Raw genomic sequence first — 288,358 nt, 5'->3', positions numbered from 1 at the left:
CAAGATAGGGATAGAAGGGAAATTCCTTACCATGATTCAGGGCATATATGAAAAACCAACTTCCAACATTTATACTCAGTGGAGAAAGACTGAGCATCTTCTCCTTCAAAATGGAAATGAGACAAGAATGCCCAGTATCACCATTTTTATTCAGTATTGTAGTGGAAGTCCTAACCAGAGCAATAAGGCAAGAAAAAGAAATAAAGTGTATTGAAATTGGAAAGGAAGAAGTACAACTATCTTTATTTGCAGGTGACATGATCCTATACAACAAAAATCCCAAAGACTCCGTAAGAAAGCTGCTGGAACTAATACAAGAATTCAGCTATGTGACCGGGTACAAGATCAACACAAAAAATCATCTGGGTTTCTCTACACCAACAAGAAGAAATGTGAAAACGAAATCAAAACACTATCGTTTACAAAAAAAAAAAAAAAAAGCCACGATAGCACCTAAAAAAATAAAATACATAGGAATAAACCTAAAAAGAGCTGTAAAGGACTTGTTCTTGTTAGGTGCCGTCAAGTCAGTTCCAACTCATAGCTACCCAATGGACAACAGGAACAAAACACCACCCAGTCCTGCGCCATCCTTACAATCGTTGTTATGCTTGAGCTTACTGTTGCAGCCACTGCATCAATCCACCTCGTTGAGGGTCTTCCTCTTTTCCACTGACCCTGTACTCTGCCATGCATGATGTCCTTCTCCTGGGATTGATCCCTCCTGACAACATGTCCAAAGTATATAAGACGCAGTCTCGCGGTCCTTGCTTCTAAGGAGCACTCTGGTTGTACTTCTTCCAAGACAGATTTGTTAGTTCTTTTGGCAGTCCATGGTATATTCAACATTCTTTGCCAACACCACAATTTGAAGGCGTCAATTCTTCTTCGGTCTTCCTTATTCATTGTCCAGCTTTCACATGCATATGATGCAATCGAAAATACCATGGCTTCAATCAGGCACACCTTACTCTTCAAGGTGACATCTTTGCTCTTCAACACTTTGAAGAGGTCCTTTGCAGCATATTTGCCCAATGCAATGCATCTTTTGATTTCTTGACTGCTGCTTCCATGGCTGTTGATTGTGGATCCAAGTAAAATGAAATCCTCGACAACTCCAATCCTTTCTCCGTTTATCATGATGTTGCTCATTGGTCCAGTGGTGAGGATTTTTGTTTTCTTTATGTTGGGGTGCAAACCATACTGAAGGCTGTGGTCTTTGATCTTCATTAGTAAGTGCTTCAAGTCCTTTTCACTTTCAGCAAGCAAGGTTATGTTATCTGCATAATGCAGGTTGTTAATGAGCCTTCCTCCAATCCTGATGCCCTGTTCTTCTTCACATAGTCCACCTTCTTGGATTATTTGCTCAGCATACAGGTTGAAGAGGTATGGTAAGAGAATACAACACTGACACACACCTTTCCTGACTTGAAACCAATCAGTATCCTCTTGTTCTCTCCAAACAACTGCCTCTTGATCTATGTAAAGGTTCCTCATGAGCACAATTAAGTGTTCTGGAATTCCCATTGTCCATGATTTGTTATGATCCACACAGTCGAATGCCTTTGCATAGTCAATAAAACACAGGTAAACATCCTTCTGGTATTCTCTATTTTCAGTGAGAATCCATCTGACATCAGCAATGATATCCCTGGTTCGGTGGCCTCTTCTAAAACCAGCCTGAATTTCTGGCAGTTCCCTGTCAATATACTGCTACAGCTGTTTTTGAATGATCTTCAGCAAAATTTTGCTTGCGTGTAATATTAATATTAATGATATTGTTCTATAATTTCCACATTCAGTTGGATCACCTTTCTTAGGAATAGGCACAAATGTGGGTCTCTTCCAGTCAGTTGGCCAGGAAGCTGTCTTCCATATTTCTTGGCATAGACGAGTAAGCACCTCCAGCCCTGCATCTGTTTGTTGAAACATCTCAATTGATATTCCATCAATTCCTGGAGCCTTGTTTTTCACCAATGCCTTCAGAGCAGCTTGGACTTCTTCCTTCGGTACCATCAGTTCCTGATCATATGCTACCTCTTGAAATGGTTGAACATCATCTGTTTTTGGTATAATGACTCTGTGTATTCCTTCCATCTTCTTTTGATACTTCCTGCGTTGTTCAGTGTTTTCCCCATAGAATCCACTACTGCAATTCGAGGCTTGAATTTTTGCTTCGGTTCTTTCAGCTTGAGAAGTGCCAAGCTTGTTCTTCCCTTTTGGTTTTCCATCTCCAGCTCTTTGCACATGTCATTATAATACTTTACTTTGTCTTCTCGAGACGCCCCTTGAAATCTTCTGTTCAGTTCTTTTACTTCATCAATTCTTCCTTTTGCTTTAGCTGCTTGACGTTCGAGAGCAAGTTTCAGAGTCTCCTCCAACATCCATCTTCGTCTTTTCTTTCTTTCCTGTCTTTTCAGTGACCTCTCGCTTTCTTCATGTATGATGTCCTTGATGTCCTTGATGTCCTTCCACAACTCACTTGGTCTTCAGTCACTAGTGTTAAATGCATCAGATCTATTCTTCAGATGGTCTCTAAATTCAAGTGGGATATACTCAATGTCATATTTTGGGTCTCGTGGACTTGCTCTGATTTTCTTCAGTTTCAGCTTGAACTTGCATATGAGCAATTGATGGTCTGTTCCACAGTCTGCCCCTGGCTTTGTTCTGACTGATGATATTGAGTTTCTCCATTGCAAAGGACTTACACAATAAAACCATAAAACCTGCTACAAGAGACTAAAAGAGACCTACATAAATGGAAGGACATTCCGTGTTCATGGACTGGAAGACTTAACAGCAGGAAAATGTCAATACTACCCAAAGGGATCTATAGATGCAATGCAATCCCAATCAAAATTCCAACAGCATTCTTTCCTGAAATGGAAAAACATATCATTAGCTTATATGGAATGGAAAGAGGCCCCAAATAGCCAAAGCAATTTTGAAGAAGAACAAACTAAGAGGCCTCACACTTTCCAATGTCAAAACACACTATACAGCTGCAGTAACCAATACAGCCTGGTACTGGTTCAACGATAGATACATAGACCAATGGAATGGAATTCAGATCTCAGAAATAAATCCATCCATCTATGGACAACTGATTTTCAACAAGGGGTCAAAGTCCATTCAATGGGGAAGGAACAGTCTCTTTAACAAATGGTGCTCCCCAAATTGGATACCCGCATGCAGAAAAAGAAAACAGGACCCATACCTGACACCATACACAGAAACTAACTCAAAATGGATCAAGAACCTAAATGTTAAAGCTAAAACTATAAAGTCCTTGGAAGAAAACATAGGAACAAAACGGCAGAAGACAAATTAGATAACTGGGACCTCATAAAAATTACTCATGCTCATCAAAAAACTTCATCAAAAGAGTAAAAAGACAACCTACAGACTGGTAAAAAATTTTCAGGAATGATATGTTAATATGGTCTACTATCCAAAATATATATAAAACTTCTACAACTTAACAGCAAAAAGGCAAATAACCCAATAAAAAAATGGGCAAAGGATATGTGGTTTGATGAATCACTTTTGTGTGTCCTTTCTCATCATGGTCTTGTAACTCTCACCCAGGTGATTGGGTAGGACTGCACAAATAGGATAATTGTGGCCCATCAATGGGATTAGCCAGTTTTGCCATTCTGCTGGGCTTGAAATGAGCCATCCCACAGGCAGAAAAAAGGATTTCACCACCACCAAGGAAGAAGGGCCAAGAATGTAGTGCATCCTTTCCACCTGGGATCCCTGTGCTGGCTTTCCCTGAAACCAGGAGACGGAGACAGAGAGAGAGCTGTAACACTGAATACGGTGAGAAGTGGTGGCAGAGAAATGGCAGCAGGAAAGACCAGCTGGAGATGATGTGGTGGGCTTCCTGACCCTTGCAGAGAGACAAAGCTGAGTGCCTTTGGGCAGGAGGCTTGCTGGCAGAGTAGGGTACCTCCAGGTACTTGATGAAACTGGGTTCATCAACCCACAGAGCTAGAGCTAAACGCCTTTGGGCAGAGGCTTACTGGCGGAGTTGGGTAACTTTGAGCATTTATCAGCAGAGCTAAAAGAGCTTTGTGATGCTTGCCTGAGCAGGGCTGAAGTCCAGGACCAGGGAGAGTCCTGCCTGGAAGCATGGCTGGGAAGAGGCTGTCCTGATGGAAGAGCTGTATCCTGAACATTCCGCAACCTGAATTTGTAACCTGTTACTTCCCTAATAAACCCCATAATTGTGAGTATTGTCTGTGAATCCTGTGTTGCTATCGCAGTGAATTATTGAACCCAGGAGAGAAGTAGAGAGTGCTATGGGAGGGACGGTTGGTGTCAGAATCAGTAACGATCCCTTGTGAAGTTAGAGGAGGTCAGACACTGCCCTCACGCCATTTTTACAGACATGAACATATCCCCAAAGGGGATATTTGAGGAGCCAACAAACACATGAGAAGATGCTTAATATCATTATCCAGTGAGATGCAAATCAAAACTACGATGAGATAACACCTCCCTCCTGTTAAAATGGGTTTGATCAAAAAACAAATAGACAAACAAAAACAGAAAATAACAAACGCTGGTGAAGATGTGGAGAGATTAGAACACTTATCCACTGCTAGTGGGAATATAAAACGGTACAACCGCTGTGAAAAATGGTATGGCGATTTCTCAAAAAACTAAAAAATATGACCCAGCAATTCCACTCCTAGGTATATACCCTAAGGATCTAATAGAAGTTACACAAACAGACATATGCACACCTATGTTCATTGCAGCATTATTCACAATAGCAAAAAAGATGGAAACAACATAACTTCCCATCAACAGATGAATGGATATACAAAATGTAATACATACATACAATGGAATACTACCCAGCCATAAAGAAAAATGACTTCCCAAATCATCTTGCAACGTGGATGAACCTGGAGGACATTATGCTGCATGAAATAAGCCAATCACGAAAGACAAATATTACATGATTTCACTTTTTGTAATGACAAGAATAGGTAAATATACAGAGATCAGTGTTCACCAGTGGTTAGAGAACATGGAGGGAAGAAGAGGAATCATGCTGTAAGTGATCTGTTGCCGTCGAGTCAATTCTGACTCAGAGTAACCCTATAGGACAGAGTAGAACTGCCCCATAGGGTTTCCAAGGAGCACCTGGTGGATTCGAACTGCCAACCTTATGGTTAGCAGCCAAAGCTCTACACCACCAGGGTTTCCATGCTGTAAGTAATAGTCACGTTTTGTTTATGGTGATGGGAAAAATGGCACCAAATGTGGGTGAAGTTTGCACGGCTTGACTAATGTAACTGATGACACTAAGTTGTACACAAGAAAAAGGAAAAATTGGCAAATGCTATGTTATATATAATTTTATAACAACAACATATATATACACACACACAAATAGGTGCTACAGATGCTGATATTTCTTAGACATAACCAATCACAGAGGATTAGGTTTCTTGGTTTGAAGACTTAGGGTCATGGTCTTGTGAGAGAATTCAGTCAATTGGCATAATACAGCTTTTAAAGTTTATGTTCTACCTCCTAGCTTGGTGAGTGGTGTCTGGGGTCTTCAAAGCTTACAAGTGGCTGTCTAAAATACAGTTATTGGTCTCTATTCTTTTTTATTCATCTGAACCAAAAGAGAAAGATGGAAACCCAAGAGTCACAGTAAACTATAAAGATAATTGTCTCCATGAACTACTGCCTGCTCCACCTTGAGACTCGAAGACCTAGATGGTACCTGGCTACCATTACTGAACATTCTGATCAGGGACACAATAGATGAATACTGATAGAAAAGGAGAAAAATGTGGAAAAGAACTTCAAATTCTTAAAGAATTCAGACTTACTGGACCCATTGAGACTGGAGGAATTCCCGAGATTATTACCCTGAGATATACTCTTTAAATCTTGAAGCAAAATTACCCCAGAAGTCACCTTTTAACTAAATAGCAGGTTAGCTCAAAAAATAAAGAATGGGGCCCTTGAAGTACTTGTCTTAGTCGTCTAGTGCTGCTATAATAGAAATACCACAAGCAAATGGCTTTAACAAAGAGAACTTTATTCTCTCACAATCTAGGATGCTAGAAGTCCGAGTTCAGGGTGCCGGCTCCAGGGGAAGGCTTTCTCCCTCTGTCAGCTCTGGAGGAAGGTCCTCCTCATCAATATTCCCTTGATCAAGGAATTCTCACTACAGGGACCCTGGGTTCACCGGACAAGGTATGTTCCCGGTGCTACTTCCTTGTTCACGTCTCTCTGCACGTCTCTCTGCTCGCTTCTCTCTTTTAATTCTCAGGAAGAAATGATTTAAGACACAACCTAATCTGGTAGATTGAATCCTGCCTCATTAACATAATTGTCCCTAATCCTGCCTCATTAACATCATAGAGGTACCAAACCAAACCCATTGCCCTCCAGCCCATTCCGACTCATAGGGACCCTATAGGACAGAGTAGAACTGCCCCATAGAGTTTCCAAGGGCCACCTGGTGGATTTGAACTGCCAACCCTTTGGTTAGAAGCCGTAGCACTTAACCACTACGCCACCAGGGTTTCCATCATAGAAATAGGATTTACAAAACATAGGAAAATCACATCAGATGACAAAATGGCAGACAATGACACAATACTGGGAATCATGTCCTAGCCAAGTTGGCACACCTTTTCGGGGGACATAATTCAATCCATGACAGTACTGCACTCTTCTAAAAAATTACCTGTATGAGACCAAATGACAACAGTTACTCTAAAGCATGGATGAGAAGTTTGAGGGGCAGTGAAACTAAATTAATGGGACTGAAACAACTAGAATGGAAATAATGAGGATGCTGACACAATGTAAGCAATGTAATCAATGTCACTGAACATTATATGTAGAAATTGTTGAATGGAAGCAGGTTTTGCTCAAAGACACAATAAAATTAGTCCAAAGGACTATTGGACCACAACTACCATGGCCTCCACCAGACTGAGTCCAGGACAACTAAATGGTGCCCAGCTACCACCACCAACTGCTCTGACAGGGATCACAGTAGAGGTCCCTGGACAGAGGTGGAGAAAAATGTCGGAAAAAATTCAAACTCACAAAAAAAAAGACCAGACTTACTGGTCTGATAGAGACTGGAGAAAACCTGAGACTATGGCCCCAGATACCCTTTTAACACAATATAGAAGTCACTCCTGAGGTTCACCCTTCAGCCAAAGATTAGACAGTCCCAAAAAACAAACAATAAAACACGTAGCTCAATCATGTATACGAGACTAAATGGGCATGCCAGCCAGGGGGCAAGGCCAAGAAGGCAAGAGGTTGACAGGAAAGCTGGATGAATGGAAATGGGGAACCCAAGGTCCAGAAGGGGGAGAGTTTTGACAAGTTGTAGGGTTGGCAACCAAAGTCACAAAAACAATATGTATATTAATTGCTTAATGAGATACTAATTTGCTCTGTAAACCTTCATCGAAAGCACAATAAAAAAAATACAATAAAATACTTACCAAAAAAAAAAAAAAAAAAGCCAAGCTACTTCTGAATGTAAGGGTAGTGTACCAATTGGCTTTTGCTGTATAACAAACCAGCTCAAAACTTAGCGTATTAAAACAAAAACTATGTGCTAAGCTTATGGTCCTGCAGGTTGGCAATTTGGGCTGGACTTCGCTGGTTGACACATTTGGTCCTAGCTGAGTTCACTCACATGTCTTTTGCCAGCTGCTGGGGCCTGGCTGCTCTAGGATGACTCAGGTGAGATGAAGTGCCTCTGTCCCATGTGGTCTCTTACTCTTGGCAGAGTAGCCTGGACTTTATACTTGGTGGCTGGCAGGATCCCAAGGCAAGAACACGAGTTCTCAAGGCCTCTTCAGCACCAGGCTTAAAACTGTCACAGATTCTCTCCCACCATATTTACAGCTAAGTAAAGTCACAAGGCCAGCCCATACTCAAGGACTGGGAAATCAACTCCAGCTGTGGATAGAAGAAACTTCAAAGGGGCACGGATACAAAGAGGAGAGAGGGATTGTACTATGCTTGCTAAAGTGAGGTCCCCAGACATCCATTCTGAATTTTTTGAAAGTAGGGATTCTAGGAGAAAAAAAAAAAAGTTGAATCAAATGATTCATCCAAGTCAGCCTATTGTGTACCTACTAAGTGCAAACCTATGCAGCGAGCAGTCCCTTAAGCTGCAGTGTGCTGGAGCCTGCTAGTGCCGGGTCATGAGAGACAACTGTTAAATATTTCAGGAATTTGATGAGCCAATTGGTACACCATCAGAGCTTGAAATCGGCCATGGTGGGAGTCTTTATGCAATGGAAGTTGGCAAGTGATACAAATCGAAATGCTTTTTCTCCCCCAGAGATATGGCTTATCAGCACACCACTGCCAGTAAGCCAAAATTAAACACTTTCTCTTCTAGTTTAACAAGTAGGGCAGACGAATACACAATGAAAGATTATAACACACCAACCAGAGCATTATGAGGGCAATTCAAGAAGGAGACTAAGATACTGGAGTCTTGTCGTTGTTGTTAGGTGCTGTTGAGTCAGTTCCAATTCATACCCACCCTTTGCACAACAGAACAAAACACTGCCCGGTTCTGAACCATGCTCACAATCATTGTTATGCTTGAGCTCATTGTTGGAGCCACTGTGTCAACCCACCTCGTTGAGGGTCTTTCTCTTTTCCACTGACCCTGTACTCCGCCAAGCATGATGTCCTTCTCCAGGGACTGATCCCTCCTGACAACATGTCCAAAGTATATAAGACCCAGTCTTGCCACCCTTGCCTCTAAGGAGCATTCTGGTTGTACTTTTTCTAAGACAGATTTGTTCATTCTTTTGGCAGTCCATGGTATATTCAACATTCTTTGCCAACACCACAATTCAAAATGGTCAATTCTTCTTCAGTCTTCCTTACTCATTGTCTAGCTTTCACATGCATATGATACGATTGAAAATACCATGGCTTCGGTCAGGCGCACCTTAGGCTTCAAGGTGACACCTTTGTCCTTCAACACTTTAAAGAGGTCCTTTGCAGCAGATTTACCAAATGCAACGCGTCTTTTGATTTCTTGACTGCTGCTTCCATGGCTGTTGATTGTGGATCCAAGTAAAATGAAATCCTTGACAACTTCTGTCTTTTCTCCGTTTATCATGATGTTGCTCATTGATCCAGTTGTGAGGATTTGTGTTTTCTTTACGTTGAGATGCAATCCATACTGAAGACTGTGGTCTCTGATCTTCGTTAGTAAGTGCTTCAAGTCCTTTTCACTTTCAGCAAGCAAGGTTGTATCACCTGCATAATGCAGGCTGTTAATGAGTCGTCCTCCAATCCTGATGCTCCATTCTTCTTCATATAGTCCAGCTTCTCATATTGTTTTTTTGTTTTTTTTTTTCTCATATTATTTGCTCAGGATACAGATTGAATAGGTATGGTGAAAGAATACAACCCTGACACACACCTTTCCTGACTTTAAACCAATCAGTATCCCCTTGTTCTGTCTGAACAACTGCCTCTTGATCTATGTAAAGGTTCCTCATGAGGACAATTAAGTGTTCTGGAATTCCCATTCTTCACAATGTTATCCATAATTTGTTATGATCCACACAGTCGAATGCCTTTGCATAGTCAATAAAACACAGGTAAACATCCTTCTGGTATTCTCTGCTTTCAGCCAGGATCCATCTGACATCAGCAGTGATATCCCTTGTTCCACATCCTCTTCTGAAACTGGCCTGAATTTCTGGCAGTTCCCTGTCAATATACTGCTGCAGCCATTTTTGAATGATCTTCAGCAAAATTTTGCTTGCGTGTAATATTAATGATATTGTTCTATAATTTCCACATTGAGTTGGATCACCTTTCTTGGGAATAGGCATAAATATGGATCTCTTCCAGTCAGTTGGCCAGGAAGCTGTCTTCCATATTTCTTGGCATAGACGAGTGAGCACCTCCAGCCCTGCATCTGTTTGTTGAAACATCTCAATTGATATTCCATCAATTCCTGGAGCCTTGTTTTTCACCAGTGCCTTCAGAGCAGCTTGGATTTCTTCCTTCAATACCATTGGTTCCTGATCATATGCTACCTCTTGAAAGGGTTGAACATCAACTAATTCTTTTTTGGTATAATGACTCTGTGTATTCCGTCCATCTTCTTTTGATGCTTCCTGCATCGTTTAATATTTTCCCCATAGAATTTTTCACTATTGCAACGCAAGACTTGAATTTTTTCTTCAGTTCTTTCACCGAGCATGTTCTTCCCTTTTGGTTTTCCATCTCCAGCTCTTTGCACATGTCATTATAATACTTTACTTTGTCTTCTCGAGACGCCCCTTGAAATCTTCTGTTCAGTTCTTTTACTTCATCAATTCTTCCTTTTGCTTTAGCTGCTTGACTTTCAAGAGCAAGTTTCAGAGTCTCCTCCAACATCCATCTTGGTCTTTTCTTTCTTTCCTGTCTTTTCAGTGACCTCTTGCTTTCTTCATAGATGATGTCCTTGATGTCATTCCACAACTCGTCTGGTCTTCGGTCACTAGTGTTCAATGCGCCAAATCTATTCTTCAGATGGTCTCTAAATTCAGGTGGGATATACTCAAGGTCATATTTTGGGTCTCGTGGACTTGCTCTGATTTTCTTCAGTTTCAGCTTGAACTTGCATAGGAGCAATTGATGGTCTGTTCCACAGTCGGCCCTGGCCTTGTTTTGACTGATGACATTGAGCTTTTCCATCATCTCTTTCCACAGATGTAGTCAATTTGATTTCTGCGTGTTCCATCTGGTGAGGTCCATGTGTATTTTTTTTTTTGTCAGTGTTTATGTTGGTGAAAGAAGGTATTTGCAATGAAGAGGTCATTGGTTTTGCAAAATTCTATCATTCGATCTCCAGCATTGTTTCTATCACCAAAACCATATTTTCCAACTACTGATCCTTCTTCTTTGTTTCCAACTTTTGCATTCCAATCGCCAGTGATTATCAATGCATCGTGATTGCATGTTCGATCAATTTCAGACTGCAGCAGCTAATAAAAATCTTCTATTCATCTTTGGCCCTAGTGGTTGGTGCATCGATTTGAATAATAGTCGTATTAACTGGTCTTCCTTGCAGTCGTATGGATATTATCCTATCACTGACAGCATTGTACTTCAGGATAGATCTTGAAACGTTCTTTTTGACGATGAATGCAACACCATTCCTCTTCAAGCTGTCATTCCCAGCAAAGTAGACTATATGATTGTCCAATTCAAAATGGCCAATACCAGTCCATTTCAGCTCACTAATGCCTAGGATATCAATGTTTATGCATTCCATTTCATTTTTGACAATTTCCAATGTTCTTAGATTCATACTTTGTACATTCCAGGTTCCGATTATTAATAGATGTTTGCAGCTGTCTCTTCTCACTTTGAGTCATGCCACGTCAGCAAAAGAGGGTCCTGAAAGCTTTACTCCATCCATGTCATTAAGGTCGACTCTACTTTGAGGAGGCAGCTCTTCCCCAGTCATCTTTTAAGTGCCTTCCAACCTGGCGGACTCATTTTCCACACTATATCAGACAATGTTCCACTGCTATTCATTAGGTTTTCACTGGCTAATGTTTTTCAGTAGACTGCCGGGTTCTTCTTCCTAGTCTGTCTTAGTCTGGAAGCTCAGCTGAAACCTGTCCTCCATGAGTGACCCTGCTGGTATCTGAATACCAGTGACATAGCTTCCATCATCGCAGCAACACACAAGCCCCCACAGTATGACAAACTGACAGACACGTGGGGGAGTGGAGTCTCGGAGGGTGTTAAAACAAAAATTACATTAGGTCAATAGTAGAAATTGATTGAAGTTTATTGAATATATCTGGTTTGCAAATTCGCATAACATTTCAACTAGAGAGTCAAAGTGTTTCAAATATGAGAGAACCTCAAAACACTCTTACACCAAATCTTATTGCCATTGCCATGGAAAAAAAGGGTGTGAACAGAACTGATAAACAAATTTGTGGTCATGAAGGGTTTTCATACAGCATTGTCCTGAAGAATTAAAATAATTACCAGCTAGCCCTAAACATAGCCAAAAATCTGACCCTTGGAGCCTGTTTCCTGAAACTAACTGAATTCCTCAAAAGAACACAATGCTCAAGGCAAAACAGACTTACTGGTTTATCTAGACCGTTGTTTGACTCAGAAGTGACCCCCAGGAACCAGGTTTTCCAAGGCTTAAGTTTAAAAAGAACATCCAACAGCAAATGGCCTACATGGGTCACCCTAAATCCATGGATCCAGAAATCTGGATTCCAGAGAATTAAAATGGTTTCTCAAGGGTAGAAGAACTAATCATTCCCAGAAGGCTGGAAATTAGGTAAGGCAGCACAAAGAAGGAGGTCTTTTTAGCTGGCCTCGAAGGATAAATAAAGAGGTCCATGGCCAGAGCTAGGGCTGCCGGCCGAGGGGACTGCATACACAAAGCCAGAGGCACCTCAGAGAGTATGGGTGGGAGGGGCCGAGATCACAAGTGTATTATTTAGCATCAGCTTGGTCTTGAGTAACAGAAAACCCCAAACAACATAGACTTACACAAGTCAGAAGTTTAATTTCCTACCCAGAAGCCATCTTGGGAAGTAAGTGGACCACAGCAGGAATGGCATCTCTGCCCTCTACCCAGCCCTCAGCCCATCACGTGTTCTAGAATCTCAGAAAACAGGTGTGTGATATGCTCCCTCTCTCTCCCTACTCTTCTTGGGGACAGCAAATCATCCAACAACCCTGGATTGACACCTGACTCCTGCACTCACCCGCTGTGAGCCTGGGGAAGTTGCTTAAGCTTTCTGAATCTTGATTTCCAACTCAGAAACGTGGAGCAACACTAAATTATAGTGTTACAAGGATTCACAGGATGATGCCTGTACAGAACTTAGCATAGTGGCTGGCTCAGAGTGGTCACTTGGAGGAATGGTCTGTGCGTGTTGTGTGTGTGTGTGTGTGTGCGGTATGTGGTGAGAGAAAGACAGAGAGGTAGAGAAAAAGACAAAGAGTGACAGAGAGAGAGAGAGAGGGGCAGAAACAGATTCTTTCCAGGCTCAGCCAACCCCCTCTCTTGGTCATCGTCTGTTTGTTCTGAGGAGCAAGACCTCTCTCTCAGCTCCAGTGGACATAACAGCTGTGACAGAGAGAAGGCCCTGGTGGCCTGACTCTCTTGGAACTCAGCTCTACATTGGCAGATGTGCTGAACCTTGATCTCTTCAGACCAGATTTGATGAGGTAGCCACTTCAAATTAAGGGCCCGGGTGGCATCTGGCCCAGCCACCAGCGTGTACACACTGGCCCACATTCCACATCCCACAGATAGGGACAGGGCTAGCCTCACCTGGAAACGGCCTCTTCGGGACCTGGAACCCAGCCCTTGAGGATAAAGAGTTTGGGCCGTCTGCGGAGAGGCCGGGGTACAGGCAGTGTAGGGGTGAGGGCAGGAGTCCGCAAGGTCAGTGATCCAAGAAAATATTTGGCAGATCAATGCTCAAGATTGACCTTGAGAGTTCATCATCCAGGCCACCAGACAGTGGCCTCCAACCACTCCCCACACCTACCTCACTCAGGCCTGCAGGGGGTGCTTTCCTGGCTGGCATCAGGGGCCCACCCATCCTCTTTGTCCCCAGCATGGAGCTCCCTGCCTCACCCACCCTCTCCAGGTGGTCCCAGGACAAAGTCTTTTCTTCCCAGAGAGTACTCAGCCCAAAGAGGCAAAAATTCACCCAGGGAGCCTCTCGACTCTGTGTCCTAGCAAACACTCGGGTTTCTTGCTCTTTTCTGAAGCCACCCTGGGCATAGGCCCTGGCCCCCTCTAGCTGATGAAAGCAACCCTCTCCCTAAGCCCCTATGGGAGCAAGGTGAGGGTGGGCAGGTGGGGAGCTAGGCCCACATCCTGCCCTAGCAGAGATGGGAGCCTTGCTCTTCTCAGAAAGCCGCTGAGTGCTGACCAGAGCCAGGAGCAAAGCGCTGCCTCTCAGAGGGCTTTGTTCCACTTACTGGAGGGCTAAAAATACACCAGCACTGCCGAAGCCGTCCGTGAGTGCCCAGGGGAGCTGCGCAGTGGGAACAGAGAAACACAGACCCTCCCTCCACACAGAGCTTGCCAACCTACTGGGCCCCTCCTGTGCCATTTGTCTCCAGGACCCTCCATTTCCGTTTGGTCTTCTTGCAGGATGCTGAGCTTCCCACACCCCGCTCCATCCCTGCATCCTTTTCTTTCTCTGGGCTGAAGCATCTTCATCCCTCGCTGGAGCTTGGGAGACCTACATGACTGTGCTGCTGCAGATGTCAAAACAGCTGCTCTCCTGCAAAAACAGAGAAGGCAGCAAGCTCCTCTAGCAAAGCTGCAATTAGCTGGAAGGCTTAAAATGAAAATCCCCTTTGTGCATGATAACCCAGTGGCTTAAATTCAAGAAATGGGTATTGGGCCCCGACTTTAATCAGTCTTGACCTTTCCAGGAACTCCAGCCTGTTTGAGAGTCTGATGAAACTATGGACCTGGAAGAAATGCTCATAAACAGTGTTTCCTGAACAATTTTAGGGAATTTGTGGGCACCCATCATAGACCCCACACAAACTTAATTTGCTGGAAGCCAGTCTCTGAACTTGACCCCTGAGATGGAAAGGTGAGTAAGAAAGGGGACCGACATGCCAACAAGCACCTTCCACCAGGATGACTGCAGTGCAATGAGTTTATCTTATATACAGCCTTTCTGGCCTTGAGTCTATAATTCTGCCAAAAAATAATTGGTTGGACAGCAGCCTGCCCTGTAATTGGTCTATTTTACAAACCTTGCATGAATTAATCAATTTTCTATGCAAATAAGATGCATAAAACCACCCAAAAGAATGAGTGACCTGTGGGGATTGGTCACTTTGTGGTCCTTCTGGGAGAACCATGCCTTGAAATTGATAAGTAGCTTGCATATATAAGCAGCCAACTGAACAGAGGTAGAGAGAGGGCAACGGGAGAGAGAGGGAACCTCCTAAAGACCTGTAATACTGAGACAGCAAGAGATGGCACAAGATGGCATGAAATGGCAGGAGAAGGCAGCAGCAGTATGAGCAAGCAGGGGGAATCACGGGGCAGGCAGATGGCCACAGTGGGCTTGCCAGCCCACAGAATAAGACAGAGCTGTGTGCCTTCAGGCAGGAGGCTTGCTGGCAGAGCGGGATGCCTCTGGGCACTTGTCAGTGGTTAAAAGAGATGTAACAGTAGCCTGAGCAGGGAAGAGGCCTAGGAAGATCCAGCAGCAGAGGGAAGGCCCAGGGAGGCCCAACAGCTGAGAGACATGCTTGCCTGTAGGCACGGCCAAGAAGAAGCTGAAAAGCTGTTATCTTGGTTGGAAGTTGTCCTTTTTGACAAAGTTGATCCTGATCCCGAGTTGTAGCCTGTTAAATCCCTAATAAACTTCATAAATGTGAGTGGGACCTGTGAGTTCTGTGTAGCCATGGCAACAAATTATCAAACCCAGCAAAGTAGAGAGTGCCATGGTGGGTATGGCCAGTGTCAGAAAAGGTGAAAAAATCAGAGAGCGGAGACATGTCTGGCCTCCATCTCATAGGAAGCAGCTCTGTGCTGATTCTGATTCTCACCCTTCCTCCTCATGACAGACCTGACACTAGGCTACAATGAGTGTTTACAGAGTGGGAAGACCTAAGGGGCCTGGGCCGTGGAACGGGCAGGAAGATCAATGGTGCAACTAGAGTGTGAAGGAGAAGAGGGTACATTTGAAGATGGTTTTGAAGAGCAAACAAGATTTCAGCAGAGAGTGAATGCATGGTTGGAGAATTTGCACACCTATGGATAGCACGGCATGCAAAAGGAAACTTGTTTGGAAGTTTGGGACAGCCTAAGGGTTAGTATAGGATATGGAGGGCCAGTGTGTTACTTTCTATTGCTGTATGACAAATTACCACAAACCTAGCAGCTTAAAAGAACACATGTTTATTATCTCACCGTTTCTGTGGGTCAGGTGTCTGGGCATGGGTTAGCTGGGATTTCTGCTTAAGATCTCACTAGGCTGTAATCCCATTTAGGGCTTGACGATGGAAGAATCTGCTTCCAACTTCATTCAAGTTATTGGCAGAATTTATTTCCATTTGACTCTAGGGCTTAGAGTTCCAGCTTCTTTCTTGCTGCTGGCTGAAGGCTGTCTGAAGGTCCTAGAGGCTGCCCACAGTTCCCTGCCGTGTGGCCCTCCCCATAAGCAGTTCTCAACATGGCTGTTTGCTTCTTCTTCTGTCTTAAAAGTCTGCTCAGATAGAATCTTACATAACGTAATGTAATCATGGGAGTGACATCCTATCACCTTTGCCATATTCCATTGGCTAGAAGCCAGTTGCAGGTTACACTAAACAAGGGGCACAATGGAAAATTCTACCTTCACCACTAACTACATGGTAAGGATCACCATGAATCTAATCCCCAAAGTATGTAAGTGATCCATTTGTCACCTTCTCACTTCTCCATCCTCATTGTCAGCCACCCCCATTGCACACTCCCTCTACCTTCAGCTACCCAGAGCTGGATCAGAGCTCACAAGTTAGATGGATACCATCTTTCAGCCCCGTCTACCCAGAACCAGTGCAGAGCTTACATGTTAGAAGGACAACTTCTTTCAGACTGCCAAATAGGCAGACATCAGCCCCTGCTGATTCTCACTGCCCCTGTAGATTCATTAATTTGCTGGAATGACAGAGAATTCTCAGAGAGTATACTATACTTACGACTACACCTTTATTACGACCACAAAGGATAAAAACAAAGAGACATGTAGGGTGAGGCCTGGGAAGTGTTATAGCACAGAGTTACCATACTACTCTCTCCTGTGCATGGTCACCAACCAGGAAGCTCTGTCTGAGTGTTAGAGTTAACCCTCACCATATGGCCATGATAGATGACATCATGCCTCAGGATAGTCAGCATGGGGGCCCCAGGTGGTGTGGTCAACCCCTACTCATAGCCTCAGGAGTTGGTCCAGTTAGAAAGAACTGAGAACAAAGGCCAAATCACTTTCTACAAGGTAATTCCACAAGTTGCACAGGTCCTGTCTGCTCTCAAGAGGAGGGGATCTCTAACACCAAGGGGCGTCCTCAGAATTCTGCCTACTACAGCAAGACTTAACTGGAAAAAAGGGTTGGAGTCAAATTGTGGAGGCCTGTGTGCCATAGTTAAGAATGTAAACTTTACTCTGTGAGAAACAGCCAGCCACTGAAAGGGGATGGATTGTGAGGGATGAGAGTGGAGGCAAAGAGTTCAGCTGAAACGTGATTGCCATGGCTCAAGGGAAAAGAGGAAAAGGAGCTGTAGCCATCAACAGGAAGAAGAAAGATCCAATATCCACCTGGCTGGCACCTCACTTCATTTTGGTCTCTGCTGAAATGTCTCCTGATCAGCAAGACTTTCCCTGTCTATATGATAGAAAATAACCATACCACCTCCTCTCCCAGCTCCCCTACCTGGACTTATTCTCATAGCACTTGTCACCACTTGTCATACTATGTGTTTGCTTATTTATCTGTTTGTTGTCTTTCTGTCACTCCTAGAATGCAGGGACTTGGTTTGGTTTGTTGCTGTATCTCCAGCTGTTAAGGCAGTTCCTAAAGTGTAGTATGAGCTCATTAAGTTGCTACTAAAAGAATGAATGAACAGTTTCAGGAGATATTCTGGCAGTAGACTGGCTATGACATCATACAGTTAAAATGTGGGTAGAGGAAGGATGCATTGAGCATCACCATCCAATCTGTCAAGGTAGAAACCTTAGATGATGCTCTAAGGTTTCTACCTTGACAGATTGGATGGTGATGCTCAGTGAGATGGGAAGAAATAGATCAAAATGGGAAACAGATGCCTAGTTTAACTTTGGTCTAATGGTCCGGAGATGGCAGAATATCATTCAGGTGGGGATGTCTAGTGGAAGGTTGGAAATGTGAGAATCAGAGCTCATGAGATAAGTAGGAAACAAAGGACTGGATTCTGTAGTCAGTCTAAGAGGGGATAGATGAAGTTACATGGTTCAATGAGAAAAGAGAGCCAAGGATGCATCCTGGGAACAAAAGGAAGAGTCAGTCAGAGAGGTAGGAAAAGATGTGGGGCATCAAAGAAAGAGTTTCAAGAAGGGAGTCAAGTCATGTTCAAGGTTCTAGAGAAGTCAAGCAAACAAGATGAGAATTGAAAAGAAGCCTTTGGATTTGGTCATTAGGAGATCTTTGGTAGGTGCGATTTCAGAGGAGGATAGGCTTCCAAGTCAATGAAAGGTGAAAAAATGATGAGTGTATAAATCACTCCTTCAAGAAGGAAGATGGGGTTAATGCTGAGAACAGATTTGATGGTGAGAAAGGAAGGAGGGAATTAAGAGGAAGGGTCCAAGAGGGGGCAAAGGAGAGTCTGGGATGGACAAAAGTACAGGCTCAGCAAATTCACCCTGAGTATCCTTTCTCCTGTTTCTCCCTAACCCTCCCTTTGGTGGGACATGGCAGAAGCAGAGAGGAGGTCAAGAAAAGAAGAGGACCTGGGCACAAAAGATGACTGGGCCCCTTGAACCTGTCCCAACCTTGGGATTATCCTAAGGGGAGTTCTGAGGGCTCCTTGACTACAGATTGAAGAGCCAGGTCCTTCCTTCCTGGTTCTTACCTTTATTCTCCAGGATTGGAACCCATTACAGCCCTTTGTTGTTGTTGTTAGTTGCCATTGTGTCAATTCCAAGTCATGGCAACCCCATGTGTGCAGAGTATAACTGTTCCATGGAGTTTTCAAGGCTGTGACCTTCTAAGGTGCCTCTGAGGGCTTTGAACGGCCAACATTTGGCTAGTAGTCGAGCACTTAACTGTTTGTGCCACCTAGGGCACAAACAGTGTTTTCTAAAAATGGCCACAGCAGTATTTCCCAACCCACACACTCTTCTGCAATGTGACCTTGACACACTGCCATCAAGAGGTGGAGGCTAGTCCCATTGCCTTGACCCTGGGTGGCATAAATGATGCTGGGCTGCACAAGGCCATGCAGCCTCTGCAGGTTTCTCTCTTGACAGATGTGTGCCTTTGATGATCTGAGCCACCTGTGATAGGTCTAGTTAACCTGAAGCCACCACAGGCAGAGGCCCAGTAGGAGAGATACCAAGGTCCCCCGCCCCCAGTCTCAGCAGAGCTCCTGGACAACACATCGAGCTGCATGGCTCACCCCCACTTGTGTTCATAATCCACCTTGTCATCTGGGACTTTCTATCACAAGGTTCTGACCCCGGATCCCAGTGAATATTCCCTGAATACTGGCTTTATCTCGCCCCCACTTCCACACACATACACCCTGCCCACGGCCCTCATAAGTGATAAACCAGCAGGCCCTGGCTCAAGGTGGCCATTAAGTCACACAGGACAGGGTCCACCTGGAGCAGACGCTCATGGTGGCTGGTACAGTTCACCTGCCCACCTCCCAGCTCCCCACCCACCATCTTTAGGAACCATGGAAAATCCAGAGCCATTCGAGGCCCAGCTGCACTCCAGGAAGAGCCTGGGCAGGCCGCCCAGAATTACACAAAATGGACTTTGGGCTGATTGCCTGAGCTGGACCAATGCCCCCACCTTCTTAGAAAGGTCATTCTTTCCGGAATCAAAGCCACAGCCTGTCACAAAAGCCAGGCATTGGCAGAGCAGGACAGATAAGGTGGAATGCCCCGAGCTCCATGAGGCACATCCCCAATGCCTCTCTGTCCCCACTCTGCTGAGAAGGTAGTAAGAGACCCTCTCAGGGAGGGTAGCATTATCCTCTTTGCTATCTGGGCAGCCCCGCTGCTTCTGGGAATAGGCCTCTGAGGCAGCCGGCAGCTGGCTACCCTCATCCAGCCTCTAGTAGAGATAAATAGGTTAGGGAACATAAGGGACTCCCTTTAAAAAGACCCGATAAGTAAAGCTTGGGGAAAAAATGGTCATACCTCTTTGTGTTAGGTACATGTAATCTGTACCCTTGGGCATTTAAAACAGGATTTGATGTTTTTCTTAAAATGCTTTATTTGCAGTAATCCATTCTTTCAATAAATATTTATTGAACATCTACTATGTGCAGGCACCGTAAGAAAAATTCATGTTTTCATAAATACGTATGTGTGGGAATATACAAAGAATAGCTCTAGAACGCTGGTTCTTACCTAGGGCCCCCCCGCCCAAGGGGCATTTGGAAATGTCTGGAGACTTTTTTTGGTTGTCATACTGGGGATTGTTAGTGACTGTCTTAGTAATCTAGTGCTGCTCTAACAGAAATACCACACAAGTGGGTGGTTTAAACAAACAGCAATTTATTTTCCCAGTTTAGGAGGCTAGAAGTCTGAATTCAGAGCGCTGGCTCTACGGGAAGTCTTTCTCTCTGTGTTGGCTCTGGAGGAAGGTCTTTGTCTCTTCAACTTCTGCTTCCTGGTTCCTTGGAAATTTCCATGTGTCTTGGCATCTAGCTCATCCCACCTCTCCTTTGCTCACTTTTTTAATCTCTTTTATATCTCAAAAATTACACCCTATACTAATCCTGCTCCTTTAACATAACAAAGACAACCCAGTCTCAAATGGGATTATAACCACAGGCATAGAGGTTAGGATTTACAAGACATATTTTGGGGGGACATAATTCAATCCATCTAAAGGGTAAAGGCCAGGGATGCTGCTAAATATCCTACAATGCACAGGACAGCAGCCCCACAACAAAGAGTTATCTAGTTCAAAATGTCAACAGCATTGCCGTTGAGAAACCCGGGTCTAGAAGGATATACAAAAAGCAGGTAACACTGGTTACCTATGGGGAGGGACCTGGAAGACCAGGTGCACAGGTACGCAGGAGGACTATTGTCACTGTGTGCCCTTTTGAAACATTGTATACTGAATTTCTTACTAAGTACAAGCATTACTTTTTTTTTTTTTAAGAATAATAATGACTTGATTTAGCTAGTTATTTAGTGGCCTTCACTTGATTAATGGGGAAAGGAGCTTGAAGGGGAATGGAAATGAAGATGGTCACAGTCCCTGATGCCTACAGTCCCCCTGGCCTTCCTCTAGACCAAGTTCCTCAACGTTGATGCTACTGACATGTTGAACTAGATAATTCTGTGCTGTGGGGCCTGTTCTGTGCGTTATAGAGTGTCTAGCATCAACCCTAGCCTCTCCCCACTGGATGCCAGCAGCATTTTCCCCTGTGTGGCAATCAAAAATATGTCCAGATATTTCTAAATGTCCCATGGGGCAAAATAGCTCGTGGTTGGGAACCATTGCCTTAGACCAACTCTGAAAATCCCAAAACGAAGCAGTCCCCATTCACTGATTTCATGAACTTATGATCCAGTTGGAGCGTGCACTAGACTCATAACCACACAAACAGGTCACGTCAAGAGTCAAAGAACTGAGGATGCAGAGAGATCAAACATTACATGGAGAAAAGGGGGGGAAACCAAGCCTCTACAGGGAAACCTTGTTCACAGATCACTGAGCTCAGAGATGAACTGGGAGGGCTCCCCGGAACCATCACCCGTTTTAGAGAAGAGGAGATGGAGCCAAGGCAGAGTCACACAGGGATGGTGGCGGGGGTGAAGTTGGGACAACTCCATTCCCGTGGAGGCTTTCCTTGTTCTTATCCCTGGCTCCCTGGCACCGCTGGGTCTTCTGGCACCACCTGTTGAAGGTAGAGTACCTGAGATAGCATATGATATGCATCGTGAGTTTTTTATACCCACCTTGTATTTTCAGATAAGCAATCACTCGGCTGCTCCCCCACACAGCAGTAGGGTCTGGGGAACAGGTTTGCTTGTAAACCCACAGAGGTGTCTCCCAGGGGCTGGAGGACCATGCCAGTAGTGGGGCGCAACAGACCCAGGAAACGTCCATCATCACTGGGGCTGTGGCCCCTTCTCCAGCCACCACAGCTGAGGCCTCGGTAGCCCAGTTTACCGACCTCTCCAACTTCTCTGCTAATGGGAGGGCAGGCAAAAATGGCATGAGAATCAAAACCCACCTTGTTTTAACTCCTTGGGGAAGACAGGATCTGAAAAGCCCCTATCTTGGGCAATAATGTCAGGCAAGCAAGCTGGCCTCTTCTTTCCTCCTGGAGTAAAAAGCCAGATTGCTCCCCTCACAGTTAAGAGTTCAGGCTTTGAAGCCAAACCGCCAGAGTCTACAACCCCATTTTGACATTTCCTGCCTGTGTGATCTTGGGCAAGTTACTTACCTCTCTGAGCCCGAGTGGCTGCACAGGTAAAGTAGAGATAATAACAGTGACCTTGTTATGGATTGAATTGTGTCTCTCCAAAATATATGTTGAAGTACTAACCTATGAACGTGCCCTGTTTGGAAACAGGGTCTTTGAAGATATCATTAGTTACATTAACATGAAGTCATCCTGGAGTAGGGTGCGTCCTAATACCATCTGAGTGGTATCCTTATAAAAAGAAAAAAGGCACAGAGATACAAGAGACACAAAAGGAACGTGGCCATGTGAAGACGAAGGCCAGAGATTGGAGTGATGCATCTACAAGCCGAAGAGCTCCAAAGATTCCACCAGAAACCAGAAAGAGGCAAGGAAAGATCGTCCCCTAGAGCCTTGGGAGAGATCATGGCCCTGCAGGTACCTCCAGAACTGTGAGACAATAAATTTCTTTTGTGTTAAGCCACCTAGTTTGTGGTCCTTTGTTACGGCAGCTCTGGGAAATGAATACAGACCTCTTCACAGTGTTATTAGAGAGCACACAGACCAACACATGACCACATTACATGATTCCTGCTGTTATTGTTTTATTAGTTACGAGTATAATAACGAATACCTTACATGAGCTGGTAAGGAGAGCCCCATACAAATTTTCACAAATAAATTCTACTTTGGGGCCAAAAGGGCTGGAAAACCAATGAGAAATATCTGGTCATTTGCATAACATCCCCCCCCCCACCACTGGAAAATAAAAGAATCTTTTAAAAATAAATTTTGATGGGTTGTAGCCCATCTGAACAGCTGAGCCATAATGGCCCTGGTCTTGGTTTCGGCTCTTTTCCAGCTTTGGTGGTTTTCTCACTGATCAGAGAGAAATCCCCAAGGTCTGTTGAAGGAAGCATTTCATTGCTCTGGATTGGCCGGTTTTTGGCTCAGCTGCTCAAGCATATACTTGAGTATAAGGGAGAAAATGAATCACTCTGAGATTGCTTTGAGTTAAATATACAGACAGACACACACACCCCTCTTCCTGACCAAACCTAGATGTCCCTCGACTGGTCCCACGGGCTTGAGAGGACACAGAGCCATGGCCTTGTTTTCCCAGTCTTTATCAAAATAGTAAAGACAGTGATGATGACAGTCTCTGTGTTTTGTCATACGTAGGTGTCCCCAGCAGCAGACCCTGAGACGAGGATTCCAATCAAGTGCTTTATTTAGAAGGAAGCCCCTTGTGCATTAGTGTCCTAGGGTGCAATAACAAAGTACCACAAACTGACCAAAAACCTAACCTGTTGGCATCGAGTCAATTCTGACTCATAGCCACCCCATAGGACAGAGTAGATCTGCCCCACAGGGTTTCCAAGGAGCAGTTTATAGATTCAAACTGTCAACCTTTTGGTTAGCAGCCAAGCTGTTCAGTACTGCACCACCAGGGCTCCACCACAAACAGGGCGGCTTATAAAAACAGAAAGTTATTGTCTCATGGTTCTGAAGGCTAGTAGTCTGAGTTGGCAGGGCCATACTCTCTCCAAAGGCTCTGGGAGGAGGTCCTTTCTTGTCTCCCTCAGTTTCCGGTAGCCCCAGGCATTCCTGGACTCATAACTGGCATGCATGGCCCTCTTCCCCCTGCATGTCTCTCTGGGTCTCATCTCCTCTTTCACAGGACACCACTCAGAGGGGATTAGAACCCAGCCTACTCCGATATGGTGACTGATAACATCTTCAAAGACCCTGTTTCCAAACAAGTCCTGTTCACAGGTTCCAGGAGTTAGGACTTTCACGTCTCTCTGGGGACACGTTCAACCCGTAACACCCTGGTGGCAGCGCTCCAGTTGCATTCCACTTGCCTCTGACTCCTGGTGACCCAGCACGTGTCAGAGCAGAACTGTGCTCCATCGGGGTTTTCAGTGGCTGATTTTTTGGAAGCAGATCACCAGGCCTTTTTTCCAAGGCACCTCTGAATGCATTTGTACCACCAACCTTCCGGTTACTAGTTGAGGGCTTAACTCTTTGCACCACCCAGGGACTCCTTAGGTCAGTAGAAAAGCGAGACAGAGAAGGCAAGACAGCCAATAAAGGGTTTGTTATTGAGCAAGTTACCATCGTGGGCAATTGGACCTTAACCCCCTCGGCAGCCAGTGCGGAATGGACACATCTTCTCATCCCAGGGACAAGGAAACTGGGGAATTTATATCCCAACTCCCATTAGTCATCAGTTGAGGGCTGTTCCCGGGAGTATTAATTCCCTGCCACTTCCAGCCATTCCTAATGAAGTCAGCCAGAAGAAGCCGTGGGGCAGAGTCACAGGTGCTGGCAGTTGGGATGTGGGACTTCACGGAAAGGGGAGGTGGATGGGGCACCAACAGCATCTGCTACCAAAAAACCAACCTGCTGCCGTCAAGTCGATTCTGACGCATAGCGACCCTATAGGACAGAGCAGAACTGCCCCACAGGATTTCCAAGGAGCAGCTGGTGGATTCCAACAGCTGACCTTTTGGTTAGCAGCCGAGCTCTTAGCCACTGCGCCACCAGACCTCCGCATCCGCTACAGTGCTCAAATGTATTGCTGCTGCTGTTAGCTTCCATTGAGTTGGCCCCCGACTCATGGTGGCCCCTAACTCATGGTGGCCCCATGCACAATGGATCGAAATGCTGCCAGTCCTGTGCCAGTCCCATGATCTACTGTGGATTGTACTCTTGGCTCAAATATTACAGCACAAAAATAGGATGATTCCCCACTTCCTCGCTCAAAAGACCCAAAGAATTTTCAACTTAATCGAATACCTCATCTTTTAAAAGATAGATGAAATAGCCAAATACCTGTTTATAATATTTAATTTACTACTTACCATACAACCTTAAAATCACATGTAGGTAAAACCCATTGCTGTTGAGTAGATTTCGACTCACAGCGACCCTATAGGACAGAGCAGAACTGCCCCCATGGGTTTCCAAGGCTGTTCATCCTTATGGAAGCAGAATGCCACATTTTAATCCCTCGGAGCTGCTGGTAGGTTCCAACTGCCAACCTTTTGGTTAGCAGCCCAGCGCTTTAACTAGAGCGCTTTCATACTCTATGGAATGATGTATTAATGTAGAATAATTGTTTTCTTTCCACGACTCAATTTTATTCCAACTCATCTTTGCTCTCAGGGCTTTGTCATCATTAAAGCCACGTGTTGAGTCACCTGGATTTCCCGAGCACTTCTTTCCTCCCCTCTCGGATCTTGGCGCGACAGCACTTTGAGAATCTATAGGATACTTTCAGTGGAATTTTCATCCCAAGCTTCCAGCGCCTATTTGCGTAACATTAAGGTAGCTGTTTGCTTCATTCATCAGGGAGGTATCCGTTCGTGATCCACATAAAGTAACCACCAGCGGTATGTCTTTTCTACCCAAAAACTCATTGCCATCAAGTGGAATTCAACTTGTGAAGACCCTATAGGGCAAAGTAGAACTGCTACACAGGGTTACCAAGGCTGTAATCTATGAGGAAGTAGACTGCCGCATCTTTCCCGCGCAGTGGTGGGTGGATTCGAACCGCCGTCTTTCAGTTAGCAGGCAAGTGCTTAACCACTCTGCCACCAGGGCTCCCTATGGCTTTTCTACACGTCCTTAAAGGACTTTTTCACACTCATATTGTAACACTGTGACACTATTGGGAATCAATTCCAGTTCTGGGCTAAATTTCCTTGCCTCCTTTTCTAGCTACTGCTTCAGGTGGCCTCGAGACAGGTGATGGTGGTTTCAGGTAACATCTCGCCCAAACAGCACTCAGTTGTTCAAAACGAAATAATTAAGAAAGACCGTGTGAGGTCTGTTTTGACAATAAGGAGCCTCTTATTCTGGGGGTGATCTGGGGCGTGGGGAACTTCATGGTGCTTTCAAGTACAATGCTGATGTTGGCAGATACACGTCTAAACTGATTTAATCCTCAAAACCACCCGGTGAATTCTATTAGCATCCCTATTTCACAGTTGCAGAAACTTAGGCTCCGAGAGAATCAAGGGGCAGTGAAGTGACAGGTCAATGTGACTTCAGGAGGGGTTCACCGTCCCCCTCACCACACTGCCACTCTTAATGGGCGTGGCTGGTAGATTCCCTTGCCAGCCAGGAAGCCCTGGGCTGGAGGGATGCCCCAGCTGGCCTGGCAGCCTTAATGCTGTCCTTTCTCTACACCCCAGGCTTTCCTGAGCTAGGGAAGCAAGGGGCAACCTCTGCTATTCCCGTGGAAATTCTCTGCCAGGAAATGCAAGGAAAAGCTCACCTTGGGGTTCAGGGCCCAAGACCATTTCAGATGGGCAGGCAAAAGTCTGCAAGGGTTTTAAAAAACAAGACAAAACAGAAAAACCTTGACCTCTGTCTTTTCTCTCATGCCGGTCAGTCACACCTGTGGTATTTGCTGATCGATAGAACAGAAGAACTGGAGCGGACTTAAGAGAGAGGTGGGACTCAGCACGGTCTTACAGGAAGACTGTGGGCCTTGGGACCAGGTAGCACTGAGCTCACCACCTTCTAGTGCTCTCTCACACAGCTGTTGGGCCAGGCCTGGGCCTGGAGCCTACACTGTCTTCTCCTTAGGGGGAAACCCTTTGGTTCAGAAGAGGTGCCTCTGACAGGCAAGGGCAGGAAGCTCAGTGTCCTAGTCCTCCATTCCCTGGTGAGGTGGCACCCCTCCCAGTTCCAGAAGGGCCAGACTGTGTTGCCACGCTCACCATCTCTCCCTTTCTCTCATGTTTCCTGTCAGACCCAGGTTCACATTGCACCAACAGCTGCTTGTGGAGAACCCCTGGTCTCCCTGAGATGGGGAGGGCCGATGGAAGCCCAGTAGCTGTACCTGCCCCACTGGGTCCAGGTGAAGTTTCCCTGCCTTCTGGAATCAGGATGTGAGAGTGAGAGAAAAGGCAGAGGGAGAACAGAGGTCTACACCCCAGCTGTGATGGTTAATGTTATGTTTCAGTTGGGCTAAGCTATGATTCTCAGTCGTTTGCCAGACACTAGACAATCTAACCACCTTCCATTTTGTGAACTGATGTGAAGAGCCAATCAGTTGAAAGGGGAGTTTCTTGGGTGTGGACTGCATTCAGTAAATAAGTGGATGTTCTGGCAAAGTTCACTCTCTTTTCTTGACCCTGCAATCTTCTTGTCACCCGACCTCTAGTTCTTTGGGACATCAGCTTGCAGAAGTCTCTGGCCTGCCACCTGACTTGCAGAATTTGGATTCACCAACCCCAGCAACCCCGTGAACCAACAGAAGCCTCCAGCCTGATGCCTGACCTGCGGATTTTGAGTTCATCAGCCCCTGCAACCACACGAGCAAAAAGAGGTCTTCAGCCTGTTTGCGACTTCCCAGCTGCCACAATTGCGTGAGCCATTTCCTCACAATTGCATGAGCCATCTCTTTGAAGTAAATTTCTCCTGTATATATACAGTGTTTTTATGCAAATAATGCACACCTTCTAAGTGTGTTTACCAACCACGCTCCCCCAGCTAGATAATATTTTTTTTTTACAGCAACATGGTTGGCAAACAAATGTAGACATCATGCATTATTTGCATAAAAATACGGCATCTATGTCTGCTTCATTGGTTTTGCTCCCCTAGAGAACCCAGATGAAGACACCAGCAAAAAGGAGGCAGGTGCTGTGTTCTCCAGAGGGCCCATGGGAAGGGATACACTGGGGCCTCGGCCTGCTAGGTTCCAAGACTCAGCCTCTGAGAATTCCAAGAATGTCCACGGGCTCCAAGGCCAGCCAGCTGGAAGGCTGCCCCTGCCTCAGTCCACAGCTCTCCACAGCTGTGATTTGCAGAGGGTTCTCAGGGCAGGGCTTCAATATTGCCAACTGATCCGCAAAAGACTGCATCCCAGCACTCCACAGCCAGCCACGTCGGCAAAACATAATTTGAAGAGAAGCCTGCTGCCAAGTAAGCTGGGAAAATGGCCCGGAAGCCAAATGTGGCTTGGGGATTATCTGGTTTAAATGAGTTGAAGGTATCTCCCTCCCACTAGTAAAAATAACCAGACTTGGTGCTAAGTGGGTATGTGCCAGTTTATGAACATCTGGCAGACAAGGCCACAACATACCACGAGACTATGACCATCTTAGGGGTCACCCAGGACCCTTCAGCTCATTTACCTCAGTGCCTCAAGAGGAGATTGAGTGTATCGTTCAGGGTGGCTCCTTTGACCCCAATAGCGTAGACGTTCTCTAATTCTACTCCAGGTGGGAATTACACGGAAAATTCTTGGCGGAGATGGACATTAAGCTGGGTTTTAAAAGAGAACTAAGTTGGTAATGAGGGCATTCTTAAGTGAAGGGAAAAGCGTGACCAGGATTTTGGGGGCAGTGAGGAGCCTGGCATGGTCCGTTGGCAGAGGAGACCAATCTGCATGGAAAAGCAGGTTTGTGAAGGACATGGGCAAGTGGCAAGGCTGGAAATGCAAAATGGGACATCCTTGTCGTTCACTATCCTGGCTCTTGGAGCTTATTGACAGTCTAGGGGAAAGACAGTTACGTTGATGAAATAATAGTATAGAAAGAGTCATCTGACAGGAATGCCTGCAGTTGCCCTGTCCCTTAGTCTGTTCATAGTAGACAGTTTGGAGATGCCCTCCTGGTGACCCTTTTCCCTCCCTTTTTGGTGAGGAAGAAGAAGCAGGCAAGTGTGTTTGAGGCAGATGACAGATGACCCTGCCCCTTATAGGGTGGGGGTGAGAATTTGAACTCAGAAATACCCAACCAGTCCGGTGATGTTGATCCTGGAGTGGTAAGAACAGATAAAACGGCTTCCTCTCAGCCCCCGTTGTTACCATGGCAACCCAGAGTGTCTCACGAACTGTGTTTAAAGGAGCAGAAGCACAGAGCCTCCAGGAAACTGGCTGCAGGGGGAGAGGGAGCAGGCTGGCAGGGAAGTGACGGCAGCCGCAGGTTGCCTGGCAACCTCTGTCCCTGTGAGGCTCCTGAGAGGACTCCTAAAACAACCGGATTATTAGGAGTCCAGGTTTCCCTTGAATTCACTGGAATGACACTCTGTTCCTTGCCCACAAGAAGTGCGATGGCCTGGGGCTGTTTCCTTCCCCAGGACTCCCTTTCCCAGCACGTTAGGCAAGGTTCGCAGTAGAGGTTTCAATGAATGAATGAATCACAAATAAAATGCAACCATTTCACTCCTTTCAGGAAGACCCAGGGTATTCTAATTCATCCTCCACTTGTCTGGTCATTACAGGCAACTGGCTACCTTTTATTGAGCACTTATTATGTGCCAGGCACTGTGCTAAGCTCTACACCTTTAATCCTTTTTTTTTTTTTGGATGTTATGGGGTTTCACTGATTATGGCAAGCCGATCCAAAGACCAATTTGGAATTTTTTAAAGGAGTTATCGATTTTGAGATATATGATCTGGTACTACAAGCCACCAATAAGGCGCATGGCACTGTGGTGCCACCCATCTGTGCTATGACAATATACCAATAAGAACTAAATAGATAGGTTAGAACACCTTTCTGTTTGGTTATACCGGAAATGCTGGTTTTCCAAATATGACACACAAAAACTAAAACAAACCCATCAGGACTCCCTAACTATCACATAGGAAAGCCATAATAAAGCTTGCAAGCCTTATCTCACAGAAGTAAAGGGGAAAAAAGGCAGAAGTTTACAAAACTAACATATCCAGGAAGCATCACCTAATAGAATGCTCAACCCACACAACATTGAGGCTCCAACTCCACTCTGCTGAGCTTCACACATTTCAGAGAGGACCTACCTTGACGCTAAGTGCCTTAGAACCTGAATAACTACTACCTATCCAAGTGGCCCTGGTGGTGCAGTGGTTAAGTGTTTGGCTGGTAACCAAAAGGCTGGCAGTTCAAATCCAGCAGCTGCTCCTTGGAAACCCGATGGGGCAGCTCTGCTCTTTCCTGTAGGGTCACTATGAGTCGGGATAGACTCAACGAGTTTGGTTTTTGTTTTGTTTTTTGGTTTATGAGGTCCAGAGGCATAAAAAGCGGCGAGTACATTAATAGTAACAAAAGGGTTAAGAGGTAACAAATGCCTCTTAACTAGTCATTAAGACCAGCTGTGTGACCTCAGGAAAGTTACTTAACCTCTCTGTATGTCCCCAACATAGAGGGAATATTATAATGGTACCTGCCTCAGTAGTAGGTTATTGTGAAGATTCAATGGGTGAAAACAGGTAAAACGCTTAAAACGGTGGCTGACACGTAGCAAGTGCTCAATAAATATTAGCTACAACATCGAAACACCCCTCCTCAGGTAAATACTCTTGTATCTCCATTTTAGAGATAGAAAAGCTGATGCATAGAGAGGTTAAGCTCTTTCCTGAGCTGATAAGCAGTGGGGCAAGGTTCAAATCCATGACTGTTGGCAGACTTGTTTGCAGAGCCATTCTGCTACGTGGCTGAAATGTTTACTGCATATCCACTGGGCACACCGTTCGAGGTGCTGAGGACACAACTGTCACCAGGACACACCCAGTCCCGGCCCTCGCGGAGCCTGCCAGTCCCCGGCTGCCCTTCCCCAAAGCCCTCCTAAAGCCCGGAGGGTCCAAGCGCTCGCCGTGCGCCGGGTCCCAGGAGGGATGACGCAGCCCGAGGGCGAGGACTCGGGCCCGGGGGCGGACTGTCTCCGTGGTCCGGGAAGTGGGAGATGCCGGCTGCAGGAGGGACACCCTCCTTACGTGTGGCGGACGTCGACCTGAGCGCATGCTGCCTCCTTCGCTGACGCTGATAACGTATAAACCCGTCCCTTAGCAAACACCCCTCGGGCGGGCACTGCCAAGCCGAGCAGCGTGAGGACCCAGAGCAGCGCTCCGCCCGGTCGCGAGGCCCTCCCCTCTGCGGGCAGCAGCCAGCTGGGCCGGCGGCGGGTCTTGCTGGGGACGCCACGTAGCAAAGCCAGCCTCCAGTCCCCCCCGCTCTGCAATCTGCTTCTTACTAGCTTCCCAAGCGAACCCTGGCGCAGCTCCGGGAGGAGGACTTGGCGTCGCTGGCTCGCTAAGCCACACCTCTCTTTCCGGGGCTTCTCTCCACCCCACCCCAGAGGTGCAGTGACGGTAAAGAGCGCCCAGGGGCAATCTCTAGATGGCGCTACCCCCGCCCGCAGGCCTGGTGGACAGGGATTGGGGGAGGGGGGCGATTTGCCGACCGGGCTCCTGTGGCGCCCTCTTGGACCTGAGCCCAGGGGCAAATACTCCCCACTAAGCCCCCACCTCGTTACGCCTCTGCCCACCTTGCTCACACACACACACACACACACACACACGCCCCTCACTCCATCCAGCACCCAGTCCCTTATTCGTTACCCCTTTAGAGCCCTCATAAATTTCAGACAGTGTAGCCCAGGGGTTCAGAGACATACACTATGCCATCAGACAGGCCTGGGTTCAAATCCCTAAGGCCCTGCTTGCTAACTTTGTGACTTTGTGCAAGTTTCTTAATCTCTCTGGGCCTCAGTTTCTCCATCTGTAAAAGGGGGATGCTAGCAACAGTCCCCACCTCATAGGATTGCTGTGAGGATTAAATAAAATAACACAAGAAAAAAACCATTGCCCTCCAGTGGTTGCCAACTCATAGCAACCCTGTAGGACAGAGCAGAACTATCCCAGACAGAGCAGAACTACCCCATTGGGTTTCCAAGGAGTGCCTGATGGATTTGAACTGTTGACCTTTTGGTTAGCAGCCATAGCTGTTAACCATTACGCCACCAGGGTTTCCACATGAGTAAAGGGCCTGGCATAAAATCTATGTTTGTTTACTAAGGATTTGTTGAGCGCCACTGTGTGCCGGGCCCAGTACTGGGGAACCACAGCCTCCTGCAGATCAGGAGCTCAGAGTTCAGTGACAGAAAGAGACATAAGAATAAATGGTCCCCGGTGATAGAGTAGCAGGGGTAGGGATCTGGGGACCATGATTTCAGGGGACATCTAGGTCAATTGGCATCACAAAGTTTATTAAGAAAACGTTCTGCATCCCACTTTGGCGAGTGGTGTCTGGAGTCTTAAAAGCTTGTGAGCAGCCATCTAAGATGCATCCATTGGTCCCAGCCCACCTGGAGCAAAGGAGAATGAAGGACACCAAAGACAAGAGTAACCTATTAGCCCAAGAGACAAAACGAAACCAAAACCAACCCCATTGCCATCAAGTCGTTTCTGACTCAGAGCGACCCTGTAAGGGCCCCGTAAACCCGAGACCTCGTCGGCCTCAGACCAGAACTAGAAGGTCCCCAGTTACCACCAGTGACTGCCTTGACAGAGAACACAACAGAAAGTCCCCGACAGACCAGGAGAAAAGTGGGGTGCGGAACTCAAATTCACATCAGACCAGACTCAGTGGTCTAACTGAGACTGGAGGAACTCCCGAAAACATGGCCCCCGACCCTGTTAACCCAGAACTAAAACCATTCCTGAAGTCAGCTCTTCAAAGATTAGACTGGACTATAAAACAAGAAATAATACTTGTTAAGAGTGTGCTTCTTAGTTCAAGTAGATGTATGAGACTACATGGGCAGCTCCTGTCCAGAGGCGAGACGAGAAGGCAGGAAGGGACAGGAGCTGGTTGAATGGACACGGGAAACCCGGATTGGAAAGGGGGAGTGTGCTCTCACCTTAAAGGGATTGTAACTAGGGTCACATAACAACATGTGTATAAATTTTTGAATGGGAAATTAACTTGAGCTGTAAACTTTCACCAAAAGCACAATTAAAAAAAAAAAAAAAAAGGTCCCCAATCTAAGGCAGTGATGCGAGGATATAGAAAGCTCTACAGAAACAGAGGAGGGGAGGAAACAGTGCCGAGTGGATGGCGCTTAGGAAACTTTTCTGGGGTGGCAAGGAACTGGGTCTTAGGGGAGGACCCCCCACATGGACAGAGGTGCCCCTGGAACAGCTCCAGGTGCCTGGGAGATGGCATTTGCTCTGCAAGAGAAGCAGGCGAAATTCCTTTGCTTGGTTGGCTGATGAAAAGTCGAGGCATTGACTGCCTGCCGGAGAGCAGACTTCTAGGAAGGGATGATCTCCCCGACTCCAAATCACCAGACATTTCTGCTTGCAAGCTTGGCAGTTTGCCAGGGAGATGAAGAAGATGGGTCTGAAGTGGGGGCGAGGCTAGGAAGATAAGCTAAGGTTGGTTTGCCAAGGATCTGGCGTGCGTGGCGTGCGAGGCGTCTGGACCTCATCTTGTGTAGGCACAAGAAGGTCATACGAGGCTTCCACACACCCACATTGCTCCACCAGCCGCAAGGCCAGATGCTGTCCTTGTAATTCCCAGAACTTCCCTGAAACAGGAGTCCTCACCATGGTGTGTGATTTTAGAACAGTGATTTAAAAGAGGCCTGCTTGGGGACAGAAGCTACAATCCCCAACAGGTCAACTTCCCTGTGAAGAATCGTTCCTGACCCGCACTGCCCCTCAGCATGCTAGTGCAGGAAGGAGGCATAAGGATGACCAGGTGGACACTACCATTTATGAGCCACTATGTGAGTCAGGTCCTCTCTGGGACCCTCGACCCTTAACCTCAGAACCATGAAGCAAGTATGATCTGCCCCAAGCAGAACGGAGCTCCTGTGTCAGAGTAGCAAGCACCTAGAATAAGAGCCGGACAAGAACTCACTTCTTGTTGAGCTGTGGAGACATCTCAGGGGGTTATAGAGGCCTTGGGTTCCCCCCTCAAATGCCACAGGAGCAGAACGTGGGACAGGCAGGCTGGGGAAGTTTGGGGCTCTCCTGGTTTACTCTAATACCCCACTGGTCATGTGGCAGGGGCAGGTCAGACAGAGCAGAATGCCCTGGCCAGCTCAATTTGCCAGATTTAGCAAATAAAAATATAGGACACTCAGTTAAATTGGAATTCCAGATAGCTAACAAGTAACTTTTTAGTACAAGTGTGTTCCATAGAGTAGGGCAGTGGTAATGGGATGAAGAGAAGTGGGCAGATTTAAGATCTAATTCAGAGAAAGAATCTCCAGGGATTGGACACAGGAGGTGAGGACGTGGGAGAAATCAAGGATGACCCAGGCTTTAGGTCTGAGCGACCATGTAGTGAGTGGGACCACTTATTGAGAAAGGGAAGGGGGAGCAGGATCAGGGGACCACAAGTTCTGCTTGGGGTGATGTTAAATTTGGGATACCTATCTGTCACTGTGCTGGCTTGATGTTGCCATGATGCTGGAAGCTATGCCAGTGGTAATTCAAATACCAGCAGGGTTGCCCATGGTGGATAGTTTTCAGTGGAGCTTCTAGACTAAGACAAACTAAGAAGAAAGGCCTGGAGATCTAGTTCAGAAAATTAGCCAAAGAAAGCCTTACGGATCACAACGGAACAATTGTCCCACACCCTTGCTTTGGACATGTCATCAGGAGGGATCAATCACTGGAGAAGGACATAGTGTTTGGTGAAGCAGAAGGCTAGCAAGGGTGAGGGAGGCTCTCAGTGAGATGGATGGGCGTAATAGTTGCAAGGATGGACTCAAACATGCTGGTGATGATGAGAATGATGTAGGACCAGGCAGTGTTTCCTTCTGTTGTGCATAGGGTTAGCATGACTTGAGGGCAGCTATCTATCTATCTGGAAACCCTGGTGACGTAGTGGTTAAATGCTACGGCTGCTAACAAAAGGGTCAGCAGTTCAAATCCACGAGGCGCTCCTTGGAAACTCTATGGGGCAGTTCTACCCTGTCCTGTAGGGTCACTATGAGTCAGAATCGACTCGACGGCACTGGGTTGTTATCTATCTATCTAGGACTTAAGGAAAGGTCTGGCTGGGAGTTATCAGCATGTGGATGGTTGCAGTGCAGTGAATTACTTAATATGGGCCTTCTAGCCATGGTCTTGTGACTCCCACAAAATAATTGGGTAAACAAATTTTGGGACTATGAAAATAAGGTGCTTATGAAACCCTTGTAGGGGACTGGTCTGTTTTGTCATCCCTCTAGGTTTAGAAAGTGCCAGTCCCAGAGAGCCACTACCATCAAGGAGTGTAGTGCATCCTTTGGACCCAGGGTGCCTATGCTGAGAACCCCCTAGACCCAGGAGATACAGAACTGGAACACTGAAGACAGCTTGAGATGGTATGGCAGCGGTGAGAAGTAGCAACAAGCCCAGCAGAATCAAGTGGCAAAGAAACAGTGGCAGCAGAACCAGGAAACCAGCATGAGATGGCAGGTGGGTTTCCCAGCCCACAGTGTGGCTGACCATGTTGGATGCTGCAAAGAGGTCTGTAAGAGGGGAAGTGGAAACAGGAGCCAGCGTGGTGGTGCAGGGGGCTGAATAGAGAAGTAGACGAGAGGAAGCAGAGGCAGCAAATGCACCCAGAGCTGTCCAGAAATCATGCAGTGCAGGTGGGGGTGGGGATGGGGGCAGAGAAACACCAAGGTGGCTGGAGGAGCTGGTGGGGCCCTGGCAGGTTTCCACTGGTACACATTTGGGTTGGTTCTTTGGAGACATAGACACAAACCTTGACCATCTTCTAACTGGCAGTGCAACGTTGGACAAATCAAGTCAAGAGAAGTTGTATATGAGGGTTTTTTACTGTGTACCGAGTGACATAAAGGAGTGTGACGGTACATTCACACAACAGAATCTGGACAAAGGAGAACAAGCTACGGATACACGCAACGCAGATGGATTTCAAAACCGTTATGATGTGAAGATGCCAGACACGAAAGAGTACCTGTGGTGTGATTCCATTTATAAGAAGTTCTAGAGCAGGCAAAACAAATCTATGGTGGAAAAAAATCAGAAGAGTGGTTGCCTTGTGGATCGGGGGACTGGGGGAGATTGACCAGGAGGGGCATGAGGGAACCTTCTGGGTGACAGTAATGGCCTGTAACACATTTGTCAAAAGTCAGCAAACGATACCCTTAAGATTTCAGTATTTGTAGCACGTAAACTGATCTAAAACATAAACTATTAAGGAATATTCATTAGAGGCGAAAGGTACTAACATTTGCAACCTTTTGAAAGGTATCAAAAACTAAGATGGGTTTATGAATAGGTAGGTATATTAGTTTCTTAGGGCCACCGTAATAAATTATCACAAAATGGATGGCTTTAAATGACAAATTTATTGTCTCACAGTCCTGGAGGCTAGAAACCTGAATTCAGGGCATCAGCTGGGTCGTGTTCTGTCTGAAGGCTCTCGGGGAAGATTCTTTCTTGCCTCTCTCAGCTCCTGGCAGCCCCAGGCACTCCTTGGCTTGCAGCTGCTGCATAACTTCATCATCACATGGTCCGCTTCCCTCTGTGTCTCTTCTCCTCTTTTATAAGTACTCCATTCATAGTGGATTAGGATCCACCCTGGTGGAGCAGAGGTTGGCAGTTTGAATCCACCATCCGCTCCTTGGAAATCCTGTGGGGCAGGTCTACTCTGCCCTATAGGGTCGCTATGAGTCGGAAACGACTCAATGTTAACAGGTAACACCAGTATGACCTCATGGCAACTTAACTGATAACGTCTTCGGAAACCCTATTTCCAAACAAGGTCATGGGCTGGTTATAAGTAGCAGGGCTTATTACTTCAACATATCTTTTTGGGGATGCAATTCAATATATAATGGCAGGTAAAGCAAATATAGGAAAATGTTATCCTGGTGGTTGGTATATGAGTATTCACTGTACAATTCATTCAACTTTTCTGTATGTTTGAAAATGTTTTTAATTTTTATAATAAAATGTTGGCAGGGGAGTATAAGAAAAAAAGGCTGTGAGAATACTTTTCATCCAATTCAGAGATATTTGTTGAGCAGGTACTGTATCTCGGGGGCAGCGAGGTGAGGGGAGTTGTGCTGATGGAAACAGCCAGAGCTGTGGCTTGAGGTGCCATCTGAGTGAGGGGTAAATGAGCTGGCTCCTTAGAGCAGAGATCTATCATTGTCCCTTCTCACAGAGGCCACTGGGGCCAAGCAGCATGTCTTGGGTGAGGGAGAAAAGCACAAATCAGCCTGCCAGGAACTGATTTCAAGAAACAAGTCGCTGAGGCTGGCAGGAAGGGTGGGCAGCAGGGTGACCTGGTCCCAGGGATGGATTGGGTAGGTGAGACCCAGGACTGGGTATATTCAACATATCCACAGGAGAGTTCCCACAGTCTGGAAACACCCCAATGGTTGAAATACACCCCCATCTAATTTGCCTACTGACTAGCAATTTTGCTAGTTTCAGCCCCTCTGGCTATACAATAGGGGAAGAGGAAACTCCGGCCTCCTTCTGCCCTGCAAGGATGTATCACAGGGATGTCTATCACAGTGTTGTTTATAAGAGTGAAAGTTTGGCAACAGCCAATGCATACATCTACAGGGTTAAGTAATTATAGGTTCAGTATTTTATGATGGTTTATAAATGCAGTGAATTCTATGCAGCTGTTAAAAATGAGCGAGGTAAATATGTCCTAGACTTTGAACTGCCCAAAACTTAGTGTGAAGTAAAGAAATAATATATATGTTATGATACCATTTACATAAAATTATGTGGCTGAATGTGTATGGGTATATATGTGTAAGTGGGTATGAATATAAATATAGATAGAAAGACAGACAGATACACAGAGATATGGGTAAAAAGTTCACCAAAATGTTAACAGTGGTTACCTCTCAATGATGGAATTTGATGAGTTTTTTTTTTTCACTTTTTTCTTGGTATTTTTCTGTATTGTTTGAAATTTCACAATAAGCATGTATAATTTTTATGAAGCAATTATTTTTTAAAGAAAATTTTGTACGGGGTTTTGGAGTAAACTGATGTTTGTAAAGCACGTTAAGAGACCATCATTTAACCACCAAAGTGCACACAGCCTCCTCCAGACAGACCCTTAGTGGGGGAGCCGGGGGTGGGGCTCCAAGGCTGAGCCTGAGCCCCGAGACATAATTTGTGGACCCCAGTGCAAAATGAAAAGTGATTGAGAATTCAAAAATGATTGAGAATTTCAAGAAGGCATCACAGAGCATTAAGCCAAGCACGGGGTGGCGGGGGGGCTGTGTGACATGCAGTTACAAACCCCTTCGTGAGGCGGCCCCACCACTGAGACCAACTGAACAAAGGCATTAGGGAGCCTTGGTCATCCAATAAAAGCCGCAGCTGAGGCCAGGAGTACATCAAGGAGGAATGACTCCCGGACGTTGCTGGGGCCATGGGCAAAATAGCCGGCCCCGGGCCCCTTCAGCTCACCGGGCATCTCCAGGAGAAAACCCGGTAGACATTGACGCCAGGCCTTTGGTGCATTTAGTCCATTTACATTCAGCGTAATTATAGATAAGTATGTGTTTAGTGCTGTCATTTTGATGCCTTTTTGTGTGTGTTGTTGACAATTTCATTTTTCCACTTACTTTTTTGTGCTGAGACGTTTTTCTTTGTAAATTGTGTGTTCCTCATTTTCATAGTAATTGAATTTATGTTTGCTGAGTCGTTATATTTTTCTTGGTTTTCATTTTGAGTTATGGAATTGTTAGACCTCTTTGTGGTTATCTTAATATTTACCCCTATTTTTCTAAGTAAAAACCTAACTTGTATTGTCCTATATCGCCTTGTTTTCCTCTCCATGTGGAAGTTCTATGCCTCCTGTATTTAGTCCCTCTTTGATTATTATGATCTTTTACATAATGACTTCAATGATTCCCTGTTTTGAGCATTTTTTTCTTTTTAAGATTAATCTTAATTTGTTTTTATGATTTCCCTATTTGAGTTGATATCAGGATGTTCTGTTCTGTGACCTTGTGTTGTGCTGGTATCTGATATTATTGATTTTCTGACCAAACAATTTCCTTTAGTATTTCTTGTAGCTTTGGTTTGGTTTTTGCAAATTCTCTAAGCTTGTGTTTATCTGTAAATGTCTTAATTTCACCTTCATATTTGAGAGAGAGTTTTGCTGGATATATGATCCCTGGCTGGCAGTTTTTCTCCTTCAGTGCTCTGTATATGTCATCCCATTGCTTTCTTGACTGCATGGTTTCTGCTGAGTAGTCTGAACTTATTGATTCTCCTTTGTAGGAGACCTTTCTTTTATCCCTGGCTGCTGTTAAAATTTTCTCTTATTTTTGGTTTTGGCAAGTTTGATGATAATATGTCTTGGTGATTTTCTCTTTGGATCAATCTTATGTGGGGTTTGATGAGCATCTTGAGTAGATACCCTTTCATCTTTCATGATGGCAGGGAAGTTTTCTGCCAAAAGATCTTCAACTATTCTCTCTGTATTTTCTGTTATCCCTCCTTGTTCTGGAACTCCACTCACACGCAAGTTATTCTTCTTGATAGAGTCCTACGTGATTCTTAGGGTTTCTTCATTGTTTTTAATTCTTTTATCTGATTTTTTTTCAACTATATTGGTATCAATTCCCTTATCCTCCAGGTCCCCCACTCTGCATTCCAATTGCTCAATTCTGCTCCTCTGACTTCCTATTGAGTTGTCTAATTCTGTAATTTTACTGTTAATCTTTTGGATTTCTGAATGCTGTCTATGGATTCTTGCAACTTATTAGTTTTTCTACTATGTTCTTGAATAATCTTTTTGATTTCTTCAACTGCTTTATCACTGTGTTCCTTGGCTTTTTCTGTAGGTTGCCTTATTTCATTTATGAGGTCATCCCTAATGTCTTGAAGCATTCTGTAAATTAGTTTTTTATATTCTGCATCTGGCAATTCCAGGATTGTATCTTCATTTGGGAAAGATTTTGATTCTTTAGTTTGGGGAGTTGTAGAAACAATCATGGTCTGCTTCTTTATGTGGTTTGATATCGACTGCTGTCTCTGAGCCATCTATAAGATATTGTAATGATTTATTTTATATTTGCTCACTGAGTCTTATCTTGTTTTGTTTTCTTTCAATATACGTAGATGGGCTACTAGATTGCACTGTCTTGATTGTTGTAGCCCTTGAATCATGTCCTATTACCAGCTGGTTTGGGCTGTTACCAGATGTATAAGTCTAAGAGTCCATTCACTATTCTTGAGTAGAATCTGATTTTGGGTCACCAAGTGTGTGGTGCAGACTGTCACCTATCCACCTAGAGGAGTAGTGGTGATAGTTGTGTGCACCAGATTCTAGTAGCAGGGGGTCACACTCCAGGGGGCAGAATGCTGACAGGGTTCCCCCAAGTGCCAGTGAGGTAGGTGTGTCTCTATTCCTAAAGCACTTTGGTGTGTGGGCTCTGCAGCTGTACTTTAGGCACCCACTGCATGTACCTCTACAGACTGGTAGGTGTCACCATCCTCAGACCCCTATGGCAGGAGGTTAGGTGGTCTGGGGGGAGCTTCAGCCCAGTTCCCTGTTGTGGGTCAGTGAGGGCTCTGTTGAATAGGCAGAGATATCAGACCTGGGAAACTTGTCTTTCCAGTAATCCGCTAAAACAATTACAGTCAGATCCCTATCAGAATTGCCTTTGCATTATAATAGCCCCCTTGTTCCCTGTAGGGATGAAAGCCCAAGACTGTGGATCTCATATGCTTGATGCAGTGCCTTTGGAACACTGCCTCCTACGATGCTTCCAGCCGGCCTCACGAGCCCTGTGTCTGGTCGGCCTTCTGCTCTGTAGGCGACAGGCCTTGAGGGCTGCCTGACGGACGTGGCATCTGCCCGCACCTCGTCCCTGGACCTCCCACACCGTGGACGCCAGCCCAGCCCTTGGGCCCATCGCTGTCTCTCAGTCATGCTTCTGTTGGGCCCACGCCCCATCACCCCACAACTGAGCTGCTCCATGGAAAAACCATTCCTGGGGCTCTGCCACCCACTCCCTGGCCCTGGCTCCTGGGCCCACAAAGGGAGCCTGTGTCCACCACGGGTGCCGAGCGTGCTCCAGCCAGCTGCCCCTCAGCCACACGCACAAAGGCCAGTCTGTGCCCGCTGGGCACAGCTCCCTTCCTCCGCCAGGCACGGGGGCAGGAAGCGAGACACCCAGGCTGCCAGGTCAGCTCCTCCAAGGCTGCTCCTCCAGGCCTGCAGGTTTCTGGGTGGGGCTTTGTGTTCGAGGCTCACTGGAAGAATGCATATGGCCTCAAGCCTTTCTTGAGCCCCCTGGCCTCTCTAGGTTCAGCTGCGGGCAGAGGGGCTCCATTGTGCGCTCTCCCATGGGCCTGTACCCCAGCCTTCCCACACCTCCAGTGCACCTGGAATAAGCCGCCAGGAACGGTGGCCACTGTCTACAGAAAAAGCCCAGGACTAGCCGGCGTGCAAGACCTCATCATCCAGACCCTGCCCCCCTGGTCTTGGGACTGAGGCTGGGTCTCACCTGCCCTTCAGCTCTCCAGATGCCTGTGCTCTGCTCAGTCCCACCCAGAAACATCCGGATGATTCTCTCCAACTGTTAAAATCCTCTTCAGCCATTCAAACCCAGTCTCCTCAATCCCCTCCACCAAAAAGAATGCATTCAACAAGCACATATTGAGTGCCTACTGTGTGCCAGGCTCTATACAGTCCCACAGCACTTTGAATCTCAATTTTACCACTTGTAGGACCTGGGTTGCTGTGATCAGACTCAACTCGATGGCAACGGGTTTGGCTTGGGTCTTTTTGGTTAGGATCTGGGTGGGAAGGTCCCTAGACGAGCAAAAGGTTCTCTCTCAAACCCACCCAGCAGCACCACAAGAGAAACGCCTGGCAATCTGTTTCCGTAAAGATTGTTGTTTTTGTTGTTGTTACCAAACCAGACCAAACCCATTGCCATCCAGTCAATTCTGACTCATAGCAACCCTATAGGACAGAGTAGAACTACCCCATAGGGTTTCCAAGGAGCAGCTGGTGGATTCAAACTGCCAACCTTTTGGTTGGCTGCAGAGCTCTTAACCACTACGCCACCAGGACTCTGATTTCAACTCCTAGTGATCTGAAGTGACAGAGTAGAACTGCCCCATAGGGTTTCCTAGGCTGTAATCTTTAGAGAAGCGGATTCCGCAGTCAAGAAAACCCTATGGGGTAGTCGTACTCTGTAACACATGGGGTCACCATGAGTCTGAATCAGCTTAACTGTAACAGGTTTTTTTTTGTTTTTTTGGTTTAGAGCCTGGGTAGAGTCCCTGGGTGGTACAAATGGTTAATGTATTCAGCTGCTAACTGAAAAGTTGGAGACTCAAGTCCACCCAGAGGTGCCTAGAAGGATGGGTAATCTAATTCTGATAAATCGGCTGCTGAAAACCCTATGGAGCACAGTCCTATTCTGACACACATGGGGTCACCGTGCCTTGATGGCAACTAGAAGGACTTAGGTTGTGGTTAGCGCATTATCAGTCCCGGCTGCCTTTTGTGCCATGAGCTTATTGAGATGGGTGCATTGCTGTTAGTGACCCTTGGCCTCAGAGCTCACGTGCGGCCTCAGTGGACAGTTCCTGAAAAGGAACACAGCTCCCCACCTCAGCACTCCATGCCCTCACTAGTGCAGCTGAGGGCTTTCTCAGCTGCTCAGCCTGCACTCAGAAGTTGTTGTTTGTTGCCATCGAGTCAATTCTGATTCCTGGTGACCGCACGTGTGTAGAATAGAACTGCTCCATAGAGTTTTCAAGGATTTGGCCTTTTGTAAGCAGCAGGTGCCCCTGGGAGGGTTCAAACTGCCAATCTTTCAGCTAGTAGTCAAGTGCTTAATTGTTTGTGTCACCTTAGACTAAGATATTTTACAGTAACCCACGCTGGCATTTGAAACGTATGTCCCTTCCCAGAGCCATCTCCTAGGGCCCCTTTGAAGCAGGCGGTGTGCTGTCACACATTACACACCGTCTTGATTTCTTCCCTTCACCCATGAGAAACCGCTTTAATTCTCCTGGAATCCAGATTTCTGGGGTCCATGGAGTTGGGGTGACCTATGCAGGCCATTTGCCCTTAGGCATCCTTTTGAACCTTGAGCTTGAAGAAACTGGTTTCCTAAAATCACCTTCAAGTCAAACCATGGCCTAGTGAGCAGCTTAGTGGAGACCATTTTGCCTCAGGCATTGGGCTTTTTGAAGAATTATCCACCCATCTGCAGTCTGTTTCGAGGAATAGGAACTCCAGGGTCCGACTGGAAGCTGTGTTTTAAGGTAAATTGTTATTCTGTAAACACCGTTCCCCAGCCTTTTACATGGCAATGCCAATAAGATGGGGTCTAAGAGTCTTTAGAGGATCTCTCATCTTCAAAACATTTTTGATATCCTAGTTGAAATGTTACCCTGACTTGCAAATTGCTTATTAAATAAACTTTAATCAGTAACTATTATTGGCCTAGTATGATTTTTGTTTTAACACCACCCCCCAACCCTTGATCCATGTGTCGGAATCAGCTTGATGGCAACAGGTTTGGATTTTTTTTTAAGCCCTTGATCTGGCTTCCACTTCAGGCTCACAACAACAAGTGCAGCATTTACTTCATCATTCCTCTTCCCAGCTCTGCTTTCCTGGACTCTGAGCACTCCCGAGATGGTCGCCTTGGGGATGAAACCGTCTTCGACTTGGTCCATGTTCCCCAGCAGCTGTGACTTTTAAAACTCCATAGACTCTTGCACTGAAGAAAGCAACAAAGCTACTCGTCGCTCCTTCCCCTAAAGGGCCAGCTCTGCTTTTTAAGTTCAATCAATAGAAATTCAAGTGAACTCACAGATCCAAATCTTTCCCGAAGACTTCAGAAAAGGAAGAGAACTCCATGGAGCTTTAAAAAATATTGTACAAAATAAAATCTTGACAGTCATGTCAGTCAGGGGACACGGGTGGCACGCTTGAGCTGGGAGATTTGAGGGGAGTTTAGTAAAGAGGCTACAGTATTAACAAGGGTGTAGGTAGGACTTAGGAAACCCACACAGGATCCTGGGGCCAGCACCGACGGGAAGCTCTTTCCCAAAGCAAAGCAGCAATCGCTGGACCCTGGAGAGGGCCCTGGGCAAGAACTGGAGCCTGCAGTAGAGGGATACACCTAGCCCATGGGGACTCAGCGAGGAAGGAGCTGGAGCTGGGGGGACAAGTACCTTGACCTCACTCTCTTCTGCCCTCCAGATATCATCCCCCTGGATGGAGCCAGTAGTAACTAGATTGTCACAGAAGCCGATGGATACAGGTGTCCCCCCAGGATACAGGGTAGAGTAGAGGGGAGTCAGGGGGAGGGGGGAGGGAAGAGGAGCAGGGAAGAGCACATGAAAGAAACCCAGCATAATGCTTTGAAAGTGCTGACAAAATCGTTTTGATTCTCCTGGAATTCAGATTTCTGGGTTCATGGAATTCGGGCCATCTGCCCTTAGGTGTCTTTTTGAACCTTGTAGCAACTGGTTCCCTGGAGTCATTTTCAGGTAGGACAGTAGCCTAGCAAGCAGGTTAGGAGCTGGAGAGCATTTTGCCTTAGGCGTTGGATTCTCTTGGAAAATTATGTGGCCACCTTTCAGAAGCAGGAACTCCAGGGTCTGACAAGAAGCTGTTTTAGGCTGTATGGCATGTCCTTGGTGACTGTTTCTGTAACCAACCCTGTGCTTTGATGGTATCTTCTGAGAAATTAACATAATAATAACCTGTATAAGCTGCTTTCACAATAACTATACTCTTTCATGCTAGTTTCTGGTGTTTGCCTAAGCAATTTAGGTTTTTGACAGTGTATAACTTTCAAATTATGAAATTTGAAACTACGAATGTAGTGAACAGAAACTAAGGAAAAATTATTTGCACACTAAATGAATTTTTGGTTTTACAAACATTTTTAACTGGTTTAATTTGCATAACAGACTTCCTCCTGAAACTAAAATATGGTTTCATTTATGAAAATTGGGGTTACTCAGAGTTGTTTGGGATCTCAGCTATTCAGGTAAATAAGGTTATGGAGCAAACTTAGGTTGGCTTTGAGTTACGCGCACTTCCCACAAAAGTCCCCTCCAAGGACTTATTGGACTTCTGGAGCAGAGGGCAAGAATCTTTGATTACACCCAAGTGGGAGGAGAGCAGATCATACCCCGAAAGGATATTGGAGAGCCGCTAAAAAGGGGAGTAGATGTTGGAAGGCCACAGAATACCAGTCATCCAAAGGCCCCAATTAACTTACAAAGGTCACACCATCCAGAAAAGGCTATGCTCAGATGGAAATATCAGCTCATCCTCTTTGACAGCTCTCAGAAATATTCCACGTGGCCTTCCACATCTGTGATGGATAAGATTGTGCGTCAACTTGGCTGGGCCATGATTCTCAGTGGTTTGGCAGTTACAACACAGTTTGGCAGTATGTAATGGTGTAATTTGGCAGTTACATGATGATATACGGACACCCTGGTGGTGTAGTGGCTAAGTGCTACGTCTGCTAACCAAAAAAGGTCGATGGTTCAAATCCACCAGGTGCTCCTTGGAAACTCTATGGGACAGTTCTACTCTGTCCTATAGGGTTGCTATGAGTAGGAATCGACTCGACAGCAGTGGGTTGGGTTGGGTTGGTATGATGATATAATCAACCCCATGATGAGATCTGCTATGAGTAGCCAATTAGTTGAACGGGAGTTTCCTTGAGGGCGTGACCTGCCTCCAGTATATAAATGGATGTTCCAGCGAGACTGTCATGCTGGATCCTAATTCCAGCTCAACATCATCTGACCTCTGGTTCTTGGGACTTGAGCTAGCAGCTTACCTGCCAATCTTGGGATTCATCAGCCTCTGCAGCCTGTGAACCAGTGGCCTACTGTCTGACCTACTGATCTTGGGTTCATGAGCCCCTGCAGCTACGTGAGTCAGGAGAAGCCACCAGCCTGGAGCCTGAACCATGGACTAGGTACTTGCCAACCTCTACAACCGCATGAGCCGTTTCCTTGAGATAAATCTCTCTCTCTATATATATATATATATCCGCCACACGTCTGTCAGTTTGTCATAGTGTGGTGGCTTGCGTATTTCTGTGATGCTGGAAGCTATGCCACTGTATTTCAAATATCAGCAGGATCGCCCATGATGGACAGGTTCCAGTAGAACTTCTAGCCTAAGACAGACTAGGAAGAAGGACCTGGAGGCCTACTTCTGAAAAACCTGGCCAGTGAAAACCTTATGAATAGCAGCAGAACATTGTCTGGTATGGTACCAGCAGATGAGCCCCTCAGGTTGGAAGGCTCTCAGAATACGACTGAGGAAGAGCTGCCTCCTCAAAAGAGAGTCAGCCTTAATGATGTGGATGGAGTCAAGCTTTTGGGACCTTCTTTGCTGATGAGGCACGACTCAAAATGAGAAGAAAAAGCTGTAAACATCCATTAACAATCAGAATGTGGAATATACAAAGCATGAATCTAGGAGAATTTGAAGTCATCAAAAATGAAATGGAACACATGAAGATCAATATCCTAGGCATTAGTGAGCTGAAATGGACTGGTATTGGCCATTTTGAATCAGACAATCATGTGGCCTACTCTGCCAGGAACAACAAATTGAAGAAGAATGGTGTTGCATTCATCATCAAAAAGAACATTTCAAGGTCTGTCCCGAAGCACAAGGCTGTCCACACCCAACAACCCAGTGCCGTGGAGTCAATTCGGACTCAGATAAGGCTGTCAGTGATAGGGTAATATCCATATGCCCAGGAGAAAGACTAGTTAATATGATTATGATTCAAATTTATGCACACCAACAATGCCAAGGATGAGGAAATTGAAGATTTTTGCCAACTTCTGCAGTCTGAAATTGACCAAACATGCACTCGAGATGCATTGATAATTACTGGTGATTGGAATGGGAAAGGTAGAAACAAAGAAGGATTGGTAGTTGGGAAATATGGCCTTGGTGATAGAAATGATGCCAGAGATCACATGATAGAATTTTGCAAGACCAATAACTTAGGCATTCCAAATACCTTTTTTCAGCAACATAAATGGTGACTATACACGTGGACCTCACCAGGTGGAAAAAAAGGAATCAAATCAGCTACATCCATCAAAAGAGACAATGGAAAAGCTCAATATCATCAGAACAAGGCCAGGGGCCGACTTGTGGAACGAACTATCAATTGCTCATATGCAAGTTCAAGTTGAAGCTGAAGAAAATTAAAACAAGTCCATGAGAGCCAAAGTACAACCCTGGATATATCCCGCCTGAATATAGAGATCATCTCAAGAATAGATTTGTCGTAGTGAATACCAACGACTGAAGACCAGATGAGTTGTGGGATGACATCAAGGACATCATACAGGAAGAAAGCAAAAAGTCATTAAAAAGAAGGTGTAAAAACAGTATGCAGGCTGTGTCTGACCTCCTCTAACTTCACAAGAGGGGAGTAGAATCAAGATCAACAGCCCAAAGCTGATTCCTGTGAGGTGGAGGTCAAACATGCCTCCTCACTCTGTCATCTCTACCAATTCTGACTCCAACCAACCCTCCCACAGTACTCTCTACTTCTCTTTTGGGCATGATAATTCATTGCAATGGCTACACAGAACTCACAGACAATAGTAACGATTATGAGGTTTATTTGGGAAGTAACAGCTTACAATTCAGGTTGAGGAAAGCTCAGGAAACAGTTCTTGCATCTGGATAGCCTCTTCTCAGCTGTGCTCCCAGACAGATCTCTCCCTGGCTCTGGGCCTCTGCCCTGCTCAGGTGAGTTTTACAAATCTCTTAAACTCTGCTGACAAGTGCCTGGAGGCATTCCACTCTACCAGTAAGCCACAGCCTGAAGGCGATCAGGTTTCTTGATCCCTGGGCCAGGAAGTCCACTGTGGTGTCTTCAGTGTTACAGCTCTCTCTCTCTTTCTTGGTCTCCTGGTTCCAGAACTTCCCAGCACAGGGATCCCAGTTCCAAAGGACACGCTGCGCTCTTGACTCTCCTTCCTTGGTGGTGGTGGGATCCTCTCCTCCTGCCTCTGAGATGGCTTATTTCAAGCCCAGCAGGATAGCAAAACTGACCAATCCCCTTGGTTGGCCACAATTACCCTATTTGCACAGTCCCACCCAATCATTTGGGTGGGAGTTACAAGACCATGACAAGAAAGGCCACCCAAAACTAATCCATCACACTGCAACAGGAAAGAAAGACCAAAATGGGTGTCAGAAGACTGAAATTTGCTCTTGAATGTAGTGTAGTTAAGCAAATGGAAGAAATAAAAGAGCTGAACAGAAGATTTCAGAAGGGGATACTACATGGTTTGAATTCAGGAAAGGCATGCGTCAGGGTTGTGTCCTTTCACCACACATATTCAACCTGTATGCTGAGTAAATAATCCAAGAAGCTATACTGTATAAAGAAAAACATGGCATGAGGATTGGAGACTCATTAAAACCTGGGATATGCGGATGACACATCCTTGCTTCCAGAAGCGAAGAGGATTTGAAACACTTACTGATGATGATCAAAGACTACGGCCTTCAGTATGGATTACACTTTAACATGAAGAAAACAAAAATCCTCACAACTGGACCAATAAGTAACATCATGATAAACAGGGAAAAGATGGAAGGTGTCAAGGATTTCGTTTTACTTGGATGCATAATCAACACTCATTGAAACAGTGGTCAAGAAATCAAACAACATATTGCATTGGGCAAATCTGCTGCAAAAGACCTCTTCAAAGCGTTCAAAAGCAAAGATGTCACTTAGAGAACTAAGATGTGCCTGACCCAAGCCATATTTTCAATCGCCTCATATGCATATGAAAGCTGGACAATGAATAAGAGTGAGGAATTGACATATTTGAATTATGGCATTTGTGAAGAATATTGAATATACCACGGATGCCAGAGGAGCAAACAAGTCTGTTCTGGAAAAAGTACAGCCACAGTGCTCCTTGGAAATGATACTTCGTCTCACATACTTTGGACATGTCTTCAGGAGAGACCAGTCCCTGGAGAAGGGCGTCATGCTTGGTAAGGTAAGGTAAGGTAGAGGGTCAATAAAAAATAGGAAGACCCTCAACAATGTGAATTGACACAATGGCTGCAACAATGAGTTCAAATATAGCAACGATTGCAAAGCTAGCTCAGGACCAGGCAGTGTTTCGTTCTGTTGTACCTAGTGTTGCTTTGAGTCAGAAATGAATTGATGGCACCTAACAACAACACAACAACATATATGTATGTGATCTTTTTTTATGCTATCACTTTTTTTAATTCTTTTTTTAAAAAAAACCATTTTGTTGTGCTTTAGCTGAAAGTTTACAGAGCAGATTAGTTTCTCACTCACTCCAAATTTATATGCACATTTTTTCGTGACTTTGGTTATAATCCCTGAAGTGTGACAACACTCTCCCCCTTTCCACCCTAGGTTTCCTGTTGCCATTCCTCTGATTTTCCTTGCCCTTCTTGCCTTTTCATCTTTGCTTTTGGGACGGTGTTGCCCATTTGGTCTCCTATTCTCTTTTTTATTTATTTATTGTGCTTTAAGTGAAAGATTACAAATCATGTCAGTCTCTCATACAAACACTTGTATATACCTTGCTATGTACTCTTAGCTGCTCTCCCCCTACTGAGACAGCACACTCCTCCTCTCCACCCTGTATTCCCCGTGTCCATTGGAAACCCTGGTGGTGTAGTGGTTAAGTGCTACGGCTGTTAACCAAGAGGTTGGCAGTTCGAATCCGCCAGGTGCTCCTTGGAAACTCTATGGGGCAGTTCTACTCTGTCCTATAGGGTCGCTGGGAGTCGGAATCGACTCGACGGCAGTGGTGGTTATTTACCCAGCTTCTGTCCCCCTCTGCCTTCTCATCTCCCTCCAGACGGAAGCTGCCAACATGGTCTCGTGTGTCTACTTGAGAAGCTCACTCCTCACCAGTATCACTTTATGTCTTATAGTCCAGTCCAATCCCTGTCTGGAGAGTTGGCTTCTGGAATGGTTCCAGTCTTGGGCTAACAGAAGGTCCCAGGACCATGACCTCCGGGGTCCCTCCATTCTTAGTCAGATCATTAAGTCTGGTCTTTTTATGAGGATTTGAGTCTGCATCCCACTGTTCTCCTACTCCATCAGGGATTCTCTATTGTGTTCCCTGTCAGGGCAGTCATCGGTTGTAGCCAGGCACCATCTAGTCCTTTCGGTCTCAGGCTGATGTAGTCTCTCGTTTATGTGGCCCTTTCTGTTTCTTGAGCTTATTTTTACCTTGTGTCTTTGGTGTTCTTCATTCTCCTTCGCTCCAGGTGGGTTGAGACTAATGGATGCATCTTAGATGGCCACTTGCTAGCATTTAAGACCCCAGACACCACTCTTCAAAGTGGGATGCAGAATGTTTTCTTAATACATTTTGTTATGCCAATTGACCTAGATGTTTCCTGAAACCATGGTCCCCAGACCCCCATCCCTGCTACACTAGCCTTTGAATATACATGATCTTTAAGCTCCAGGTCAGCAGGGTATGTATTGATTACATTGTAGCATCCCAAAATTTATGTTGAAGTCCTACCCCGGGACCTATGTACATGACCTGGTTTGGAAATAAGTCTTTGAAGATGTTATCAGTTAACATGAGGTCATATAAGTAGGGTGGGTCCAACTGTAATCTGAGTGGTGTCCTGACGAAAGAGGGAAAGGGACACATAGACAGAGAGGGAAGAGGGCCATGTGATGACGAAGTTACGCTGCAGCTGCAAGCCTAGGAACACTGTGGGAATCAGAACCTGAGGGAGGAAAGACAGGCTTCTCCCCTCAAGCCTTTGGAAGGAATATGGTCCTGTTGTCATCTGAATTCGAAGTACAAGCCTCCAGAATTGAGGCAAGAAGTTTCCGTTGTTTAAAGCCACCCACTTGGTGGTACTATGTTACAGCAGCTCCAGGAAGCTAACACAACATTCTCTCTTCGAGCCCCATCGGGAATGCCCAGATGAACCACCATGTACCTCCAGCCTTTGGTGGCCTAGCAGCCATAAGCATTTTCCAAGAAAAGTCCTTATAAGGTGATGTTACGGACTGAGTTGTGTCCCCCCAAAATTGTGTCCCCCCAGAATATCTGCAGGAATCCTCAACATTTGGGAATAAGACTTTCTTTGTTATACTAAAGAGGCCGTATCAGTTCAGGGTGCATGTTAAACCTAATCACTTTTGAGATATAAAAAGAGCAGATTAGACAGAAAGAGAATCCAGCACAAAATGGGGAAGACAGAAGCTCATGTGAAAATCGCCAAAGGAACTGAGAAACTCTGGGGTTACAGAAGCTGACACGAGATCTTCTCACAGGAGCCACAGAGAAAGAGCCTTCCCCTCAAGCCAGTGCCCTGAATTCAGATGTCTAACCTCCTAAAGGAAACCCTGGTGGCAGAGTGGTTAAGTGCTATGGCTGCTAACCAAAAGGTTAGCAGTTCAAATCCAGCAGGCACTCCTTGGAAACTCTATGGGGCAGTTCTATTCGGTCCTATAGGGTCACTATGAGTCGGAATCAACTCAAGGGCAATGGGTTTTTGGGGTTTTTTTTTTTTAACCTCCTTTAAAAGGAGCCCCGGTAGCTTAGTGGTTAAAGCACTTGGCTGCTAACCAAAAGGTCTTCAGTTTGAACCCAAACCCATCAGCGGCTCCGTGGGACAAAGATGTAGCAGTCTGCTTCCATAAAGATTACAGCCCTAGAAGCCTTATGGGGCAATTCTAGCCTGTTCTACAGGGTTACTAAGAGTCAGAATTGACTCAGTGGCACACAACAACAGCAACAGCCTTCGCAAGTGTGAGAAAATAAATTTCTGTTCTTCAAAGCCACTCCCACTTGTGGTATTTCTATTACAGCAGCAATAGGAGACTAAAACGGGATATTTCTGCCCTCTCTGTGTCCCGGCTGTAGGGTGTCACTGCAGAGTCATAATTCACTGTTAATAATTTAACACATGACATCAATAGGGACAGATCCCAGGTCCAGCTTGCTCAACTCTGAGGTCAAGGCCTGCCCACAGACCCTAGCCGGCAAACCTGTGTCTGGATCCCCACCTTCCAGTCCCTGCTTCCGGGATGACATGTCAGCCAAAGCATGCTGGACACACAGCCTCAAAGACAGAATTCATGGAAACAGACAGAAGCTAGCGTGTCTGTGGAGGACTGCACAGCTGCTCCAACAAGTCGTGTGCAAACCCTCCTAGCTCTTCATCTACCCACCCCCTCCACCTTATGCCAACTTGGAAAATGTTTCAGGAAAGTACCACCTGGAAACGCGCAAGGACAAACTGCATGAAGGTCAAAAGGTACTGCGTATGTAAGAAGCTGTTTTTAACAAGTGACCTTTCGGACAAATACCAGTAAGTTTTCTCAGTAAGGTTTCTCTCTTGGCACTGTTTCTGAAACCACAGAGTGAGAAGGGCGTCGGTGCGTGGACATGTCACCACTGCGGTGTATTCAATAACACTTCCTGTGCCTCGTAAAATGCTTATTGTTTCCTGAGTTTTCGCTGTGGGCTTGCTGGTGCATTATGTCATATTTCCTCATCACCGTCGCCTTCACTGCTTTTGTCTTCACAATGCGTCACCTTCACCCCAGCCCTGCTCTGTGGAGAGGGAAACACAGGCCTGGCAGGCTCAGAGGAGGGCTTTGCTCCCTCCCAGCTTGTGCAGAAGCCCAGGTGCAGGAACGAGCCACGGAGCTCTCCATCCCAGAACAGGGGCCAGAACTTGGCAAACTTGCACTTACTTGGGCAGGACTCATCACAACCTCCAACTCTGGTCTTTCTAGATTTTCTCTGGGACATCACATCCCTCCAGCTGGTCCTGTGGTAGCCACCATTCAAGATGGACCCCAGGGAACCCCATTCCTAGTAATTGTGCCCTTGTACAGTTCTGTCTCATATTCCGTAGGACTGGCCTAGATAACCAGTCATGGAAATGGGAGAGTATAACTAGGACATAAAAGATGCTGTGGCTTCACCTTGTGCTGCCTTGGATCATTCATTCTGGGGAAAGCCAGCTGCCATGTTGGGAGGATGCTCAAGCAGCCCTATGGAGTGTTGCCTTGGTTATCTAGTGCTGCTATAATACAAATACCACAAGTGGATGGCTTTAACATGGAGAAATTTATTCTCTCACAGTTTAGGAGGCTACAAGTCCGAATTCAGGGTGCCAGCTCCAGGGGAAGGCTTTCTTTCTCTGTCGGCTCTGGGAGAAGATTTTGTCATCAGCCTTTGCCAGGCGAGGAGCTTCTCAACTCAGGGACCCGTAGTCCAAATGACACGCTATTCTCCTGGCTCTTGTTTCTTGGTGGTATGAGGTCACCCTGTCTCTCTTGCTCACTTCCCTCTTTTATATCTCAAAAGAGATTGGCTTAAGGCAAAACCTAATCGTGTACATCAAGTCCTGCCACATTAACATAACTGTCTCTAATCCTGCCTCATTAACATCATAGAGATAGGATTTACTACACATAGGAAAATCACATCAGATGACAAAATGGTGAACAATCACACAATACTGGGACCCATGGCCTAGCCAAGTTGACGCATATTTTTGGGGAACACAATTCAATCCGTGACAAGTGTCAAAGAAGCTGAGCTGTGTTAAGAAGAAAAGCTAAATTGAACTGCCAGGTGTCTGAGTAGCCATTAAGACAACTAGCCAAAATGAAAGTAACAGTCAAACCTTCCATCATTTACTGCAATAGTATAAAGGAGCCCTGTGGTGCAATGGTTGAGTGCTTGCCTGCTAACCACAAAGTTAGCACATTGAACCTGCCTAGCATCTCCATGGGAGAAAGACCTGGCCATCTGTTCTCGTAAAGATTACAGCCTAGAAAACCCCATGGGGCAATTATACTCTGCCACATGTGGTTGATATTAGTCGAATTGACTAGACAGAACCCACCAATAACAACCATAGTATAAGCAAGAAAACCTCATAGAAGGTGATGGCTGTCTCCTGTGCCATATTTCCCCAGGAATGGTGCTCGGTGAGAGTCAGACGATCACCGCAGATAAGAGGACAATCTTACTGTTGAAGGAGCCCTGAACAAAAGACTTCTGCAGTTTTATGGACCCAGGGGCTGTGGGAAAGGGGCTAGGAGGGGAAAAGTACTGAGTACTATGTCAGAGTGGGGAAAAGAGTCTTCAAGATTCCACCCACCTTTTCCCTGACAAGGAGGTTTCAGCAGAAGACGCCTGAGGAAGGCCTCTGCAGAAGGTCCCTGATAAAGATGCTTCCATATGGAGGGATCTGGGCTATATGAAAGAGTATGGCTGGGGTAAGTGGAGGGCCTGAGTCCTTGACTGACTCCCTCGAGAGACTGCAAGGCACTGGCTATGCACCAAGTGTGCTTTGGGGAGGGCAGCTTTTCCCCTGACACCTCCCAGGTAAAGCCTTTGTAATTACCTATGGTCAGGCCTAAAAAATCACACACAGGTTTTTTAGCCATGCTGATTCTTCATGGAGAGAGGTCCACAAGGCGAGAGGAACTGAAGCCTCCTGCCAATGAGCAACATGAACTCACCAGCCATGTGAGTATGCCATCTTGGGAGCTGATCCTCCAGCCCTCGTCCAGCCTTCAGATGACAGCAGACCCAGCTACATCCTGACTACAGCCTCCTGACAGACCCAGAGCCAGAGCCACCCTGATAAGTGTTCCTGGATTCCTGACTGTCTTAGTCATCTAGTGCTACTATAACAGAAATACCACAAGTGGATGGCTTAAACAAAGACAAGTTTATTTCCTCACAGTAAAGTAGAGTAAAAGTCTAAATTCAGGGTGTTGGCTCCAAGGGAAGGTTTTCTTTCTCTATTGGCTCTGGAGGAAGGTCTTTGTCCTCAATCTTCCCCTGGTCGAGGAGCTTCTAGGGCATAGAGACAGCACCTCCAAAGGACGTGCTCAGCTCCCAGTGCTGCTTTCCTAGTGGTATGAGGTCCTCCTGTCTCTCTGCTTGCTTCTCTCTTTTATATCTCCAGAGACTGCCTCAAGACACAATCTAATCCTGAATGTTGAGTCCTGCCTCACTAACACAACTGTTGCCCATCCTCCCTCATTAACATCATAGAGGCAGGATTTACAACATATAGGAAAATCACACAATACCAGGAATCATGGCCCAGCCCAATTAATACACACATTTTTGGGAGGACATAATTCAATCCATGACACTGACCTTCAGAAACTATGAAAGATATTAAATGATGATTATTGTTTTAAGCCACTGTGTTTTGGGATAATTTGTGATACAGCATCCGATAGTGAATATTCTGATTCGGCCTCCTGGGCCACAGAGCAGAGTGGAGGATGACAGAGAATAGACATGGAGGGATAAACAGTGAATAAGTCAACACATTTAGTTGAACTCTTACCATCCTGCCTCTTATTTTTTTTTTATTAACTTTTATTGAGCTTCAAGTGAATGTTTACAAATCAAGTCAGACTGTCACATATAAGTTTATATACACCTGACTCCATTCTCCCACTTGCTCTCCCCCTAATGAGTCAGCCCTTCCAGTCTCTCCTTTCATGACAATTTTGCCAGCTTCCAACTCTCTCTATCCTCCCATCCCCCCTCCAGACAGGAGATGCCAACACAGTCTCAAGTGTCCACCTGATATCATTAGCTCACTCTTCGTCAGCATCTCTCTCCTACCCACTGTCCAGTCCCTTTCATGTCTGATGAGTTGTCTTCGGGGATGGTTCCTGTCCTGGGCCAACAGAAGGTTTGGGGACCATGACCACCGGGATTCCTCTAGTCTCAGTCAGACCATTAAGTATGGTCTTTTTGTGAGAATTTGGGGTCTGCATCCCACTGATCTCCTGCTCCCTCAGGGGTTCTCTGTTGTGCTCCCTGTCAGGGCAGTCATCGGTTATAGCCGGGCACCATCTAGTTCTTCTGGTCTCAGGATGATGTAAGTCTCTAGTTCATGTGGCCCTTTCTGTCTCTTGGGCTCTTAGTTATAGTGTGACCTTGGTGTTCTTCATTCTCCTTTAATCCAGGTGGGTTGAGATCAATTGATGCATTTTAGATGGCCGCTTGTTAGCATTTAAGACCCCAGACGCCACATTTCAAAGTGGGATGCAGAATGTTTTCATAATAGAATTATTTTGCCAATTGACTTAGAAGTTCCCTTAAGCCATAGTCCCCAAACCCCCACCCTTGCTTTGCTGACCTTTGAAGTATTCAGTTTATCCTGGAAACTTCTTTGCTTTTGTTCCAGTCCAGTCCAGTCCAGTTGAGCTGACCTTCCATGTATTGAGTATTGTCCTTCCCTTCACCTAAAGCAGTTCTTATCTACTAATCAATCAATAAAAAACCCTCTCCCACCCTCCCTCCCTCCCCCCCTCGTAACCATAAAGGTACGTGTTCTTCTCAGTTTACACTATTTCTCAAAACCTTATAATAGTGGTCTTATACAATATTTGTCCTTTTGCCTCTGACTAATTTCGCTCAGCATAATACCTTCCAGGTTCCTCCATGTTATGAAATGTTTCACAGATTCGTCACCGTTCTTTATCGATGCGTACTGCCTCTTATTTTTTAAAAAATTAAACAAAATACTCCAGTGTGCTCTCAGCAGCTATGAGTAATCTTGGGCTATCTGCTTCTAGAAGTCCATGGGTGGTGCAAATGGTTAAGTGATCAGCTGCCAATCAAAGGTTGGAGGTTTGAGTCCACCCAGAGGCACCTCAGAAGAATGACCTGGCGATCTACTTCCCAAATATCAGTCATTGAAAACCCTATGTACAACCAAACACCTCATGGGATTTGGTTCCTTGATTTGAAGGTTTAGGGTCATGGTTTCATGGGACATCCCAGTTAACTGGCCTATTATCGTGTTTAGTGCTTCTGTTCTACCTCCTAGTTGGTTGTGTAGTGTCTGGGGTCTTAAAAGCTTGCAAGCGGCCATCCAAGGTACCACAATTGGTCTCTATTCATCTGGAGCAACAGAGGAAGAAGGGGAGCCAGGAATAGCAGGAAGAAATGAAATGTATGGCTAATTGCTTCTGTGAACAACTAACTGCCTCCTTTGCCATGAGACCAGAAGAGGATGGTACCCAGCTACCATTGCTGAACATTTTGATCAAAGATTCTATAGTAGAATCCTGATCAACAGGCAGGAAATGTAGGACAGAATTTAAAATTCTCATAGAATCTAGATTTTATGGCACCGTGGAGGTTGGATGAACCCCTGAAACTACTGCCCTACCCATTGCCATCAAGTCAATTACGACTCATAGCAACCCTATACAACAGAGTAGAGCTGCCCCATAGAGTTTCCAAGGAGCAGCTGGTGGATTTGAACTGCCAGCCTTTTGGTTAGCAGCCCAGCTCTAAGGTAATCTTTAAATCTTAAACCAAAAATACCCCCTGAAGTCTTAAAACCAAGCAATAGTTTAGCTTAACTAACAAAGAATGTCTGCCTGAGCATTATGCTCTTTTGAGAACTATCTATATGGGATCAAAATGACAACAGAAATGTGAAAGATTTGATAGGAACCTTAGGGAGCAGCGAGTTTATGTTAATGGAGGAGGAACAACTTGGAAAAGGAGGATGAGAATGGTTGCACAACTTGAAGAATGTAATCAGTGTCACCAAGCTGTACATGCAGAAATTGTTGAATTGGTGTATGTTCTGCCGTGTGTATTCTCAACAACAACAAAAATAAAATAAATTATTAAAAAAAAAAAAAAAACCTGTAGAGCACTGGTCTACTCTGACACACATGGAGTCTCCGTGAGTCACAGTCAACTCAACGGCAACTGGTTGCTAGTTACCCATTTCTGTGAACAGGACACGACCTTCCACTAAGTGCCTGAAATGATGTTCTTACCAAAGCTGCACCACACCACTGACTATTAGAACCCCACGCTCCTTTTTCCACCAACTGCGGCCCAGCCAGTCCCCCTCACTGGTTCTGCACCTGGACATTGGATTTCTCATCAAATCTAAATTTCTCTCTTAGTTTCGTCTTGGCTTTGGTCTAAAGTTCCAATCTGTCAAAATGATTATCATCCCAATTCAACTATGACTTTTGGTCTTTCCTCCAACATCTTGAGACCTGCAAATTTGACACTTCAGTTTCTCTCTGGCTTCTTCCAAAAAGTTGATTGAACTATTGGCCTGGGCAGAGCTAACCCCAGAGCCCTTTGATATTCCTCTATAGACCCACCACCACCACGTAACAGAGACTCCTTGACAACACTTTACATAGAATTGCGCAACCTGCCATAAAACCCCTAGAAACACTATCTTTAACGAGTTAGCTAAGTTTTTATTAAATGCTGGCTGAAGACTCCATTCACCAGCACTATTTACAAACGGAGCTTTTTTAGCTTGTGTATTAATTTCTTTTAGCTGCTGTAATGAATTACCACAAATTTGGTGGCTTCAAAACAACAGAAATATATTCTCTCACATTTACAGAAGCCGGAAGTCCAAAATCTGTATTACTGGACTGCAGTCAAGGTGTTGATAAGGCCACGGCTCCCTCCAGAGCCTCTAGGGGAGAATATGTTTCTTGCCCCTTCCAGCTTCTGGTGGCTACTAACATTCCTTGGCCTGTGGTCCCATCACCCCAATACTCAAGACCAGTATCTTCAAATCTTTCATTGCTCTATCTTCACACCGCCTTCTCCTGTGTGGGGGTCAAATCTCCCTCTGCCTCTCTTTTGAAGGACTCTTTTGATGGACCGCATACAGGGCCCACCCAGATAATCCAGGATGATCTCCCTCCTCAAGATCCTTAATTTAATCACATCTGCAAAGACCTTTCTCCCAAATAAGGTCACATTTAAAGGGCCCAGGGCTCAGGACCTGATATCTTTGGGGGACATTATCCTCCCTACCACAGGTTGGCATGGCTTGTCCTTACCAAAATCTGGTGCCTTGTGATCACTGCATTCTCTTCTAATGTTCACATATAAACTACGTCATGCTTTAATTTTCCAAAAGTTAACATCGAGGTCATCATCTCCACTTTTTAGAATCTGCTTAAGACCTATACTTCCTTGGCCACATCAGTCTGGACAAAAAAACGGGGTTATAATAATCAGTAACAGCATTATTGTTGGCTCTCCAAAGCCCTGGAAATGCTGGGAATTCCCAGAATGTGTCTCTTAAGTGGAAGGGGTGCAGAGGTTGAGACCGTGGTTTCTCAAGTCAGCCTGCTGGGTTTAAATCCTGGCCCTGTCACTGTGGCCAATTGTATTTTCTAAAGTCAGGCACAGCGGTCTCTCCCAGCCCGCGTGCACTTCTGCTTCTTCCCTATCAAGAGGTGGAGCCCATTTCTCCACCTCCCTTGAATGTGGGCAAGCCTGTGACCGCTTTCTCCAATAGAATATGCTGTAAGTGACACTGGGGCATTTCCAGAAATAGCTCTTAACTGCCCTAGCAACTCCCTACTCCTGCCTCTTAGAATGTCCACCCTTGGAATGCTCCCTCTCTGAACCCAGCCACCATCCCGTGAGGAAGCCTAGGCCACACAGAGAGACCACTTGTGGACACTGTGGCTGACAGTCCAGCCACCCACTGCCATCCATGTAAGTGGGCCATGGAGGACGTCTAGCCCAGTTGAGCCTTCACATGACTCCAGCCCCCAGGTAGTACCTGACTGCAACCATATTAGACCCCAAGTGAAAAACCACCCAGCCGAACCCAGCCAATCCACAGAGCCATGAGTGGTGATATTATCATTATTGTATAAGCCTCCGAGTTCTGAGTTTGTTTGCTAGGTGGCAATGGATAATCAGAAGATCCACTTATTATCTGTGCAACCTGAGGCAAGTGACTGGCTTAGTTTAGGTCCCCCATGAAGCAGACCCTGAGACAAGGACTTAAGTGCAAGTAGTTTACTGGGAGGTGATTTCAGGAAATACAGTTAGGGAGTGGGGAAAAGAGACAGGGAAGGGAAGGCAGTTAGTAGAAGGAAAGTATTTATAAGCAGGTGACCAGTGTGATCGATCCCTCTGGGGACCCTCTCAGAGATCGTTTAAAACTCATCTCAAAATTGCTCATCAAGGAGCAAAAAAACTGGGGCATTCATCTACCGACTCCCACCCCTCCTTGGTTGAGAGCCCCTCTTGTAGAATTATTTCCCCACACCCCAGCAGCCAGAGAACACCTCCTGGCAGAGAGATGCAGGAAGACTGAGGCACGTATGGGAACTCTCTGAAGGTGACCTCCAGGGTGGCTGAGGAAATGTAGGTGGGGCTGCTACCTTACTTACCTTTTGAGTTTCCTTCTCTGTAAGACAGGGATGAGAAAAACCCACCTCAACAGAATGTTTGTAAAGGCTATTTTGGATAACATATGCAGAACACTTAGCACAGTGCCTGGTACATGGTTGTTGTTGTTAGGTGCCATCAAGTCAGTTCCAACTCACAGCAACCCTATGTACAACAGAACAAAACACTGCCTGGTCCCGAGCCATCCTTACAATCGTTGTTATGCTCGAGCTCATTGTTGCAGCCACTGTGTCAGTCCACCTTGTTGAGGGCCTTCCTCTTTTCTGCTGACCCTGTACTCTGCCAAGCATGATGTCCTTCTCCAGAGACTGATCCCTCCTGACAACATGTCCAAAGTATGTAAGATGCAGTTGCACCATCCTTGCTTCTAAGGAGCATTCTGGTTGTACTTCTTCCAAGATAGATTTTTTCCTTCTTTTGGCAGTCCATGGTATATTCAATATTCTTCGCCAACACCACAACTCAAAGGCATCAATTCTTCTTTGGTCTTCCTTATTCACTGTCCTCCTTTCACATGCATGGTACATGGTAAATCTCTATAAATACTTAAATACTAGCCTTTTCTATTAGCAAGAACAATCCCCTCGGTTCCCAGGTAGCAGCTGCCATGCCCCTCCCTGCTCAGGTTCCCTTCAATGATGGCTGCTCTCAGCTTCACTGCCCATCACCCAGAGGCCTCGTGGTGAACAGGACCACTTGTGCCAGACCTGCACTGGGTATCTCAGAGCACCCCACTCAGGGAATGCCCGGCTTGCTCACTTGTCCTTAGTGCTGTACAGGGACTGTCCCTTAAACAGCTCTCCCTCTTCCAGACACAAAGGCCTGGGAATGGACTGCAAGCCAATCTAGATGGACACCGCTCCACTGCTGAGGGCCAGTCCTACCCCTAACTCTCTGCCCTCAGGGCAAATTCCTTCCCAGAACACACTCCCAGTCTAAAGCACAGGTGTGTGCACAGCTTAGGCTCAAGTTGGGACTCCCCATCACCACACACCTGCCCTTTCTTTTTAAAAAATCAGTAAAATATTTGCCTAGCTCCAAACATGTGGAACCAGCCTCAGGGATTAGCAAAGGCCACTGGCAGGAGCTCTGGGCTCCCAGTGTCACTTCCGACTCCCCCTTGGACTTGGTGCCTTGGTTCTTTCCTTCCCCGTTTACAGACCCAGCCTTCACTGAGTGAAGCTGAGGCACAGAGGAGTCAAGAGGCCAGCCCCTCCCGCAGCCTTCGCTAACATGGCATCACCTTCCCCAAGTGGACAGAACCTGGCTCTTCCCTGTTTCGTTTCATGCTCCAAGCACACAGCTCTAACAGGCCTTTCTGGAGGTTGAGAGGAAATACACCAAAATATTAGCAGTGGTTACAACTGGATGTAGGATTTAGGGGAGTTGTTACTTTCTTTTTATACTGCTTGTATTTTCCACAATGGGAACATTCTGTTTTTTATTGTCAGGAACACAAATTAGTGTTTTTTAAGTAAGAAATTTAAAAGCCACTTTGGTTACCTGCAGGAGCCCTGGTGATGCAGTGGTTAAAGCAATCAACTACTAACTGAAAGGTCAGTGGTTCAAAACCACCAGCAGCTCCACGGGAGAAAGATGTGGCAATCTGCTCCCGTAGAGATTTATAGCCTTAGAAACCCTATGGGGTTGCTATAAGTTGGAATTGACTTGATGGCAGTGGGTTTGTTTTTTGGCTTTTGGTTTGGGTTCCCTGTAGCATTTTTCATGGCCTCAGCTCACCATGGGCATCAGCTTCCCAGCTGTTATTTTCACGGTTTTCTCCCTGTTTTCGGTCCTCCCGCCTCCTAACCTCTGCCCCTGTCCTTTGAAAATTTGAGCTCATCGCAGTTGCTTGTACAAACCACATCAAGTTCTTTAGATGCCTCTTGATTTTCTTTCTCATCAGAAATATTCATAATCAGAACTCATTTGAAGTCTCTCAAACCAAGAACTTGACCTCCTGCCATATGATAAGGTCAGTGCACGACGCATGATGACGTAATGCCTGGAGATGAACACGATATCACTTGTAGAAGTCCTGCCAAAAAAGAAAAAAACCACAGCCTGAGTCTAATCACAACCAACCGTCACACAGTCCCAGGTTGAGGGACATTTCGCAAAACAACTGTCAATGTCATGAAAGCCTGAGGAAAGTTCCAGATTGAAGGACAGGACAGGACAACTACATACAGCACATGGTCCCAGATATTCCTTTGCTATAAAGGACATCATTGGGACAATTGGCAAAATCTGAATCTGAATAATGTCTGTAAGTTAGTTAATCGTATTGAGTCCTAATAAATTTCCTGCATTGTGGTACAATGTAAGAAAAAGTCTTTATTTTTTAGGAATTATACACAGATGCATTCGGAAGTTAAAGGCATCACATATGCAGTTTACTCTCGTATGGATCAAAATATACTTTTAAAATATATATACTAATATATATTATATACATTATATATAGAGAGAGAGGAGCCCTGGTGGTACAGTGATTAAGAGCTACGGCTGCTAACCAAAAAGTTGGCAGTTCGAATCCACCAGCCACTCCTTGGAAACCTATGGGGCAGATCTACTCTGCCCCATAGGGTCATTATGAGTCGAACGGCAACAGGTTTGGTTTTGGTTTTATATAGAGAGAGAGAACAATAAGGCAAGTATGGTAAAATGTTAACATTTGGGGAATACAGGCAAAGAGTGAAAAATGTATATGTTCTCTTCTTGCAATTTTTCTGTGTCTGAAATTATGTGAAAATCAAAAGTTAAAAGAAAAAAAAACCCACAAACCTCAGGCACCACAGGCATCTCAGGCCTCAGGGCTGTCCTGTCCTCACCCATGCATTCAGCTCTATCGCGGAAGTATCTCTTCTTCTGAGAGCCTTTTTTCACCCACAGCTCCAGTTCCTTGCCAGCCCTTCAGAATGTCTATTTCTGACAACTTCCTGGTGCTATCTCTAAGGAAGGCACAGGGGCCTTTTTGATTGTGGCCCTCAGCTAGGAGTTCTGTCAGTCAGAACAGCAGCTCTCAGGCTTGGCTGCACGTGAGGGTCATCTGGAAGCCCAGGTCACCATCTGACCAGTTAATCAGACTCTACAGGTGGGACCCAAGCACCAGGATTTTCTAAAGCTTCTGGGTGAATCCAATGGGCAGCTGAGGAGTTGAAAACTCCTAATGCTCCATTCCACCTAGAGAGACATAAAAAATTCTATGCCCAGTCTATAGCCCAGATCCATTAAATCAAAATCTCTAGGGTTAGGACCCAGGAACTTTTTTTTTTTTTTTAGCTCCTCAGGAAATTATACCTCAATGACTCTGATTTTTAAAGCAAATTTAAAAGGAAGAAGAAGAAAATGTTCTACATCCCAATTTGGTGAGTAGCATTTGGAGTCTTAAAAGCTTGTGGCCATCTAAGATACATCTACTGGTCCCATCCCGTCTGGAGCAAAGGAGAATGAAGAAAACCAAAACCCAGAATCCAGTGCCATCAAGTCGATTCTGACTCATAGTGACCCTATAGGACAGAACAGATCTGCCCCATAGAGTTTCCAAGGAGCGCCTGGCAGATTTGAACTGCCAACCCTCTGGTTAGCAGCTGTAGCACTAAACCACTATGCCACCAGGGTTTCCGAAGAAAACCAAAAACACAGGAAACTACTAGCCAAAAGGACTAAAGGACAACATGAATCAGAGACTCCATCAGCATGAGAGCAGAAGAACTAGATGGTGCCCGGCTACCAACAACAACCACTGACAGGGATCACAACAGACAGTCCTGGACAGAATGGGAGAAAGATGTAGAACAGAATTCAAATTCAAGAAAAAAAGACCAGACTTACTGACCTGACAGAGACTGGAGGAATTCCCAAAACTATGGCCCCTGGACACTCTCCTAACCCAGAACCGAAACCATTGCTGAAGCCCATTTTTCAGACAAAGATTAGACAGGCCTATAAAACAAAAAAATAACACACATGAGGATTGTGTTTCTTAGCTCAATCAAATATACAAGACCAAAAGGGCAGCCCCTGTCCAAAAGCAGGATGAAAAGACAAGAAGGGACAGGAACTGGACACAGAGAACCTGGGGTGGAAAGGGGCAGTGTGCTGTCACATTGTGGGGGACTGCAACCAATGTCACAAAACAATATGTGTATAAATTTTTTAATGATAAGTTAACTTGAGCTGTAAACTTTCACCTAAAGTGCAATAAAAAAATTAAAAAAAGAAAAAGAAAAACCGTTGCTGGTACTTCGAGTTTGAGAACGAGCGATTTAAAGAAGTGGTTCTCATCCATTAGCTTGTATGCAAATCACCCGAATGACTTGTTATAATCCAGATAGCTGGGATCCATCTCCAGAGTTTCTGATTCAGTAGGTTTTGGGTTGAGCCCCAGAATTTGTATTTCTAACAAGTTTCCAGATGCTCTTGCTACTGGTGCCAGAACCACACTGTGAGAACCACTGACTTAGCACCCTGACACTCAAAGTGTGGTCTTTAGACGATCAGCATCAGTAGCACCTGAGAGCTCTTTAGAAATGTCGACCCTCAGGCCCCGCGCCAGAACTACTGAGTTAGAATATGCACATTAACAAGATTTCCAGGTGATCTGTGCCCACTGTGACGTTTCAGAAGCACTGCTATAGAGGAAATCTGCACTGTCTTACACGCATACACATTTATTAGGGCCTCCAGTGCATGGTGACTCATAGCAACCCTACAGGACAGAGTAGAACTGCCCCATAGAGTTTCCAAGGAGTGCCTGGTGGATTTGAACTGCTGACCTTTTGGTTAGCACCCATAGCACTGAAACACTACGCCACCATAGGGTCGCTGTGAGTCGGAATCGACCTGGCGGCAATGGGTTTGGTTTGGTTTTTTTCCAGTGCATAGGACACAGGGTGGGATGGGTACAGGTGAGGAGAACACTCATCAGCAGTGACTGACAAAGCCCTTCCAGTAAAAGATGGTTGACATAAGACAGAAAAGCAAAGGCAGCCAACCTGCTGGACCGTGGATGGGAGTACAAACTGGTCTGTTTTCACATCATGACCGGAGCCCTAAAAGGAAGCTAGAAGGCCAAGGCCATGCAGGGGTTAATGCTCCAGAGAGCAGCAGGTAGAGGACAGTTCAATTCCCTGGTATTCCCCTGTCCCAGATGTCTGCCCCTTTAGTTTTGACCTCTGGGTTAATGAAGCTGACACAACGGCCTGAATCCTATGCTGACTCCTGACTAATCCATTGGCTTGATGCTGCCGGCATTCCTTGACCAGGGACTGTGTCCTCACCCTGACTGAATCCTTGTATAGCAACTCAGCAGGAAGACCAGCAAGGAGTGTGTTGGACAGTAAATACGTTGTCACTGCCACTGTTACCACCAGCATGGGCAGCAGGACGGTGTGTTGAGCACTTACTCTATGCAGGTGTCTCTCCGAGTACTATATCGGTACTTCACTCACTCCTCGCAATAGCCTTTTTTAAGCAATATTTTGTTGTGTTTTCAGTGAAGGTTTACACAGAAGTTTAGGTTCCCATTCAACAGTTTCTACACAAGTTGTTCCGATACATTGGTTACATTCTTCACAATGTGTGAACATTCTTACTATTTCTGTTCTCCTTCTGTTTCCATTAATCTAGTTTCCCTGCCCCCTTGCATTCTCATCTTTGTTTTAAAGTAATTGTTGACCATTTGATCTCATATAGGTGACTTTTTAAAGGAGCACAGTACTTATGGGTGATATTCATTCTTTTTTTGAGCCAATTTGTTATTTAGCTACAAGGTGACCTCAGGGGTTAGTTTTGGTTCAAGATTTAAAGAGAATCTCAGGGCAATAGTCTTGGGGAGTCCTGTAGTCTCAACTGGTCCAGTAGGTCTGAATTTTTTTTTTGAATCTGAGGTTTTGTTCCACATTTTTCTCCCATTCTATCAGGGTCCATCTTATTGTGGCCCTGATTAGAATGGTCTGCAGTGGTAGTAGCAGGGTACCACCTAGTTCTTCTGGTCTCGGGGTAGATGAGGTCATGGTTCTTGTAGACCATTCATCCTGTAAACTAATTTCTTCTTTGAGTCTTTGGTTTCCTTCTTTCTGTTTTGCTCCACATGAGTGGTGACCAGTAGTTGTATTTTAGATGGCCTCTTAAAAGCTTTTAAAATCCCAGACACTACTCACCAAATTAGGATGTAGAACGTAACTGTATTAACTGTATTATGCCAATTAATTGAGATGTCCCACAAGACTATGATCCTCATAATAGTCTTATGAGGTATGTGTTATTACCCTCAATTTACAGGTGAAGAAACCTAGGCTTAGAGGGATGAACTTACTTCCCCAAGGTCAAAGCAACTATTAAGTGCTAAGGCCAGAATTGACTCCTTAATCTCCCTGGCTCCACAGTCTTACACAAAACTGCCCTGAAGTGGAATAATCATCAGAGACTTGGGTAAGAAGGAGACTCAGTGACTGCTGCTTTGTTCTTACATTTCTATTTTTGCTTCTCCTTTGCTGAAATGATAGAAGCAAAAATGATTGTAAAGCTGCCTGATACAGTGACCATGTGGCAATTTAACTTTAAATCAATTAAAATTAAATAAAATGTAAAGTTCAGTTCCTCAGTCACACTAGCCAAAATTCATTTGCTCAGTAACCACATGCAGCTAGTGGCTACTGCATTGGACAGCACAGATTATAAAACAGTTCCATCATTGCAAAAAGTTCTATTGGATAGCATTGTTCCAAAAAAATTTACATACCCTTCTCTGCCCAAGGTAACTCTTCATTCAAAGTTAACTTTATATATACATACTTCAAGAAGCCCTGGTGGTGCAGTGGTTAAGGGCTTGGCTACTAACCAAAAGCTCTGCAGTTTGAATCCACCAACCTTCTTCTTGGAAACCATATGGGGCAATTCCACTCTGTCCTATAGGATTGCTATGAGTTAGAATTGACTCAACAGTAATGGGTTTCGGTTTTAAGTTATATACATCAAACTCATGAAATTTGTTTTTACAGTTCTCATTTGTCACAGAGAAACCAAAATTTTCAGCCACAGGAGCATCAGGTGTTAGAAAGAGACACTTACTGGCAGCAATGTGGGATTGCAACTTAGCAGGATCAGACACTCAGAACCAGCCAGATGCTGGATTCCAGCAGCCATTAGTAAGGAATCAGCAGATCCCCAAGGGTGGAAGAAATTCCCAGACCAGGAAAGGATTGGAGATGAAGCACTGGGAGGAAAAACTGAGTCAGAAAATAGACCCACCACCAGATTAAATCTCCAGTATTATATCCCTCATGCCTAGCACAATGCCTGGCACTGAGAAGGCACATAATAAATGTTAGTTACTTGAATAAATAAGTGATTGATTAATTGATTAACTAATTCTGAGGACTGAAAAAACTAAAGCTTTGAGTATTTTATCCTCTTCATAACTTTTTTTTTTTTTTACCAGCTAAACACATCTCTTATAAAAAAAAAAAAAAGTCAATGTAAAAACAAGATTCACTATTTCAAACAACTTGGCTGACAAAAAAAGCATTTAATAATCAAAGGTTATGAGGAGTTTTTAAAATCATAAAGAATAATAAGCTGTCAAGATTTTTGAGTCTCTGGCAAAGTGGCAAAAATGAAAGACAGTTTGATGATTGTAAGATGGACCACACAGGCCCTAAATAATTCATTTCTCCATTCAGTTGACAAATACTGATTGGGTGTCTTGGTATCCAGGTACCAAAGGAAATGAGCAGAGATGAAGGCTCTGAGCTCTGCACACAAAAGACACAGGCACCCAAGGGAAGAACAAACGCTCTACAGAGATCTGGGCTGGAGAGGCAGTCCGTGGTCTCTGAAGAACTCCACTGGGGATAGAGAGATTCACACTCTGGGAAATCTATCTTCTTGAATACAAGTCTCAGCTTTGAAGAAATGAGGTACAGACAGTGAACCAATCTCAAGGGACCATGTAGGACCCAGTTACAGTGGAAGTTTTCCATGGGACCCAAGCAGGCTGATAGACAAGTCTGAGTCAGAGCCACATTTGCAAGCCAGGGGCCTAAACCATACACTAAATACAACTAAAAAGCCCATCAACAGGAGAATGGGTAAAAATATTGTGGTGTGTAGCACAGCAAGAAAAGAAGATGAACTTCTCTTACACACAACAGTATGGATGCATCTCAAAGACACAATGCTGTGCAAAGGAAACCAGATGCAAAAGAACAAACACAATGGAAGAGCCAGAATGGAAATAATGAGAATGCTCATACACTGTGAAAAATGTGACCAATGTGACTGGACAATTTGTGTAGAAATTGTTGAATGGAAATCTAAATTGCTATGTAAGCCTTCATCAAAAATGCAACAAAACATTATTAAAAAAAAAAAATTCAGTATGACTGAATTTACATCAAGCTCAAGAACAGGCAAAACTCATTTAGAGTGACAGAGGTCAGAATAATGGTTATCTGTTGGGGCAGATGGTGGGGGGGACTTACTGGGAAAGGGCACAAAGGAACTTTTTCGTATCTCAGTGTGGGTGGTGTTTTGTACAGGTAAAAATTTACATAGGTAAAAATACATCTACTTAAGGATCGTGCATTTTGTTCAATGCTAATTATGTCCCCATAAAAGAATAGAAACAATAAAAAGCCTTGGGTAACCACACTTGATATAAGCATGGCTGAAAAATCCAAAGCTTGTGTCTATTACAATAAACACAGTCACCTGGGAGTTCAATATAATTTCATAACAGCCTCAATGGCAGCCACATTCCCAAGGCCCTTGGCAATATTTTAATCCTTACTGCTCAAAAGTGCCAAAAGGGACATGGCCCTTTCCAGCCTAGGAGACTGTGGCCCCACCCAGACAGCTCTCAGCAGACATTCCCCTGAGTTGCCGTCTTACAGCTCCAGCTCCAATGACATCTGGGACCAGCCTGGCCCAGAACCTGTGAAATCAGACCTCCTCAGAGACTTGGCGAGGGCCTTGGACATTCTATGGGCCACCTTAGGGTAAAGTTATGGGACTCCAAGTGCACTGGACATACAGGGTTAGCCTGTAAGAAAGATTAGATGGAGAGAAAAAAAAAAAAACATTTAGGAAGGTCCTATATTTAAAACACTACTGAGTTCCACCCCAAAAATATTCAAATAATTAACAGGAAGGCAGGAAAAAGAAAACAGAGAAAACAAAAACAAACAAACAAAGTCAGATGTAAGCCCTAACATATCAATAATTACATTAAATGTAAATGGTCTAACTATACCAATTAAGAGACAGAGATTGGCCTAGCTTATTTAAAAAAAAACATGACCCAACTATACGCCATCTACAATAAACTCACTTCAAAAACAATGATACAGGCAGGTAGAAAGTAAAAAGATGGAAACAGATACACCACACATTAATCAAAGGAAAGCAGGGGTGACTGCCTTAATATTAGATAAAGTAGACTTCAGAGCAAAGAAAATTACCAGAGACAGAGGGGGACGTTATGGAACGCGAAAAAGGCCAATCCATCAGGAAGACACAGTAATTCTAAATGTGTATGCACCAAACAACAGAGCTAGGAAATACATGAAGAAAAAACTGATAGAACTGAAAGGATAAATAGACAAATCCGCAATTAGCATTGGAGACTTCATCTCTTTCACAACAATTGATAGAACTACTAGACAAAAATTGACAAGGGTATAGAAGAATTCAGCATTTTCACCAACAGGATCTAATCAACATTTATAGAACACTCCACACAAAACAACAGCAAAATACACCTTCTTTTCAACACATATGCCATGATAGACCATATCCTGGACCAGAAAACAAACATGGGCAAATTTCAAGAACTGAAATTACACAAAGTGTGTTCTCTGACCACAATGGTATTAAAATAGAATAACAACAGAAATAGAATAACAGAAAGACAATAGGAAAATTTCCAAATACTTGGAAACTAAACAACACAATTCTAAGTAATCATGGATCAAAGGGGAAGTCTCAAGGGGCATTTTTAAAATATATAAAATTGAATTGAGAATGAAAATGCAACATATTAAAATTTGTGGGACACAACTAAAGCACTGTTGCGAGGGAAATTTATAGCCCTAAATGTATACACCAGAAAAAAGTCTCAAATCAATAAGCTAAGCTTCCACTTCAAAAACTCAGAAAAAGAAGAGCAAAATAAACTCAAAGTACACAGAAGAAAGGAAATAATAAAAAGCAGAAATCAATGGGACTGAAAACAGAAAAATAATAGAGAAAATCAATGAAATAGGAGCTGGTGCTTTGAGAAGATCAATAAAATTTCCAAACCTCTAGCAAGACTGACAAAGAAAAAAAGAGAGAAGACACAAGTCATCACATCAGGAATGAAACAGAAGATATCACTACAGACCCTGCAGACATCAAGGGGAAAGCAAGGGAGTACTACAAACAAACCTACACATATAAACGTAACAACTTAGATGAAATGCACTAATTCCTCAGAAAACACAAACTACCTAAGCTCACCCAATACAAAACAGATAATTTAAACAGTCACTATGAGTCAGAATCAACTCCATGGCACACAGTTTGGTTTATAAGAATAAAGGGAGCTGAATATGTCATAAAAATTCCAAAAAAAAAAAAACAGAGAAATCTCCAGGCCTAGATAGGTTCACTGGAGAATTCTCTCGAATGTTCAAGGAAGAATTATTCTTACCATTTCTTCCAGAAAATAGAAGAAGAGGGAGCACTTCTCAATTCATTTTATGAAACTAATAATATCCTGGTATCAAAATCAGACAAAGAGTGTACAAAAGAGAAAGCTATAGACTAATATCCCTCATGAATATAGATGCAAATATCCTTAAAATATTAGCAAAAGAATTCAGCTACAAAGAAAATAAATCATGCCTTATGACCAAGAGGGGTTTATTCCAGAGATACAAGGCTGGCTCAATATTCAAAAATCAATCAATGTAATCCATCATATTAACTGACTAAAGTAGAAAATCACATGATCATATCAATCAATACAGAAAAAGCACTTGACAAAATTCAACAATTATAAGAAAAAAAGAGAAACAGTGGGGAACTTCCTCAACTTGGTAAGGAACATCTACAAAAAAATTCTAGAGCTAGCATTATGCTTAATGGTGAAAGACTGAAGGTTTTCCCCATAGACTGGAAACAAGGCAAGACAAGGGTCTCACTGCTCCCATTCAACAGAGTGACAGAAGTTCTAACTATTCCAATAAGGCAAAAAAAAAAAAAAAAAATAGACAGGTAGGTAGGTAGGTAGACAGACAAAGATAGACAGCAGGAAGAAAGAGTGTAAGGACTGAAAAATAAGAAATAAAATTGTCCCTATTTTCAGATGACATGATTGTCTATGTAGAAAATCCCAAGGACTCTATTAAAAAAATTTTTTTTCTAGAACTCATTACTGAGTTCAGCAAGGTTTTCAGGATACAAAATAAACATATAAAACTATTGTACTTCTATATGCTAGCAATGAACATATGGATACTGAAATTAAAACGCAATACCATTTACTGTCTCTCAAAAAGAAAACAAAATACTCAGTTGTATATCTAATAAAACCTGCACAAGATTTATACGCTGAAACTGCAAAATGCTGGTTAAATAAATTAAAGAAGATCTGAATAAATGGAGAGATATATCACATTCAAGGATAGAAGACTCAACATAGTAAAGATGTCATTTCTCCCCAAATTGATATACAGGTTTAACACAATTCCTATCAAAATTCTGGCAAAGTTTTTGTGGATATAAACAAGACTGTTTTAAAATTTGTATGGAAAGGCAAAGAAACTAGAATAACTGAAACAATTTTGAGAAAGAAGAATAAAGTGGAAGGAATCTGTCTACTACATAGCTACAATAATCAAAGCTGTGTGGTATTGGGGAGTGTGATGGTTAAGGGTTGTGTGTCAGCTTAGCTGGGCCGTGATTCTCTGTGGTTTGGCAGTCTTATGATGTTGTGATCACTTCTGTCTTAGACATCTAGTGCTGCCGTAACAGAAATACCACAAGTGGACGGTTTTGACAAACAGAAGTTTATCCTTTTAATGTCAGGCAGGCTACAAGTCCAAATTCAGTGTGTCATCTCCAAGTGAAGTCTTTCTCTCTGACAGCTCTGGAGGAAGGTGCATCTCATCAGTCTTCCCTTGGTCCGGGAGCTTCTCTGTGCAGGAACCTCAGGTCCAAAGGATGCGCTCTGCTCCTGGAACTACTTTCTTGGTGGTATGATGTCCCCCTGTCTCTCTGCTATCTTCTTTCTTTTATATCTCAAAAGAGACTGGCACAAGACACAATCCAGTCTTGTAGATTGAGTCCTGCCTCATTAACATAACTGCCTTCTATCCCACTTCATTAACATCATAGAGGTAGGATTTACAGCACACAGGAAAATCACATCATATGACAAAATGGTGGACAATCACACAATACTGGGAATCATGGCCTAGAAAAATTGGTACACATATTTTTGGGGACACAATTCAATCCATGCCAACTTCCATGATGACATTTGATATAATGTGAATACCTCCATGATGGGATCTGCTGTGAGTAGCCAGTCAGGTGAAAGGGAGTTTCCTTGGGCATGTGGCCTGCATCAAACATAAGTAGACATTCTGGCAAGGCCCATGGGCTTTGCTTACTCTGGCTCTTGCAGCTGGCTCCTGTTCATCTGACTGCCGGTTCTCGGGACTTGAGCTAGCAGCTCACCTGAGGACTTGCCTGACAATCTTGGGGTTTGTCAATCTTTGCAGCCTGTAAGCAAGAACCCTGCTCTCTGACCTGCCAGTCTTGGGTTCATCAGGCCCTGTGGCTACAGGAATAAGTAGACGCCTCTATCCTGATCCATGAGCTTGGGACCTTCCAACCTCTACAACTGTGTGAGCCGTTTCCTTGATACAAATCTCTGTATGTATACATTTATACACTTTACTGGTTTTGCTTCTCTAGAGAGCCCAGCCTACAACAGTGAAGGATAGATGTATAGATCAATGGAACAGAACAGAAAGCTCAGAAATAGATGCACATAATATGCCTAATTGATTTTGGACAAAGATGCAAAAGTAATTCACTGTAGGAAGATAGCCTTTTCAACAAGTGGTGCTAGAACAGTTGGAAATTCATAGGCAAAATAGTGAACCTCAACCTAAACATCACATCTTATACAAAAATTAACTTAAAATAGATCATGGACTTAAATGGAAGACATAAAACTTTTAGAAAAACACATAGAAGGAAATCTCTGAGACTTGGAACTTGCACTTGATACCAAAAACATGATCCATAAGAGAAAAAAAAAATCAGTAAATTAGACTTCATCAAAATGGAAAACTTTTGCTCTACAGAAGACTTTCATAAGAGGATAAAAAGGCAAGCTATATAATTAGTAAAGAATATCAGCCTTGAGCATTGTGTTCTTTTAAGAACTATCTATATGGGATCGAACTGACAATAACAACTCAAAAGATTAGATAGGAAATTTGGGGGCAGTGAGTTTATGTTAACGGGGGAGGAACAATTGGGAAAAGGAGGGTGAGAATCGTCACATAATCTGAAGAATGTAATCAATGCCACTGAGTTGTACAATGGGACATGTTGAATTGGTGTAAGTTCTAGTGTGTATATTCTCAACAACAGAGACAACTCCCAAAGTCTCACTTGACCTCAAGTTGTTTTCCTTTATTATTAAAAAGACATAACAAACAACAGTAACAACAAAAAGATGAGCTACAGACTTCAAGAAATATTTGCAAACCACATTACATAAAGAACTAGTGTCTAGAATATATAAATTAGAAAATGAGCAAAGGGCATGGAGAGACACGTCTCTGAAGAGGATGTATAGAAGTCAAGTACATGGAAAGATGTTCAACATCATCAGCAATGAGGGAAACACAAATTGAAACCATAACTAGATATCACTACACATCTACCAAAAGGGCTAAAAAAAAAAAAGAAAAAAAAACTGACAGTATCAAATGTTGGCAAGGATGCAGAGAAACTAGATTACCTATAATGATCCCATTTCTAGTGAAAATGTACAGACCACTCTGGAAAACAGTTGGGTGGTTTCTTAAAAAAACTAAACATGTAACTACCACATAACCCCATAACCTCAATTCTGGGCATTTATTCCAGAGACATGAAAATTACTTTCAGACAAAAACCTATACCTGAATGTTTATAGCAGCCTTATTTACAGCCAAAATGGGAAACAATCCAGATTCCTTCAACGGGCAAATGGTTAAATAAATGGTAGTACATCCAGACCATGGAGTACTAAAAAAAAAACTCAGCCATAAAAAGGAACAAACCACCAATACATGCAATAATCTGGATGAAAGTCCAGAGAATTATGCTGAGTGAAAAAGCCAATCACAAAAAGTTACATACTGTATGATTCCATTCTTAACATGACAAAATTATAGAAATGGAAAACAGACTAGTGGTTGCCAGGTAGGGGTTAAGGAGAGAGTGGGGACAGGAGCGAAGTGGGCGTGCCCACAAAAGGGCAACATGAGGAATCCTTGTGGTGATGGAAATGTTCTGTATCTTGACCGTATATCGATGTCAGTATTCTGGTTGTGATATTGTACTAGAGTTTTGGAAGATGTTACACTGGGGAAACAGGGTAAAGGGTGCATAGGATCTTTCTGTATTATTTCTTACAATTGCATATCAATCTACGGTTATCTCAAAATAAAGAGTTTAATTGAAAAAATAAAATGTAAATATTAGAAGATAAAGTTAACAACATTTTTCAAAAGTAGAACAACAATGAAAACGGGTAAGATGGAAAAATACAGCATTAACTTAGGTCATCGGACATGCAACAAAAAGAGAATGGAGAAAAGAGTAGGGGAGGAAATTACAAAGGAAGTAATAAAATAAAACTGCTCAGAATGAAAGGAAGTGACATTCCACACTGCAATATCCATATAAAGGTAAATAATGGCTAAATGTCAGCACTCCAGGGTCAAAGAACACAGGGAGGAGAAAATAAGAGCCTTTAGGGGGCTTTGTGGTGTAAGTCAGGCTGCCTTCCGCATCGCCCACTGCCCACTCGCTAAGGATTCAGCCGTCCCTAGTCTGCCATCAATCACAGCGACTTCGCCAGCTGTCCAGCTCCATTTCCTTCATCGTGTAGGTGTCTGCCTTCCCTCGTGGTCTTTTTAGCCAGGATTCAGGAGGTAGCCAAGCCTAATAACTGTGCTCAATCTACCCTCTTAACTCAGAAGTCAAGGGTTAGAATTTTACCCTGTGTTTGGATCCAAAATCTTTCTCCCGCCCCTGGTCACCTCACAAGCAACCAACAGACTAGTCATCCTTCTCCCAGTCTCTCAGGCTACAGCTGGAACCTAGGGCTTCTTTTTCACATGAGTTTGCCCTTGACATCTATTGTTCATTTAATCACATTTCACCTGCATAGTGAGTGGGTGGTTGTGTTGGGAGGTGGGGATAAGCCAGGAAAATTCAGTCCCAGTGTAATTTGAGGGGTGGAAGATGCTTTTGTCTGCTTTAGGTTAGCCTTGCCTCTCTCTCTCTCTCTCTCTATCATCTATCATCTACCTACCTACCTATCTATCTATCTATCTATCTATCTATCTATCTATCTATCTATCTATCTATCTATCTATCTATCATCCATCATTATACAAGAAATGCCTGAATACAGTAAAATATTATAAAAAATTAAATTCCCCCTTTACCCACTGTCATGGATTGAATTGCGTCCCCCCCAAAAATATGTGTTTCAATTTGGCTGGGTCATGATTTCAGTATTATGTGATTGTCCACCACCTTGTCATTTGATGTGATTTTCGTATGTTTTGTAAATCCTACCTCTATGATACGATGTGATGAGATGGCATTAGCAGCAGCTATGTTAACGAGACAGGACTCAATCTACAGGATGAGATTGTGTTTTCTGCCAATCTCTTTTGAGATATAAAAGAGAGAAGCAAGCAGAGAGACAGGGGGACATTATACCACCAAGAAAAAGGCACCGGGAGCATAGCACATCTTTGGACCCAGGGTCCCTGATCTGAGGAGCTCCTAGACCAGAGGAAGATTGATGACAAGGACTTTTCCCCAGAGCTGCCAGAGAGAGAAAGCCTTCCCCTGGAGCTGGCACCCTGAATTTGGATTTATAGCCTCCTAGACTGTGAGAGAATAAACTTCCCTTTGTTAAAGAAATGCTTGTGGTATTTCTGTTATAGCAGCACTAGATAACTAAGACACCATTCCGAATACTAGAGGTATCCATTTTCAGTACTTTTTCTACATATTTTCATAATATTCATGTACTCATAGGAAGTATGTAGTGGTTTATACTTTGGGGTTTTTTTTTTTTTTTTTTTTTACATTTAACATGTGAGAAATCCATGTATCATTTTGGAGCTTACTTTTTATCCCCCCTCAATAATGTGTCTCAGCCGTCTTTCCATGTTAAAAACAAACAACAACAAAAAAAAACCTGTTGTCATCAAGGTGATTCCAACTCATAGTGACCCTATAGGACAGAGTAGAACTACCCCATAGAATTTCCAAGGAGCGCCTGGTGGATTCAAATTGTCAACCTTTTGGTTAGCAGCTGTAGCACTTAACCACTATGCCCCCGGGGTTTCCCTTCCCATGTTAAAAAACTAAAAAAAACCTATAAATTTCCCATCGTTCCTTATTACAGTTACATGGATCCATCCCATAGAGTGGACATAACATATTTGTGTAGTCATTCTTTGCTTGATAGATGTTTAGGTTCTTCCCAAGTTTTTTTTGCAAACAATGTAGTCGTGCGGTGCTTCTCCAAATGTATGGTCGGTGGCCAGGAGGTGACCCAAGAGCTGCTTACGAGCAGTCCGAGATGAGATAAAAACAGAAATTGCGGTTAAGCACAGAGAAAGTCTTGCTGCAATGTGACACAGTAATGTTATGTTGAATCTAACAATAAACGCTGGGGCTTGTATTTTGTAAGTCTTGGTTTTTTAAATTCCATTTTTCTAATTAATTTTTATTTAAAAGTAAAAATGTGTCCAGTTTGTGACAGATTAGAACTGCTGTAGACCTAAAGAAGTGATTTTCTGAGACATAAGCATGTTTTAATGTAATAGTGCCAATTGCTCCCCAAAGAGACCAGACCCCCTTCATCACTGGTACCTTGTTTTTAACTGACATGCTCCTGAGTAGAAGTGAGGTTGTTGTTGTTGTTAGCTGCCTTCTAGTCATGGCGATCCCAAGTAGAACGGGACAAAACGCTGCCTGGTCCTGCCCTACCTCCATGACGAGCTGCAGATTGGGCCCTTGTGACCCACACAGCTTTCCTTGGCTGATTTTCAGAAGAGATCACTGGGCCTTTCTCCCTAGTCCGTCTTCGTCTGGACGCTCCGCCGAAACCTGTTCAGCATCATAGGAACACACAAGCCTCCACCGACAGCGAATGGTGGCTGCCCACGCACTGCATGGCCTGGGAATTGAGCCCAGGTCCGCTGCCTGGAAAGCAAGAGTTTTCCCCCTGAATCACCACTGCCCGTTCCAGTGAGGTAGTCCGTATTTTTATACGTGTGGTGCTTGCTTATGTCTCTTTTCTTTTCTTGGCTTTAAACAAAAATGTATTGCCTCACAGTTCTGGAGGCCAGAAGTCTGAATTCGGGGTGTTGGTAGCACCACGTTCTCTTCAAAGGCTCTGGGGAAGACCTTTTCTTGTCTCTTTCAGCTCCTGGTAGCCCCAAGTGTTGCTTGGCTTGCAGATGCATCTCCACATGGCTATCCTCCCTCAGTCTGTCTCTCTGTGTCACTTCTCCCCTTTTATAGGACACCACTCAGATTGCATTAGGACCCACCCTACTCTGGTATGACCTCATGTTAACGGATAACATCTTCAAAAAGCCTATTTCCAAACAAGGTCATGTTCACAGGTACCAGGGGTTAGGACTTTAACATAAATTTTTTGGAGGACACAATTCAATTCACCACCCTTGGCCATTCTTTCATGTTGTTAATTCTGATTCTTGATAGTTTCTGTTGCCAGTGTGAATGGTATTTTATTTCCTGCAAGATTACCTAGTTGACTTTTGCTTAGGTAAAGAAATATTATAATCTACTTGGAACTTTCTAATTGAAGTACACCATACCGTACTGTGAATGATAAATGTTGTGTGTCAACATGGCCAGGCCATGAGTCTCAGTGGTATGGCAGTTATGTAATGATGTAGCTTGGTAGTTATGTAATGATGTAGTCACCCTCCATGATGCGATCTGATGTGATCACCCAATCAGCCGTAACAGGAGTTTCCTTGGGGGTGTGGCCTGCATCCAATACATATATGGACCTTCAGGCAAAGCTTACAGCTTGCTCTGGATCCTACATTTGGCTCGTCATCATCTGACCTCTGGTTCTTGGGAATTGAGCCAGTGGCCAGCCTCTTACCTAATGATCTTGGAATTCATTGGCTTCCATAACCTGTGAGCCAAGAGCCTACTGTCTTACCTGCTGATCTTGGGGTCATCAGCGGCTGCAGTTAGGAGTCAGGAGAATCAGGAGAAGCCTCCAGCCTGACACCTGACCCACAGACTTGAGACTTGCCAGCCTCTACACCCACGTGTAAATAAAAAAAAGATTGAGGTTGTCAAGGATTTCACTTTACTTGGATCCACAATCAACGCCCATGGAAGCAGTGGTCAAGAAATCAAAAGACACATTGCAATGGGAAAATCCGATGCAAGAGATCTCTTTAAAGTGTTAAAAAGCAAAGATGTCAACTTGAGGACTAAGGTTCACCCGACCCAAACCATGGTGTTTTCAATTGCCTCATATGCAGGCAAAAGCTGGACAATGAATAAGGAAGACCGAAGAAGAATTGACGCCTATCGAATTGTGGAGTTGGAGAATATTAAATACACCATGAACTGCCAAAAGAATGAACACACCTGGCTTGGAAGAAGTACAACCAGGAAGCTCCTCAGAAGCAAGGATGGTGAAACTACGTCTCACAGACTCTGAACATGTTGTCAGGAGGGATCAGTCTCTGGAGAAGGACATCATGCTTGGTAAAGGGTCAGCGAAAAAGAAGAAGACCCTCACCGAGGTGGATTGACACAGTGGCTGCAACAATGGTCTCAAGCATAGCAACAATTGTGAGGATGGCACAGGACCAGGCAGTGTTTTGATCTATTGTGTCCAGGGTCACTATGAGCCAGAATCAACTCGATGGCACCTAACAACAACTATGTGAGCCATTGCCTTGAGATGATAAATCTCTCTCTCTATATATGTATGTGTGTATATATGTATGTGTGTGTGTGCACACACACACTTCACTGGTTTTTGCTTCTATAGAGAACCCACCCTAAGACACATACAGAGAAATGAATACATCATAAGAGGATGTCTTAGGCTGGGTTCTCTAGAGAAGCAAACCCAGTAAAGCATATAAATACATACATAGAGAGATTTATATCAAGGAAATGGCTTATGCGGTTATAGAAGCTGGAATATCCCAAGTCCATGGGTCAGGTTGGAGGCTTCTCCTGATTCACATAACCACAGGGGCTGGTTAACCTAAGATTGGCAGGGCTCTTTCTCACAAGCTGTGAAGACCGGCGAATCCCAAATCAGCAGGAAAGCTGCTAGCTCAAGTTCCAAGAACTGGAGGTCAGACGAACAGGAGCCAGCTGCAGGACCTGGAGCAAGCAAAAGCCCACGAGAAAGTCCACTTATATTGGATGCAGTCCACACCCCCAAAGAAACTCCCTGTCAGCTGATTGGCTAGTCACAGAAGATCCCATCATGGAGGCGATCACATTATTTCAAATCTCATCATGGAAGTGATCACACCATCATACACTGCCAAACTACAACATAAATGTCAAGCCACTTAGAATTATGGCCCAGCCAAGTTGACACATAACCCTAATGATCACAGAGGATAACTCAACAAATTTCCACAAACTGAGCACAGTCTTGTAACCATCACACAGATCAAGAATCTGAACATGACCAGTCCCCTAGCTTCCAGTCACAACCCCCCTAAGGATAACCACTACCCTGATTTCTAACTCCCTATATTAGTTTCATCGTGTGGGTTATATTAGTTTCATAAGGGTTTCACTCCGCTGCTATTCATAAGGTTTTGGAGAAAAGATTGAAGTTGTCAAGGATTTCATTTTACTTGGATCCACAATCAACAGCCATGGAAGCAGCAGTCAAGAAATCAAAAGACACATTGCATTGGGCAAAGCTGCTGCAAAGGACCTCTTCAAAGTGTTGAAGAGCAAAGATGTCGCCCTGATGACTGAGGTGTGCCTGATCCAAGCCATGGTATTTTCAATCACATCATAAGCATGTGAAAGCTGGACAATGAATAAGGAAGACTGAAGAAGAATTGACGCCTTTGAATTGTGGTGTTGGTGAAGAATATTGAATATACCATGGACTGCCAAAAGAACGAACAAATCTGTCTTAGAAGAAGTACAACCAGAATGCTCCTTAGAAGCAAGGATGGTGCAACTGCGTCTTACATACTTTGGACATGTCGTCAGGAGGGATCAGTCCCTGGAGAAGGACATGATGCTTGGCAGAGTATAGGGTCAGCGGAAAAGAGAAAGACCCTCAACGAGGTGGATTGACACAGTGGCTGCAACAATGAGCTCAAGCATAACAACGATTGTAAGGATGGCGCAGGACCAGGCAGTGTTTTCGTTCTGTCGTGCATAGGGTCACTATGATTCGGAACTGACTCAAGGGCACCTAACAACAACAACATAGTAGTTTTGCCTGTTGTTTGTACTCTTTATAAATGGAAACATATTGGCTTCTTTTGCTCAATATTGTATTTGTGCGATCCATCTATATTGTTGCTTGCCATTGCGAATCATTCATTTTCATTGATATATAGGATTTATGTGAATACACTACAATTTAAAAATTCATTCTTATATTGACAGGCATTTGGGTAGTTTCTGGCATGGGGCTATTATGAATTGTGCTGCAATAGGTATTTTTGCCCATAACTTTTGGTGAACATACGTATACATTTCTGTTAGGTATACACCTAGAGGGGAAAGTACTGTATCATAGAGATTGCATATGTTCATTTTTAGTCAATACTGCTAAATGGCTATCTAAAGTGGTTACATTGCCAGTTATTTTTTGTTGTTGTTGTTGTTTTTTCACTTTTCATAATTTATTTTACTTTTGTTGTGCTGTTGAGAATATATACGACAGAACTTACACCAATTCAAAAATTTCTACATGTACAATTCGGTAACATTAATTACATTCTTTGAGTTGTGTAACCACTCTCACCCTCCTTTTCTGAGTTGCTCCTCTCCCATTAACATAAACTCACTGCCCCATAAGTTTCCTATCAAATCTCTCAAGTTGCTGTTGTCAATTTGATCCCATATAGAGAGATCTTAACAGAGCACAATGCTCAAGACAGACATTTCTTCTAGTTAAGCTAAACTATTGTTTGGTTTTAAGAAGACTTCAGAAGATATTTTTGGTTTAAGGTTTAAAGATCATCTTAGGGCAATAGCTTCAGGGTTCATCCAGCTTCCATGGATCCAGAAAGTATGGATTCCATGAGAATTTTAAATTCCGTTCTGCAATTTCCTCATTTTGATCAGGATTCTTCTATGAAATCTTTGATGCAAATGTCCAGTAGTGGTAGCTAGGCACTATCCAGTTCTCCTGGTCTCACGGCAAAGGAAACAGTTACTCATGGAGGCAATTAGCCATATGTTCAATTTTTCCTTTCTATTCCTGGCTCTACTTCTTCCTCTGCTGCTCCAGGTGAATCGAGACCAGTTGTATTTGTACGGCTACGTGCTAGCTTTTAAGAGCCCAGGCACTACACTATGAACTAGGACATAGAACAGAAGCACTAAATGCATTATTAGTCCAATTAGCTGAGATGTCCCGTGAAACCATGACCCTAAACCTTCAAACCAAGGAACCGAACCCCATGAGATGTTTGGGTGTACATCAGCAGCCTCAGCAGCTGCTCTTTTTTTTTTTTTTTTGTCATTGTTGTAAATATATCTTAGTTATCTAGTGCTACTATAACAGAAATACATCAAATGGATGGCTTTAACAAACAAGTTTATTTTCTCATGGTTTAGAAGGCTAGAAATCCGAATTCAAGGTGCCGACTCTGGGAGAAGGCTTTCTCTCTGTCTGCCCTGGGGGAAGGTCCTTGTCTCTTTTCAGCTTCTATTCCTCTGCTCCTTGGTGATCTACACGTGGCATGGCGTCTCTCCTCCCCCATCTCTGCTTGCTTCTCTGTGCCTAATTAGCTTGGTTTACATCTCATAGGTGACTGGCTTAGGACACACCTTGCACTGATATGACCTCATTAATTTAATAAAGAAAACCCTACTCCCGGATAGAATTGTTTCTACAAGTATAAAAAAATTTTTTTTTTTTTTTAGAGGTTAGGAATTACTACACATATTTTGGGGGGCCACAATTCAATCCATAACAATATCTATCACACGACTTTTGCCAATTCAACTTTTTATAGGTGTACAACTTATTGACAGCAATTACTTTCATTGGCTGTGCAACCCTACCCTTAATCAATGAGGTTTTTCCATCACCATAAACCAAAACTCAGTACCCCGTAAGCAAGAACTCCTTTCTCCCACCTCGTTCCTGCTCTCTATAACTGTAAATAAACACATTTATATGTCTCTTGAAGCTGGCCTCAGCCCCAGGAAGTGAAACCAAGCCCTGGGTTGCAATAATCATTTTATAACCTTATCTGGCTTGAAGTTCCTGGGGTCTTGGGAGGGAGACCAAAACCAAACCAAACTTGTTGCCATCGAGTTGATTCAGACTCATAGTGACCCTACAGGACAGAGTAGAAATGCCCCATAGGACTTCCAAGGCTGTAAATCTTTATGGGAGCAGACTGCCACATCTTTCTCCTACTGAGCAGCCGGTGGGTTCAAACTGCCGACGTTTTGGTTAGCAGCCAAGCACTTAACCACTGAACAACAAGGGGTCCTTGGAGAGGGGACAGGCAGAGGTAATTTCCTCTCTGAAGACTCAGCTCCTCCGATGGGAAACTGAGGGTGGGTCTGCACCAATACCACACAGATACAGATTCGTTGGCAGAGCCAGACTAGGCCCAGTCTCCAAGCCCAGTATTTTCCACTACAGACTCCTGAATATGGCCCAGGTCCAAAAGTTCACAAGGAAAACAGGCTGTGACTATATTGGGGGACAAGGGTTCAGAATAAGGGACAAGAGCCAGAGCTGTGAGTTCAGGAAGGGAAAGAGGCAGGAGAGAGAAACTTGGACACACTACAGATGTCTCAGTGCTGGAGAAGTCAGAGGCACCTGGAGCTGAATAGATGAATAGAATTCTCTGTCAGGTCAACAGTCTGAGCAAAGAAGCAGCCAGGAGTTTCTCCCTTCCATTCGCCTTATCTTTTAACACTGCTTATTGATGGAGTTGACGTTAACTCAAGCCTCCTGAAATAACACAGGGGCTTGTCCCCATCCAACTCAAACAATGAACTTGAAGCTACCACGACATTAGGTCAGACCATCACTCATTTTGCTCAGGTGTGCCTTTGTACAAATCCTGGTCCTGCCAAGCCTGGGAGGTCATTTCCAGGAACAATAGTGGCCAGTCCACCTCGTGGCAAGCAAGCAGGCAGCAGAGGAAGGAACATGTTGCAAGAATCAAGGCAAAGCAAGAAGAATGAGTGAACTGCCAAACTTTAGAGCTGGCTGGAAACTTAGAACAATCTAGCACAATCCTTTCCCAAATCATGGGTTCAACTTACTTAGCTTCTCTGTACCTCAGTTTCATTTCTTCATTTATAAAATGGGAATATGCCTCTAGTGGATGCTGTCGATGCTCTACCTTCATCCCTTACACTCTTGACCATTTCCACGTACACTGGCCCAGGGTCCCTTTGCCTGAGGGCTTTCTCTAGCAGCAAGGACCCACTCAGCCTGTGTGCTTAAAAGTGCTGGAGAATCAACATGCCCCAAGAGCAACTCTCAACCAAAACTATAAATGGTCTATAAATGCTCCAGCTCCTGAGGGGCAAGAAAACTCTGCAGTGCATGTTGTATACTGTCTTCCATTATTCCTCAGCAGGACTGAGCTTCATTTGCCCACAATGATGATGTGCTTGATAATACATCCTGTGTAGGCTGCCCTCCCTTCCCTGTCTCACTTCCCCACTTCTCCCTGGGAACACTTCCTGTATGGTTAATGTTGTGTGTCAGCTTGCCTATGTTATGATTCTCAGTGGTTTGGCAAACACTGGACTGATTGCTTTTCCATAATGTAATGTAATATCATCACTTCCATGATGAAATCTGCTATGAGCAGCCAATCAGTTGAAAAGGGAGTTTCTTGGGGGTGTAGCCTTCCTCCAGTATATAAATGGATGTTCCATCAAGGCTCACTGTCATTCTGGATCCTGCATCTGACTTGTCATCATCTGACTCCCAGTTCTTGGAATGTGAGCCAGCAACCTACCACTTGTCCTGCAGAATCTGGTGTTCACCAACTCTAGCAGCCCCATGAGCCAGCAGCCTCCCATTTGACCTGCTGATCTTGGGTTCATCAGACCTCGCATCCACTGAGTGAGGAGAAGCCTCCAGCCTGACGCCTGACCCATAGATTTTGAGGCTTGCCAGCCACCACAACTGCATGAACCATTTCCTTGAGTTAAATCTCTTTATATATATTTATATACATACGTTTCACTGGTTTTGCTCCTCTAGAGAACCCAGCCTAAGACATCTGGGACTGAGAGTGATTTGAGAGGAACAAAATTGTAAGGATGAGTTTTCTAAATTGGTTCTCAAGTCTGGCTAGTCTTAAATGCACTGGTCGCTCTACCTCCTGAAGTAAAGAGGGCACTATCAATCCGTGGCATGAGGTGCCAACAGAAACATGCAAAATATCACCACCAATGGATCAGATATTTGTGAGAAAAAAGGATGTGAGTGACTCCATATTTGATACTTTTCTACAATTTTGTCAGAATGAGAACTATAAGTAAGCTGGTTGGCCTGTCCTACTTTCAGTTGACAAAGTGGTGAAAGAAACAGATGAGCTCAGGGCTTCAGAGTCACAGCTCAAGTCCTACACAAAAAACCTGAAAATTGCTACTTGTCCTTTGAAAGAAAGCCTTATTTCTTACAGTAACAGTGCTGTTACCGCCAAAAACCAAACCCAGAGTGTCTTAGGCTGGGTCCTCCAGAGAAGCAAAACCAGTAAAGCGTATAAATATATATAGAGAGATTTATATCAAGGAAATATCTTGCGATTGTAGAGGTTGGAACATCCCAAGTCCTTGGATCAGGATAGATGTCTTCCCCAGTTCATGGAGCTGCAGAAGCTGGTGAACCCAAGATGAGCAGGTAGGAGAGCAGAGCTCCTGCTCACAGGCTGTGACTGTCTAGGAATCCCCAAGGTCAGCAGGCAAGACCACAAGGTTTCTCCTGAGTCAAATAGCTGCAGGGGCTGGTGAACCCAAGATAGGTAGGTCAGGGAGCAGGACTCTTGCTTGCAGGCTGTGAACAGCGATGAATCCCAAGATGGATGGGTAAGCTGCTAGCTCAGGTCCCAAGAGCCAGAGGTCAGAAAAGAGACAGCTGCTGGATCCAGAAGAAGCCAACAATCCTTGCAAGGTGAGCAGGAAGGAAGTAGATTGCAGTAGGCAGAGAGATGAAGGCGGGTGGGGGGGTGAGCTGCCGCAGGCCCCACCCCACCGGCAGGTACCACTCAGCAGACTCCATCATGGGGGTGATCACTTATCAAATTTCGACAGGTAAGTGATCACAACATTATACAACTGCCAAAACACTGAGAATCATGGCCTAGCCAAGTTGACACACAATTTTAACCATCGCACAGAGTCTTGGCTGGATTACAATGCCAAATGAATTCCCAAACTTGAATGGTGTCTGAAGTTAAAGTGAGGGCATTAATTGGGAAGAAATGGGATCCTGAAACTAGGGATGGGGACATATGGGCAGATAATCAGGAAGCTGGGGACGCTGAGACCCTAAATTCTGTTGAATCATTCCTGCCAATAGAAACATCCCTCTTACTCCCATCTGAAAAGATTACTCCGTCTTTGTCTGCTAAATCATCCTCCCTAGTAAAACCATTATCGGTTCCACCCCATAAGATGAGATTAACCCAGCTGGGCCTGAAGATTCTGTGTCTAAGATACTGTCTGGGGAGGCGCCTGGGGCTTAGCCTGGAGCAGTGCCTGAGGCAGATGCCTTATAAGACATTGCTGAGTGTTCCCAGGACCCACACCCACAACCCATTTTTGCTTTTAGACCTAGAACTAGACTTAAGACCCAATGAGCATCAAGAAGTGAAGTACGAATTGTGACTCAGTCTTCCTTATTCATTGTCCAACTTTCACAGGCGTATGATGCAATTGAAAATACCATGGCTTGGGTCAGGCGCACCTTAGTCTTCAAGGTGACATCTTTGTTTTTTACCCCTTTAAAGAGGACTTTTGCAGCAATTGCCAATGCAATGCGTCTCTACATTTCTTGACTGCTGCTTCCATGGCTGTTGATTGTGGATCCAAGTACAATGAAATCCTTGACAACTTCACTCTTTTCTCCATTTATTATGATGTTGCTTATTGGCCCAGTTGTGAGGATTTTTGTTTTCTTTATGTTGAGGTGTAATCCATATTGAAGGCTGTGGTCTTTGATCTTCATCAGTAAGTGCTTCTTGTCCTCTTCATTTTCAGCAAGCAAGGTTGTGTCATCTGCATAACGAAGGTTGTTAATGAGTCTTCCTCCAATCCCAAAGCCCAGTTCTTCTTCATACAGCCCAGCTTCTCAGATTATTTGCTCAGCATACGGATTGAATAGGCTCCATCTGATATCAGGAATGATATCCCTGGTTCCACGTCCTCTTCTGAATCCCACCTGAATTTCTGGCAGTTCCCTGTAGATATACTGCTGCAGCCACTTTTGAATGATCTTCAGCAAAATTTTACTTGCCTATGGTATTAATGATGTTGTTTGGTAATTTCTGCATTCGTTTGAATCACCTTTCTTGAGAACAGGCATAAATATGTATCTTTTCCAGCTGGTTGGCCAGGCAGCTGTCATCCAAATTTCTTGGCATAGTTGAGTGCAGAGCTGCATCTGTTTGTTGAAACATCTCAACTGGTATTCTGTCAATTCCTGAAGCCTAGTTTTTTCCCAATACCTTCAGTGGAGCTTGGACTTCTTCCTTCAGTACCATCAGTGCCTGATCATATGCTGCCTTTTGAAATGGTTGAACATCGGGCTATTCTTTTTGGTATAATGACTCTTTATTCTTTCTGTCTTCTTTTGAAGCTTCCTGCATTGTTTAATATTTTCTCTGTGGAATCATTCCCTATTGCAACTTGAGACTTGAATTTGTTTTTCAGTTCTTTCAGCTTGAGAAATGCCGAGTGTGTTCTTCTCTTTTGGTTTTCTCTCTCCAGCTCTTTACACATGCTGTTATAATACTTTACTTTGTCTTCTCGAGCCACCCTTTGAAATCTGCTCAGTTCTTTTACTTGATCATTTCTTCCTTTTGCTTTAGCTACTCAACATTCAAGAGCAAGTTTCAGAGTCTCTTCTGACATCCATTTTGGTCTTATCTTTCTTTCTAGCCTTTTTAATGACCACTCGCTTTCTTCATGGGTGATGTCATTCCACAACTCATCTGGTCTTCAGTCGTCAGTGTTCAACGCATCAAATCTATTCTTGAGATGGTCTCTAAATTCAGGTGGGATATACTCAGTTGTATTTTAGCTCTCGTGGACTTGCTCTGATTTTCTTCAGTTTCAGGTTGAACTTGCATATTAGCAATTGATTGTCTGTTAAGCAGTCAGCTCCTGGCCTTGTTCTGATTGTTGATATTGAGCATTTCCATCATCTCTTTCCACAGATGTAGTCCATTTGATATCTGTGTATTCCATCTGGTGAGGTCAACATGTATAGTCGCTGTTTATGTTCATGAAAAAGTATTTGCGATGAAGAAGTTGTTGGTCTTGCAAAATTCTATCATGCAATCTCCAGCATCGTTTCTATCAACAAGGCCGTATTTTCCAACATCTGATCCTTCTTCTTTGTTTCCAACTTTCCATTCCAATCACCGGTAATTATCAATGCATCCTGATTGCATGTTCCATCAATTTCAGACTGCAGAAGTTGGTAATTTCAATTTCTTCATCTTTGGCATTAGTAGTTAGTATATAAATTTGGATAGTAATTGTATTAACTGGTCTTCCTTGTAGACATGTAGATATTATCCTATCACTGACAGCATTGTACTTCAGGATAGATCTTGAAATGTTCTTTTTGATGATGAATGCAATACCATTTCTCTTCAAGCTGTCATTCCTGGCATAGTAGATCATATGATTGTCCAATGCAAAATGCCAATACCAGTCCATTTCAGCTCACTCATGCCTGGGATATTGATCTTTACGGGTTCCATTTCATTTTTGATGATTTCCAATTTTCCTAGATTCATACTTGGTACATCCCAGGTTCCAATTATTAATGGATGTTTGCAGCTGTTTATTCTCATTTTGAGTCATGCCACATTAGCAAATGAAGGTCCCAAAAGCTTGACTCCATCCATGTCATTAAGGTGGATTCTACTTTGAGGAGGCAGCTTTTCCTCAGTCATATTTTGTGTGCCTGCCAACCTGAGGGGCTCATCTTCTGGCACTATATCAGACAATGTTCCCCTGCTATTCATAAGGTTTTCACTGGCTAATGCTTTTCAGAAGTAGACTGCCCTGTCTTTCTTCCTCGTCTGTCTTAGCCTGGAAGCTCAGCTGAAACCTGTCTGCCATGGGTGATCCTGCTGGTATTTGAATACAGGTGGCATAGCTCCCAGCATCACAGCAAGTACTACAAACTTACAGACTTGTAGGGGATATTAATGATATATCACAGTGCTCAATAATTTCTGCATTCAGTTGGATCACCTTTCTTTGGAATGGGCACAAATATGGATCTCTTCCAATCAGTTAGCCAGGTAGTTGTCTTCCAAATTTCTTGGCATAGATGAGTGAGCACCCCAGTACTGCATCCATTTGCTGAAACATCTCAACTGGCATTCCGCCAATTCCTGGAGCCTTGTTTTTTGCCAATGCTTTCAGTGCAGCTTTGACTTCCTCCTTCAGTACCATTGGTTCTCGGTCTATGCTACCTCCTAAAATGGTTGACTATCGATCAATTCTTTTTGGTACAGTGACTGTGTATTTCTTCCATCTTCCTTTGATGATTCCTGTGTAGTTCAATATTTTGCCCATAGAATCCTTCAAAATTGCAACTCATGGCTTAAAATTTTTCTTCAGTTCTTTCAGCTTGAGAAATGCAGAGTGTGTTCTTCCCTTTTGGTTTTCTAACTCCAGGCCTTTGCACATTTCAATACTTCACTTTTTCTTCTGGAGTTGCCCTTTGAAATCTTCTGTTCAGCTCTTTCATTTCATTATTTCTTCCATTCGTTTTAGCTACTCTACATTCTAGAGTAAGTTTCAGAGTCTCTTCTGACGTCCACTTTGATCCTTTCTTTCTTTCCTGTCTTTTTTATAACCTTTTGCTTTCTTCATGTATGATGCCCTTGATGTCATCCCACAAATCATTTGATCATTGGTGTCCAATGCGTCAAATCTATTTTTGAGATTGTCTCTAAATTCAGGTAGGATATACACAAGGTCATATTTTTGTTCTCTTGGGCTTGTTTTTCTTTCCTTCTGCTTCAACTTGAACTTGCTTATGAGCAATTGATGGTCTGTTCCACACTTGGCCACTGGTCTTGTTCTGACTGATGATATTGAGCTTCTCCACTGCCTCTTTCCACAAATGTAGTTGTTTTCATTCCTGTGTATTCTATCTAGCAAGGTTCACATGTATAGTAGCCATTTGTGTTGTTGAAAAAAGGCATTTGCAATGAATAAGTCACCGTTGCAAAATTCTATCATGCAATTGTTGGCATCATTTCTATCACCAAGGTTATATCTTTCAACTTTCTATCCTTCTTTTTTGTTCCCAGTTTTGCATTCCAATCACCAGTAATTATCAATATATCTTGATTGAATGTTTGGTCAGTTTCAGACTGCTGCAGAAGTTGGTAAAAATCTTCAATTTCTTCATCTTTGGCATTATTGGTTGAATAGTTGTTTTTTAGAGATTACATTTGATTCAAGGAGATGTGTACAGATGTCAAGTTTACAAGAGGTAAACTGTGATGGTTAATTTCATGTGTCAACTTGGCTAGTCTATGATTCTCAGTGCTTTGGCAGACATTGGACTGATTGCTCTTCCATTATGTAGTATAATGTAGTCACCCCAGGATGATACCTGATATAATGTAATCATCTCCACGACGAGATCTGCTATGAGCAGCCAATCACTTAAAAAGGGAGTTTCCCTGGGATTGTGGCCTGCCTCCAGTATATAAATGGATGGATGTTCCAGCAAGTTTCATTCTCATTCTAGATCCTGCACTTGACTCATCATCATTTGACTTCTGGTTCTTGGGACATTTGCCAGCAGCCTGCTGCCTGATCTGCAGAATTTGGAATTCGCCAGCCCTAGCCTCCTTGTAAGCCAGCAGCCTGATTTTTGGATTCATCAGCCCCTGCATTCATGTGAGTTAGGAGAAGCTGCCAGCCTGTCACCTGACCCATGAATTTTGGGACTTGCCAGCCTCCACAACTGTGTGGACCATTTCCTTGAATTAAATCTCTCCATAAGTATTTATATTTTTTTCCACTGGTTTTGCTTCTCTGGACAACCCAGCCTAAGACAAGACACCTCCCATAAAAATACTTGCATTTGAATCCTTATAACGGGATCTGCTTCTGAAGGAACCCAAACTACGAAACTAGCCAGTGTTCTCACAGTGCTGTTGGTAAGGTAAGGTGAAGCTCTGGAGCAAAGATAAAAGTTATTATCGTGAAACCTTGGCTCTACTCTGTATGTTAGGCAAAGGGAGTTAGAGATCAATATGATTTGGGTGTTCGGAGACTTTTGAACTCTAGATGCTCACTGCAGAGACTTTAAAATAGAAGAACATAAGCCAGAGTCTTATTAGCAGTAAAAGACTGCAGAATTAGATTCTGCCTGGTTTTTACCGTTCCCAACACAAAAATCACAATCTCCAATGCTCCAAATAGCGGGAATTGCTTCCTACAAATGAGTCAGCTCTGTCACCAATCAACTGAGGAACATATTTTGAGCATAATCTGACCTGTAATTGATATCCCGCAGAAGATGTGACCTGTGGCCTCAACAGCTCACAATCTATGCAGAACCCAAAGAGAATGTTTAACAAGTAGCTGAGCAAAGCCAGCAGCAAATCCTAGACCACCACGTGGAACCAGAAAGTAAAGAAATACTCTGAAAAAGATGCGGGTTTGTCAACGGAACACAGGAACCCAGAAAATGCTCAAAATGCCCAAGGCTGAAAGAATTCAAACAATAAAATAAATACAGTGTTGGGTTATATCCCATAGATTAAAATAACTGTCCATGCCTCCAGCCCATAGATTAGATATATAGATATCTGATATAGATACTTGATTCAATAAATCAATGGAGGAGAACTGACAGCTGTTCCGTGCAATGAAATTCCAATTAATATTCATACAATGAAGGAGAAAAAAAGAAAATCAGCATTAGGCAAAAACCACAGTGGCCTTGCAGACAAGATTAGCTGGTGGATGCTAGAATCAGTGGGCGAAGGTTTAAAGAGAAAAGGGACTTGCATAGCCTAGAAGGATCTTCCTTAAGGGATATGCTGACAAGGCTGGAGGTGGGAGACAGATGGAAAAGCCCCATGGAGACCACCTGACCAGGTCGTCAGGGTCATTGTCACCAGAAATAGGACACATTGATGTCATGACCCCCGTGACACTGCACACTACTCCTTAGTCTAGTGCTCTTTTCGGGGCTGCATGACCTCCACCCAATCATGAGAAGTCCCCAGACAGGCCCAAATAGAGGAATGTTCTGCAAAATAATTGTTCAGTGCTCTTCAGAGGTGGTCCAGTCATGAAAGACAAGAAACAGTTACAGATTACAGAAGACCAAAGAGAAAAAAAACAATAAATACAAACATAGGATCCTGAATGGGACCCTGGAGCAAAAACAGGACATTAATGGAAAAACTGAAGTTAGAACGGAGTCTTTAGCATGCTTGATTGTGTTGTACCAAGATTAATTTCCTGGTTGGTTTTGTTAGGCTCAGGGAGTATCATGGACTGAATTATGTTCCCCCAAAAATGTGTGTATCAACTTGGTTAGGCCATGATTCCCAGTATTGTGTGGCTGTCCTCCATTTTGTGACTGCGGTTTTATGTTAACAGGATTAGGGTGGGATTGAAACACCGCCCTTACTCAGGTCGCCTCCCTGATCCAATCTGGAGGGAGCTTCCCTGGGGTGTGGCCTGCATCACCTTTTATCTCTCCAGAGATAAAAAGGAAAGGGAAGCAAGCAAAGATCTGGGGACCTTATACCACCAAGAAAGCAGCACCTGAGCAGAGCCCATTCTTTGGACCCGAGGTCCCTGTGCCTGAGGAGCTCCTCATCCAGGGGAAGATTGAGGACAAGTACTTTCCTCCAGAGCCTACAAAGAGAGAAAGCTTTCCCCCGGAGCTGACACACTGAACGTAGACTTGTAACTTACTAGACTGTGAGAGAATAAATTTCTCTTTGTTAAAGCCATCCACTTGTGGTATTTCTGTTATAGCAGTACTAGATGACTAAGACAGGGAAGCTGGGTGGAGAATATATGGAAACTCTCTGTACCATCCTCAACAAAAAGACAACCAACTAAAAATGGGCAAAGGATATGAACAGGCACTTCACCAAAGGAGATATTCAGGTGGCTAACAGTCTGGGTTAACAGATACATACCCCCACGTGTCTGTCAGTTTGTCATATTGTGGGCGCTTACATGTTGCTGTGATGCTAGAAGCTACGCCACCAGTATTCAGATACCAGCAGGGTCACCCATGGAGGACAGGTTTCAGCTGAGCTTCCAGACTAAGACAGACCAGGAAGAAGGACCTGGCAGTCTACTTCTGAAAAGAATTAGCCAGTGAAAACCTTATAAATAGCAGGGGAACATGTCTGATAGAGTGCTGGAAGATGAGCACCCCAGGTTGGAAGGCACACAAAAGATGAGCTGCCTCCTCAAACTAGAGTTGACCCTAATGACATGGATGGAATAAAGCTTTCAGAACCTTCATTTGCTGATGTGGGATGACTCAAAATGAGAGTAAACAGCTGCAAATATCCATTAATAATCAGAACCTAGAATGTACGAAATATGAATCTAGGAAAATTGGAAATCATCAAAAATGAAATGGAACCCATAAAGATCGATATCCTAGGCATTACTAAGCTGAAATAGACTGGTATTGGTCATTTTGAATTGGACAATATGATCTACTATGCCAGGAATGACAACTTGAAGAGGAGTGGTGTTTGTTCACCATCAAAAAGAATATTTCAAGATCTATACTGAAGGACAATGCTGTCATTGATAGGATAATATCCATACACCTACAAGGAAGACGAGTTAATACGATTATTATTCAAACTTACGTACCAACCACTAGGGCCACAGATGAAGAAATTGAAGATTTTTACCAGCTTCTGCAGTCTGAAATGATCGAACACTCAATCAGGATGCATTGATAGTTACTGGAGATTGGAACGTGAAAGTTGGAAACAAAGAGAAGGATCAGATGTTGGAAAATATGGCCTTGGTGATAGAAACAATGCCAGAGATCAAATGATGGAATTTTGCAAGAGCAACGACTTCTTCATTGCAAATACCTTTTTTCACCAACATAAACGGTGACTATACACGTGGACCTCATCAGATGGAACACATCAGGAATCAAATTGGCTATATCTATGGAAAGAGATGATGGAAAAGGTCAATATCATCAGTCAGAATAAGGCCGGGGCTGACTGTGGAACAGACAGACCATCAATTGCTCATATGCAAGTTCAAGCTGAAACTGAAGAAAATCAGAGCAAGTCCACGAGAGCTAAAATACAACTTTGAGTATATCCCACCTGAATTTAGAGACCATCTCAAGAATAGATTTGACGCATTGAATATTAATGACAAGTTGTGGAATGATATCAAGGACATCATACGTGGAGAAAGTAAGAGGTCATTGAAAAGACAGAAAAGACCAGGATGGATGTCAGAGGACACTCTGAAACTTGCTCTTAACATCAAGAAGCTAAACAAAAGGAAGAAATGATCAAGTAAAAGAACTTAACAGAAGATTTCAAAGGGCGGCTTGAGAAGAAAAAGTAAAGTATTATAATGACATGTGCAAAGAGCTGGAAATAGAAAACCAAAAGGGAAGAACATGTTCAGCGTTTCTCAAGCTGAAAGAACTGAAGAAAAAATTCAAGCCTCGAGTTGCAATAGTGAAGGATTCTATGGGGAAAATATTAAATGATGCAGGAAGCATCAAAAGAAGATGGAAGGAATACACAGAGTCATTATACCAAAAAGAATTAGTTAATGTTCAACCATTTCAAGGGGTGGCAAATGATCAGGAACCAATGGTACTGAAGGAAGAAGTCCAAGCTACACTGAAGGCATTGGCAAAAAACAAGGCTCCAGGGATTGACAGAATATCAATTGAGATGTTTCAACAAACAGATGTAGCTCTGGAAGTGCTCACTTGTCTATGCCAAGAAATTTGGAAGACAGCTTCCTGGCCAACTGACTAGAAGAGATCCATATTTATGCCTTTTCCCAAGAAAGGTGATTCAACTGAACAATATCATTAATATCACACACAAGCAAAATTTTGCTGAAGATCATTCAAAAGCAGCTGCAGCAATATATCTACAGGGAACTGCCAAAAATTCGGGCTGGTTTCAGAAGAGGATGTAGAACCAGGGATATCATTGCTGATGTCAGATGGATCACAGCTGAAGGTGGAGAATACCAGAAGGATGTTCACCTGTGTTTTATTGGCTATGCAAAAGTATTTGACTGTGCGGACCATAACAAATTATGGATAATATCGCAAAGAACGGAAATTCCAGAACACTTAACTGTGCTTATGAGGAACCTTTACAGAGATCAAGAGGCAGTTGTTGAGACAGAACAAGGGGATACTGAATGTTTTAAAGTCAGAAAACTGTGCATCAGTGTTGTATCTTTTCACCACACCTATTCAATCTGTGTGCTGAGCAAATAATCATCTGAGAAGCTAGACTATAAGAAGAAGAATGGGCCATCAGGATTGGAGGAAGACTCATTAACAACCTGCATTATACAGATGACACAACCTTGCTTGTTGAAAGTGAAGAGGATTTGAAGCAATTACTGATGAAGATCAAAGACCACAGCCTTCAGTATGAATTACACCTCAACATAAAAAAGCCCAAAAGTCCTCACAACTGGACCAATAAGCAACAACATGATAAACAGAGAAAATATTGAAGTTGTCAAGGATTTAATTTTACTTGGATCCATAATCAACACCGATGAAAGTAGCAGTCAAGAAATCAAAAGACGCATTGCATTGGGCAAATCTGCTGCAAAGGACCTCTTTAAAGTGTTGAAAACCAAACATGTCCCCTTGAAGACTAAGGTGCACCTGACCCAAGCCATGGTATTTTCGATCGCATCACATACACGTGAAAGCTGGACAATGAATAAGGAAGACTAAAGAATTGGCACCTTTGAATTGTGGAGTTGGCAAAGGATATTGAATATACAAAGGACTGCCAAAAGAACATATCTGTCTTGGAAGAAGTACAACCAGACTGCTCCTTAGAAACAAGGATGGCAAGACTACATCTTACGTACTTTGGACATGTCGTCAGGAGGGATCAGTCCCTGGAGAAGGACATCATGCTTGGCAAAGTACAGGGTCAGCAGAAAAGAGGAAGACCCTCAATGAGATGGATTGACACAGTGGCTGCAACAATGGGCTGCAGCATAACAAGGACTGTAAGGATGGCGCAGGACTGGGCAGTGTTTTGTTCTGTTGTGCATCGGGTGGCTATGAGTCAGAACTGGCCTGACCGCACCTAACTATAATAACAACAATAGATACACAAGGAAATGCTCACGATCATTAGCCATTAGAGAAATGCAAATCAAAACTACAATGAGATACCATCACATTCCAGCAAGGCTGGCACTAATCCAAAAAACACGAAATAATAAATGTTGGAGAGGTTGTGGAGAGACGAACACTTATACACTGCTGGTGGGAATGTCAAATGGTACAACCACTTTGGAAATGGATTTGGCGCTTCCTTAAAAAGGTAGAAATAGAAGTGCCATAGGATCCAGCAATCCTACTGCTTGGAATATGTCCTAGAGAAATAAGAGACATCGCATAAATAGATTTTTGTACACCTATGTTCATTGCAGCACTGTTCACATCAGCAAAAAGATGGAAACAACCTAGGTGCCCATCAACAGACGAATGGATAAATTATGGTACACACACATAATGGAACACTATACAATGATAAAGAACAACGAAGAATCCAAGAAACATCTCACAACATGGCTGAATCTGGAGGGCATTATGCTGAATGAAATTAGTCAGTTGCAAAGGACAAATATTGTATGAGACCACTATTATAAGAACTCAAGAAAAGGCTTAAACACAGAAGAAAACATTCTTTGATGGTTACAAGGGTGGGGAGAGAGGGAGAGGGGAATTCACTAAATAGATAGTAGACAAGAATCATCTTGGGTGAAGGGAAGGACAACACACAGTACAGGGGAAGTCAGCACAACTGGACTAATCCAAAAGCTAAGAAGTTTCCTGAATACAACCAAACACTTCGACGGACGGAGTAGCTGGGGCTGGGGTCTGGGGACTACGGTTTTGGGGGATATCTAGGTCAACTGGCATAACAAAGTTTATTAAAATGTTCTGCATCCCACTTTGGTGAGTGGCATCTGGAAAAGCTTGTTAGCAGCCATCTGAGATACATCAATTGGTCTTGACCCACTTGGAGCAAAGGAGAATGAAGAACACCAAAGACACAAGGAAAATATTAGCCCAAGAGACATAAGTTCCACATAAGCCAGAGACTCCATCAGCCTGAGACCAGAATAACTAGATGTTGCCCAGCTACCACCAATGATTGCCCTGACAAGGAACACAACAGGGAGTCTCTGATGGAGTGGGAGAAAAGTGTGGAACAGAACTCAAACTCACATAAAAAGACCAGACTTAATGGTCTGACTGAGACAAGAGGAACTCCAGAAGACATGGCCCCTGGACTCTGTTAACCCAGAACTAAAACCATTCCTGAAGCCTACTGTTCAGACAAAGATTAGACTGGACTATAAAACATAAAATAATACTAGCGAAGAGTGTGCTTCTTAGTTCAAGTAGCTACACAAGACTAAAAGACCAGCTTCCGTCCGCAGGTGAGATGAGCAGGAAGGGACAGGAGCTAGTTGGGTGGACACTGGAAACCCAGGGTGGAAAGGTCGAATGTGCTGTCACGTTGTAGCGATCGTAACTAGTGTCGCATGACAATATGTGTATAAAATTTTGTATGAGAGATTAACTTGAGCTGTAAACTTTCACCTAAAGTACAATAAGAAAGAAAAACCAAAAAACAGAAGTCCAAGTCTGGTTTTCAGCAGCGTCTTCACTGGGACAGGGACCAGCACGACATTTGTGTTGGTTTGAGCAGTTTTTTTTTTCAAAACCAAGGCAACAGGCCTGAAAATATTTGGGATTACATGATGAGGGAGGTAAGGGCTGAGGAACTCTCTGAAATATTCTCAGAGGTATGCAGGAGGCAAAAATGACAAGGTCCCATCTGAAGAGATTTGGCAGAAGAAAATGTGGAGTGACGGGTCCACAGCTGTGTGCAGGCCAGGTGATCCCCACTCAGCAGCAGCACTAACAGCCCCGCAGGCCCAGGAGAGGCCCTGCAGTCCCATGCCATGGAGTCAGCCCGCACCTGGGATCTGATGTCACACAAGGACGTGAACATCTGTTTTCAACTGTGTGACCCACAGCCTTTCACCACAACCTCCTCGCAGCTTCTTGGAATTTGGATCATGAAGCAGTGTTACAGTAGGAGTATTTTTGGAACATTTAGAATCTTCTGAGCACCTCAGTTCTAGGTCCATAGGCATGATACAACCTGGGTGGAGCTAGAGGACCAGTTTAAGGTGCCTCTCAGGAGAAGTGGACTCAAGAGTGAAGAGAGAAAGCTCTTGCAAAGCCATTGAAGCTAACAGTGGAGCCAGAGACAGAAACAGCAGGCCTGTCTGGTAAGCCTGCCTGCAGGAAATGAGGCTGTCACTTCAAAGAGGCCACACCAGGCCACAAGCTTAACATCCAAGTCAGCTCCCACGGAAATGCCAGGAAGCCAAGCCCAGTGCAAGGCAAGGAAATAGGGCCTGCCACATCTGCTCCCGCCCTTTAAGCAAATACCAGGCTGAGGCCAGGGAAGAAATAACTACTGACAAAGATGAGGAGCAGCAGTAAGGCCAGGTGGTGGGGGCCCCAGAGAGAGCATGGCTGCAAAAGGCCTCCTGGAGAAAGCTCAGAGGAAGCCACCATCACCAGGGTCCCCTTCCCAGGGCCCTTGGAGAGCCTCTCCCCCTACTGAAGTCCTCCACGTCTCCTGGCTGCTGCCCCAGGATTCTGGGGGACTTTCAGCCGGGCCGCCAGGATGGTGAGCCAGCCTGGGGCTCAGTGCTCACGTCTGGCAAAGGTGTGCCCTGGAGGGTCCACAGGTAATTGGTGACCAGAGCTGTGGTGGGAGGCCCTGTGCCAACACGGGTGCTGGTTCATCCGGGCTCTGTATGGACTCTTCTGTCCAAACCTGCTGGGCTCCTCGGAGTGGAGTTTTCCCAGTGTGAGAGCAGGGCACTCATCTGTGGCCATTCAGGGAGGGAGGAGCAGTGAAGCAAGCAGAGTGCACGTCCCGGCTTCCACCTCTCCTCACTGCATACCTGCTCCTCTCCCTTTGGCTGGGAGCACTCTGTCCTCTCACCAGGTATCCAGGTAGCTCCTCCTGTGCCATGGTGGGGGGTGGGTCCTAATTCACTTCCTACGAAGGTCCTCTGACTCCCGCCTCCAGTCCAGAGATAAGCATCCATCTCTCAGCACTGGCCACGCTGGACTGTGAGGGATTCCTACCCCTGAAGCCCCTGTAACTCTGCCTTTAGCCAATATTTAATTGGATATGCTAAAAGGGGAGCAAAGATTTGTCAGGGAGAAACAGACTTTTTGTTTCAAGCCAGTAGCCCTGTGTATAAAGTGGGGCCTTAGGTTGAAAACCTGAGCCCCGCCCAGATTTGCATTTATTTCCACCTGTGGCCCCTCCTCTTTATCCACATGGGGTTGTGGGACTGGATTCTCCCAGGAGCCAGCCTGGACAGCCTGACGCCAGCGGCCTCGTTGCCCTGCCTCACTGGCAGCCACCGCCACCCCCTTTGGTAGGCCTATTTATTCAGTATTGAAACCCTACAGTGTTTGTACATTTAATTCATTTAATTAAGATATTTGGGCTTTTTTTCCCCCTTAAAAAACAAACAAAAAACCCAACCAAGCTGGACTTGGAGTACAGGGCAGGGGGTCAGAGCTGGGGGCAAATGACATTTGTCAAGGAACATGACTGGAGAGATAAGGAAGGTTAAGATACACACTGCTGACACAGTGTTTTGTTTTTTAACGGGGAAGACAAAGAATTAAGTCAGTGTTTAACTCAGCAACAAGGCCCTTGGTATTTCCTGGGGTGCCTCCCGAATGCCTCAGACACCACAATGTGGGCTGCTTTTGAGCGTCCTTGCTTGGACCCTAATTCTGCAAAGGTGTCTTGTTGTAAACCACACACTTGCTGCATTGCCAACAGATTTTGGACTGTACCTATGTCCAAAAATATTTGTAAAAACCCTTTAAGTTCTCATATTCATCCTTTTTAACTTCCATTCTTTTCTCACGGCTCTCACCTTAACATGGTGTTTTTATACAGGATAATTTCCTCAGGACCCTACTTTATGACTAAAAAAAAAAAGCACCCTTAATACCTCTCCAGAGGTTTATTGTGCTACTGTGATCGTCCAGCCAGAAGTGGAGAGGTAAGAGGCTGCTGCAGTAGACTGTGAAGCCCATGTTTTCTAAAATGGAAGAAATTCAAGTGCTTGCTTTTCTTCTATGGCTCCTTATTTATTTTTGTTTTTCCTTTTTTTTAATCCATCTGAAATCTCAGGTGCTGCCTCTCTATTGTGTCCAAACTTCCCGTGTAATAAAGAGGTTACGTTTTAGATCATAAGTTCTTTGGGATGTCAGAATTAATAGTCAGGTCAAAGGACGTGTGATGTTGGCATCAAACCTGTTTGTTTTTTTTTTTTGGAAAGCTGTTTTTAAATCAGGCCAACCTCTCTTTTATACGGTTGTATCAACCTTTTTTTTAAAAAAATCTTTTTCTTTTTCTTTTTTATTGTACTTTAGATGAAGGCTTACAGAACAAACCAGTTTCTCATCAAACAGTGCACACATTGTTCTATGACATTGGTTAACAACCCCGTAACATGTCAACGGTCTCCCTTCTCAACCCTGGGTTCCCTATTACCGGCTTTCCTGTTCCCTCCTGCCTTCTAGTCCCTGCCCCAGGGCTGGTGCGCCCCTTTAGTCTTGTTTTGTTTCATGGGCCTCTTCAAAATTCTTTCTTTTTCGATGCCTGAAACTTCATTTTAACGCGGTTTTCCACTTGAACACTAAGCACATGCCAAACCCAGCGCAGCCCAAACCCCGTATACCGTGGGGGCTTGCGTGTTGCTACGGTGCTGGAAACTCTGTCACCAGTATTGTAAATACACTGAAACCTGGGACAGCTGGAACTCAGCGGAACTGCCTTATTTTTCCAGGTCTCACGAGTTTCTCATCTTTGACAGAGTGCCGTCTTACCACTTTGCTATTGCTCACTTTAGTGGAAAATATTTTGAGTTTTCCTTTTCTGGCAGGTTCCTGCCTTACGCAGCTTTCACAGGTTTCACTGTACCAGCAGGGTCACCTATGGTGGACGGGTTTCAGCAGAGCTTCTAGACTAAGACAGGCTAAGAAGAAAAGCCTGGCGATCTACTTCCAAAAATTATCCAGTGAAAACCCTATGGATCACAACAGGATATTGTCTGATACAGTGCTGGAAGATGAGCTCCATAGGGTAGAAGGCACTTAACACATACAGTGGCCGCAACAATAGACTTGAACATGCCGGTGATTATGAGGATGGCTCAGGACTGGCAGTGTTTTGTTCTGTTGCACATAAGGTCACCATGAGTTGAAGTCAACTCAACAGCAGTCATCCATCCATCCATCCATCCATCCATCCACCCACCCACCCATCCATCCATCCATCCAATCTATCTATAAATCTATCTACCTACCTATCTATCATCAGTGTAAAGCAACCAAACAAAAAGGAAATAATCGGGGCTTAGACATTGGCAAAGCCTGGAGCTGCAGTGAGACTATGGAAGGGAGCAAGGAAGAACCATCCCCTGCAGCCTCCACCCTCCAGGACCCCCAGTCCACCAGGCCTTGCCCGAGCTTCTCCCATCTGCACCCCCTACCTCAGTCAGAAAAGTCCCAGCTCAACCATCCTCTCTCCATCATGGGTGCCTCAAGGAAAACCCACGGCAACTTGAGCAGGAAAACCAGAGTCTGAGTCTCTGGAATTCACGCTTGTGATGGCTCAGTAATGTTTGCGGTAGTTTAGCTCCCTAGAAGCTGATGGTTAGAAGAGGATTTGGGCATAAGCACTTTATCTGGAAGGTGGCCCTAGGAAGCTGTGGCAGGGGAGTGTGGAAATGAGCCAGGGAAAAGGCAGTCAATGATGGATCACTGAGCAGCTTACCGCTGTGGGCAACTGGGGCTCAGTCACATTGGGGGCCCTCAAGGGCCTGCATGGAATGCACCTTACATCAGGCCACTGAGGGCGAGGGTGCAGGGGTGCATACCCACCAGTCCTCCAGCTCCTGTCCCTTACTAGTGGAAGTCCACTCCCAGGTGGTAACTAACTCCTGGGCATTCTGGTCCTGGCCTGCAGAGACTGAGCGCAGGACTGTCTATGGAGCTGACCACCACGTTCCCTGTCCCAGGCTACCTGTAGTGCCCCAAAAGACGGAGACCAGAGAACGACTTTCTAGTGGGGGTGTTCCAGCAAGGAGGTCAATGCTGGTGGGGGTGGGGTGGCCTGTGGCCAGCATTAAATTTTCCAAGTCTGCCTGGCTAACAGGTTTTGCCTGTAAAGGCACCTGTGCAAACAGTCCGTGCTTGCAGGGGCAGCTGGCTGCCATGAGGAGGGTCTTGGGCACTGCAATACTGCCTACAGAGCCAGACAGGAGCCTCACCTGTGGCCTCTGGGATGTCAACACCTGGGGAGACAGAAGCCTAGAATTAGCCCCAGGCCATGGCTCAGTCTGCAGCAGTGACCAGGGGCCCACTGGGCACAGCTTGGCACCAGGCAACAGGCAGGGCCCAACGGTAATGACAATGCCACATCTGTGTTTGGAGAGGCTTTGTGACAATTGTCTCCTTGGTCCTCGCAGCCCCTCCAGTTGGTCTGACCTGTTGTTATCCTTATGTTAGGCAGGAATTGGTATTGCAATGCCTCCCAGGAGAAGATAGGTGAAGGCAGGGTTAAACACAGCACAGGCTGGTCCTCCTCTTGTTCTCAGAGCAACCCTAGAGGGGAAACAGTATTCCCATTTCACAAACGGGGAAACTCCTGAGCTTGCGGACTCACCCAGGCCACTGTTGCTAGGTAGTGACGCAGGGACGGCAGGTGCCAGGCCCCGATGAGTCCAACACCATAAAGTCCTTGTCCTTATCAGTTATAGAAGCCATTGAGTCGACTCCAACTCCTGGGACCCCAAGTGTGCAGAGTACAACTGTGCTCCGTGGTTTTCAATGGTTGATTTTTCTGAAGTGGATCACAGGCCTTTTCTCCAAGGTGCCTCTGGGTGAACTAGAACCTCCAACCCTTTGGTTAGCAGCCGAGCCCGTTAACCATTTGCACTACAATCCAGTCAGGGAAATAAGGCCCTGAGGAACATAATCAAGAAAAGTTAAGCCACGTCACTGGCGGTAACAGGGAGAGGCCACAATCTTGAGCCAAACATACTGCACCCAGACGTGTGCTTGGCCTCCTGCTGTCTTTACTAGTTCTGTGACGTTGCGAAGAATGTTTCCAAAAAAGCACCCAGAATGGCCCTTGGTGGACACAAGGGCAGTTGCTTCCGCTCTAAAGCGCGTGCCCACTAGCCCCCACCCTCCCACCCCCTGACTCCAAGAAGGAGCTGCCCCGTCTCCCCAACCAGGGCAGAGGAGTCCCATAGATGCAAGAAAGTGGGCCCTTTCATTAGGCCAGGGAGGCGCCTCCCAGTGGGAGTTGAGCCCCTGCTCTTGGGAAACTGCTGAGGAGGCAATAAAATTAGAGAGGACAGAGAGCAAATTACAGAGCCAGAGTGGCAGGCGACGGAGAGCCTTTCATTAACCTGATTAGTGAAGGCAGGAGGCCCAGGCTGGAGGGACGAAAGGCCCCCGGAGGAGGGAGTTACATGCTCCTGGGAGGCTGAGGCCCCTTCAAAGCCCAGCCCCAGGCCCCTGCCTTCTGTCAGCCCTGTCCCCTCACTGCGGCCTTTACTAGGAAAAGTGAGTCCCAGAGGCACCACTTTTTGCTCTTTGACTTTCAAGCACCTGGGTGAGCCTGAGCGTCAATTTCCTCAACTGTAAAATGGGGCTCCTGAGAACCCCAGATCACAGGATATGCTGGGATCAAAAAAGACCAGTGGTTCTCAACCCTGGCTATACTTCACAATCACCTGGTAGATTTTTTCATTTTATTTTTAGTGAAAATATACACAGCACAACCTGCTCCCGTTCCACAGTTTCTAGAAAAGATGGTCAGTAGCATCGATTACATTCGTCACATTGGGTCAGCATTCGTTATTTCTCTTTGCTTAATCTCTCTGCCCCCAAACCTTCTTATCTCTGTTTTAAAATATCTGTTACCCTGTGGTCTTACATAGATTAAAAAAAAAATTCTCAATGGTGACAATCTTTACTCTTTGGGCTGAACTGTTAACTTAGTTTAAAGGTGACTTCAAGGGATAGTTTCAAGATTTGAAGAGCGACTCAGGGCCATAGTTACAGGAACTCCCCCAGACTCAATAGGTCCAGTAAGTCTGGATTCTTTAAGAATCTGGCCCACAGTTTTCTCCCTTTTTATCAGGGTTCATGTATTGTGTTCCTGATCAGAACTTTCAGCAGTGATTGTTGGGCACCATCTAGTTCTTTCGGTCTCAAGGTGGAGAAGGCCATGGTTTATGTAGACAATTCGTCCTGTAGTCCAGTTTCTTCTCTGATTCTTGGGTTTCCTTTTTTCTCTTCTCTTCCAAATGAATAAAGACCAATGATTGAATCTTAGGTGGCCACTTGTAAGCTTTTAAGATTCCAGGCACTACTTACCATATTGGGGGGTAGAACATAAAGTATATTATGCCAATTGACTGGATTGTCTCACAACACCATGGCCCTAAGCCCCCAAACCAAGAGAACTAATCTCATGATGTGACTGGTTATGTCTAACTGGTATTAGCATCTGTAAAACCTTCCCTCTTTTTTTTGATTGTTGTTATTGTTGCAAAACCGTATACAACCTAGCACGTGCCCATTTATCCCTTTCCCCACGTACAGCTTATTCACACCAGTTACATCAGTCACCCACCATTTATCCGTCAGTTTGTCCTACTCTGGGGGCTTGTGTGTGGCTGTGATGCTGGAAGCCATGCCACCGATATTTCAAATACAAGCAGGGTCACCTATGGTGAACAGGTTTCAGCAGAGCTTCCAGACTAAGACAGACTCGGAAGAAGGACGTGGTGATCTACTTCTAAAGAAATTGGCCAGCGAAAACTTTATGAATAGCAGCAGAGTATTGTCTGATAAAGGAAGAGGAGCTCCTCAGGTTGGAAGGTATAAAATAAGGCTGAGGAAGAGCTGCCTCCTCAGAGTAGAGTTGGCTTTAATGACATGGGTGGAGTCAAGCTTTCAGGACCTTCATTTGCTGATGTGGCACAACTCAAAATGAGAAGAAACAGCTGCAAACATCCATCAGTAATCAGAACATGGAATGTACAAGCTAGAATCTAGGAAAACTGGAAGCTGTCAAAAACGAAATGGGACACTTGGAGATCAATATCCTCGGCATTAGTGAGCTGAAAGGGACTAGTATTGGTCATTTTGAATCGGACAATTATATGGGCTACTATGCTGGGAATTGTAGAGGAATGGCATCGCATTTATTGCCAAAAAGAACATTTCAAGATCTATCCTGAAGTACAATGCTGCCAGTATAGGATAATATCTATATGTCTACAACGAAGACCAGTTAATACAACTACTATCCAAATTTATGTACTAACCACTAATGCCAAAGATGAAGAAATTGAAGATTATTACCAACTTCTGCAATCTGAAATTGATCAAATATGCAATCAAGGTGCATTGATAATTACTGGTGATTGGAATGCAAAAGCTGGAAGCAAAGAAGGATCAATAGTTAGAAAATATGGCCTTGGTGTTAGAAACAACCCCAGAGATGGCATGACAGAATTTTGCAAGACCTATGACTTAAATACGTTTTTCCAACAATGTAAATGACAACTATACACGTCGACCTTGCCAGGTGGGTATTTGGGAGTGTGGACACCGCCCCATCTACTTCAGTGTTTCCTTCACTGCATTCATTCCCTCATTCAACGCAAGCTTACTGAGCACCTGATGTGTGACAGGGTAGTGGTGGTTCAGTGGGAAAATCCTTGCCTTCAAGCAGAAGACTCAGGTGAGCCCCAGCCAGTGCACCTCATGTGCAGCCAACACCCGTCTGTTAGTGGAAGCCTGTGTGTTGCAATGATGCTGAACAGGATTCAGTGAGCTTCCAGACTAAGATGGACTAGGAAGAAAGGCCTGGCAATCTCCTAAAATTTTATTTAAAAAACCTAGCTGTTGTTGAATCTGACTCAAAGCGATCCCATAGGGCAGAGTAGAACTGCCCTATGGGGTTTCCAAGGCTGTACCAGGTAGTCTCTGACTTAAGATGGGGTTTCATTCTGACGATTCATCATAAGTCAAATATCTCATTTTCTTTTAGTTTTCATTAGTATTGCCTTTTATTATCAGTATCTTTGTCTTTGGCGGTTGGAAACATTGCATATAAACTTTTGTATTTTAATACACACATAAAAAAGTACACCAATCATAAAAATATATTCCAATGATGAAGAAGAGTTGGACGATGTTGGCATTTTGTCAGTTGTGATAACTCCACCTGTGGAAAGCTCTGGGTCATCTGGATTATCCCTGGGAATGGGGATGGCCTTTCTAGTCAGAAAATTAGTGGAAGTTGTCTACATGGTCCTTTTCTCTTTTTCTTTCTTCATATATTTTGCGCTAACATCTAACTGCTTTCCCAATCTGCCTACCAACTTTAGCAAAGTGATCAGTGTTTGGGTTCATGTTTTCAAGCAACCGAAGTCCCTGATTTAGTTTAGAAAACTCAATCTATACAGCAGTGTTTTCAACAGTAAATCATAAAATCGAACATCTGAGAGTGACAACATCAACAAATTAGTCACCACGACATCATACGTGGTGCACCAAGGCTCCATTACTAATGATAAACCAAACCAAAACCAAACCCACTGCCATCGAGTCGATTCCGACTCACAGCGACTCTATAGGGCAGAGTAGAACTGCCCCATAGAGTTTCCAAGGAGCGCCTGGCAGATTCGAACTGCCAACCTTTTGGTTAGCAGCCGTAGCACTTAACCACTACGCCACCAGGGTATCCACTAATGATAAAATGTACAAAAAAAAAAAAAAACCCAGAACGGTCTTAAGTGCCATTTCCTAGTAGTTTGAATATGTAAACTGGTTACAGAAGCAGACTGTCACATGTTTCTCCTCAAGTGGCTGGCAGGTTCAAACCACTGATGATTCAGTTCGCAGTTAAGCGCTTAACCACTGTGCCACCAGGACCCCTTTCCAAAAATTAGCCAGTGAAAACCCTATGGATCACAATGGTCTGATCCTGTTGTGTCACCAAGAGTTAGCTAAGGACACTGAATGAATGACAGACACTCATCTGCTTTGCCAGCCTCTGGGCATCTGAGATACCTCAGTGAACAGAAGAGGTGAGGATCCCTGCCTACCCTCCCTGAGTTTACGTCTCAGCAGGAGCAGACAATAAGCAATACAACCAAGAGAGGAAGGTGGGGAGGTAAAGTGGATCAGTAATTACATGGGGGAGGGGGGTGTTAGGGAAGGCCTCAGAGACGGTGTGATTTGAGGATTTGAGCAAAGATTTGAAGGAGGCAAGGGAGACAGCCAAAGAAATGCAGGGGAAGAATATGCCAGGCAGAGGGAACAGCTGAATTAAAGCACCTGGGATATTCAGGGAACATCAAAGAGGCAGGTGTGGCTGGAGGAATGAGGGGGGAATGTGGCAGAGAGAAGGTCAGAGGGTTATGGGGAGCTCCAGCTACCGAGCAGCATAACTAACTTCTGCAAGTTTAGTGCCACAAAACCCCCACCATCTACCGTGCCTGGGGCTCTGTGGTCTAGAATCTGGGCAGGGCTCAGGTGGTGACTTGTCTGTTCTATAGTGTCTGGGACTTCAGTTGGGAAGCTTTAAAAGTCGTGGCATGACTAGAATGACTGACCTGGGATTATCTAGAGCATTCTGTTCAATACGGTAGGCGCTAGCCACGGGTAGCTATTCAAATTGAAATTAATGAAAATTAAACAAAATTTAAAATTCACATCCTAGTTGCATCAAGCACATTTCAAGTGCATAACACAGGGTTGGCAGACTTACGGGAAAAAAAAAAAAAACCAAGGACATCCAGTGACATGTGAGTTTCAGATAAACAACGAATTGTTTTTCAGTATATGTCATAAATATTGCATGGGACATACACTAAAAAATTATTTATTGTGTATCTGAAATTCGGAAACCCTGGTGGCGTAGTGGTTAAGTGCTACAGCTGCTAATCAAAAGGTCGGCAGTTCGAATCTGCCAGGCGCTCCTTGGAAACTCTATTGGGCAGTTCTACTCTGTCCTATAGGGTCGCTATGAGTCGGAATCGACTCGACGGCACTGGGTTTGGTTTGGTTTGGTTTTGGGTTTATCTGAAATTCAAAGCTAACAGGGAGCTCTGTATTTTATCTAAACCTTAGTAACAGCGACAAGTGGCTGGCATAGAACAATGCCATCATCACGGAAAGTTCTGTAGACAGCCTTACTCTGGAGACGTCTTCACTCACTCATCTGGGCCTGGGCTTCGCTGGGACTGTCCAGTTTAGAGATGCTTACAGGGCCTGCAAGTGCCTCTCCTCCAGGGGGCTTGGGCTCCTCACAGCTTTGTAGCCAGGTTTCAAGAGAGTGACCCAAGCAGTGGGCCCAGGGAGCAGAGATTCCTCTGGTCTATCCTTGGAGTTAACCAGCATCACGTTGTCACATTCTATGGGTTGCCAATGTGTCACTGAAGCCAGCCCGGATTCAATGAAAGGGGAAATAGAGCCGTTTTGATGAGGGAGCAGCAAAGTCACAACACAGAAGAGCCTAAAAACCAGCTGCCACCCTGTCGACGCCGACCCACGGCGGTCCTGTGTGTTTCAGAGTAGAACTGTGCTCCACAGGGTTTTCAATGGCTGACTTTTGGAAGGAGGTCACCAGGTCTTTCTCTCGAGACACCTCTGGGTGGACTCGAACCTCCAACCTTTCAGTGAGCAGCAGAGCATTTTAACTGTTTGCACCACCTTGGACAGAGGAAGGCGTGGAGCTTCAAAAGGTCAACCATTTTCATGCCTCTAGTGGCTGCTTTTCTTCCTGTCCCATCAATCCGTTTCGTGTATTCCTCCTCCTCCTGCCACTTTTTCGGCCTCTAAATACATGCCAGCCACCTGCCTCCCAACACAACCGGATCACGGGGTCATGATACAATCAACAGACTCGAGCAGCAGAGAGGCCTGGAGCCACAGCTGGACCAGGCTGGAATCACAGAGGTGGCTCCAGCTTGAGGTTCCACCCTCAAGCAAAGCACCCAGCTATGTCACCGAAGCTTGCTGTTACGATGGCCAGACAGGCAGCAGCGAGCTGGGACTTCAGTCAGCTGTGCCAAGAAAGCTGCCATCTGCACCAACCCGAACAGGAGTGCCTGGTGCACAGCCGAGCACACCAGGGGTGCCCTTTCTACTTGCTGTTTCAGGCTCTTGCCTTGTCTCTGGTTGACCACCAGGCATGTGAACTGTCCAGTCCCCTGCTGTGGTTTTAGTGTGTGGGGACATGACAAACCAAACAAACACGCAGGTCTCCACCCATCTCCCTACCCGCTTAAAATGATGGTTAAAACCTAAGACCAATAACAAACATCCTGGAACACAACTAGGTGGCAGGCCTTCTACCACATCTCCCTTGCAGCAAGCATTGGGGAAAGCCCCAGAACTTCCTTTTTGTTTAAATTGTACTTCGGATGAAGGTTTACGCAGAAAATTAGTTTCTCATTAAACAATTAATACACATTGTCCTGTGACATTAGCTTCCAACCCCATGTCAGCACTCTCCCCTTCTCAGCCTTGGGTTCCCCGTTACCAGCTTTCCTGTTCTCTCCTGCCATCTGCTCCTTGCCCCTGGGCTGGTGTGCCCCTTTAGCCTTGTTTTGTTTTATGGGCCTGTCTAATCTTCAGCTGAAGGGTGAACCTCAGAAGTGACTTCATTACTGAGTTAAAGAGAGTCCGGGGGCCATACTCTCAGGGTTTCTTTGGTTTGTGTGACCGGTAAGTGTGGTCTTTTTGTGAGTTAGAATTTTGTTCTACATTTTTCTCCAGTTCTGTCCGAGACCCTCTATTGTGATCCCTGTCAGAGCAGCTGGTGATGGTAGCTGGGCACCATCTAGTTGTACTGGACTCAGTCTCGTGGAGGCTGTGGTAGTTGTGGTCCATTAATCCTTTGGACTAATCTTTTCCTTGTGTCTTTGGTTTTCTTCATTCTCCCTTGCTCCAGATGGGGTGGGACCAGTGGAGTGTCTTAGATGGCCACTCACAGGCTTTTAAGACCCCAGTTGCTATTTACCACAGTCAGATGTAGAACATTTTCTTTATAGACTACGTTACGTCAATTGAGCTAGATGTCCCCTGAGACTATGAGAACCCATCTCCTTTGACTGATGTCCCAATCCTGCCCACAGGGCTTCATTCCTTCAGCTGAGGGTGCACTGGATAAAGGCAGCCACCAGAAAGAAAAATGGCAGTGGGCTGGGATTACAGACCCTTCTTTTCCAGGGTGTTTTGAATGTTAGATGACCCACCATTTAAGCTCAAATAGAGTTTGGTGAAGAATGTATTAGAAAGTAAGAACTAATTAAAATGAAAGTCCTCCCAGGTTCCAGCTTCCAGCTAATGAAGCCTTTAGGGGAGGGGGATGCTGGAGGGCAAGAGCGAGGTTCAAGATGGTCGTGGCCTCCTCCCAGCCTGCTTCTCTGCACGGTTCTGCCCTCTTCCTGGTGGGAGCAGGGCAGGGGAGAGAGAGAGAGGCAAAGGTGCTTTCTGGCCTCTGGATCCTGGAGACGACCCTGGAGGGAGATAAGATACACAACAGCTGGGAGCTTCCAGAAACTAACCCTGAACTGGTAACCTCTATCCTTTTCTGTAAAACACAGAGGATAGGAGCAAATTGGGAAAACTGCCAAATGACTATTTACGGGATGTGGGGGGAAGGACTTTCACTCTCTAGATTATACATTTTTGTGATGTTTGAATTCCTTACAAGTATGTATCCAAGCACAGCAGTTGAAGCACTCAGCTGCTAACCAAAAGGTTGAGTGGTTTGAATCCACCAGCTGTTCTGCGGGAGAAAGATGTGGCAGTCAGTTTCTATAAAGATTCACAGCCTTGGAAACCCTATGGAGCAGTTTTACTCCATCCTATAGGGTCCCTATGAGTCAGAATCAACTTGATGGCAGTAAGTTCAAAACATACTGCTTTTATGATGGAAAATGAAGATTAAAAATATAAAAAAGCAAATATCCTTGAATGGCAACAGACCAAAACTCCCATAAGGCACTACTTAAGTCTGGCCACCCAGGCAAGCGGAATCCCATGTCTGTGTTGTGGGTAGGAAGGCTGTTATCAGTCCTCCAGGGCCTTTTAGGCCCCCTGCTGTGCCTGAAGCTGTTAACAGGGTCACTGCCAGCTGTGACCCTCCCTCCCTCCCTCCTTCCCAATCATGTCACGTGGCCCAGCTCTGCATCCCCACCACCTCACAGCTGTCTGACACCACCAGTCCCCGAAGGCAAGTTTCCAGAACAAAACCTGCAGCCTCAGCAAAGGAGTCTGACTTGGGTCACCAGGAATCTGGGGCCCACGCAAACCCTGGAAACAACTGGTCTGGGAAGACACCATCCGGAATTACTTGAAATCTCGGATAGTGTGCCATTTTCCTTCCTGCTAATTGGCACTTCAGCTACAAGTCGTAATTTAAGCAACTTGAGTAATGCCAGGTTTCCCATAGCTGCGCTCAGGGGAGGGGCTCCACAAGCTACACCAGTGGCTGCACCAGGTTGCCACTGCCCCCTACAGGAGGAAGGCCAACAGTGCAAGGCACTTACTCACCTGTTGAAAACACTTCACAAATAGAAATCCAGCCTTTCCGGAGCTGGATCTGAGCATTACCTCAAATGGACTTCAACCCCAGAAAAGCGAGCACCACAAATGTTATTACGGAAACAGACCCAGAAAAACGGGTGGAACACGTGAACACGTGCTGAGGCAGGCTGGCTCACTAGCACTGTCACCGTTAATGGCAATGACAGCGTGACGCAAATTTTCTATAGGAGCTTTACAGACCAGAGGCTGTCTTCTCAATGCATTATGTATGAAATGCAGCTGTGCGTGCTACAATGCGACTTCCCTAGCTGTGCAACCCCGGCAAATAAGCTCCTCCATAAAATCTCTTCCTATTCGCTCCATTTTTTCCTAGGATTCCAGCTCTCAAACGGGTTCCTTGAAACTGTGCACACAGGTGGGCTTTTCTGGAGGGTCACCGTGAAGTCACTCAAAACGTTGCAGACACTCCCATGTATCATTTTGAAGTGGCCTGCATTCCACCCGTTGGCTGTAGTAAAACAACCCTGCCTGCTGCTCACTCTTGAACACCAAAACCAACCACGGTGCCATCTAGCTGATTCTGACTCGTAGCAACCCTATAGCACAGGGTAGAACTGCCCATAGGGTTGCCAAGGAGCAGCTGGTGGACCTTCTGGTGAGCACCGAGTTCTTAGCTCATGCACCACCAGGGCTCCGCTCTTGGAAGGCTCCCACCTGTCTGACGGCTTTCCTCCAGCTGTAGCCCACAAGGAAACTTCCCTGGGGCCCCAGCTCCAGCTTCCCCCAAGTGGCTCAGCTCTCCCTTCCATCTGGCCCCATGCACTTCACAGCACGCAGGACGCAACTCACATTCATTCACACACCGCCTCCTCGTCTTGGTATTTCGCGACATCGGCTGCTGTCTCCAGCCAGTTCAAGGACAGTAGGCGAGTACTCCAGAGATGGTAGTTGACTGACTTGGATGCGAAAGGGGAAGGACCAGTAACATCCCCAACACTCAGACCTCCGTGTATTTGAGGTAGTTAGACTTAAATATGACTTAAAATTAGCCTTGATGCAAAAACAGTCATGCAAGGGTAAGCACATCTAGTCACACCATACATGCCAGTCTGTATCTGTGAGCACCGTGGATCTAAACCCAACAGCACCTGGACTTCAAGGTGTTGACTGCGGTGTGCAGCAGACACACACGGCTGCTTCAGAGTGGGAGTCTCCTTAGGCCAACTTAAAAAGTAGCAAGCCAGGACCCAAACCCAGGTGTCCCAGCTGCCTATGACACAGGAATAGGTCTAGTTAAAAAAGAAAAAGGCACCAGCAGCCGAGTCAAACACTGATCAGGGGGTCTACATTGACTGAGTTGTGATCCAGGCACCTCAACTACTGGCAACAGTCACTAATCCCAACCACACAGAGCACTTGGGCTACTGTGGGCAGCGTGTGGGCGGGAAGGAAGGAAAGAGAGGCCAGTTAGGAGCACAGAGAGCAGTTACAGCCGCCCTTGGTTGGCTTCCCAATCTGTAATGTGAAGACAAGGAACTCCGGTGGCACATCGGGTAAGAGTTCAACTGCTAACTGAAAGGTGAGCTGTTCAAACCCACCTAGCAGCTCTGTGGAAGAAAGGCCTGGGGATCTGCTCTCATAGAGATTACAGCCTAGAAAACCCCAGGGAGTAGACTCCGTCACACGGGGTCTCTGTAGGCAGAGATCAATTCAACAGCACCTGACAACAACGTGAAGACAGCAGAGCACACCGGGTCTGGCCCGTCAGGTTTCAGCGAGCTTCAACTGGCTGGGGATGTGAACCACCACTACCAGGTAAGTGTTACAGTATGCTCCCCACGGTCTTCAAACGTCACCATCTTACAACGAACACCAGTTGCGACCAGTTCCGTTGGATTCAGGCAAGAACTAACGGATTTTTTCTAGAAGTAGTGGGTGAACGGTACGTAGAAGTGTCTTCCCATGAGTTACTGATTAATTACAAAGGCAAAAAGTAAACTTCCCAGTGGAGAAACCGAGCAGACACCACCTTAACCAATAATGAAGACAGTGCCTCCCACACAGTGCAGAGGACACAGCAGCACCGCCCCCGCCAAGCATGCAAACCTGAATGCAATCACGGGCAAAGAGAGAAACCAGCTTAGGGACATTCTAAAAAACAGCTGCTGCAAAGTCTTCAAAAATATTACCGATTGTATGAGTTCATGAAATTTATATGAAATGTCTGTTGGTTGCACAACACTGTCAATTTCCTAAAACTCACTGAACTGCACATGCAGAATGGGTGAATGATAAGTTATACCTCAAAAAAGCTGCTTTAAAAAAACTCAAAAGTTACCATAGGCAGAGGAAAACCCAGGCCCCACAGGACCCTGTGTACAGACATTCCACACTGGTACCCCATGTCCAAGGAGGACCCCACCCTGGTTTGATGCTCTGACTGCTGTCAATCTTGGTGTGCACCCTAGCCTTGTTTTCCACAAAGACACTCCACAAGGTAGCATGATTCACTATTTTATTATACACTTTGTAAAAAACAAAAGCCAAACATTCACATACCCCTCACTACTGGTGAGGGAGGGCTCCCCCGTTCTTACGTAGATCTGGTTGTTTCCTACTGCAGGACACATACTCGTCACTAGGCCCTTAGATACTTCTCTCCCCTCAAATATTTATTTATATCCCGACAACAAAAACGGAGTTGCAAAAGGTGTATAAAGATAAATGAGATGTCTTGCTCTTGTTATAGTGCAAACACTTGCGATGCCTAAAGAACCATGAGATCCCCAGGGAGAAAAAACGCCTGATAAAGGAATGGAATGTCTGTTACCTGTATTGAGTAGCTGAATAGTTCCTCGTAACTGACTCCTACCCTAAAATATTGTTTGTGGGGACAAGGACCCATGGAAGAGTGAGACAAACACGTGCCAGGCTATTTCTTATACTTGTTTCCAGAAGACAAATTACAGGAGAATCCAGTATTTAGATTCTGCCCACTTTGAGGTATTAAATGCACAAGGAAAAGGTTAGTTATGTCCAAGTAACATGCGATAAAAATAGTTTTAAACGAACATGGTTAAGTGTTAAGATTTTTAGAAATCAAAATATTTATTCATATCATTTTAAACTGAAGTCAAAAAGCTAATAAATCTTCGTGGCTAATGATTTAAGTGCAAGTGATCCTGGCTTTCACATTCGTTCTGTTTCCTCTACTTCATCCAGAATGAAGGCAGGTCAGTTGTTCTTGAACAAGTCAATGCAGCTTTGCAAGAGGGAGACATTGTTCTGGAAGAAAAGCAGAAGTCAAGGTCGACCAATAAATCTTCTAGGTCTAAGGTATGCTATATACCTGTAAGAATTAAATCCACTGACTAACTTCACAAAAGAAAATTCAAAGTCAGCCAAAATGGGCTGGCGCTTTTCTTCATTAACTCCTCCCTGAACAACTGCCCATCTCAGTTCCATGTTGGAGAGTTCATCTCTCTCCAGGGGTACTGGGCTGCTGGCTGGGAGAGCCTCAAAGCTCAAGGGCTAGTGGGCTCTCTGCAGCACTTCTGCTCCCACCACCTATTTGCTCCTGAATGCTTACTCTAAATCCCTAACTTAGGCATTAGATAAATGAGTTGTTCCTATCAACTTGAAGGCCTTGGAAAGACTGACACAACATTGCTAAAAAATAGTTACAAAGTCTGCAAAGATTATTTCATAAATGTCCAAGTTACCATTTGAAGAAATTCAGAAAACTTTTAACACCCAGAACGTTATACATGTGATTTATGCAAGAATGATACTCCAATTTAAGAGGTCATTCACAATAGGATTTGGACCTAACGAAGAGGCAACTGAATAAACACAGATACGATGTTGTAGTCAGAGACCCTGGGTGGTACAAATGGTTAATACGCTCAGTTGTTAAATTGAAATAAGAGGTCCGAGTCCATCCAGAAGAGCCCCAGAAGAAAGATCTGGCCATCTACTTGTGAAAGCCTTATGGAGCGCATTCTACTCTGACCACTCGGGTCACCACGAGACAAAGTCAACTCCACAGCAGCTTTTGCTTCTTAATGTTGTAGTTAAAATAAAGAGTTTCAAAATCTGTAAGACTGTTACTAGTTTTCTTGCTTTAACCAACGTCAGATTTGGTGGCCAGTGTCACTCCCTCCCAAGAGGGCTCGGCTGCCTCCCCCTGCAGGCTCTGGGCTGACCCAGTTGCCTGCCCCACAGTACAGGGCTTCGGCTGGTTGCCAGAACCACCTAGGGAGCCTTAACTTTGATGCCTGGGGACCATCCACAAACCCTGATGCAACACGTCTGGGCACAACTTTCTTTTCCAAAGCTCTCCCAGCAGACTACAGTGTGGACTCAGCACTGACCATTGCTCTGCCATCTCTGTTGAAGGGACGCCAGACACTGTATATATACAACAGGAGAATACAAGTTTGCTTTCCTTTCTAAACAAGAAGGAATTCACATCAGAAGACACTTAGCAAACCAGAAAACAATTTTTTCTAAAATAATTTTCCATGAAAACTCCAGGTACTGAAGAACTTACACTGGTATGGTGGGTATGTTCAGACCATGGCCCGTAAGGCCTCTGGTGCAGGGGGCAAGACAGCCTGCTCTATTCAAAATCAGTGCTTCCTCAAGATGTTGGGCGGGGGGGAGGGGGGTTCCGGCTTACAAAACCCACTGCAGTCGAGATGATTCCAACTCATGGTGACCCCTTGTGTTACAAAGTAGAACTGCTCCACAGGATTTTCTGCACTGCAATCTTGATGGAAGCAGACTGCCAGGCTTTTCTCCCATGGCACTGCTGGGTGGATTCGAACTGCTAACCTTTATGTTAGTAACCCAGCGCAAGCTGCTTGTGCCACCCAGTAATGTTAGTTAATCTTACAAGTAACTCATAAAACGCCAACCAGTGGCTCCATACACTAGGAGTAAAGCCACAAGACAAATCCCCTCTGCATGATAGCACTGACACTGTGAATTGGGAGAAAGTTTGAAAAACAAACCAACCTCTTAAAAAATGTTGTTGGCTTAATTTAAAAGAGAACACTTACCTTGGCATGCTTTATTTCCAGTTCAGACATTTCAATCAGATTCTTCCTAAAGGCTGCCACTCGCTTTCGTTTGAAATTGATCAGCTCTATACGAAGAGAGAAAACATTCAAGTTTAGCAAAAGGGCAACAATTCACCCTCAGCCAGACACACTTGCACCAATAGCTTTTTTTTCTCGTGGATTGTTTTTAAATGCAGTCAACACCAAAACTCTTAACGGCAAAGGACATTATTGGACAAGAAAAAAATAGGGGACACGGAACATCTATTCTACTGACATGTAAGAATTCCTTAATTTTTCTTACGTATGTGTACAGCAACGTCACACTTAACATCACACTAGACATAAAGTAATTATTCTGTCACGGAAAGCCTCATCAGCTTTGCTGCGGACATGACCTGTAGGGCGTGTTGCCTGTACATCTAGCGTTTCCTTTCCTATTGCTGCCACCAGAACTCAGGATTAATAACTCATTGGAAGAAGACCTGGAGGCTCAATGTTAAGCTCTCAGATAATAAACGAAAGGGTGGTGGTTTGAACCCACTCAGCAGCTGTGGGAGAAAAACCGAGCCATCTGCTCCTGTAAAGATCACAGACCAGGAATCCCTATGGGGCAGTTCCACTCTGTCACATGGAGTCGCTATGAATTGGAATTGATTCAACAACACCCAATAACCTACTGGAAATTAAAGTAAGCCCAAGAATATGTACTTAGTCTCTCTAATGCTTTCTATAAACCTGTGAAATCAAGCTCTCTGCCTTGCGGCACACACACCATCCTTTGTGGCATTCCTGTTCAACTCTGTCAGAGCTAGCTACAAATCTGAGGAAAAATGGGACCCAAGAACACATCAATCCCAGTACTACAGAATACTGCACACCAAGAACTTAGGGAAAAACAGCAGGTAGTAAAAACAGGCCTAAACTGACAGCAAGTTAAGCTTTGTGGTTCTCTTTAATCCTCTCTCTAAGATTCTTAGAACCATATAGCCAATATGATAATCAAAAATTTCAACTTTTTTGAAAGTGCATACTTTTACCTGTAACGAATTTAAATTCACTGTTTAAAAAAAGGAGGGGGCCCTCAGTGCCCCAGCTGAGAACAACCTACAGGTTTAATCTGAGGGAGTGAGGGAGACCAATGACCTAGGACATGATTTGGCTCAAAATTCTGCCCGACGGAGGTGCTTCATTTTGCAAGATGACAAACCAATCCAATCAGATATTCTCTTAGGAAACATTCCAATCTGGGCTTCTCCCCTGAGCTACAGACTGTTAGCTATCTGTGTTCTTTATTCCAATATGAAGATCCACAAGGGAAGGAGCTTCATCTCTAGCTTGTTAGCCACAGTCCAAACCAGAGCCTGGCATACAGTAAATGTTGAATGAAAAAGGGGAGGGGCAGGAATTGTTTCACGGACAGGTGCCACATGAAGGAGGTTCCTTTGAAAGAATTCAGAAGGTAGAGCCATGTGAGCAGGTCTGCATGGCATCTGTGGTGTTTCAATAAAAAGCAGCTCTGTGCCTTAGAGTTAAGGCATCACAGTCCTGGACAGACATAAGGCAAGACAACGCACTACAACTCTAGGAAGTCTACCAGACAGATCAAGCAGCTTCAACCATGTCACTGAACAGACCACTACGATTGTCAGCATACTTCCAGACATGTCTGCACCTCTCAACCACAGGGAAACTCACAGTTCTGAGAAAATGAAGTCCTACAAGGGAGACAGAGACTTCTCATGGAAACCTGAATGGGGAGGTAGTGAGCATGGCAAGTCCAACGTCCCACTCTAAGTACATTCACATTCTGGATGACACTTCACCTTTCTGCTCTGACGTGATCCCTGTATAGTCCCTGAGAACCCCAGGGCAGTGAGATCCTCTTGAGAAAAAACTACATATTACATCTGTGTTCAATGGAAACAGCAAGTCATCTCCCAGTGAAGTTAGGCTTTATTTTAAAAAGACTCCCTGCTCTGAAATGGAGAAGGGATGAAAGAACCCTGTGGACTCGGATTGGGAGTTACCACAGCACGGACTCCTGCTGTCTGAAAGGTGCGTGCGTCTGTGTATAGTTGTTTCTGTGCACACACCCGTAAGTGCACTAGCTCTGTCCACTGAAAGGGCCCAGAAGTGAGGATGCTCCAAGAGCAATGACCACACCTGGCTCCCAGATCTCGGTTACTATTTCCTAGTAAAAGCGACCAGGGCTCTTTGGAAGAATGGCTAATTCCAGTGCTGGCACAGAGAAGGTTTAAGATGAGCACCAAACATCTAACTGTTCCCAAAAGATGGGGGCATGTCACAAGGACGTGCCAGCTTACAGGTGTCCCTACTGGCAAAGCCTGGGCACTCTGAACACCAAAATAAGTTAAGGACTGTAATGAACTCTAAAGCATTTTTAAAAAGAGGGGCAGGGGAGGGGGAAATCCATGACTAATAAAGAAATGCAGGAGGATATGATGAGGCTCTTGCTTACAGTACAGCGTGGTTTGGGGAAGGAATGCTGGTGTTGGGGAGGGAAGGGAGAGAAGGAATTGCCATCCTGCAGCCATCACATAAAGACTGGTTCAGGTAAGAATCACCAATATATGCTAAACCCTAAACCTAGGGAAAAAATTTGATAAGGAACAGGTATTTGAATGGTCTTTAAGTGTCTCAGGACACCATTTCAGGACATGCTATTGGTAGGGACCAGTCCCTGGAGGATATCATGCTTGGTAAAGTAAGAGGGTCAGCAAAAAAGAGGAAGATCTAGGATAGGATGGATTGACACAGTGGCTGCAACAGTGGGCTCAAACATAACAATTGTGAGGATGGCCCAGGATTGGGCAGCGTTTCATTCTATTGAACACAGGGTCACTACGAGTCGGAACCAACTCGACGGCACATAACAAGTGTCTCCCTACAGACTGCTAATTAGTGGCATGGAAAAAAGAGCAGCAGTTCTACCACAGAGAAACCAAACATCTTGATTCAGTAATCAAAGCTAACACTACAAATGAGGACAAGGTGGACACAGCAAGCCCCCTGACGTGATACACCACGGAGGGCACTGCTAACATCGTATTCTCTCTGGGAAAGGAATGCATAACCAGAAACAGACTAGTCAAAAACAAATAACATAATTAAAAAAAAACACCATGCTTAAAAAAAAAAAAAGCCTGAGAGATTGTTCCGTGTTTAAAGTGGCTAAAAACACATGACACCTGAATGGAAAACTAGCCTGGGTCTTATACTGAAAGACATTATTGGGATAAGCAAGAAAATGTGACTACAGACAGCAGATTGGACTGTATCACGGTTAAGTTCATCAAAGCTGGTAACTGTACTGTGGGTATGTAAGAGAAGGACTTATTCGAGCAGGAAAAAGTCCATGTGGCCAAGTGACAAAGCAAATGAGGCAAAGTCTCGCCACCTACGTAACTCCAGTAAAGGATCTACAGTGTTCATTATTTTTGCAACTTTTCCTAACTGCATCTTAGATTATTTCCGAATAAAAAAGAGTGTCCCTGCTCTACCTTCTTTTGCGGATTCAGAAAGCTGTTCAAATTTCTGGCAGCATTCCTGCTGGTGTGCCTCTGCCAGCTTGACGTCTTTGCTTTTTAACCGGGCCTTATCCAAAGCTTTGTTTGAGTTCTCATAGTCAATGAGGGCTTTGGTGCGTCTGTATAAGAGATCCTGAGAAGAAAATTAACAGGCACGACAAGGTAGTTAATCTATCCTGGAAAATCTTCAGAGACCAAAACAGAGTAATAAAAATGTCTAAGCTACTAAAAAACAAACAGAGTATCTCCTTTTCCCATTAACTGCCTGCAATGTTACATAGCAAAAATCTAATCCAACCCTATCTCCCCACCCATTAATTTTCTGAATCAAGATTCGGCTGGGACAAGCAACTCAAAACAGCCCTGTTGAGAGCTTTTTCGAATCCTTTATATAAATCAGGAGATTAAACCCAACAGAGTGCAAATGAAAGGACCTTTTCTCTAATTGATTCCGTTTATTTCAACAGCTGAAGGCAATTTCAGAAGACCAATCACTGTTTATCAAAACAGATGTGCCTTTACTGCTGGGAGAGTCAAGGGGTCTGTTGCCAGGAGGCACTGGGAAATGAGGTAGCAGGGAGCGTTCACATAATCCCACCCTGCAAATCCTGCTTCCAGGAATCTATCCTGAGGATCTAATCTGAAATAAAGATCCTGTGCCACCATACAGCAAAGAAAGTAGACACTACCTCAGTCTCTAAAATGGGTAGTTATGAGACACATATTAAATGGGTTATGGAATTTTAAAACCTTACGTTTTTATGGTGAGCTTTTAACTCCATGAAAATTAAAAACAGACGTTAGGTGGCAAAAATGCTCATTTTGATGTTTTATGACTCATATAATTCTATAGCTATACCTGAAATTCCATAAAAATCCACAAACTCAGAACTTCTAGTCCTTTGTGCATGTTCTTCCGACATCCTGCGTCCAGGGACCTGTGGTGCACCCCTGGTCTGCCTATTCAGCAATGCCTCTACAGAGCTCTCAGCAATACCAACTTCAACGATATCGCAAAAGAAGGCACGTCATTATGCAAACAATTCTAGTAAGTGCCTATGTCCAGAGTATAAATCGAAGTTAACTTCCCTTCTGAACAGAGAAGACCTAATCAGTCCTCCTTGGGCTGTGGCAGGATGGTCCTGCACGGCTGATGATTTCAACAAACCCTCGTCTTACCTTAGCGGCCTCTATGTTGAGCATGTAGTACCGCAGGAGCTCTGTCAGCTTCAAGTCTTCGTCTGATGAGACTCGGCTCTCTACTTTCTATTAAAAAAAGGAAAGGTCACAGTCGAAGCAGAAATCTACACATTATATTTACTATGAAGACAAAAAAAAAAAAAATCCTTACCCTAAGTTTCTCAAATAGCTCTGCAACCTTCAAAAGGTACCTGAAAATAGACATTTTAAGGTCTTAAATCATCTATGAAACATGATCTTAACCAACACTCTAAGGCATAAATGGGCAAGCTTGGTGAGTCCTAGTAACACCTTTGCTGCTTTAGGCAAAGCACTGTTTTCAATGAAATTGGCCCAAACTAGTAGAGAACATGGTTGCACACTTCAGCCCACTGGCAGTGCCACACACAGGAGCACCGGCCTCCTGTGGTGTTCCCTCAGGCATTCCGCTGTGTAAAACCTGTGCCTGAAGATGGCCTTATCTAATGCCAGAGCTGTTAACTATAGTCAGGTTCTAATGAGGCATCACCACACCTCAACCAGAAATATCCAGGACAGAGAAAATGTCATACACTTACAAAGTAACTGTCCACCTATAGAGGGCACAAATAGCCTACAAACTTAGGTCTTACACACTAAGGGTATGCAAGAGTTGAGTGCCGGAGACTACCGCCACAGGTGATAAGCCTGTACTATATAGCAGAAGTGAAACCATGTGTTATTACTTGTCGTTTGCCATTGTCAATTCTGACTCACAGTGACCTTTAGACAGAGTAGAATTGCTGATGTCAGATGGATCCTGGCTGGAAGCAGAGAATACCAGAAAGATGTTTACCTGTGTTTTATTGACTATGCAAAGGCATTTGACTATGTGGATCGTAACAAATCATGGATACATTACAGACAACGGGAATTCCAGGACACTTAATTGTGCTCAAGAGGAATCTGTACGTGGATCAAGACGCAGTCATTCGGACAGAACAAGGGGATACTATGTGGTTTAAAATCAGGAAAGGTGTGCATCAGAGTTGTATCCTTTCACCAAAACCAAACCCACTGCCATCGAGTCGATTCCAACTCATGGTGACCCTATGGGACAGAGTAGAACTGCCCCCACAGTTTCCAAGGAGCGTCTGGCGGATTCAAACCGCCAACCTCCTGGTTAGGAGCCGCAGCACTTAACCACTATGCCACCAGGGTTTCCGGACATCCTTTCTCCGTACCTATTCAATTCGTATGCTGAGCAAATAATCAGAGACGCTGGGCTATGTGAAGAACAGGGCATCAGGATTGCAGCAAGACTCATTAACAATCTGCGTTATGCAGATGACAACCTTGCTTGCTGAAAGTGAAGGGTGCTTGAAGCACTTCCTGATGAAAATCAAAGACCACAGCCTTCAGTATGGATTACACCTCAACATAATGAAAACAAAAATTCTCACAACTGGACCAATAAAGCAACATCATGATGAACGAAAAAAAAAATTGGGGTTGCCAAGGATTTCATTTTACTTGTATCCACAGTCAAGAGTCAACACCCATGGAAGCAGCAGTCAAGAAAAACAAAGATGCACTGCAGTGGGCAAATCAGCTGCAAAAAAACTTCTTTTAAGTGTTGAAAAGCAGACGTCACCTTGAGGACTAAGGTGCCTCTGACCCAAGCCATGGTGTTTTTCAGTCTTCAATATGCATGTGAAAGCTGGCCATGAATATGGAACTAAGAAGAACTGAGCCTCTGAAATGTGGTGTTGCAGAAGAACACTGAATATGCCACGGACTGTCAGAGAAGGAACAAATCTGTCTTGGAAGAAGTACAGCCAGAATGCTCCTTAGAAGCAAGGATGGCGAGACCATTTCTTACATACTTTGGACAAGTTATCACGAGAGATCAGTTCCTGGAGAAGGACATCATGCTTGGTAAAGTAGACGGTCAGGGAAGAAGAGGAGGACCCTCAATGGACGGACTGACACAGTGGCTACAACAATGGGCTCAAGCATAGCAACAACCGAGCAGTGTCTCCTTCTGTTGTGCATAGGGTCACTGTGACTCAGAACCAACTCTACGGCACCTAACAAGAACTGCTCTGCAGGGTTTTCTAGGCTGAAGTCTTTACAGGAAATCACCAGGTTTCTTCTCCCTTTTAGTGGCCGGTGGGTTTGAACTACCGATCTTTTAGTTAGCATCTAGGTGCAATGTTTTTCCAACAGAAACTTACTTTTTGATGACTGTGGGTTCTTCTAAAGCCAGGCTATGCAGGCAGGCTGCAGTGTGGATATAATCATCCGCGACACCTGCAGAAACAAGGACAGCCCTTTTCACGTCAACACAGCCAGCACGTTAGCCACGCTGCAAGGAGCTAGTAGGTGAGCGGTATTTACTTTTATGAGATCTGGTCATTTTGTCAGCTTTTGTACACGAATCCTTGATTCTATTATAATAGTTAATAAGAAAATTCTTCTCTTGCTCAAAAAAGTCATCCACCTCCTAAAAGGGAAGAATAAAGAGATTTAAGAACCAGAAGTTTCAAGAATGTGAATTATATTTTGTGCAACAAATTTTATGGCAAATAAGCTCTAGAGACCAAAAGAAATGCAAAATGATAAGATGCCATTTTACACCACAGACTAGCACATACCAAGGGCCGGCAGGGATGCGGGAGGAGTCCCGTATCCTGTAGACGGCAGGGTCAACAGGGAGAACAATCTGGCAATGCCCAGGAAAGCTCTAGGCTGCAGAAACTCTTCTGCTACACAAATGACTCTGCCTGGTGCAGGACTGCTACCCTGTCTTATACACACGTGTGCTGTGTGTGCATGTGGCTGGGAGGCAACGCTGCCATCTGTTAAGCAATGACCACAGATGCTACACATACACACCCCAGAATGGCACCCATCTTACTGTGCCAAGGACATAGTACACTCTCCGAGTACTCACCAGTAGTTAACTTTCCCAGAGTCCCCAAATGCCCTCCCTACTCAGATCATATACATTCTGGGGGTTCCTTATTCAAGCCTCAGGTAGCAAAATCAGATAGTTAACTGTAAAAGTAGCTTACTTAAAAAAAAAAAGAGAAGGAGGAGTGAATAAATCCTGCCCACGATGGTAATGTGAGATCTGCATACTCATTTCATGTTGTAGAACAGCACTGTCCTACAGAAATGTGAGCCATGCGTGCAATTTAAAATGTTTCTGGTAGACACGTTATCATAAAAAGCATGGGAAATTATTATTACTGTTTTATTTATCTAATTGACATATACAAAACACAATCATTTCAACATTTATTCACACCAAGTCAAAAATTTTCTAAAACAGCTAAAAGCCACTTACCTTAACGCCTGAAAAAAGGACTTCATCAGCACTTTTCACCACACTTTTGAAAAAGCCACCAAACATCTCTTTGGTATTTTTCCGCCTAACACTTAGCTGAAGGAAGAATTCCAGAAAGGTAGTTTATGGTATACATTATTCTTCCAGGTTCACATTTAAAAATGTCTGAATACATTCCAAGTAACACTTTTTACTAGTATAGGCCCATGTATAAGATACCGCTGATACTGTCTTACCCACCAAACTTAAAACTACCTAATAAACCATCAAACCTGAACACAGTTCACCTCACTGTAAAATTTTAACGTAAGAGGTGTTCTGAAGACTATCCAGTCACTGAATTTCCAGTGGCTTTTAAATCTCTGGTTGAACTAATAACATTTCTATTGGATTAGAAAACAATGAGAAAATTTCTGAGTTAATAAGGCTTGTCTTAAACATAGTAAGCAGCAAAAAACATAAAAAAATAAACAGCATTCAAGTCTCATTTCAGTAAAAAAAAAAACAGGAAGAAAACAAACCAATTTAAGGTCTTCCTAATGATCTGAAACTTAACTGAGAGAAGCCTAGTCTCTAAAAGGGGAAAAAACATCAAAATTTTCTTTAGTTTTATAAAAATGCCTCACGATGGACCTTTGAGGGGGAGTGTCTAACCAGCTTTCCACTGTGCTGACACGAAATTCAGAATGTTCAAGTAGTTTGGAAAACTACACCAAGTACGTATGTGACGTACAGCCTTATAAATGTTAACTGAATCGCAGAAACAGAGTAAAAACGCCTTACGTCTTGATCATATTCCAGGAAGACATGAAAGTTGCGATCTTTATTGAGAACAGGGTGTGAAGAAAGCCGCTGAAGAAAGACTTCATGGGAGGATACAGTCTTCTTAAAAACAGCGAGATATTCACTGAAAAAGACGGATGGCATTCAGTTGGCATCGCTCAGATCCCCGACAAACACTGCTCCTGGCTCACTCTATTGTCCTACTCATGCCACTAAGTCAAATACTGGCACGGGACAAAAAGGCATTTTGGCCTAAGTTTCTGTCTAGTTAGGTAATGCCATTTTGGAATCTGCAGAATGAACAGAGATGGAGGGGAAAGTGACGTTATGACTGTGTTTGACGGATCGAGTTTGAGACACCTCAATCCACACAATCACTGTTTATCTGGCAGCCAGAACACGATTCTGACAAGAAACATTCTTTTTCTTTAAAACAATGAAACCCCTTCAACTCTGCAGCCAGCGTGAGCATAATAAACCTGAGAGTCAGCAGAAATCATAAAACAGCTTAATCTTCTTCTATACCTTACCAACTGCTTTCAACACCCGACACACGGATGTTTAGTCTGCTGTGTTTAGCGCTCCACCCCAGAGCCTGGCCACGATGGCACTAAGTGTGCGCAGACTGGCTCCATGGTAGTCTGCTTTGTTTAGCGCTCCACCCCCAGAGCCTGGCCACAACGGCACTAAGCGTGCGCAGACTGACTCCATGGTAGTCTGCTTTGTTTAGCGCTCCACCCCCAGAGCCTGGCCACAACGGCACTAAGCGTGCGCAGACTGACTCCATGGTAGTCTGCTTTGTTTAGCGCTCCACCCCCAGAGCCTGGCCACGACGGCACTAAGTGTGCGCAGACTGACTCCGTGGTAGTCTCCTGTGTTTAGCGCTCCACTCCCAGAGCCTGGCCACAACGGCACCAAGTGTGCGCAGACTGACTCCGTGGTAGTCTCCTGTGTTTAGCGCTCCACCCCCAGAGCCTGGCCACAACGGCACTAAATGTGCGCAGACTGACTCTGTGGTAGTCTGCTGTGTTTAGCGCTCCACCCCCAGAGCCTGGCCACGACGGCACTAAGTGTGCGCAGACTGACTCTGTCGTAGTCTCCCCTGTTTAGCGCTCTATTCCCAGAGCCTGGCCACAACGGCACTAAGTGTGTGCTGGAGATGTGGGAGCGCTGCCCTAAGTAATGTGGGCTGGGCCAGGGCACTGAACTCAAATACACTGATGGAGAGAGAGAAGTGTGACGCTTTTGAGCCAAAGTAACAAAGTGCAAGGGTGGTTTCAAACTTTCAAAAATTCAGAATCTAGAGCAAACAATTTAACGAGGGAAGGTATACAATATTTTCTTTGTAATCTTGCCATGGTGTTGTAACGGGCAGCGTAAGACATCAAGTCTGGTTTGATTTAGAGAAGAGAGAAATACTAGCTGAAGAACACCTGGTACATGGTTTTCAGTTCACTTAATGCAAACCTCCAAATATGACACAGACTAATAGCCTGTCCAGTGTCAACGGCCCCCAGGGAATCAGCGTTTAAGGTACGAAGGCCATGTGCCACATTCTGCAAAAAGGCTTTAGGCAACTAATTAAAAGCCGTACATTAACAAAACCAGCTGTCAGGTTCTTCTACTTATTTCTGTACACATAACCACTGTTCCCTGCTTTTCAAGAGATACAACCCATTAAGGAAACCCACTTACGCTTCCAGTTCTTGCTTCATTTTGGCAAATTCTTCTTTGGTCATAGATCCTTCACCCTCTCCAAGTTTCTGCATCTTCTCTCGAGGGCCATCAAAGTCAGGTTTTGTGGGAGCAGGCGGAATCTGCAGCAGAGGCAAGTGGCCTGTGAGCATTCCTGCCCTGGTAGTAACATTCTAGCTAGACGGCCAACTCAGCGGGGCTGTCTGAGAGTCAGCCTCCTGTTTTTCTATTAATCCAATTAATTTTCATTTAATTAAAAAGACGTGGCCTCCCCTTTTAACTGGGCACTCACTTTGCACACAAGTACTTCTTCAGTTCACTCATTATAGCCAATTGGTAGGGCACAACAGTTTTTATCCTGTTTCAGTTTACACCCAGAATAATCAAAGATTATAAATTCTCCAGACTTCAAATTTTTTTAAACTTCCAGAGGATAATCAAAAGATTCTAGTTTTAAGTGAACAGAACATTTCTAAATACAAGCCTGTAAGCACTAATGTCATTCAGTTATTAGGAATCCTCAATCAGGCAGATTCTTTAGTCATCCTGGCAAGAAAAGCCATGCCTAACTCGTCTTTAAAATCAGTTTAAGTCTCTGCTTCTGTAACCAAGAATTAAATCTCAATGATTGACAGGGATGGGGGAAGAGGAAATTCACTCTCTGGACAGTAGACACTTGTAATTTTTGGTGACGGGAAAAGTTAACACCAAATGAGGGTGAAGCGTGCACAGCTTGACGAAGGTAAACAATGTCACTAAAATGTACACACGAAAAAAGGACCTGTTGGCAATTGCTACTATCTGTAACTTTGAAACAGAGAAAACAACAAAAAAATATACATGTGCAGGTGTATATATATGTATGCAGGCATATAAACAACAACAAAAAAAAACCCAAACCCACTGCCACCGAGTTGACTTCCAACTTATAGTGACCCCAGTAAGACAGAGTGTAAACCCTGGTGGTGTAGTGGTTAAGAGCTAGGGCTGCTAACCAAAAGGTTAGCAGTTCAAATCTGACAGGCGCTCCCTGGAAACTCTATGGGGCAGTTCTACTCTGTCCTATATGGCCTCTATGAGTTGCAATCAACTCGATGGGCAACGGGTTTGGTAATGGGTTTATAAGACAGAATACAACTGCCCAAGGAACAGCTGGTAGATTCAAACTGCCAACCTTTTGGTTAACCACTGTGCCACCAGGGTTCCCTACAGGTGTATGTGCATATGCATACATACATGCAGGCAAGTGACTACATGTGCATGTATTCATATATATGTATGGTTACAGATGTTTCTTAGACATGACCACATACACTGAGGGACTGGGTTCCTGGGCTTGAAGGATCACCACCACAGCCTCACGGGACACCTCAGTCAAATGCAGTAATACAGTGCATAAAGTTATGTTCTACATCCTAGTTTGGTAAGTAGTGTCTGGGGGTCTTAAAAGCCCACAAGCAACCATCTAAGATACAACCATTGGTCTCTACTCATTCAGAACAAGAGGGAAACCAGAGGCTCGGATAGAAAACTAGTATACAGGACAAAGACTCTACATGAACCACGGCCTCATCTCTACTAAAACCAGAAGAACTAGATGGTGCCCGGCTACCACTAATCTGTTCCAGTCAGGGCCACAATAGATGGACACTGACAGAATGAGAGAAAAATGTGGGATAGAACCTCAAATTCCTTAAAAAAAAAAAAAAAAAAAATCCCAGATCTACCGGACTGGTTGAGACTAGAGGACTCCCCTTAAGACTACTGTCCTGAGATAATATCTTAAACTCTAACACTTTTCATAACTAGTTTTTTCCACATGATTGGGCATATTGCTTTGGTCAAATTAAAAATCTGGAGGAAAAATCTTTAGGTCACAAGGAATGACCCTAACAGTCCTCAAACCCTGAACTGAAATTAACCCCTGAGGTGGCCACCTTGTAGCTAAATAGTAGATTGGCTCACAGAATAATGAATATCGCTCATAAGTACTGTGCTCCTTTAAAAATCACTCATGAGACAAACTATCAACAATTTACTTTAAAACAAAGGTGAGAATGTAAGGGGGCAGGGAAACTAGGTTAATGGAACAACCAGAATGGAAACCATGAGAACGTTCACACATCACCAATGAATGACTTGTGTAGAAACTGTTGAATGGAAACCTTAACTGCTGTATGAACCTTCACTGAAAACACAATAAAATATGTAAAAAATAACAACAACAACAACAACAAAAACTCAAGGACTGAGCAGGGACAGCACCTCCTCTACCTCCGTACAGGCTACACCACTGAGAACCTACTGTCCACCAGCACCACTGCTGCATACCCACTACTGAGGTTCGCAGTCATCAGTTCTACTTCACCCCTGAAAGGAAATGCTAGAGGAAAAAACAAACCCAAAGGCAGGTTAAGATTTAAATCACTGAAGTGCCTATACCCTGTTATTACACTGACAGAAGGTTAAGTCTGTGAGTCCTCTCATAGCTGTAACACCAATCTCCACATATATCTTAGAATTACCAGTAAGAGTGTTAGTGTGTACTCTATAGCAGGCAGACACAATCAAACTGTTCTCACAATCCACTATAAAAAGTGGGTTAAGATCTCTTTAAACAAAAGAAATAGCAAAAGAGAAGAAACCAGCTTCAGAAATCCTTTGACTTTCTAAAATGTACTTACAATAAGTCCAGCATAGTCTGTTGTTTCAATAAGGGTGTCATGTAGCCACACAAAGTCTTCATGTTGCCTTGTAACAGAAAACTCTGGGCTCTGAAACGTGGATAGTGTGGTCTGTAAAGAAAGAAACCACCACTTTTAGGTAAGCTGGTTTGGGTTTTCCAAGTTGCACTATGGGAAAACGATACATAATACAAAATCACAGTAAGATCCAGTAAAGAACCAGGTAGCAAAACCTGATCTCTCCACGACTACAGAACTCACATCTAAGGTTCAACCTGTTCTTTAAGGAATACTTTTCACAAAAGTCCTTTCTGAAGTTTGCAACAAACATCCAGTGAAAGATGTAAGAATCTAACAGTAAAGAAAAAGCTCCAGGAAGTTAAACCACAACCCGAATTCTCTTTTAAAAGGCTGAACAAAACAAAATATGCGCTAAATTAATGGTTAAAAATCTTAGCTACAGTTCACTACTGCTCTGGAAACTGGCTTTGGCTTCTTCCTTTTTTTTTTAAACCACAGCAAATATTTGTTCCACTTCCTTTCATTAGGTCAACTCAGGCAGAGAACCATGCTGCCAGTCTGCACACTGCTTCCTGAGTAACTAAGGTATGCTGATAAAGCCACCCAAGGACTGAGAGCAAAACGTGTGGCCGAGGGCCTTAAGGACGGGCAGCACGCAGATTCGCAGGGCAGGCGGCTGGCTCCCGCGCAGCACTGCACCGGGCAGGCCTCCTCACGGCAGAGTACTGGCTATATCAAAGCTCTAGGGAGCCACCACCGAGAGGGAATGCTGCTGAAGGGATGCCCAGTTTCTCACTGTAACAGCAGCAGAGCTACGCAGAAACAAAAAGCAACCATTTCAGTTATGGGAGTCTATGCTCACACTCGCCGTGCGTAAGAAGGCTGCGGCCTACACTGTTTTCGTTAATGAAGTCACTCTGCCACTTACCTTCGTGTGCACTGTAAATTTGACCTTATCTCTCTCACTGAGCGCATCAGGTATGTCAATCTGAAGCGAGGGATCGACATTCAGGTCCACAGACACAGATCTCAGCTGAAACACATTATTTTTGGTGTTAGTCTAAAATTCAGTTTACCCCTAAAAAGTACCTTCTAAAAGTAGGAGATAGTAATTAAAAAGCAGTCTACAGAGATGTTTAGAATAGGGTCACTGGTTTGAGAGATGTCTTTAAATATATTCGAAGTTGTGGGGAAATCTGCTCTTCAAATGCTTGAGTGAGTTCAAAGTACTCCTATACTGCGAACAAAGCAACTGTACAATGCCAAGGTCATGTACACATGTAACGTTTTATGCCAACATATGAAATACGTTTATTCAAATGCTTCAAGAGCTATAAGACAGCCTGAACTAGACAGAACAAAATCCTGAGCTTCTTACATGAATGCAAAGGTACAAAGGCCAGTCGAGAGGCATAAACCAGACCACACAATGTAAGAAAACTTGGGAACAGTCATGTGGTCGAGATTTTGGGTGGAGAGCTAAGAAAAATGCAGTTCATAAAGCTATTTTATTCAGGGACCATTGAGAAATCTAGGAGCAGTGAACAATAAAACTGAAAAAGGCCTTAACAGAATCCCACTGTGGTTACACTTGAGGGGAAAGTGTGAAGACTGCCGCGAAAGCAAACGTCAGACTTTGTGGGCTGGAAATTCAGGGGAAAAAATATTCGGCTCCATTTTTGCCCATGTGAAATTTTTCTTGGAATGGCAGCAACCAAGTTCTCAAAGAATCCAGACTTCCTAGAGCCGTGGAGGCTGGATGAACCCCCAAAACTACTGCCCTGAGATAATCTTTAACACTTAAACCAAAAGTACCCCCTGAAGTCTTCTTAAAACCAAACAATAGTTTAGCTTAACTAGTAAAAAACGTCTGCCTTGAGCTCTTTTAAGATCTATATGGTATCACACTGGCAACAGCAACTGGAAAGACTAGGTAAGAAATTTAGGAGGCAGTGAGGTTATGTTAATGGTGGAAGGACAACTCAGAAAAGGAGGGTGAGAATGGCTGCATAAGTTGAAGAAAGTAATTAACGTCACTGAACTCTGTATATGCAGAAACTGTCAAATTGGTGTATGTTTTGCTGTGCATATTCTCAACAATAAAAACTTAAAAAAAAAAAAAAAGAAAAAGAACAGTAGTAGCACCTCTAAGAACTAGTCTTAAAAAAGGTGTTAATTTCAAGCAACAACATAATCATAAACTGGAATTCCTAAGGAAGACAAACTGGTCATCTGTCTGAAGACCCGACACACTTCGTCTGGGAGACCACATATCAGGTCCCTATTCCTCTTCTGGAAACCCTGGTGGCTAGTGGTTAAGTGCTACGGCTGCTAACCACAGGGTCGGCAGTTCAAATCCGCCAGGCGGTCCTTGGAAACTCTGTTGGGCAGCTCTGCTCTGTCCTCTGGGGTCGCTGTGAGTCGGAATGGACTCAACGGCAGTGGGTTTATTCCTCTTCTTACACCACAAGCTAGTGCTCAGGTGTTACGGTCAGACTGTGTCCCCCCAGTAGGTGCAGGAACCCTAACCCCCACCCATAGATGAGGTCCTGTTTGGAAACAGGGTTTTGTCATGTTAACGAGCCCACCTCTGAGCTATGAAAAGAGCAGCACAGAGACAAGCGAGCAGAGACAGACACAGACGCCATGTGCTGCGGCGTGCCGAGGAGCCGAGAACAGCAGGGCTACAGATGCTACAGATGCGGAGAGAGACAAGGATCTTCCCCCAGGGCTGACAGGGAGCATTCCAACTTCCACCCTCCTGAAGTGTAAACACACAACTCCTGTTCTTTAGAAGTTCAGGACCAAGGGCTCCAACTCGACCGAGTTCCATCAGGTGTAAAAGGACTAAACATATTCAGTAGAACGCATGGCTTTTTTCTAAGGGAGAAGCTACAAGTTCCACCACTCAACTCCCCCCAAACCACAAACTTAACAACGGCCCCTAACATCTCAGCCCGAGGACTTTTCCTCCCAAATCAACTCTTGACGACTCCTCTGAAATATCTGCTGATTTGGCTCAATTTTCACATGTCCACTTACGAGATCTCCGCAAACAAAGATAACAGTCTCAAGGTCGGGGACACTTCCGCTGCATCAGGACCCTTGTCTTCTAACTCTGGCACATTTCTGATAACAGCTTCCTTCCTCCCGCTAGTTACCACCGGGCCAACGCAGCGTTCAGAGGAACTTCAGGACTGCAGAGGAACAGTGGCTGCGCCACCTACCTCACACTTCCACCGGGCGCGGCCAGGCAGGGGAGCAGGAATTCACACGGGCTGGGCTGGCTCGAGGCTGCGGCAACGGGCCCTGGAGGAGCTGCAGCAGCCCGTGGTCGGCTCCACCATACCTGCTCCAGAGCTCGGCGCTCTTCCCAGGGATGCCATTTCTTAGAGAAACCACAACCCTGGAGTTCCCAGCATCTCAATTTCCTCACGTGCTGACAATTCCACTTAAACTCGCTACAAGCCAAGCAAACAGTCTGCAAGCTCCACGTGGGATGCCTTTGAGATTAGGGTTTCAAGAACCTAGAGGAATGCAATCTAGTAAATGCAGCTCATTTAAGCAGCAAAGCCAAAGCTATAGTGGACTTCATTCCATCAAACAATTTTATCTTCTAGTTTTGTTAAAAAATTCCCCAATCCTCAGCCATGTAGAGGTAATAGTCGGTAACAGCCCAGACCACGACTCTGTTTTCCTTTCTCATCAGCATGGAAATGAGCACAAAAGGAACAGATGAGATCACTACAGGGTTCAAAGACTCTGCACCGTACAGGGACACCGAGCAACACCCAAACTTCCCCAGCAGCCATTTTGCAGCCCAGAAAGGGAGTCAATCAAAAATCCACACCCACCCAAGACAAGCAGGTAATACTGAGCAGTCTGCATTTACTTGGGCCTTAAAGAATTGTCTGAAAAGATTACCAGCAAAACTCCCTGGGCATCCAGACCACCAGCAGCTCAATGGTCCCTACTCACAAGCTGAATGAACTTTGTCATGGGAGCATATGTAAGGCGCCAGATGAAACAGGTAAGACACCAGGAATAAAAAGTTGTGAAATGTTTACAGCTTCTAAGCCAGTACTTGTGTCCTTCCTCCGGAAGCACCAAGTGCGAGTAAAAAAAAGCTCGGCATTCCTTCTTATGCTTGGTCAACAAAGCCAACACCCCCGAGTCCCATGCCACAGTACTTGCTAACTCATGAGGCTCAAGGAGAAACAGGAGTGGGCAGCACCCTTCCATATACTTTCCCCTCCAACTACCTCTACGATCTTCAAGCATCCAGATGCAGAGTACAGCTTACCTCTGCCAGCCAGCACTGAGTCTGACTCGGACCAGAGTTTGAAATGCTGAGAATGGGTGCGTAAATCCGTGGGAAGGGCAGGCTTTGTTGAGAACCAAGTCAAGACTTGGGTCAGTTTACACACACCCAAAGTTTTTGTTTTATTGTGTGAAAATATACACAAAACATACACCAAGTCAGTAATTCCTACATATGCAATTCATCAACATTCACTACTTTCTTCACGTTGCGCAACCATTCTCGTTATCCTTTTCCAGGTCATTCCACCACCATTAACATACGCCCAAAGTTTTAGGGTTTCATCTCTACGTGCTTCTCTACCAAATCATTCAACAACCATCTGAACAGTAAGAAAGCAACGGTATTTCATTTAAAAAGTGAATTTTTCCCTGTCTTAAGAAATCTGCACGTTTATGGTTAAGACAGACATGGACTTCCCTGAAAGGAAAAAAGTAGGTATTGAATCCCTCACCACTCCGGGATGGGACATCTCTGACACTGGTGGCACGGCAACTGTGCAGTTCTGAGTCGCTACCACACTTAGTGGACTGACTTTGGTACAAGATTTAACACCATTTGCAGAGCTGCCTCTTCAAAAGGTTTAACGGTTCACAGGTGGCAAAGGGCACCCATGTAAGTGGGCAACATAGAAGGCAAGATCTTAAAATTCAGAACCCATAGGGGGAGCAGAGACACGTCATACAGTATAATAAATGTTAAACTCATTGGTGCCATTATGAGGCTATAAACCAATCTCAGTGGATGCGTGGGTTACCAACTTGGTAAGTAAAGAGGCTCAACTGGCCTGGGGTTGACTACAATCTCCAGTTTAGCATCATACTGCCAAAATGACAACACATCTCAGTAACTGTTCTGCTGGGATGAGGCCTGAGTAACCATTAAACCTCATCAACGTGCATGCAATAAGAGGCTGTATGTGTCAGCCCCTGTGCTTCCACCTCGGACTGCTGCAAAAATACTACTACCTTCCTAATTGTTCCTCTCGCCTAAGGACCTTGCTTGGTCATCCCTCACCCCACAACATATGGAAGTAAGACCCCTGCCAGGGAGAGAGCCATTGTGAGTGACAAGTCACCCATGAACGAACTGGATGTGTAGAGCCAAAAGCAGGGGCAAGAAGCCTGCCCCTGGATCAGATTCCCTTTGATCACAGGAAGATGGGGATTTTACAGCTGGGAAAGTTTCAGAACTTGCCTGTCCAATACTCATTAGGGAGGAAATAAAATCCAAAAATGTTCTGCCACACTCTAGATTTGCATCAATTTCTGAAAATATTAAAGACTCATATGATACATAGTTATTTCAATACCATTTCAACTCATGGGAAAGAAGCCCTCTGTAAAAAATTCTAATACCATTCCCCACTTCCCTCGGCCCCCTTTAGATGCCAAAATGGTTCAAGCATTGATACTTTGAATTATTTGTTTTCTTCCACCATGAAGATAACCAATACTTATTTATCTGTGTTCTATGCCAGCTTTTCCTTGTGGCACTGGTGCATGAGGACACCTCTATCACAGGTCTCATCTCTTCTTCCCTTACCCCCCATGCTCTCCTCATCCTATACCTTACCTTAGTCCTCAAAGGCAACATAACTAAGGACTTGTGATCTCAGTGTACTAACACAGATAGACTACTATGAGAGTCACTTAGTTGTCGGCTGAACAAAAAGCTAGATAAAGGGCTGCAGCAAGTGATCAGATTTCCACCACTCATCTCGGTGAGATGGGACCCAGAGGGACCCATCTCTGCTGACACCAACCATTCTTACCAGTAGTCTACCAACACACAAGCTGTCCACTGTAGAACACAGCAAGACCGCAGGGCATTTGGAGGCTACATAGCCTAAGTTCCCAGAACAGGAACTGAGACCTGGAAGAAGGTCAGCGTAGCGCACTCAGCGAATGGATAAACTGAATCATCATTTCACAAGGCCACAAGCCCGTACACAATCCAAGTCCCAACATGGAACCTGGAAGACAGACAAAGTTGAATTATTCTCTTAAATAACTGCTGCTTCTCAAGAAATACATCTAATTACTAGCTACTTGGATTACTTTCAGAAACCCTGGTGGCATAGTGGTTAAGTGTTACAGCTACTAACCAAAAGGTCGGCAGTTTGAATCCCCCAGTACTCTGTGGAAACCCTGTCAGGCAGTTCTCCTCTGTGCTGTAGGGTTGCTGAGTTGGAACTGACTCCAAGGCAACAGATCTGTTTCCTCTTTTTTTGGATTATTTTCAAGTGAGTTCAGAAAGACAAGTGTTGACTTATATGATCTACAACGGTCTCCTTACTCGGAAATTCTACTAATTTGGGAATCAACATGCCACAACTACAGGGGAAGCAACTGTAAGAAATAAAAAGCAGAAAAACTAATTTCCTTCATTCAGAGCTAAAGTCTTCACCAACTACCCAAGCCCATCAAGGCTCCCTCCCCAGAATCCCGTGGTACATAATCACACCCTCCCCATGCCTTAAGTTTGCAAGCCCTATGCTACACCAAAGCTGACATGCTACACACTGTTCGCGTGGGTGAAAGGTACTCAAGAACATCCACTGCCTGCCCTTTACAATCTTACTCCATTGTTAGCCCAAGTTGAAAATTAGAAAAATTTAAGTTCACCCTCGAAACAGATGATTTGGCAACATGGGCTACGTGCGTCAGGACTGGATTTCTTTTGCTGAGTCTGAGGCATGACAAATTCCCAGATCCTCCTGAAGTAAACACTAAACTGTACCTCATTCCACCAGCCACCACAGCTACCTGGCATGAAGCAGCACTGTGTCTAAGCTTTGTACTGCACTTCCTGAAAGACCAAGTGAAAGCTGCCAGGTTGGAGACATCTGTCTGTACTCCTCACCACTCACCATGATTGAATGGAAAGCTTAGTCAGGGTGTGCCCTTCAGAAACAGGTCAGACAAACCATAGCTCCCAACTATCAGGCAGAAAATGAATACCACTGGTTAATGTAAGTAGATAATTAACATAGGCAGAAAAAATTACTTTTCTCTCCACACCACACAGCAGTGCCTGAAAAACTTGAACTATGCCAGATCTCTAACATGTAGAAGGGAGGAGTCAAGCCAAGGAACCAATTTAAAAAATGAAGTTCAGCCTCATTCCTATTCAGCCTCTCTCTTTCAAACTATAACTCAACCACTCCTAAGTATTTATGGTTTGCGTCTGAGGTATGGAACAGCTTGACAAATTCCACGCCCCTCTTTTAGGAGTAACCCAATGGACAAACATAAATAGATATCACAGCTAAAGAAGTCTCTTTTTGGAAAGCTATATGCAGAGAAGCTTCTCAATTTATACTTGAGAAATTAAATATAGTGAGACCATATGTCCCACAGCCATCTCCTCTGCCTGCGCTATACACAAGAGAACTGTGAGCACAACCAACATTCACACAGAACCAAGAGGTTCACACCAAACTTTCACTTTCCATGAGTCTAAAGAATGCTTCAAGATGAATAGGCAAAACCTACAAAGCTCTGAAATCCTGAAGCACATTATTTTTCTCAGTGAGTTTCAATCCTGGCCTACAGTACTTTTTATCAGTCAGTGCTGTTGTACCAGGGCCTCAGGCTTCCACTGTCCAAAGATTACACCTGATGATAACAAAGCCAATACACAGCTGCCTCTTTTTAACAGTGGATACTAAGGACCTTTTACCACCATTTTGATAAGGTTCATCAATACTGAGGTGGGGACCTAATTCTACCAGATATTCAACAAAGCTTAAGTTTTATATTTCATGTTATTTGATTAGCCTCTGTAACACAACCTGACCCTATCATATCATACCATTTTAGGAAGAAGTCAATGGTTCTCGGCCAGGGGCACTGTTATCCCCCACTCCCAAGGGGTATTTGACAATCTCTGGAGATGTTTTTGATTGTCACCATTGGAGGGTAGTGAGCAGAGGCCAAGGATGCTGCTAAACATCCTACAATGCAAAAAACAGTAAACCAAAATGTCAAGTGTTCAGGTTGAGAAACTGGTTTAAGCCAATCATGTTAGGTCACTTACATGGCCTTCCTGAATGAAAATGTAAATCTAAGAAGTAAGTCAAATCTAGAAAATTCTCTAATAGCCCCTTCTTGGCCATTTTTTTCCTATAGCCAAAAAAAAATGTGAGCAGCTGAAGTAGTACTCACAAAAAAGGAACTTAAGACACTTTGTACAAGTTACTGATCTAGAAAAAAGGCGTGGGCAGCTTTGAAGTCATATTTCCTGTTTAAAAAAAACAAACCCATTAAGTTTAGCAGAAAACTTAAGTCCATAAAAATAAGTAAATTTGGGCTTGCCATATTGGTAAAAATTCAGGATTGTTCCAACAGTGACACACTCCACCCTAGCTTTCTTACAAGTAAAAAAACAACCCTCTTATCTGTAAAGCCAGAGCAGTGGCACTTAAGTTTATAAATATTAATGACTGGGCCTGAAAGGAAGAGACATCTACCCTAAGCCCATGTAACCAACTTATTAAAGGCCAAGTTTTAACTGTCAAGGAATGCCCCCACTTAAAAATACCACTAGGCTGGGAAGGGTCATCACCTAGTCCTTGCAAATGTTGAGAAATCCGAGAACAGGCTTCAGTATCCTTACCCAGCATTTTCCTTTTTATGTGCTCAACTTCAGTGAGTTCACAATCACAAAAGAAGGTTTGAGGAGGCAGTCAGGGCTTCAGCATCCACAACACCAACAATTTGTCACAGGTTTGCTGGACTACCAAAATACACACTGAATCTGCGAGTGGGAACCTAAAAGGTACAAGATGACTGGAGGCAAGGGTAATTTTTATGTAGGACACAGTAGAACTGTCCCATAGGGTTTCCAAGGAACAACTAGGTGGTGGATTCAAACTGCCAGCCATAGCTCTTAACCACCAGGAACAAGGTTCTACATAATCTCCAGTTTCATCCTACCCTGTCAAAATCCCCAGGCATTTGAGAACTCCCAGCAGTCAGCATTGGTGGGAGAGGTGATATTTTTCTTAGGTACCATAATACCTAGCGGTATTAGTGTAGACAGGACATAAAGCTAATTTTAGTTTTCAAGGGCTGGGCTCAGTAAAACTCCCTCAAAAAGCAATCTTCCCCATTAGCATAAAGTTAAAAGCAGAATTAACCATGTAATTCTTCCCCGGAACTATTTTTGAGGAGACAAACCCCAATACCTTCACCTAAATGTTACAAAATGGAAGTGTCAGGGTACCAGACACAGCCAAATACTCCCGTGCCAGTTTTGCTGCACTAGTCCCCCACCCCAGAAGTACTGTGCTAGCACTCAATTTCCTAAAAAATCAATCATGTCCCCTACTTGGGTCTTAACCACTGGGGGTGGGATTGGGCAAACCCATCAACTATCCTCCTGGAAATTCCAAACCAAAACAAATCAGAAAATTTAAATGTAAATATTTTTAAGTAAAAGTGTTATCTATTTCAGTGACTACAAAGCTGTACCAAGGCTATAGAACAGTTTGCCCAAGATTTGGCCTGTTACCATTTCACACATGTTGTGAGCTCCATTTTGGAGGATTCTAAAATCACTGAGACTCCATTAACCAAGTGTTGTAAAACGTAACGCAGAGGACTAGTAGCACAAAGCAAAACGAAGTCATGTGTTAGTGTCATATTTTAGTTTATTTTCCCTCCTGTAAAAACATTTTAAGGAAAATAATTCCATATAATGCTCTTTACCATGGATATGGACAAAGTTCCTGCAAGTCATTTCAACCAGGAGAAAGGAAACAGCCTTCCTAATCCTCCTCAGATTTTGCTGGGGCAATCAGAACCGCGGGGAGTCAGTTTAAAAACCAGGATGATCATCAACTACAACTACTAAGGAAGCAGCTTGAAGCAATCAAGTCCTTTTAAACAGCTTTCTAAAAACTGATTCTGGACCGAGAAAGCTACAAGGAAGAAGGTAACAGGAAAGAAAGTTGCAATCAAAATTCCTATGCAATATCTACATTTTAGGGAGAAAACGACTTTTACAATGTTCTACAAAAAAATTGTAGTACCAGGTTCCCACTTTGTTTTATCTTTAAAAAAAAAAAAATTTTTTTTTTAATTTCAACTTTCAAAAAACTATAATATCCCAACCAAGACAACGCCACTCACAAAGGTGCATTCCAATACAACAGTGATATCCTTATTTGTGTAGTCAGAGGAAAAAGTTCCACCATTCAGAGGTGCTCTTACTTCCTACAACAACGTAACTTCTTTAAACGCCTTGCAGGTTACTTAGAGAGCGCCTTTAATTTTTTTTCCATTTTTCTGGTAGAACAACTTTTATGTCGAGGATTTGCACACAACGTTGCAGTTCTTATCCGCCTCTACGTATTGCGAAAAAAAAAAAGGAGCCTTAGACTTAAAGGCCCAATAAAGGATTAGAGGATTATCTCCAAACCTTTCATTGGATCAGGTAGTATTAATTTATTAATTTGATTTTTAGACCTCAAACTTTACGCGCCATGAGGTAATTTACATAAATACAAAAGATTAAGAAAAAAAAAAAAAGTTCGACAAGTATTTGAGTGCCCACTAAAAATGTCAAAGCTCCCACTGTATGCTCTTTAACGTTTATGTAGCCGTAACAAGCACGCTTCAGATCTAACTTGATAGAATTTCCCTCGTGCGGGCGATAAAAAAAAAAAAGCGTTTCTCAAAGGGGACCAGCTTGGAAGCAAAACCAAGCCCTGACGTTCGTTAAATGTTAGAAGGCTTTCACTTTGTCACGTTCACTGGTAAGTCGCCACGAAGCCGTTATGACGATTTAAAAACGTTTAGTATGAAAACGTCCCCAGGTGTCCAGAGACCACCCCCAGAAACTCGACGGGCTCCCACCCGCTGGGCCCCTGGCAAAGGGCACCGGGGCAGGTACGACTCAGTAAGACCCTGCGTCTCCGGTTCCCTCCTCCGCGGGGAGACTCAGGAGCACGAGGCACCAGGGACCAGAGGCCCCGCGTGGGGCGTGCGGGTACTGGGTCGAGGAAAGAAATGTGGGGATCGGATCGCGGGGATCGCGACGTGAGAGGTCGGCGGGCCCAGCCTGCGGTGGCCTCAGCCTCCCGTAGCCTCAGCGCGGGGAGGGTCTCACCTTGCTGCGGTCCTCCTCTTGCTGTTGCAGCAACTCGGGAACCGCGGCCATGGCGACGCGGGTCTCGAGCAGGGGCCCCCTAGCTGTGCGAGGAAAGAAGAAGATGGGCCGCCGCCGCAGCCGCCGCCGGGTTGCCTCTCAGGGGCGGCCGCGGCCCCGCCTCCGCTGGCCTCCCTGCCCGACGGCGGCGGGAGGCCTCGGGACTCCGCCACCATCCCAGCAGCCCCGGGAGCAGGCGACCAGCGCGCCACGTGCTTCCCCAGAGCGGCCTCCCCCGTTCCCGCTGTCGTCCATCTTGGAGCCGGGCATAAAAAGGCGGGGCCTACCCTCGCTCCGCACCGCGCAGAAACTGCCGACCACTGGCCAGCGCCAGGTACACGGAGGCACCAGTACTCTCCCAGCAAGGCGCGTCGCAAGAAAGACCGAGCTTCTAGTGCGGGGGGGATTTATCCCTCAGCCCGAGTCCAAAATGGCGACGAGCGGTGACGTAAAGAAGATCTCGTGAGAGCAAAGTGCCGCGATTTGGAGGCGCCCGCGCTTCCCCCCGAGAGGAGCGGCTCCCCACCGATCGCATGAGAGTCTAGGCTGACTGAGGCCTGGGGGCGGTGCGCGGGCGCCGCAGTGCATGCTGGGGCCGGCGCGCCTCGGGTGGGGCCTAACTCAAGACGAAAGCGCGGGACCCACAAAAGTACGGGTCACGAGAGGATGTCCTTGTCTGGGTAGTCAGCGAAGCGTCGCCCGGTTGCAGCGTTGTGACTTCTAAGGTACCGACCCCTGCCGCGGGCCGGGCTTCTCCTCCAGTCGTTCGTCCCCAGCCCCGATTTCCCTCCTCGTGGCCACAGTCCTCCAGCCCCGCTGTGGTCCACACTTAGGGCGGAGCGGGCGCCCGCCGTCTTGGAGTCACGGTTGTGGGCCCTGTGAGTCGCCGCTTACCAGCTGTAAGACGGTGTCGTAATAGTGCCCGCCTTAGAAGACGTGGGGATTAAGGGAGGAAAATCCATTCAGAATACTTAGCGAAGTCCCTGGTATTCGGAGGTGGATCGCGAAGTGTTAGCTGTTAGCGTTGTAGCTGGTAGGTCATGGCCTCGACCGTTGCGTTTTTCTCAGTCTCACACGCCTCGGTTACTGGGTGTCACATTCCTTCACATTCAAGATTGAGGACCTCTTGTCCTAGGCTGTCTACTAATTTGCGTTTAGTAAGTGATGCCCCTTCTGGGGAAACCCTGGTGGCATAGTGGTTAAGTGCTATGGCTATGGCTGCTAACCAAAGGGTTGGCAGTTCAAATCTTCCAGGCGATCCTTGGAACCTCTCAGGGGGCAGTTCTGCTCTGTCCTATAGGGCCGCTATGAGGCGGAATCGACTCGATGGCAGCAGGTTTGGTTTGGTTGGTCCTTCTGGAATTCATGCGAATCTTGGGAAATGGCCTTGTCCAAATTTCGAAAAATTTTACTGGATACAATTTTAATATGCAGTGTTTTGGAGCACCTTTCACTTGATGGTTCAACTACTTAACATGCCTGGTACCTAACACTACTTTTCTCTTTAATAGGAATGCAAGGAGAAAAAGGTCCTCGACTTTGCAAATAAACTAGAGAGAAGTGAAAACTTAAAAAAATCTAAAGATGAAGGTTTTTCAGACCGTTTGCAGGCAACTCAGAAATGCAAAGGGGTTTTCTATACAAGCAGCCCCCTGTATGGGTTTCTCTACTTCTCATTCGTGTGGCCGGAAGAAAAAAGTGACCATTTATGAAGAAGTAGACCAAGAAAAATACTCTGATTTAGTTCAGTCTGTCTTGTCATTCAGAAGCCATGCTCAGACCCCAGAATCACTGCTTGAGGAAGATGCATTACTCTATGGACCTGTGAGTAAGCATAAGCCCCCAAAGCAAGATGATGAAACAAGGACTCCACGAAACTGGTTTCCTCTCCTCAATCCAGAGAAAAGGGTAATATCAAATACAGCAAGTGACCCTTCAATTCCCTTGAAAATCCCTTTGCAACGGAATGTGATACCAAGTGTGACCCGGGTCCTGCAACAGACCATGACATCAGAACAGGTCTTCTATTTGGAGAGGTGGAAACAGCGAATGATACTAGAACTGGGAGAAGATGGCTTTGCAGCATATTCTTCAAGTAATGTTCTCGTTCCTGGTTCTGTGTTTTCTGGGATATAGAGTACCAGTGTCATAAAAAAGAATTGGGTTTTTTAAAACTCTACTAGTGAGGGACTACTTTCATATAACAATAATTAGCATTAAGTAGCGCTTTATGTGCATTAAATTATCTCATTCTTGTAACAACTCTGTGAAGCGGAGATGATATCCCCATTTTACAGATGAAACTGAAACACAGAGAGATCAAGTAATATGATTAAATGATACATAAAATTCATTTATAAGCTACAAACTTAAAAATACTAGAATTATTTCCCTTGATTATGAAAAAAAAAAGTCATCTGGTAACAGAATTCTAGTTGTTTGCTAGGCGTTCTGTTCAAAATCTAGTTAACTATACCCTTGTTTTGCTGATGAGTGTAGACTGGTGAATTTACAGACCCTGGCAACAAGCTAGACACAGGAATTGTTTTTAGAGTTTAGTAAATTGAGACAATGAGGTGTCCTCAATTAGGAATTCAGACTGAATAAATTTTAGCCTTCAGTTCCTAACTTACTTATTAGGCTTAGACTAGTGACGAGAATCACTTTCTTAAACAGGTTCCATTGAAAAACAAAAGATCAGCTCATGGATTAGTTGGTCTTCTAAAAATGATATATATTGTTAAAGCTAAGTTTTCCATTGACCATTCCTTAGCACTGTGCTTTCCAGAGAGGAGTACAGCTACCCTTGTGGTACATGGATACTTTAAGAGTATTGTACTTATTTTCAGGAGTCTTAGAGAAAAACAATATATGTGTATATTTAACACATTAAACTTGTGGACATACGTGTTTTAAAGAGAAATAATAAGTTATTATACGTGCAAGTGAATTTGGCCAAAGATAGTCAAGATTTTAGCCCATTATAACATCACCCAGATGTGAGGAGCAAGGAATACATCCAGGGGCTGACTGCTTGCTTAAGATATTAGTAACAACCATCAAACTGTTCTCTGCTTTGTAAACAAGCAACATTAAAAATCTTAATGGCATTTTAAGTTTTTTATTTGTACCATTAGAATTTAGAGCTGATATTTTCTTCGTGAGAAGCTGTTCCATTTTCCTTAAACCAGGAATGTCACAGCTTGTGGGAATCCTAAAATCGTTATAACCAAAACCAAACCTACTGCCTTCGAGTTGATTCCAACTCATAGCGACCCTATAGGACACAGTAGAACTGCCCCCTAGGGTTTCCAAGGAGCACCTGGTGCATTTGAACTGCCATCCTTTTGGTTTGCAGCTGGAGCTCTTAACCGCTATGTCCCCAGGGTTTCTGCAAAATCAGCAGAAGTGTAAAGGCAGAGAACTACTGGGACAGGAGGAGACCTGGGTGTGTAGCTATTGGCACCAAGTAAAGAAGTACTCTGGTGGCCCTTTTGATAAAGGAAGGAACATCTTTTTGGGATGGTGAATTAACCCCACCAACGTATGTGAGAGAAAACTGATGGTTTTTCAATGAAGTCAACTTTGTTGACCTAGATAGAGTAGTAAGCACTGTGCTGTGTTCCTCAGTTAATTGAGGATCAATGTTAAACAGAATCACTCCTTTTTTACGGTATACAGATTAGTGCTGTGGCCAAAAGAAAAAAAGCATAACCCACTGAATTGATAATGAGTCAGTTTGAAAAATACTTGATTGATAAATTCCTTTTCGCCAGGTTTGCCAAGGCCAAATCATAGAGATATGCCCAGAGCTGGCTTTCTCCCTAATGCTGGAGCAGTTCCCCAAGCATCAGTTTACGTTATGAAGTTTGGCGAGGATGAGAAAGTCTGATTTTTATTTAAATTGTTGATCTTAGTGGAAAGGATTAGGGGTTGTTTTTTTCCATTGCTTGCTACACTGATTTTTTAATCTAAAATAGCAATCCTGCCGGTTCTATCAACTCATGAATTTTTTAAAATGCGTTTGTGTGCTGAGCCTTGAAAACACTTCACTTTCATTGCTTGAGTAAATACCCTGACTCGGTGTTACCTGCAGTAAATCTATCCTTGAATTGTTTTTTAAAGTTGAGTCATGTTTAATATTCTAAGCTTTAGAACCTAAGGGATCTTGTAATCTAGGTTTCCCGTGTTTGTGGTCGTTTATGTATGTGAAGAAGACAGCTGGGGCTTAAGGCTGCATCAGGGTGAATTGTGTGTTTACATGGGAATTGATAGAGCAATTTGTTTTCTGTTTTTAACAGATTTATATTCTGCTTTTTATTAAGCTAGTCTAGACAATACTACACTTCTTTTCCCTAGGTTTTAATTCCATCAATCTTAAATTTCTTATAGGCCTTCGATGGGCTAAGAAGTCCAATTGACCCAGTAAATTTGGGGTGAAATAACTTAGTTCTTCCTAAGTTGAATGTCATTAACTCTCCAAGTAAGTTACTAGAAGCAGTTTCATTTTTTGGCAGGAGAACTGACCTTAAAAGTCTTTATAAAGTATATTTGATAGGTACTGTGGTTTGATACTACTTCATTAAATGAGATTATTTTCCCCAGTTTCTGTGGGCCTGTCTCCAAGCGTGTGTATTTCCTGCTCTGTTCCTGTGGATATCTGATAATGTTTTTAGTGTCTTGAATTTGCCTTCTGTGCTCTTTGCTTTGTGGTGGCTGGAAAGAACACAGGCTGTAGTGGCCGGCTGCCATTCCAGTTTTTTGCTTTTGGGCAAAATAACAGCACTGTCTAGGCCTGGAGAGCCTCATGCATTAAAATGGGCATTGTAATACTTGCCTTGCCGTGCTTGGGAACTCAGTAAAATGTTGTGAAAGCACCAAAGCCACAGTCTAGCACAACAGTGCCCCTCTGTCTGTCTGTCTCTCCTTCCCTTGCTAAGAACCAAGTGGATATATAGTATTTTTTGCTTTTGTTGAATAACTTTGTGTTCCCTTTTCTTAAAAGTGCATGAGGAAAAAAAAAATTCAGGACAGGATAATTGTCTCAGGTTGCTTAAAAAATAGGGTGCAGGTAAAGAATGTCATGTATAGCCTCCCTCTGCTCCCCCCGTGCAAAATCCCACAATGTCCGATCGATTGTTTTTAATGGATGTGCGCCTTAAGTCTTCAATCCTTGCCAGTCATTAATCCTGCTAGCAAAAGAATCCTTCTACCTACATTCACAATTGAGTTTTGGTTGGAAACAGAAGCACAGTCCTTTACATTTCTAAATTAAATATGACAACCTTTTTTACTACTTGAATATATCTTACCATAAACTAAGTGTGGTCCTGTAGTTCTCAAACTTATGTTCTACTAGCTTTGGCCTAATTCTACTAGAAATACCTCATTTTAATCCATTTTATTGTCTAAACTATTGTAATCCCTTTGATTTTCAAAAATGCATCTTTTGCTTTCATTTGAGCTGAAATTTGACGCCTTGGGGTTATCACTTAATGGTAACTTGTGTAATTTTTTTTATTAGAGTATTTGTTTTTAGTATTAGCTTTGTTTTTGTTTTTTTATTTCTTTTCCCCGATTTTCTTTTCAGACACATTTTTACAAGGGAAACGGTTCCATGAAGCCTTGGAGTGCATACTTTCACCCCAGGGGAATTCCAAAGAGAGAGATGGAAATCTAGAATCTGGCTACATTGAAAGCATCCAGCATGTTCTGAAAGATGTCAGTGGGGTGCGAGCTCTTGAAAGCGCCGTTCGACATGAAGGCCTCAAGTATGTGGGTCTGCTGGACTGCGTGGCCAAGTATCAGTAAGTGTTAGCTTGTTTCCTTCGTAGCATGGGGGCGCATTAACGCAGGCCGGGACTGACAGTGCCACCAGACATTACCTGTCCTCCTGCTTCAAGATGTGCTTGTAGATACTTCAGCCTCTGCCTCTTTCAGCCAATGTGTGGGACATTGAGGGGGGATACAGGGAGAAGGGATTCATAATCTTTGTAAATTGATGTTCAGAAATCAAACTGAGCCCTCATTAAAGGCTTTCAGTCAGTTTTAAAAAAAATTGTTTGGTGGAGAAAAGGCATAACTTTTTTTTATCCTTAGGATGGCCTGTTTTCCAGCTTGTCCTTCCTCTTCCCTACGCCTCTAGCAAGGTCGCAGACATAAGATCTAATTTGATTCCTGCATTTTATTTCCTGTTTTCCTAAATGATCCATTGGTCCTGAAAATCAGCTCTTCCAGTCAGTAGTTGCCATAGATAAGAACTAAGTTTACTGAAACTTCCTGTGGTTTTTAAACTGCTTTGGTGTTACTGATTTTCCCATTTACTCCAGATTCCAGGGGTAGCTGTGACCTGCAGGTACAGCTGTACCAAATAAAGCAGGGAAGCAGTACAACAGGATGGGGAGAAAACCTGTAAGTGTAACCCTTGGAGAGCTAGGTAAAATCTCAATTAAAAAAGAATGGTAAGAGAATATTTGTTAGTCTGGAAACCGTGTTTAGGCCACCTAACGGCTTTGTGCCATTGCTGCCTCATATCTGAAAAGACATTTCAGAAATGCCTGGACATTTACTGGGCTATTTTTGGCTGCCCTTTAGATTAACCAAGGGAGCCAGGCAATCCCTTCTACCCAAGGCCTGCACAAAGCTCCTGACACCAAACAATTTTCATGTAGTTATAAAATAGTGAAATATGTCCAGAACACTGCCATTTGTTTGCTATTGGTTGATAGATTGTTTTTTGCTCTTTAAGTCTGGGCATCAACAGTGAGCATTGAACATTTTTGAGTCTAAGGTTTTAGAGATTTAAAAAGAATTTTTAATGGATAACACATATATTTGGCTAATTCAAACAGTATTAAAAGTGAGTCTTCCCACCTCCTCTCTGTTTTTAACCTTTGTTAAAATGTTCTTGTGTTTTCTTCAGGGATATTTTATAATTATACATGCAGTCATTTGTCTCCACCCCCACTTTTTTTTTTTTTTCCCCAAAAACACGTTATTTTGCATAGCAGGTTTAGGTGTACAGGAAAGAGAGTTCCCATATCTTCTCTTTCCCCCTGTACAGCTTCTGCTGTTATTAACATCGTGCATTATTTTGGTATATTTGTTTTGATGAAATGATACTGATACATCATTGTTAACTAACATGCATAGTTTACATTGGGGTTAGGTTCCATCTTTGTGTTACACAGTTCTGTGGGTTTTGCAAATGCATAGTGTTAGGTATCCACCATTAGGGTATCATACAGAAGAGTTTTCACTGGCCCCAAATGCCCTGTGCTTCACCTGTTCGTCCCTCCCCCGTATCATGATTTCACTTTTTGGTAAACTGATACTTCTTTCTTTAACTGGCCTTGACCAGTGCTTTATTCTGGGAATGATCCTGTCAGATTCTCCTATAAAAACTTCAGTTAACTAATCCAACATGCACACACACAACGCTGTGTATTGTTACACAGTGATCTGGAGAGGCACAGTACATAGGAATCTCCAGGTATACGTATCACAAAGCTGGCAAGGTGCTGGGTTCTGAAACCAGGCTGCTGGGGTCTAGAGTCTGGCTTTTCATCTTAATCTTAGGTTACTTAGCCTTTCTGTACCTCAATTTGTTCATATGTAAAATAAGACTCGTAATAGTTGCTATCTCATGGACTTGTTAAAATGGTTAAACCTTTTCCTCTTTTATTCCACGCACAGTGCCAAAAATGCATACGTTCTACTCAGTAAAGGTTAGCATGTTGACAGTATCCTTTTGAGCCTTTTCTCTCCTTTTAACGGCTGTTTGTTATTCCTTTAATGAGTGAAGCATCTTCATTGAAGTTATTTCTAGTTATTCGCAGTTACTAACAGTGCTGCCCTGAGCGCGTCTCGTATGCTGCTGGGAGAGTTTCTGTAGATAGATGCTCAGGGCTGCCTTGCATTGTTGCTGTTCGGTCGTTCTGGATGGCCGATACGTGCACTCAGGATAGACTCTCTTGCTCTGGAGTGGGCCTGCGCGTGAGCGCTTAGGTCTCCCAGGCAATTATCACTCGCACCCAGGATATCAAATTATTGCCCTCGGGTACGTACCTAGAAGGGAAACTTCTGGATCAAAGGATGTGTGTGTATTTTAAATGGTAATAGAGATGAGTGTACTTACTTACCTGTGCCTTTAAGGGCACGCTGCTAGTAGTTTTGATAACATTGTATCTTGTAATTTTAATCTCCCTTTCACATAACAAGTCTGAGTGTATTTTCATTTCTCTTAAGAGCTATTTGTGAATATCACGGTTTTAATTTGGACTTAATACTACTAAGATTTTTTCTCCATTATTAAATTCTGCAAGTCCGGTTACCTGACTATAAACAGTGATCCATGGGAGAATCTTTCTGGTATTTCAGTTAAGTCAAGGAGAGAACCAGAACGGCAGCCTCCTGCAGTTACTGAGGCCCTTTCCTCATTTGCGTAGGTTGTGAGACTTTGCAGTATTACAGAGACAATGATAACGTTTCAGATATTAAAAGGACAGTGGGGTTATCTCAACCTGCACTGTCCAGTAGAGTAGCCACTAGCCACATATGGCTACTGAGTACTTGATAGTGACCAGTCCTAAAGGAGAGGTGCTGTTATGTAAAATGCAAAGTAGATTTCAGTGACTTCATGGAAAAACATGTAAAATATCCCATTAATACCTTAGATGTTAATAGCAACTACTGAACTGATGTTTGTCTTGATTGTGTATATTCTCAATAACAACAAAAATAAATTATTAAGAAAATAACATGTAGAAATTATAATTTAGATACATTAGCTTAAATAAAATGTTAACATTTTACTTGTTTCTTTTTTCTTCTTTTTTGATGTGGCTACAAGGAAATTTAAGACGGCTCACGTTTTATTTCTTTGAGACCTTGCTGCTCTAGACTGACCTTACTAAGTACCTTGTATAAGCCCCTCTGTAGTTACGGAATTTTTTTCATTTTCCCAATATCCTTAATAGTAAGACACCCTACCCTGTGCATAAACTTTTAGGGCAGGGACCAGGTCTCCTTTTTCGTATTCGTGCACATAAAAAAAATCAAACCCATTGCCGTGAGTCAATTCTGACTCATAGTGACCCTATAGGACAGAGTAAAACTGCCCCAAAGGGTTTCAAGGAGCAGCTGGTGGATTCAAACTGCCGACCATTTTGGTTAGCAGCCGTAAAAGCTTTTAACCACCATGTCACCAGGGCTCCTATGCTTGGTGCATATTAAATATTGATGGCTTTTCACCCCACCTTTGGTTTCTGAGTAAGACAACTTTTAAGGCACCACGGTGCCTGGTCCTTCATGATAGGGACTTTGCTCCTGGCCTGTTGTGTTTCATCCTGATGGGCATTTGAAGCACAATCAACTAAAACAACAATAGTTTGAATTTCCCTGTCAACTCTTAGAAGAAAGGAGACCGTGGCAGTCCAAAGGAATTGGGAGAAAGTTTAGAAACTGGAGGAAGGTTTCCCAGTATCCCCATGTGGGCCACACCTGTGACCCTCTCTGCACTTCAGGAAGTCGTTTATATCCTACCTCTTGACCAGCTTGTCACCAGCCTGAATCGGGATCACAGAAGAAAGCATCTCGCTGGCCTGATCTTAAGAAGTAAAGCCCAGGGGAGCTATCTTTTGGGAAAGTGGAGAACAGAAGCAACGGTTTGCATAGGGTGACGAGTAGTATGCTGGGTAAGAAGAAAGTTAACCTAAATAGAGTTTTTCAATTTGAACTCTTACCGACAAAGACTTCTTTTGGTTTCTCTTAGGGACAAGCTGTGTGTGATTGATTGGAAGACATCAGAGAAACCAAAGCCTTTTATCCGAAATACATTCGACAGCCCACTGCAAGTTGCAGCGTACATTGGTGCCATAAACCATGATGCCAACTATAGCTTTCAGGTTGGGACACTGAGCCTCTACCTACTTAAAAGCCATGCTCAATCCTTCTTTATAGCTGCCCAACTCCTTCCAGCCTTCACCCTGCTAGCATCCCACTGCCTACTCTGCTCCTTGACCTTCTACCACTTCAAAAAGTACTTTTTCCTCCTCTTCCTCGGCTGTTGTTGTTGTTGTTGTTTTTAGTCTTTAATGATCATATTCTATTCTTCAGTGTCTTTATCTGTCATCTTTGTGTTTTTATATATCCTGGTACAGCCTTTCATCATCTCAGAAATTGAATTAGGAGATGTTATCACTGTAGACTGCTTTGTTCTGACTGGGTTCACCCTGGAAAAAGAAGAAAATGAGTGTGGACTCAGGACCTAATGTAGAAATATTGAAAGTGTCCTGTGTTTCTTCGTAGGTTCAATGTGGCTTAATTGTGGTGGCCTACAAAGATGGGTCCCCTGCCCACCCACACTTCATGGACACGGAGCTCTGTTCCCAGTACTGGTCCAAGTGGCTTCTTCGACTGGAAGAATATACAGACAGGGAAAAGAACCAGAATCTTCAGAAACCAGGTTAGGGGACAGGACACTGGGAACATGCAGTACGTTCTCAGGTTGAGAAAGACGTTGCCGTGTACTGTAATTTAAAAATGGAGATGCTCAGGAGAGCTGCATTAACCCAGGCAGAAGTATTCACGTGTTGAAATGTAACCAAAATCATTGAAAAGCCTTAGAAGTTTAGATTTGAAGAGCTGGAGTCCAGCACATCAAATGCCAGCCATGCTACCCCCAGCTATTGTTTACCTGAAAGAGGGTGAGCAGGGTTGGCACAGCCTTGGTGGCTCTTGGGCTCCTTTGTAGGCTGGCTGTGTTCCGGGCAGGAATCCCAGTCTCTGAATCAGATTGAAACGCGATGAGGCTTGGGGTGCCAAGCACAGGAGGTGCCTGCTTCTCCGCTTTCCCTGGGGGGTACACTGTGGCAGAGGGGAGAGGACAGGTACCCCCAGAACGTGCGTGGAGAACTCCCATCAGCCAGTTGCCATGCCAACGAAGTTCTCTTGGAATTTGTTTTATATACTGGGGTTCTGTATGTTTCATTTGGGGAGAGAGGCTTCCATTTAAAGTTTGTGAAAAATAAGGATGTGATGTGTCGCGTAAACACTACTTTCTGGGAAGGTAGGTCGTGTCCACCACCTTGTTGGCAATATCCCTCAACACATAACCCCTAGAAGTAGCCACACCCCACTTTGAGAATTGTAATTGTAGGTGTTTTAGTAACTATATGCTGGTTTGATTCAATGGATCCTGTATTTAGAGAAAATCCATTGTTTGGACATTTTCAGCCATGGGGGAAGAAGAAGAAGAATTTCTGTGTTTGATAGGTAATAAAATTATTCGTTGCTGTTGGGTTCGAGAAAATTAAGTAAATGCCTAGAGTAGCCCTAGGAGAGCACAGGTAGTGTGGTGGTTAAGAGCCGGGCTGCTAACCAGAAGGTCAGCAGTTCAAATCTACCGACTGCTCCTTGGAAACACGATGAGGCAGTTTTACTCTGTCGTGTAAGTTGGAGGTGACTCCAGAGCAACGAGTTGGGGTTTCGTTTTGTTCTGTTTGACAGTCCTGTGGGGGGGCTCCCTGTTTTGTTTGTTTGACAGTCCTGTGGGAGGGCTCCCTGTTTTACAGACTGGGTCTCTCAGCGTTTAAGTTACAGCTGCTGTCTTAGAAGAGTAAACTGCTGAATCGCTTTTTTCTTGTATAAGCTGGTGTAAGAAATAAAAGATATGAATTAAATGATGAGGCTTTGGTTCTGTTTCTTTTCATTTAAATTATGTGTTTATAGGACAGTTTCATAAAGTTAGGAATTGTATTTTGTTTTCACATTTAAAATTTGACCACCGGTCCAGTAGCCTTGGTCTGTTGTATGTGAATGCGTGAAAGAGGACGTGTCCTCACTAAGCTGTCAACCATGGTCACCTGGCAAGGAAAGTAAGATTCGGGTAGGAGAGGAGGATTGAGGGAGAACTTCGGGTTGACTCTACGCTTCTGTACTCCTGTTTTTTTCAAGCAGCATAAGCTCCTGTAGCCTAAAATTCCCAAAATCAAAAATCAAGTGAGACACTCAACAGTTGTACCAGCAGTTTTGCCACACTGCTGTAATGAGCCTCCTCCTAGGACATGAGAGACTGCTGTTAGCTGCTGTGGGGTCCACCCGTGACTCCTGACGACCCCACGCACACTGGGATCAGATGGTTGTGATCCGCAGAGTTTTCTTTGGCTGATTTTCAGAAGTCAATTACCAGTCCCTTCTTTCTATTCTGTCTTAGCCTGGAAACTTCACTGAAACCTCTTCACCATCACAGCAACACACCACTGACGGGTGGTGGCTGCACGAGAGGTGTATTGGTCGGGACTCAAACCCAGCTCTCCCACACACAAGTCGAGAATTCCTCCACTGAACTACTGTTGCCTTCCCTGGGGAGACTAAGCCCGTTGCTATCAAGTCAGTTCAGACTCTTAGTGACCCCATGTGTTCAGAGGAGAACTGCACTCCATAGGATTTTCAGAGGCAGACCATCAGGCCTTAATAGTTGAGCGCTTAACCGTTAGTGCCATTGAGGGACTCCACCATGGCGGACTAGACCCAGCAAAATTTCATTTTAATACATTGTTCTGTTGGGTGAATATCAATTCATCTTGGCCCCGTCTTCTTCCTGTAATAGGAGTCTTCTAAGTTATTGGTGGCATGAGGAGTCGCATGAGATAGAGACCCTCAGAGTCTGACCAGGAAGACTGGTTGGTATGAGAACACCTAGATGAATCCCTGGTGAGTTTCTCTTCACCGCACAGGGGTACACCGACTTCTCACTGCAATCCTGGGGCTCCTCAGACCTTGCCGGTTAAAGAAGCTTCAACCTTCTGGGAGGAAAATGTCAGTGAAAAAAGTTATTGCTGCTAAGGCATGGAGAAGAAAGCCAAATTTTAGATTCTAAATGAGTCAGTTTTTTAAAAATTGGTGTGTATGTTATTAATATTTGGGTACCACTTCTTCCTCTAAGTGAGATACGGCGTATTAAACTCCCAGGAAATGAAACGGAAGATTTGCAATAAGGACAGAGTCTACTTGAGCATAAAAAAAAAAGGTATAAACTGGTCTTTGAAAAAAACCTCACAGAAGTATAGAATATAGCCTTACAGTCCTTAGTATTGAGACAATCCATTACATTCAAACTCTGCACTTCTGTCCTCTGCAGTTCTGCCCATTCTTATTAATGCATTTAGCCACTGACAAAGGCTCTGTGCTGGTACTGAACAGCAATTTTCAATTTTTTTCCAAAACTTGTGGCTTACCCCCCGCCCCAGACCTGGCCTCTTCCTCAGAGCCATTGTGTGCCATCGAATCAATTGCAAATCATAGCTACCCTACAGGACAAAGTAGAATTGCCTCAGAGGGCAATTTTCCTGGGCCGAAATGCGGGAGCAGATCGCCAGGTCTTTTCTCCCGCTGAACTACTGGTGGGTTTGAACTGCCGACCTTCTTGTTAGCAGCTGAGCGTTTAACCATCGCACCAGCAGGGCCACTTTCAGAGCCGTTAGCCCCTGATAACGTGAGAACATTAACTTCAATAAACCTATTGTAGTTCTAGGAAAAATTGTCAACATATGACTCATGGTTTCATATGTGTTAACCCTGATAAATAGAGAAAGAGGGTTAGTCATAAATCAGTGTATTTCTAGGAAACCAATTTGCCTACCGGCTTTAAAAGGAGTCGTTAGATGTCATCCAGGTGTTTCCGACTCACAGAGACCGTGTGTACAACCAAACGAGACGTCGCTCAGTCCTGCGCCATCTCACAATAGCAGGTATGTTTAAGCCCATCATTGCAGCCACCGTATCAGTCCATCTCGTTGAGGGTCTTCCTTTTTCATACTGACCCTCTACTTTACCAAGCATGATGTCCTTCTCCAGGGACTAGTCCCACCTGATAACATGTCCAAAGTAAGTGAGACAAAGTGTCACCATCCTCACTTCTAAAGGAGCATTCTGACTGTACTTCTTCCGAGACAGATTTATTTGTTCTTCTGGCAGTCCATGGTATACTCAATATTCTTCACCAGCATTATAATTCAAATGTGTCAATTCTTCAGTCATCCTTTTTCACTGTCCAGCTTTTGCATGAGTATGAGGCATCCTAAAAGACCATGGCTTGGGTCAAGTGCGCCTTAGTCATTAAAGTGACATCTTTGCTTTTTAAGATTTTAAGAAGGCCTTTTGCAACAGATTTGCCCAGCGCAATATGTTATTTGATTTGTTGACTGCTGCTTCCATGGGCGCTGATCGTGGATCCAAGTAAAATGAAATCCTTGACAACTTCAATCTTTTCTCTGTTTATCATGAAAGGAGTTGGAGAGGGGTAATTTGTTTAATCACTGTGGCTTTCTACCTGAGCAATTAAACATTTCATTATAACCTACCCTGCCATATCCCTCCCCACTGCACCCCCGCACCCCCGCAGAAAAAAAAATTAAGCAAGGGAATAGTTTGAACTTTTATTTTTAAGGAAATACTTAAGCTATTTGGAGCCAGGCGCTCAAAGAGAAACACAGTGTCTGTTAAAACGGATTAATTACAAAGTAAAAGGCAGTACTGACTTCCCTTCCTCCCTCCCTCCCTCCCTCCACTTCTTTCTTTTTATTTTACCAGAACCTAGTTTTTCCAGCTAGGAGGCCTGGTGGCGCAACGGTTAAGTGCTCTGCTGTTAACAGAAAGGTCGGTGGTTTGAACCCACCATCTGCGGGAGAAGGATGTGGTAGTTTGCTTCTGTAGAGATTTATAGCTTTGGAAACTCTGGGACAGTTCCACCTTGTCCTGTCGGGTCGCTATGAGTCAGAATCGCTGGAAGGCATCGGAGTTCTAGAACAGCAGAGGCCTAGATGTTGAGCAGAGATGTGCTGCTGCCAGAAGCCCACTGGTCCTCCTAAGTTATTTATACTGTAGAAGACAACTTAGAGAATCCCTTACGATCTGCCGGGTTAGGGTTTGAGGTTTTCCCCCTCTGCTTATAAGATTTATACAGAGAGCAAAATAAAATAAGAGCATTACAGATAAAAGCCCACTCTTTGTTTCCCTAATTCCATTCCCCTCCCCTTGAGACAAACGCCATCAGAAATCGGCAGTATGTCTTTCCAGTATATCCTTTCGTAGTTTTACTGTCTGTATTGCTCTCTATGAATGATACACAGCTTGGCTTTCTATGTTTTTAGTTATTACTTGCTTTTTTTAACATTTGTTTTTGAGATCTATCCGTGTTGACCACTTCAGGTCTACTGCATTGCTTTTTTTTTTTTTTTTTGCTTTAAGGAACAGAAATTAATTTTCTTAAGTTCTGGAGGTTGGAAGCCCAAAGAGGGTCTCAGCCATGTTGATTCCTTCCTTATCAGTAGCTCCGGGAGTTCCTTGTTTCCTTGGCTTCGTCATATGGCATCTGTCTTCCCTGTGTGTGTGCACCTCTGTGTCTAACCTGCATGATTTTATAACTCAGAAGTGGTTAGATTTAGAACCCACCCTATTTGGGTATGAGCTAATGAGCATAGCAAAGAAAACTTTATTTCCCAATAGGATTACACCCACAAGTATAGGGTTTAGGAATTGGACTAGGCGGGGAGGGACATAATTCATAACACCTGGTCAATTTAGGGCAAGGCAGAACTGTGGTTGACAGTGACCTAGTTTCTTTTATCAGTCAGTCCCCATGTTGTGTGATGTGTCTGTCTGCAGCTACTTGGTGAGCACCTTCTGCCTACCAGGTCCCATGTGAGGTGCTTTACTGTCAGGACAAAATTCTCAAGTAAATATTATTAGTCCGTTTCACACTCGAAGAAACTGAGACTAAGAAATTCCCACAGCCCGGGAGTGGCAGAGCTGAGATGAAGGCCTCTGTGGTCCAAGTTGGGTTCTTTCCATCATGCCACACCACCTTTGGGAGGCAGCAGGTCCACTTTCACAACTCCTTTTCATGCCCTATCCTGGTAATTCCTGGATGTTGTACATTCAGAATTTTTTCTGAGCTTTGGGCTCTGGGTCTCAGCGCCACTGCACCAGGAGGAACATGATTCAAAACCTTCTTACCAGGGAGGTTCTTTTCCCAAAAAGTGTGGGTTGTTCAGGAGACGGATAGGTGGAAGGGGAATTGGAGCTTCAGAGTTTGATGTTTCTCCCAGGTGAATCCCAGAGTGACAAGAACAAGACCAGAAGAACTCATTATTCAAGGCTCCTTTGTATTTTTTTATAACTATAAATTATAGTTTGTATCTCCTCAGCATTTATCAAATGCCAGGCATCGTTACAAGCTGGACACACACAGTATCTCTCACTTAGTGCTTCCAACTACCCCAAGGTGCAAGTCCCGAGTCCCTTTTCAATGTCCTTTGGGGCAGATGTGCCTCAGAACTCAGAATTTTTCATATTTTTGAAAGATAAATCTGCACATACACTGTATTTTTCATAATACCCTTTAGCAAGGTTGGAAGTGGCACCAGTAATCAAATGTCAGTATTCCTACCACAAAGCATATAGGTAATCATGCTTAGTGCATTGCTCCTAATGCCCTGTGGTATTCCCTCATCTGTCACTGTCCTAATGAGCTGTTAGGGTAGGAGTGTGATGTTACTAGGTTACCGACCACGCTGCAGCGTGTGTGCTTCCTGGACTCGTGGGGGACATGCAGTGTGGTGGGAAGCAGGGTTTGGATCATGGCTCTGCCATTTACCAGCTGTGATGGTTAAGGTTGTGTGTCAACTTGGCTGGGCCACGATTCTCAGTGGTTTGGCGTTCGTATGATGTGATCACTTCCATGATGAGATTTGATATAATGTGATCACCTCCATGATGTTGTGAGCAGCCAATCAGTGAAAAGGGGGCTTCCTCGGGTGTGTGGCCTGCATCCGAATATAAGCTGAGGTTCTGGCAAGGCTTGAGGGGTTTAGCTCCCTCTGGATCCTGCAGCTGGCTCCTGTTTGTCTGACTTGCGGTTCTGGGGATTTGAGCTAGCAGCTTACCTGCCGTCTTGCCTGCCGATCTTTGGATTCATCGATCTTTGCATCTTGTGAGTTAGAGCCCTTCTGTCTGACCTGCTGATCTTAGGTTCGCCAGCCCCTGCTGCTCCATGAATCAGGAGAAGCCTCTATTCTGACCACGGACTTGGGATGTTCCAGCCTCTACAGTCTCGTGAGCCATTTCCTTGATATAAATCTCTTTCTGTGTATTTATACACTTTACTGGTTTTGCTTCTTAGAGAACCCAGCCTAAGACTAGCTCTGTGACTGTGGGCAAGCTCCCTAACCTTTCTGTGCCTGATTTCCTTATTTGTAAATGGGGGAAAATAATAGTGCCTACTTAGAGTTGTGAGGATTAAATGAGTTGCTACTTACAGTCAGAACAGCATCTGGCACATAGGGGCACATAGTACAAAATAAACGGCAGCCATAGTCATCCCTAGATCACCGCATTATCACATCCAGAAGTGTCTTCGCAAGGCCACGGGGCCTACACATCTTGAGCATTACTGCCAAATTCCTCTCCGAAATGATGATGTCAATTTACACTCTTTTTAAGCGCTGTCTGGAATTTCCTGCTTGCCCACATCTTCATCAGCAGGAGAGTTTTGGGACTTTGCTTTTATCCCCAGTATGATGGGGTAAAAACAGTTAATTTTTACATTTCATTTTGAACAGCATTATTACTTGAATGAATATTCCTTTAAAACGAGATTACCACCTAGTGGTGGAAGAAAAACACTGCAGTAATTCAGGTTAAAAAAAACAAAAAAACACTAATGGAGGTCTGGATTGAATTGGATTAGACAGAGTGAGAATTCTTTGTGATCTACTCCTCATTTTGGGGCAGCTTGTAATTTTTTCCTCACTTTTTCTAGTGTGGTGACATGGAGCCTTTTCTCCACGTCCACTGTGCCCAGTGTTGCCTCTTAGAGCAAATACCTTTGGTCACTGGCCCAGGAAGGAGGAGTGAGATAGATAACTCAGGAGCAAGGCTATTTGCAAAGCCGGCAGGAGACTACAGACAGCTCCAAGCAGACGGGGGCTTCCTTGACCAATACTGAGTCTGCAGGGGGAGCGAAGGCTGAGGACACCTGGTGCTGTGCACACGCACTGCCAGGCCACCGAGCTGAGGCTGTGGGAGAGTCCCAGTGAATGCCTTTCCAAATCAGAGCCTCTTGTGTGCTATGAAGACTTAAAAATCATAGTCTAAAGGAAATTAATGGTGAATGGAAATATTAGCTGTTAATTATCAAATACGTCAATGCACTTTTAAAAATCTCTACAAAAAACGTTCCATGAAGGGTTGTTGGTGTTAGAGCTGTCGTGGAGTCAGCCCCCAGCTCATGGCGACCCCATGCACAATGGAACAAAACACTGTCTGGTCCTGCACCAGCCCCGTGATTGGTTGCAGATTGGACCGTTGTGATCCATAGTGTTTTCATCGGCTGTTTTTGGAGGTAGGTTCCCAGGCCTTTCTTCCTAATCTGTTGTAGTCTGGAAGCTCTGCCAAAACCTGCTCTGCATCATAGAAGCACACAGACCACCACTAACAGACAGGTGGTGGCTGTGCATGAGATCCATTGGCCGGGAATCGAACCCGGGTCTCCCGCATGAGGGCGAGAGTTCTACCGCTGAACCACCAAGCCTCCTTAGATACTCAATAGTAGTAGCCGCTTTATTATTGTTAATAACGATGATGAAATTTTATCCTTCTTGTCATTCGTGTGCCACCATCAGGATTTTTGCCATATCAGAGAACCACTTAGACTATTTACAAAATATTTTTCTTTGAATAGGCTCACTTTCTTTATTTAAATAAATGTATTTTAAAAGCAAACTTTATCTCACTACTGTAATGGAAAATGACTATCACTTGCCAGAAGCAGATGGTAACCATAAAATAAATACAATGAAAACGTAACAGTGCTATTAACTTTAACTTAGTTCTCTTACTTGCCGGGGGCCTACTCTCTCTTCGTTAAAAAGCAGGCTGTCTTAGCCACCTAGTGCTGCCATAACAGAAATACCACAAGTGGATGGCTTTAACAAAGAGAAATTTATTTTCTCACAGTCTGGTAGGTGACAAGTCCAAATTCAGGGTGTCAGCTCCATGGGAAGGCTTCCTGTCTTTGTCGGCTCTGGACGAAGGTCCTTGTCCTCAATCTTCCCGTGGTCAAGGATCTTCTCGAGCGCAGGGACCCTGGGTCCAAAGGATGTGCTCTGCTCCTGGTGCTGCTTTCTTGGTCGTATGAGGTCCCCAACTCTCTGCTAGCTTCCCAGAGATAAAAGGTAGTGCAGACCCCACCCCAGGGAAACGCCCTTTACATTGGATCAAGGATCTGACTTGGGTAAGGGTGGTGTTACAATCCCACTCTAATCCTCTTAACATAAAATTACAATCACAAAATGGAGGACAACCACAGAATACTGGGAATCATGGCCTAACCAAGTTGATACACACAGTTTTGGGGGGACACAGTTCAATCCATGACATGGGCATTAGAGCGAAAGACAGATGCTAAAAGGCTAGCACCAACAGTTTTTTCCTGGATACAATCAGCAAAGTAAACAAGGACTGCCTTTATCACCCTGTACGTCAGCGCTGTTTAGAGCCGCGGGTACATGCAGTCCATGACACTTCCTCGAGTGTTCTGAAAACGCTGAGGCTAGACCAGAGACCAGGAGAGAGGGATCACCTTAGTAACTGTTTTCTACCCTCTGGAGGCCAGCGGGAGAGGGGACACACAAGGGACATTGGGCAAAAACCTAGGCTTGCCTCCTGGGGCTGCCAACTACTACCTGTGTAACTCCCTACTGACCAGTTGACATTTGGAGCCTTCGCTTCCTCAGGTAAATACGGGTAGGAACATCTCACTGCCTCACAGTGTCATCATAAGAACCAACCATGATTATGTCACAAGGCTTTGTAAACTGTAAAAAGCTGTATAAATAAAGCAGATGCTGTGATACTCCCTGAGGTTCGGCATGAAGAAGTGGGCCTGAAGAGGCGAGGCTTAGGGTAAGGAAGAACAGTGGTATGCTTCTTAAACACTGGGCAGCTTGCAAAGTGGGATGGAGCCAGCCAGTTGTAAGACACTCATGAGGAGGCAGGTCCATTGGCCTCTCCTGCACCTTCCAATTCCAGGATACTCTGATTTGTCACCAGGGGCACCATCAGCCAGGCCTCCCTGTATGGCCCCTCAGGTGTCACTCAGGTGATAGATAGACTCAACCGAGAGGGCTCCGCCCCCTTCTGGTGTCGTCTTTTTTTTTTTGCTGAATGCTCCTCAGCAAAGAATTCCAATTTTTTTTTTTTTATAACTGACTAGGAATCCCAGCTGCCCAGACAGCAGCCATCACAGGGGTGGAAACGTTTTGTCAGCTGTTAGCTACACACATGTGACCTGACTTGCAAGGCCCAGTTTGGGGTCTCTGCTCTGTGAAGCTTGCTGAGCACCCGCAGCGGTCTTCTGCCTCCCACCCACAGTATTGAGGTGGGCCTCTGCTTAGAGTATTCACCACATCCATTTGCATAGCCTTCTCCCCCACTAGACTGCGAGCAAGGATCCAGTTTTATATTTCCTCTGGCCCCAGTGCCGTGCTGGTTAGCATAGCAAACACTGTCATGCCCCATCCATTTTCCCTCACCATTTGCTGTTCCAAACGATGGCTTTGTATTAAGCACCTGAGATTTTCTGCCGGAAAGTTTTCTCTGGCTGCAGGGTGGGCCAAAATCCATGGAGTTAACACCCCTGGGAGCAACACTTAACCAAAAAAAAAAGGAGCAGGAGGAAAAACACCTCAGCTTCCTCACCCCTTGGGTGCAACAACTCTGAGGCCTGGTCTACATAGTGCCCAGAGTTCCCCAGCAGGACTGAGCCCCGGTTGCCCACATCAGTAACCAACTCACTACGGCATCCCATATTGGCTTTCTTCTCCCAGTTTCACTTCCCCACGACCTCATCGCTCTTCTTGCGGTCACCTTCCAAATAAACTACTTGTGTCAGAGTCGCTTCTGGAGGAACCCAAGCTAAGACAGTGGGTTAGTTAGTTGACTAGATGTATGGATGAGTATGACTAACTACAGAGGAAGAGATGGAATCCAGCTTGCCGGCTGCCCCCAGCACATGCTGCTGCTTCACACCCAACAGCTCCAGCACAGGAAGAAGCTCTTCTCAGCTGTCCCCACCATCCTGCTATTTGTCATCCCATCCATCTGCTGTCCCTACGAAACACCCACATCAGCTAAAATGGTACATTGGGCTTGGAATCGGCTGAGGAAAAGTCAGGACGATGGTATAAAGGAAAGAACCAAAATAGGAACTATGTAGACCATGGCAGCTCTTTGCATAGAAGCAGAATTCCCAGAGCAGGGGAGGCCTCTGGTTGGGGAATTGTTATGTAGTGGAGTGGGGGGGTCGCTATGAGTCAGAATTGCCTCCATGGCGGTGTGTTTAGAGTGGGGAGGATGGTGGGGCAGGGGCCTTCCCTGAGCATCAGTGCTGGGCCTTAGATGTGCAGTTGGCCTCTATCCATCTCCACTTGGTACTTGCATGCTCTTCCCTTCTTCCTCCATCAGCCTTTGTATCAGCTGTTGCTTCTAGCTCCCTCTGAGGGAACAGGGGAGGGGAGATTCTCCAAACCTAGAACCAGGTTGGTTTGTTTGAGGTTGCCTGTGGCTAAGAGGGTATCCCTGGGTGGTACAAACAGTTCTTAGGTTATCTGAAAGTAGGTTGGCAGTTCGAGTCTACCCAGAGGTGCCTCAGAAGACAGGTTTAGAGATCTGCTTCTGAAAAAGCAGCCATTAAAATCCTATGGAGCACAGTTTTCTACTCTGACGTACATGGGGTCAAGCATGAATCAGAACTGACTCAATGGTAACTGGCTGCTGGTGTTTAAGTGTTTATCTGTTAATTTTCCAATCATGAGTTCAATAAAAATTTGTGGGTTCTCATGACTAAAGTCAGTTGTAGGATATACCTCATGGAACAATGTGCCCTTATAAGCTAGGGATTTTTCTCAGAGGAAAAGGGTCATTCTAAAACCAAAGCTATTTTGATCTTGGAAGATTGGGTATTTATATATGCATTCATTCAACATGTATTTATTGAGTTGATTAGTCAAATGTGTTGCTGTTAGGTGTCATTGAGGTGGTTCCGACTCGCTGAAACCCTGTGTACGACAGAACAAAACACTGCCCAGTCCTGTGCCATCTTCACAATCATTGTTATGCTTGAGCCCATTGTTGCAGCCACTGTGTCAATCCGTCTCATTGAGGGTCTCCCTCTTTTCTGCTGACACTCTACTCTAACAAGCATGGTGTCCTTTTCCAGGGACTGGTTCTTCCCGAAAACACGTCCAAAGTATGTGAAGCGAAGTCTCCCCATCGTTGCTTCTAAGGAGCATTCTGGCTCTGCTTCCAAGACAGATTTGTTTGTTCTTCCGGCAGTCCATGGTATGTTCAGTGTTCTTCCCCAACAGCACAATTCATAGGGGTCAGTTTTTCTTCTGTCTTCCTCATTCATCGTCCAGCTTTCACATGCATACAAGGCGATTGAAAACACCACGGCTTGGGTCAGGCGCACCTTAGTCCTCAAAATGACATCTTTGCTTTTTAACACTGTAAAGAGATCTTTTGCAACAGATTTGCCCAGTGCAATGCATTGTTTCATGTCTTGACTGCTGCTTCCATGGGCATTGATTGTGGATCCAAGTAAAACGAAATCCTTGACAATTTCAATCTTTTCTCCATTTATCATCGTGTTGCTTATTAGTCCAGTTGTGAGGATTTTTGTTTTCTTTATGTTGAGGTGTAATCCATACTTAAGGCTGTGGTCTTTGATCTTCATCAGTAAGTGCTTCGAGTCCTCTTCACTTTCAGCAAACAAGGTTGTCTCAATTGCGTATTGCAGGTTGTTAATGAGTCTTCCTCCAATCCTGATGCCACATTCTTCTTCATATAGTCCAGCTTCTCGGATTATTTGCTCAGCGTACAGATTGAATAAGTATGGTGAAAGGATACAACCCTGACTCACACCTTTCCTGATTTTAAACCATGCTAAAAGTCTTTTTAAACAGAACCTTGTTCTGTTCAAATGACTGCCTCTTGGTCTAAATACAGCTTCCTCATGAGCACAATTAAGTGTTCTGGAATTCTCATTCTTCACGATGTTATCCATAATTTGTTATGATCCACACAATCGAATGCCTTTGTATAGTCAATAAGATCCCTGGCTCCATGTACTCTTCTGAATCTGGCTTGAATTTCTGGCAGTTCCCTGTCAATGTACTGCTGGAACCGTTTTTGAATGCTCTTCAGCAAAATTTTACTTGCATGTGATATTAATGATATTGTTTGATAATTTCAGCGTTCTGTTGGATCACCTCTCTTTGGAATGGGTACAAATATGGGTCTCTTCCAGTTAGTTGGCCAAGTAGCTGCCGTCCAAATTTCTTGGTATAGATGAGTGAGCACTTCCAGCACGGCGTCTGTTTGTTGAAACACCTGAATTGGTATCCCATCAATTCCTGGGGCCTTGTTTTTTGCCAGTGCTTTCAGTGCAGCTTGGACCTTTTCCTTCAGTGCCATCAGTTCTTGATCAAATGCTACCTCCTGAAATGGCTGAATGTCGACCGATTCTTTTTGGTATAGTGACTTTGCATATTCTTTCCATCTCCTTTTGGTGTTTTCTGCATCATTTAGTATTTTCTCAGTAGAATCCTTCAATATTGCAACCCAAGGCTTGAATTTTCTGTTCAGTTCTTTCAGCTTGAGAAATGCCAAGGATGTTCTTTCCTTTGGTTTTCTATTTCCAGGTCTTTGCACATTTCATTATTTTACTTTGTCTTCTCAATCTGCACTTTGAAATCTTCTATTCAGCTCCTTGACTTCATCATTTCTTCCTTTTCCTTTAGCTACCCTACATTCAAGAACAACTTTCAGAGTCTCTTCTGACATCCATTTTGGTCTTTTCTGTCTTTTTAATGACCTCTTGCTTTCTTCATGGATGACGTCCTTGATGTCATTCCACAGCTCATCTGGTCTTCAGTCATTAGTGTTCAATGTGTCAAATCTATTCTTGAGGTGGTCTCCAAATTCAGGTGGGATATACTCAAGGTTGTACTTTGGCTTTTGTGGACTTGTTCTAATTTTCTTCAACTTCAGCTTGCATATGAGCAATTGATGGCCTATTCTGCAATCGGCCCTTGGCCTTGTTCTGATTGATGATATTGAGTGTTTCCATCGTCTCTTTTCACGAATCTAATCAATTTGATTCCTATGTATCCCATCTGGTGAGGTCTACAGGTATAGTCACCATTTATGTTGGTGAAAAAAATTGCAATGAAGCAGTTGTTGGTCTTGCAAAATTCTATCATTTGATCTCCAGCATTGTTTCTATCATCAGGGCCATATTTTCCAACTACAAATCCTTTTTTGTTTCCAAATTTTGTATTCCAGTCGCCAGTAATTATCAATGCATCTTGATTGCATGTTTGATCAATTTCAGACTGCAGAAGTTGGTAAAAATCTTCAATTTCTTCATCTTTGGCATTAGTGGTTGGTGCATAAATTTGAATAATAGTCATAATAACTGGTCTTCCTTGTAGGCGTATGGATATTATCACTGACAGCTTGGTACTTTAGGATAGATCTTGAAATGTTCTTTTTGACAATGAAGGTGATGCCATTCCTCTTCAATTTGTCATTCCTGGCATAGTAGAACATATGATTGTATGATTCAAAGTGGCCAAATACCAGTCCATTTCAGCTCACTAATGCCTAGGACATCAATCTTTATGCATTTCATTTTTGACAGTTTCCAATTTTCCTAGATTCCTACTTTGTGCATTCCAGGTTCCGATTATTAATGGATGTTTGCGGCTGTTTCTCCTCATTTTGATTCATGCCATATCAGCAAAAAATGTCCTGAAAGCTTGACTCCATCCATGTCATTAGGGTCGACTCTACTTTGAGGAGGCAGCTCTTCCCCAGTCATCTTTTGAGTGCCTTCCAGCCTGACAGGCCTATCTTCAGGCACTATATCAGGCAGTGTTCCGGTGCTATTCATAAGGCTTTCAGTGGCTGGCTCTTATTGAAGCTCTACATAAGTACAATTCCTAGTGTTGCCAGGACATGGATTGTTTTAATATAATTCCTAAGAATATACATTTCCATTTCATGAGACTCTCTAGAATTAGGTGTTTAAGTATTGCATTTTAACTTAATTAATCAGTTCGTTACTACCTAAACCATATATTAAGTTTTCCATGACCGGGTGGAGACATTCGAAACATGAAAGACAATTTCTATATGCTATGAAGTATTTTTTTTAATCTGTACAAGTAACCTCACACTTACCTCAATAAATATTGACTGGTTAAAAAAACAACAACAAAGAAGTCAAAAAATCAAAGACACCCCCAGCTGAACTTATCTTTATTCGTTTATCCCTAAATTTATAGATGAATCTTAGGGAGTTGACATTTGGCAAGCACTTGTTTCTTGTTTTGTCGTTTATAATATTCTTTGCTGTTTAAACACTTCTAAATTTTATGCAGTCAAAATAAAGTATTTTTTTGTTTGTTTTTTTGTACGGGGAAAAAAATATTGAGCACCTATTTTGTGGTAGACACTGTTCTAAACTTTAGGAATAAAGCAGTGAGTAAAACAATTCCCCATCTCACGGAGATCACACTCTAGTGGGGGAGATGGCAGTAAACAAAAAGGTGTAAATGTCAGAAAGTGTAAGTGCTGTGAAGGAAAAGAAAACAGAGTTAGAGGGGCTGCAACTGGAGCTGGGGTGGTCAGCGAAGATGTTCCAGTCACCTACTACCGTCTGAAAACCCCCCAGAACTCGGTGACTTAAAACACCAACCATGTTATTATCTCTCAAGGTTCTATGGACTCAGCTAGGTAGTACTTCTGCTCCACACAGACTTTCACTGGGGCTGCAGACACTAGGCTGTAGACTACTTTCACTAGGCTGTAATATCCAAGATGGCTTACTTACGGGGGTCTTGGCAGGGAAGGCTGAGCTCAGCTGGAATGTTGGGACAACTGAGCCGCTCTCCATGTAGGAGTGTGTTTGAAAGAAAGGTCACTGTGGTTGGAGCTGAGCAAGCAAAGGGTAGACAGGTGAGCAATGGGCTCAAGAGACAGCTAGGGGACAGACTACCATGGCTCTGCAGGCCACAGAAAGGGATGAGGGAGTTATTCTTGGTGGATGGAAAGCCTAGATGTGGCATGACATGCAGATGTCACCTGCTCTCGATGCTGCTTCTGAATTCTGAGTGGAGGGCATAGACTCCCTCATCTCCAAGATCACCCTGTTTATGTGCAGCGTTCTTGCCCTGGCCCTCCCTGTTTCCCCGCTCTATTCAATGACTTCTCCATAGCTGTTAGCATCCCCTACATACTCAGTATTTTACTGATTTATCCTAGTTATTGTCTGCCTTCTCCCACTAGAATGTAAAGTCAAAGCAAGCAGGGATTTTTGTCTGTCTTCAGGCCCGCAACTAATACCTGTTGTATGAATGAAGAAATCTCTCAATCTCTGCAGCCCCAGCTGGGTCTAACACAGTGTTTGATGCAGAAGGAGCACCTAATAAATGCTGGTAGTTCCAGAGTGGTGCAAACAGCTAACGCACTCAGCTGCTAACTGAAAGGTTGGAGGTTGGAGTCCACCCAGAGGCACCTCGGAATAAAGGCCTGGTGATCTACTTCTAAAAAATCAACAGTTTTACTGGAACACAGTTCTACTCTGACACATGAGGTTGCCATGAGTTAGGATCGACTTGATGGCAATTGGTGGTAGTAAGTGCTGAATTAATTCAGCAACAGTAAATTTCATAGCACCACTCTGCTTATCCCAAATTCGTTTTCTAGGCAATGATATATCAAGTAAAGGTCTAATTTCTAAAATACATAGAAAACTTCAAGAACTCAACAACAAAAAGACAAATAATTCAATTAAAAATGGGCAAAGGACACGAATAGACACTTCACCAAAGAGGACATTCAGACAGCCAACAAACACATAGAAAGATGCTCATGATCATTAGCCATTGTTGCTGTTGTTGTTAGGTGCCATGAAGTCGGTTCTGATTCATAGCAACCCTGTGTACAACAGAACGAAACACTGCCCAGTCCTGCACCATCCTCACAATTGTTGTTATGCTTGAGCTCATTGTTGCAGCCACTGTGTCAGTCCATCTCATGGAGGGTCTTACTCTTTTTCACTGACCCTCCACTTTATCAAACATGATGTCCTTCTTCAGGGAGTGATACCTCCTGACATGTCCTAAGTATGTAAGATGTAGTCTCACCATCCTTGCTTCTAGGGAGCATTCTGGTTGTACTTCTTCCAAGACAGATTTGTTTGTTCTTCTGGCAGTCCATGGTAAATTCAATGTTTTTCTCCAATACCACAATTCAAAGGCATCAATTCTTCAGTCTTCCTTATTCATCGTCCAGCTTTCACATGCATAGGACACTATTGAAAACACCATGGCTCAGGTCAGGTGCACCTTAGTCTTCAACTCTTTGCTTTTCAACACTTTAAAGAGGTTCTTTACAGCAGATTTGCCCAATGCAATGAGTCTTTTAATTTCTTGACTGTTGCTTCCATGGGCATTGATTGTGGATCCAAGTAAAATGAAATCCTTAACAACTTAAATCTCTTCCCCATTTATCTTGATATTGCTTATTTGTCCAGTTGTAAGGATTTTTGTTTTCTTTATATTGAGGTGTAATTCATATTGAAGCCCATTAACCTGTTGCTTTCGAGTTGATTCCAACTCATAGTGACCCTATAGGACACAGTAGAACTGTCCCATTGAGTTCCCAAGTAGTGCCTGGTGGATTTGAACTGCTGACCTTTTGATTAGCAGCTGTAGCACTTAACCACTTTGCCACCAGGGTTTCCTGAAGCGCATTACAGAGATGCAAATCAAAATCACAATGAAACACCACCTCACTCTGATGGCACTGATAAATACGAACAAACAAAACCCCCCAGAAAATAACAAATGCTAGCGAGGATATGTGGAGATTGGAACCCTTATCCACTTCTGGTGGGATTGTAAAATGGTACAACCACTTTGGAAAATGGTATGGTGCTTCCTCAAAAAGCTAGAAATAGAAATGCCTTATGATCCAGCAATCCCGTTCCTAAGCATATACGTTAGAGATATAACAAAATTCACTTTCCAGAAAGCAATTATCCAGGGAAAACAAAAAGAAAAAAGGCCTTCAAAGCAGCCAAAATACTTGCGTGAATCTTTGCGTACAATAGGTTACAGGACAGCTCTTCACTCACTCACCATTCTAAGGTGCTGGATAAGCCAGTTATCAAGCAACTGTAGACTGGAGAGCCATAGACTAAAAGGGATAGAGGCCATGACAGGAAAACACAAGGATGATAAGGAAAAAACCGGCAAGCAGAGGCAGAAACTCACACTGCAAAGAGAGGGGTTCAGAGTTGAGCAAGTGGGGCTGCCCTATGCAGAATAAACAGGCCCACAAACTATCCCTACAGATGTCTAACAGTAGGGGGTATTTATATTGACAGCTAAGTCACTTTCAAAGATCAAATCATGATCACTCTCTTAGTTATCTAGTGCTGCTATAACAAATACCACAAGTGGATGGCTTCAGCAAAGAGAAATTTATTCTCTCACAGTCTAGGAGGCTAGAAATCCGAATTCAGGGTACCAGCTCCAGGGGATGGCTTTCTCTCTCTGTCAGTTCTGGGGGAAGGTCCTTGTCATCAATCTTCCCCACTACAGGAGCTTCTCAGTGCAGGGAACCCAAGTTCGAAGGACTCGCTATTCTCCCGGCTCTTGTTTCTTGATGGTATGAGGGCCTTCTCCTCTCTGCTTGATTCTCTCTTTTATGTCTCAAAAGAGATTGACTCAACATACAATCTAATCCTGTAGATTGAGTTCTGCCTCATTAGCATAACTGCTTCTAATGCTGCCTCATTAATATAGAGGTAGGATTTACAACATATAGGAAAATCACATCAGGTCACAAAATGGTGGACAACCACACAATATTGTTTACGTGGCAGCATCCTTGCCCTGGCCTTCCTTGTGCACCCCTCTCTATTCGATGACCTCTCTATAGCTGTTAGTACCCTCTACATACTCTATATTTTACTGATTTATCCTAGTTATTGTCTGCTGTCTCCCACTAGAATGTAAAGTCAAAGCAGACAGGGATACACATTTTGCAGGGACACAATTCAGTCCATACCAATCACTGTCCTCTGTTTAAGATGAGGAAGTACACATGTTTAAGAAAGACTTTCATTCAAAATAATAAGCCATAGGGGTGGGGGTTTGGGGACCATGGTTTCAGGGGACATCTAAGTCAATTGGCATAATAAAATCTTTTAAGAAAACATTCTGCATCCCACTTTGGAGAGTGGCATCTGGGGTCTTAAACACTAGCAAATGGCCATCTAAGATGCATCAACTGGTCTCAACCCACCTGGAGCAAAGGAGAATGAAGAACACCAAGACACAGGGTAATTATGAGCCCAAGAGACAGAAAGGGCCACATAAACGAGAGACTACATCAGCCTGAGACCAGAAGAACTAGATAGCGCCTGGCTACAACTGACAACTGCCCTGACAGGGAACCAGCAGAGAACCCCTGAGGGAGCAGGAGAGCAATGGGATGCAGACCCCATATTCTTGTAAAAAGACCACACTTATGGTCTGACTGAGACTAGAGGGACCCCGGAGGTCATGGTCTCCAGACCTTCTGTTAGCCCAAGACAGGAACCATTCCCAAAGCCAACTCTTCAGACAGGGATTGGACTGGACTATGGGATAGAAAATGATACTGGTGAAGAGTGAACTTCTTGGATCGAGTAGACACATGAGACTATGTGGGCAGTTCCTGTCTGGAGGAGAGATGAGAGAGCAGCTGGGGTCAGAAGCTGGCCAAATGGACACGAACACAGAAAGTGGAGGGAAGGAGTATGCTGTCTCATTAGTGGGAGAGCAACTAGGAGTATATAGCAAAGTGCATATAAATTTTTGTATGAGAGACTGACTTGATTTGTAAACTTTCACTTAAAGCACAATACAAATTTAAAAATAATAATAATAAAGAGACAATAGCATAGTGGGCAGGTGCCCACCCTGTTATTAAGCACAAACCCTGGCCCAGTGCCTTCCAAGACTTCGCCTCCTTCCCTACAGTGGCAGCTTCTTCTGACTGTCCATGGACTCTCCTTCCTGACTCCCCACCTTCTATACTGGAGGGCCTGGGGTGCTTCTCATCCCTGAAATATGATTTCATCCACCTTCATGGCTTCAAAAATTTGCCATGTCCCCCTCCCCCGCAAAAAACTAAACCCACTGCCGTCGAGTCGATTCTAACTCATAGCGACCCTATAGGACAGAGTAGAACTGCCCCATAGGGTTTTCAAGGAGCACCTGGTGGATTTGAACTGCTGATCTTTTGGTTAGCAGCTGTAACACTTAACTAGTACACCACCAGGGTTTCCTGCCATGTCCCATAACCCTCAAATTCCCATCTCCAGCTTAGACCTCGCCCTTGAACGCCAACTGCACTCAGCATGTCCCTGTGCTGTGACTTAGGTGTCTTATGAGCAGTGTGATGGGATCCAAAATCTAAACCTGAGGACCTGATTCCCACATCCCTCCCCACCTTGCTCCTCTCCCAGCCACTCCCACCTCAGTAAATGGCCCCTCGGTTCTCCCAGTTACTGCTCAGACCAACAATTTTGAAGTCGTTCTTGACTCTTTGTCTCATAACCAGGATGACCATTTAATGTATTATATAAACTGGAACTGTCCCAGACAAATGAGGCACTATGGTCTGCCCATAACCCACGTCCAGTCCATTAGCTAACCCACTTAGCTCTATCTTTAAAAACACAACCACTTCTCACCACCTCCTACACCGTCATCCTGTCCAAACACCATCATGTCCTGCCAGTGTTATTGCAATGGCCTCCTAACTGTTCTTCCTGCTCCCACCCTCGCCACCCACCTAAAGTATATTCCAACAGCAGCCAGAGTGAGCCCATTAAGATGTAAGAGAGAGCGTGCCACCCTTCTTTACAGAACCCTTGATGGTTTCTCAGCTCACTCAGGAGCAAAGCTGAATTGAAGCCTTTACAGGAAGCTGCAGTGGGACCTGCTCCCCGGCCTCTCCCCTGGAGCTTTGGTTACAGTCTCCCATTGTGCTCTTAACTCCGCTGAAGCTCCACTGGTGGTCCTGCCCTTCAGATAAGTCAGACACACGCCCCCTTGCTGCCTTTGCCTTCGCCATTGCCCTGCCTGGACACTTCCCTCACCTTGCTCAGGTCACACTTCCCTGACCCCCCTGTAAAATGACAGCTGTCTCCACCAACATGAGCACCACCTCATTCCAGCCCCCCGGCCTTATGTGGCAGAACTGTTTTCTAAAAATCACCCTGGCAATATTTACGGTCCCACACGCTGTTCCAGAACCACTGCTCCAGTCAGAAGGGAGTCTTTCTCCCCTCTCTTGACTGTGGCCCAGTCTCAGTAACTCACTTCGAACAGGATGTGGCAGTGACTAGCCCCTACCAGGCGACACAGCCTGCGCCTGACTCACTCAGGCCCTTCCCCTCGGAGCCCACCCTGTTGGAGGAAGCCCAAGCTGGCCCAGAGAGACAGACCAGGAGAGGCCACTGTGGGGAGGAATCAGGGCCGAGCCAGCAGCCAGCAGCCAGCAGCCAGCAGCCAGCAGCCAGCAGCCAGCAGCCAGCAGCCAGCAGCCAGCAGGTACCAGCCGAGGCATGAGTGGATGGGCTTCACGTGATGCCCAACCCCAGCCTCCTAGGCTCCCAGCTGAGGCCCCAGGAATCGTCATCATCATCTTCATCATCATGGGGCTGAACAAAGCCTCCCCTGCCCCCTGTGCTGGGCACTCTCCAAACTTCTGACCCACAGAACATACATGCTTTGGCATAATTTGCTCCTCAGCCATAAAAAATTTTTTTTTTTTTTTTTTTAGTCACTGAATATCTTATTTAATATATCATCTCACACAGTCTATAAGCCCGTTAAACCTGTTGCTGTCGAGGCAATTCTGACTCATAGCGGACCTATAGGACAGAGTAGAGCTGCCCGTAGGGTTTCCAAGGAGCAACTGGTGGATTCGAACTCCGACCTTTTGGTTAGCAGCCGAGCTCCTAACCACTGTGCCACCAGGGTTCCCACATAGTCTATAATTACGTGTTTATTTATTGTCTGTCTCCTCTCAGGAGACTGTGAGGTCCTTGAGGGCAGAGGCTTTGTCTATTTTTTTTTCTTTTATCGTATTCAGAGAAGTACTTGGCACTTGGTGGGTACTTGATATGTATTTGTTGAACAAATGAATCTCTGCTAATTAAAGAAGCAGCTTCTTGCTATAATCCTCGACACCTTCTGCTGAGGCTTGCAACCTTTTCCTGAGGAAAGTGTTCTCTGGTGTGCTTTGGATCAGTTCCCTGTTAAAAAATATCTCTTCTCAGCCATCTGGAAAATGATAAAGTTGGATCCATACCTCCCACTATACACCAGGAAATAGGCCAAGCAGATCAGAGATGTATACGTGATAAATTGAAACCATTAAAGCCCTAGAAAAAAGCAATGCAGAATTCTGATATAACCTTGGAATGGGGAAGGCTTTCTAACTACGATTCAGTCTCCAGCAGCCACAAAAGAAAAAGACAGATCAATTCAAACTACATAAAAATAGAAAACATCCGCTTGGACCAAAAAAAAAAAAAAAACTCAGCATAAGCAAAATCAAGAAATAAATAACAAGCTGGGGGAAAATTTAGCAATTCACATCACAAAGGACTAACCTTCCTGATACATTAGGAAAAAAATCCTCCTAGAATTTGGGCAGAGCAAAAGACCAACAATTCAGAAGAAAAGCAGGCCAACAGGCAGTTCACAGACAAGGAGCTAGAAATGGCTCTTAATTATATAACACGGTCTTCAATTCTTAACAAGGCATTCAATCATATACCAAGGCATTCATTTTTTTTTTTTGTATGCATAATAAGAGAAATGTAAAATAAAACTACCCCTACCAGATTGGCCCAAGACCCCAAGCCATGGCAACACACTGTTGGCAGGTGGAATGGACACGGGCACCCTCCACTGCTGGTGGGACTGCAACCCGGGACCACTCCTGTGCAGGCTAACTGAACCATATCCACCAAACAACGACCAACTGCATTTCTGGGAATTCATCCCACAAATATGTTTGTACATATTGGAAATGACATATTACAAAGTTATCATTGTTGCTTTCTTCGCAGTAGCAAAACATTGGAAACAACATAGATGTCCGTCAACGTAAGACTAATTATCTAAATTATACATCCAAATAATGGAATACCAGAAGAATGCGAACACTTTTTATGTACTGTTATGGAAAGAGCTCCAAGATGTACTATTAAAAGAAAAGTGCAAAGTGTCAAACAATGCTACCTGCTAATTTTTTAAAAACAGGGTGGGACGCGGAGGGGGCGGATAAGAAGACGTATTTGCTGATTTGTTGCTGTTGGCTGCCATCTAGCCAGCCCTCGACTCACCGCAACCCTGTGCACAGTGGGATCAGACCGTTTTGATCCATAGGGTCTTATTGGCTGATTTTTGGAACTAGATCGCCAGGCCTTTCTTCTTCCTAGTCCGTCTTAGTCTGGTAGCTCTGCTGAAACACGCTCAGCATTACAGCAACATGCTTACATATGTGCACGTTTGGGAAGGTGACACAAGAAACTGATCATAGTGGCTAGCTATTATGGCAGAGAAGAGACTTAGCAGATGAAGGACAGGTCTGGAAGGAAATCTTCTCTCTACATATGTGTTTCTTTCCTTCTTATTTCTTCTGAAAATAACCATATAATTTACAACGAGTGATTCACTATGTTGGCTCCAAAAGCAGGTCCCTTATTAAAATGTAAGTTTTCTAGGGAGAAGTGGCCGGAGGGTCAGTCTTTATCACCCCCAGTAGTTTGTGTCTATGATTTCTCCCTCCCTCTCCCTTTTGGAGACCTCAGACTTGATAAGCTGTTGTCAATTGTTTGTTTGGTGAAATGAGTGCCTTTGTGTGGCCTTTTGCCTTGATTCTTTGGAAAAACAGCTCGAGAAATTTTCCCCCTAAACCCTGAGGAGTTACATTTGCCCTAGTTTTCTACCTCAGAGGGCTTGTTACTTTTATCCAGGTTGATTGACATTTCCTGGGTAAGCTGTAAACAACTTAGTTTTGTTACCTTTTGTCTGGCCCTGGGATGCAGCTTGTCCTGGGATCGGTCTATTTTGTGCACCTTGCAAGGACTGGTGGATATATTTATGCTAATGAAGTTACTATAGATTAATAGGCAAATGAACTGTCTGTGGCCTACTGAGAAGGGATTGGTCAGTTCATGACCCTGGTGGGAGGGCCATGCCTTGAAATTGACTGGGGGTTTGCTTATACATGCAACCAACCCCACAGAGGTTGGCAGAAAGAGAAGGAAGACAGAAGCAGAAGAAAGAAAGGAGAGAGATGAAGCCGAGAAAAAGGAGGCAATGATGTCCTAAAAGAGCTGTAACACAGGTTGAGGGCTGTAACACTGACGACAGTGAGAGGCCTGGAAGGGGTCCTGTGACAGAGTTGGTGCTAACTGCAGAAACTGGCTGCTGGTATGCAGCGAGGAGAGCTAACGAAACTGCTACACTGGCTGTAAGTTGAGTTAGTTAGCAGTGAAGTGGTCAATGGCAGAGAGGCCCATGCAGCTCGGAGAGGGTGTGCACGGTCAAAAGTATGCCTGTCCTGAGGGGGCAAGAGGAACCTATTCTGAGGGGGTGGAGAGGGAGCCTGCGTGGGGGAGAGGGGGCCTGCGTGGGGAGAGGGGGCCTGCGTGGGGGAGAGGGGGCCTGCGTGGGGAGAGGGGGCCTGCGTGGGGAGAGGGGGCCTGCGTGGGGGAGAGGGGGCCTGCGTGGGGGAGAGGGGGCCTGCGTGGGGAGAGGGGGCCTGCGTGGGGAGAGGGGGCCTGCGTGGGGGAGAGGGGGCCTGCGTGGGGGAGAGGGGGCCTGCAGAGCAGAGAAAGGAGAGGGGGCCTGTGGAGCAGAGCAAAGGGCCTGCTCGTTTGCACAGCCGGGAGGAGCTGAGAGAGCTGTTCTGCACTGAAGGAGGGATGTGCTCTCCGCTTCGGGGGAGTCCTCTGGATTTCGCATACATGCTTCCTGATCCCCATCCCAAGTTGTAGCCTGTTGCTTCCTTAATAAACCACTTAAACGTAAGTGTGGTCTGTGAGTTCTCTGTGGCCGTGTGGATTATCAAACCCGGAAGAGAAGTAGGGACTGCCATGGGGGAAAGCTGGTGTCAGAATTGGGGCGGGGGGGAGACCTCCACCTCATAAGGATCAACCTTAGCTGATCTTGATTCACATTGTACCCTCTGAAGTTGGACAGGCTCTCTTGCTAATAGTACCATTTTACAGTATTAAACACTATCGGTGGCAAGTGAACCATTCCCCAGCTGCTGAGAGCATTGAATGCTAAACAGTCACTGTAGCTAAAAATGCCCAGGAGGTTATGTCTTTCTGTCTTACCCCCAGTGGCTGCTCACAGCCAATGACTCACCCCCTGACCTCAAGGTGGGACAACTCTATGGGGCCATTCATGTTCCAGAGCTCCCTGTGGGATCAGATTGAGGCTGGACTCCAGATGACCCCACATGTTTGCCTAGTTTCTTCCTTTTCCCTCCTCACTGGTTTCTCCCGAAAACCCTTCTCCCCACACCCCAGAATAGATCACTTACCCCAGAAGCTGTGTTTCAGCTCTGCTTCTAGGAACCCAACCTGAGACATCAATGAAACAAACCTTTTCTCTATACTCAACTACCAGGTCAGCACTTCTGACCAGCACAGGTATCAGCATTTCCACTGTATTGACCTGACACCAACTACAAGTAAAGATACGATGTGGGTGGACTTAGTGCCGGTTAGTACAGGGTTTAAATAAGGAATATAAAATATTGACAATAGTCCCTCCCCATCACCTGCAGATGTAAGGTTCCAAGGCTCCCAGCCAGAGACCCAATGTCCCAAATCACAATCCTGAACATTTTAGCTGGATTTCCTGACAGTTGGCTGAGAGTAGGACTGGCAAACAGGATTGGGAGCAAAAAGGAGACTAAAAGGCTAGAGTGGACGTCAGTTGGCTTTGCCTGCCATGGCAGAGACTGGGGATTATCCACTGTTATAGACTGAATTATTATGTGGAAGTCCTAATCCCGTACCTGTAAATGTGATGTTTGGAATTAGGGGTTTTCTTTTGCTACGTTAATAAGGTCATACTGGAGTAGGATGGGTCCTAAATCTAATCCTTCTGAGTGGTGTTTTATAAACAGAGCAGAATAGTCATAGAGACACATACAGGGGAAGGATCCATGTGAGGACTCTTCTACAAGTGAGGAAGGCCAAGAAATGTGAAGGACTGCAGAAGTTGAAAGAGACAGCGAACATCTTCCCCTAGAGCTGACACAGAGAGAGCATAGCTCTGCTGATGGTCTGAATTTGGACTTCTAGTCTCCGTAACTGTAAGAAAATAAAACTCTAAAGCCACCCACTTGTGGTATTTCTGTTACAGCAGCACTGGTCAACTAAGACATTCACCATAATCCATTCTCCCATTCTTCCCTACAAAAGTGTGTGGTGAGAAAGCTACCTTTTCCAGCCTTCCAGTTAATGTGGCTAGATCCTCACCTGGAATGTGAGTGAAGGAAGTTTGAGTCACGTTCAGGCCAGCAGCTTCAGGTAGAGGGTTTGGCCCTTCCACACTTGTAGCAGATGTGGTATTGCCCCATCCAGGTTCCCCAGTGTTCACTCTCTGTGCTGAAGGCTGCTAGGGCTGTCCCTGTAACTCTGCCTGAAGGTTTTTTCCTGCACAGCAAGCATGCTTGGCCAGGGCTCCGGGCAAGCTGGAAGGGCCCAGAAATTGATGGCCCCAGTCCCAGTAGCCCTCAACCAATGGCAGGTGGGGAGTCAGTAGACAAATAATTTCCTATGTCTCTCCACATTCTATTCAGTATCCCAGAGGTCTCCAGTAGATTAAATTCCAATTGCCCACAGCAGGAAACTTCCTTGGCCATATTCCCTTTAGCGGTTGTCTTCCCTTTCCTGTCACAGCTCCCCATCCCCTGTAGAAGCTTCCTGGAATCACCTCCTCAGCAGTCTACTTGAACTTGAATCCTCACATCAGGAACTGCTTCTGTATTGGCTGAAACCCACTGAGACCCAGCTTCAACCATGCATGTTTACAATGCCCTGGGACACAGCAGAGCAACAAAAGGAAAGAAATCTAGGTCCCTGAACTGCTACCCGAGAAACAACTCTCTCTCTTCTCTAAACCACAGAGTGTGTTGGGAATCTTCTGTTACAGCAGCTATACCTTAGCTTAACTAATATACCTGCCCAGCCTCCATTTCCTCTTGTGGTCATGGTGCCCTGATTTTCTGCTGGGGAGCCACCTTCCCCCAATCCCAGGCCAGGGCTGTATCTATCTGTCCTGTTGCCTTTACCCCCACTCCCCCAAGTGGCTCAGACATAGGCTATACTATATCAAATATAGCCAGGGTAATATCACCATCTGTCCCAGAGCACTGTGATTGGCTCAGGGGTGGGCCCAGGACCCAAATCAGACCAATCAGAGACTGGGAGTGTTGCTACACAGTGTGATATAACTCCTAAGCTGTGGGTGGCCATCCTGATTCCACCTGAGCCTGCCATAGAATCCACGGGGTGGGGGTGGGGGGGGTGCTGAACTAAAAAGCAAAGAGAAACTTGAGAGACATTGATGATGTTATTTAAGCATCCAGGTCTGGCCATACCTGAAGCTGGTTCAATCCTAGACTTTTCAGCTAATACATTCCCTTTTCTGCTCAAGTTGTTTTCAGCTGGGTTCCTGTCACTTGCAACCCAGAATTCTGTCACAAAGTCTGACTCTAAAGAGAGTATCAGCTGGTTCATAATTCCCTGGGCCAAACAATGCTCACTTTTGTTGTCTGAATTACCCAGATGACCTAAAAGAAAGCAAGTCAGCTACCTTTTAGTCTCTGTGTCCTCTATGAATTGCTAGGAGAGACAACACCGTGTGCTTTGCCAGCAAAGCGGGGGTCAAGTGAGGTGCTGGCTGTCCGCTGCCAGAACCACTCCCCCACCATGCAGCTGAGGCCCCTGTCCCACCCCTGCCGCTGCTGATCCCCAGCGTGGCCATTCGGATTCTGTGCACCTCGGCCTTACCAGAGCCTTCTCCTCAGAGCAGCCCCTCACCCCCACCCCGTGGGAAGGCCCTACAGAGCCTGCCCCAGTCTCACCCTGCTTCTAGCACAGTCCAGGGCCACCCTGACAGCCAGTTCTCTCCTTTCTGAAGGAAGGGTGGGGAGAGAAAAAAAGAGGGGCTTGGAGCAGACTTCGGGATTCCTGGCCACTTCGTCCGACAATCAGCCTATGCTCTGGGGTTGCTTCATCTGCCCATGGGAACTGTGATACTGACCCCAGAAGCGCTCTGGAGACTTCTCCAGAGAATATCTGCCGGCAAGGGGTGCCTGCCCTGGTGCCTGCACACTGCGGTGCGAGAAAGAAACGTATGTTTCCTTCCTTTCTTCCAGAAGAAAACTGCTGATTCAGAAAACAGAAATGTTAACTCGAGTTTCAGGATATGCCACTTAAAATGTCCAGATTGGGGTCGAAATGGCAAATGTTTTGTTATATATATTTTATCACACACATACAGTCCATATTCAGCACAATGCCTGGCCCTTGGTGTAGGAAAGGAAGAGAGAGACTGTGCAGAGGAAGGGGGCTGGGGGGAGGGAGGAGAAGGAAGGACAGAAAAGAAAAGGAGAAGGAAATAGGAAAACGGCCTCATCATTGGAACATTTCCCTAGACCAAGGAGGGGGCTAGCCCCCAGGCAGGAATTCCATGATCTTCCAGGGCAAAAATGAACCCAGCACTTGGCCCTAGGGAACAAGGGGCAGGTAGCGAAGGACAGCTGGTGGAGAGGATTAGCACGTGTACCTGGCTCAGAAAGCTCCTGCGTGAACTGAGGTAAGTGCCTCTCCTGACCATGGTGCTTTCCTGAGGGTTCTGGGCCTGTCCTACTGCCCCTGTGGTCAGGGAAGTGCTGTGGAAATCACCAACCCTGCCCTTTGCCCAATCTTGGTCTCAAATCAGGCTTTACTGTCAACCCCTCATATCTCTGAGGACAGGCTTCTAAGGTGAGGAGATCCAGGTGGCCAAAGGTTGCCACACTTGGCCGCCACACCCCGTGAAGGGAACCCCTGACACCACTGTCCCTCCAGCAGGGGTCCTTTGTATACGAATGAGTATTCCTCCTATTCCTCCGCTCTGGTGTCTGCTGCATGGCTTACCCAGTGCACAGCTTACCCAGTGCACAGCTGGAGGAACAAGAAGTGCTTTCAGCCAGCAAGGCCTCAGCAAGCCAAGGCATCCTGCAGGGACTCCATGGCCATAAAAAGGTACCAGAGAGTTGATGATTTACCCACCTTTATTGGACAAAGCCGTCATGCTGACCCAAGGCCTCTCTGCCCGGCGGCCTGCGTCTATCAGTCTTCCTCTGCTATTTTTTTCTTGTTCTACCCAACACTCAAAATACACCTTTTCAAAGCCACCTCATTAATACAAAATAATCAAACCCCAAAATAACCGGGAAGTCAAACGTCACACCAGCAGCCCTCAACAGAGAGCTATAGGTCACCGCTCTCCTGTTTGTTAAAAAAAAGTTTCACAAGAACATTTCATTTATTAAAACAATTTCTGTAAACTGAGAATAATAAAATTCATGTTCTTTGCTTGAGTAGCATTTCAAGTGGAAGTACTTTTATTTTAAGGCACCGTAAAATGAAGGACTCTGTAAGGACATCTCTGCTTCCATGTGTAAAAGTCCTTTAAAAAAAAAAAAGCCTGCATGGTGATCATGGCTGTCGGAGTGTGGAAAACAAACGTCCTTCAATGCAGCTGTCCTCACCAGGACACATGCTACAGAGCCTGACGTCGCTATTAAAACTGACAACCTCAGGACAGGTCCCCCATGAGGTCCCCAAAGGACAGAGAGGTACACTGAACAATTACAATTAAAAAGAGGCAGTGGGGTGGGGGACCCACAAAACCAAAACCCCATGTAAACTTGGCAGCGTTGGCGTCTCTCCGTCCCCTTCCTCCTCCTCACTTCTCCTTCTCATTCAGGCTGGCATCCCTCTGCAGCGTGGACGTCAGCTTGTTCTGCAAAATCGCCGCCAGTTTTTTGGACGTCTTTTTGAGAAGCGTGCTGCCTGGGTGGGCACTGTTCACGTGCAGGTACAGGTCCTCCTGGGTGGGGCCCGTGTAGCCACAGTCCTCGCAGACGTAGAGCTTGTCCCGGCGTTGCTTGTACGCGTACTGCTGCTGCACCCCGTGGATCTTCTTCAGGTGGGACTCGAGGGAGCAGCGCTGGGTGAAGGCTTTGTTGCAAACGTCACATTTGTAGGGGCGGATGCCTGCAAGGGTGAGGGCAGACATGTCACTGGTGGGTCACAGCCAAGCCAGAGAGAGCCTCCAACTAGGAAGCCACTAACGGTCATCACGGCCTGGGATCCATGACAATGTGAGGAAAATGATTAAAGCAAGAAACAAAATTGTCTACAAAGGAATATAACATGCACACGAGCAAATATAACAAACATTATGATGAATATAGCCAAAAAAAAGGCTGCCTGGATTTGGGAGGAGGATTTTTATCCCTCTCATTTTTATGCCTTAGTGTTTTAATTTTATAGTGACCAAAGTAAACTTGGTTTTTATTTTAGTTTGTATTTTCCTGGGAACAGACCATAACATGAAGATTCCAGGACAAGTGGTTTATTTGGTGATCCCCTACGTACCCGTAAGGGAATGAGGAAGGCAAGGGAGCCAACACAGACAACTTGGTTTTATCAAGTTAGTTACTGGTGTGGGTAACTGGAGCTCAGTCCTGCCAGGGAACCTTGGGAGACAGTGTAGAACATGCACCTCCGAGTTACCTCCCCCTCAGTCACTGGGTATTCGTCCGCCAGCTCCCTCAGTCATTGTTTGGGGCTGCTCCTGGGCAGCATGAAGTCCCTCCCCAGGACTTCTGTCCTTACACAGACAGGGTGGGCTCGGGCAGGAAGCCCCTTAGGGAGAGCTGCAGGAGTGGGCAGCTCAACTTAGACAGGTGTGCCTGGAGATGGTAAGGGTGAGGGCATGGATGGGGCACTGGCAGCATGTGCCACAGCTATGAAAACACCTCCAAACTAGATCTTGTGCTGGCTTTAGACTATGGCTAATTCTAGTGGAGAAGTCCCTCCACTAATGGTGCAAATAGTTAATCTGCTCGGCTGCTAACTGAAAGGTTAGAGGTTCGAGTCCACCCAGATCTACTTCCAAAAAATCAGCCATTGAAAACCCCATAGAGCACAGTTCTAATCTGACACACATAGGATCGCCATGAGTTGGAGTCAACTGTCAGCTGGTTTAATCTTAGTGAGGCTTCCGTCTGGATGGACAGTCACATGGACAGTCACATGCACAGTATACAGCAGGGAACTCAGCTCTTCTTACTTCCATCACCGGAATGTCGCAGCTTCATGAGGTCAGAAGGTCAAACAAAGCCATTTAATTGCAGACTATGGGAGGTGGCATTGATTATTTCAATGAACTTGAACAGTGTTTTACATATTTGCTGGAGCCTCGGAATCACCTGGATAGCTTATTAATATTTTGACTCATTCCTCCTGAGACTCACTGGGCCTGGGGTGCGGATCAGGAATCTATATTTTTAATAAACATCCCTAGATATTCTAATGTTTGAACTGGCTTTAGGGAGGCACCAACTAGGGTTGTAAGATTCTGGTTCTGGGCTCACCTGGGGTCAGGTGAGCTAGTGGCAGAGCAGAGGCCACAGTCCACACCCAACTCAGTGCCTTCCACTGTCCAAGGCCATCGTTCCAGCTGGCACCTGACCAAAGTCTCACAATCAAGCAGAAGGCTGGAGTCCATGGCAGAAGGAAACGTGCTAAGCCTGAATCTCACAGGACAGTCTAAGAAGATGGTAGCTACAGCAGATCAGCACAGCTTACCGAGCATCTGTTGTGCGTAGCCTGCTGTACCCAGCACTGCGGGGAGATGGGCAAAGTTAACAATCACAGCAAGGTCTAACTTAGGCTCTAAAGGAGGCCACGGTGCCGCGGAAGCACAGCAACCCCAGAGACAATGAATGCTGTGAGAGGAACCTGGAGCCGGGAGGGAACACCGGGAGGAACCACAGGCTGCCTCAGAACGAGAGGACGGAAGACCGCAGCCCTGAGGAACCCCAAAAGCCCTGGACTCTAGGTCTGGGGCTGGGACTAAGAAGATGCATTTTAATTTTTACATTAAAAAAATTTAGTTGTTTAAATCTAAAAGTAATATACCCCCAGGGTATAAAACGAAAGAGGAGAAATAGTTTAAGGTGAAAAAGAAAATGTATCCCTTTTCAGCCCACCCACCTCCCATTCCCCAGTCCCACTGTCAACAGGTTCTTGTGAATTACATATTTAAGTTCATACATATATACATATGCATATATATATAAAACTTGAATATTGTTGTTGTTAGCTGCCATTGAGTCAGTTCCGACTCATACTGCCCATATAGGACAGAGCAGAGCTGCCCCACAGGGTTTCCAAGGAGTGGCTGGTGGATTTGAACTGCCAACCTTTTGGTTAGCAGCCTGAGCTCTTAACCACTGTGCCACCAGGGCTCCTAAATATATATATATATATATTTACATATTATATATAAAACCCACTGCCGTTGAGTCGATTCCAACACATACCAACCCTATAGCACAGAGCAGAACTGCTCCACAGGGTTTCTGAGGAGCACCTGGTGGATTCAAACTGCCTACCTTTTGGTTAGCAGCTGTAGCTCTTAACCACTACACCACCAAGGTTTCCAATGTATTTAAATATATATTTACATACACGCACATACACACACACACACACACACACACACACACACACACACACACACAGATATAATCGCCCTGGGTGAGGCCTGAGCAGTGGGATTTTTAAAAGCCCCCCTGGAGAATCTAACGTGCAGCCAAGCAGGAGAACGGGTATTCTGAACCACTGCCCGTCTACGTCAGTACGTGCAGGGATGTTTTTCTGCAAGCATAAACAAGAAGCCTTGGAGAGAAGGCCTGGCGTGTGTGTGGGTGCAGGGTGCTTTCCATTGCATCCCTTGCTGTACTATTTGCAATCTCAAACCACGTACTGGTATTAATAATATTTTACTATTAACAGTGATTTTTATTCGGGCAGTGGGATCATGAACTCCTCTCTTTTTCTTTTTAGCATTCCTAGGCTGGTATCAGGGTGGGCACGTGCCTCAGGCACGAAATTTTAGGGAGCACCACAAACTCAGCAATCAAGATAAATAACATTTTAATACAATATTTTAAAAAGAAAATTAATGCAAAAAAAATCCGTGATGAACAAAAGATAAAAATTTTAAATAAAGACAGGATCCAACAGTGCCATGTCATGCAAGATCGGTGCTTGATGCAAAAGGAAAAATGTGTGCCCCTAGGGGCCCTGGTGGTGCAGTGGTTAAGAGCTCAGCTGCTAACCAAATCGTTGGCAGTTCGAACCCACCAACCACTCCTTGGAAACCCTATCGGGCAGTTCTACTCTGTCCTATAGGGTTGCCATGAGTCAGAATCGATTTGACGGCAACGGGTTGGGTTTTGAGTTTTGGTTTATGTACAAGGTTTTATGTATTTTTTAATTGGTATTCCCCTCCCCTACCCTTAAATATTAGAGTAGTTGAAAAATTGAATAGCAGGTATATTAAAATTCGTATTTTTTACTTATACCGACACAGAATTTATTATAATTTTACTCTCCTGGCTTTAATGGAGGCAAACTTATCAACAGATATTTTCCAAATCTACTTTCTCACCTTAACAAAGTTCTTGGAGATTTTTTAATGTTGGTGTTCATATAGCAATTCATTCCTTTTTAACAGCACTGTGGCGTCTTATTGTATGGTTGTATCCAAATACATATTTTTTAAAATATGCTGCTCCAGCCCCCACCTTCCAGTCACATCACTGTGCCTTCTATGAGTTAGTTAGCCATGTGAGGTCTAAGGATCGCAGTGCCCCACGTTATCTGGGAGCTTGCTGGAAATGCAAAAACTCAGGCTCATCTCAGGAATCACCCTTTGAGAATCACAGATCTAAAGCAATGCCAGGGGTGGTTCCGTGGCAGAATTCTCGTTTTCCATGCAGGAGACCTGGGTGCAATTCCCAGACAATACAACTCATACAGTCACCACCCATCTGTCAGTGTATGACAGATGTTGTATGTTGCTATGCTGATAAACGGGTTTCCGCAGAGCTTCAAGATCAAGATCGACTAAGAAGCCGTGGTGCTCTCCTTCCAAAAATCAGACAATGAAAACCCTATGGATCACAATGGTCCAATCCAAGGTACCAAGCAGCACTTCATTCCGTGGAGCATGGGGTCCCCATGTGTCAGGACCTACTAGAAGGCAGCTAACAACGAAAGTGATGCCAAATTAAGCCTCAGACCAGCACTTCACGTGTCTAAAGGTAGCCAAGCCCCCTGCCCCTTCCATCTAAAAAGGGTTACATGTTTATAGGTCCTTAATAGTGGCTCAAGGAGGGGGCAGGGTGAGAGAAGCCATTTTTGTTCAAAATTTTTCTAAGTACGCAGATGAGAAAGGAAGTCAATGTGGAAAAAACAAAAGAAAACATCTCCTCACTTTCATTCCACCACCTCAACAAATCAAATCCCTTTTGCTTCCTTCCAGCCTGCACCCAGACATACGCATAATTGCCTGCAGCATTCATGGACATAAACCTGTGATGGATCAATGTTATAATGAAGTATTACTCAGCCTACCAAGCAGAATGCAGGCCTATATATATTCTGTGCATTCTAGAAAAACTGGCAAAGTCAAGAAACTGCTTTATTCTCTTCAGTGCTTGGCACATAATAAATGCTCAGTAAAAAATTTTAAATGAGTGAATGAGGGAGCCCTATTGGCCCTGGGACATACAGGTCACATCTTTGCAACTAGTTTTCTATGGATTTAAGGGCTACATGACTCTCCCAAAGGAATACTGGCATACCTCAGAGATATTGCAGGTTTGCTTCCAGACCACTGCAATGAAGTGACTATTGCAATAAAGTGAATATTGTGGCTTGAATTGTGTTCCCTAAACACGTGTGTCAACTTGGCTAGACCATGAGTCCCAGTACTGTGTGGTTGTCCACCATTTTGTGATCTGATGGGATTATCCTATGTATTGTAAATCCCAATCTCTATGATGTTACTGAGGCAAAATTAGAGGCAGCTATGTTAATAAGGCAGGACTCAGTCTACAGGGTTGAGTTATATCTTGAGTCAATCTCTTTTGAGATGTAAAAGAGAGAATTAAGCAGAGAGGAGAGGGACTTCATACCACCAAAAAAGAAGCACCAGGCGTGGAGCATGTCCTTTGGAACCAGGGTCCCTGTGCTGAGAAGCTCCCAGAACATCGCAAGATTGATGGCAAGGACTTTCCCCAGAACCAACAGGAAGAGAAAGTCTTCCTCTAAAGCTGGTGCCCTGAATTTGGACTTCTAGCCTCCCAGATTGTGAGAGAATAAATTTCTGTTTGTTAAAGCCATCCACTTGCAGTATTTCTGTTACAACAGCCCTAGATAACTAACACAGTAAGCCACACAAATTTTTGGTTTCCCAGTGCATATAAGTTATGTTTACAGTATACTGTAGTCTACTAAGTGTGCAATAGCATTATGTCTAAACAAAACAATGTACATACCTTAATTGAAAAATATTTTATTGCTAAAAATGCTAAACACCATCTGAGCCTTAATCTTTTAGAGTCGTAATCTTTTTGCTGGTGGAGGGTCTTGCCTCAATGTTGATGGCTGTTGACTGATCAGGGTGGTGCCTGCTGAAGGCTAGGGTGGCTGTGGCAATTTTTTAAAATAAGACAGCAGTGAAGTTTGCCACATCAATTAACTCTTCCCTTCATGAAAGATTTCTCTGTAGCACGTGATGCAGTTTGGTAGCATTTTATGCACAGTAGAACTTCTTTCAAAATTGGAGTCAATTCTCTGAAACCCTGCCGCTGCTTTATCAACTAAGTTTATGTAATATTCTAAATCCTTTCTTGTCGTTTCACCAATGTTCACAGTATCTTCACCAGGAGAAGGTTCCATCTCAAGAAACTACTTTTTTTGCCCACCCATAAGAATCAACTCCTCGTCTGTAAAAAGTTTTATCATGAGATTGCGTCTTTAGGCTCTACTTCTAATCCTAGTTCTCTTGCTATTTCCAGCACATCTGCAGTTACTTCCTCCACTGAAGTCTTGAGCCCCTCAAAGTCATCCATGAGGGTTGGAATCAACTTCATCCAAACTCCTGTTAATGTTGATATTTTGACCTCCTCCCATGAATCACAAATGTTCTTAATGGCATCTAGAATGGTGAATCCTTTCCAGAAGGTTTTCGATTTACTTTGCCCAAATCTGTGAGAGGAATCACTATCCGTGGCAGCTATAATCTTTACAAAATGTATTTCTCACATAGTAAGACTTGAAAGTCTAAATCACTCCTTGATCCAGAAGCTACAGAATGGGCGTCGTGTTAACAGACATGAAGACAACATTAATCTCCTTGCACATCTCTATCAGAGCTCTTGGGTGACCAGGTGCATTGTCAATGAGCAGTCATATTTTGAAAGGAATCTTTTTTTCTGAGCAGGAGGTCTTAACAGTGGGCTTCATATATTCAGTGAACTATGTTGTAAACAGATGTGCTGTCATCCAGGCTTTTTGTTCTATTTATAGAGCACAGGCAGAGTAGACTTAGCATAATTCTTAAGGGCCCTAGGATTTGCAGAATGGTAAATGAGCACTGGCTTCAACTTAGTCACCAGCTGCATTAGCCCCTAACGAGAGAGTCAGCCAGTTGTTTGAAGCTTTGAAGCCAGGCAATGACTCCTCCTCTCTAGCTATGAAAGCCCTAGATGGCATCATCTTCTTCCATCGTCTTCCAGTATAAGGCTGTTTTGTCCACACTGAAAACCTGTTGTTCAGTGTAACCACCTTCACCAGTTACCTCAGCCAGATCCTCTGGAGAACGTGCTGCAGCCTCTACACCAGCACTGGCTGCCTCACCTTGCACCTTTATGTTATGGAGACAGCGTCTTTCCTTAAACCTCATGAACCAACCTCTGCTAGTTTCAGATTCTTTTCCTGTAGCTTCCTCACCTCTCTCAGCCTTTACAGAATTGAAGAAAGTTAGGGCCTTGCTCTGGATTAGGCTTTGGCTTACGGGAATGTTGTGCCTGGTTTGATCTTCTATCTAGACCACTAAAGCTTTCTCCGTATCAGCAATAAGGCTGTTTTGCTTTCTTATCATTTGTGTGTTCACTGGAGTACCACTTTCAATTTCCTTCAAGAAATTTTCCTTCGCATTCACAACTTGGCTAACTGTTTGGCACAAGAGGCCTAGATCTCAGCCTATCTCAGCTTTCAAAAAAAAAAAAGTTTTATTTTTTTTCCTCACTAAGCTTAGCTGACTTACATGGGCATGAATTGAGGCGCCCCAAAACAATTACAATAGTAACATCAAAGATCACTGATCAGAGGTCACCAAAACAGATATAGTAATGAAAAAGTTTGAAATATTATGAGAATTACCAAAATATTACTCGGATACACAAAGTGATCACATGCTGTTGTCAAAATGGCGCCAATAGAATAGACTTGCTTAACGCAGGGTTGCCACGAACCTTCAATTTGTAAAAAATGCAGTATCTGCGATGTGCAACAAAACAAAGTATGCCTGTGTGCCCACCCTGGGTCTCCGTAGAAGACTTAGTAGTTTCCCAAGCCATCGTTAGCCAACACTCCAGAGAAGAAGACCCAGCTCTGTCCTCCACACTGGCTCCCACCATTCCTGGTAATCAAAAAACAAACAAACCTGATTTCAAGCCTGTTGTCATTGTTACCTGCCATTGAGTCAGCCCTGACTCAACCTTACTTACAGCAACCCCATGCACAACAGAACAAAATGCTACGCCATCACCATGATCAGTTGTAGATCAGACCTGTGATCCATAAGGTTTTCATTGGCTAATTTTCTGAAGAAGATTGCTAAGCCTTTCTTCCTAGTCTATGTTGGTCTGGAAGCTCTGCTGAAACCTTTTCAGCATCATAGCAACACACAAGCCTCCAGCGACAGACAGGTGGTGGCTGTGTGTGAGGCACATTGTCCATGAATTGAACCAGGATCTCCCGCGTGGAAGGTGAGAATTCTACCACTGAACCACCAATATCCCATGATTTCAAGCCTATGGCTCATTAATACAGAAATCCACCCAGAGATCGGTTGCTCCTTTTTAGGAGTTATTTGAAATAACCAGCTGTGGGGGAAACCAGCACACTTAAACCAGGTTAACCTAGATGCAATAAACTCCTGGATTCACAGAAACTGAGGTTCCCAATCCTACTCGTGGCATTCCCACCCCAAAGGTGATCTGAGGAGGTGATCTAGAAGTGGCTGCCCTGCATCTTGCCTGATCCTTGTCCCTTTGGAGAATAGAGCCACGCCTTGATTAAGTCCACTGTGCACAAAGTCCAGTCTCCTTCCTCCTTTACTCTACCAAAAAACCAAACCCGTTGCCGTCAAGTCAATTCTGACTCACAGTGACCCACAGGACAGAGTAGAACTGCCCCACAGTGCTTCCAAGGCTATAAATCTTTACTGAAGCTGACTGCCCCGTCTTTCTTCCATGGAGTGGCTGGTTGGTTTGAATGGCTGACCTTTCTGTTAGCAGCCAAGCACTTAGCCACGGCACCACCAGGGCTCTTCCTTCACTCCACAGACCCCCAGGGATAGCAAGTACTCAGTGATACAGCTTCAACAGTTTACAGTCTAGGGAAGTATAATGCAAATAAGTTCTATTCATATGCTGGCTGGTGGGTACATGAGTCCTTAGCATTCATCTTTAAATTGTATTTGTTTGCACTATTGTATGTATAATTTATTTCACAATTTAAAACGTGGTTGCCATCATTCCTCTGTCAGGTTGTCATACTGTGGTGGCTTTCATGTTCCTGTGATGCCAGAAGCTTTGCCACCAGTATTCACTGGTGGTGGACAGATTTCAATGGAGCTTCCAGACTAAGACAAACTATGAAGAGGGACCTGGTGATCTTCTTCTGAAAAGAAAAAATTGGCCAGTGAGAACCTTATAAACGGCAATAGAAGATAGTCTGATAAAGTGCTGGAAGATGAGCCCCTCAGGTTGGAAGACACTCAAAATACGACCGAGGAAGAGCTGCCTCCTCAAAGTAGAGTCAATCTGAATGACGCACAGAGAGCAGAGCTTTTGGGACATTCATTTGCTGACGAGGCATAACTCAAAATGAGAAGAAAACAGCTGCAAACATCCATTAATAACCAGAATGTGAAATGTTAAGAACTAGAGTCTAGGAAAATTGGAAGCTGTCAAAAATGAAATGGAACCCTTGCAGATAAACGTCCTAGGGATCAGGGAGCTGAAACGGACTGGGATTGGCCATTTTGAACTGGACAGTCATATGCTCTACCATGCTGGGAATGATAAATTGAAGAAAAATGGCATCTCAGTCATCATCAAAAAGAACGTTTCAAGATCTATCCTGAAGTACAACACTGTCAGTGGTAGGATAATATCCCTATGCCTACAAGGAAGACCAGTTAAAACAACTACTATTCAAATTTACAAACCAATCACTAACGCCAAAGATAAGGAAACTGAAGATTTTTACCAATGTCTGCAGTCTGAAGTTGATCAAACATGCTATCAAGATGCATTGATAATTACTGGTGATTGGAATGCAAAAGCTGGAAACAAAGAAGGATCGGTAGTTGGAAAATAAAGCTTTGGTGATAGAAATTACGCCAGAGATCACAAGACAGAATTTTGCAAGACCAACGACTTATTCATCGCAAATGTCTTTTTTTCTACAACATAAATGGTGACTATACATGTGGAGCTAGCCAGATGGAATACATGGAATCAAATCGACTACATCTGTGGGAGGAAACGATTCAAAAGCTCAATTTCATCAGTCAGAACAAGGCCAGGGGCTGACTGCAGAACAGTCCATCAACTGCTCATATTAAAGTTTAAGCTGAAGCAGAAGAAAGTTAAAACAAGTTCACAAGAGCCAAAGTACAACCTTGCACATATCCCACCTAAATTTACAGACCACGTCAAGAACAGATTTGAGGCATTGAATACCAACAACCAAAGACCAGACGAGATGTGGGATGACATCAAGAACGTCATATATGAAGAAAGCAAAAGTTCATTAAAAAGACAGGAAAGAAAGAAAAGACCAAAATGAATGTCAGAAGAGACTCTGAAACTTGCTCTCAAACACAGAGTAGCTAAAGTGAATGGAAGAAAAGATGACGTGAAAGAGCCGAACAGAAGATTTCAAAGGGTGGCTCAAGAAGACAAAGTATCATAATGAAATGTGGAAAGACCTGGAGTTAGAAAACTAAAAGGGAAGAACACACTCGGCACTTCTCAAGCTGAAAGACCTGAAAAGAAAATTCAAACTTCAAGTTGTAATACTAAAGGATTCTATGGGCAAAATATTGAATGATGCAGGAAGCATCAGAAGAAAGGAATACAAAGAGTCATTGTACCAAAAAAAATTGGTTGACATTCAACCATTTCAGGAGGTAGCATATGATCAAGAACCAATCATACTGAAGGCAGAAGTCCAAGTTGCACTGAAGGCACTGGCAAAAAACAGAAATTGACAGAACACCAATCGACAGAATACCAATTGAGATGTTTCGGCAAACTGATGGCAATGCTGGAAGCACTCACTCATTTATGCCAAGAGATTTGGAAGACAGCTACTTGGCCAACCAAGTGGAAGAGACTCACATTTATGTCCACTCCAAACAAAGGTAATCCAACAGAATGCTGAAATTATTGAACAATATCATTAATACAACACGCAAGTAAAATTTTGCTGAAGATCATTCAAAAACGGTTGCAGCAGTAGATCAACAGAGAACTTCAAGAAATTCAAGCTGGATTCAGAAGAGGTTGCTGATGTCAGATAGATCCTGGCTGAAAGCAGAGAATACCAGAAAAATTGTTTATCTGTGTTTTATTGTCTATCAAAGGCATTCGATTAAGTGTATCATAACAAATTACGGATAACATTGTGAAGAATGGGAATTTCACAACACTTAATTGTGCTTACGCGGAAATAGTACATAGACCAAGAGGCAATCGTTCAAACAGAACAAGAGGATACTGCATGGTTTAAAATCAGGAAAGGTGTGTGTCAGGGTTATATTCTTTCACCATATTTATTCAATCTCTACGCTAAGCAAATAATCCAAGAAGCTTGACTATGTGAAGAAGAACGTGGCATCGGAATTAGAAGACTGATTAACAGCCTGTGACATGCAGATGACACAGCCTTGCTGATTGAAAGCAAAGAGGACTTGAAACACATCCCAATGAAGATCAAAGACTATGGCCTTCAGTATGGATTATGCCTCAACATAAAGAAAACAAAAATCCTCAAAACTGGACCAATAAGCAACATGATTACAAATGGAGAAAAGATTGAAGTTGTCAAGGATTTCACTTTACTTGGATCCACAATCAATGCCTATGGAAACTGCAGTCATGAAATCAAATGACATATTGCATTGGGCAAATCGGCTGCAAAAGACCTCTTTCAAGTGTTTAAAAGCAAAGATGTCACATTGAGGACTTAGGTGTGCCTGACCCAAGCCACGGTATCTTCTTTTTAATTTTATTTTTATTGTGCTTTAAGTGAAAATTTACAGTTCATGTTAGTTTCTCATACAAAAGTTTATGCACATATTGTTATGTGAACCTAGTTTCTCTTCCTACAATGAGACAGCACACTCCTCTCCACCCTGGATTTCCCTTGTTCATTCAACCAGCTCCTGTCCCTTTTTGTCTTCTCATCTTGCCTCCAGACAGGAGCTGCCCGTTTAGTTTCATGTATCTACTTCAGTTAAGAAGCAATCTCTTCACGAGTATCACATTATATCTTATAGTCCAGCCTAATCTTTCTCTGAAGAGTTGGCTTCAGGAATGGTTTCAGTTCTGGAGTAAGACAGAGTCTGAGTGCCATGTCTTCTGGGGTCCCTCCAGACTCAGACCATTAAGTCTGTTCTTTTTACTAGAATTTGAGTTCTGCACCCCACTTTTCTCCTGCTCCATCAGGGACTCTCTGTTGTGTTCCCTGACAGGGCGATCACTGATGGTACTTGGGTACCATCTGGTTCTTCCAGTCTCAGGCTGATGGAGTCTCTGGTTTATGTGGCCCTTTCTGTCTCTTGGGCTAATATTTTCCTTTTGTCTTTCGTGTTCTTGATTTTCCTTTGTTCCAGGTGGGTTGGGACCAATTGATGCATCTTAGATGGTAGCTTGCTAGCTTTTAAGACCCCAGACACCACTCACTTAATAAACTTTTTTATCCCAACTGACCTAGAAGTCCCCTGAAACCATGGTTCCCAGACCCCCGACCCTGCTACTCTGTCCCTGGAAGTATTTGGTTGTATTCAGGAAACTCCTTAGCTTTTGTTTTATTCCAGTTGTGCTGACTTCCCCTGTATTGTATGTTGTCCTTCCCGCCACCTAAGATAATTCTTGTCTACTATCTAGCTAGTGAATACTCCTCTCCCTCCCCACCCTCATAACCACCAAAGAATGTTTTCTTCTGTGTTTAAACCTTTCCTTGAGCTCTTATAATAGTGGTCTCACACAATATTTGTCCTTTTGTGACTAATTTCACTCAACATAATGCCATCCAGATTCATCCATGTTATGGGATATTTCACGGATTCATCATTGTTCTTTATCATTGCATAGTATCCCATTGTGTGAATACACCATAATTTATTTATCCATTCATCCATTGATGGGCACCTTGGTTGCTTCCATCTTTTTGCTACAGTAAACAGTACTGCAATGAACATGGGTGTGCATGTATGTATTCGTGTGATGGCTCTTATTTCTCTAGGATATATTCCAAGGAATGGGATTGCTGGATCTTATGGTATTTCTATTTCTAGCTTTTTAAGAAGTGCCAAGTCAATTTCCAAAGTGGTTATACCATTTTACATTCCCACCAGCAGTGTGTAAGTGTTTCAGTCTCTCCACCACCTCTCCAACATTTATTATTTTGTGTTTTTTGGATTAGTGCCAGCCTTGTTGGGGTGAGATGGTATCTCACTGTAGTTTTGATTCGCATTTTTCTAATGGCTAATGATAGTGAGCATTTTCTCACGTATCTGGTAGCTGCCTGAATGTCTTCTTTGATGAAGTGTCTGTTCATATCTTTTGCCCATTTTTTAATTGGGTTATTTGCCACTTTGCTGTTGAGGTTTTGCGGTATCTTGTAGATTTTTAGAGATTAGCCACTGATTGGATTTGTCATAGCCAATTTTTTTTCCCAGTCTGTAGGTTGTCTTTTTACTCTTCTGATTAAGTCTTTTGATGAGGATAAGTATTTGATTTTTAGGAGCTCCCAGCTGTCTAGTTTCTCTTCTGGTGTTTGCACATTGTTAGTAATGCTTTGTATTCTGTTAATGCCACATATTAGGGCTCCTAGCATTGTCCCCATTTTTCTTCCATGATCTTTATAGTTTTAGAGTTTATATTTAGGTCTTTGGTTCTTTCTGAGTTACCTTTTGTACATGGTGTGAGGTATGGGTCTTGTTTTATTTTTTTGCAGATGGATATTCAGTTATGCCAGCACCATTTGTTAAAGAGAATGTCTTTTCCCCAAGTAATGGACTTTAAGCCTTTGTCAAATATCAGCTGTTCACAGGTGGATGAATTTATGTCTGGATTCTCAATTCAGCTTGATTGGTCTATGTATCTGTTGTTGTACCAGTACCAGGCTGTTTTGACTACCACAATGTGAGGCCTCCCACTTCATTCTTCTTCTTCAATAATACTAAGCCATGGTATTTTTGATTGCCTCATGTGCATGCGAAAGCTGGACAATGAATAAGGAAGACTGAGGCATCGATGCCTTTGAATTATCGTGTTGGCGAAGAATATTGAATATACCATGAACTGCCAAAAGAACGAACAAATATGCCTTGGAAGAAGTACAGCCAGAATGCTTCTTAGAAGCCAGGATGGCCAGACTTTGTCTCGCGTACTTCAGACATGTTATCAGGAGGGACCAGTCCCTGGAGAAGGACATCATGCTTGGTAAAGTAGAGGGTAAGAGAAAAAGAGGAAGACCCTCAATGAGATGGATTGACACAGTGGCTACAACAATGGACTCAAAAATAGCAATGATTGTGAGGATGGCACAGGACCAGGCAGTGTTTCGTTCTCTTGTACATAGGGTCGCTATGAGTTGGAACCGACTCAACGGCACCTAACAACAGCAGGTGGGTGGTAGAAAGAGGTGAAAGGGAGACTTCCTTCATTGTAAACTCTTGAATTTTGCACCACCGGTCTGCATTACCTAGTCCAAAAAGTATTTGTTTATTGGCTTATCAAAATGGGTTTTTCCTTTTTAAATTTCCTATTCCAAATACCAAGACTTTGTATCACACATCCCCCGCCACCCAAATTTTTTACTATTGAAACTTTCAGCTTGTTTACATTACCATAGCTCAAACCAAAAAAAAAAACAAAAAACCCAAATCCGTTGTCTTTGAGTTGATTCCAACTTCGTGGTGACTTCATGTGTTATAGAGTAGAACTTAGCTCCATGTCTTCTTAGCTGTAAGCTTTACAGAAACAGATCTCCAGGCCTTTCTTCTGAGGTGCAACTGGGTGGGTTCAAACCACCAACCTTTCAGTTAGTAGTTGAGAACAAACTGTTTGTGTCACCCAGAGACCTTGCCATAGCTCAAGTCCTTTACTGAATTTTATCCAAACTTGAACTTCTGCGAGAATCTAGTTTTTTTCACAGGTCTACTGGTAGGAATGGACCTTTAGGGAAATCTCCCAAGAAAGCAATTTGACAATGTCCATAAAAACCATAATTTGTCTACCCTTTGACCCAGCAATTCCACTTCAGGGAAATAATTCTATATAAAAACTCACACAAGTAGGCAAAGACTATACAATATCCTTTGTAGTACTGCCTGAAATGAAAAGAAGGAAAAAAAAAAAAAAAACCCTGAAATTTGAAACACGTGTCATCAATTGGGGAATGGGAAAATTAAGGTGCCTGCATAATTGAAATTATATTACCATGTCATACGATGAACACTTTGACAACTATCGGAAAGAATGGGGTGTGCCTACCTGTGCAGATATGAAACAATCTCCAAGACATATACGAAAAGGCACAACGTGCACTCTGGGAAAAAAATTAAATGGTGGTTTGCTCTCCAGAGTGGAACTGGGGCTTGTATTACTTTGTAGTTAAAAACACATTAAAATAAATTCAAGATTAAAAAATAAAAGAGCGAAGAGAGACTGGTAACTGAGAGGCAAAGCCACAGGCTGCATTCCCTGACAAGGCCGCTAGAGGTGGAGGCTGCTTATCCTTCCGTTCTTTTTTCCTCCATCTGCCCCACTCCAAACTTCTCCCAATCTGTGTTTTCCCAAATCCGGGCAATCCTTCCCTTTAGGCTCCAAACAAAGACGCCACTGTTTTCTCTTCAGTCAGGATGGGATTTGTTTGCCTTCTATTCTTCTCTTTGTAGCCCTGATGGAAGATAAGGTCGAGGACAGTCCACGGGCAGGCGGGGCGAGCATGCAGCTTCGGCCAAGGACCACCCCCTTCCCTGACCTTATCTGTCCCTTGATCTGAATTCTTTAGCTTCTCTCCTTGTAACTCAGAAGCTTGCGCAGCAATGGAAGCACCCTGAATTGACTGCTTTATTCCAGCCTGAAGTTGTAAAGTTATAACCAAGTGTGAGTGGACTACCTCCCCGGGCCACTGCTCCTCCTCCCCCGAAGACTGAGCCTAGAACCCCACACATGTGTGCCCTTTTCAACTGTTTATAGGGGTGCCTTTCGGTGGCTTGGAGCCCTGGTGGTATAGCAGTTAAAACTCGGCTGCTAACCAAAAGGCTGGCCGCTCGAATTCACCAGCTGCTCCTTGGAAACCCTATGGGGCAGTCCTACTCTGTCCTATAGGGTCACTATGAGTCGGAATTGACTCCACTGCAATGGGTTTGCTTTTGGGGTGTTTTTTTTTTTGGTTTTTAGGTGGCTTGTACTTTCTTCTCTACAGTGTTGTATCTTAGCTGGAGTGTTCTATAGAATAACAATCCATTTACCAATGACTGAAAAATGAATAATATAATCTTTTCAATAAATGCTGAACTTGAATGTGAGCCTGGCACACCTTGTCATACCTGTAAACACCACCAAGAACCATGGGTGACACAGCAGGGCACTCAGTAAACATTCTGCATCTCCAGCAAGCTCCCAGATGATATTGATGCTGCTGGGACACGGGCGACACTCTGAGTAGCATGGGTGTCAAACACTTAGTGCACAGTCTGCCCCATATAAATGATATCCCACATCCAAAGTGAATTATTTACTTCCCAGCTGATTCAACTTAAGACACTTAAATAAGTTTTCCTCTTCTCCAAGGAGCTCCTGGGTGGTGCAAACCGTTAACACACTAGGCTGCTAACTGAAAGGTTGGTGGTTTGAGTCCACCCAGAGGCACCTCAGAAGAAAGGCCTAGCCGTCTACTTCCGAAAAATAATCAGCCATCGAAAACACTATGGAGCATAGTTCTACTCTGACACTCATGGGGTCTCCATGAGCCAGAGTTAACTAGACAGCAACTGGTTGGTTGGGTTGGTCCTCCAAGAAACTGCCCTGGGCAATTGGCTTCCCAGAAGCCTAGAAGATTAGGCCGCCCTTGCCCAGTGTCTGAATGAAATGGGCATATGAAAGTCCAGCTCACTTGCCAATAGAGAGGACACCTTGGTTGTACCACTCAAATTCCAGAGCTCCTGTGGGATCAGGCTGAGGCTGGACTCCAGCTTAGTCCACAGCCTTGTTCAACTCCTTCCCCCGCCCTGTTTGCTTCCTCCACTCCCCTTCAGGTTCCTCCCGAGCCCTCCCTCAATGAACGAACCACCTTACAAAAATCAGCATCACAGACTACTTCTAGGGAGCCCAACTTAAGGCAATTTGGGTTGAAAATAGCCATTCATTTGCTGATAAATTTCCATACAACGTTATGGAGTTTTCTTCTGCATTCGGTTCTGTCTTCCAGTCTTCACTCAGATGTCATTTGACTAACATCCCCCACCCCTCACCATCTCACCCACACACACCCCTCTGATTTACGATTTTCTCAGTGAAGTCATACCCCCAAAAAAGAAGTCCTAATCCTTCCTTTCATCTGCTTGGATATTAATGTAAGATATTTTCAAGCTCTGGTTTCCCTGGATCTTTTCCAAGATATTTTCTTGTATCTGCAGTCTTTCCTTAGACGCCCTGTTCTCTTGATAGTTACAGGGAATAGGAAGAAACACCAGGGGGAGGATGAACCCTGGCTCCCTACCCCGCTCTCCTTGCCTACCTCATCAATATTGTAGCTACAGTTCTGAAACTAAGGGTCCTGGGATAAGTCTTTACATTGCTCACGGTCTAGGCTAATCGGCCTATAAGCAAACACAACGTCATTCCGCTGTCTACTACGTCTGTGTTTGCCGTACGCCAGTAGCCGCTAAGTATGCTCCTCGTGGCAAACTCACGGCACCACAGCAGATCTGCGCTCCGCAGAGTTTCCAATGGCTGATTTTTCAGAAGCAGGTCACCAGGGCTTCCTTTCAATTCACTTCTGGGTGGACTTTATCCTCCACCTTTTGGGGTGGCATTTGAGCACGTTAACTGTTTGCACTACCCAGGGACTCCGTGTGTTTGTATCAACAGTGTCTATATCATTGTTTCTGGCCTAGATATAGCACTTACTTGTAATAGTCAATAGCAAAAATCCAATATTCAAACATCTCAGTCAAAGGCAAGACCCCACTGGCCTTCCCATCAAATTCTGGTGAGGTCTTTTAAAGCCAGTGAGAGTGGCTCAAATGAACTGAAAATCTGTCTGAGAACCCCAAACATCGCCTTTTTTATTGATTGTCTCTTTAGTATGAAGCTCAAGAGATGGCAGGGCAGGCCTCTGAAGCCTGCAGACCAGGCCTTCTTGGCGGCTCAGGCACTGGGGCACCCTTGCTGCTGGGGATCCTTGCTGTTTGCCACCATCTAACTCCTCAATAAGAACAGTATCTGACACGGTGCTGGAAGACGTGCCCCCTTGGTTGGAAGGCACTCAACACACACAGTGGCTGCAACAATGGACTAGAACATACCAGCAATCCTGAAGATGGCACAGGACCAGACCATGTTTCATTCTATTGTTCATGAGATTGCCATGGGTCAGAGCCAACTTGCAGGCAACTAACAATAACAACAACAACAACTTATTATTATTACTTAGAGGCATCTCTTCATCGGAAAATAAATTAGGGCAGGGAAAATAGGTCCCAGGCATTTTCACAACTCCATTTGTTGATCACTTTATGAATCATAATTATAATGAGTAAAATTTATAAAAATTGTTATCTTGTAGATTTCAGTTATGTAAGTCAATGCTCTCCAACCAAAACTATGATGCACGCCACTTTGTAATTTAAAATTTTCTAGTAGCCACATTAAAAAAAGTAAAAAGGAACAGGTGAAATCAGCTTTAATAATATATTTCACTTAACCCAATATAGCCAAAATATTACTGTTCCAATGCAAAATCAATATTAAAGATGATCGATGAGTTATTTTACATTCTGTTTTCGCATTAAGTTTTCAGAACCTAGTGTCTCAGTTTGTGCTCACAGCACATCGCAGTCCGGACAGCAGGGCTGCAGGGGCTCAGTAGCAGCATGTGGCCAGTGGCTGCTGGGCTGGCCAGCATAGCTCCAGGTTTTCCCACTCCTCTGTGGCCCCTGGGAAGCAGCCTCTCCCTTGATGGGATAAACTGCCTAGCGCTTTGGGAAGGCACCAAACCTCTCCCTCGGGCTGAAGGCATTTTTATTCACCCATTTAAATGAATTTCAGCCCAAGAGTTGGAATCGCTCCACGGCAACTAACGACAACAACATAGGACTCACTAGAAGTAGCTCCTCTGAGGAGCGGAAGATGGAGAAGGTCTGCGCACCTCAGCCCAGGGCCTGAGGGGGCACAGGACGACCCCTTTCCTGCTCACTCTGGCACCGCTGAACACACACACTCCATCTTCTCCTCTGCCACCAACTAAGCCCCAGGCCAGACTGTATGGTTTGTACCAGTTTCCCTTTATTTGTCCTTTCTCCGGAAGCTCACAGCCTTCTACACCTGAACCGGGGCAGGCTGGTGAGGTGTGGGAGGTGGCTGGCCTCAGGGATGCTGAAGAAGGCACTGGGAGGCACAGGGATGGAGAGGGGGACTCTGGAGAGGATAAAGACCATGAGCTGCAGGGTCAGACAGTTGTGGCTCCCAACTCCACCACTTGCGGGTTATTTAATCTCCCTGAACCTCAGTTTCCTCACCTATGAGATGGGAGTGTCTTAGTCATCTAGTGCTGCTATAACAGAAATACCATAAGTGGATGGCTTGAATTAGAGAGAAATTTTCTCTCTCACAGTTCAGGAGGCTAAGAGTCTGAATTCAGGGTGCCAGCTCCAGGGGAAGGCTCTCTCTCTCTCTCTCTCTCTGTCGACTCTGGGGGAAGGTCCTTGCCATCAATCTTCCACTTCTCTAGGAGCTTCTCAGCAGAGGGATCCTGGGTCCAAAGGACACACTCCCCTCCTGGTTCTTCATTCCTGGTGGCATGAGGTCCCTGTCTCTCTGCTTTCTTCTCACTTTTATATCTCAAAAGAGACTGACTCAAGATACAACCTAATCTTAAAAATTGTGTCCTAACTCATTAAAATAACTGCCTCATTAGCATCACAGAGGCAGGATTTACAACTCAGGAAAATCATATCAGATGACAAAAAGGTGGACAATCACACAATACTGGGAATCATGGCCTAGCCAAGTTGACACACATTTTTGAGGGACACAATTCAATCTATAACAGGGGGTAATAACAGCACCAACTCCTTGGGATTGTTTGAGATGACAGGACAAATGCTGAGAGCCTGGCATGTAGAAAGCTGACCATTTGCAGTCTGCTACCGTCTGAGGAAGCCGTGTTGCCCTCTAAAGGATCCCCGAGCCTCTACAGAGCCATCCTCTCACTTCCTAAATCAACTTTCCGTTCCTCCCTGGGATGGACAATGTCAGTGCCTCACCCATACCCCTCAGCCCACCACCAGGTCATCTCAGATAGCTCCTGTACAGGCCAATTACTTCTTGCATCTCTCTGCCTGGGAATGTCCCCAGCAACAGAGCTAGGCCTGCAGAAGGCAGCTGGGGAGAGCTGCCTGGGGGGTTGAGGGTCCCAGCATGGACCCCCAAGGAAGGAACCCCTGGAGCAATTCTGGAGGGCATTTTCTGTGTTTCTTCAGAGGGTCCACAGTAGGAGGGGTCCCCAACCGCCCACAGCAGTAACCTGCTATTATTGGCTTGTTCACCTCCCTGTATGCCCCTCCCCATTTTCTCACTGTGCCTCCTGGGACCTCCCAAATAAGCTGTCTACACCCAAGCCCTGTGTCAGGGTCTGCTTCTGTGGCAACTCAAACTAATACACTCCCCAACTGGAATGCCCTCCTCCACTGACCAGCTGTGGGAATCTTGTCCATCCTTCAAGGCCCAGCTGAAAGGCCACCTCCTCTGAGATGCCTCCGTGGTTTCCTGGTCAGAAATAACGGCTCTTCCAGGACTCCCCACTGGCACATGCCATTTTTCCTTCAGTCTGTCACACCTGCTCTTTCTGCTTGTGTTACAGTCAGACGTTCAAGCGCATCTTGCCCGAGGGTGGCTGAGATCTCCACGAGCACACAGACCAGTCCTAGTGCCTGTCACACATCAGGTCCTCAGGAAACCTCTGTCAATTACTGTAACTTTTACTACTACTCATAGTTAATATTTAATAGGTGCTTACAATATGTGAAGCACTTTCGCCCTGAAGTCTCACAACTACCACTTTAAGTGATAGGTACTAACATCACTATGCCCATTTTAGAGGTGAAAGAACTATGGTAAAAGAGTAAGGCACTTTGACAAGGTCACACAGTCAGCTAACTCAGATCCACAGCCCTCAGCTACTGTGTGACTGAAGTTATAAATTCTTCTCTCAGAAGCAGTCAGTTCCCAATAGTTCTTGGAGAGTTAACTCAATCACAGCTGGGGCAGCCGCATCAGCTCAATGTTTACTCTATCTGAAGGTACCGAGCAGTCCCCGTGGAGCCCACCTGCAGAAGCTGAAGGAACAGTCCAAGCCCTCAAGGGCATCCTTAGACACCTATGAAAAGCCGGCAAACTCTCCAGGGCAACAAATGACAAATGGCTGGAAGAAGGGCCCCCAGCTCACCCCACACCCTTGCCTACAAGTTTTCTGTGAGTCCAGCTTCACAGTTACCCTGTCCATCATCGGCTTCCTGGGACCCTATACCACCCTGTGGAGTTCTCCAAGCATTCTCCCCACACCAACCTAATGTGCCAGCCCAGCCAGCAGGGGTCAAACTGGTCTCGGGATGAAAAAGGAAGCCTTATAGCCAGCTCCCAAAGGGTACACACTATGGATTCCACTTATATAAAGTTCAAAAACCGGCCACAGTGATTTAGGCTGTTAGAAATCACAGTAGTAGTTCCCCTTGGAGGAAGGGAGGGAGTGACAGGGATGGAACATGTGAGGGGCTCCTGGGGGCTGGAAATACTCTGTTCTTTATCTGCATGCTAGTTACATGGGTGTGTTCACTTTGTAAAAATTCATAAATTCGTTGAAATATGCAGTTAGGATTTGTGCACTTTTCTGGGTGTTTGTCACACTTGAGTGAAAAGCTCACTTGAGGAAAAGGAACATTTTAGCATTCCAGGGCACTCTCTAAAGGACAGGGAGGTCGCTCACGGCCAGCACCCAGATTAAGGACATAAAATTTAAAGGATAAGAGAAATCTGGATACAGGGGATCTAAGAAGGGCTCTGTGGGGACGGGGGAGCTGGAAGCCCCACCTGGAGGGAGGAGTGGACATTTCCCTACTCCTACTCAAACTGCCACCGGAAACCCTAAACTCTGAAAGGGCTTGAGGGCTCAAGGAGACTACAGTAAATTTTAGGAGGCTGCAGGGAAGGTGGGTGGTGGCTTGGGTGGGACTGAATGGATTAGGATGGGACAGGTTTGAATGAGGCAAGATGGGCTGGCATGAGTTGGGAAGTGGATGGAATGGGTTGGGAAAGGATGACATGGGATAGGATTGAGATTTGGAGGAAGGACCCAGATTGTGAGGGGCTTTACACGAAGCCCATCATGGTAAGGAGTTTGGATTTCACCCTGACCAGAGCTGGAGACTTTTGAGCAGGGGTGTGGCATTCTTTTAGGTCTCTCCTCAAGAGATCACTCTGGCGAAGGTGTGGAAAACGGACCCAAGAGGAGAAGCCTGGAGGCCAGATGTTTCTGAGATAAAACTAATGTGGCTCGTGACCAATCAGAAGGGCCAGGAGAGATGCCACAGGATACCAGCAGGACTCTGTGAATGGGCTGCTGAGGACCCTTCATAAGCGGGAAAATGGGGAAGGTTCTAGCACCACCTTCTATCAGCTAGCAAAGGACTGAGGGGGCTGGATCATGACACCATCCAGCATTTGTTTCATCCTTCCTAATTCTCAGAATCCTTCCAGCTAGTGATTTGTCCTGAGCCTCACTAGAACTTGTATCATTCCCATTTTACAGGGGCAAAAACTGAAGCTAAGAGCGGTGGCTTGCCTGGCCCAAGGTGACATAACTGTCAGGTGGCGGAGTTAGGAGGTGAACCCAGGTGGGCTGGCCACCAATGTCCGTCCTGTGATCTTTCCAGAAATACTGCACTGCTCCACGGTCCTGACTTGGTTCTTTGGTAGGAAAGGAACAGGAACTCTCAGCCAGAAAAACAACCGCCCCCATCCTCACCTGTATGTGTGCGGACATGCCTCTTCAGGTCAAAGGTGTCATTGAAGCCCTTGCCGCAGAAGGTGCACAGGTGGCTCTTCACCTGGTTGTGGCACTTGAGGTGCCGGTTGAGCATCCGCTGCAGGCGGAAGCCCTTGCCACACAGGTCGCAGCTATGAATCACCGAGTCATCGCATGAGCCTGTGGTAAACTGGGAGGCAGACAGAGAGGCTGTGAGGGCTCTACCACCACTCAGGACACCCCTGTGGCTCACTCCAGGAGCCCACCTCCCTGTGTCTCCAGGCTTGGCCTGGCTGTGGCTTCTGCCCCCTAAAAATTACAAGCATGTTTAGCTTTGGGAAAGGTGAGAGAAGGACTGACAGTTCATCTCAATCACCATTCTCCCTTTCTTCCTCATGAAAGACTTCTGATTTTTAGTCAGGCACATGGCCCCCAGCTAAACAGCTGTACTTCCCTGCCTTACAGCAAAGAAAAGCCAAGTGACTATCTCTCTGTAATGGGGACTTCACCATCTCTCTGTCAGTGTGTCCTACTGTGGTGGCTTGCACGTTGCTATGATGCTGGAAGTTATGCCACCGGTATTTCAAATACCAACAGGGTCACCCATGGTATATAGATTTCAGTGGTGCTTCCAGACACAGACAGGCTAGGGAGAAAGGCTTGGGAATCTATTTCTAAAAATTAGCCAGTGAAAACCATATGGATCACAACAGAATATTGACCCATTTAGTGCTGGAAGGGTGAGTGCCCTAGACTGGAAGACACTCAAAATATACTGGCCACAACAATGGATTCAAATATACCAATAATCATGAATATGATGCAGGACAGGGCAATGTCTCATTCTGTTATACATAAGACACGAATCAGTGCCAACGCAAGGGCAACTAACAACAGTAACCAACGGTGGGAGGGATGCCCTCCTTCCTCCTTCGCTCTTTTTCTGCTGGCGAGACCTCTAACAGCCATCTTGACCATGAGATGAAGTCAGCGTCGAGGACGAAGGAGCAGAAAGAAAGGAGGAGTCTGGGGCCTTGATGACTGCATGGAGCCTGGTATAGATAATCCCCAAAGAGGGCCACAATAAATTCCTTCTTCCCTGTACTTGCCCGCTGCTCCATCCATCAAGAGATAGAGACTATTTCCTCTCCCCCTTGAATCTGGGCTGGGCTTGTGACTGCTTCAACCAAAAGAATGCAGTGATGAGGTACCCGGTCCAGCTTCAGGCCTTAAGTGAACTTGCAGCTTCCACTTCCTCTTGGGAGACAACTACCAAGTAAGGAGTCCAACTACCCCAACACCACCTTGCTGTGAGGAAGCCCAGGCTAGCCATGTAGATGGAGAGAGGCTATGTGGAGGAGCACTGAGGTGCCAGATACATGAGTAAAACCTCACTGGACTTCTGGCCCAGCCCAGTGCCGCCACCAGCTGAGGGAGTAGCCCCAGCCAGTGCCACCCAGAGCAGAACTACCTAGCTGAGCCATGCCTCAGTTCCTCACCCACAAAATCATAAGCAAATAGTTATCTGGTGTCTTAAAAGCGTTGCAAGCAGCCATCTGAGATACATCAATTGGCCCCATCCCACTTAGAGCAAAGGAGATGGAAGAAAACCAAAGACACAAAGAAATACTAGCCAAAGGACTAAAGGACCAAACGAACCAGAGACTGAACCAGCCTGAGACCCGAGAACTAGATGGTATCCAGATACCACCAATGACCACCCTGACAGGGAACACAACAGAGAGTCCCGGACAGAGCAGAAGAAAAATGTAGCAAAGAACTCAAATTCACATAAAATGATCAGACTTTATGTTCTGACAGAGACTGGAGTAACCCCCGAAACTATGGCCCCCGGACACCCTGTTAACCCAGAAATGAAACCATCCTGAAGCCCATTCTTCAAACAAAGATTAGACAGGACTGTAAAACATAAATAATACACAGGAGGAATGTGCTTCTTAATTTAATCAGATAGACGAGACCAAATGGGCAGCTCCTGTCTGGAGGCAGGATGAGAAGGCAGAAAGGGGCAGGAACCGGTTGAATGGGCTCAAGGAACCGGAAGTGGAAAGGGGGAGTGTGCTGTCACATTGTGGGAATTGCAACTAATGTCACAAAACAATATGTGTATAAATTTTTTAATGACAAATTACCTTGAGCCATAAACTTTCACCTATAGCACAATAAAAAATAAATAAAATAAAAACACAAAAAAAGAAAATAGTTGTCATTTTGGGAATTGGCTTGGTCAGGATTACACAGCTTCATTATCAGCAAAACCACAGCCAAACCCCAATCTCCGGACTCGGAGTCCAGTGTTCCCTCAGCTACATTTTCTGCTTCAAAGGAAGAAAACTGAAACTACAATTTGTGATGAAGAGATACGAGCTCTGAAGTATTCACAGGTTCATAAAAAGGCCTAAAAATTATTTTCGTACAAACATCATAGCAAGAAGACTTGGTCCTTTCCTGGAACCCTCTCCCAGCCTCAAACACCCTCCTCCACGCGGGGCACCACCCTCCTCTAAGACCCAGCCCACTGCTCCCTTCTCCCTTCAGATGCAGCCTTCTCTGACTCCTGCCACCCACGATCCACACCCTTCATCTCCAACTACTGCTGCTCTGTACCCCTCAGACCAGGGCCTCCCAAACTCCAGTATGCTCAGGACTCTCTTGGGGACCCTGGTCCAGTGCAGGTTCTGACTCAGGAGACCCAGGCGGGACCTGAGATGCTGTATCCACAGCCTGCTCCCAGGGGAGGTGGGCACTGCTGGTCCCTGGACCACAATTTGAGAATGCAGGATTCAGAGTGCGGCTCTCACACAGTTCACTACTTATTCACATCTCATTTCAGAAGGTTCCATCACACACAAACTGTCCCAAGAGTTCATCTGGTTTCCTCAACTAAACCTCTAGAGCACAGTTAGCAAGCATTAATTCACGTTTCTACCTCCCCACTCCCTTGTGCCCCAAGCCCAGGGCCAGTACACATTCAGGAGGTGTGGGTTGTCTGATGATGGCAGATGGCCCGAGGCAAAGACTCATGGGAGGCACGAAACCCCCGAACAGGTTTTCCACTCACCTCCTTTGCTCAGAGCTCCATTTGTCCCAGCTAACACTGAAAAGTGCCTGATCTCTGAAGGCAGTCCTGGTTAGTTCAAACGGTTAGTGGGCTCATGTGCTAACTGAAAGGCTGCAGGTTCACCAACACCCAGAGGCACCTCAGAAGAAAGTCCTGACAATCTACTTCCAAAAAATCAGCCCTTGAAAACCCTACAGAGCACAGTTCTGCCCGGACACACATGGGGTCGCCAGGAGTTGGAGCTGACTTGGCAGCTACTGTCATCTGTGACAAGCCATGCTCAGAGTTGGAGGTAGTACAGTACCCTAGTAAGGCTTGTCCCCAGGGTGCTGCCCCAGTCTAGTTGGGAGCAGACATGTCAATGAGCCACTGACCTCTGAGAAATCCAGTATGCAATGGAGACACCTCAAGGGGCATCTGCCCTCGACATGGAACACTAGGGAAGTTGCTTCCAGAGGAAGCCAGTTCCTCAGCCAGGTGAAGAGAAGGGAGGGAGGAGGAGTGGCAGGGGGGAAGAATGCTGGTTCAGCATGGCTGGCCGGGGCCTGGAGGGGAGGAGGGGCAGTTAACGAGGAAAGCTGTGGAAGCAAGAAGGGCAGATCCCCCGTTAGGGGTCCACCTTGGGAGCCCTAATAGATTCTGGACTTTATTCAGAGGGCAAGTGGGAGCTATGGGAAGATAAAGGAGGATAGCTACAGGGTTGAGTTTGAGGACCCCCACCTGCCTCGCACCCTAGAACTGTGGCGCCTCTGCTCTGTCACCCCCAGAGGGGTGCAGCCTGGCTTCAGCCTGAGGAGGGCCCAGCTGTACCCAGGGCTCTTCCTGTCACAGCACAGGCCACTGTCTCCTCCTTGTCCGGCAGTTCCCCTTCTGGGTCATCTCCTTCCTTGAAGGGATGTGAAAAGACTAAATATGGCCCGTGGTGGCAGGTCTTTCTTCCTAACCCGTCTTAGTCAGGAAGCTGTGCTGAAACCTGTTCAGTGTTAAAGCAACGCACAAGCCTCCACCGACAGACGGCAGGTAGTGGCTGCACATGAGCTGCACTGGCTGGGAATCGAACCCAGGTCTCCCCGCATGGAAGGCAAGAATTCTGCCCCTGAGCCACCACAGCCAGCCTCCCCACTCCCACCCCATGGAGAGGTAGGACATAAACCATTACTCACTGCCATTGAGTCGATTCCCACTCATAGTGACCTGACAGGACAGGGCAGAACTGCCCCATAGGGTTTCCAAGGAGTGCCTGGTGGACTCAAACTGCAGACCATTTGGTTAGCAGCCGAAATCCTAACCTCTATGCCACCAGGGTTTCCAGCATAAACAATAGACCCTGGTAATGCCAGGAAAGGAATGGGCCGATTAAAATGGTCCACGAAGCTAGAACTATCTAGCTTGAAAGTCCTGTAGAATGTGACCAAGGACTCTCCAACCACAGTTCAAACCTGAGCTCTTATTTACTCTTTTTGATAAATTCCTGTTTTAAAATGCTCTGCATATAATGTGGATACCTTCTATTACAGTCCAGAATGAAATCTCAAATCACTGCCATCATTTTGTTTGAAAAGAAGAAAATCTTGAGGAGCAGCAGAGAAGGAGATTAGTCTCGGGGAGTGCAGGGCCGGCGATCATCTGACCAAGATACAGAAAGCTTTTCCAGCAGGGGAGGAAATGACGAGAGTCTGTGTGGGGATTGGAGGCTGAGGAAGCTCTATTCCCAGTCTGACATCTCCTCTGGTTTTCTTAGAGCAAAACTCAAAATTCTCTAAGTATTCTTCAGCAAAGGCAATTTTTCCATTTCTCCATGTTCACACATATCCCCATTTCACAGCATGGAAAACTGAGTCACAAAAAAGCTCATTTAGGGAATTCACCCCAGGTGCACCCTGCAATCCATGAAGCACTGCTTACCACCTACATGACCAATCCAGCCACCAGACATTATTAACAAATTACATTCAAAGCCTTAAGAGAGGCGTAATTCGAAGCCTTGTTGAGAGAAGATATAAAGTTAACTAGATGGCAAAAGGTGAGGGCTTATGAAGCCAGTGGAATCCCTACATGACTCAAACAGTTAAAAGCTCAACTACCAACAGAAAGGTTGGCGATTTGAACCCACCCAGAGGCATCTTGGAAGAAAGCCCTGACGATCTGTTTCCGAAAGGTCACAGCCTTGAAAACCCTAAGGAGAGCCGTATACTCTGCGCACATGGGGTCGTCACGACTCAGAGTCTACTCAACAGTGAACAGGCTGGATAAAGCCAGTTTTTGCCAGACTATTTCACTTTATTAGAAGGAAGGAATATATAATGTTCCAATACATGGTGCTGTTTCTCCCATGCCCAGAATGAAGGGGTGGAGATGGGAGTGGCACCACTCGCTAGTACCCCTAGTGACCCACTTGCAAAATTTTTGCTTCCTATCCCCATGACCCTGTGTTCTGCAGGTCTAGAGGTCTTAGTTCCAAAGGGAGGAATGCTCCCACCTGGAGACGCATCACTGATTCCACTGAACTGGAAGTTAAGAATGCCACCCGGCCACTTTGGGCTCCTCATGCCTCTGGATCAACAGGCAAAGAAGGGAGTTACCATACTGGCTGGTATGATTGACCCTGACTACCAAAGGGGAAATCAGATTAATGTTGCATAATGGCGGTAAAAAAGAGTATGTCTGGAATACATGAGCTCCCTTAGGGCGTCTCTTAGTACTTCCATGCCCTGTGATTAAAGTCAATGGAAAACTACAGCAACCCAATTTCGACATGACTACTAATGGCCCAGACCCTTCAGGAATGAAGATTTGCGTCACCCCACCAGGCAATGAACCACAACCAGCTAAGGTGCTTGCTGAGGGCAAAGGGGATACGGAATAGGTGGTGGAAGAAGGTAGTTCTAAATACCAGTTACGGCCATGTGACCAGTTGCAGAAAAGAGGACTGTAATTATTACAAGTATTTCTTCCTTTTTTATTATACACGTATGGGCGGCATGATACAGAAGACATGTCCCTGATCCCTGGAATGATGTTGGTCCCATGGGCTAGAAGACTGGCTCTCCCTCTCTAGGTCACATGTCTGCTCACTAGGCCATCTTTATAGTTTGATTTGCAATCAGTTATGGGAATGGTGCAGGAATATATATATTCCTTGTTTTATTATACACGTATGTGTGTATATATATATGCGTATGCATATAGTAATTAATTTTGTTTTCTACCTTATCCCATCACTTATAAAATGTAAGATGTGAACAGGACTGGTGCATTTTTGGTTGTACGTGCATTAGTTGTATCATGTTAGGTGAAAGTACGACTTTGTAATTGTCTGTATTTAGAGATTGTGTATGGTTTAAGGAGATACATATAGGTGCCAAGTTGACAAGAGGTGGACTGTGATGGTGAAGGCTGTGTGTCGATTTGGCTGGGCCATGATTCTCAGTGGTTTGGTAGTTATATAATCATGTAGTTTAGCAATTATGTAATAATGTAGTTTGGCAGTTATGTAATGATATAGTCATTCTCCATGATGTGATCTGATGTGATCAGCCAATCAGTTGTAAGGAGTGTTTCCTTGGGGATGTGGCCTGCATTCAATATATACATATGGACATTCTGGCAAAGCTCACTTGTTTGCATCTGGCTCATCATCATCTGACCTCTGGCTCTTGGGACTTGAGCCAGCTGCCTGCCATACTGCCTGCCAATATTGGGATTCATCAGCCTCCACGGCCTGTGAGCTAGCAGCCTGCCATCTGACCTGCTGATCTTGGGTTCATCAGCCCCTGCAGCTATGCAACAGAGTATTTATAGTATAAATTTGTAAATGTGGAACTTACCCCACAGAGAGGATATCTATTCCTTGAAATTTAGTCTCTGATAGCAAAAGGCTATAAACTACCTACATATCCATAAAGACTTGTTAAAAAATAAAGGCATAGCCATACATGGAATCCAGACCACTGAAAAATGGTAAGAGGTAGGTCCAGCATCAACTGCTAACCACATGAGTGAGCCATCTTAGACATTCACCCAGCCAAGTCCCCAGAAGACTCCAGCCCCAGCCAACATCTGAGTGAATGCATGAGAAATCCCAAGCAAGAACTACCCGGCTGAGCCCAGTCAAACCACAAAACTGGAAGAGAATAATAAACTGTTTTAAGCTACTAAATTTGGGGTAGTTTGTGAAGCAGCAATAAGTAACCAAAGTAGTAACAGATATATCATCTATCATTCTCCCCAGAACACCAGCTCTTTCCCATTTTTGATTGTTCTCTCCCAGAATGGGCTGTATGATACAGAAGACACACCTCTGATCCCTAGAATGACGTCCGTCCCATGGACTAGAAGCCTGGCTCTCCCTCCCTAGGTCACATGTCTGCTCACTGGGCCATCTTTATAGTTTGATCTGCAATCAATTATGGGAATGGTGCAGGACTGGGCAGGATTTCATTCTGTTGTGCACGGGGTTGCCATGAGTTGGGGGTTACCATTTACACCTAACACTCTACCTCCTAAATATGTGGGGGTCAGACACTTATACATAACACTCTATATTCTATGAGTTCAAATTAGGGTTAACCATCTTACCAAGATCAAACTGAGTCAAAATCTGTCATCTTAGTTGCCAACCATAGTGGAACAGAAAGATAAGAAATGCTGAGGGATCAAATAAAAACCTACACCGGGCCACAGTCCTCTACATGTAAAATGGCAAAATGGTATTAGATGATCTCTTCAGCAATGTAAGAAGCAGGAACCTGTTTTCCAACTTTCTAAGTTCAAATTCCTCCCCACCACTTACAGGCTGTGTGATGTAGGCAAGTTACTTAACCTCTCTAAGTCTTAATTTCCTCTGTAAAATGCAGATAATAATGATATTTGTCTCTTGGGATTGTTAAGGAATTAAACAACAAAAGCTAATTAAACAGGACCTACTGTTTTTTACTGCACAGTTAAGTGCTTGATAAATCCTAACTGTTGTAGTTATTGAACCAGCTCCAAAATACTGCAGTCCTAAATAAAACCCCTTGTTTCTCAATTTAGCTTTTGAATCTTTAACTCCCTAATTGAAGAAAAAGGAAATTCACCCCCAGTGTGAGCTACAAGTCCAGTTGATCATCCATTATACGCAACTCTGAAATAAAAATTTTCTCCTATCTCCTTGGGCGTCCAACCTGACCTGAGTCGACATGAAGCTCTGCATAGACTTTATCCCACTTAGTGTAAACATTCATATATTTTGATACAGAAATTATTAATGAGTTTGATTACAGGGTACCACTATAGACTTACTGGGGGGTGGTATTTACACCATGCTACTTCTGAAAATGTTTCAGTTTTACCATTAAACCAAAATTAACACTTTTCAAAAGGCTTATTAATGAAGTGGGGAAACTGCCATGGAGTGTGGGAGATGACATACGTCTGGAGATCAATTTGGAACAAGAACGATGAAGAGCACGTGAGCAATGCTCCAAGCCCAGGGCTTGGTCCCTTCCCACCCACTGTCCTGTTTTCTGCGGCTTCTCACCTTTCATTTTTGAAAGCGTGCAAGGTTCCCTTCTAGCTCTTCTTTTAAAGAAACAGGACTCTGCAGCAATAACAAACTGACCATTGTGTCAGGGCTGCCGAAAACTTCAGGAGTGTCCAGGGAGGTGGGGACTTCAGCTGGCCCTCTGACCAACTTCAAAGCTGGCTAAGATCACTTACCTTTCAGTTTTCTAAAAGAAAAACTGAAATGAAAACAAAAAGAAACCTTTATTTTTTACTGATGCTTCCACCAGGCAAGTTAATTACTGAATGGTCTTATCTCCTGTGGGAGGATACTGGAATCCAAAGCTACCTTTTGGTAGCCCTTTGGACAGGATTTCCTCAGAGACATTCGCTATGCTTGAGCACTCAAAAGATGCTAAGCACATTCCCCTAATTCCTTTGGGATTCAGATTCACCTTCCTGGTTCCATGTACTATCTCCTTCGGCTTCATAACTGCTACATGACAAAATGTAGACCCTTCTCAAACGATAATAAAGGGAATATGTCCTTATAACCCAGAAGATAGGAGTCCTGGTGGCGCAGTGGTTAAAGCACTCAGCAGCGAACCGAAAGCTCAGTAGTTCGAACCCACCAGCCTCTCCACAGGAGGAAGATGCGGCAGTCTGCTTCTGTGAAGATTTACAGCCTTAGAAACTCTCTGGAGCAGTTCTATTCTTACCCATAGAGTCACTATGAGTGGGACTGGACTCAATGACAGTGGGTTAACCCAGAAGAAGAAATTGAGGCTGAGAGGTGTCACCTGCCAGTGGCCAAGAGACTTGAAGATTTCGAATGTAGTTTGTTGTGTGCAAAACTTGTACTTAGACTTCCCACAGGACAGGTCCACAGGGTAATGGAAAGAAGAGAAAGAGTGATGAGCTCTGTGGTTTAATATCTCATTCCCACGGTGAGGAATATCTTCAGGCTCCTTTGGTTCTGGCCGTCAACACTAATGGCTAGAGTGTCAATGATATCTCCCACAATACAACAATGCTAAAAATAATAGAATCCTGGGCTTTACCTTTCTCACCTCAAAAAATAAGGAGATGGGACTATATATGCTTTAATGTTCCCTATAGTGGATCCTATGGAAACCCTGGTGGTGTAGTGGTTAAGTGCTACGGCTGTTAACCAAGAGGTTGGCAGTTTGAATCTGCCAGGTGCTCCTTGGAAACTCTACAGGGCAGTTCTACTCTGTCCTATAGGGTCACTATGAGTTGGAATCGACTCGACAGCAGTGGGTTTGGTTTTGGTGTCGTGAATCCTATGGGTGGACACGCTCAGCATCTACTCGTACTCCTTCTGGTGGGACTTCCTGTAGCACAGAGGCTAGAAAGCCAGAAACTACATTTTCCAGACTCCCTGGCAGCTAGGACTTGAGATGTGATTAAGGTTCCACCAATCACATGCACTCTTAGATTTTAAATTTGGGCTTTGCATTAACCGGGCAGAGGCAAGTCCAACTGTTTCATGGGATGCATTATGGCAAAAGCATTATGAAGCAGGAGTAGGTAGCCATACAGAGAGCTTCTTCCCGATCAGGTGGCAACCACAGTTCCCAAGGTGGCCCACTTCTTCAGTGTAGCTTTGGCAGACATTCCTAGAAGCTCAGCCTAGTCTTTCTTTTGCCCATTTATACCCTATAATTAACCATTCTCTACTTATCTAGAGGAAACCCTGGCAGCGTAGTGGTTAAGTACTATGGCTGGTACCCAAAAGGTCAGCAGTTCGAATCTGCCAGGTGCTCCTTGGAAATACTATGTTGCAGTTCTACTCTGTCCTATAGGGTTGCTATGAGTCGGAATCAACTCGATGGCAGTGGGTTTGGTTTGGCTTACCTAGCAATAGTGGATTCCGTCATCCACAACTACACCCTGACTCTTGCAATCCATTCCAACAATAAAAACCCACTTCACCTATATTCAAATTAAAAAGTGGTGCAGTTAACACTTACATTGTTCTCCTATAACTCCTTTTTTTTCCTCTTAATTAACTCAACTTTTATTGAGCATCTATTGCAGGCATTTTCTCTGATCCTCTTTTCTTCCTGCTTTCTGTGTTTTCCTCCAAAAGCTGTCACTTATTCTAGGGACTGTTGACTCCTTCCTCCGTGCCTTATGTCCTCCTATGAGTTAGGCACTACTGACCCAGGTGCTGGGCATACAAGCTCAATAGGAAGTATTCCCTGGTTTTGATGGGTCTAGAGTTGAGAAGTATGGTTGGTGCAGCCAGGAAGATAGAGAGTTACAAAGCAGGAGGAGTGAAAGGAGAATCCAATTCTGCCTGAGAGAGAGATGGACAAGAGACAAAGAGTTGGGGACAGAGGTTATTTATCTTACAAGTATCAAAAAGATGGATTTAACAAAACTATTTAAGTCCATGATTTACACTGATACTTAAAAAAACAAACAAAACCAACTAATTGGTTGTCACTGGAGAATTCAGGTGAACTGAGTACCTTGAAAAATGAAGGAAGGGAATGAGTCAAGCATTATTCTACCTTCCTAAATGAACTGTCCCACTAGGAAATCAAATAGTAGATGGGGCAAGTATCTCTACAGATGTATGCCAGCTAATAAATGGACAGAATTAGACTATCACTGTTTTGCAGCCTCCAATACCCAAAATACCTGCTAGTGACTATACGGTTGCTACGAGTTAGAATCAACTTGACGGCAACAGGTTTGGTTTTTGTTCTTTGTTAACACCCAAAAAATTTAGTATTGACTGCTGTTAACATCACAGAGAGAAAACCAAATATTGCATGGCTCTCAATGAAATAAACACCACGACCTAGTACATACTCTAGCCAAAAATAAAATAAATCTGATTAAACATCTAGAGGAGCACTGTTTAACAAACCTTTCTGCAGGGATAGAAATAGTCTATTCTTTGCTGTCCCATGCAGTAGCCACTTGCTATACATGACTACTGTGCACTTAAAATGTTACTGGTGTAACCAAGGACCTTAATTATAAAGTTTATATAATTGCGATTAATTTAAATCTAAGTAGCCACATATAATTCAAAGCCACCATATTGGACAGTGTAGCTGTAGATTGAACTATCTGTTTTGGGAAAATAAAGAGGACACAGGAAAGTGTTCCACATCACAGTAATGTAATCAGCAAAATACAGATTGTTGTAGAGTTCTACAAAATAAATTATCCTTTCCTTCAACAAATAAATTGTAAGGATATTTTAAAAAAGATGAAGGGAAAATGAGTAAATTAAAAAAGACCTTAAAGACTCATTGACCAATTACAATGTGTGGACATTATTCAGCCTTGATTACACAAACTGAAAAAAAAAAATTCATTAGACAACTAGCAATTTGAGCACAATTGTTAATGTGCGTGTGATTGTGTACTATAGTCCTTATCTTTTATTTTTTTATTGTGCTTTAGGTGAAACTTTACAGAGCAAATTAGTTTCTCAGCCAACAATTTATACATAGATTGTTCTGTGACATTGGTTACAAGTCCAGCAATGTGTCAACACTCTCCCCTTCCACACCCCAACTCCTTGTTTCCATCTGTCCACTTTTCCTGTCCCTTCCTGGCTTCTTGTCATTGCTTTTGGGCAGGTGTTGCCCTTCTGGTCTCATATGCATGACTGAACTAAGAAACATGTTCCTCACGTGTGTTATTGCTTGTTTTATAGACCTGTCTAATCTTTGGCTCAAGGGTGAACTTTGGGAGTTGCTTCAGTTATGAGTTAAAAGGGTGCCCGGGGGCCATCGTTTCAGGAGTTCTTCCAGTCTCTGTCAAACCAGCAAGTCTGGTCTTTGTGTGTGTGTGTGTGTGTGTGTGTGTGTGTGTGCGTGCGTGTGTGTGAGTTTGAATTTTGTTCCACATTTTTCTCCCACTCTGTCAGGAGCCCTTTATTGTGATCCCTGTCAGAGTGGTTGGTGGTGGTAGCCAGGCACCATCTAGTTCTTCTGGGCTCAGACTGATGGAACCTGTGGTACTTGTAGTTCATTAGTACTTTGGATTAATATTTCCCTTGTATCTTTGGTTTTCTTCATTCACCTTTGCTCCAAACGGGATGGGACCAGTAGATGTATTTTAAATGGTGACTGGAAAGCTTTTAACACCCCAGACACTACTTACAAAAATTGGATGTAGGAAATTTTCTTTATGAACTTTGTTATGCCAATTGACATAGATGACCCCTGTGACCATGGTCCCCAGCCCTCAGCCCCGGTAACTCAGTCCCTCAGGGAGTTTGGATGTGTCTATGAAGCTTCTATGACTTTGCCTTGGTCAAGCTGTGCTGACTTCAACTATACTGTGCACTCTTTCCCTTCACCAAAATTAATACTTATCTCCTATCTAGTTAAAGATCTCCCCTCCCCAGCCCTTCCCTCCCTCATAACCATCAAAGATTGTTTCTTTCTGTGTGTAAACCTTTTCTTCAGTTTTTATAACGTCTCATACAGTATTTGTCCTTTCGTGATTTACTTATTTCACTCAGCATAATGCCCTACACATTCATCCATGTTGTGTGATATTTCACAGATTCATCAGTTCTTTATCATTGCTTAATATTCCATTGTGTGTATGTACCATAATTTGTTTATCCATTCATCTGTTGATGGGCACTTAGGTTGATCCATCTTTTAGCTATTGTGAACAGTGCTGCAGTGAACATGGGTGTGCATATATGTATTTGTGTGATGGCTCTTATTTCTCTAGGATATATTGCTAGGAGTGAAATTGCTGAATCGTATGGTGTTTCTATTTTTTAAGAAAGTGCCATATTGAGAGATTGGAACACTTACACACTGCTGGTGTGAATGTAAAATGGTTCACCACTTTGGAAATTGATTCCTATGCATCAATAAAGAACAATGATGAATCCGTGAAACATTTCATAACATGGAAGAATCTGGAAGGCATTATGCTGAGTGAAATTAGTCAGCTGCAAAAGGACAAATATTGTATGAGACTACTATTATAAGACCTCAAGAAATAGTTCAAACAGAGAAGAAAATATTCTTTGATGGTTTCGAGACTGGGAGGGAGGGAGGGAGAGGGGTATTCACTAACTAGACAGTAGACAAGAACTATTTTAGATGAAGGGAAAGACAACACACAATACAGGGGAGGTCAGCACAACTGGACTATACCAAAAACAAAGAAGTTTCCTGAATAAACCAAATGCTTTGAAGGCTAAGGTAGCAGAGGTGGGGGTTTGGGGACCATGGTTTCAGGGGACATCCAGGTCAACTGGCATAATAAATCTTAAGAAAACATTCTGCATCCCACTTTGGTGAGTGGCGTCTTGGGTTGTAAACGCTAGCAAGCAGCCATCTAAGATGCATCAATTGGTCTCAACCCACCTGGAGCAAAGGAGAATGAAGAACACCAAAGACACAAGGTAATTATGAGCCCAAGAGACAGAAAGGGCCACATTAATCAGAGACTACATCAGCCTGAGACCAGAAGAACTAGATAGTGCCTGGCTACAACCGATGACTGACGTGACAGGGAACACAATAAAGAACCCCTGATGGAGCAGGAGAACAGCGGGATGCAGAGCTCAAATTCTCGTAAAAAGATCAGACTTAATGGTGTGACTGAGATTAGGACCCCAGAGGTCTTGGTCTCCACACTTTCTGTTAGCCCAAGACTGGAACTATCCCCAAAGCCAACTCTCCAGACAAGGATTGGACTGGACTATAAGACAGAAAATGATACTGTTGAAGAGGGGGCTTCTTGGCTCAAGTAGACACACGAGACTATGTGGGCAGCTCCTGTCTCGAGAGGAGATGAGAGGGCAGAGGCGGGCAGATGCTGGCTGTATGGATGCAGGAATACAGGGTGGAGATGAAGGAGTGTGCTGTATAATTAGGAGGAGAGCAACTAGGAGTATATAGCAAAGTGTAGATAAATTTTGGTATGAGAGACTGACTTGATTTGTAAACTTTCACTTAAAGCACAATAAAATAAAGTGCTATATTGTTTTCCATAGTGGTTATACCATTTTACATCCCCACCAGCAGTGCATAAGAGTTTCAATCTTCCTGCAATCCAACACTTATTATTTTCTCTTTTTTGATTAGTACCAGTAATTTTGGGGTGAGATGGTATCTGAATATAGTTTTGATTGTTTTTAATGGCTAAGGATAATGAACATTTCCTCATGTACCTGTTATGGCCTTTATCTTTTAGGGGCACATTCTGAGATATTTACGGGTGAAATAGTATGATGTCTGAAATTTGCCTCAAAAGTATGTAAGTGGGGAAGAGCAAAAGCCAAAATAAATAAATGGGACCTAATAAAAATTTAAAATTTTTTGTTTATCAAAAGACTACCAAAACAGTGAAAAAACAAACTACCAACTGGGAGGGTATCTTTGAAAACTGTATATCTGATAAGAATCTAATAACAAAATATATACAAAACTTCAACAACTTAATAATACAAAGACAACCCAATCAAAAAATGGATAAAGGACTTGAATAGACATTTCACCAAAGAGACTATGCAAATGTCACCAAATGGGTGAAAAGATGCTCGATGTTTTTAGCCATCAAAAAGACGCAAATCAAAACCACAATGAGACACCATTTTACTCTCACTAGAATGGCTAAACAAACAGAAAATAACAAATGTTGGCAAGGATGTGGGCAAGTTGGAAACCTTATCCATTGCTGATGGGAATTCGAAGTGATACAGCCATTTTGGAAAACGATGTGGCATTTCCCCAAAAAGTTAAAAAAAATATGACCCACCAATTCCACTGCTAGGAATATACCCAAGGGAGTGGAAGCAATACAGTGTTCACTGCCACACTATTCACAATAGCTAACAGGTAGAAACAACCTAAATGCCCATCAACAGATAAAAGAATAAACAAAATGTGGTACATACACATAATGGAATACTACTCAGCCAGAAAGAGAAATGAAATCTTGATATATGCTACAACATGGATGGAGTTTAAACACATTATGCTGAGGGAAATAAGTCAATCACAAAAGGACAGCCTGGTGAAAAATATGCAAGTGGAACACTTTATAGCATTTCCTGGACAGCAGAGGTCCCAGCAGCCTCAAGCAAATTGTCCCTTCCCCCTTAACCTTGCCCGGCCCAGAAGTGCCTCAGGTCAGCTAACTGTGAACCTCAGCAGTGCACTTAACACAAAGCAGCGAGTCAGCACCCAATCAGCACCACCCTTTAAAGATCGTTTTCCTTTGTGTTTCAGCTCAAGTCTCTAAATGCACAATTCTAAGAAAATGGCGGCATAAGTAAGCCATCGTTTTGACCCTCCCCAACAAATACCACAAGGAAACAGTGCTCTGCTTTCAAAGACTCTGAATCAGTGAGCAGAGGAAAGCAGCAGGGAACGCAGCCCCCCGGCAAGAATCAACAAGTCAACAACAAGTCACATACAGTAGGAAAATCGGTTCTCCCACTGTCCCTGTCCCTCCCCCAGCCACACAGCCCACCGGCTGCTGTGAACTGGGGTAGTGGCCTGTCTTAGTCATTTAATGCTGCTATAATGGAAATACCACAAGCGATTGGTTTTAACAAACAGAAGTTTATTTTCTCACAGCGAAGTAGGCTAAAAGTCCAAATTCAGGGTGTCAGCTCCAGGGGAAGGCTTTCTTTCTCTGTTGGCTCTGGAAGAAGGTCTTTCTCATCAATCTTTCCCTGGACTAGGAGCTTGTCTGCACAGGAACCCTGGGCCTAAAAGACATACTTTGCTCCTGGTGCTTCTTTGTTGGTGGTATGAGGTCCCCAACTCTCTGCTTGCTTCCCTTTCCCTTTATCTCTTGAGAGATAAAAGGTGGTACAGGCCACACCCCAGGGAAACTCCCTTTACCTTGGATCAGGGAGGTGACCTCAGTAAGGGTAGTGTTACAACCCCACCCTAATCCTCTCAACTTAAAATCACAATCACAAAATGGAGGCTAACCACACAATACTGGGAATCATGGCCTAACCAATGTGATACACACATTTTTGGGGGGAACATAATTCAACCCATGGCATGGCCCCAGAAAAAGATGCTACTACTTCCCTAACCACCACGGCCCCTTCCTATACAAAGAGACAGTTCCCCAAGCTTCTACCCTAAAATCAACAAGATAAAATGCCCTGGAGGTCCATCTGGCGTGTGCCAGCACCTCTCCCACCTGGACACTGTTGGCTGTAAGCTACAGAAGGCCTTTGAAGTGGAGTCTGCTCCTATAGTAAACACTTTACAGGCCTCCCTATCCGCCCCATAGCTCAGGGCTCTGAAACCAACAGGACAGACATCCCAGGGAGTCAGTTCAGGTCTGTCTGCTCTCTCTTTCAGTCGATGCTGCTGACTGAGGCTGCTATGTGTTAAGATGGAGACATCTTTAGCAGAGGCTACACCCACAGCCAACATACTACAGAAGGGCTCTGACAGCATCAAGGTAGATCTCCTTGGAGGTCCTCTTGGAGTGTGACAGCCCCTCCCCCACCCAGACACTGTTACCTGCAAGCCTGCTGTGAATTGCTGGAGAAGGGCCCTCTGAACAGGGAGGTACATCCAACTGGTTAGTCCGTCCTCACTTCAGTTGGTGCTGAGGACTGCTGTCTGAGGCTGCTGCGTGTTGGGAAGCAGGAGATTTGAATGGAGGCCACACTCACAGCAATCTACTGCGGGACTCTGAGAGCAACAAGGCAGATCTCCATGGGGATCTAACCACAGCATGACACCCCCTCTCCTACCTGGTAATTGTTGGTTGCCAGGCTGTTGCAAACTGCTACACAAAGCCCCTGCAGTGGAGTCTGCTAACATATTCAGCCCTTTACCTACCTCCTGTGCACCCCATAGCTCAAGCCTCTTATAACAAGACAGACCTCCTTGGAGATGAGTTTGTGTCTGTATGCTCCTCTTTACAGTTGGTGCTGAGGACTCTAACTATCAGCTGCGGGACTGATCCAAATTCCTACAGATGGTTGCCTACAGTGGAGTCAGGAGGTGGGCCACCTAAGTGGAGACTGTTTCTTCAACTACCACAGTGCCACTGGGGCTCTGAAACCAACAAGACAGATATTTCAGAGGTCCTCCTGGGGAGTGCCTGCCCCTCCTCCTCCTGAAACAGGGAAGTCTATCTGTGCTTCCCCTAAATGCCAGCTCAGATATAAGGAGCCCCCATAGAGTAGGGAAGAAAATTGCCAAAACTAGAGGGCAATCCCAGGCCTGAAGGGAGCTCACTTAGTGTAGGTTTTCCAACCAAAAACATGATTGCAGAAACACAGAAAAGAAGGGAGTAAAAACCAGAGACAGGGGACTGCACTCCATGGTGGACAGATTGATTAGTACACGATATTTTGCCTGAGTAGCGGTGCCCACTGGTAGACAGACTAACTATAGTGTGTTCTCTGGTGTGTCTGGGAGAGATCAAAAGTTAGAAAATGAGATCTGGAACTTTCAAATCCAAATAAACCAGGGAGGGATAAGCTATCACAGAGAGGGAGAGGAAACAGTAAGCAAAAGGCTGAAGGCTCTTCCCACCTAAGAGTTTCTTGCAGAAAGTAGTGTGGGCAAAAACACCAAATACTGGGAAAAACTAACACCCTTGAAAATTACAATGCCCCAACAAAAACCAAAAGGCACTCAAAGAACAGGGAAACAATGGCCCAACCAAATGAACATGACAAAAAGAGTGAAAGTGCATCTAAGGATGACCAAATAATGAAAAAAAAAAAAAAAGAAAGAATATAATACAACAACATTAAACATAATTTAAAAAACTAAGGGAAAATGTACACAATGTGCTAAAAGAAACAAGGAGAACAAGCCAAGAAGAAAATGAGGATCTAAAAAAGAGATATTGCAACTGAAAGGGACAATAACTGAAGTGACAAACACAAGAAAAGCAGTTACCAACAGATTTAACCAGGCAGAAGAAAGAAACAGCGAATTACAGGATAAGACAGTTAATGTTATAGATGCCGAAGAGCAAGAAGAACAGAGGCTCAAGAAGGTTGAGCACAGTTTAATGGAATCATCGGACAACAACAAGAAACTTAATCTATGTATCCTGGGAATTCCAGAAGGAAATGAAGAGAGAAAGGGACAGAAAGAATATTTGAAGAAATAATGACAGTAAATTCCCCTAATCTATTGAAGGTCATGAATCTACAAATCCAATAAGTTCAAAGAATCCTAAGTAGGATAAACTCAAAAAAGTCTACACCAAGACACATCATAGTTAGGCTCTTAAAAATTAAAGAGAAAGACAGAATCCTGAAAATAGTGGGAAGAAGCAAACAGTCAAATAAAAAGGATCCCCAATAAGATTAAACGACAATTTTTTCTTGGAAACATTGGAAGCCGGAAGGCAACAGAATGATATATTTAAAATGCTGAAAGAAAAAAAAAAAAACTGTCAACCAAGAATACTATACCCAGCAAAATTATCCTTCAAGAATGAGGGTGAAAGTAAAATACTCCCAGAAAAACTGATGCTGAGAGAGTTCATATCCACCAGACTGTCCCTAGAAAAAATAATAATGAGAGTTCTGCAGACGGAAGGGAAAAGACACTAGAACGTAGTTCAAAGCTATATATAAAAAAGATCCCTAATAAAGGGAAATGCATGAACAAGCATAAAAAAAAAAAAAAAGAAAACCTGTTGCCAATGAGTTGATTCTGACTCATAGCAACTCTATAGGGCAGAGTAGAACTGCCCCATTGGGTTTCCAAGAAGTGGATGGTGGACTCAAACTGCTGATCTTTTGGTTAGCAGCAGAGCTCTTAACCACTGTGCCACCAGGACTCTATGGACAAATATAAGGACTGGTGATAAGGTATTCGGAAACCCTGGTGGTGTAGTGGTTAAGTGCTACAGCTGCTAACCAAAAGGTCGGCAGTTCAAATCCACCAGGAGCTCCCTGGAAACTCTATGGGGCAGTTCTACTCTGTCCTATAGGATCACTACGAGTCATAATCTACTTGACAGCAGTGGTTTTTTTTTTTTTTTTAATAAGGTATTCATGCTTGATATTTCTAAATATTTTATCCTTCATGTTTCTTAATAACATATAAGATAGGTAAGGATAAAATTATGTTACAGGGTACATGGAATAAAAAGATGTAATTAGTGATAACAACAACAAAAGGGGAAATGGTATAGATGTAGAATTTCTTGTATGTTATTAACGTTAGCAGCCATAGCACTTAACCACTATACCACCAGGGTTTCTTATTAACGTTAAGTTGGTACCAACTTACCCTAGAATGTTATAGATACAAGCTCTTAAGTGTAATATTCATGGTAACAACTAAGAAAATACATTAAAAAAATATGCAAAAGGAAAGGAAAAAGGAATCAAAAAGGCTTACTTCAATAAACCAACAAAACACAAAAGCAAGCTGTACCAAAAGACAAAGACGTCTTAAGACATACACACAAAAATAACAAAATGGCAGAAGTCACTGCTTATCAGTAATTACACTGAATATAATCAAAATGCTCCAATCAAAAGGCAGAAGGTGACAGAGTGGATAAAAAAACATGATCCAACTATAAGCTGTTTACAAAAGACACACTTTAAACCCAAGAACACAAATAGCTGAAAGTGAAAGAATAGACAAAATATTCCATGCAAATAACCACCAAAGAGAGTTGGGGTAGCAATCTTAATATCAGACTAAGTAGACTTTTAAGGCAAAATCTGTCAGAAGAGATAAAGATGGACATTATATAGTGATAAAAGGGTCAATTAATCAAGAAGATTTAACAATCATAAATACATGCACCCAACATCAGGTCACCTCAATACGTAAAGCAAAAACTGATAGAAGTGAAGGGAAAAATAGTACTAAATAGTTGGAGATTTCAATACGCAACTTTCAATATTATACAGAATATCTAGAAAGGAGATCAACAAGGAAACCGGGGACCTGAATGACACTATACACCAACTAGACTTACCAGACATCCAGAACGCTCGCTCCACCCAAAACACACAATACACATTCTACTCCACTGCACACGCATCATTCTCCAGGATAGACAACATTTTAGGTCGAAAATAAAGTACTGATAATTTTTAAAGGTTGAAATCTTACAAAATATTTTCTCTGATCACAATAGAGGAAAGCTAGAAACCAAAAAGGAAAAAAAATCTGGAAAATACACAAAGATATGAAAATTAAACAATGCACTATTAAACTACCAATGGATCAAGAAAGAAATCAAAAGAGAAACAACAAATTTCTTAGTGTCAAATGAAAATGAAAGCACAACACACCAAAACTTATGGGCTACAGCAAAAGCAGTACTCAGAGAGCAACTTACAACAATAAACGTCCGCGTAAAAAAGAAGAAATATCTCAAATTAACGATCTAACTCAATAACTCCAGGAAGTAGAAAGAGAAGAGCAAACTAAGCCTAATCCTACCGGAAAAAAGGAAATAACAAAAGACCAGAGCAGAAATAAATAAAATAAAAAACAGTAGACAGAATCAAGAAAACCAGAAGTTGGTTCTTTGAAAAGATCAATAAAATTGACAAGCCTTTAGCTAGACTGACAAAGAAAAGTAGAGAAAAAATGCAAATAACCAAAATAAAAAATGAAAGAGGGGACATTATAACTGACCTGATAGAAAGAGAATTACGACAGAATCTTATGATCAGTTTGGAAACTCTACGGGGCAGTTCTGCTCTGTCCTATACGGTCGCTATGAGTCGGACTCTCGACGGCGGTGGGTTTTTATTATGATCAACTGTACAGCAACAAAATGGATAACCTAGATGAAATGGACAAATTCTTAGAAGCACACGCTCTACCCAAACTGACTCAAGAGGAAATTGAAAGTCTTAACAGACCCATAACAAGTGAAGAGATGGAATCAGTGATCAAAAACCTCCCAACAACAACAAAAAGTCCTGGACCAGATGGCTTCAGTGGGGAATTCTTACCAAACATTTGGACAAGCTTTGGCCTCATACTGTTTAAACTCTTCCAAAAGATGGAGAAGTAAGGAATGCTCCCTAATTCAATCTATGAGGCAAATATAACCCTGATACCGAAACCAGACAAAGACACCATAAGAAAAGAAAATTAATGGCCCCAGGAACCCTTTTAGCTCAGTAATGAAGTCACTCCTCAGGTTCACCCTTCATCCAAAGTTTAGACAAGCCCATAAAACAAAATGAGACTAAAGGGCACACCAGCCCAGGGGCAAGGATTAGAAGGCAGGAGGGGACAGAAGAGCTGGTAATAGGGAACACAAGGTCAAGAAGGGAGAGTGTTGACACGCCACAGGGTTGCTAAACAGTGTCACAAAATAATATGTGTACTAACTGTTTAATAAGAACCTAGTTTGTTCTGTAAACCTTCATCTAAAGTACAATAAAAAATTCAAAAAATAAACCAATTAATTAAAAATTGTTAATAAAAAAGAAAACTGAAAAACAATATCTCATAAATATAGACGCAAAAATCCTCAACCAAATACTAGCAAACGGTATATTAAATCCAACAGCATATTAAAAGAGTCATACACCATGATCAAGTGGGCTATGTTCCAGGAATGCAGGGATTGTTCAACATTAGAAAATCATTCAATGTAATACACGACATCAACAAAACAAAGGGAAAGAACCACATGATCATTTCTACAGATGCAGAAAAAGCATTTGATAAAATCCAACACCGTTTATTGATGAAAACCCTCAAGAAGATTGGAATAGAAGAGAAATTCCTCAGTATGATTGAGGGAATACACAAAAAGCCAACAGCCAACATTATACTTAATGGAGAAAGGCTGAGAACTTTCCCCTTGAGATTGGGAACAAAACAAGGATGCTCTCTCTCATAACTTCTATTCAGTATTGTATTAGAAGTCCTACCCAGAGCAATATGACAAGAAAAAGAAATAAAAGGTATCCAGATTGGAAAAGAATAAGTAAAATCTCTATTCGTGGATGATATGATCCTATATATAGAAAATCTCAAAGAGTCCACAAGAAAACTTCTAGAGCTAATAGAAGAATTTAGCAAAGTTGCAGAGTACAAGTTTCAGCAAACAAAAATCAGTTGAGTTTCTACACACCAGCAATGAGAAATCTGAAAGGGAAATTAGGGAAACAATTCCATTTATGATAGCATCTAAGAGAACAAAATATCCAGGAGAAAATCTAACCAGGGACGTGAAGGACTTATACAACGAAAACTATAAAATACTGCTGAAAGAGATTAAAGAAGACTTAAATAAATGGGAAGACGTTCCATGTTCATGGATCGGAAGACTCAATATTGTTGAGATGTCAATGCTATCCAAAGCAATCTATAGATTCAACTCAATCCCAACAATTCCAACAACTTTCTTTACAGAAATGAAAAATCCAATCCTCAACTTATATGGAATGGCAAGAAGCCCCAAATAGCTAAAGCAATGTTGAAAGAGAAGAAAAAAGTAGGAGGACTCACACTTGGATTTTAAAACATACTGTATAGCTACAGTAATCAAAACAGCCTGGTACTGGTATAAAAATAAACACACAGACCAATGGAATAAAATTGAGAGTCTGGAAATAAACCCAGACACCTATGGTCAATTGATTTTTGACAAGGTTGCTAAATCCATTCGACAGGGAAAGAAGACTCTCTTCAATAAACGGTGCTGGGAAAGCTGAATTTCCACATGCTGAAAAATGAAACAGGATCCATGCCTCACATCATACACAAAAACAAACTGAAAATGGATTTAGGACCTAAAAGTTCAAACTAAAACCATAAAATTCTTACAACAAGCAGGGGCAATGATGTCAGGCCAGGCTTTCAACAATGGATTATCTAATATAATAACAAAAACACAAACAGCCAAAGACAAAATGGAAACCATTTATCTGACAAGAATCTAATAACAAAAATATAACTAAAACTTTGACAACTCAACAACAAAAAGATTAATAACCCAATCATAAAATGGGCAAAAGACTTGAACAGACATTTCACCAAAGAGGATATTCAAACGGCCACCAAACACATGAAAAAGTGCTCATCATTAGCCATCAAAGAGATGCAAATCAAATCCATAATGAGATACCATTTTACTCCCACTTAGAATGGCTAAGATAAAAAAAAAAAAACAGAAAATAACCTATGTTGGCAAGGTAGAGGGAAACCGGAACCCTTATCCATTGCAAGTGGGAACGTAAAATGGTACAGACATTGTGGAAAACAGTGTGAGGATTCCTCATAAAAGCAGAACTAAAACTACTGTATGTCCCAGCAATTCCTCTCCTGGGTATATACCCAAAAGACTTGAAACCAGAGACTCAAACAGAGACTTATACACCAATGTTCACTGCAACACTATTCACAATAGCCAAAAGGTAGAAACAACTTAAATGCCCATCAACAGATGAATGGGTCCACAAAATGTGGTACATACATACAATGGAATACTACACAACCATTGAAGAAATGAAGTCTTGATACATGCTACAGAATGGATGGAGCTTGAAGACATTATGCTGAGTGAAATAAGCCATTCACAAAAGGACAAATATCGTATGACCTCACTTATACAAAAAGAAAATGTATAGAGACCAAAGTTTATTAGTGGTTACCACGGGTGGGAGGAAGAGGGTAAAGGAGGGTGAGGCGTGATGGAAAAATCACATAAATTAAAGGTAGGGTTGTACAGCTGATTATTTTAATTGCCGTCAATAAGCTGTACACCTGTAAAAAGTTAAAACTGGCAAAAGTTGTATTAGATATGTTTACAACAATGACAAGATAAAAAGAGTAGCTGCCAAGCCTGCTTACGTACAACCAAACACCTCATGGGATTTGGTTCCTTGGTTTGGAGGTTTAAGGTCATGGTTTCAAGGCACACCACAGTTAACTGGACTAATAACATGTTTAGTGCTTCTGTTCTACCTTGCAGTTCGGTGCCTGGACTTTAAAATCTTGCAGGGGCCATCCAAGGCACAACCATTGCTGTCTATTCACCTGGAGCAACAGAGGAAGAAGGAGAGTCCGGACTAGGATGAGGAAACGGAATGTGAGGCTAATTGTGTCCGTGAACAACTGCTCCTTTGTCATGAGATCAGAAGAACTGAATGGTACCCAGCTACCATTACTAAACATTTGATCAAAGATTTCATAGAAGATCCTGATTAAAAGGAGAAAATGCAGAACAGAATTTAAAATTCTCATGGAATTCATACTTCCTGGAGCCATGGAGGCTGGACAAACCCCTGAAACTACTGGCCTAATCTTTAAACCTTAAGCCAAAAATATCTCTTGAAGTCTTCTCAAAACCAAACAATAAACAATAGTTTAGCTTAAATAGTGAAATAGGTCTGCCTTGAGCATTATTCTCTTTTAAGAACTATTTGGGATCAAATTGACAACAGCAACGCGAAAGATTACATAGGAACCTTAGGGGCAGTGAATTTATGTTAATGAGGGACGAACAACTCAAAAAAGGAGGGTGAGAATGGTCGCACAACTGGAAGTATGTAATCAGTGTCACTAAATTGTACATGTAGACACTGTTGTACTGGTGTATGTTTTGCTGTGTATATTCTCAACCACAACAAGATAAATAAAATTTAGAAGGAAAAAAAAACCTAAATGTGCCCCAGTCTACCCCGCCCCCTCTGTCAAGCCCCGAGGAAATAAGAAAATTCAAAGAGGAGGTAAAGCCTCTCCGAGGAGGAGCTAAAATACGGTGGCTTTCCCAACGCACAGCCAACTCACGCACCCTCCCCCCGCCTCCTTCCACACCAGGCCAGGGTAGTGGGACCAAGGGACCGCCCTGGAGAGCGCTGGAGTTACAGCCTAACAAGTTCCTGGAGAGAACTGTGTGGTGCTACGGCCCACCAGGCTAGGAAACTAAGGTTCAGTGATTTAAAACACCATCCCCTGGCTCCAGGTGGCTGTGAGCCAGAGGAATGGGGTTCCTTAATCTTGGGGAAACAGGGGATGCCTTTGAGCAGGCGATCATGTAAGTTCTACCCAGGAAAACGCAGACAGACACCCCGATATTGCCTACAATTCTAGAGGACTCAGAAAGCCCTGAGGTGTGACGACAGAGGGGGGCACACACCCCAACCTGCTGCTGTGGGGAAAGGATTGCGCTAAGGCATATTTGCAGTTGAACTCTTTAATCCATCAGTTTGGGTTAGGATTTGAGAGACATGACCAACCTAAAGTGCCAGGGGTAGGCTTCCTGTCTAACTGGCACTCTGTAATTGGCACTGGGAACACTTGTTACTGGAGAGCCCCACTGTGTGCCAAGCTGCTGCCACTCTCTCCACGGCACTGGGAAGGGTGTGAAACTCAGAATCTACATGGCGCTGGGAAATGAGTCCCAGAGGGTAGGATTGCGGGACGCTGGGATACCTTCCTTTAGACACCCGGAACCTAGACGGCCCGGTTATTCTCAGGCCTGGCGCGTCGAATGAACGGCTTGTGCCTTTTAGACAGTTCCAGAATCCACACTCCCAAGCCGGGAGCCAGTCGCCCGGGCGCAGCAGCGCGGGCGGCCGCCCAGCAGGCGGCGGCCTCGCCGAGGTGCCCTGGCCTCCACCCAGGGGCAGGTGCAGGCGCGGCGCGGCGCGGCGCGGCGGGCGCGCTCCGGGCCGGGGCGCCGGGACGCGCGGTGGGCGCGGCCAGAAGGGGCGCGGGCCCAGGAGCCTGTCGCCAGGGCGTGGTGCGGGGGCGCCGAGGCCAGAGTCAACACCGTACCTTGATTTTCGACCTGGCGGCCGGACGCTGCTTCGCCACCAGGTGTCCACCCGGGCCCTCGGCGTCGCCGGGCTCTCGGGCTTCGCGCTCGGGGGCGCGCGGGGACGAGCTGCTCTCGGCGCCTCCCGGCTCCCAGGCGCTGCTGCTGCCGCCGCCGCTGCTGCTCCCGCCGTCGCTGCGGCAGTCCTCGGGGGGCTCCTGGACCAGGCGACCTAGGCCCACTGCGGCGGGAGGGGCCGCACCCGACACACACACGCGGCGTCAGTTTGACCTGAGGGCGGTGCCGCCGCCCCACCCCGGACCTGGGCACCTCGCCAAGTGGACAACGCCGTGGGGGTGGGCGAGTGAGCCAACGGCTTGTCCCCCCGAACTAGCTTGCGGTGCTGAGGTTCGCTTCTCGGTCCCAGTCCTGGCGCCCACGAGTACCTGGGGGCCACGCATGAGGGACCCTGCGCGTCAAGTTTCTTCTCTTCGGGAAAGGGGGGCCTCTGACCTCTTCCCACCTAGCCCCAGAGAGTTGAGGGGTCCTTGGGCACCATCATGAGGACGTGGGATTGGCGGGGAGCCCCTCCTGGCCTTCATCCTCCCCCGACCCCCGGTCCTCCTGGGCCATGTCGGCCGGCGCTGCAGCCAACGGTCCCGCCGCCCGGCAATTAAGAGGCGCCCACTAGGGGGGAGAGGGCGACGGCGTCGGATTTCCCAGCCTCTCCCTGCCGCGGCATGGGTCTGCGTCCTCCTCCTCCCGAAGACCCCCATTCTCCTCTGGAGGAGGAGGCACGGGTGGGGACTTGAGCCCCGGCCGACGGCCGAAGGGACCAGGCCACCCCTTCCCCCACCCCGGGAGCCCGGTGCCCAGGCCCGGCTCTCGCGCGGCGCTCACCTGGGATATAGGTGTCTGCCCTTTCCTCATCCGGGAGCTCATTCCAGCTGCGGACCGAGACCCCCTGGCTCCTCCTCTTCACCAGGAAGACTTTGGGCATGGTGGGCCCCCTCCCCCCGGCTGTGACCCCCACGTTCTGCTGTTCTCGCTAGGGACGGCGGCAGTGGCTCGGTCCCCAGCTCCCGGCGCCGGAGCCCACCTTCCCGCCTCTCTGGGCCTCTCCCTCCACCCCCGGCGCGGCGCGGCGCCCGCCCGGCGACTCCGAGCCTTCCGGCTCCGCGCCTCCTATGCCTTAAATCGCGGGAGAGACCACGCCGGGGGAAAAGTTTCATAAAGTGGAATAGAAGAGACACCAGGAAACTTGGGAGTGAGCATGCGCCCTGCAACATAACGGTGTCAACAAGCTCGCTACCTGTCCGACCGGTTCCGGCGGCCGGGCTGCCTGTTCCAGCCCTTCCTTAGGCATGAATGTTTGCAAAAGAATTTAACGTCTGATTCTCCCCCTCCCCTTTTTAAAAAACGAAGGACATTTTAAAATCACTCCCTCCCCATGCATTCCCCCATCGCACGCAAATCAAGGCAAACTCCTCGTGGTAAACCCCAGATTGGTTTCCCAGGGCTCCCACTAGCCCCTCACCCCCACTAGCTGGGACTCCGGAATGGATTTGGCTCCGACAAGCTCGGCAGAAAATGGCTCAGTTCTGGAAGTGTGGAGTGTTCTGGCGACTCCCCCTGGATTTTAGCTGGTGGAAGAGGAATCTGGTAACCTAAAATCCCCGTCATCTGCAACCGCCCTCCAAATAAACAATAATTAATTTTAAAATCCAGGGTCTCTCTCTCTCTTTTTTTTTTTTACCTTTATTTTACTGATTTGTGCCATACAATCTAAAGAAGTGGGTTTACTCCACCAAAGCAGCTTCTATCCCGAGACCTAACACCCCAAGAGCTCCCTAACCTCACATAAATACACAATGAAAACAAAAGCCAAGCGACTGCTATGCAAGAGCAGCTTCCAGAACGAGTTTCCTATCTTTTCCACCCGGGGGCGGATAAACAAGTAAGCAAGGAACCCACGGGCTTATAGTAAGCAAGGTACGCAAAGGCTTACTTGTGTTTACTTACTAATATATTATACATAATTTCACTACATCTTTGAAATTGGGTCTGCCCCATTTCTTGTCTATCCTGAGTGCCCGCTCTCCAAATTCTGAGGCTGGCAAATGACCTTTCCAGGAAGCAGGAAAAGTGGAGGTTGGCTACTCTTCCTCACAGTCCCTACCAGGGAGGCGGGGGGACAGCTTTGTATTTGTTTTTGTTTGTTCCTATCGACCCTTGTACCTGGAGGGAGGCGGGAGAGAAGGAAGGAGAATTGGCAAGAGAAAGATGCCAAGTTTCTGGGAGTAGCTGTGTCCACGTTGGGGGATGCGCTGCCCCTCCCGGAACCCCTGCGCACCGCCCAAGCTCTGGTGCGCCCAGGCACGCCCAGCATGGCCTCCCCGGCGGCTGCGCGCGCCCCCTTCTAAGGGATGATTAAAAGTATGCTAGCAGCCCCGGGCTGCGTCTGGCCGGGGGCGCTCTGCCGTAGCTAGCAGATCTGCCTGCCTCACCTGTCTGTGACCCGATCCGCTGCACGCCCTGCCCACGGGATGGAGGAACCAACGCAGCGGATTTCCCCACCTTTTTCCGCCCTGGAATGGCCCTTGGGGACACAGCAGCCTGGTAACGGATTTCTAGGCTGGGCTGGAGTTTCTACCCGCTCACTGAGAGAGAACACATCTCCCGGGGCTGAGGAGGGGACAGGCCGCCGTTCCTCCGCGTCCGGCCTTAGGGAATCACCCTCTCCGAGTGCAAGCCTGTCTGGATTCCAGATTTTCGCTGAGGAAAACAAAACAAAACAAAACTGAGAATGAAAAAGACTTTGATCCAGTGAGCCAGAGGGGAAAGAAGACATTTCTACCGCGGCACACGAATACCTGACTTCTTCCTTGCCTGCAAGGCTATGGTGCAGCTTCTGGGAGACGCTGCGGGTATATTTTTATCTGCCGACAGGCCATTCCATTCAAAATTCCTTCTTTTGTGTAAGAGGCAGTCATTTTATTAACAAGCTTCCCCCTTGCCCCCCTCCCCCTTTTTTTAAAACTGGATTTCTGTTTCAATGAGGTCTCTTTACAGTGCCCGGCCCACGCTTTTCTGTGCCTATTATTTAAAAAGATTGTGGAAGGTGGGATATAAAGCTAGAAAAAGCAACACAATGTTTCCCAGTTTGAGAGCAAAGAATAAACAGGACCACTGCAATTTTATTTAAGGATTGCTGGATGCACACTTACTATGATATTTGCTAGACTTTTCTTTCTCTTTTTCCAGATCTGTCTTAATAGGGATTTATCAATATTAACCTTTTCAAAGAACTATCACCTTTGTTGATTTTTCTCTATTGTAAGGTTAGCATAAGGTAAGTCCGAGTATTACGTATAAAGTATAACTACATAGCTAATAACTAATGCAGTTATTTTTTCATCATTGTAAGTAATTTTGTTCGTTACTGTAATACTGTTTTCTCTGTTGTAAGGTCAGTTTTTTTTTTTTTTAAGTATTATGAGTGGGGTTTATAGAGCATCCCCTAACATGTGGATAAGAAAGGAACTTAATTCTTTGAAAACCTCAAAGCTTAGCATTGGAAGGGACAAGAGACATAATATGGTCCTACACCCATGCAATATTAGGGGGGGCAGGAATCTGTCATAGTGTCCTTGGTAAGTGTGATGGTTAATGTTATGTGTCAAATTGGCTACGCCATGATTCTCAGCAGTTTGGCAGATGTTATGTAATCATCCTCCATTTTTCAGATCTGATGTGAGCAGCCAATCAGTTGAAAGGGGAGTTTCCTTGGGGGTGTGGCCTGCATTATATATATATATATATATATATATATATATATATATATATATATATATATTCTGGCAAAGCTTGCACTCTCTTGATCCTGCATCCTACTGGTCATCCTCTGACCTCCAGTTCTTGGAACGTGAGCCAGCAGGCTGCTGACTGACCTGCAGATTTTGGGATTCATCAACTTCTGCAACCCTCTAAGCCAGCAGCCTTCCACCTGGCCTGCCGATTTTGGGTTTGTCGGCCCCTGTGACCACGTGAGTCAGCAGAAGTCTCCTCCCTGAGGCCTGACACATGGATTTGGTACTTGCCAGCCTCCACAACTTTGTGAGCCATTCCCTTGAAATATATGTTTATATATACAGCTCACTGGTTTTGCTCCTCTATAGGACCCAGCCTAAGATATATATTTGGTACTGGGAGTGGGGTGCTGCTCTAACAAATACCTACAATGTGGAAGTGGTTTTGAAATTGAGTAATGGGTGGAGGCTGGAAGAGTTTTAATGTGCTTACTAGTAAAAGCCTAGATTACCTTGAAGAGACTATTGGTAGAATTATGAATGTCAAAGCAATTGGGGAGGGCTCAGAAGGAAGTGAGGAGAGCCATAGAGAAAGTCTCTTATCATCTTAGAGAAAACATATGGTGCCATGAAGAGAGTGTTGCTAGACATGTGGATTTTAAATGTGCTTCTTTTTTTTCTGGTGAGGCTTTCAAAGAAAATGATGAGCATGTGACTGGACAATGGACAATTGGAAAACGTACTGGTTTTTATGCAGCGGCAAAGAACTTGTCTGAATTATGTTCAAATGTTTGGTGGAAGGTAGAACTTGTAAGTAGTGAACTTGGATATTTGCCTGAGGAGATTTCTTAGCAAGACCTTAAAGGGCCACACGGTTTCTCCTTGTTGCTTGTAGTAAAATGTGAGAGGAAAGAGAGGGACTTAAAAATGAACTGTGCAAAATGAAAACAAAACTTAAAGATTTAGAAAATTCTGTTGTACAAACTTAGGACATGTGTCCTATAATCTTCACAAAGGATGTGGCTATACAATCTTTTGTTAAAGAGACTAAGCCTGTGCCTGATGACTCTAACCAACTACCACTGCAGAAAACCCATCAGCTTAGACCGAAGGGGATAGAGAAAGAGCAAAAGCGAAGAACACTGTCTGCCTATTGTAATTCTACAGGCAGGAAACAGGCCAAAGGAAGTACATCTGTTGTCCTCCAAGAAAAGAAAAGAATCATCCCTGATGTAGCTTGGAATCAACAAAACTGTTGGAAGGAGCGTGGGAAGCAGAGCTGCCTGAGTCTCAAAGGATGGGGACACGGTCTCTGGGGTCTGAAAGAGTGGGGCCATGGCCTCCTAGGTTTCAAAGAGTCACCTCTTCACTAACTCAGTTCTGGGGTGTGGGGCTGTCATTCAGTTTGACCGAGAGGATGGAGTTGCTGCCCAATGCCAAGGGAGCAGGGCTGCCATGCCCAAGGGGCAGAAGAATAGGGCCTGCTGGGCCTAGGGGTTGGGTCACCACTCAGATGATCTAGGAGAATGGGCCCACCCAAAGCCAAGGGAGCAGAGTTGCCATCCCAATGGTCCTGGAAGGCAGAGCTGAAGCCCAGGGCTGAGGGGCCTCCACCCAGAATCCAGAGAGCATGGCCATTGTCCAGAAGGTCTCAGAGAACAGATGATTATTATTAAGACTTCGGAGCTAATGTAGTTTGTTCTGCTGGGTTTTGGAGTTGCTTGGTGTCTGGTATCCCTTCTTTCTCTTTAATATTTCCCATTCGTAATGGAAATGCCTACCTTGTGCCTGTTCCACCATTGTACTTTGGACACAGGGAACTTGTAGTCTAGATTTCACAGGTTCACAGGTGAAGAGGAATTTTGCCCCAGGGCAGAACACACCTCCAGTCTCACGCATATTTGATTTAGATGATTCAGAAGATGAGATTTGGGACTTGCAGTTGATTCAAGACTTTGGGGATCATGTGGGGCAGGGGGGTGAATATGTTTTGCATATGGCAAGGACATGAATTTTAGGGGGCCAAATGGTTGAATGTTATGGATTGAATTGTGCCCTCCGCAAATATGTGTTGTAAATCCTAACCCCTACATTTGTGGTTATAATCCCATTTGGGAATGGGTTTTCTTTGTTATGTTAATGAGACAGGATTAGTGTAGGCTGTGACTTAAGCCTGTCTCTTTTGGAGATATAAAAGAGATTAAACAAGCAAGTGAGAGAAGATGGGGAAGACACATGCCCAGTCACATGAAGATCACCCAGGAGCTGAAGCTTAAAGAGATTAGGACCTTCCTCCAGAACCGACAGAGAGAGAAAGCCTTCCCCCAGAACCAGCACTCTAAATTCAGACTTCTATCCTCCTAAACTGTGAGAAAATAAATTTTTGTTTGTTAAAGGCACCAATTTATGGTATTTCTCTTAGAGCAGTACCGGATAACTAAGACAATAGGTGTCTGCTCATCCAGCCCTGATTGAATACTGCCAGTGCTGGGAAGCTCTCTACCTTAAAAAGCAGCCTTTTCTGTAGTTAGACGGCAGTGATTTTCAGAAAGCTTTTTCTTCTACTTTGTGGAAATCTACTCCCCTGCACTTCCATCTCCCCTCCCTATTTCTGCCCTCTGGGGCTGCTGAGACTATGCCTGTGCCCCCACCCATGACAGTTCTTCACACGTGTGAAAGCAGCTTTTCATCCTAACCAAAGACTTCTTTTCTCCAGTAATGTATAGTCAGGTTGAAAATAGACAGGTACAGACTTGCTCACTGGCATCCTTAAGAGCATACCGTTATAAGGAGAGGTTAGGTAGGATGTTGGGGAAAGAGTCTTAAACTTTTTTTTTAACCGATTATTGAAGTAGAACAGTTATTAGAAAAATAAGTGCACAAATCATAAGTGTACAGCTTAATAAATTTTCAAAAACTGAATTCACCTGTGGAACTAGCACTCTAGAAGAAAAACAAAAAGGAAAGACAGCTATCACCACTCTATGCTTCCTTGCAAGTACAATAAGACAAAAAAGACAAAATACAGAGATAAATGTATGAGGATTATAAAGGAAAAACAAAACCGTCATTACTTGTAGTCATGTCTTAGGCTGAGTTCTCTACAGGGGCAAAACCAATCAAGTGTGTGTATATATGTGGTACAGTGGTTAAATGCTCAGATGCTAACTGAAAGGTCACTGGTTGAACCCACCAGCTGTTCTGTGGGAGAAAGATGTGGCACCCTACCAGTAAAGATTACAGTGTAACCAGAAGACCTAGATGGTGCCCAGCTACCACCAATGACTGCCCTGACAGGGAACACAGCAGACAGTTTGGGTGGAGCAGGAGGAAACTGTAGAACAGAACTCAAATTCACGTAAAAAGACCAGGCTTAATGGTCTGACAGAGACTGGAGGAACCCCTGAAACTACGGCCCATGAACACACTGTTAATCCAGAGCTGAAACCATTCCCGAAGTCCACTCTTCAGACAATGATTTGACAGGACTATAAAACAAAAAACAATAGACATGAGGGGTGTGCTTCTTAGTTCATTCAGATAGATGAAAACAAATGGGCAGCTCCTGTCCAAAAGCAGGATGAGAAGGCAGGAAGGGACAAAAACTGGTCAAATGAACACAGAGAACCTGAGGTGGAAAGCGGGGGTGTGCTGTCACATTGTGGGAATTGCAACTAATGTCACAAAATGAAATGTGTGTACGTTTTTGAATGAGAAATTAACTCGAGCTATAAACTTTCACCTAAAGCACAATTATTTTTTTTTAAAAAAGATTACAGCATAGGAAACTCTATCAGGCAGTTCTACTCTGTTCTGTAGCATTGCTATGAGTTGGAATTGACTCAACGGCAATGGGTATATACAAAAAAAATATACAGAGAGATTTATTTCAAGGAAATGGCTCACGCAATTTGTGGAGGCTAGCAAGTTCCAAATCCATGGGTCAGAAGGCAGGCTGGAGGCATGTCCTTAGTCATGTGGTTGCAGGAACCAATATATCCAAAATCAGCAGGTCAGAATCCAGAATCAGCTGGCTCACAGGGCTGCAGGAGCTGTGACTTAGATGATTCATCTGCAGGTCAGGTGGCAGGCTGCTGGCTAATGTCCCGAGAACGGGGAGTTAGAGGATGGCAAGTCAGATACAGGATCCAGAGAGAGCCAGCTTTGCCTGAGCATCTTCATATATTGGATGCAGGCCACATCTCCAAGGAAACTCCTCTTTCAATGACTGGCTGCTCACATCAGATCACAAAATGAAGGATGACCACATAATATCTGCCAAACCACTGAGAATCATGGCCTAACCAAGGCGACATATAATTTTAACCATCAGAGTATACCCCTTGTCAGCTTGGCATATGTACATCTCCTCAAACCATACATAATTTCTAAAGAAAGAATTATAAAGTCATACTCGCTCCTACCATAATACAACTAACATGTGTGCAACCAAAAATGCACGAGCTGTGTTTACATCCTGTTTTATAATAAGTAATGGAATAAGGGAGGGAAGAAAACAAAACTACTTGCAATGTATAACAAATGGAAAAAATACTTAAACAGGGAAGAAATACTAAAAACAATTACATTCCTTGCTTCTGCAAATGGTCATGAGGTTGTAGCTGGTATTTAGAACTACGTTCCACACCCCTTCTTTATTCCCTTTGCCCTCAGCAAGCACCTCAGCTGGTCATGGTCCTTCACCTGGTGGGTGACCCAAACCTTCATTCCTGAAGGGTCTGGGCCATTAGAAGGCATGTCAGAACTGGGTTGCTATAGTTTTCCACGGACTTTCATCACCGGGCATGGTAGTACTAGGGATGTCCTAAGGGGTCTCCTGTATTCCAGACATACTCTTTTTTACCTCTATTATGCCACTTCAATCTGATTGTGCCTTTTGTAGTCAGGGTCAGTCACACCAGCCAGTATGGTAACTCCCTTCTTTGCCTGTTGATCCAGAGGCATAAGGAGCCCAAAGTGGCCAGGTGGCATCTTTAACTTCCAGTTCAATGGGATCAATGATGTGTCTTCAGGTGGGAGCATTCTTCCCTTTGGAACTAAGCCCTCTAGACCTGAAGATCATAGGGTCATGGGAACAGGAAGCAAAAATTCTGTGAGTGAGTCACTCACTACAGGTGATACTGTGTAATGCCACTCCCATTTCTATCCCTTGATTCCTGGACCCATGAATCCTGGCTATGGGAGAAACAATACCATGTATTGGAATGCGGGCTTAAAGCAACTACAGCCTTCTGGAGAACATTGCCCCAATCCTGCAAGATATTGCTGCCTAGCTGGTGCCATAATTGTGTCTTTAGAAGGCCATTCCATCATACCATCGAGCCAGCTGCTTCAAGATGCTGGGGGACATGGTAAGACCATGAACATGGGCCCATCGCCACCCTTCATTGGCTATGAAGTGAGTCCCTTGATTTGAGGAGATGGCTGTGGGGGATAACATGACTGTGGTTAAGTAATTCTCTAAGTCCATAAATGGTAGTTTTGGCAGAAGCATTGTGTGCAGGGAAGCCAAATCTGTATTCAGAGTAAGTGTCTAACCCATTAAGAACAAAACACTGGGCTTTGCATAACGGAAGTGGTCCAGTGTTATCAACCTGTCACATGTTGCTGGCTGATCTCCCTGGGGAATGGTGTCATACTGCCATATTGGGGGCTCAGCGTTGGTCTCTGCTCCTGCCGGAGTGGGTGCTCGGTAGTGGCTGTAGCAAAGTTGGCCTTGGTGATTGGAAGTCCTTGTTGCAGAGCCCATGCATAAGCTCCATCGCTGCCACCATGGCCGCTTTGTTCAGAGCCATTGGGTGATGACAGGAGTGGCTGAGGAAAGAAGATGATTGGTTTCAGAGAACGCATCGCCTATCCATTTGATTGTCAAAATCCTCATCTGCTGAGATCACGTTTCAGTGATCACTCACATGAGACACAAATATCTTCACTTCTTTGGCCCATTCAGAGAGGTCTATCCACATATCTCTTCCCCATACTTTTGTACCCATTATCCAATCATGTTCCTTCCAAGTCGCTGACCATCCAGCCACAGCCCACGAATCAATATACAATCACACATCCAGCCATCTCTCCTTCCAAGCAAAATGAACAACCAGGTGCACTGATTGAAGTCCTGCCCACTGGAAAGATTACTCTTCAGCACTGTCCTTCAGGGAGGTCCCAGAAAGGAGCTGCAGTGCTGTTGCTGTCCGCTTCTGAGGGTTGCCTGCATGTCATGTAGAACCATCTGAAAACCAGGCACGAGTTTTATCTTGCTCAGTCAACTGATTATTAAGAACTCCCCAGGAAGCCATAGGTGCAGACTGGGATAAGGAAGGTAATGTGACAGGAGTGAGGACTATATGAATTTGGGCCACTTCCTCATGTAACTTGGTTGTGTCTTCAGGAACTGCTCAAATCTGATCTCATGCATACCACTTCCATTTAATGATGGAGTGCTGATGTGCACATCTGACTTTATGACTCTGTGGATCAGACAACACCCAGTTCATGATGAGCACTCAGGCCACATAGTGACTTGACGACCCATCGTTGAGCATTCAGTCTCTACTAAAGCGCAGTAACAAGCCGAAAGATGTTTCTCAAAAGGACAATAGTTATCTGCAGAGGATGGCAAGGCTTTGCTCCAAAATTCTAAGGGTCTGTGGTGTGATTCACCAACAGTGGCCTGCCAAAGGCTCCAAACAGCATCTCTATCTGCCACTGACACTTTGAGCACCATTGGCTCATATGGCCAAGTGGCAGGGCAGCTTGCATGGCAACCTGAACCTGTTGCAGAGCCTTCTCTTGGTCTGGGCCTCACTCAGAAATAGCAGTTTTTCGAGTCACTAGATAAATAGGCTGGAGTAGCACACCTAAATGAGGGATATGTTGCCTCCAAAATCCAAAGAGGCCCACTAGGCATTGTGCCTCCTTTTTAGTTGTAGGAGGGGCCAGATGCAACAACTTATTCTCCCCTTCAGAAAAATCTCTCAATGTGCTCCACACCACTGGACCTCTAGAAACTTCACTGAGGTAGAAGGTGCCTGAACTTCTGTCAGGTTAATGTCGTAACCGGTAGCATGGACCACAGTGATGTTTCGCGTCTTCTGAAATTAGTGTCAGTTCAGAGCTAGTGTCCAGTGATCCCTGAAAAGTCTGGTTGTTTCCTTTTCCCCATTATGAAACAGTTTCATAAAAGGCCATAACTGTGTTTGGGAAGACTGGGAGATAGATTAACGGTATAAATTCTTGGCAGTGCAGCGGTATCTGTCCTCAAGGGGACCTAGCCTCCCCTTTATTCAAGAGGTTGTGGGTCTGTCAACTGGCTCAAGTCTGGGAATTGATTGAGAGGCCTTAACTGTCTATTTTGGTGATTTGGGTTAGACCGCTGTTCACTTGACCTAGAATTCTTCCCCTTGTACAGATCAAGTAAATTTTCAGTAGATTTCCATCTATTTCCCTCCTAGGGACACCATGATTAGGTAGGCAATGCCATAAGTTCATAGGATTCAGACTTTTGGATTACTGCTTTGTCTCTGCTATCCATTACAGTCCAGTCAGCCCTATTGTAGTTAGGTGTCCTAATTCATTTAAGGCAGTTCCAAGTGTCATATCTGACTTACATGAAATATCAATCACAGCCGTCTTCCAGGATGCTGGGGCTCCCTTCTCAAATTTGTGCCTTACCTTTGTGGTAAAAGGTGTGTCCTCTAGGCACTCCAACCTGATAATGGCTCACGCAGTTGTGGAGACTGGCAAATCCCAAATCCGTGAGTTGGTTGTCAGGCTGGAGGCTTCCCCTGATTTCACGTGTTTACAGGGGCTGATGAACCCGAAATTGGCAAATCAGATGACAGGCTGCTGGCCGACAGTTCTGCGAGAGATGGCAAATTCCAAAATCTGCAAATCAGACAGCAAACTGCTGTCTCATGTCCCAGGAATTGGAGGTCAGAGAACGACAAGTCTAATGCAGGATCCAGAATGGGTGAGCTTTCCCTGAACATCTGTATATATTGGATGCAGGCCACATTCCCAAGGAAACTCCCCTTTCAGCTGATTGGCTGCTCAGATCAGATCATAAAATGGAGGATGATTACATAGTATCTGCCAAACTACTGATACTCATGCCCTAGCCACTTTGACACATAACCTTAAGCATCACAAGTCAGTATGATTATCTAGGTGGAAAACCCAAAAGAATTTACAGCTAAATTATTGGAATTAATAAGGGAATTTAGCAATTGCTGGTTAGACAATCTGTGTGTGTTTGTGTGTGTGTGTGTGCCAAGTACATTTCTACACACCAGCAATAGTCAGAAAAAATAGTCCATTTCAAAAAGTGCCTTACAACAACAAAAAACTACGAATTGCCTTGAAATAAAATGTTTAAAGTGTTGTGAAAATTCTTTGTGGGTAAAATTAGAAAGCTTTTTATTCAAAGGCATTAAACAAGACACTACTAAATGGAAGCATTTACCATATTAATGGCTTGGAATACTCAGAATCAAAAAAGATGTCAACAATCCTCAAATTCATTTGTGTCTTTAATACTATTTCTAAAAATTCTTGAAAAAAGGCCTATTTTTGTGGAACCTGACAAACCTGATCTAAAATTTATATGAAATAGTTAAGACATTCCTGAAGAAGAAGAAGAACAGGGTATGCAGACTCGCTCTATCAGACATCAACCATATAAAATGTAATTGAAACACGGGCACTGGTGCAGGGATAGACCACAGGTACAGAATGGAGCATTCAGAGAGAGACACACACATATGTGGAAACTTGATACAAGACCGAGGGCATTGCAGAAAAATGGGGACAGACATCTATTCACTATATGGCATTGGAATAATTGGTTGTCCATTTGGGAAGGAAGTGAAATTGAATCTTATTTAATAACACACATATCAATTTCTAGTAGAGTAAACACATTTAAATGTGATATACAGACACACTCATATATAAAGATTCGATAAATATTTTGTGTGTGGTTATACAGTAACAAAATATTTCCTAGTTCAACAATATTCACACGTGCAATTCAGTGACATTAAATATGTTCATCATGTCATAAGGTTTGATAAATTTCTCTAAAAATATTGAAGAATGACTGTGTATCAAAAGACATGATAAGGAGAATGAAAGGTTAAACATCAAACTGAGAGTTTTTGGAACACTTTTATCTGACAAATGATTATAATCCAGAATATTTAAAGAGTTCTTATGAATCAATAAGAAAAAGTCAAACTCAATAGAAAAATAAAATCCATTGCCATCAAGTTGATTCCTACTCATAGCGTCCTCATAGGGTTTCCAGAGCTTTTTTTTAAATCTTTAATTGCCACATCTTTCTCCCAAGGAATGGCTGGTGAGTTTGAACCACCAACATTTTTGGTTAGCAGCCGAATGCTTAACCACTGTGCCACCAGGGCTCCTATTAGAAAAATAGATAAAACATACGAACAGGCATTTACCAGAAAATAAGACATGAATGGCCCATTATCATATAAAAGATCCTCAATCTTATTAGTAAACAAGAAAATAAAAGTTAAAAAGATAATGAAATTACATTTTGTGCTCACCAAGCTGACAAAATTAAAAAGTCTCACAGTACCAAGTGTTGATGAGGACCTGGAGCAATAAGACTACCCACACATTGCTAGTTATTAAAAATAAAAACAATATGAAACCACAAAATGTGTATGCTTATTTTAACACCTCTTCTTTCTAGACTAATTTGCAAAGTTCTGAGCAAAGTCCCTGAAGCAGAATCTATCATTTCTATCCCCTGTCTTTCATGCTCTTGCTTTGCTGATGCCTTAAGCTTGTGTCTAACTTTCTAGCCCTGCACTTTCCAAAATTAAAACCACTGGTCATATCTGACTACTGAGTAGTTGATAGGTGGGTCGTCTGAATTGGAATGTGCTATAAATATAAAGTACACCCCAGATTTCAAAGTCTTACTGTGAAAAAAAGAAAGTAAAATATCTCATTGATCATTTTGTATATTGATTACATGCTGACATAGGCAATACTTTTGATTAAACATTTATTTAAATAAAAAATATTATTAAGATCTATTTCACCTGTTTCTTTTTATTTTTTCAATATGGCTACTAGCAAATTCAACATTACATATGTGATTCACGCTGATTTCTGTTGGACACTGCTGATCAGTGACTGCATTAAGAGCCCGTGTTGTTCTGTAACCCTGCCTTTAGGTACCCCCAGATTTTCATGATCGGCACTGTGATTTGGGGAGGGGGGTGGCAGAGAGGTGGCTTTGAGAGGCCAGCGACTTGATTTTGACACCTGTCTCTTCCACTGGCAAGTTCTGGTGACCACGGTGAAATCATTTAAATTTTCTGAGCCTCAGTGTCTTCATCCCTAAAATGGGACAATAGTGTGTCACAACCTACCTTACGGGGCTACTATAAGAATCAAATAGGGTCATATTTGTGAATGTGTTTGTAAAAAGCATCATCCTAGCGTTCAAACTCAACAACATAAACAATGTCTATACGCATGCAGCTCATCAGATAGAATACATAGAATTCAAACAGATTATATCTGTGGAAAGAGATGATGGAGAACCTCGATAACATCAAAAATGAACACCAGAGGAAACTATGAAGCTCGATCTTGAACACAGAGCAGCTAAAGCGAAGGGAAGAAATGATGAAGTAAAAGACCTGGACAGAAGATTTCAAAGGGCAGCTAGAGAAGACAAAGTATTACAATGAAAATGTGCAAAGACCTGGAGATAGAAAACCAAAAAGGAAGAGCATGTTTGGCATTTCTCAAGCTGAAAGAACTGAAGAGAAAATTCAAACTTCGAGTTGCAATACTGAAGGATTCTATGGGCAAAAAATTGAATACTGCAGGAAGCATTATAATACATAATACACAGAGTCACTGTACCAAAAGGAATTGGTTGACGTTCAACCATCTCAGGAGGTAGCTTATGATCAAGAGCTGATTGTACTGAACTCCAAGCTACACTGAAGGCATTGGCGGAAAACAAGGCTCCAGGGATTGACAGAATGCCAACTGAGATGTTTCAACAAACGGATGCAGCTCTAAAGTGCTCACTCATCTATGCCCAGAAATTTGGAAGACAGCTACCTGGACAGCTGACTGGAAGAGATCCATATTCGTGCCCATTCCAAAGAAAGGCAATCTAATGGAATGTGGAAATTATCAAACAACATCACAATATCACAGGCAAGTAAAATTTTGCTGAAGATAATTCAAAAAACTGTCGTAGCAATACATCAACAAGGAGCTGCCAGAAATTCAAGCCAGATTCAGAAGAGGACATGCAATGAGGGATATCATTGCTGATGTCAGATGGATCTTGGCTGAAAGCAGAGAATACCAGAAAGATGTTTACTTGTGTTTTTTTGACTATGCAAAGGCATTTGACTATGTGGAGCATAACAAATTATGAATAACGATGCAAAGAATGGGAATTCCAGAACACTTAATTGTACTCATGTGGAAAACGTACATAGGCCAAAAGGCAGTCATTTGAACAGAGCGAGGGGATGCTGGGTGGTTTAAAATCAGGAACGGTGTGCATCAGGGTTGTAGCCTTTCACCATACTTATTCAATCTGTATGCAGAGCAAATAATATGGAGAAGCTGGGCTATATGAAGAAGAATTCAGCATCAGGATGGGAGGAAGACTCATTAACAACCTGTGATATGCAGATGATACAACCTTCCTTGCTGAAAGTGAAAAGGACTTGAAGTACTTCCTGATGAAGATCAAAGGCTACAGCTTTCAGTATGGATTACACTTCAACATAAAGAAAACAAAAATCCTCACAATAAGCAGTATCATGATTAAAGAAGAAAATATTGAAGTCATCAAGGATTTCATTTTACCTGCACGCACAATCAATGCCCGTGGAAGCAGCAGTCAAAAAATTAAACAACGTATTGCGCGGGGCAAATTTTCTGCAAAAGACTTCTTTAAAGTGTTAAAAAGCCGAGATGTCACTTTGAGGACTAAGGTGCGCCTGACCCAAACCGTGGTATATTCAATTGCCTCGCGTGCATGCAAAAGCTGGACAATGACTAAGGAAGATCAAAGAAGAGTTAATGCCTTTGCATCATGGTGTTGGTGAAGAATATTGACTATACCATGGACTGCCAGAAGAGCAAACAAATTTGTCTTGGAAGAAGTCAGCCAGAACAGTCCTTAGGAGCTAGGATGGCAAGACTTCGTCTCGTTTACTTTGGACATGTTATCACGAGGGACAGTCCCTGGAGAAGGACATCATGCTTGGTTAAGTAGAGGGTCCGCAAAAAAGGAAGACCCTTAACAAAATGGATTGACACAGTGGCTGCAACAATGGGCTCAAACACAGCAACCATTGTGAGAATAGTGCAGGACTAGGCAGTGTTTTGTTCCATTGTACGCAGGGTGTCTATGAGTCAGAATAGATTTGACAGCGCCTAAGAACGACAATATTCAAACAGCAATCTCTGGAAGGTGCAAACTGTTAACATGCTTGGCTGCTAACCAAATGGTTAGAGGTCCTAGGCTACCCATAGGCACCTCAGAAAAAAGGCCTGGTGATCTACTTCTGAAAGACCAACCATGGATAATCCTATGGAGCACAGTTCTACACACACACGGGGTCTCCATATTTACTCTGTTTGCAAATACACTCAGAGTTTTCCAAGAACAAGATTTCAGTGTCTCTTTTCATACCAAGGAGCTCTGCTCTCTCCTAGCGTTTACCTGTGTCTGGGGAAGGGTGGAAAAAGGAAGAGTCTACTGGTTTGGCATCTGCCTGTGGAGGACACCTGTGTTGTCACACGCCCTCCAACACCCATGCACCATCTTCCAGTAACTGAACCCTCATTTTCCTTGGGAAGTTGCTCCTTTCCCACTCTCAGCTCATGTATTTCTTGGCAGGCTGAATCTACCCTCTTCTGAGGGAGGTGGGCATTGAATGCCAGCCTTGCATCTCCTTAGCCACTGAGGTTCAAGGGCAGGCCTGAGAGCCAAACAGAATTGCACTTTAAAGGAGCCGTAATTGAAACTCCCTTTCTCCTGAGATTGAGGAGAGGATGTCATACCAGCCTGGGGCAGGCAACTCCCTTTGCCACCAGCAACTGCCTGAGAATGACACCAGCACAGAGGGAAGAAAGGCCAAGAATTGAAGACAGCAAGACGGAGACCTCATAACAGCACTGGATCCAGCCATGCCCAAAGCAAAATCTACACCTGGAGTAATTTAATACCCCCATTCCCTCACCTTTTTTTTGTTGTTGTTAATCCAGTTAGTGGTCTCTCTTGCTACCTAGAGTTTCAGCTAAATACATATTAAAATGTCACTGCTCATCTCTCTGCTCTCCCAGTGACTCATGGAAAAGACAATGTGCCCTTTCCCAGTGAACTTCAAGCTGGTTCTCCAAAGGCCACCAGACCACAATAACTTTTTAGCTTATTTCCACAAGACAGTGGGGTTGGTTCTGCAAATTAAAGACCTCGAAGGGTTAAAATCTAGGAGGCTGAAATGTAAATTAAAAAGAACCCTAAAGTCTCTCAAGGAGCCCTGGCAGTACTATGATTAAGCACTTGGCTGCTAACCAAAAGGTCAGCAGTTAGAACCCACCAGTAGCTCTGTGGAAGAAAAGACCTAGTGATCTGCTCCCATGAAGGTTACAGCCTAGGAAACCCTATGGGGCAGTTCTGCTCTGCCCTTTGGGGTCGCTGTGAGTTGAAATCTACTCAGTGGCACACAACAGCACCAACAAAGTCTTCCAGGAGCTTTGATAAAAGTCTGTACTTACTGAGTACTGTTGGGCAGAGGGGGTAGTTGTTAATTCTATCACAGGATGCTAACTTTCCAATACACAATGGCCGCCATTCTTCAAACATTTATTATATATCTACTCTGTATCAAGTACTGAGCAATGAGTTGCACACATCAAAGTTGCTGACATAATGTGACAAACAGTATTTTGCCTACAAAATATCCATTCCTCACTTTTTCCTTGATAACAGAACCCCAATTTTATTTGGCATAGTAATGTACCAAGCTCAGTTTTCTCTTTCCCAGCCTCCCTTGCAGCTAGTGATAACCATGTGACATAGATTCCTCCAATGGGTCATAAGCAGAACTTTGCTCAAGTGTGATATCTAGTGGTGTGGTAGCCATCTTATAATCCTGAGAATGCAAGTATGATGATGAAGCCAACATGCCAAAGTTGGCAGAGCAGAAAAAGAGGAAGATCTGGGGTCTTTGAGGGCATCCTTGAGCAGGTATGTGATGCCTTAAAGAGAGCATCCTTAAGCAATGCCTGAAAGTGTCCATTTTCATATTCCTTATAATAAAAAGCGGAAACCCTGGTGGTGTAGTGGTTAAGTGCTACGGCTGCTAACCAAAAGGTCAGCAGTTCAAATCCGCCAGGCGCTCCTTGGAAACTCTACGGGGCAGTTCTACTCTGTTCTATGGGGTCACCATGAGTCAGAATCGACTCGACGGCAGTGGGTTTTTATAATGAAAAGCAGAGCACTGGTGGTACAGCGGTGAAGAGCTCAGCTGCTAACCAAAAGGCCAGTGTTTGAAACCCACCAGCTGCTCCATGGGTTAAAGATGTGGTGTCTGCTCCCATAAAGATTTACAGCCTTGGAAACCCTATGGGGAAGTTCTACTCTGCCCTATACGGTTGCTATGAGTCAGAATTGACTCAAAGGCAGGGGGCTTTATAATGAGAGAAAAATTACCCTCTACTGTTTGAGCCACTGCTGTTTCTTGCAGCCAAAGGAGTACATGACACATTAATATTTTCAGAAACTCTGATCTAGAGAATGAGAGCGAGAGAATGAATAGGAGAGAAATTTAGGTTTTTATTTCACAGTTGAATGCCTTTGAGACTTTTTTCCTGGTACTTTATCAAAATAATTAAGAGATAGGACCAGTTCCCTCCCTTGAATCCAGGTGGGCTCTGCGATAGCTTTGACCAATAGAATATGGTCGAAGTGATGTTGTACAGGTTCTGAGCCACAAGGGATCAGAATTCTGCACTTCTTGTCTCTTTGATTACTCACTCTGGGGGAAGGCAGCTGTCATGTAAGAACCCCGAGTACCCTGAGAGGAAGTCCAAACTAATTACAGGGAGGGGCCTCTTGGAGAGAGAGAGTCAGAGATGTCTGACCAGCTCTAGCTGCCCTGGTCAACCTAATCTAGAATGAGCATGTAAGTGAAGAGACCCAAGCTCTGGGCGCCATCTGGATGACACCACAGGATGGAACGTGCCCAATAACTGCTACCCGAGACCATCAACCCCTAGATCCATAGGAGATCATAACAAAAAATGTTTCTAGCTCCTATGTTTTGGGGTACATTGTTACACAGCAATAGGTAATCCCACCACACAACTGCCAGCTTCCTCATATGCAAGCTCAAGTTGAAGCTGAAGAAAATTAAAACGAGGTCGAACGGAGCCAAAATATGACCCTGAGCATATCCCACCCAAATTTAGAGACCATCTCAAAAATAGATTTGACACATTGAACCTTAATGACCAAAGACCAGACAAGTTGTGGGATGAAATCAAGGACATCACACATGAAGAAAGCCAGTGGAAGTCAAGAGGTCATTAAAAAGACAGGAAAGAAAGAAAAGGCCAAAATGCATGTCAGAAGAGACTCTGAAACTTGCTCTTGTACGCAGAGCAGCTAAAGTGAATGGAAGAAATGATGAGGTAAAAGACCTGAACAGAAGATTTCACAGGCAGCTTGAGAAGCCAAAGTATTGTAATAAAATGTGCAAAGACCTGGAGTTAGAAAACCAAAAGGGAAGAACACATTTGGCATTTTTCAAGCTGAAAGAACTGAATGAAAAATTCAAGCCTCGAGTTGCAATACTGAAGGATTCTACAGGCAGGAAGCATCAAAAGAAGAGGGAAGAAATACAGAGTCATTGTATCAAAAAAAAAAAATTGGTTGACACTGAACCATTTCAGGAGGTAGCATATGATCAAGAACTGATGGTATTGAAGTAAGAAGTCCAAGATGAACTGAAGGCACTGGGGAAAAAACAAGCCTCCAGGAATTGATGGGATACCAATTTTGATGCCTCAACAGACAGTCGCAGTGCTGGAGGTGCTTACTTGTCTATGCCAAGAAATTTGGAAGACAGCTACCTGGCCAACCGACTGGAAGAGATCCATATTTGTGCCCATTTGAAATGATCCAACAGAATGCAGACATCACTGAATGATATCATTGATATTACCAAAAACAAAACCTGCTGCCATTGAGTCGATTCTGACTCATAGTGACCCTATAGGACAGAGTAGAACTGCCCCATAGGGTTTCCAAGGAGTGCCTGGTGGATTTGAACTGCTGACCTTTTGCTTAGCAGTTGTAGCTCTTAACCACTATGACACCAGGTTTTCCTCATTAATATCACAGGCAAGTAAAATTTTGCTGAAGATAATCCAAAAATAGTTGCAGCAGTACATCGACAGGGAACTACCAGAAATTTAAGCTGAATTCAAAAGAGGAAGTAGAAAAAGGGATATCACTGTTAATGTCAGATAGATCTCGGCTGTGAGCAGAGAATACCAGAAAGATGTTTACCTGTGTTTTACAGATTATGAAATAGTCAATAAAGTCTCCCTTACTTTGGACATGTTATCAGGAGGGACCAGTCTCTGGGGAAGGACATCATGGTTGGTAAAATGGAGGGTCATTGGAAAAAAGGAAGACTCTAAAGAAGATGGACTAACACAGAGGCTGTAGCAATGGGCTCAAACACAGCAATGATTGTAAGGATGGTGAGGGATGGAGCAGTATTTTGTTACATTGTGCATGGGGTTGCTATGAGTCAGAACTGACTTGATGGCATCTAACAATCAAACAAACAAAAGTAAATAGAAGGGTACCCACTCTTCATGGATTGGAAGATTTAATATTGTTAAGGTGCCAATATTATACAAAGTGATCTATAGATTCAATGCAGTTCCTATCAAAATTCCAGGATCCTTTTTTGCAGAAATGGAAAAGTTAATCGTCAAATTCATATAGAATTGCAAAGGGCTTCAAATAGCCAAAGCAATCTTGAGAAAGAAGAACAAAGTAGGAGGATTCAAACTTCCCAATTTCAGAATGTACTACAAAGCTACGGTAATCAAAACTGCCTGGTACTTGTATAAGGATAGACATATAGAACAATAGAACAGAATCAAGAGTCCAGAAATAAACCCATACATCTATGGTCAATTGATTTTTGAAAAGGGTGCTAAGTGGATTCAGTGGAGAAAGAATAGTTTCTTCAATAAGTGGTGCTGGGACAACTGGATTTCCACATGCAAAATTATGAAGCCAGACCCATACCTTATATCATATATGAAAATTAACTAAAAATAGATCAATGACCTAAATGTAAAAACTAAGACTGTAAAACCCTTAGAAGAGAACATGGAGGTAATACTTTGGGACCTAGTTTTAGACAATGGATTCTTAGATATGACACCAGAAGACAAAATAAATAAATGGGGTTTCATCAAAATTAAAATTTTTTTTTTCATCAAGCAACTTTATCAACTAAGTGAAAAGACCACTTGCAGATTTGGAAAAAATTTTGGGGAATCCTATTTCGAACAAGAGTTTACTATTCAGAATATATAAAGGACTTCTACAACTCAAAAACAAAAAGACAAATAATCCAATCGAGAAATGGGCAAAGACTTCAATAGACTTGTCACCAGAGAAGAAATGCAAATGGCAAATAACCGCATAAAAACACACAGAATGTCATTAGTCATTAAGGAAATGCAAACCAAAACCACAAGGAGATACCACTTCACCCCCACTATTATCAGAACACTGAAAACAACAAATGTTGGCAAGGATGTGGAGAAATTAGAACCAACATTTATTGTTGGTAACCAAAAAAAAAAAACCCACTGCCATTGAGTCGATTCCGACTCATAGCGACCCTATAGGACAGAGGAGAACTGCCCCGTAGAGTTTCCAAGGAGCACCCGGAAACTATCTGTAGCAGCAGTAGCACTTAACCACTACGCCACCAGGGTTTCCTTATTGTTGGTAGAATTGTAAAATGGTGCAGCAGCTATGGAAAACAGTTTGGTGGTTCCTCAAAAAGTTAAACATAGAATTACCATATAGCTCAACAATTCCACTTCTAGGTGTATACCCAAAAGACTTGAAAGCAAGGACTCAAACGGATACGTGTACAGCGAAGTTCATTACAGCATTATTCACAATGGCCAAAAGGTGGAAACAACCCAAGTGTTCATCAACGGACAAATGGGTAAACAAAATGTGGTACATACATAAAATGGAGGAGTATTCAGACATAGAGAGAAAGAAAGTGCTGATACATGCTACTACGTGGGTGAACCTTGGAAATATGAAGAGCAAAATAAGTCAGACACAAAAGAGTACTGTATGATTTCACTTATATGAAATATCTAGAATAGGCAAATGCGTAGAGACCAAAACTTATTAGTGGTTACCAGGTTGTGGCTTGGGTCAGGCACACCTTAGTCTTCAGGGTGACATCTTTGCTCTTCAACACTTTGAAGAGGTCCTTTCAATCGCGTCATACACATGTGAAAGCTGGACAATGAATAAGGAAGACAGAAGAAGTGTTGACGACTTTGAATTGTGGTGTTGGTGAAGTATACTGAATATACCACGGACTACCAAAAGAACGAACAAATCTGTCTTGGAAGAAGTGTGGCCAGAATGCTCCTTAGAGGCAAGGATGGCGAGACTGCGTCTTACATACTTTGGACATGTTGTCAGGAGGGATCAGTCCCTGGAGAAGGACATCATGCTTGGCAAAGTACAGGGTCAGCGGAAAAGAGGAAGACCCTCAACAAGGTGGATTGACACAGTGGCTGCAACAATGAGCTCAAGCATAACAACAATTGTGAGGATGGCGCAGGACCAGGCAGTGTTTCGTTCTGTCGTGCATAGGGTCGCTATGAGTCGGAACCGACTTGACGGCACCTAACAACAACAACAACCAGGTTGTGGGTAGGAGGGGGGAAGGGGGAGTTACTGGTGTTGGTTGCTTAAGGGACACTGAGTTTCTGTTAAGGATGATGAAAAGATTTGCAAATGGATCGTGGTAATGGTTGCACAACACGGTGAATGTAATTAATGTCACTGAATTGCACACGTAAAAATGGTTGAAATAGCAAATATTTTGTTATGTCTTTTTTAACAATATAAACAAAATAACCCTTCCTACACTGGGTATTCTTTCCAAATATAACATGCCTTTCTTCTTTTTATTATAACCAGGCTTCTTAAAAGAGTTTTCTCCATTGCTTTTTTCACATCCTTACTTTCCACTCATTCCTCCTGCCACTGCAGTCTTGCTTCTGCCCTCATTCCTTCCTCAAACCTGCTCGTGTCCAGGTCCCTAGGACCTTCATAGCCAAGGGACACTTTTCCTCATTCAAGTCCCTTGGCCGCACTCTCCTTTTCAAACTCTCTCCAAACCGGGATAACTGGAGCCAGACAACATGGGCTCCAATATAGGCTGGCCGTATCTTGGCTTGATAATCTTTCTCTAGAACCTTTAAGGCCCCATGTGCCCACTAATAAAATGATAACAATAATGTCTGCCTGTTCTGATTACCTATTATTGTTATTGTTATTATATGTTATATTGTTATTATTGCTGTTGTCGAGTAGGTTCTGACTCATAGCTACCCTATATACAACAGAAAGAAATATTGCCTGGCTCTGCGCCATCCTCACAATTGTTGTTATATTTGAGACCATTGTTGCAGCCACTGTGTCAATCCATCTCATTGAGGGTCTTCCTCTCTTTTGCTGACCCTCCATTTTACCAAGCATGATGTCCACCTCCAGGGACTGTCCCTCATGATAACATGTCCAAAGTACATGAGATGAAGTATCACCATCCTTGCTTTTGAGGAGCACTCTGGCTGTACTTCTTCCAAGACAGACTTGTTTATTCTTCTGGCAGTCCATGGTGTATTCCATATTCTTCACCAACACCATAATTCAAAGGCATTAACTCTTCTTCTGTCTTCCTTACTCATTGTCCAGCTTTCGCTTGCCTGTGAAGTGATTGAAAATACAACACCTTGGGTCAGGCACACCTTAGTCTTCAAAGTGACATCTTTGCTTTTTAACACTTTAAAGACTTTTTTTTGCATCAGGTTTTCCCAATGCAATGCGTCCTTTGATTTCTTGACTGCTGCTTCCATGGGTGTTGATTGAGGATCCAAGTAAAATGAAATCCTCGACAACGACAGTATTTTTTCTGGTTATCATGATGCTGCTTATTGATCCTGTTGTGAGATTTTTGTTTCCTTTATGTTGGGGTGTAATCCATGCTGAAGGCTGTAGTTTTTGATCTTCATCAAGTCTTCTTCACTTTCAGCAAGCAAGGTTGTGTCATCTGCACGTCAAAGGTTGTTCATGAGCCTTCCTCCAATCCTTATGCTGCTCTTCTTCATACAGTCCAGCTCCGTGGATTATCTGCTGAGCATACAGACTGAATAAGTATGGTGAACAGATATAATCCTGATGCCCATCTTTCCTGACTTTAAACCACGCAGTATCCCCTTGGTGTGTTCAAATGACTGCCTCTTGGTCTAAGCACATTTTCTGCATGAGCACAATTAAGTGTTCTGGAATTTCCGTTCTTTGAAATATTATTCATAATTTGTTATGGTCCATGTAGTCAAATGCCTTTACATTGTCAATAAAACACAGGTAACATCTTATTATTATTATTATTGTGCTTTAGGTGAAAGTTTACATACAGCTCAAGTTAGTCATACAAAAATTTATACACACATTGTTATGTGACCCTGGTTATTATCCCTATAATGCGACCACACATCCCTTCTTTCCACCCTGGATTTACCGTGTTCATTCAACCGACTCCTATCCCTTTCTTCTCATCGCTCCTCTGGACAGGAGCAGCCCATTTAGTCTCATATATCTACTTGAACTAAGAAGTACATTCCTCACAAGTATCACTTTATGTCCCATAGTCCAGTCTATTATTTGTCTGAAGACTTGGCTTCGGGAATGGTTTCAGCTCTGGGTTCACAGAGAGTCTGGGGGCCATGTCTTCTGTGGTTCCTACAGTCTCAGTCAGACCATTAAATCTGGTCTTTTTACTAGAATTTGAGTTCTGTACCCCATTTTCTCCTGTGCCATAAGGAACTCTGTTGTGTTACCTGTCAGGGCAGTCATTGGTGGTAGCTGGGCGCCATCTAGTTCTTCTGGTTTCGGGCTAATGGAGTCTCTGGTTTATGTGGTCCCTTTTGTCTCCTGGGGTAATATTTTCCTTGTGTCTTTGGTGTTCTTCATTCTTCCTGGCTCCAGGTGGGTTGCGACCAATTGCTGGATATTAAATGGCTGCTTGCTAGCTTTTCAAGACTCCAGATGCCACTCGCTAAAGTGGAATGCAGGACACTTTCTTAATAAACCTTGTTATGCCAATTGACCCAGAGGTCCCCCAAAACCATGGTCCCCAGACCCCTGCCCCTGCTACACTGTTCCTCAAAGCGTTTGATTGTGTCAGGAAACTTTTTAGCTTTTGGTTTAGTCCAAATTGTGCTGACTTCCCCTGTATTGTGTGTTGTCCTTCCCTTCACCTAACTCTCGTCTGTCTTAGTCATCTAGTGCTGCTATAACAGAAATACCACAAGTGGATGGCTTTAACAAAGAGTTTATTCTCTCACAGTTCCGTAGGCTAAGAGTCCGATTTCAGGGCGCCAGCTCCAGGTCAAGGCTTTCTCTCTCTGTCGGGTCTGAAGGAAGGTCCTTGTGATGCATCAATCTTCCCTTGGTCTGGCAACATCTAAGAGCAGGAACCTTAGGTCCAGAGGAAGTGCTGTACTCCTAATGCTGCTTTCTTGGTGGTATGAGGTCCCCAACTCTCTGCTAGTTTCATTTTGCTTTCATCTCTTGAGAGATAAAGGGTGGTACAGGCCACACCCCAGGGAAACTCCGTTTACATTGGATCAAGACGTGACCTAGTAAGGGTGTAACAATCCCAGTCTAATCCTCTTTGACATAAACTTACAATCACAAAATAGAGGACAACCACAGAATACTGGGAATCACGGTCTAACCAAGTTAATACATACATTTTGCTGGGGGGGGGGGGGGCGGGGCACATAATTCAACCCATGACATCTACTACTATCTAGCTAGTGAATTCCCCTCTTCCTCCCTCCTCACCCTTGTAACCATCAAAGAGTGTTTTCTTCTATGTTTAAACCTTTTCTTGAGTTTTTATAATAGTGGTCTTATACAATATTTGTCCTTTTGCGATTGACTACTTTCACTCAGCATAATGCCTTCCAGATTCATCCATGCTATGAGATGTTTCTTGGATTCATCGTTGTTCTTTATCATTGCATAGTATTCCATTGTGTGAATATACTATAATTTTTTTATCCATTCATAAGTTGATGGGCACCTAGGTTGTTTCCATCTTTTTGCTATGGTAAACAGTGCTGCAATGAACATGGCGTGCATTATGTATTCGTGTGACGGCTCTTATTTCTCTAGGTATAGTTCAAGGAGTTGGATTGCTGGATTGTATGGTACTTATATTTCTAGCTTTTTAAGGAAGTGCCAAATTGATTTCCAAAGTGGTTGTACCACTTTACACTCCCGCCAGCAGTGTATAAGTGTTCCCGTTTCTCCACGACCTCTCCAACATTTATTATTTTGTGTTTTGGGGGTTAATGACAGCCTTGTTGGAGTGAGATGGTATCTCATTGTAGATTTGATTTGCATTTCTCTAATAGCTAATGATCGTCATCGTGAGCATGTCCCCATGTATCTGTTAGCCACCTGAATGTCTTCATTGGTCAAGTACCAGTTCATATCCTTTGCCCATTTTTAATTGGGTTATTTGTCTTTTTTGTGGTTAAAATTTTACTGTATTTTGTAGATTTTAGAGATTAGACCCTGATTGGATATATCTTAGGCAAAATTTTTTTCCCCGTCTGTAGGTTTTCTTTTTACTCTTTTGGTGAAGTCTTTTGATAAGTCCAAGTGTTTGATTTTTAGGAGCTCCCAGTTATCTAGTTTTTCTTCTGGTGTTTGTGCATTGTTAGTTATGTTTTGTGTTCTGTTTATGCCCTGTATTAGGGCTCCTAGTGTTTTCCCTATTTCTTCTTCCATGATCTTTATTGTTTTAGATTTTATATTTAAGTCTTTGATTCATTTTTAGTTAGTTTTTGTGCATGGCATGAGGTATGGGTCTTGTTTCATTTTTTTGCAGGTGGATATCCAGTTATTCCAGCACCATTTTTTAAAGAGACTGTCTTTTCCCCATTTAATGAACTTCAGGACTCAGTCAAATATCAGCTGCTCATAGGTGGCTGAATTTACATCTGGATTCTCAACTCTGTTCCATTGGTCTACATATCTGTTGTTGTACTAGTACCATGCTGTTTTGACTATGGTGGGGGTATAATATGTTCTAAAATCAGGTAGCGTGAGGCTTCCTACTTTGTTCTTCTTTCTCAGTAATGCATTACTTATCCGAGGCCTCTTTCCTTTCCATATGAAGTTGGCGATTTGTTTCTCCATCTCATTAAAAAATGCCGTTGGAATTTGGATTGGAATTGCATTGTATCTGTAGATTGCTTTGGGTAGAGCAGACATTTTCACAATGTTGAGTATTCCTATCCATGAGCAAGGTATGTTTTTTCATTTATGTAGGTCTCTTTTGGTTTCCTGCAGTAGTGTCTTATAGTTTTTTATGTATAGTTCTTTTACATCTCTGGTTAGATTTATTCCTAAGTGTTTTATCTTCTTGGGGCTATTGTAAATGGTATTGATTTGGTGATTTTTCTCTTCAAAGTTCTCTTTGTTAGTGTAGAGGAATCCAACTGATTTTTGTATGTTTATCTTGTATACTGATACTTTGCTGAAATCTTCTATTGGTTCCAGTTGTTTTCTTGCGGATTCTTCGGGATTTTCTGTGTATAAGATCATGTCATCTGCAAATAGAGATACTTTTACTTCTTCTTTGTCAATCTGGATGCCCTTTATTTCTTTTTCTAGCCTAATTGCTCTGGCTAGGACCTCCAGCACATTGCTGAATAAGAGTGGTGATAAAGGGCATCGTTGTCTGGTTCCCGTTCTCAAGGGGAATGCTTTCAGACTCTCTCCATTTAGGATGATGTTGGCTGTTGGCTTTGTACAAATGCCTTTTATTATACTGAGGAATTTCCTTTCTATTCCTATTTTGCTGAGAGTTTTCATCACGAATGGGTGTTGGACTTTGTCAAATGCCTTTTCTGCATCAATTGATAAGATCATGTGGTTCTTTTCTTTTATTTATGTAATGGACTACACTGATTGTTTTTCTAATGTTCAACCATCCCCACATACCTGGTATGAATCCCACTTGGTCATGGTGAATTTTTTTTTTTTTTTTTTTTGATATGTTGTTGAATTCTATTGGCTAGAATTTTGTTGAAGCTTTTTACATTTATGTTCATAAGGGATATTGGTCTGTAATTTTCTTTTTTGTGGTGTCTATAACTGGTTGTGATATCAGGGTTATGCTGCCTTCATAGAATGAATTTGGGAATATTCCATCCTTTTCTATGCTCTGAAATACCTTTAGTAGTATTGATGTTAACTCTTCTCTGAAAGTTTGGTAGAATTCTCCAGTGAAGCCGTCAGGGCCAGAGCTTCTTTTTTGTTGAGAGTTTTTTAATTACATTTTTAATCTCTTCTTTTGTTATAGGTTTATTTAGTTGTTCTGTCTCTGTTAGTTTAGGCAGGTAATGTGTTTCTAGAAATTTGTCCATTTCCTCTAGGTTTTCAAATTTGTTGGAGTATAATTTTTCATAGTATTCTGTTGTGATTCTTTTAATTTCAGTGGGGTCTGTTGTGATATTGCCCATCTCATTTCTTATTTGGGTTATTTGCTTCCTCTCCTGTTTTTCTTTTGTCAGTTTGGCCAATGATTTATCGATTTTGTTGATCTCTTCAAAGAACAAGAATTTGGTCTTGTTAATTCTTTCAATTGTTTTTCTATCCTCTATTTCATTTAATTCTGCTCTAATTTTTATTATTTCCTTTCTTCTAGCACCCAAGGGCTCCTTTTGATGCTCTCTTTCTACTTGTTTGAGTTGTAGGGCTAATATTTTAATTTTGGCCCTTTCTTCTTTTTGGATATGTGCGTTTATTGCTATAAATTGACCTCTGAGTGCTGCTTTTGCTCTGCCCCAAAGGTTCTAGTAGGATGTGTTGTCATTCTTATTTGATTCTGTGAATTTCTTCATTCCGTTCTTAATTTCTTCTATAACCCAGGAGCTTTTGAGCAGGGTTTTGTTAAGTTTCCATGTATTCGATTTTCTTCCTTGTTTTTTCTGTTACTGATTTCTACCTTTATGGCTTTATGGTCAGAGAAGATGCTTTGTAATATTCTGATGCTTTGGATTCTGTTAAGGCTTGCTTTGTGGCCTAACATGTAGTGTGTTCTGGAGAATGTTCCATGTGCTTTGGAAAAGAAAATATTCTTGGCTGCTGTTGGGTAGAGTGTTCTGTGTATGTCTATGAGATCAAGTTGGTTGATTGCGGTATTTACATCTTGTGTGTCTTTATTGAGCTTCTTTCTGGATGTTGTGCCCTTCATTGAAAGTGGTGTGTTGAAGTCTCCTACTATTATTGTGAAGCTGTCTATTTCTTTTTTCAGTGCTATTAGAGTTTGTTTTATGTATTTTGGAGCCCTGTCATTGGGTAAATATTTATTATATTTATGTCATCCTGTTGTAGTAACTCTTTAATCATTGTATAGTGTCCTTCCTTATCTGTTGTAGTGGATTTTACTTTAAAGCCTTTTTTGTGAGAGATTAATATTGCCACTCCTGCTCTTTTTTTAGTTTTGTTTGCTTGATATATATTTTTCTTCATCCTTTGCATTTTAGTTTATGTATTTAAGTGTAAAGTGTGTTTCTTGTAGGCAGCATGTAGATGGATCGTGTTTTTTTACCCATTCTGCCACTCTCTGTCTCTTTATTGCTGCATTTAGGTCATTTACATTCAGTGTAGGTACTGATAGATGTGAGTTTAATGCTGTCATCTTGATGTATTTGTGTGTGTGTGTTTCTGACAGTTTCTTTGTTCTACTTAATTTTCTGTGCTGAGTCATTTTTTTAAATGTATTTTCTTTTCATCTTTTTCCTTGTTTTTGATTTTGTATTTGTTGGGTATGTTTTTCTTGTTTTTTATTTCTATGTGTAGGATTGTTAGTTTCTTTTGTGGTTGCCTTAATATTTACCTCTATTTTTGTAAGTTTAAACCAATCTTTTATTTCTTATATTGCCTTGACTTCCTCTCCATATGAAAGACCTATGACTACATTTTTTAGTCCCTCTTTTTTGTTTTAATGTTGTCATCTTTTACATATCAACATCTCTGTTTTCCTATTTTCAGTTTTTCACCTTGGTTTTATTTTTGTGACTTCCCTATCTGGCTTGATACCTGGTTGCTCTGTCCTGTGTTCTAGTCTTGGGTTGTTATTGATTTCTTCACCAGAGGACTCCCTTTAGTATTTCTTGTAATTTTGGTTTCGTTTTTACAAATTCCCTAAACTTCTGGAAATGCCCTAATTTTGCCTTCATATTTGAGAGAAAGTTTTGCTGGATATGTAATTCTTGGTTGGCAATTTTTTTCCTTCAAGATTTTATATATGTCATCCCATTGCCTCTTACCTGCATGGTTTCTGCTGAGTAGTTGAAGTTCAGTCTTATCTACTCTCCTTTGTAGGTGAGCTTTCGTTTATCCCTAGCAACTCTTAAAATTCTCTCTTTATCTTTGGTTTTGGCAAGTTTGATTATAATATGTCTTGGTGACTTTCTTTTGGGATCTACCCTGTGTGGGGTTCAATGAGCTTCTTGGATAGATATCTTCTCATCTTTGATGATATCAAGGGAGTTTTCTGTCAACAAATCTTCAACAATTCTCTTTGTATTTTGTGTTATCTTCCCTGTTCTTTTACTCCAATTACTCCTAGGTTATTCCTCTTGATAGAGTCCCCACATAATTCTTAGGGTTTCTTAATTTTTTTTTAATTCTTTTTTTATCTGATTTTTCCTCAAGTAAGTTGGTATCAAATGCTTTATCTTCAGTCTCACTGATTTTGACTTCCATTGCCTCAGTCCTGCTCCTATGACTTTCTATTGAGTTAACTAATTCTTAAATTTTAATCTTTTCGATTTCTGTTTACTGTCTTTCTATGAATTCTTGCAGCCTGTTAAATTTGTCATTATGCTTTTGAACAACTTTCTTAAGTTCCTCTATTGCTTTGTCTGTGTGTTCCTTGGTCTGTTCTGTATTTTGCCTGATCTCTTTCCTGATTTCTTAAAGAGTTCTGTACTTTAGTCTTTTGAATTCTACCTCTGGTAATTCCAAGAAGTTTTCTTCCTCCAGAAGGTTTTTTTATTCTTTGTTTTGGTGGCTTGCTGAAGCCATCATGATCTACCTTTTTATGTGATTTGATATTGACTGTTGTCTGTGAGCCATCAATAAGTTACTATATTTATTTATTTTATGTTTGCTTACTGTGTTCTAGCTTCTTCTTGCTTTGCCTTGATATGCCCAAATAGGCTGGTTGCGTGAGCTAGTTTGATTATTGGCATCTCTGTTGCTCTCACGTCCTGTCTGCAGGTTGTTAGAGCTGTTACTAAGTACATAGCCCAAGATCCATTTACTTTTCTTGTGTGGGTTCAGCTCAGGTGTCCAGGTTGTCAGTCACTGAATGTATGGTGTGGGCTCCCACCTACAGTCCTAAATGATCAGGGTGATTCGAGTAGCCACAGGTATGTGGTTGCAGTAGGGGGTCATGCGCTGATCAAGGCAGGGGGCTGACTGCTGCCCCTGACTCTCTGGGTGGAAGGCATGTCCCTGTTCCCTAGAGCACGTAGGTAGGTAGATTTTGCAGCTGGACTATGGGCACCCAATGCTATTGGCTGTGAGGACTGGGTGTCACCACTTATTTTTGGACCTATCTCATGAGTGGCTTGGTGGAGTTGGTGAAGCCACCAGCTCTTAGGTCCCCAGTGTGGGTAGGTAAAGACCCTGCTTGATGGTCGGTATCATATGTCATGAACCTGCCACTCCCCCTTATAGTAGATATAGATGAAAATAGGCTCTAGGTATATATCCTGGTATACTGTGCTAATGAGGGCCTACACTGTTAGAATGGGCCCACACCAGTCTATGAAGGAGTGAAAGACATCCAAAGTCTGTGGACCCCTTATGCTGCCTAGGCAAAGAGGTTGTGCCTGCCCTGAGTTCCTGGCTTAGGGGAACTGGCAGATTATTTTTACTGTTTGTTAATTTTTTCCCTCTCCAAAGCTGGGAGAATGGCTCAGAGCACGCAACAGTCCTACTTCCAGCCCAGGGAGCACAGCAATCTCCGAAGCCTGACCAGTACCCGAATCAGAGCAGGGAGGGAGAAGATAAATGGGAGAAAAGTATTTCCCAAAGGGAGGTTTTCTTTTTTTTTTATTCATGTGGTAGGTTAGGCACTTATCTTTCACCAATCGAGGGCAATTTCTTGCTGGCTTTGGAGGTTTGAGCTGACTCTCTGCCATTCCATATCTCCCAGTGTGGAAAATGTGTCCTGAGTGCCACTGCTTGCCTCACCACTCACTCCAGCCCAACCAGCCTGCGGGGTGCGAGTACTAGCCAGGTCAGGTCTGGCAACTCCTTGTTGCTTCTGTGCTGTCTCTCCCTCCCCCTGCTGCTCAGTCCAATTCCCAACTTTGTCTTTGATTTTCAGGGCTCCTAGATTGTCATATATACTCGATTCACTTGTGTTTTTGGGTTTTTGTTGTAAAAGGGACCACAGGAAACGTATAACTACTAGCCATCTTGGCCCCACCTCCCCACAGGTAAACATCTTTCTGGTATTCTCTGCTTTAAGCCAAGATCCATCTGACAACAGCAGTGATAACCCTCATTCTACATCCTCTTCTAAACCTGGCTTGAATTTCCAACAATTCCCCATTGATGTACTGCTGCAACCATTTTTGAATTATCTTCATTATAATTTTACATGTGTGTGATATTAATATTATTGTTGAATATTTTCTACATTCCATTGGATCACCTTTCTTTGTAATGAGCACAAATATGGATATCTTCCAGTTGGTTGGCCTGGTAGCTGTCTTCCAAATTTGTTGGCATGGACAAGTGAGCACTTCCAGCATTGTATCAGTTTATTAAACCATTTCAATTGGTATGGCATCAATTCCTGGAGCCTGGAGTTTTTCACCAATGCCTTCAGCCCAGCTGGGACTTCTTCCTTTAATATCATTGGTTCTTGATCATATGCTATCCCCTGAAATGGCTGAATGTCAACCAATTCTTTTCAGTACTGTAACTCTGTGTATTCCTTCCACCTTCTTTTGATGCTTCCTGCGTCATTCAATTTTTTGGCCATAAATAAAATAGAACCCTTTAATATTGCAAATTGAAGCTTGAATTTGCATGGGGAAATCCATTTATTTAGATTTTCTTTAATTTCTTTCAGCAATGTTTTATAATGTTCAGGGCACGAGTCTTTCAACTCCCTGGTTAAACTTATTGCTAGGTTTTTTTTTTTTTTTTCTTTTAGATGGTATTTTAAATGGATTTTTAAAAATTTTCCTTTTCTAATTCTTCATTGTTCATGTATAAAAATCCAACTGATTTTTGTGTCTTGATCTTGTACCCTGCCACACTGCTGAATTCATTTATTAGCTCTAATAGCTTTCTTGTGGCTCCTTTGCGATTTTCTGTATATAGGATCTTGTCATTGGCAAGGAGCCCTGGTGGCACAGTGGTTAAGAGCTACAGCTGCTAACCAAAAAGGTTGGCAGTTCGAATCCACCAGCTGCTCCTCGGAAACTTTATGGGGAAGTTCTACTTTGTCCTATAGGGTTGCTATGAATCGGAATTGACTCGACAGCAATGGGTTTGGTTTTTTTGGGTCATTTGCAAATGGGAACAGTTTAACGTCTTCCTTCCCAATTTCAATACCTTTTCTTTCTTTTTCTTGCCTAGTTCCTCTGGCAAGGACTTCCAGTACAACACTGAATAGCAGTGGTGAGAGAAGGTATCCTTGTTTTTTTCCTGATCTTAAGGGGAAAGCTCACAGTTTTTGTCCAATGACTGTGATAATAGCTGTGAGTTTTTCATAAATGCCCTTTATCATATCAAGAAACTTCTCTTCTATTCCTAGTTTGTTGAGTGTTTTTATCATGAAAGAACACTGGATTTTGTCTAATGCCTTTTCTGTGTTGATTGAGATAATTATGTGGTTCTTTTCCTTTGTTCTGTCAATGTGGTGTATTACATTGATTGATTTTCTAATGTTGAACCACTTTTGCATTCCTGGAGTAAATCCCACTTGATCTGGGTTAAAAAACCCTTTTGGATTCAGTTTGCTAATATTTTGTTGAGAATTTTTGCATCTATATTTATAAGAGATATTGGCCTGTAGTTTTCTTGTGGTCTGGCTTTTGTATCAAAGCAGTGCTCATCTCATAGATTGAGTTAGGAAGTTTCTGTCTTCTTCTACTTTTTGGAAGAGTTTAAGAAGAATTGGTGGCACTAAGTCCCTAGTGAAGCCACTAGTCCAGGAATGCTTTTTTTCTTGGGAAATTTTTGATTACTGATTCAATCTCTTCACTCTTTATGGATCTGTTGAGATTTTCTCTTGAATTAATTTCAGTAGTTCATGTGTTTCTAAGAATTTGCCCATTTAATTTAAGTGATCTAATTTGTTGGCATGCAATCATTCACAGTACTGGTAGTTCCCAACTTTCGATGAGGTTTCCTTCCAATGACTCCATCGTAAGTAGGTTCTGACGTAAGTTGAATACCCCATTTTTTTTTTTTTTTTTTTTAGTTTTTACTATTTTTGTCTTTTATTATTGGTATCTTTATAATTTGATCTTTATTTGCCTTTGGGGGTTGGAAACTTTACATATAAACTTACAGATATATCTTAACATTGTATGAAGTACATATTATTAATGATGAGATGTACAAAAAAGGAGCAACAGATGGTCATAAGAATAGTTCGTTGTAACGTCGTTGTAAGTCAGGGACTACCTGTTTTGCTTATGATCCTTTTTATTTCTATACGGTTGATTGTAATGTCCTCACTTTCATTTCTGATTTTAGTTATTTACATCTTCTTCCTTTTTCTTTGTCCATCTAGCTAGAGGTTTGTCGATTTTGTTGATCTTCTTAAAGAACCAACTTCTTGTTTTGTTGATTTTTTTTTTTTTTTACATTATTCTCTTTCATTTATTTCTATTCTGTCTTTGTTATTTTCTTCTTTGGGATTGGTTTGCTCTTCTTTTTCTGGTTCTTCAAGTTGTAAAGTTAGGGTATTGATTTGATATCTTTCTTCTTTTTTAATGTAGGTATTTACAGCTATAATTTTCCCTCTAGCTACTCCCTTTGCTGCATCCCATAAGTTTTGGTATGTTGTGTTTTCGTTTTCATTCATCTGTAAGTACTTTCTGATTTCCCTCTTGATTTCTCCCTTGATCCATTTGTTGTTTGGTAGTGTGTTTTTTAATTTCCACTTATTTATGCATTTTCCAGTTTCATTTTCCTTCTGTTAATTTCTAGTTTCATTTCATTGTGGTCAGAGAAAATATTTTGTATGATGTCAATCTTTTAAAATTTATTGAGACTTGTTTTGTGACCTAGCGTATGACTTATTTTAGAGAATAATCCATGTTCACTGGAGAAGAATGTGTATTATGCAGTTGTATTCTGTGTACGTCTGTTAGGCCTAGTTTTTTCACACTGTTGTTCAAATCCTCTATTTCCTTATTAATCTTCTTTCTAGATGTTCTGCCCGTTATCGAGAGTGGTGTATTGAAGTCTCCAATTATCATTGTAGAACCGCCTATTTTTTTCCTTCAATTCTATCAGTGTTTGCTTTATATATTTTGGGGCTCTGATGATAAGTGCATATGTATTTATAATTGTTATATCTTCTTAATGAATTGCCCCTTCTATTGTAATATCATGTCTTTCTTCATCTCTTATAACAGATTTTGACTTTAAGTCTATTTTCTCTAATATCAGTACAGCACTCCAGATCTCTTTTTGTTACTATAGGAATGGAATTTTTTTTTGTCATCCTTTCGTTTCAATCTATTTGTGTCTTTGGGTCTAAGATGTGTCTCTTGTAGTAGCATATACAGTAGTCCCCGGATTACAAATTCTATTCTTAAGCCTGTCTTTAAGTCGAATTTTACATAAGTCAGAATAGTTAGGTACGGCTCATATCTAACACCAGTTAGTCAAATGTTTGTCTTTGTACATACTATATGCTGTACCTTTCTGTGCGTGAAAGACATTAAAGAAACATTTTGGATACCCTAAAACATCTTTAATTAACTTAATAATACAGTAATAATAATGTTTTTATGCATGTCACCAAGTAGCACCCATTTGTTATTATGAACTATTGTATGTACCTTGAATTTTTAATATAATAGGTTTTACAGGGGTGGTTTGTAACTACAGGTTGTATATAAGTTGGCCTTTCATAACCTGGGAACTGCCTGTAGATACATAATGTTTCGTTTTGTTTTTTTACATTTCCCCCTCTTTGCCTTTTTATTGGGGAATTTAATCTCTTTACATTTAAGGTAACTACTGATGAGGAACAACTTACTTCTGCATTTTGCTATTTGTTTTTTGTGTGTCTTATACTTTTTTGTCCCTCATTTCCTACAATACTAGACATTTGTGTTTAGTTGAGTTTTTGTACTGAAATATTATTATTCTCTTCTCCTTTCCTTTTGTACGTACTTTTTAGGTATTTTCCTTATGGTTACCATTAGGATGACATTTAACATCTTAAATTTATAACAACCTAGTTTAAATTGATACCAACTTCTTTTTTTTTTTTACCTTCAGTAAAATATATAGACTTTATTCCTATGTCATTCCTCCCCCCTTTATGTAGTTGTTATCATAATTATGTGGGTATACATTATGTACCAGTAGCACAAATTTATAATTATATGTATTTGTCTTTTGGCACCATATAGGTTATAACTACTAAAGTTACAGACAAAAAATACCATAGAACTAGTCCTTATATTTGCTCACGAGGTTAACTTTGTTGGAGATCTTTCTTTTCTACGTACGTCCTTGAGTTACTGTCTAGTTCTGCCTAAAGAGCTCCCTTTAGCACTTCTCGTAAGGCAGATCTGGTTGTCATGAACTCCATCAACTTTTATTTATCTGGGAATGCTTAATTTGGTCCTCATTCTTGAAAGACAGTTTAGTCAGCTATAGAATACTTGGTTGATGGTTCTTTCTTTCAGCACTTTAACTATGTCATTCCTCTGCCTTCAAGCCTCCAAGTTTTCTGACGAGAAATGGGCTATAAGGAAGAATCTGTATCCTTGCCTTTGACACCTTCTAGGGGATACCCACATTCCTTGGCTCATGACCCAATTCCTCCACCTTCAAAGTCAGAGGAAAGTTGAATTCTTCTCACATTGCATCAGTCCAACCTCCTCTGCTGCTGCCCTCTTCCACTTTTAGAGTTGTGATTACATTGGGCCCACCTGGAAAATCTAAGCTACTTTACCTATTTTCAGCTCAATTCCTTAGCAAACTTAATTCCAACTGCAACTGGAATATCCCTTTACCACTAACATAACATAGTCACAGGTTTTGGAAATTAGATAGTGAACATCTTTGGGGGAACACTATTCTGCCCTCAAGGAAGTGAAACTTAACTCCCCATTCCTTAAGTGTAATTTTGCAGTGAAGAAACATAACAGACACTATCTCAGTCAGATGACCAAAGGTATCATCAACAGCAATAAGTTGATGTGATATGACAAGATGTGATAAAAATGGCACTTTACCTCTGTGTTCTTCCTCCCCAAACCCATAACAACCCAAGTCTAATAAAAAACAAAATCAGACAAATCCCAATTGAGGGACAGTCTGAGAAACAGAAACAATACCTGACCAGTACTCCTCAAAACTGTCAAGGTCATCAAAAGCAAAGAAAGTCTGAGAAACTGTCATAGCAAAGAGGAGTCTGATGAGATACAACAACTAAATGTAATGTGGTATCCTGGATGGGCTCCTGGAACAGAAAAAGGGCGTTAGGGAAAAACTAATAAAACCTGAAAGAAGTATGGACTCATTGACGTTGTATCAATATTGGTTCATTAATTGTGACAATGTGCTATGCTAATGTAAGACGTGAACAATAGGGGAAACTGGGTCCAGGATATATGGGACTATATCAGAGATACATGTGGTATCTTCATAATTTTTCTAGAAATCTGAAACTATTCTAAAAAATAAAGTTTACTTTAAAAAATAAAAATTAGAGTTTCAAGCCCCCATTTTAAAGACAAGGACTCTTAGATTGCTTCAAACTCAATTATAAACTCCTTATAAAAAGACACATGTAAAATAAAATGAAAAAAGAAGTTTAAAGTATTATCTTCTTTAAATGGCTTAGAGCCAAACAGTTTACCAGTGAGGTTCTTCAAGTGTTCAAGCTATAAGGATCAGTTGCTTCTCATGCTATGCATATTACTCTAGTGTATATATAAAAAAAGAAAGAACACCTTTCAAAAAATTGTCTGAAAAAAAATATGTATCAGAAGAGCCAGACACTAAGAACGAAGCAAACAGACCAAAGTAAAATCATTAAAAACAACATTGTTAATGAATTAAGAAAAAAAAAATGTAAGTCCTCTTTTTAAAGTTAAAAGGTAACTAATGAAAGAATTTAAAAATAAGATAATGAGAGAAGAAGAGAGGATAGATAGGGAATGTAAAGACACTAAGTTGTCACAGTCACATTGGGGAACTATTGCCCAAACCGACACATCAAGAGATAGAAGAATTACCTTGTAATCAGTGTGAGGATTTTGGGCGTCCAGCATCTATCCATCCCACTTCCAGTAACAGCTCTATGTTCAGCTTGGATGTACCCAGCCCCCCGTCCCGCCCCATCCCCAATCCTAGTTCACCGGTTCGGGTACAGGTGTCTCTATCTCAGCTCATTTGTTCTTGCCAACAGAGCCAACTGCACAGTTTTGAGGGCTTTAGTCTGTGGCCCAGAAGTCTGTGCCTGCAAAAATGTCTTTACATTTGCAGGGGCGGTATCTGTGAAATACTAGTTGCTGTTCAGTGGATTCTGACTCATGGTGACCCTATGTGTTTCAGAGTAGAATTGTGCTCTGTAGGGTTTTCAATGGTTGTGATCTTAAAGAAGTAGATTTCCAGGTCTTTCTTCTGAGGTACCTTGGGTGGATGCAAATCTCCAACCCTTCTGTTAGTAGCCGAATACTTCACTGTTTGCACCACTCAGAGACTATGATTTGTGAAATAAAAACCAAAACCAAACCTGTTGCCTTCGAGTCAATTCTGACTCACAGTGACTTTATAGGACAGAGAGGACCCATAGGGTTTCCAAGGCTGTAAATCTTTTTTTTTTTTTGTAAAGCAAAAAAAGAGTTTTATTTGGCATACATTCAGAAAGGCAAAAGTTGGAAACAGACAAGCATGCTGCTATAGCCATGTCTGCCTGAGTCCAAAGAACATTACAGAGTAGTCAGTATATATTAACATAACGAAATGGGAAAACCGTTGAAAGCTTCACCTTTTCAAAGATTGGCTAGAAACTGACATTTTGAATTGTATTTCTTAACAATTATTAGTATAAGTTTCAGTAACAACAGTCAGGAGGGTCTTCACCGGTCCTACAGATTTTCCATTCTCTAAATGCTAAGAGAAAAAGATAAGAGTGGAAAGCCTTTTTGTTCTGGCTTATGTGAAAGTTTCCCTAAATGATATTTTCCAAGATTATCCTATAGGGTCGCTATTAAGTCAGAATCGGCTCAACAGCACTGGGTTTGGTTTTTTTTTTTGTCTTTATACCTCAGGGACCAGTCGATGTGTCATTGTAAGTCCTTGTGAGCCCAGCTCCAGCTGGGTCACATTCTATATGCTCAAGGACAGGGAATAATGATTCCAATATTATTTCTTAAGTCATTCCCTCCTTTTGATCAGAGATTGGAAATAACACATCAAAGATCAATGCCTGGACTTAGTCAAGCTCCTAGATGGCGGCCATTGCAGGATCTTTAAACTCATGATGCTGGTTTTCCACCAGACACCATCTGGTTCTTCACCAGGATCTTAACTGCATTGCAGAAGTAAGCAGACTCAGTGTACATCAACATTTTAGCCTGAGGCCTTTTTTGCCTTTTATGTGTGTAAGGCAATAGAAGATAAGTTTTATTATGCCCAATACTATCTGGTTGTAGACTAAGGATATTACTACTCCTTGCAGATAGTGATCTGGCCCATGTACTTATTCCTGATGGTAACTAACCAAATAAATCTGGTGTTTGTAAGGGTGTTACAGTGTGTAAACAAGTAGCTTGCTGTCTAATTCTATGTTGGCTTGTTCTATTTCTCCTATGTTATTTATCTAAATGCAACAAGACGTATTTGCTACAGCACAGGCTATACTTTCTTGGAATACTAAAAATCTAAGGCTATTCTGTTATCTCATGTCAGCTTGGTTTACGAGATCAGAGATCACTGTTGTGTTTCCATCCCTCTAGCAACTTCATCTGCTGTTTGTCCCATAATAATTGATAAATTTCTTAAAGATTTCTCTAATTCGATTATACCAAAAGTAGGAATTAGCCCTGAGTGTTGGACCAAGGGGCTTTCTTCTGACTCCCATTTTACAATGAGTAACAAATTAACACTACCTTTCCAGTATTTACTAGCATCATTACTATGAATATCTAAAGGTAATCCTAAGGTTCTCAAAGTGCATTGCCCACGCATTTGTCAGGAATCTAAACAAGAGATTGCCCATGTAAATTCACTGTCAGTTGGAAAGGGATCATCTAAATAAGTTTAGTTGGATGTACCACACAAGAACATATATCCATAAAGGGCAATCAAAGTTTGTCTAGGGAAAACAGGAGGTATAGAAAAATTTGCATGTGACAAACCAGTTTGCATTAGAGAATTCATGATTTGCAAGATAATACAGGATGGACATCTCCTGTTGGAGTTCTTCAGTTAATCTCTTTAAAACATACTAAGTGTTCTTCCCAAGGGCAAGCTGCCCCTCCTCAGTTTACCTACTAACAGTCATGGGTCACTTTCTCAGAAGCAGAAGTGGAACCTGAGAGAAAATGGATTCAGAGCCGTGAGGTTGATCTCTTCTGAGAACCCAGTTTCTTTAAGACACATAATTTTCTGCATAGTAAGAGGGTGAGAGTTTGATCACAAACATTTGACAGATATTTCACACAACACTGTCTTGAAGACTGATTAAACTATTTACTGATTTACCTTAAACATAGCTCTCAGTCTGATCTTTGAAATTAGTTTCCTAAAACAGACTGAATTCTTCAAAAAAAAAAGCACCACACCCAGAGCAAAAAGGTCTTACTAGTTTACCGGGACTATTGTTTGACTCAAAGTGGCTTCAGGAACCAGTTTTTTCCTCAAAGTTTGGGTTCAAAATGACACCCAAAAGCAGTAGCCTGTGTGGGTTACCCTATCCTCCATGAAAGCCAGAAATCTGGGTCCCAGGCAAATTACAACTCTTTCATGGTTCTCTCCTTTGGATCATGATCTTGTCATAGAATCTTTGATCAAAAATGATCAATAAATGGTAATTGGGCATCTTCTGGTTTTTAAGATCCCAGGCCCTATACATCGAACTAGGAAGTAGAATAGAAACACTGTTAGGCCAATTATCTGAAACCAATGAAACCATGACTCTAAGGTCTTTAAACCAAGGAAATATATCTCAAGGTTGTAAATCTTTATGGAAGTAGACTGCCATTTCTTTCTCCCATGGAGCAGCCAACCTTTTGGTTACCAGCCGAGCCCTTAAACACTGCACCACCGGGTATGTTTAATGCTAAGGGGAGCTCTGAGTACTATTTTACTTCTGTTATGGGCTTAATACAGGTCTGTGGGTGGCACAAATTGCTTGCGATCAACTACTAATCTATAGGTTGGCGGTTCAAATCCACCCAGTGGCACTGTGGAAGAAAGGCCTGGAAATCTGCTCCCATAAAGATTACAGCTAAGAAAACCCTATGGACCTCAGTTCTACTCTGCAACACATGGGGTTGCCGTGAGTCAGAATTGACTCAACAGCAATGGGCTTGGTTTTTGGTTTTAAATGGGCTTGATGCTTTCATTCATTTGACAGAAGAGGGAATGATGTCTTGTCTAGGTGAGCCAGAGAAGGCCTGACTTAGGAGTTAAAATTGGAGCCATTATTCCCTGTCCTTGAGTATAAACAACGTGATCCAGCTGGAGCCGGACTCACAAGGACACATCAGTCGGGCCCTGAGGTATAAAAACAACAGCTAACACAATCTTGGAAAATACTTTTTAGGGAAATTTCACATAAACAAGTCTTAAAAAGAACACACAAGACCCACCTATTTTCCACTCTTATTTTTTTCTATCAGCATTTAGTAAATAGAAGATTTGTTGGACCAATGAAGAACCTCTTGACAGTCATTACTGAAACTTGTACCAATGATTATTAAGAAAGACAATTAAAAATGTAGAATCATGGCAATTTAGCAGTTTTTAGGCAATCCGTGAAAGGTGAAACTTCTAATGATTTTACCCATTTATGATGTCAATATATACTGATGATTCTGTAAAAACCCTTGGACTCGGGCAAACATGGCTCTGTCAACATGCTTGTCCATTTCCCACTTTTGCCTTTTAGAACATATGCCGAATAAAATCTTTCTTCTTGCTTTACTATAAACTTTTGGTAATTTTACCATAAGACAGACCGCAGCCCCTGCTGTGGAAAAGGACCCTTGGTTAGTGGGTGAGAAAAGGGTTGGGGATATCAGTTGTCCCAGCATCCTGTAGTAGACCCTGTTGGTATGTCACACACACCCTTTTGGCATTCACCTGTACAGACTGTGGGCTGCTTATTGCAAACTTCTCCAAATTATCTTTTTGAGGGTTTTGTTTCTGGTCATAAAGGCAAGTTTGGCTGGTGAGGTGTAAGCTGAATGTTCTAAAGAATTAATACCCCTGAAAACAGCTCTTAACCAATGATAGACAAAGATTGGTGGCTAAATACCCAAGATGCCTTGCCCTCTCTTGGGATAACTCTAACGCATGGTCTACACTGTCTCCCAGAGTTCCCCAGTGGGGTTGGATTTCAATTGCGCAGAGGAAACCCACTGCCCACTGTCATCAAGTCAAATTCGACTAATAGTAACCCTATAAGACAGAATAGAATTGTCCCATAGGGTTTCGAGGCTATAAATCTTTACGGAAGCGGGCTGCCACATCTTTCTCCCTTGGAGTGGGTTCCATCTGCAGACCTTTCGGTTTGCAACTGAGTGCTTTAACCACTGCACCACCAGGGCTCCCTCCACAGAGGAAACTTGCTTGATAACATATCATTTATTGACTCTCTTCCCTTCCTTATCTTGCTTCCTTTCTCCTCTGGGACCATCCCTAAATAACGTACTTGCATTTGAATATTTGATTAAGGGTTGCCTGCTGGGAGAATCCACGCTAAGATACCTCTAGTCCCATTCTCCCAGTAATAACACCTGGGTTTTGCTTTTCTGGAAACACCCTTCCCTCATTTTCCACCACGTGCTTCCATAGTGGCTGCATCCCAGCTCCAGGGGAAGGGCACCTGGATCAGACCTAGCCAATCAGCACCGCGCTTTCCCTGGTCACAGGGATTGGTCCTAGGGAAGCATGTGACACGTTCAGAACTAATGAGATGAAATGAGAGATTTGTTCAGAGGGAAGCAGATGCCCCTTCTCACTGACTGAGAGGATGAAGGCTGGATTTGCCGCTGTCATCTTGCCAGCCTGTGTGAAAATGGAGCCAACAACGAGGGCTGCAAGATGACGAGAAACCAAGCCCGGTGGTAGTGTTTGCGCCCCTGAACCAAACTGCCTCAATCCAGAATTATCTCTAGATCCTTCAGTTAAGAGAGCCAAGAAATAATCTAGTTTAAGCCTAGTTTGAGTTGCAACTAAGAGACCTAACAGCTACAAGATGGGAGAGAGAAAGGGACCTTCCCTGCGTCTCCCTTTTGAGAAGCCCAAGAGAGGTTTACCTGCCGTGCCTCTGCTCCAAAGCAGGTGCCCATAGAGAGACATGATGGGGATAGTTTCCTGCTCACACAAGTCAGAGTTCTTAACCTATTACAGAATTTCACAAAGAACAGGATGTGTAAGGGGTGGGTAGGGGATGAAGTAGACTACAAAGGCTAAGGAGTCTGGAGGGATGGGCTCAGCCACAGAGGATAAAGGACTCAGAATTGGGAGCAGGGTGTGCCTCGGCCAGACTATATAGGCCTGACTAAAGGGAGGAGGAGAACCCACCTGTCCCGCTCCAAAAAAAAAACAAACCCATTGCCAGGTTGAGTCAATTCCAATTCATAGCAACCCTATAGGACAGAGTAGAACTCTGCCCCATAAAGTTCCCAAAGTTATAAATCTTTATGAAAGCAGGCTGCCACATCTTTCTCCTGTGGAGTACAGGTGGTTCAAACCACCGACCTTTCGGTTAGCAGTGGGCGCTTTAACCACTGCACCACCAGGGCTCCTAGGAGAGAACCAGGGGACGTCTTTCTGGAAAATAAGAAAATTGTTCTGCCTGATATTTATCTTATTGTCTAAGCATTTGCTGGATTCTCTAAGGCCCACCTCGGGGCAAACCTGGCCATGCCTATGATTTACATAATATTTATGACTGGTTTTGCACAACAATGGCAGAGACTATATGGCCTACAAAGCCTTAAATTTTACTCTCTGGCCCTTTACAGGAAAAGTTTACTGGTGTCTCTAAGCCACAGGAGACACTGGGTGGTACAGGTGGCTGCTAACAGAAAGGTTAGTGGTTCACCTCCACCCTGAGGTTCCTTGGAAGAAAAACCTGGAGATCTACTTCCGAAAAACCAGCCATTAAAAACTCTATGGATCACAGTTCTACCCCATCACACACGGGGTCACCATGAGTCAGAACTGACAACTGGTTTGAAATACCCTGGGGGATTTGTCAACATGAAAATTGCAGAGGCCCATCACCAGAGCCTGTGATACATTCTTTTGGGATGGGTCCCAATAATTTGCATTTCTAACAAGCTCTCTGGTGTTGTTGATGCTGCTGTTCTGAGGACCCCACTCGGAGATCCACTGTTTTAACCCACTTTCTATCAATACTTGAAATAATGACATTTCTTTCAATGCTCCATTTTATAGTTAAGCCTTCAGACTACATGGTGAATCTGACTTGCGTCAGCCCACAAGGCAGTTTCACAGCTGCAGCCCATGCACTCCCAAGCCCCTGCTCCTCATGGATATCTGAGGTCAGTAAAGGTATAGCTGCTGTAACAAAGAGACCTCAAAATATAGCAGCTTAAAGAAGAAAAATGTTACGTCTCTCAGGTCAACCTTCCAGCTGATTCAGGATGACAGGGTCATTCTGAATCCCAAGGACACTAAGGGACTCATTTCCTTTCCATTTGGTCTCAGTGCCAGCCCCAGATGTTCTTCTTGTCTGCACGGTCAAAGATGGGTTCCTGTCATGTCCACATCCAGCGCTTAAGAAAGGGTAAAAGCAAAAGTTCCTGGCAAGTGGCTTGTCTTAAGTTGGAGATACCCAGAAAGTCGCTCAGATCACTGACATCTGCTATTTCCTTGGCCCAGTAGTTAACACCAGTTGCCACTGAATCCATTTTGACTCATGGCAGCCCTATGAGTGTCAGAGTAGAACTGTGCTCCATAGGGTTTCAATGATTGCTCTTTTGGAAGTAGATCAGCAGGCCTTTCTTTCAAGGAGCCCCTGCGTGGACTCCAACTTCCAACTTTTTGGTTAGCAGCTGAGTGCTCTAACCATTTGCACCATCCAGGGACTCCAGCCTTATATTAAAAAACAAATCTGCTGCTGACTCATAGTGACTCTATAGGACAGGGTAGAACTGCCCCATAGGGCTTCCAAGGAGTTGTTGGTGGATTTGAACTTCAGTCATAGCTTTTAACCACTTCCCCAAAGTCAACACACAAATGTAACCACCTCACGGACAAGAACCAGCACAGCCAGGTCACAGAAGGCGCTCGTGCCCCTTCTAGGCATCATCTTCTTGTCAAGGATGACCACTATCATACCGTCTATCTCCACAGATCACTTCAGCCTATATTTGAACTTTATATACCAAATATTGGTAGAGACTTGGAAAACCAGAACTCTCAGTGTATATCATTCCACATGGACTCCTCTGTGTCTGATTCTTTAATAACATTTTGTTTGTGAAATTTATCTGTATTGTGGAATTTTTGCTACTGTGGTGGTTTTTTTCATTCCCCTGTGTTATGGATTGAATTGTGTTCCCCCAAAATGTGCTTCAACTTGGCTATGATTCCTGGTATCATGTGATTACCCACCATTTTATCATCTGATGTGATTCTCATATGTGTCGTAAATCCAACCTCTATGATGTTAATGAGGCGGGATTAGAGGCGGTTATGTTAATGAGGCAGAACTCAATCTACAAGATTAGGTTGTGTCTTGAGTCAATCTCTTTTGAGATGTAAAAGAGTGAGACAGGGGAACTTCATACCACTAAGAAAGAAGTGCCAGGACCAGAGCATGTCCTTTGGACCTCGAGTCCCTGTACAGAGAAGTTTCTAGGCAAGGGGAAGATTGATGACAAGGACCTTCCTCCAGAACCGACAGAGAAAGCCTTCCCTGAGAGCTTGTGCCCTGAATTCAGACTCCTAGCTTCCTAGACTGTGAGAGAATAAATTTCTCTTTGTTAAAGCCATCCATTTGTGGTATTTCTGTTATAGCAGCACTAAATGACTAAGACACTGTGTAATATTCCATTGGCGAATATATCATTGATGAAGTTTTGGGCCGTTTCCAGTATTAGGCTATTACTAATAGTGCTTCTATGAATATTCTAACATTTATTTGTTTATTTATTTATTTATTGTGCTTTAAATGAAAGTTTACAAATCAAGTCAGTCATAAAAAGTTACACACACCTTGCTATGTACTCCTAGCTGCTCTCCCTCTAATGAGATAGCACAACCCTCTCTCCACCCTATATTTCCCATGTCCATTCAACCAGCTCCTGCACCCTCTCCCTTCTCATCTCACCTCCAGACAGGAGTTGCCCACATAGTCTCATGTGTCTACTTGAGCTAAGAAGCTCACTTCTTACTGATATCTTTATCTGTCCTATAGTCTAGTCCAATCCCTGTCTGAAAAGTTGGCTTTGGGAATGGTTCCAATCTTGGGCTAACAAAGGGTCTAGGGACCATGACTTCAGGGTCCCTCTAGTCTCAGTCAGACCATTAAGCCTGGTCTTTTTACAAGAATTTGAGATCTGCATCCTCTGGTCCATCAGGGATTCTTTGTTGTGTTCCCTGTCAGGGCAGTGATCGGTGTTAGCTGGGCACTGTCTAGTTCTTCTGGTCTCAGGCTGATGTAGTCTCTGGTTTATGTGGCCCTTTCTGCCTCTTGGGCTCATCTTTACCATACGTCTGTGGTGTTCTTCATTCTCCTTTGCTTCAGGTGGGTTGAGACTAACACATGTTTTTTAGTGAAAATATATTTGCATTTCTCTTATGTATTTACCTTGGACTGGCAGGGTGGGTCACAGGGATGATATATAGGAGTATACTCAGCCTTAGTAGGTATTGTCAAACAGTGCTCCAAAATGGTTGTACCAGTTCAGCACCCTTAGCCATGTGTGCAAGCTCTGGTTGCTCCACGCCCTCGCCAACACTTAGGACTTTCAGCACTGAGTCCGATCCAGCTTGACTTTGCTAGAAAGCACATAGACCAACTTTCATTCTCAAAAGCCACAGGATGCCTGGAGAAACAAGGATGAAATTTATGACAAGTATGATGCCTCATCTAATACTCTCATTCACAGATCAGGGAACTCAAATTGGCAGCCCAACAATCCAGATGTAAATTTTGAAGATTCCATATATAGATTTGGATATTTTGCTTCTGTCAGCACAGGGCCCATATTCCCCACGACTATAACTGGCTAAAGTCGGGCGCTGGTTTCCCAATCCTTCCATCCCCGACATTACCTGTGCCTCCGTGACCGACTTATTTGATTCATTTACTTGAGTTCCCTGAACACAGTAGATAATTGAGTTTCAACACATCAGTGGACTCCCTGACCTCCTTCTTCGTCTGATCAAGCCATCCGGCATAATCAACTGAGGGACACCTTGCCCTTGGTAGGATTTGAGGAATGCATCAGAAATATTTTCTCTGCCCCAAAATATCTCTGCCATTATAATAATTACTTTGTATTAAGAAAGGCTCTCTTCCTGTAGACATATCTTAATAGAATACAAGCTATTGGGAGTGATGAAACAGCAAATGTTCCCCTCGATGGCAAATTTCTCCGGTTTCAGGTTTCTATTGCTGTGTAACAAACCATCCCAAAATTAGTGGCTTAAAACAACATTTTATTTGAACATGATTTGTGGGTCAGTAACTCAATCAGGGCACAGTGGGAGCTTGTTTCTGCTCCATGATGCCTGGGGCCTCAGCTGGGATGGCTCAAATAGCGGAGGTCTGGCTGGAATGATTCAACCAGGGTTGTATGTCTGGGCTTCAATTCTGGCTGTTGGCTGGGTTCCTCAGGCCTCCCCCACATGGTGTCTCCATGTAGTTATCTTGGGCTTCCTCAGAGCATGGTAGCCTCAAGGTAGTTGGACTTCTTACAGGGGGCTGGCTTCCCCCAGGGTGCAAAAGCAGAGCTGCTAGGCTTTCTTTAGGCTTAAGCCTGGAATGGGCACACCATCATTTCTGCTGCATTCTATTGGTCAGAGCAAGCCACGAGGTCAGCCCAGGTTCAAGGGGAGGGGAAATAGGCTCAGTGTGGAAAACTGTAAAGAATTGGTAGCCATCTTTAATCTATCCAACCTTCCTCTCTTCCTGCCTTTCTATATCATCCCTCATCCCTCTCTGTCACACTGTTCTCCACAAGCATGCACAGTACGTTCCAGTCATTATGCTCATTATAGGAGCACAGGATAAAACACAGCTCCTACCCTCAAGAAGCTTACAATGTAGTGGATGAGATGTAAGCAAACCGACAACCACAACAGAGTAAAAATGCTATGCCATGTGTACACACAGGTTCTTTAAAAGACAGGCCAACATATTATTCATATTTGTAACCAACACACCTAATTCAGAGCCTGAGTCAGGTCCTCTAGAAACCCTAACTGAACCAAAGAATTCATGAACGTCCTTAACACCTGAGCCTGAGTTATTATCTAATTACTTCCTACGAAAAGAAAAAACTAGAGGCGTGTCTTGAAAAGTTTAATGACAGTAACTGCCTAGTTATTAATTTTCCTAGTAATAAAAATCTCAGGATTTAAAAATATCTATTGTCCAGCAGAAACAATAAATTTTTAGGTGCAGCCTTAGTAGTACCCCAGTGTTACGGATTGAATTGTGTGCCCCCAAAATGTGTGTTGAAGTCCTGACCCCCTATACCTGTGGATATAATCCTGTTTGGACAGAGGTTTTTCTTTGTTATGCTCATTATTCTGCACAGAGACAAGCAAGCATTAACCGGTGTGGGGAGGGTAGGTGGATAGAAGCCATGTGAGGCTCATCAAGGAACCCATGCCAGGGATCCGGACATGAAAAACACAAAGGGTCTTCCTCCAGAGCCGACACCTTGAACTGGAACTTCTAGCCTCCTGAACTGTGAGAAAATAAGTTTCTGTTCTTTAATGCCACAGACTTGTGGTATTTCTGTTACAGCAGCACTAAGACATTAAGACACCCAGGAACCTAAGAATTCTCAGGGGTGCTGTGGGAAAATGACTGGAGTGAGCATTCAGAGATCACTAGGAGACGTGGGACCACCTTGGCGGAAGGGTCCTGAAAAGCTTGTAGGATGATGTCTCAGTTACCTAGCGTTGCAGTGACAAATACAGGTAGATGGCTTTAAAGAACATTTATTTTCTCACAGCTTGGAGGCTAAAAGTCCAAATCAGGGTCTCAGCTGTCTCTATTACGTCCTCCTCAGTAGCCCCAGGAGTTCTTTTTTTCCTTGGCCGTCTGCACCTGGCGTCTATATGGCTCTGTCTAATCTGCTCTTTCTCTTGCTCTATATATAACATATACCTGTATATTATTATGTTTTTATATTATATTATGAATGAAGCTCTGGTGGCTCAGGGGTTAAGAGCTCGGCTGCTAAACAAAAGGTTGCCTGTTCGAATCCACCAGCCACTCCTTGGAAACCCTATGGAGGAGTTCCATTCTGTCTTATAGGGTCACTAAGAGATGGCAACAGGCTTGGGGTCTGGTTTACACTCAGGTATGATCTAATTAACACAACAAAGAAAACCCTATTTCCAAACAGGATTACATCCATGGTATAGGGGTTAGGGTTCCAACACATATTTTTGGAGGACTCAATTCAATCCATAACAGATGGCTGAGGGGAATCTCATTTATCTCATAGTTCTGCCTGGAAACCTACAACTTTAACTGGCACCAGTCATGTTGCAGCTAAAGCTGCTTGTGACAAAAACAAACCCTTGTTGGTTTAAACCACTGCTTACCAGGTTTTCTGTTGGTTGCTGTCAAATGTTTTCCTAACTAGACAGTCCAGGTGCAGAAAGTGGAGCCTTTGGGGAAGGAGGCCAGAGGAAACAGATGCTGTAAAAGTGTCCTGGGTCAGGTTCCCTAGACGCGGAGCTGAACACAGGGATTCCTGTGCCGTGACTGATTGAGAGAGCGCTCTCAGGGGAAATTTTAAGGGAATGAGGGGAGCAGGGTGGGCAGGGGGAAAAGCCGAGTCCAAATGTGGATTTAGGTGAAGCCTCGACCTGATTGCAGTCTTGTGATTCAATCTGCCTTGGGGCAAGGGAGCTGGACTTTCTTGCCCGGAACAGTCAGTCACTGGAGGGGGACTTCCTTGCCCGGAACAGTCAGTCACTGGAGGGGGACTTCCTTGCCCGGAACAGTCAGTCACTGGAGGGGGTGGGGAGCGTGAAAACGGTGAGGCCGCTCAAGTCGCCCACGGGCAAGCTCTGGAGAAGGTGCAGGTGTGCGCCATTAGCAACTGCACCTGCAGCAGCTACAGAATGGCCGCCCAACAGTAAAGGTGATCCTAGGGGGTCTGGGTGGGCACCAACAGCATTCGCTACAGAAGATGACTCATTCTTTCCACCATTTATGACAAACCTTAAAATCTGATTTATATACAGGCCTACCAAAAAAAAAATGGTTAAAATGCTTCATACACACTGGCCAGCATGACTTCCCAAACGTTGGAGAAAGAGAGCATTTGGAACCCTCTGACACTGCTTGCGAAATATTTGGCTGTACCTACTGAAGGTAAACATATGAATACCCTCTGATCAGGCAATTTTACTCCTGCAAATATGCCTAATAGCAGGGAGTGCTTATGTCCAATCAAATGACATGGATCACTCAGCAATTAAAAGGAACGTACTGTTGACGAATATCAAAGGCATTACCTGAGTGAAAGAAGCCAGTCTCTAGCAGTTACATACTGTAAGATTCCACCCATATGACATTCTTAAAGAGACAAAAGTATAGTGAACAGGGAGAACAGATTGGTGGTTGTCAGGGACTGAGGGTGAGGAGAGGGTGTGACTATAGAGGAATAGTACAAGGGCGTTCTTTGGGGTGATGGAGCTGTTATGTATTAATTGTCATGGTGGCTATACAAACCTGTAAAATGTTAAACTTTATAGAACAGTACACACACGCAAAAAGAGATAGAATAAATAAATAAAAATAATTAAAAAAAAAGACATGTATAAGAATGTTCATAGCTTTATTCATGACAGCCTAAACTGGGAGCCACAGCAATTTCCAGGGGAATGGGTTAATAAAGTGCAGCGTGTTCCTGCCACAAAGCATGGCCCAGCATTGAGAAAGAACAACCCGCTGATACGTGCAACGGTACGGATGAATGTCACAGACACAACACCGAGAGAAAGATACCAGACACAAAAGAGCACACCTCAGTTGCTTTTGCAAAATGTCCAAAAATAGGCAAAACTAATCTAAGACGCTACAGATCAGGATTGTGCCTGAAAGGCAGTGTGAAGGAGCCTGTTGTGGTGCTAGAAACGTGCTCCAGCTTGATCTGGGGGCTCCTTTGTAAAAGCTCATTTAGCTGTACACCTAAGATTTATATCTTCGTGTATAAGTAATACCCCAGTGTTTTAAGATGTTCAAAAATATATATATATATATTTAATCTGACTAGTACAAGTCTCAGAGCTCCGGTGGCACTTTTTGGCTGCTGACCAAAAGGTCGGCAGTTCAAATCCACCAACTGCTCCTTGGAAACCCTCTGGGGCAGTTCTACTCTGATAGCAGTGGGTTTGGTTTTGTTCATTGTTTTTTAGTACATGTTTAGGTGATGTTGTACAAAGCATTAAAATCCACTGCAGATTGTTAGCTCCTTGAAAGCAGGCTCCTTATCTCTGCTCCCGCACATGGATGGCCCTGTGCCGGCTCCAGGAACCCAGGAACAAAGACATGGTTCCTGCCCTCAGTAAATGTCTGCTGTTGATAACAGAGGGGATGATGGTTTGGAACTGACCACATTCAGGATGACGTTTCGTCCTGCTTGGAAAAATGCAACTGCATGAGAACAGCAAATGACCATTTTCCGCATGAGAAAAAAAGGTTATTAAAAGTACCTGTAATACCCCCATTGGATTGGGAGAGGATTAGGCCTTTCTTTTTGTTTGTTTTGTTTTTCACAATTATGTGGTTTATTAGGGGAGTAACAGGTTACAACTCAAGATCAGGGTCAACTTAAAAGTAACAGGATACAACTCAGGAGACAATACAGTTGGCCAATGAGGACTGTTGCCAACTAAGAGAGCTCTCAGCTTCTTTTCGGCCACGCCTATAGGCAGGCCCTTAGCTCGGGCCTACTGCCCTCAGGCTCACTGCCCTCAGGCTCACTGCCCCCAGGCTCCGCTCGGGCCTCTGCCACTCCTCGACTGCTTCTCACCATCTTGTAGCATTTCTTGCTGTCTTCAGTGTTACAGCTCCTTCCTTCCCCTGGGTCTAGGAAGTTCTCAGTGTAGGGACTCTGGGCCCAAAGGACGCATTCCACTCCAGATTCTTCTCGAGGGCAGCGAGGTCCCCATAACATCTGTGGAATTGGATTAGGCCTTCCTTATTTCAGACCACTTCTAAAGGAAAAACTTGTTTTTGAACTATAAAAAATCGTGGGTCAGAATTCATACCAGAATGATCAGAGGAGGAGGGTTCTTTGAGTGTGCGCCATTTAGCTTTCTGGACACACAGTGTTCTTTCTTTTTGCCCCCATGTTAGTCTGATTTCTGCTTGCTTTGCTTACACTTTTATGTTTCTCATACAGAGTTTCCAAATAAAAACGTATGTCTGTACCTTGTAAGAAAAATACTGAACCTTGACTCATTTATTTGAGGAAGTTATTTACATATGTTAGGTTTGAATCAAGTTCTGATGTCATTTGAACACTTCTTATCTTTTTCCACCCCTACCCGCCTGTCGTTTATCATACTGTGGTGGCTTGTGTGTTGCTGTGATGCTGGAAGCAATGACACTGGTATTTCAAATACCAGCAGGGTCACCCAAGGTAGACAGGTTTCAGCAGAGCTTCCAGACTAAGACAGACTAGGAAGAAAGGCCTGGGAATGTACTGAAAATTAGTCAATGAAAACCTTATGTATCACAACAGAGTATTGTCTGATGTAGTGCTGGAAGGTGAGCTCCCTAGGTTGGAAGGCACTCAAAATACACAGTGGTCCCAACAATGGACTCAAGCATACCAGCGATTGTGAAGATGGCACAGGACTGGGCAATGTTTTGTTCTATTATACATCGGTCGCCATAAGTTGGAGCTGACTCAATGGCAACTAACAACAACAACAACAACAACATCTTTTTCCAGGTTTTTTAAAAAGCCTATCCTTAAAATGCAAAAATCATTGTAGACAGAAAGAAACTGACAAAACCGTATTTGAAAAGAGCACAGGGAATATGAAATTGATCACTATTAGAAAAGGGTAGGTGGCTCATGCATTTTTTCAGTTTTAACTCATTTATTCAACAAAGGTCTGTTCACCGTCTTTTCTCAGTTCCACAGAATTCACTGACCACGTAGGACGTGCTGTAACGGATGAAGCACTGAAAAAGGAATGAGACACAGCTTTAGCCTCTCGGAGTTTAAGCTAGGATAGCAGCTAAGAGACCTACGGGTGTGACAAATTAAATACTACTACTACTAATAAAAAATCACATATGGCCATATAAGAATTTTTAAAATTCCTGCAAGGATACCAAGAACAGGACAAGTGACAAACAGTAGGTATAAAATCACTAGAAGCTATAGTAATGGATGTATTATGCTGCCTTTTTGGTAAAAAAGAAAGGAAATGTTTGTATTTACTTGTTGTTGTGTGCCGTTGAGTTGATTCTGACTCAGAGCGACCCTACAGGACGGAGTAGAACTGCCTCATTGCATTTCCTAAGCTGTAATCTTTATGAAAGCAGATTGCCAGGTCTTTTCTCCCATGGAGCTGCTGGTGGGTTCAAACCACCGACCTTTCAGTTAGCAGCTGAGTGCTTTACACATTGCTCCACCAGGGCAGAAAGGTTCATGGAGAACTAAGACAGAGGCTACCCATGGAGCATGAGAATGAACTGGGCAAATGCGAGGGCAAAGTTTTCACTGAGCACTATCTTGTACTTTCTGGTTTTGGAAACCTTGTGAAATGTACAGTATTGTATGTGCAATGATTAAATATGATCATAAGAGTATAGATGGGATCATCTCTTGAGGTGACTGCCTGACTTACACCCCTACCTTCTGTGAGAACCTGGACGATGGCCCTCAGTGGCCAGGTCTTCCACATCCCGGTCTACATCACGGCCCCTGGCTGATCCAGGGTTAAGCCCAAAATGGACCAACAAGATTTTCTCTCCCGAAAATCTGATGGAAGATAGAGACGCAGACGATAATTTTCTGGAGCTGAGTTATTTCAAGAGCAACAGTAATTATTATCTATACCTGACTGTTCAGTGTGATAGCCGATAGCCACATGTGGCTATTGAGCACTTGAAGTATGGCTAGTCTGAATTCAAATGTGCTGTAAATGTAAAACACACACCAGGGTTCAAAGACTTGGTATAAAAAACAGAATGTAAAATATTTCATTAATAAATTTTTATATCGATTACATGTTGAAAGGATAATGTTTGGGTATGTTGGATCAAATAAAATATATTAAAATTTCACCTGTTTCTTTTTCCTTTATGTGGCTTTCTCTGTTGTTGTAGTTAGTTGCTGCTGAGTCAATTCCAACTCATGGCAACCCCACGTGTGCAGAGTAGAACTGCTCCATAGAGTTTTTTTTTGTTGTTTGTTTGCTTTAACTGTATTTTTTGGTGAATGTTTACCCAGCAAATTAGGTTCCAATTTGACAATTTCTATACAAATTGTTCAGTGAGATGAGTTACATTTTTCACAATGTGTCGATATTCTCTTTAATTGAGGTTTGGTTGTTCCATTTCCAGTACTCTAGTTTTCTATACGGTTTTCAAGTCTGTGTGACCTTTTGGAAGCAGATCACCAGGCCTGTCTTCTGAGGTGCACTGGGTGGGTTCAAACCTCCAATTTCTCAGCAAGTAGTCCAGTGCTTAACCATTTCACCACTCAGGGACTCCTGATGTGGCTCTTGGAAAATTTAAAATGACTTCTGTAGCTCGTGTTATATCTGTTTAGACAGCAATGCTCTAAACAAAAAAATCTGTGAGCACTCGGTGAGGATTTTCCACATCCTTCCTTTCCCATGTCTTGGCCATTCAACTCTTCCTTCAATTCCATGAAAACCTGAGAATGTCATATATATATTTTTTATAAGTATGCATGTATGTGTGTGTGTGTGTATGTATATATATGAGTATGTGTGTGTGCCCCCACGTGTCTGTCAGTTTGTCGTACTGTGGGGGCTTGCGTGTTGCTGTGATAATGGAAGCTATGCCACCGGTATTCAGATACCAGCAGGGTCACCCATGGAGGACAGGAACACACAGAAATCAAACTGACTACCTCTGTGGAAAGAGATAGTGGAAAAGATCAATATCACCAGTCAGGACAAGGCCAGGGGCCAACTGTGGAACAGACCATCAATTGCTCCTATGCAAGTTCAAGCTGAAACTGATGAAAATCAGAGCAAGTTCACGAGAGCCAAAATATGACCTTGAGTATACCCCACCTGAATTTAGAGACCATCTGAAGAATAGATTTGATGCATTGAACACTAGTGACCGAAGCCCAGATGAGTTGTGAAATGAAATCAAGGACATTATCCATGAAGAAAGCAAGAGGTCACTGAAAAGACAGGAAAGAAAGAAAAGACCAAGATGGATGTCAGAGGAGACTCTGAAACTTGCTCTTGAGCATCGAGCAGCTAAAGCAAAAGGAAGAATTGATGAAGTAAAAGAACTGAACAGAAGATTTCAAAGGGCCTCTCGGTAAGACAAAGTAAAGTATTATGACATGTGCAAAGAGCTGGAGATGGAAAACCAAAAGGGAAGAACACACTCGGCGTTTCTCAAGCTGAAAGAACTGAAGGAAAATTCAAGCCTCGAGTTGCAATAGTGAAGGATTCCATGGGGAAAATATTAAACGACACAGGAAGCATCAAAAGAAGATGGAAGGAATACACAGAGTCATTATACCAAAAAGAATAGTCGATAATCAACCATTTCAGGAGGTGGCATATGATCAGGAACCAATGGTACTGAAGGAAGAAGTCCAAGAAGGCCTTGGCGAAAAACAAGGCTCCGGGAATTGATGGAATATCAATTGAGATGTTTCAACAAACAGATGTAGCTCTGGAGGTGCTCACTCATCTATGCCAAGAAATATGGAAGACAGCTTCCTGGCCAAGTGGCTGGAAGAGATCCATATTTATGCCTATTCCCAAGAAAGGTGCTCCAACTGAATGTGGAAATTATAGAACAATATCATTAATATCACAGGCAAGCAAAGTTTTGCTGAAGATCATTCAAAGATGACTGCAGCAGTATATCGACAGGGAACTGCCAGAAATTCAGGCCAGCTGCAGAAGGGGACATGGAACCAGGGATATCATTGCTGATGTCAGGTGGATCCTGCCTGAAAGCAGAGAATACCAGAAGGGTGTCTACCTGTGTTTTATTGACTATGCAAAGGCATTCGACTGTGTGGATCATAACAAATTATGGATCACATTGTGAAGAATGGGAATTCCAGA

At 43.8% G+C, this 288,358-nt stretch overlaps 3 protein-coding genes and 1 non-coding gene across 7 annotated transcripts; 1 reads left to right on the top strand and 3 right to left on the bottom strand.

Moving 5' to 3' along the window:
* Window positions 1-114,425: 114,425 nt before the first annotated feature.
* SNX5 (sorting nexin 5) lies at window positions 114,426-142,145 on the bottom strand. Of its 3 annotated transcripts, XM_010591517.3 has the most exons (14): window positions 141,995-142,145; window positions 141,669-141,751; window positions 131,160-131,264; window positions 130,211-130,321; window positions 127,527-127,648; window positions 125,832-125,955; window positions 125,049-125,144; window positions 124,097-124,202; window positions 123,934-124,009; window positions 121,890-121,929; window positions 121,718-121,804; window positions 120,512-120,671; window positions 116,988-117,073; window positions 114,426-115,209 (listed from the first exon to the last, which is right to left on the bottom strand). In XM_010591517.3, exons 2-14 carry the CDS (start codon window positions 141,717-141,719, stop codon window positions 115,159-115,161), a joined length of 1,215 nt encoding a protein of 404 aa, XP_010589819.1. In that variant the 5' UTR covers window positions 141,720-141,751; window positions 141,995-142,145; the 3' UTR covers window positions 114,426-115,158. The 3 variants fall into 3 exon arrangements, with proteins under 3 accessions (XP_010589819.1, XP_023405770.1, XP_064131823.1); XM_023550002.2 differs by lacking the exon at window positions 141,995-142,145 and having other exon boundaries at window positions 141,669-141,825; XM_064275753.1 differs by lacking the exons at window positions 114,426-115,209; window positions 141,995-142,145 and adding an exon at window positions 115,220-116,334 and having other exon boundaries at window positions 141,669-141,827.
* Window positions 136,249-136,485, bottom strand: LOC111751157 (small nucleolar RNA SNORD17). Its single transcript, XR_002786244.1, has one exon. It is a non-coding gene; the product is annotated as a small nucleolar RNA SNORD17 (small nucleolar RNA).
* On the top strand, window positions 142,104-153,388 carry MGME1 (mitochondrial genome maintenance exonuclease 1). 2 transcript variants are annotated; one of them, XM_003411408.4, is made up of 5 exons: window positions 142,104-142,432; window positions 143,219-143,802; window positions 147,298-147,514; window positions 151,480-151,612; window positions 152,016-153,388. In XM_003411408.4, exons 2-5 carry the CDS (start codon window positions 143,292-143,294, stop codon window positions 152,175-152,177), a joined length of 1,023 nt encoding a protein of 340 aa, XP_003411456.1. In that variant the 5' UTR covers window positions 142,104-142,432; window positions 143,219-143,291; the 3' UTR covers window positions 152,178-153,388. The 2 variants fall into 2 exon arrangements, with proteins under 2 accessions (XP_003411456.1, XP_064131824.1); XM_064275754.1 differs by lacking the exons at window positions 142,104-142,432; window positions 143,219-143,802 and adding an exon at window positions 148,037-148,118 and having other exon boundaries at window positions 147,408-147,514.
* A 28,132-nt stretch (window positions 153,389-181,520) lies between these two features.
* OVOL2 (ovo like zinc finger 2) lies at window positions 181,521-232,158 on the bottom strand. The gene is made up of 4 exons (XM_003411410.3): window positions 232,031-232,158; window positions 231,151-231,371; window positions 204,841-205,030; window positions 181,521-182,199 (listed from the first exon to the last, which is right to left on the bottom strand). Exons 1-4 carry the CDS (start codon window positions 232,128-232,130, stop codon window positions 181,889-181,891), a joined length of 822 nt encoding a protein of 273 aa, XP_003411458.1. The 5' UTR covers window positions 232,131-232,158; the 3' UTR covers window positions 181,521-181,888.
* Between the last annotated feature and the right edge of the window lie 56,200 nt (window positions 232,159-288,358).

The sequence above is a fragment of the Loxodonta africana genome, chromosome 24, assembly GCF_030014295.1.
Source record: "Loxodonta africana isolate mLoxAfr1 chromosome 24, mLoxAfr1.hap2, whole genome shotgun sequence".
Classification (NCBI taxonomy): Eukaryota; Metazoa; Chordata; class Mammalia; order Proboscidea; family Elephantidae; genus Loxodonta; species Loxodonta africana.
Note: the sequence above shows the minus strand (reverse complement) of the source record. Positions and strands in the feature narration are given on the sequence as shown.

Bases quoted from the DNA above. Each gene is read 5' to 3' on its own strand.
- SNX5 (XM_010591517.3), bottom strand. From the start codon at position 141,719: ATGGCCGCGGTTCCCGAGTTGCTGCAACAGCAAGAGGAGGACCGCAGC. The intron at 131,265-141,668 runs GTGAGACCCTCC...AATGTGTTTCAG, and splicing joins AAGAGGAGGACCGCAGCAAG to CTGAGATCTGTGTCTGTGGA. The intron at 130,322-131,159 runs GTAAGTGGCAGA...CTTTCTTTACAG, and splicing joins AATTTACAGTGCACACGAAG to ACCACACTATCCACGTTTCA.
- OVOL2 (XM_003411410.3), bottom strand. From the start codon at position 232,130: ATGCCCAAAGTCTTCCTGGTGAAGAGGAGGAGCCAGGGGGTCTCGGTC. The intron at 231,372-232,030 runs GTGAGCGCCGCG...CTCCCGCCGCAG, and splicing joins GGCAGACACCTATATCCCAG to TGGGCCTAGGTCGCCTGGTC. The intron at 182,200-204,840 runs GTGAGGATGGGG...TCACCCTTGCAG, and splicing joins GCATGTCCGCACACATACAG to GCATCCGCCCCTACAAATGT.
- MGME1 (XM_003411408.4), top strand. From the start codon at position 143,292: ATGAAGGTTTTTCAGACCGTTTGCAGGCAACTCAGAAATGCAAAGGGG. The intron at 147,515-151,479 runs GTAAGTGTTAGC...GGTTTCTCTTAG, and splicing joins GACTGCGTGGCCAAGTATCA to GGACAAGCTGTGTGTGATTG. The intron at 151,613-152,015 runs GTTGGGACACTG...GTTTCTTCGTAG, and splicing joins ATGCCAACTATAGCTTTCAG to GTTCAATGTGGCTTAATTGT.